This window comes from Peromyscus maniculatus, chromosome 2 (assembly GCF_049852395.1).
Source record: "Peromyscus maniculatus bairdii isolate BWxNUB_F1_BW_parent chromosome 2, HU_Pman_BW_mat_3.1, whole genome shotgun sequence".
Lineage (NCBI taxonomy): Eukaryota > Metazoa > Chordata > Mammalia > Rodentia > Cricetidae > Peromyscus > Peromyscus maniculatus.
The window spans coordinates 156375870-156619662 of NC_134853.1; the positions used below are offsets into that span (position 1 = coordinate 156375870).

General features: G+C 51.6%; 2 protein-coding genes and 2 long non-coding RNA genes across 12 annotated transcripts; 1 reads left to right on the plus strand and 3 right to left on the minus strand.

Annotated features, from left to right (window-relative positions):
- Positions 1-7093: 7093 nt before the first annotated feature.
- Positions 7094-63472, minus strand: Alpl (alkaline phosphatase, biomineralization associated). Of its 6 annotated transcripts, none has more exons than XM_015999295.3 (12): positions 63329-63472; positions 27366-27519; positions 22478-22597; positions 20052-20167; positions 18966-19140; positions 18225-18400; positions 15084-15227; positions 13303-13372; positions 11992-12126; positions 8969-9160; positions 8525-8644; positions 7094-8015 (listed from the first exon to the last, which is right to left on the minus strand). In XM_015999295.3, exons 2-12 carry the CDS (start codon positions 27424-27426, stop codon positions 7750-7752), a joined length of 1575 nt encoding a protein of 524 aa, XP_015854781.1. In that variant the 5' UTR covers positions 27427-27519; positions 63329-63472; the 3' UTR covers positions 7094-7749. The 6 variants fall into 6 exon arrangements, with proteins under 6 accessions (XP_015854781.1, XP_042128059.1, XP_042128060.1 ...); XM_042272125.2 differs by lacking the exon at positions 63329-63472 and adding an exon at positions 62878-63163; XM_042272126.2 differs by lacking the exon at positions 63329-63472 and adding an exon at positions 53553-53576.
- Positions 63473-128738: 65266 nt separating this feature from the next.
- Positions 128739-134286, minus strand: LOC121827425 (uncharacterized). 2 transcript variants are annotated; one of them, XR_006069713.2, is made up of 2 exons: positions 134151-134286; positions 128739-128910 (listed from the first exon to the last, which is right to left on the minus strand). It is a non-coding gene; the product is annotated as an uncharacterized LOC121827425 (long non-coding RNA). The 2 variants fall into 2 exon arrangements; XR_013049404.1 differs by having other exon boundaries at positions 134124-134256.
- A 60-nt stretch (positions 134287-134346) lies between these two features.
- Ece1 (endothelin converting enzyme 1) lies at positions 134347-236450 on the plus strand. Of its 3 annotated transcripts, none has more exons than XM_006980869.4 (19): positions 134347-134628; positions 184066-184152; positions 191379-191520; positions 197608-197820; positions 208006-208127; positions 210109-210255; positions 210942-211007; positions 212481-212672; positions 219415-219557; positions 220498-220612; positions 223527-223637; positions 224319-224417; positions 225037-225114; positions 227218-227321; positions 230232-230342; positions 230977-231044; positions 231746-231936; positions 233672-233767; positions 234075-236450. In XM_006980869.4, exons 1-19 carry the CDS (start codon positions 134626-134628, stop codon positions 234249-234251), a joined length of 2265 nt encoding a protein of 754 aa, XP_006980931.1. In that variant the 5' UTR covers positions 134347-134625; the 3' UTR covers positions 234252-236450. The 3 variants fall into 3 exon arrangements, with proteins under 3 accessions (XP_006980931.1, XP_076421567.1, XP_006980930.2); XM_076565452.1 differs by lacking the exon at positions 134347-134628 and adding an exon at positions 159586-159769; XM_006980868.4 differs by lacking the exon at positions 134347-134628 and adding an exon at positions 183799-183928.
- Positions 228752-231750, minus strand: LOC121827426 (uncharacterized). Its single transcript, XR_013049405.1, has 3 exons — positions 231590-231750; positions 230958-231290; positions 228752-230479 (listed from the first exon to the last, which is right to left on the minus strand). It is a non-coding gene; the product is annotated as an uncharacterized LOC121827426 (long non-coding RNA).
- Positions 236451-243793: the final 7343 nt, after the last annotated feature.

Consider the following 243793-nt stretch of genomic DNA (forward strand, 5'->3'; position numbering starts at 1 on the left):
TATACATTCACCCATCTACTTATCCATCACCCACCCATCCATCCATCCATCCATCCATCCACCTGTCTGTTCACCGATACACCTATCTATCTGCATATCTAGCCCTCTACCCACCTACCCACCATTCATCCACCTAACCACTCACCCACTCATCTACACCTATCCATCTTAACCATTTATCTACCCACCCACCCATCTATCTACCCACACACCCATCCATTCACCTATCTACCTACCTGCCTATCTATTCATTTATATATCTATCCATCTACACACCTATCCATCCACCCATCCACCTACCCACTCATCCACTCATCCACCCATCCATCTACCCACACATTCACCCATCCATTTACTCATCTTCCCATCCCTCCGTCCCTCCACCCAGTCATTGACCCATGCACCCATCTCCTGCTTATCAGCTCATCTTTTCAACAGCTCATCTATCCACCCTATCCGTCCCTTCCACCACACTTCTGCCCTTGCTGGCTTGCTCACCATTTCTATTCACTCAGATGACTCACCCCCTGAGTGCCCTGTCCAGGACTTCTGCTGAAGGGTCTCGGAGCAATTTGTCCAACTCCGTGAGGGACACCCGTGCTGTGCCATGCCTCATTCTGCTCCTGGCTCCAAGCCTGACTGTGGACAAGTCACTGGAGGCTCAGAACCTCAGTGTTCCCTTCCCTAGAATGGGGCCCGCACTAGCAGCTCTCTCCTAAGGTCTGTGAGGATGATGAGGCTTGCAGGTGTCCAGTGGGCATCTGGTGGGCATTTAAGAAGGGAATTGCTACCACTGTTCGTTTTGATGATCAGGTCTAGGTCCCTGAGAGGTGGGCATGGGGAAGCCAACTGGTTTTATGGCCGTCACTGACTCTGAGATACGCGCTTCCTTGGGGGCTGCAGTTGCCCCTCCCCATCATCCAAATGCTGCGGTAAATCCTTCAGAGAAAGTGGGAGTCGGAGGGGGTATAGGGTATCACCCTTTTCCCCTGCAGGGGGTGGGGGGTGGCTGGAGCCTGTCTCCTCCTACACCGAAGGCCTCTGTTTCCCCAGAGTATAGGAAGGGGGCTGGGCTGGCACCCCTGTGGCCTGGCCGGGACCTCTGTGTCATCCTGTTAGTAACACTTTAGCTCTGAGCCTATAATCATATCTGTCCAGGGAAGAACCAGCCCAGCATTTCTTTAAATTGGGCTCTAATTGCGGCTTCTAGTGGAGTCAGATGGAACCCATCCCCCAGCTGGTGTGAATCAGTGAGGTTGTCCTGGCCTGCTCCCCCGCACCGGGCCCAGGACCCCCCAGGAGCCATGGTGGGGCTGTGGCCGATGTCCCTGGAGGGTCCACTCTGTGCCATGCTCTGTCCAGGGGACGATGTCATCTGTCCTTTACTCTGTGACACAGGGGCTACGGGAACTTTCGCTTGGATGTGGCCGAGTCTGGATTTGAAACCAGCCTTGTCTGATCCCAAAGCTTTGTTCTTGGCTTGAGGCTTAAAAGTGCTCCACCCGAGCCCGTCCAAGCCTCCTTCCTGGGGTCCCCCAGGGCATCCCGGGTCACCTGCATTCCCATCCAGCCTTCCTCATTCACAGTTGTCTCAGCCATCTGCCCCTTCCCCTGGTCACAAAGACCCATCTGCCTTCTGCTTGCTAGTAGGCCTCCCTGCCCCCCTCCCCCCAGTTCAGGGTTGTGTTCACCACTCTGTTCTCCAGCCCATCCCCCACAGACGTGGGAGCCAGGCCTGGAGAGTGGGGTGGGGCTCGGAGCCAGAAGCAGTTCCCTCTTCGGTGGGCAGGAGAGGGGCCTGCGGTTCTGTGTTTGTTCTGGAGACCCAGCCGCTTCCCCAAGGAGACAGCCAGTGGTTCCCAGGCCACAGCCCCTCAGGCGGAGCCAGACCACGGCTGGCCAGGCCCTGACGGGCTCCGCCAGGGCCTGGCGCTGGGTGGTCTGGGCAGCAGCCAGGGAGGCCTCAGTCCTGGCCTCAGGGAAGGAGCCATGACCAGAGCCAAGCTGAAGGGGACCTGGAGGGGTCCTGAGGTCTGGGGGTGGGCTGGACATGGGGCAGAGGCAGGCATCAGGCAAGTGGTGCTTGGGGATGCTCCGAGAAGACTTCAAGCCCCAGACCCTGAGTCCAGGAAGACACCAGGAACATCATCACAATGGGATGGTTTCCACCCAGCTCCTGAGTTGGCCCAGGCAGAAGCCCACCATAGAACTGATGGCCTGTGACCACCTGACTCCAGTCCCACCTCTTCAAGACCTGGGCTTTTCCATCCGTACCACAGTTAGGGAACAGCTCAGAAAAGGCTCTTCCAGTTGGGCAGTGGCCCAGGCTGGAGGGATCTGTCGGAGTTCATTCTCAGGGGCTTCTCCTTGCCCTACTTGAGTCTGGTAACAAGTGCACCCCATTTCTTCATCTACGTCTCTCCTCACCCTCCCAGAGATGGGTGGCCCCGGGGTAGAAGGAACACCCTGGCCATCGGCTCTCTGTAACCTTGGGCAAATCACTTCCTCTGTGTGCCTAGAATTCCGCATATCCCTGTGACCCTGTCTGTGGGCAACTGGGGCTCTCCCTGTGCCCCAGGCTCCCCTGACTGCTCACTCTGCCTCTCCACCCCAAAGTCCAGTGTGTGCCACCATCCACCTGGGATCCAAACCCAACTCTACTTATTCTCCCCAATTCTGGTCCTCTGTAAATGACACCTTCATCCATCCACTCAGGCCCTGGGCCAAAAACTTAGAAGGGGGAGCCCCCGATTCTGCTGTTTCCTCTCCTCTCTGCCAGACAGTGCTCTGGCTTCAGCTCCCCAACATGTCTGTGATCCAGCCACCAGCCACCACTCCAAGCCACCACCACCTTCAGCCCTGAGGACAAAGGCCCACGGGCTACGTAGCAGCCTCCACTGCTATCCAGGCTCCTCTGACAGCAGCTGAGGCGGCCTTTACAACGCTAAGGTGCAGGCCATGGCCCTCCACTCTTTGGGCCCCACGGTGGCTGCCCCTCTGCTACCAGAACACCCAGGCTGCCACGTAACCATAGTCTCGGGCTTGCTCTCACCCAGCTCCCCCCACTGCCCTTCCTCTGGCGTCCTCTCTTTACCCCTCGGACACATCAGTTCCTTCCTGCCTGGCTTTGTCTCTGCTTCCAGCGACCTGTCCTTCAGCTGTCTACAGATGCCACCATCTCCCGAACTGGCTCCCTGTTCGTGTCACTTTCTCAGACAGGTCTTCCCTGATTACCAGCTACATGGCAGCACTCAGAATTTGTTTCTGATCTGTAAAGTGGCGCCAGCCCTGGGGTTCCGCCTGCCCTCTGACCCTGAGACCGCTACCTGGAACCCTTGGTGGAAGAGACGCAACTCCTGAAAGTCTTTTGACCTCCACACATGCACTGTGACACACACACCTATACTCATGTTCACAGACATGTATCACGAACATGTGTAATAATAATAAATCAGATAAAAAAATTGTTTTAAGAAGCCTGTGTTCTGAGCTGGTAGGTTTGGATCCCTGGCTCCACTCCTCGCTGATGCTAAGCTTTCCTGGAGCTTACCACCTCTCTTGCTGATCCTGTTGATTCACCTGTAAAATGGGATAATAGCCCTAGCCCTCCAAAGGTGGGTGGTAAAAAATAAATGAGCCCATGCATGTCAAGGAGCACTTAGGGACGGTGCCTGAGAGCCAGGGAACGTCATGGAAATTGCTGGAGTCGGGACTGCTTGTGAGAGCATTTTTGTGCCTACTGTGTGGATAGCCTACTGTGTGAGGAGCCTGTGTCTGTGTTCCCACAGGCAGAACCGAGGTGGTCCAGCCAGCATCCCTAGTCTGTTCTGTCCCTTCTCTGTTGTCCGCTTTCATGGCCACTCCACCTGGGGTCACTAGTGCCATGAAGGAGGCAGACGAAGCCACGTCGGGACTGGGAACCCGAATCCTCCCCAAGTGTGTAATCACTGACCCCCCCCCCCCGCCCCCCGCATCCCGGGAACACCCCAGTGGGAGGTCTTTAGTTCAGCCCAGGGGGTAATCACAAACTTAGCTGTCTGAGCCTCTCCTCCAATTCCCCCCAGGGAACCCACAGTCCTGTGGCTTGTGGGGCTGGAGCCCTTGTCCTTGGATAGATTAACACCTTAGAAGTACAGGAGGGGGTGGAGACTTCCATCTACCGCTGATTGGGCCTGGAGCGGGCTATCATGCCCTTTGAACCCCAGCTTTCCCATCTGTAAGCGAGGGAGATACTGTCAGCCAGACAGGATGATGGTGGGACAGATGTGCCAAGCTTGTCTTTCCTCTAGGTGGCAACTCACCACTTCCATGTCTGGGGCACTAAGTACGCTGTGTGTCACACAGTAGGTCTCTTGCTGCCTCCAGCTCTTGATTTCAGGGCATTTGGAGGGATGACACCACTCAGGGACAGGCCTAAACTCCTCCGCAATAACCAGGAGCCAGATTGCTGAGGGCAGTGTCTGGGCCCTTTCCCACCTTTTCCCCACAGCCCCAGACTTCCCTGCCTGATCTGGTGTAGCGGTCTTAGTGTGGCTGCCCAGCCTCCAGCATCATAGAAATTTCCTCAAAACGGGCTGCTTGAGAGGATGTTACAGCAATGGTGCTCGTTTTCCAGGTCCTACACCTTCTGTGTCTCCTCAGGGTCTTTATCGGCAGCCTGCAGGCTTCTCAGATGGGCACCTGAAGCCCTGCTGCCCATGACGCCTCTCCTGCGCAGGTTAGGGGCAGCTGCCCAACCCAAACTACATTTCCCAGCATCCTTTGCACTTGAGTGGACACGTGACCAGTTCCTACCAATGTACTCCAAGTGGAAGCTAAGAATGCTCAGGTCCCAAAGCAGGGTGCTGGCTCTTCTACCGAGGTACTGGCCAGACAGAAAGGGCACTGGTGCTGCAGGTAGAGGTAGTGGCTTCTGGTGGGAAGGGCCTGGGTCTACACCTCTTAGCCAGGGTACTCATCCGTTGATATGGAAATAGGCTCACACTGTGTTATGAAGAGAACCTGCCTGCCCATCTTTGCCCTTCTTGCCTGAGAAACCTGAGGACAAAGGGACTTGTGAGCCACTGGATGCCAATTGTGATGGCTGTGGTTGCTGGGGACAGAGCTGGGCCCATGCCTAGACCCCTGGCTCAGATTGGGACGCATAATCCACAGGATCAACAGCCAGGGTGACGACAGTCAGCGGTCCTCTAATGTGTGTGAAGGACCCAGTCCTCTGGGGCGTGAGCACCCGGACAACTTAGACAACTTCTCACAGAGGAAGAACTGCATGTTCCCAGTGGGGTCTTCGGTGCCCACAGCATGCTAGGCAGGGGTATTGGGGGCTGCAGGGCCGTGCCCCGGTCCACAGCCCCCATGGTTCTGATTCAGCCATGCTTACCCCATTTCACACATCCCAAGGCTCAGCAGATGCGTCTGTGCCCTCCAAGATCCTGACTCCTATAACTGGTCTGGGGTTTCAGCCCTTCAAGAGGCAAGCTGGGAACTCAATGTGATCTTTCTCTGGTCCAGCCCTTAGCCAGTGAGGGGAGCTAGAGAATAAACATCCCATCTCCTCCACACCCTGGGCGCGACTCTGAAGTGTGCCTCTTGCACCTTGCTGCCAAGTCACACTTCTTCAGTTTCATAACTCATGCCCAATTCAGCCTGAGACACAAAGCCACAGTTCACATGCCCTGTCTCCAGTCCCTGTGGTGATGGCGTCTTAGGTGTTAACATGGGTGGACTGCAGGTAGTACTGGGAAATGTTTAAAAACGGACTGCTCCCATGCGAATATAAGGAAGCGCTTAAATGATAGTCCAGGGACTCAGCAAAGACTTCGAAGGCACTGGGCTAATACCTCAATTCACTGTGATACACAGTTTAAGATGAGGCAGGGGTCTCTGGCCTGGAGAGACTGCATACAATTTAATCTCTCATCCCAGCATCAGCTTGGCTGTGCTTTCCCTTTTGGCTTTGACTGCTAGGGAGCTCGGAGAAAAATTTGCTTAGTGTCCTTTCAGACCTGAAGGATGTCCACTCCAGATATTCAGTCTTGGTTCCTGTTTAACTGGTGTGGATTGTGAGTCATTGGCATTGGCTGGGACTGGGTGGGCAGGAATTTGGAAATGTATTATAAACAAATAAAAGATGTCATTAAGTGCAGGAACGCTGGCATCGAGCAATTCTGGATTCAAATCCCTGTCCACAACGTGGGGGACCTTGACAATCATATGGCCTCCCACTCTGTGGGTGTCCTCATTCATAAACGTGGGTGATGGGAAGAGTTTCCTCTAAGAGGAAGCTGGATGACTATACACAACACCAGCCGGAGTTACTGGCTTCAGGCAGGGGCCAGTGTTCACTCTCATGAGCAAAGCGGCTTGAGGCAAGAGGAGCAAACTTGGGGGACTCCGTGTACCCCAATGTCTGGAGCATTCCCATGCGAAGTGGGCATGGGAAGATCGGTTGCTAGGGCGCTCGAGGCTGTGCAAGGGGAAACACATGTCCACCCCACTCACCACGATCCTCTAGGACTGCGTGTGTGAGCATGGGCCGCACAGCACGTGTGGGACGTCGGAGGACAACTTTGCGGAGCCAGCTTTCTGCTCCTACCTCCCATGGGTTCTGGGGATCACACTTGAGCTGTTAGGCTTGTGAGGCAAGTGGCTTAACGGACTAAGCCGTCTCACTGGCCACCGCCATGCAATTACTGTACCGCGCCTGACACGCGCTCAGGATTTGCTGAAGGCGGCGTGCCACACGGCGCCAGGCTTATGCCATGTATTTTGTGAGTATCATGCTGTGAAGGTGCCCCAGGTCACTGAAGCCTTCCCTGCTGTGGGTTTAGAGACCAAAGACTCTTCTTTTTCAATTCACAGTGACCCACAAGGGGGTTGTCCCCCATTGCCATACAGCAGGGCACTGAGACACAAAGTCAGAGATTCACGCCGCCGTCCTCGAAGCTGGTGAGTCAGCCGTGAAGCCCCTGGCCTGGCAGGAGCCGACTTCCCTGCTCCCCATGCGCTTACCCTGGGACCCAAGTCCAGTTCTTTCCTGAGTGATGGGCCTATTTTGGTCTCTTTCCCACTGACCACAAAGACTCAGCTCTGGTCTCAGAAATATTTGGGTCGTTTTTATTTAAATGTCTTGTGTTCCCTTTAAACCAACACCAAAAAGAGAAATTAATTTTTTTTTTCTTTTTTTGCTGTTCCAAACAGGAGAACCGCTTCAGTGAAGGGCTGGCGTGTGTCTCTGGAGCTGGGTGGGGAGTGTGCGTCCTGTCCGGCGGCCACCCTGGGGAGACAGCCAACCCCGGAGGTGGCTTCCTGGGAGTCTCATCCTGAGCAGACCTGGTCTCCCCTCCAGGAAGGGCTGGGCTTGGGGACAGGCCATGACTATGGGGCCCAGTGTACCCAAAGGAAGGGATGAGGGGAGGGAAGGTCAGATCTGGAATGTTCCGTGGAGGTTGCAGGGTCTGGAGAATATATTTGGTAGAAAAATAAGGTGCTTTGGGAATTTGTGCAGTCTGTGCCCTGCCTGCCCAAGAGAGACCTGCCCTGCTGGCCAAAGGCTAGTGAGGCGGGAGTACAGACAGAGCCTGGAATCTTCCAGCCCATGAAGGATTCCGGACGGAAGACAGGCAGCGACCTTCTGTTCCTGCTGGAGGCTGCCTGGGCCTCTCCCTTGCGTGTGGGCTGCCAGGCGGTGGGCCACATAGGTAGGGGAGCTGGCTATCCATTGTGGGCTTGCGGGACCTGGGCCCTCACTCAGAACAGAGTGCTTAGGGGAAGCAGTACCAGTGGGAGCAGCCGGGGCCCTAGGGCGGGGCTGCTCGTGGAGCGGGCCGAGGCACAGTGGTCGACGTTGGCCCCAATGCAGGAAGCATACGCCATCACGTGGGGGATGTAGTTCTGCTCATGGACGCCGTGAAGCAGGTGTGCCATGGGGCCCTTGGCAAAGACTGCCACGTCTTCCCCACCGTGGGTCTCGTGGCGCAGGGGGACAGCAGACTGGGCCTGGTAGTTGTTGTGAGCTGTAGGCCAGAAATATCTTTTGAGTGCCTGCCTGGGCCTCAATGCTGTAAGAGAAGCACCCCCTTTTCCTTCACCCCCAGACTGGCTTGCAGGACCTTTTCACAGAAGAGGAAGCCAGGGCCCAGGGTGGTGGCGGCAGGAGAGGGTGAGTAATTCATCAGAGGCAAGTAGGTTCAAACTCAAGCCTGCCTGACCCAGAAGACCACACTCTCTGGCCCCTACAGAGTATCCATCCACTAAAACACATACGGTACCTACACAGCCCAGGCACTAGGCTAGGCTCATCAGACCCATTTCATCTTCCGGGGTAAAGTCCCCAGAAGGCAAAAAAAGCCTTTCACGGGAGAAATTAAAGCCGAGAAAGGTGAAATCATGTGTCCAAGTTGCTAAAGTCCTGGAGAGAACCCAGACTGAGGCTCTGACTCAAATTTGGGCTTCTCCAGGACCACATCAACCCATGCTGGAGGGATACCCTTTCCCCTCCCAGCCCTGGCCTTGGTGGTCTCACCATAATCCACCATGGAGACATTCTCTCGTTCACCGTCCACCACCTTGTAGCCAGGCCCGTTGCCGTAGAGGATGGCTGTGAAGGGCTTCTTGTCTGTGTCACTCAACATGGGAGCCAGACCTGCGGAGGGAAGGGGGCCCAAGGTCACACCTGGAAGTGTGGTCGGAAGCTCCCTACCCAAGCCCTTCGGGCTCTGTGACTTGGTATCCCTTGTGATCCTTCAGAAGCCCAAACTACCTTCCAAATGCCAATGCCGTTCACCCCCCATCATGTCTCCCCTCCCCATGCATCTACCCTCTCTCTGCTCGCCCACCCATCACCCAGTTGCTCAGCTCGCTTGTATTCTCCCGCCTGTCACCAGTATCTCATTTTTCTTCCTCAGTTCTCACGGGATCCCAGCCACCTTGCTGGCTTTCCCACACCCCCAGGAAGTGGCCTACTCACCAAAGATAGAGTTGCCCCGGGGGGTGTATCCACCGAAAGTGAAAACGTGGGAATGATCTGCAGTAACCACGGTCAAGGTGTCTTTCTGGGAAGTCATAGCACCTGCCCTTCCAATGGCCTGGTCCATCTCCACTGCCTCGTGCAACGCCTGCTTGGCCTTGCCCTCGTGGTGTCCATGGTCAATCCTGCCTCCTAGGGACATCACGACAAAGGCCTCCCATGAGGTGACAGGGGAGGGAGCCATGCCTCCACAGGCCCCAGGACACTGTCATCATTTTAACATCTCCTTGATAGGGAATGACAATGACCTTCATCGGGGACTCCCCAGGTCCACCTCGGGCATCGCACATAGTCGAGCGGCTTTCAGAGGGCGGGCGAGGAGAATGTGGTGCACAGGCCCATGTGGAGAAGGCAGAGTGACCGAGTCAAGGGAGAACTGCAGGGTCAGCGCTGGGATCTTTCCCCCATCCCTCGGCTCCCAGCTCAGCAAAGGCCAGGGAAGGGAAGGGGAGCATGCACAAGTCCCTACTGTGTGCTTAAGTCCCTACTGTGTGCTGGGCACGACAAAGATTTCACAGCAACCCTGGGCATGGTGATTCAGCCCTGTGTGTAGACAGAGCAACCGAGGAAGCCTGGGGAGGGGGCTCATTCCCAGAGGGGTACTGGATAGGAGGAGCTCAGGTCTGACTCATTCCAAAGCCCCTAGTTCTGTTTCCTTCATGAACACATAAGCAGAAAGCATGGGGACTTCTGGATGGACTTCACGGTGGCACAAGCCCCCAAATGTCTAGGAAGTGTCATGGTGGCCTTCCAGAAAGGCCAATGGAAGGTTGAATCTCATAATATTAGCCCCGTGGAGTATATATGCAGGCCCTTGGCAACTGCTTTTCTTTATCTGCCCGTGGGACGCCACCTAGTGGTCACTTCCAGTTCAGAGGGTCCTGGGCTGGGGCTCCAGGCCGAGCTGGGGCTCCAGGCAGAGCTGGGGCTCCAGGCGGAGCTCCCCCCCCACTGACTTCACCCTCGCTGCTGGCCTGGCTGGCTGGCAGGGCAGGCAGGCTGGCCTTCTCTTTGTTGTGGTTCTGGGAGCAGGCTGGCCTGGCCTTGCTCTCAAAGAGGACCACTCCCGGGGGACCCGTGTTCACCACCACTGGTTCCTGGCGCTTCCTCAGATCGGAGGCCTGTTTAGGGGCCAGACCGCTGCACTGGTGGGAACCCCAGGGCTTGGCAAGAAGGTAGCCTAGCTGGGGTGGTGGCCACTGGTCTCTGGAAGATGGAGGGGCCTGAGCAAGCATGTGTATATTGGGGATGTGTGTGTGTGCATGTGTGTGTGCGTGTGTTCGTGTGTGTGTGTGTGTGTGTGTGTGTGTGTGTGTGTGTGTATGTGTGCAGACACACCCACATGTCTGCGTGGGGTGAGTACATGAATATCTCAGCAGGGCCATGCAAGGGACCACAGAGGGCAAGGGCTGTTGAAATTCTGGAAGATTCTGGAAACTTTGTTACTTCCCATTGTCGCTTTGGCTCCTATGTAATTACAATGGTAGCAATGGAAACACTGAAGCCTCACTCTCATTATCTACCCCCCAGGGCTCATGTGCTTGTTAGTTCTGGGTGTGTGTGTGTGTGTGTGTGTGTGTGTGTGTGTGTGTGTAGACACTGGAGATGGATGCTACGTGTCCTTTCTCAATCACTTTCTCCTTTATTTATTTTTAAAGTACTTTATTTATTTACTGGTTTTTTTTTTTGAGACAGGGTCTCACTGTGTAGCTCTGGTTGTTCTGGAACTTGTTACACAAACCAGGCTGGCCTTGAACTTACGATGTAGACCAGGCTGGCCTGAAACTCAGGGATCTGCCTGCCTTTGCCTTCTGAGTGCTGGAATTAAAGGTGTGTGCCACCACACCAAGCTTTTATTTTTAACTTTAATTGTACACACACACACACACACACACACACACACACACACACACACACACACACAATTATGCACATGTATGCAGTGTCCATGGAGACCAGAACACGGCATCAGCTCCTCAAGAATTGGAGTTATAGGCAGTTAGCTGTGAGCTGCCTGATGTGGGTGTGGGAACCAAGCTTCCTGGGAGAGTAGCAAGCACTCTTAACTGCTGAACCATCTCTCCAGCCTCAAGATTTTTCCCCCAACTCTCCACCTCTTTCTCTCTTTGTGTGTGTGTGTGTGTGTGTGTGTGCATGTGTGTGTGTGTTTGTGTGTGTAGGGGGTGCCTACGAAGGCCAGGAGAGGGTGTCAGATCCCCCAAAGCTGGAGACACAAGTGGTTGTGAGGTGCCTGATGTGGGTGCTGGGAACTGAACTCGGGTCCTCTGCAAGAGCAATATTTGCTCTTAACTGCTGAGCCATCTCTCCAGCCCCTCCACCTCCATTTTTTATTTTTTTCAAGACAAGGTCCCTCAGTGAGCCTGAAGGTGATGAATTCAGCTAGGCTGGCTGGCCATTGAGCCTCGGGGACCCACCCATCTCCACCCGTCCAGTGCCGCCCAGGCGCTCATCACCACGCCTGACTTCTCGGGATGTTTTGTGATCTGAACTCGGGTCCCCATGCTCGAGTGACAGGCACTTCACTGACTCATCTGCCCCAACACTCAGTCCTTGCTTTACACTTCTGAGCACAACGGAGCTGAGTCACCGCTCTAGGACAGGGGACAATTTTTGGCCTTATTTTACACACATGCTTAGTGAAGGTCCCATGGCTGTGGTGGATAAGGACGAGAACCCCACCATCATCTCTCCACCCTGAGCGCAGGTGGAACTGTTTTTGCATGGGTGATGCTTAGAGGCTGGATGGCCCTCCACAGCCAGGTCCAGAGAAAGACGGCTCAAAGGGAGACGGCTGCCTCCTCTGCCAGGAAGCCCTCTCAGATTGGGTTGGTGGAAAGGCAGTTCTCTCTTCACCCCTAAACTGGCAGTTCTCTTTGAAAACTGTACCATCCCACCGCCTAACCCGTCACGTTTCTGAAAGGTTAGTCTCCATCGGGCCCTACCTTCCACCAGCAGGAAGAAGCCTTTCGGATTCTTTGTCAGGATCCTGAGGGCCACCTCCACCATCTCGGAGAGCGAAGGGTCGGTCAGGTTGTTTCTATTCAACTCATACTGCATGTCCCCGGGTTCAAAGAGACCTGTGGGCAAAGGCAAGAATGTGGGTGCCAGGAGTCCTGAACCTGCAGGGAGGACCCCAAGGAACCTGGGGTGTCACAGAGGATACAAAGTGATACAAACCCCTACGCTCAACTTGCGGCAAATGTAGCAGGGAGGGAATCTTGCCTGGGAGACTGTGTGGATCCAGAACGGGACTCAAGAGGTGGTGTTTTTGTTTTGTTTTGTTTTTTGTTTGTTTTTTCAAGACAGGGTTTCTCTGGGTAACTTTGTGCCTTTCCTGGAACTCACTCTGTAGCCCAGGCTGGCCTCCAACTCAAAGATCCGCCTGCCTCAGCCTCCCGAGTGCTGGGATTAAAGGTGTGCGCCACCACCGCCCGGCAAGACTTTTCATTATCCGCACAGCCCACCTCACGAGGGCCATGGGGTCTACAGCTCACCTGACCAGGGGCACAGGGTGGGGGGGGGCGGTGTCTACGGCCCACCTCTCAGAGGAGGAGGAGGAGGAGACAAAGGCTCTGAGTGGCCCAACAACTTGTTGTTTTCAGCAGGTGAAAGGGCAGATCTGCGACTCAAACCCGAGAGGACACAGCACCATATCTCTGAGGCACTGGACTCTGGACGGGGCTCAGAGGGGCAACATAAGCGTGTGCACATTTGTAGGTGAGGTCCGAGGGCACAGCGGCCTGTGCGGTGAAGCGGCAGAAACTTAGGGGTCATTGTCTGCTCTGCTCACTGGCCCTGGGCTACTCCCATGTGAGAGCCACCTCTCACCCGGTCACTGTGCGACGACGTCACCATGCGACGGCTGAACAACAGCTACGGGAAGCCCAGTGCCACGCCTCCCCGAGCATCTTGGGAGCAGGAGCCACTAGCCGCCCACAGCTCAGGCCCTGTGGCCCTCCTGCGGGCAAGCTGGCCTCTGTGCCAATAGGCCTCTGGAGTGCCCACTCTCCTTGCTGGTCACCACTCTCTGGGGAGCAGGGGTCACCCTGACGACTGGCAGGGGCTGCCTGGCTGGTTCTGTCCTGACTCTGCCATGTGCCGCTCCCTCTCTGATCTTGGCTTTTTTTGCCAACTGGGGCTCATCTCCCTGAATAGCTCAACACCTCTTTTCCTCCCTCTGGAAAGGCCCTGCATGGGGGTGGGGGGCTGCCTCTTACAGCCCCAGCCATGGGATCCCCACCTTCTCTACTTACCTAAGAGGTAGTCCACCGTGGAGGGGTCGAGGGCCAGCAGCTCAGTGCGGTTCCAGACATAGTGGGAGTGCTGGGGGGTGGGAAGGGCTGCGTCAGTGCAGGTTGGGAAATACGGGGGACAACCCTGGCTGGCCTCAAAGTCAGGGTGGTTCCGTTTCCCTGCATCATTTAACATCCTGCCCTGAGCACCTACCTTCTCTGTACTCAAGAAACGACAGATATACAGGGATTATCATGTATAACCCGGGTAGATGAGGATCCTGGGGGTTGGATCAAGGAGGGCTTCCTGGTGGAGGTGATACCTTTTGGGGGGGGGTCTTGAAGGCAAAGTAGAAACTGATCCACCTGAGATCAGGGAACTGCTTTTCCCACAAGGGTGTCACAGGGTAAAAATGAGACCACAGAGACCTTGAATGCCTACAGGAAGGAAGGAGTGGTGTTTGGGGGTCCCTGGAGAGCCAGGCAGGAGTGAAGTCCACCTGCTGTGCCTTGGGAGTCCCACCCCTTCCCCAGAGCACAGGAACACAGGGTGAGACTCGGTGTGGATTATCCAGGGCCCAGGTGTGTGGTCCCACACTGTGAAGAATTTGCTGTGTCCTCAAGAGAGCTCCTTGCCTTCTTTGGGCAGTGGCCTTAGGAGCAGGTTTTTGTTTCTGTTTTGTTTTTCCAATACTCCAATACTCCTCTGGGAGCAGGGAGAAGGGACGGGAGAAGGGACACAAGAATCAGGCTCAGGTCCCCAGTGCCCTGCTGTGTCAGGCAATCCCCACAGCAGTCTCTCAAGCTGTCCCCATTTTACAGATGAGGATGCTGAGGCACACATACATCAGGGTATTGAGAACCACTTCCGGGCCATACTATTGATGCCCAGAACAGGGACCCTATCAGGCAGGGCTCAGAACCATAGTACGGGTCCCTCCCCATGCCAGGAGTCTATACAGAGTCCTGGGGCAAGAGGATGGCTTGCTGGCCCTGATCGTGGAAACTGAGGCAAGAAGGGGGGTGGTGTTTCTTTGGTTTGCCTGTCCAAGCCTGCCCTAGAGGGGAAAGTCGCTCACTCGCACACCCTGTACCCATGCATGGGGCTGTCCCCAGCTCAGCACCAACCACACTCTTAGCTCAGCCTCATCCCATCAAGCCTCCCCAGGGACCGCCCTGGAACCCTGAGAAACCCAACCCCAGAGTGAGATCAGAGCGGCTGCCCGGCTGCTCCCCACTGTCTTCAGCCCTGACCACAGTCATTTCCAGATCCAGCTGCCCCGCTGGCCCACAGCGGCAGATTTAAAGGGCCAGAGGCCGCTGGGAGGAACCAGGGCCTGGCCTGACCTTGCTCCAGCCTCCCAGCCCACCCACGCCCCGGCCCAGGGGATGTGCTCTGAGGACTTTACACCTCGCTCGCTCGTACAGCTTCTGTTCAGCTGTGTTGGCCTGTGATCTGTCTGCCCTGCCCTGCCTCCCCCTATGTCTCTCGCTTGCTCACGGCTTCTGTGGTATCCTCTCTGCGTGCCTGTAGATCCCAACTTCCTGCCATCCAGGCCCACAGCACTCCCTGTGTTTGTGTGCCCCTGTAGGTGCCAGCCTGCCTGGGGCCCATCCAGGTGACTCCCTGACCCTGTCACCATCCCCCTTGGTGCCCTCCCTGCAGGGAGCAGGAGTGTCAGTCACGGGTCGGTAAGGGATAGAATGAACAGGACCCTCACTGGAAGAGGACATCTGAGACATGGGTGGGGGTCCCGTGGCCCAAGGTCCCACAGCTGACCCCATCTGCAGCCGTTGGCTACCTTGTGTCTGGGTTTGAAGCTCTTCCAAATGCTGATGAGGTCCAGGCCATCCAGCCTTGTGCCCCTGGCCTTCTCATCCAGTTCATATTCCACATCAGTTCTGTTCTTCGGGTACATGTACTTCCGGCCGCCCCCCATGATCACCTGAGGGACACACAGCCATCACAACCAGGGTTCTAAATTGTCCAGAAGCCCTAGGGGTCCCAACCTGGAAAGCAACTACCAGAGTCTGGGTGGAGATGTGGATGCTTGCCCAGCAGGTAGGTCCTGGGCCAGTGTTCTCTCAGCCTCTGCTTGTTCAGATTGGAGAGATGGAATCACTGATCTAGCAGAACTGTGGTTTGGGGCTTCTAGGTGGAACATCAGTGTTCCTGAATGCTTACCCCACCTGGCTAACACCCCCTGTGGAGGAAAGACCATTTACTGTGTGCCAGATCCGGAGCCACTAAGACAGAGTAACTCACTCAGCCTCCTACCCAAGCTGCAAGGGAAGCGGCCAGCATTTTCTCGATTAGACACGAGCACAGAGATGAGATTTCTTGCTCTTCAGCCACACAGTGGCGCACAACACGGATAAGATTCAAACCCAGAACCCAGTGTTTCTCTCCCAGAAGCCCCTGATGGCTCTGCTGTACGCCTAAGCCAAGGAAGGGGCCCCCAGGAGTCTCTTCTCCCACAGTGAGTGGCTTCGGCCAGGGAGGTCTCGGGGCAGCCCAGCTGGGAACCAGCCCACTGCCTGGGCAAACATGGGCCAGCCTCACGTCTGTGTAATCACCGCCAGGCTAATTTTATCCACTGTGGCTGGCATGCGCGGGCAGACGGACGCGGGGTTGTTTGTTTGCCTAGGGAATCCATGTTTGAAGTCCTAACTATTTTTAAAGCAGCGGCCAAGAACATAACAGCCACAGCCCATGGTGACCACCATACCGTGTCCTCCTGTCACCGTGGGCAACAGCCCAAGCTGCTGCCCCTGGCTGCCACCTGAGATCCACTGTCCCCAGATGGGGCAAAGTTCTCTCTCTACCTTCGACTCTATTTCCCAGGGTTCTACGGGGTAAGGAGAGAGATGGGTGTCTGAACTGGCAGTGGGCTTGGGGAAAGTACCCCAGGGACAGCCAGGAAGGTCAAGGACACTGAAGTAAAGAGCTGACTCTACTGCCTGTTAACCAAAGGCCTGTTTTGTTTGTTTGTTTGTTTGTTTGTTTGACTTTGCAGGGCCTCAGTTTCCTAGTCTATAAAATGGGAATGGCTGTCCAGAGAAGAAAGGCAGTCATCCAGGGTCACTGGGGGACCCCACAATGGAAGATGTCCCTACAGAAGAGGACAGTGAAGATGCACAGATTCATTCCTAAGGAGGCCAGGTCTTGTCCCCACCATGTGGCAAGGAACTGGGATAGTGCAGACTGGGATGGGGAGGAAAGGACTCCAGGTCGCTGGCGCCTTCTGTTCCCACAGAACCTGACCCCTTGACATTCTCAGAGTGGAACTGAAGCCCCCAATCTTCCTGCCGGGAGCGCTTGGTTCCCAGCCCAACGGAGACTTCACACGGGCTCATTAAAGTCCCAAATAACAGGCTCGCTGTTCGCCTTTGGGGTTTAGGTTTGTGTCTTCCCCTCTCTCTCTTTAAAGCTCAAGATATTTGTTTTCAGAGTGGACACCACGATTTTCGTTTCATGAACGGTCTGGGAGGCTTTTGGAGCAGTGGTGACAGAGGGCAGAGGGGGCCTTAAGGGTTTCCTTTCCCACTCCTTAGCTCATGCTCTCACGGCTCTAGGAGACCCCAGCTCCCTCGCTGCCTCCGTCCGAAGCATCTTGTCCCAAAGTGCCTCTCGCTGGCCAAGCTGGCTAAAGAGTTCCTGTAATTAGCTGGGACCAGTGTTCTCACACATGACCTCATCCTGGCCTCCTGCAGCACACCCTGGGAGCCCTGGGAGCCGGCAGGTGGGAAGTGGGAGGGGAAGGGAGGGGAAGGGCTGCCTGGAAGGTGGAGATAAAGCCAGACCGGTGGCTGTGTCCCAGGTGACTCTTTCCTAGGAGGAGTCAACAGGACCAGTGGTCCCGAAGGCAGCGCTTCACCCGCTACTTGGAAAAGAGCGCGCGTGCCTGCGTGTGCGTGTGTGCGTGTGTGTGTGTGTGCGTGTGTGTGTGTGTGTGTGTGTGTGTGTGTGAGAGAGAGAGAGAGAGAGAGAGAGGGAGGGAGATTGAGGAGGGCAGGGAGACACGGCACCTGGATCTGAGGGCTTTCTCTGAGCCTCAATGGATCCATATTTCAGGCTCAACGGGCCTAAGTCATGGTCAACCCTTGTAGTAGAAAGAGAACAATTCAGAAGTTCTCCCCAAGAGCTGAGGCCTGCATGTAAGAACGTGTTTGGGGGTGTTGAGGTGTGTGCGTCAAGGACAGGTGGCCTACATGTAAGGGCTGCCGCTCACACTCACAGGGCAGGCTCTGCGCCAGACTCAGCTGGGATTTACTCACTTCGTTCTTGCAGTGAGCTGCTGGAGCAGGTCCAGTTGGCAGAAGGGTTGTACAAGGGGAAGCTCAGAGAGGTTGGGTAACGGCACAGGGTCACAGAAGCAGGCGGCCAAGAGCAGAGAAAGGGTGGGAGAGGCATGGCATGCTCTGGACCTTTCCTGGGCATGTCAGCTCTGTGTGCAGGCACGTGCCACTCTGTGCAAGCGTGAATACGGAGGGCAGGCCATCCCTAAGACCACACCGTGTGTCCATGTTTCCGTGTCCGTGTCTGTGTCCGTGTCCGTGTGTGTGTGTGTGTGTGTGTGTGTGTGTGTGTGTGTGTGTATCAGTGTATACTGAGTGTATGCAGCAGACGTCAGTGGATACCAGGGAGGTAGGTGGCAGTGAGAACCGGGCATGGGGAGCAGCATCAGGCCCTAACTCACGGAATAATCCCTGGGCACTCCGTTCGCAGGGTGTGGCAGCCACATGATGGTGTGCCTCACAGAGAAACCTTCCAGTGGGTGCCTGACCCAACCACAAATCCCCTAATGGTCTGGGAGCTCTCCCAGGTGCGTGGAGAACCCCGGCCTTTCCCAGGCCATCCGGGGCCTAAGCCCCACCCCCCGCCCCAGCACCTCACTGTCCCCCACCCTGCCACCCCGTCCATGCCTGGTGCTCCCACTTACATCAATGTCCCTGATGTTGTGCATTAGCTGATACGCGATGTCCTTGCAGCCCTGGCTCAGAGCCTCCGGCGGCATCTCATTATCTGAGTACCAGTCCCGATCAGCCGAGTGTGCGTAGGCTGCACTGGGGGTGGCGTGATTTACCCGCGTGGTGGTCACGATGCCCACAGACTTCCCTGAGGTGTGGGACAGGAGAGGTTAGCACACCTCGTAGATAAGGAAGTCCCTTCGGACTTCTACCTCCCCCTCCCTGCCACAGACTGCCTCCCAAAAAATCAGTTCCTCTGGTTGCCTGGGCCTCAGTTTCCCTAGTTTGCCTGAAGGCAGATGCAGCTGAACACCCTTCCCTGTACCTGAGGTGGGCTGAGGTCCTCTCCTGCATCCATGACTTGTGAAGCCCATGACTAAAGGAAGCCCTAGGCAGCCCCAAAGGGGCCTCAGATGGAGAGCGAAGGGCTCTGTCACCCTGCCTTCCAAGTCCCTGGGGCAGAAGGAAGGAGCAGTCACTCTGAACTGCTGCAGGCTGGCCCTGACTCGGTGCTTTGACCTCCACTCAGAACTTCACTACAGTCGTGCCCACTCTGTAGTGAAGCGCACAGACCCCTCAGCTCAGAAGGGGCTCCCCTGGGCCCCCTACCCAGGGGAGCCAGAGGCTCTGGAGAGCCTGCTTCCACCCTCCCACGCACGGACGGGGAGACTAAGACCCAGACAGTCACAGGAGCTCTGCCTGTGATGGCTCACCAGCATCCTTGGCCCAGCGCAGGATGGAGGTGACCTCGTTCCCCTGAGTGGTGTTGCACCGCGTGCGCTCAGTGGCCGCACTCACTCCCACAGTGCCCTCATTGGCCTTCACGCCACACAAGTAGGCCGTGGCGGTGCCCGCGCTGTCGGGGACCTGAGCGTTGGTGTTGTATGTCTGCGGGTGGGAGGGAGAGTCAGGGGACGGGCACCCACCGTGGACACCCCACCTCCATTCCCATCAAGGGAACATGTGAGGGGTGCTGCTGCTCATTGAGGTCCCCCCCGGAAGCAGAAGGTCACCTGACCGAGCTGCCTGCTTCCCATGCCTTGGCAGAACTCAAGGTTTCCCTCTGAGTCAGGGTCTGTGGATCCAGCCAAGGGTGGGGAGCAGGTGGGTCGGGCAAAGGGAGAGGAAAAATGTCCCTGAGGGGAGGGGATGCCGGGAGGGGACGGTGGGTCTGAGAGACCAATGTGGCTTCTCTGCTGCCCCTGCAAATGGTCACCACTATGTCCAGACTTCCCAGGGAGATCCTATAGGCCTACCTTCTTGGCCTCCATGAGCCTGAGAGCTCCCCAGAGGTGCAGAAACTACAGCCCCCCCATTCATCCACTAGAAGAAGCCTTGCCAGGAGGAGCTTGCTATATTATATACCGTCCCCCAATAACCACAGCTGCCCCCCGGCATGCAGGGTACTGAATGACTCACACTGGTAATCTAACCTGGGAGGTGGGAGCTAGGCTGACTCTGTTTACAAAAACACAAGAGCAGTCACAACCAAAGGTGTAGGGGTCAGGACAGTGACTACTGTCAGTGGAGGAAGTGACAAGGACAAGACACGGCTCAGGGGAGAGCAGGTCTATGTTCCGTTGCAAGAGCCAGGTGGGTGTTGGTTACATGGACACCTGCAGCTTGGGAAAGAGGCAAGCTAGACTGCACGTATTGTTTCCTGGGCATGTTACACACCAACAGGATCTAGATCAATGTGCGAAAAGCCTCAAAAAACCTTGGGAATGGCTGCTCCTGTCCTGGTTCCACTGTGGGACCACTCGACCCAGGAGGTGTGAGGGACCTGGGCCAGAGCTCACCTTGGAGAGGGCCACAAAGGGGAACTTGTCCATCTCCAGCCGCGTTTCCTCCCCCGTGTTATGGTGAAGCTGGCCCTTAAGGATGCGGGCGGCCGTCACTGTGGAGACGCCCATCCCTGTGTGCAGACAGACAGCTCAGACTCTCAGGCCTGCCAATCAGTTTTCCCAGGCATCCAGAGCTCTCTGGTTCAGTGCCAAGACAGTCAGGGCAGGGGGCAGCTGAGAGAGGGCAGGGCTCTGTAAATGCCATGGGACGGAATCTCTGTCCTTTCCTGCAGGACTCTCAGGGACCACAGCTTGGTCCTTTCTCCTAAATCTATCTCTCAGAGCCCTCCTCCACATGGCCCTTTCACTTGCTACCAGGAATCATCCTTTCTAGCTACCCATTGTCTCAGGCTCCAATGCCCCAGCCCCACCATTCCCAGGGTAACTGTCCCCAGCTGCACCCTTCGCAGCCTCACTGTCCCCAGCCCCACCATTCCCAGCCTCAGTCTCCCCAGCCCCACCATTCCCAGCCCCACCATTCCCAGCCTCAGTTTCCCCAGCGCCACCATTCCAAGCGCCACCATTCCCAGCCTCAGTTTCCCCAGCGCCACCATTCCCAGCGCCACCATTCCCAGCCTCAGTTTCCCCAGCGCCACCATTCCCAGCGCCACCATTCCTAGTCCCACCATTCCCAGCCTCAGTTTCCCCAGCCCCACCATTCCCAGCCTCAGTTTGCCCAGCGCCACAATTCCCAGCCTCAGTTTCTCCAACCCCACCAATCCCAGCCCCACCATTCCCAGCCTCAGTTTCCCCAGCCCCACAATTCCCAGCCCCACCATTCCCAGTCTCAGTTTCCCCAGTCCCACCATTCCCAGCCTCAGTTTCCCCAGCCCCACCAATCCCAGTCCCACCATTCCCAGCCTCAGTTTCCCCAGCCCCACAATTCCCAGCCCCACCATTCCCAGCCTCAGTTTCCCCAGCCCCACAATTCCCAGCCCCACCATTCCCAGTCTCAGTTTCCCCAGTCCCACCATTCCCAGCCTCAGTTTCCCCAGCCCCACCAATCCCAGTCCCACCATTCCCAGCCTCAGTTTCCCCAGCCCCACAATTCCCAGCCCCACCATTCCCAGTCTCAGTTTCCCGAGTCCCACCATTCCCAGCCTCAGTTTCCCCAGCCCCACCATTCCCAGTCCCACTATTCCCAGCCTCAGTTTCCCCAACCCCATCAATCCCAGTCCCACCATTCCCAGCATCAGTTTCCCCAGCCCCACCATTCCCAGCCCCACCATTCCCAGCCTCAGTTTCCCCAGCCCCACCATTTCCAGCCTCAGTTTCCCCAGCCCCACCATTCCCAGCCTCAGTTTCCCCAGCCCCACCATTCCCAGCCTCAGTTTCCCCAGCCCCACCATTCCCAGCGCCACCATTCCCAGCCTCAGTTTCCCCAGCCCCACCATCCCCAGCCCCACCATTCCCAGCGCCACCATTCCCAGCCTCAGTTTCCCCAGCCCCACCATTCCCAGCCTCAGTTTCCCCAGCCCCACCATTCCCAGCCTCAGTTTCCCTAGCCCCACCATTCCCAGTCCCACCATTCCCAGCCTCAGTTTGCCCAGCGCCACAATTCCCAGCCTCAGTTTCCCCAGTTCCACCATTCCCAGCCTCAGTTTCCCCAGTTCCACCATTCCCAGCCCCACCATTCCCAGCCTCACTGTCTCCAGCCCCACCATTCCCAGCCTCAGTTTCCCCAGCCCTACCATTCCCAGCCTCAGTTTCCCCAGTCCCACTATTCCCAGTCCCACCATTCCCAGCCTCAGTTTCCCCAGCCCCACCATTCCCAGCCTCAGTTTCCCCAGCCCCACCATTCCCAGCCTCAGTTTCCCCAGCTCCACCATTCCTAGTCCCACCATTCCCAGCCTCAGTTTCCCCAGCCCCACCATTCCCAGCCTCAGTTTCCCTAGCCCCACCATTCCCAGTCCCACCATTCCCAGCCTCAGTTTGCCCAGCGCCACAATTCCCAGCCTCAGTTTCCCCAGTCCCACCATTCCCAGTCCCACCATTCCCAGCCTCAGTTTCCCCAGCGCCACCATTTCCAGCGCCACCATTCCCAGCCTCAGTTTCCCCAGCTCCACCATTCCTAGTCCCACCATTCCCAGCCTCAGTTTCCCCAGCCCCACCATTCCCAGCCTCAGTTTCCCCAGCCCCACCATTCCCAGCCTCAGTTTCCCCAGCTCCACCATTCCTAGTCCCACCATTCCCAGCCTCAGTTTCCCCAGCCCCACCATTCCTAGTCCCACCATTCCCAGTCCCACCATTCCCAGCCTCAGTTTCCCCAGCCCCACCATTCCCAGCCTCAGTTTCCCCAGCCCCACCATTCCCAGCCCCACCATTCCCAGCCCCACCATTCCCAGCCTCAGTTTCCCCAGCCCCACCATCCCCGGCCTCACCATCTCCAAGGAACATGATGACATTCTTGGCCACATTGGTATTGAGCTTTTGGAGTTTCAGCGCGTTTTTCAAGGTCTCCTGAGCTTGCTGTCGCCAGTAATTGGGGTCTTTCTCTTTCTCTGCAGAGGGGTGGTCATTTGGTTATGTGGGGATTGGCTATCCCTTCCCAATACAGAACCCCCAGGAGCTCATTGCTGGGGGACGAGAGGATCTTAAGGTGGAGGAGGCAGTGGAGGTTTGTGAACAGGTTCCAGGCAAACCCTGTAAAGAAGCCTGGGGACACCTGCATCTTCACACATCTCAAAATGAAGAAACCAGAGATCAGAGACACCAAGTGACTCACCCAAAGACACACAGCATGAACGAATTTGGCAGAGTTAGATTTCCCTGTGAAACCCACACTTGCCCTTCACCCAGCAGGGAGCAGGTGCAGCCACAGCCAGCAGCCAGCAGGGTAATCTTTAACCTCTTTACAGGAACAAAGCACTGCCCAAATCCCTAGAGGTAATCAGCCATCAATGATAAACTCTAGCTGGCTTGTTCATTACAGCGGGTTCAGCAGGACTGGGGCATCTTGTGAGAACCCTGAGAGCGGAGCTGGAAAGCAAGCCTCGCCCTGGGTGGAATGCGTCACATGTACAGACAAGGCACTCCTGTTGGGGTAGCTGGGAAGGGACTGGCTGAGGCTCTGCCCCACGCCTCACTCTCCAACTCTCACTGCCTCCCCGGGCCAGCACCTTAGTTAGAGTTAATAAGAGCTGGAGTCTCTCCTCTTCCTCCTCCCCTTTCCGTTTCTATCTCCTGTAGTAACCAACCCATAGCTGTGGTAGTCTGGGCAAATCACTTCCCTGAGCCTCAGTTTCTTCACCTGTCAAATGGGTTACCTGTACCTTTGCTCAGGCTTTTTGTTGTTGTTGAAACAGGGTTTCTCTCTGTAGTCCTGGCTGTCCTCTAACTCACAGAGATCCGCCTGCCTCTGCCTCCCTCATGCTCGGATTAACGTGTGTGCCACCATCGCCTGGCTATCAGGGTCTGTTTGAGGATTGCACTAAATGTGGGAGTGACTTACCTGCTTCACAGAGGGTCTGCAGATGCCCTTTCACCTTTTTCAAACCCTGTATTCCTAGGAGACCCCTCGGGTCCCATCTCTGGAAGTGGTGAAGGGTCTCCACTGTCTACAAGGCTTCCTTTCTGGGTTTCCCTGGCCCCACTGGCCCCAGCCACAGAACTAGAAGCCCAAGGCTGAAGGCCCTGTATGGATGCCCCCTCCAGAGACCTCCCACTTTGGCCAGGGTTAGACAGAGGCCAGCAGAGGTGAAGGGTCCAGTCCAGGGTCACAGTGTCTGTCTGTGGGCTGGAGCTATGGTCACACGGTCCAGCCTGATCAGGCCCACACTTGCCTCTCAGGACCACGTGAAGCTACTCTGTCCTGGCACCTGTGTGGATCCCAGCCTGTGTGCCAAGAGCTCGGAACACACACATCTCCTGTCCCTTCTCAGCGACTTCATAGGAGGGGCATCACTTCCTCCCAGCAGGAAGGGAAGAGAGCAAAAATGAGCTGCTGGGGAGACCTGAGGACATTCAGGTCACCAAGCAATGGCCACTACGGACAACCCAGGGATGGCGGACTACACTCTACCTCAACCCTTGGGCCTCCCAGCCTCCAGCCTCCTCCACGATCTCCTCTCATATGTCCTGCACCCCAAATACTGCCTGATGTCTTCGTCCCTAAGCCCTTCTGTTTTAGAAGTGTCTGCTGGGACCCCCAGTTTCACACCTCACAGTGGAGACCCCCAGTGGAACCTGGAGGCCTGGGCCTTGCTGTCCAGCTCTGGCCATTGGGTAAGTTCTTTCCTCTAGTTTTGACCAGGGTGAATGGAATGGGGAGCTAGTGATGGGGGTCATAAGATTATATATAACAGATACCCCCCCCCCCGTTTTTTTGAGATAGGGTCTCTCCCTGGGCCCTGGAGCTGATTTGGCTGTGCTGGACAGCAAGCCCCAGGCACCCTGCAGTCCCCACCTCCCCGGTCCCGGGTTACAAGCATATGCCCCCACATCTCGCCTTTCACATGGCAGCTGAGGACCAAACTTAGGTCCTTATCAGCTGAGCCCTCATTTCCCCAGCCCCTAGGTCAATGGTTCAGATCACTGCTTCTGCAGACCTGGGTGATTCCAGTCTCTTCCTCACACACCCCAGAACGTCCCTGGTCACAGAGCCTCCAAAGAACTTCAGCCCATTCTGACCACATGCCCATTACCCCCAGCAGTCAGGCAGACACTGGGCCTGACTGACGCCAGTCTGCCCCATGCCCATGACTTTCTCAACCCTGGCCCTGCCACCATTCTAACTGGTCTCCGCTAGGTTGGGAATCCGAAGAGGACTCCAGGGCCTGCTTCTAGGAAGGGCTGAGTCAACACCAAACCAACCTCCTTGCCAAAGATCTGGCAGTGTTAAGCAATAACAGTGTGGATGACTGAATACCAGGAGGCCTTTGTTTCAGGGGACAAACGGCGGGGACCGATGCCCAGGATGTGACATGATGTCCTAAGGTACTAATTAGTACCCACTGCATGAATCCACTTGTATGGGGTCCAGAACATACAGAATGATGCTTGGCACCAGGAAGGAGTTGTTGGGAGGGGCACTGAGAAGCTAGTCTCTGTCCTATGCCTGGGAATGTCCCCCTAATCTGGACAGTGCCTCCACAAACATATATATATATGAAAGCCCATCATTCTGGACAGCTAAGATTTACGCTCTTTACTGTTAGTTATAATTAATTATAAAAAGCAGACAGTGTAACAACATGACATTCTCCTTAGAGAATGGCTATAACAGGGCTGGTGAGAAGGCTCAGTGGGCAAAGACATTTGCTGCCAGGCCAGCTGATCTGAGTTTTATGTCTGGGACCCATAAAGTAGAAGCAGAGAATTGACTCATACAGGTTGTCCTCTGATCTTCCCATATGAATGCGTGTGCATGCATGCACACACGCGCACATGCGTGCAATCACACACACACAAATAAATAAACTATAATTAAAATTTATTTTAAATGGCTAGAAAGAGAAATGAAAATTAAATTGTTGAATAATAGTAGATCTTTTCCATCTGTTGCTTTTAAAAATGTATATGGGTACTTTTTCTGCATGTATGTATGTCTGGGTACCACATATGTGCCTGGTGTCCACAGAGTCCAGAAGGGGCTATTGGGTCCCCTGGGACTGCATTTATAGATGGTTATGAGCTGCCATGTAGATGCTAGGAGTCAAACCTGGGTCCTCTGGAAGAGCAGCTGGTGCTCTTAACCACTGAGCCATCTCCCCAGACCCAGTTGGGTTTTTCTGTTTGGTTGGCTTTGTTTATCTCTTCCTTTTCTATCTGTGGCTCATCTCTCACATCCAGGTGGCCTGTGTGTGCTGAGAAGCAGGGACCCTGACCAGGGGAACCTGGATTCCCAAGGGTGCTCATGGATGGGCCTCACTGGCCTCCAGAGAGCATGCTGGTCTGGGAGCCCCACCACTGTGGAGCAAACACTCTGCAGCCCCATCTTCCTCTGCTGAAACCAGGGAGTTCCTAAGAGCAGAAAGCAGCATTCTCTGCCAACTCACTTCTCATCCGATGCCGAGTCAGTCCCTGCAACCCCTTAATGGCTCCAAAGAGGAGCGGCATTATCTCCACCAGACAGATGGGGAAACTGAGGCTCACAGAGAGCAAGGCAGGACTTTCAGCCACATGATGGATGGAGCCAAGGAGGGCTCTCCTTGCTGACTCCAGCTGCAGAAATGCCAGGAAAAAGGAGCTCAGGGCTAAAGTTCTTGTTCTGAAAGCAGGAGGACCCGAGTTCAGATCCCCAACACGCATCTGTAATCCCAGTGTTGGGGAACCAAGGCAGGTGGATTCCAGGGCTTGCTGGCCAGCCAGTTTAGTTAAAAAGGTGAGCTCCAGGTTCAGAGACCTCATCTCAGAAATAAGGTGAAGAGCTGGAGAGGTGGCTCAGTGGTTAGCGGCACTGGCTGCTCTTTTAGAGGACCTCAGTTTGATTTCCAGCACCCACATGGTGGCTCACAATTGTCTGTAACTCCAGTCCCGGGGGACCCAAGGCCCTCTCCTGGCCTCCATGGTCACTGCATGTACACGGAACACAGATATACATGGAGAAGAAGAAAGAAATGCCGAGAAAGAGAAACAACTTAACCCCGGTCCCTAAACGCAAGAACGGAAAGGAGAGTGGTGGAAATCCCCAGAAGGACTTCAAAGGAAGATCAAAGATCAGAGGAGTAAACAGGGGTAACTGAAGAACTCTGGGGGTGCCAGGGCAGACACAGGGTCAGCTGTGACTCAGGTGGAGCAAGAGATGGAATGGGAGAGACAGCCTGCGTCTGAGCCGGAGATTTGAATTGAGAGCATAAAACATTGGTACAAAAACTCATCCAGAATTAGTGGATCACCTGCAGCATGGAAAGGGTTAAATACAATACCACATCACGGAAATGCTTCCATGGGTAAAACAAAGAAATTCCCATAGAAACATGGACCAGCAGTTAGGAAGTTTACACTGCATGTTCAGAGGACCAGAGCTGGGTTCCCAGCATCCATGTGGGGTGGTTTACAACTGCCTTTAACTTCAGCTCCAGGGGATGTGGTACACTTTTCAGGTCTCTGCAGGCACACACACACACACACACACACACACACACACACACACACACACACACACATCTTCCCACTGAAGGGAGTTCAAAAGCAAGCTGAGGGGTCTTGCTTTGAGTGCCTGGCTGCCATCTCCTCAACACTTGGGATGAGTCTATGACCTCGAACCCCGACCACACTCTCATCCAGCCCCGCCTACCCGCTCCTTCCACCTGAGTCCCGCTGTCCTACCTGGCACAAAAGAGTTGGTAAGGCAGGTGCCGATGGCCAGTACTAAGAATGGTGAGATCATGATGTACCCCGAGACCCGTTCCTCTCTGGAGCCCAGACGGGTAGGTGGGGAGAGGTGGCCTGGTGGTGTCAGCCGTTAATTGACGTTCCGATTCTAGAAGTCAGAAAAGAAGAAAAAAGGTAAGTGGGTGCAACCGTGGAGCCGTTTCTTCATCCCGGCCTTTGTTCCTTGATTCATTCAGGAAGAACTCGTTGAACACCAAAAGCCCGGCACTGGGCTACCACTCTGGGAACAGAATCACAAGGATAGTTGGGCAAGCATAAATGCATCTGTATTGCAAATAAAATACCATCCCACTTCCTGGCTGCTAGCCTGTCCCAAGGGCAGGCTTTTCACGCCATACTTTTGATAGAGGCCAGTGTTGGGGTTGCCAGTCACGGCAGCCTTAGGCCCAGCCCAGAGTTTGTTATTCTGGAAGTTCTCAGGCTCATGGACCACACCTCAAGAAGTAAAGCCTACACCTGAGTCCATGGCCTTTGTGTGTCTCACGCAGCAGGGGTAGAACAGTTTCTTCCCAAGGGTATTTGTCCCCAGGACACCAATATTTGCCCCATTCTCTTCAAGGAAGTATCAGAGGTATAAAAGCAGAAGTGTCTATGTAGCTCAGACTGACTGAGGATGACCTTGAACTCCTTCCTGATCCTCCTGCCTATGCCCATCAAGTGCTGGGCTTACATGGGTTTGCCTCAGCAGCTGACTTTGATTTTTATTTTATTTTATGATCTTCTCTGCATCTCCCCCAATTATTTCCTTTTTCCTTTTTTGGGTCAATGCTGGGGATCAAACCCAGGGCCTCGTGCAAGCTGGACAATTGTTTGCCGCTGAGTTAGAATTCAGGCTCTTTGGTCTGAGCTTGCCTTTCCCTAGTGACTAATATCCTAAGCAGCTTCCCACAGGCTTCTTGGCCCCGGGCACAACTTCTGCACTGGGTATCTGTTGAGATAGTCTGCCTTGGAGCTGGGGAGCTGGCTCAGCAGTAAAAGACAAACAAGGCCGGGGGCATGAGTTTGATGTCCGGAAGCTACAGTGGAAGAGGAGAACCAACTTTGAAAGGTCCCCTGGGACTTCGGAGGTGGCTCGGAAGGTAAAGACACTGGCCTCAAGCCTGACTCCGTGGTGCAGTCCCTGAATGGAACCTACAGGGTGGGAGGAGGGAACAGACTCTGATTCCCACATTGTCCTCTGACCTCCCACATGCACCATGGCACTCCTGAATTCACACACACAACAAGAATACATTTGAAGAATACATCTGCTCCCCACCTCCACCCCACCCCCCACCCCTGTGCTGGGGATCAAACTCTGGGTTTCAGGCTTCCCACAGTTGAGCAATACCCTCAGCTCACCTAAAACTTTTTAAAAAATTTTTTTCTTTCCCTTTTCCTTCTTTCCTTCTTTCCTTCTTTCCTTCTTTCCTTCCTTCCTTCCTTCCTTCCTTCCTTCCTTCCTTCCTTCCTTCCTTCCTTCCTTGTTGTTGTTTTGTTTTTGTTTTTCAGCAGGGTTTCTTTGTGTAACGGTCTTGGCTATCCTGGAACTTGCTTGGTAGACTAGGCTGGCCTTGAACTCACAGAGATCAGCCTGCCTCTGCCTGGGATTAAAGGTGGGAGCGCTATCACTTTTTAAAGGACTAGAAGAAAGACAGCAAACATTAACTGATAGTTTGCTCTGGTGGCAAGACTAGGAATTATTTCCTCTTAATTTTTTTTCCCAAGCTGCCTAAAATGAGTATGTATAAATGGCTTAAGCATGTTTTTAACCGAGGTCATGTTGTTGCAATCACAGGCAGCTAGCTACAGAATGTCTAACCGTCTGGCTAAGGATGCTACAGTGTGATTTTTAACTATCAAGTGCTTTGTTGGGAAATAATGTTACCATATCAGCCCAAGCTCGGATGTGATTATCTCTTCTGTGGTGGGAAACAGAAATGACCAAAATTCTATGGTGAGAAAGGTGTTGGGACAGATAAGCCACCAATCTACCAGAAGGTGAGGCTCTGGTGTAGGAAGGCGGGTAGAGGAAGGTAGAAATCTGGAGGAAACACCCTCTCTATCTAGTGCCCAACTGCACTTATCTCTGAGGTCAACTCAGGTGATTGCTAAATTTAAAAATAATTGTTTTAACTCATTTTAAATGCCAAATAAGGGGCTGGAGAGATGGCTCAGAGGCTAAGAGCTCTTCCAGAGGTCCTAAGTTCAATTCCCAGCAACCGCATGGTGGCTCACAACCATCTATAATAGGATCTGGTGCCCTCTTCTGATATGCAGACAGAACACTATATACATAATAAATAAATAAACATAAAAAAAATAGTGCCAAATAATTTCATAGCAAGTCCTAAAATTAGAAAATCCATTAAGTGGTCATAAAAATATTACTGTGTTATAATATTATTCACAGCTGTTTAAATCTGAAGTCATCCCTTTCAGGACGAAGTCCAACACATTCCCCCCAACTTTACAAAGCCTCAACTGTTAGCATGCATTTCTCTGTTTTCAAAATAATTCTTTCCTGGTCCATTCCAGCCACTACACTGGCAGCCTCCAGTGGTTCTCAACCCTCCTAATACTGCGGCCCTTTAAAACAGCTCTTTATGTTGTGGTGACCCCCAACCCCATAACATTATTTCATTGCTACTTCATAACTGTAATCCTGCTACTGTTATGAATCATAATGTAAATATCTGATATACTATCTATTGTAAGCCACAAAAATATATGAAGTAAGATTTCAGCTAATTATGACAAGCTAATATCTAGAAGAAGCCAAGGGCCTTCCAGGTCAAGCTGAGACTCAAGGAGTCTTGGTGATATTGGCTTTTGATTATTAGCCATTTCCTACTATGAATTTCTAATGTGCTATTGTAGCTTTTCCATCATTCATTGGGTACCATTTCCCCTCTAAGGGATATTCAGATAACCTTCTGTGCAGTAACGCAGCCAGGATCCCTAATTTCAGGCCTTTCTGTCATTATCGTCGTTAGCAGCATCCGGCCAGGACCATCCCCGGACAAAGTATCTCTAAGAACAGACTTAAGCACCCAGACTACCTGTTTGAGAAGGTCTGGCAGATGTGCTAATTAAGCTTAACTTTCTCCTTTCCAAAGTCTTATCTCTAGTTTTAGATCTCCCTTTAACTATTAACTCACAACTAAAGGGTCTTTACTTACAGGTCCATCAAGCTGACTCAGGCTGCCCAGCCACCGAGTACACTCCCCGGCCCTGCCAGAAAGCAGTAGCCAAGATAGCTTGGACAGATACGGGGCCAAGGAAAACAAGGCAGTTTTATTTTCACTCGTCACTGATAGACTCCTAACACTTTACCTAACCACTTCTAAGAGTCTAGTTGAGCACATAAAATCCCCTTACTCAGCTATTAACGGAATTTAGCCCTCAGTTGATTCTATTCCCCATTAGTCACTTCCCTTTTGGGTTGCAGATGATGGCTGGCAATTACTGCTCTTTTATGTGGATCTTATTGCCCCTCCTTTTGACCCTGGGGGAGTTCAAGCCTGGTGACCTTGCTTTAATCAGGGCATTGCTATTGCATGGGTATATAACTGTAAGCCTCAGAGACTTGGGAGGACCGGACAGAGAAGAGAAAAGGGAATGGAAGAACCAGATGGGTAAGAACTGGAGGGGAATGAACTGAGATGGGAAGAACTAGATTGAAGGGCTAGAAGAGAGAACTAGAGGGACAAGGTGGGAGATGAGGAAGAGCCAGATAGGGAAGAACAAGATGAGGAAGAAGGAGATGGGACAGGAGCTGATAGGGGAAAGAACTAGATGGATGAGAACCTAGAAGGGGCAGAACTAAGATGAGAGAATTAAGATAGAACCTAGAGGGGACAGCAGATAAATGTAGAGAGAAGTCAGGCAAGAAAGGAGCAAGGCATGAGAGCAGAATTGAAGCTGTGTAGACAGAATTTTATCCCAGAGGAATAAAGTAGATGGACAAAGAGCTCGGTGTACTTAGATTCATTTCCCAAAAATAATTCACGCCATTTGTAGCTTCTCTTCTGGGCCCCTGGGAAGGAGATTATTAAGGCTGGTCCTTAAAAATTTTCAAGAATGATCCCAAAGGGGTTGCAATCCACAGGTTGAGAACTGCTGCCCTAAGGCTTTACCTCGATTATCTGTGCTCCTAGGAAGGACTGAGGTGGCCATTCACTGCCGGAAGAGTGTCAATGGATGCAATTTTGGGCACCTGGCATCACCCAACACAGCTGAGCACCATACAGCTGCCACGGGACCCTTTTATTTTATGCCAGCCTTGTTACGTGTGTCCAGCCCACCACACAGAGGAGTTGGAAACTCATGGTTGACAGTGCTGTCCACATGCCCCTATCCATGTGAGGCTGAGCCAGGAAAGCCAGAACCTAAGCACACACCAGCATCAACAGAAGAAGCACACAGACCGCAGCACCCCTTTGTTTCGGGTACTTATTCCTCTAGATAGGGTGGCATAAGACAGTACAAAGGTGTAGGTGTGGAGCCGGAAGGGGACCCATGGGAATTGCTGAGGTTCAGGTGCTGTCTGCTTACTGATGAGGTGCAGGTCTGCCCTTGGGCTTGGTTTGAAAAGCAAGCCATCTCTTACTCTATGGCATGGGGACTTCTCTGCAAGTGTGTTACGGTCTCTAAGGCTGAAGCGGCCCTTTGGGAACACAGTCAATGTGAGGTGACGGCCCGGTATGGGATTTCCAATGACTAACTTCTTTTTTTTTTTTTCCCTGAGACAGGGTTTCTCTGTGTAGCTTTGCGCCTTTCCTGGAACTCACTTGGTAGCCCAGGCTGGCCTCAAACTCACAGAGATCCGCCTGCCTCTGCCTCCCGAGTGCTGGGATTAAAGGCGTGCGCCACCACCGGCCTGGCAGCCCATGACTAACTTCTGCAGTGAGCAAAGAGGAAACTTTACTTGTCTCCCGTGACAGATGACTAGACCAAGACTTTGAGAGGAGACATGGTTAGCCTGTGCTTACAAACAAGCCGATGGAGAGCTGAACATTGACCATAGGGCTTCTGAATCCAGAAATAGCAGCAAGATTCCTACGGCAACCCCAACCCCTCCATTTCCTCAAGTGTAAAGCAAAGGCTGAGGTCTGACCCAAGAATAGACTCCTTCCACGCTGCCGTGACTAGGGTGGAGACCCGCCTTGTCACCCAAGCCTGTGCTGTCTCCTGTCATCAAGCAATCCCCATGGCTAAACCCAGCAATCCAGATTTGTCCTCTGTCACCACTTTCCAGCACTGTACGAGACAAATAGATTCAGCCAGTGAGGCGGCTCAGCAGATAAAGGCGCTTGCTGCCAAGCCTGATGACCTGAGTTCAAGTCCCGGAACCCACATGGTGGAAGGTGTAAGCTGACTCCTGCAAGTTGTCCTCGGTTTCACGCATGCACCGTGGCACATAAGCACACACGCTGTCTCACCCACACAACCCATATAAATAAGTTTACATTAATACAGGAGCTGGAGATACGGCTCTCTGGTTGAGAGCCCTGGCAACTCTTGGAAAGAGTTTTATTGATTCCTGGCACCCACAGGAAGGCTTACAACCACCTGTAACTCCAGTTCCGGGGACTCCGATGCCCTCTTCTGAACTCCGAGGGTACCAGACACACACGTGATACACAGGCATACATGCAGACGAAGCACTCATACACACAAAAATAAATTTTTAATATATATAAATAAAGCTATTGATCAGTGTGGGGAGAGTGCAGCATAGATTTTTTTTGTCATGAACACAGTACCTCTCTCCATCCCTCTGGTACTTTGATCAGCATATAGAATTTAAACAGGCTTTGTTACATTTATATCTACGCATTTCTCTCATGGGGGGAGTTACTGTATTGCATACGCCTTTGTCTCTTTGATGCTACTATAAAGAAATACCTTGTTATTTTACATTTTGACCTTATATGCTGAACTCACTTACATTCTAAGCTTTTGTGTGTACATGTGGGATTCCTTGGCATTTTCTATGTAGCAAGCATGTAATTTACCAAGAGCTTAAGGGCCAGCAAGATGGTTCTATTAGAAAGCCTGACAACCTAAGTTCGATCCCGGGGACCCACAGGATGGAAGGATAGAACTGATTCCTGAAAGCATCCTCTGACCTACACACACACACACACACACACACACACACACACACACACACACACACAAAGTAATGTAATAATTTTATAAGTAAAAAAAGTTTTGCTTTCTCCTTTCTAGTCACGTGACTTTTTCCACTCTGTCCCCTTGCTTTTTGTATTGGTCTAGTGTGAGGAAGAACAGAAAGGGTGAAAATAAACATTTCGTCCTTGTTTCCAATCTTCGGGTGAAAGAACTCATCTTTCAGCATTGATGTGGCATTTGGAAGTGTGGGGCGGAGTGGATTTTGTGGGGACAATTCAGGGACTTGAATTTGACAAGATGGGTTTGAGGTGTCATTGGGAAGAACAGACAGTTGGCGATAAGCCTGGCAGCTCTTGGCTAGAGGCACACATTTGGGGATCAAGGGCATCTAGTGCTGTCACAATCTTGATGAGACTCCATGTCTGAGAGAGGGACAGGGCATCGAAATAATGTGACAGGCCTCAGAAAGCCAGGCTGAAAAGAACTATGGTATCTTCTTCCTCCTCTCTCCTTCTTTTTCCTCTCTTCCTCCCTCCCTTGCTTCTAGATAGAACCCCAGGTCTCCCACATGCGAGGCAACTGCTCTGGCCCCTGAAATCCACTCTAAGTGGTCCCCCAAAAATGTTTTTAGCTTGGTAAAATGATGAAAGCCTTATGCCAAAACTTTAAAGAAACCATTATGGAGAACCATGGCAAATTCCCTGTTAACACTGGCATTGACCCAGTGAGCTCTTGTCCATAACAAGGAAAACGTGTCGGGAACATGACGCCACATCTACGGCTGTGATGTATCAGTAGTAGCAAAACTAGCTGTCAGACCTGCAGCCTGGACAGAGCTTGAGGAGGGACCACAAAGGACCAAACACTGTGGGTGGCACAGGAACACGGAGGAAGGGGTTAAGGAGCCACGGCGAAGCCGCAGCACTTGTGGCCTGAGAAACAGAACGCATTCCACTCCCTCCGCACCCAGTGTCTAAAGAACGGAGGGGGCCCGCTAAAAGGGCTCCAGCAGCCCGCGTGGTTAGTCTGAGGGTCCAGAGTCTCTTCCCTCCAGGGGGAAGCTCTGGAAACTGCAGACCCAAACAGTGAAAGTCTTTGCACACTGAGCCTGAGGCCCACAGTCAGCCTGGGACACAGAACTCTGGCCCCAGGGCCCTGCATTAAGATGACCGTGTGGCACTGAGCACCTGGAGACCTAGGAAATCCTTCAGCCCCCTGCCTCGGCTCACACTCCGCCCCTCCCTCACCCCAGGCATCTCAGGCTGAGGGACATTGCTGGGCCCGGTCTGGGGGAGTCCCGGCTGCCCGCCACCCACTGTTGGAGTGGACGCTGGTCCATAGTTCCCTCCTACTGCCTAGCCTGGTCTCTCTGCCAGGCTTCCAGCTACGTGATCGGATTCCTTAGGACAAGAGCGCAATGGCTCTGGCCGGGCTCTGGCTTTGGGTTGAGGAAGCAGCTACTTGGCAGGCCAGAAGGGAGGCTGAGCTGGCTGCGCCTGGGCCCTGACAATGGCATTCTGAGGCAGTGGCTCCAGAGTCTGGCAGAACGCCAGGCTCCAGCTGGTCTCAATAGAGCCAGGACAATCTGAAAGACAGGAGACGTCCATTACCAGGCGCTGTCATGTCCACCTGTGAGCTCGCACGGCCTCCTAGCCGCAGGTATTTCTGCCCTCACGTCACAGTTCACAAAACTGAGCCAAGGCCCATCCAACCAGCTGATAGCCACATGCACACCCAGGCTGACTCTGCCATCGCCTTCTCTGGGGCTTCTGGCCTCAGTTTCCCCACCAGGGAGAGGAGGGACTAGTGTCTATCTTTTTTTCATACGGACAGTCACTGGGGATAGAGCACTCGGCAGGGGCAGGAGTTAGGGTCCCCTACCTGAGTGGCCTGGCCAGGCGACAGGTGAAGAAGCACAGAAGGCCCAGGGCTAGCATGAACAGGAGGAGGCTGCCAACCGCCGTGACCACCGTGTCCAAGGTGGGTGACAGGAGGGCCATCTTGGAGTCAAGAGAGCCTTTAGATGTGGTGGTCACACAAACCCGCTGGCTCTGAAGCCTGGGGTCAGCGGCCGGTGACCTAGCCTTACCCCTGAGTTAATCTCCTGGGATTAGGCAGGAAGGATGAGATGGAACCCACAAAGTTCCCCTCCCCCACTCCACTCCTGGGAGAGGTTGTGGGGAGGGCTACCTGATGGCTGTTCATTCAACTCTGTCCATTCACCCCTCACTCCAGAACATTTGCTGAGCGCCTGCTGTATACCCAACTCTATTCTAGTTCTGGAAAGATGACTGAGCAGCCAGTGTAAACAAAGTACCTACTACGTGCCAGGCCCTTTATGAGATAAAAGCTAAGAAGGGGCAGGGGTCTGGCCCACAGGGTCGAGTGCTTGCCTAGCACGGAGAAAGTCCTGGGCTCCATCCACATCCCAGCATAAACGAGGCGTGATGCACTTGTCTGTCATTCCAGTAATTGGGAGGTGGTACAGAAGGGCCAGGAGTTCAAGGTTATTCTCAGCTACTGTGATGGCCAGTGTTAATGTCAAGACTTTAGAATCCTCTAGAAGACTGGCCTTTGAGTCTGCCCATGGCGGGTTATTATGACTAAACTGAATTTCAAAGATCTGGTGACACCATTCCCAGGCTCGAGTCCTGGCCTGGGTAAGATGGAAAAGAACCCAGCAGCAGCGTGTGGTCACCTATTTCCTGTCTGTGGGTTCGATGCCACCGGCTGCTTCGGGGTCCTCCCGCCGTGACTTCCACCCCACCACGAAGGACTGTGCCTTGAGCTGTGAGCTGAAACTAAACCCTTCCTCTCTGAAGTTGCTTTTGTTGTGACAGCAACAGCCGAAGAAGCTCAGACATCCTCAGAGTGAAGCGGCCTGGGCTACACAAGACCCTGTCTCCCTCCCGGGGCTGGAGAGGCGGCTCAGAGGTTAAGAGCACTGGCTGCTCTTCCAGAGGAATTCCCAGCGCCCACATGGCAGCTCACAACTGTCCATAACTCCAGTTCTAGGGCACCCGAAACCCATGGCAAAACACTAATGCGCACACACACACACACACACACACACACACACACACACACACACACACACACACCCTGTCTCCAAAATTTGGAATAAAGCTCAGAAAGGAAGGAAACCCTGATGGAGACCTCACAGCCGCTGTTGCCCACATTTACCCCATTCACAGGCCAGAATAAAGTACTTACTGTGTGTCTAACTCCATCTGAGCCATTTCCAGAGGAGGAAACAGGTACAGTGGTAGGGATCGGATCTGAACCAAATCTGCCAGCCTCAGAACCGGAACAGCACCAGGCCTTCCAGGCCCCTAGCTGGCAGTTACCTGGGAATCCACATGGGCTGGAGGCGGAGCTAAAGTCCACTGAGGGATTGCCTGTCCCCCAGCTAGCCTCTCATGGCATCCTGTACTATCAGCATGGCAGCGATGGTCCCACCTCACAGACTGAGAAATGGAGGCTCCGAGTCTCTCAGTGCCCCCCCCCACGTGTGCGTGCACACACAAAATACACAAATAAAAACACGATGAAAATGTAAAAGTCACAAGAGCCCTCATCCTGCATCTGCCTGTCCTGTTGGCGGTTGTGAGCATTCAGTGAACAGGATTAAAGGGACATTGGGGAAGAAGGTTTTCTGGAGGGGATGCACCTGTAGTCCCAGCATTCAGGAGGCTAGTGACTCCATGTTCCCCAGCTAGCCACCTTCTGGGCCCCAGGAAGAACAGAATTGTAGCTGATCGATCCCTGTCAGCTGGGATTCAGAGTGCGCCCTGCTGCCGAGGCTGGGGAAGGGGACAGGGGCTTACAGAAGCCACTGGGCGAAGAGACCCTGCAGAAGGCTGGCTTTAGCTGCAGGGCCTCAGAGGGGACCTGGGACCAGTCTCTACCAAACCAGGTGTCTCTGATAATCCCTGCTGGCTGGGGCGTTATTCATTCACAGATGGAAGTTATTTAGGGCTGCTGTGACGGGCTCAGGAAGGGACATGCGCTGGAGAGAGCGGACAGCGGTCAGATCCAGGAGGAATTTCCCTAGATGGGGGTAAGCCAGATGCTGGGGGACAGAGCAAGCTCCAGGTCTCCAGCTGCTGACACACAGCAGGAAACAGACACATAGGAGGACAAGACCAAGGGAGGGCACTGAGTTCCTCAGAGGGAACACCCCAGCCTCAGCACAGCTGTATACTGCCCTTCCTGATCTGGAGAGTTCTCTGAAGTCCACCCAAGGACGCCTCTTGTCCCCTTTCCGTTTCCCCCTCAGCTCTGCCTGCCAGCTGCCCTCACCCCAGCCCCAGCCGGGCATCACCTCCTAACACAGCATGAGCTGCTCTGCCCTTGGGCAGTCTGTGGCTGGAGAGGTCGGTGCGCAGCCAGGAGGCAGGGAAGGCCTGCCAGGCCAGCCGGCAGGGGTGTTGGAAGAGGCGGCCTGGCGGCAGAGGCAACACTGGCCAGGCTGCAGGGGTGAACCTCGTCTCTGCCCCTTAAGCTGGACACGCGCTGAGGTGAGAAGTCTCATCCCTGCACTGGGCAACTCCCTTGTGGAGTAAGGTCTGAGAGTGACTCCTCCGGGCTGCCCTGAAGATTCTGACCATTTTACCATGGCCAAGGCTCCCCCTGGACTTGGGACAGGCAGGTGTGAGGGGTTGGGAGGCAGTAGCAGCTATGGAATGCAGGGCAGTAGGCAGAGAGCATGGGGGAGACAGAGGAGAGCTGGATGGACACATGTGCGTGCGAGTGCACACACACATACGCATGCGCGCGCGCGCGCGCGCACACACACACACACACACACACACACACACACACACGCACACACACACACACACACACACACGCACACAGCCTGCCCACATGCCTGCTCACCTGAGGCCGGAATGGTCTTCCTTGCTCTATAGCGCTCAAAGCAAAGCTCAGCATCTGGATCGAGGAGGCCACAGGTCCCTGTCCCCTGGCCTGTCACATACACACTGGGAAGAAACAACCTCCAGGCAGCGTGAGGCTCTCTGTCCCCTTAGAGGGGACAGGCTATTAAGGGTAGTCTTGGAGAGAAGGTTGCCAGGAAGCCTGGCAGCGTGGCTAGGTGAGAGGAACAGCCAGGAGGATCGGCGGCTAAGAGGCAGGATGTGCAGAATTTCAGTCGGGGACAGTGGCCAAGCAGACAGCAGGTGTCTGACGACAGAGCAGCCTGGAGTGGCCCCAATGGAGTCAAAGCAGGACCTGGCTTGTGACTTCACTCACCCCTGTCACCAGCCCTATTTCATAAGTGAGGGCGTGGCTGCTGGAGCTGGAATCAGAAGGCCCAGGGCAGGGTTTCTGGAGCGATCCAAGGCTCCCTTCCCTGGGATACCAGACAGCCCTGTGGGCTGTAGCAAAGAGCTGCTGTGGGAGGAGAGACAGGCGGGCCAGGGGGCGGGGGTGGGGGTGGGGCGGAAGGTCCAGGGTACCACTTTATAGGTACACAGGCTTCCTCCCTCCCACGCAGAGGACACATTCTGCCCTGAGCCTGGAAGTTGAGCAGGGAGGAGGTTGAAGGGACTCAGGAGCCATGTGTCCCCCAGGTGCGTTTCAGGCCCCTGCTCCTTCCCGTGCGGCACCCAGCCCTCGCGGAGGGAACCCCTCCACTACCAGGAGATGTGGCGGTCCCATCCATCCACTACCATCAAAAACTGAAAGGCCCAGAGAGGGTCCATGACCTTCCAGAGTCACACAGCACATTGATGAGTCTTCTTCCCATTGGAGGAGATTACTAGAGGTCAAAAGGCTGTCTGCAAGACACAGTGCAGACTCTGGGGTTCTAAAACTTAGGTTAAGCACATCGCCAGAGGAAAACATGTCAAATGCAGCATTAGAGAACATTCCTTCCTCATCCTGCCCCGAACTTACAGGGTCTGGCTGTGAAGCCCAGGCTAGCCCAGAGAGACAGACAGAGAGAGACAGAGAGACAGAGAGAGAGGTAGTCAGAGTGTGATGGTGCATGTCTTTCATCCCAGAACTTGGAGACAGAGGCAGGTAGATATCTCTGAGTTCAAAGCTATCCTGGTCTATATAATGAGTTTCAGGCTAGCCGGGGCTACTTTATCTCTAGGTACTCATTTAATCCACAATAACCAGCAAGATAAACCCTACAGCTTTTCTCATTATACAGATGGGAAAACAAGAGCACAGAGAGGTTAAGTAGCTTTCCTACAGTCAAACAGCAAGTGACCACATCAGAATTCAGCCGTCCATGTGGGTGTTTTTCTGCTTTGGGGAGGCCTCTTGGGGCCCAAGTGTAAATTCCTACAACAGCACCCTGCCCAGCTGGAAATGGGCCACTGTTTGTTCTATCCAATACACACGCAATAGGGACTGGATGACACCGAGTGATCAGAACTCTGAATACAATACGTTCTTCCCAAATCTCAGTCTGCCACGCTTGTCTTGGACTCCTGGGGGAGGGGTTCCCCTTACCCCAGAGAGAGACGCGGTTACCTGCCTGAGGTCACGTGTTGAGACAGGCCTAGAGTCACTCCTAGGACATTCTGGGCCCAGCTCCCTGCCCCAGCATCCGCGGCCAGCTGGACTGTGGCAATCCTGCGGGACTTGGGCAGGATGTGTTCCTGGGTACACTCCTACCTCTGCCACAAACCCCAGCTTCAGTTCATCCTCCTAGAATGACGATGGGAACCAAGTGCTCCCACTCTCAGGCACCCTCCCCACCCCCAGCTCTGTCCTGGCTGCCTTTCCTCTGGGAGGACCTGGTTGGTGCCCCCAGACAATCCTGGGAGGAGGCTGAGGAGGCTCCGGACTGTGTGGAAACTGGCCTTGAACTTGTAACGTGCTGGGTGGGCCTGACACTGGTGGCACACGTGGGGGACGCGAAGATGCTGGTTCCCCAGACAGCTGTGTGTCGTCGTCGTCCCCCCCACCCCCCAGCATCCTCTCCACATTCCGATCGAGCCCATGACCAGCAGTCAGGCTCCCAGCAACTGGGGTGTTAGAGGCTCTCAGCAGTGGGGGCGGGGGGGGGGGGGGGGGACAGGAACATAGGCATGTGGTGAGCTAATCAAGGCAGGTGTGGTGCCTCAGGCCTGTCACCCCAGCACTTGGACAGTGGGAGCAGGAAGAGCAAGTTCAGAGCCAGCCAGGGCTCCCTGAGCTCCTGACTCAAAAATTAAACCACCGGCAGGGGTGGGGGTGGGCAGAGATCACACGGACTGCTCACTCTCACCACGGTGCCTGTAAGAACGGGAATTCAACAGGACAAGGAACAGTGAGAAAAACACTGTCACCTGTCGTGATAGTGACCGCAAGGAAACCAGCGCAGCTCTGATTGGTGGAGGCTGTCTTTGCTCCCAGGGCAGAGACGTGAAGTAAGTTGGTCCAAGTCACCCAGCAATTCACAGGAAGAGGTAAAAGTCTTCACAGGGCACCTACTGTGTGCTGGAAGCTTTCTAGGCAGTCTCCCTAGGATTCAGTGTGGGCAGAACTCTCAGGCCCAAACTCATGGCAAGGTGTGAGAGATCGGGGAGCCAGCCAGGCCTGGAAGACCCCTCACGCAATGCTTTGGCACCCCAGCATCTAACAGGACCGCTCCACGTGGACTGGGTCCGTGACATGGGATCGTACGTCAGCAGAGTCTCCTGGCTCAGCCTGGGCTGTGGGGCTGGCAGGAAGCCACGCTCATCTCAGGCCACTCAGGCTCTCATCCAGCTCCTCGCCTTGAATGTGACCCGTCTCCCTCCCTGGTCACCATTCCGCAGAGACAGTGAGCCCATGGGGGCTATCCTAGGCTAGCCTCCCCTCCCTACCCCAGGGATGACCGCTCCACGAAGCTTCCAATGTCAGCTTATGAGACAGGACTTCTTCGATGTTCTCTGCTGCCACCGTGGTGACGTGGTGACACCTGCTTGTCCTATCTGGTTATTCTGAATCCATTCCCCTTCCTAACGAGGGAAGCCCACTCCCTTCAGCTGTGGTGGGCGGGGTGACTGGCCGATGTGGGGACCTTCTCCACCTGAACGGCAAGGCACTGTCAAGGAGAACACCTGGAGGGTGGATCAGAAACGTACAGAGATGCCGAATGGTGGTGGCACATGCCTTTCATCCCAGCACTTGGGAGGCAAAGCCAGGTGGATCTCTGTAAGTTCGAGGCCAGCCTGGTCTACAGAGCGAGATCCAGGACAGGCACCAAAACTACACAGAGAAACCCTGTCTCAAAACAAAAACAAAAACAAAAACAAAAACAAAAAAACAAAAAAACAAAAACAAAACAAAACCACAACAACAAAAAAGAAACCTACAGAGAAACCCAGGAGTTGGACGATGGTGTCCAGGCCCTGGATGCAGGCATGCCTGAAGCTCACCTCTGAATGGGAGCCAGTTCATTCTCCTATTGTTTGCTTTGGCTTCTCTGTTGCTTGGAGCCCAGATTCTGCCCTCAGAACTCCAGCAGAGGGTTTTCCTCAGCTCCCCACACTATAAACAATCACATCTGGTCATTCACGCTCAGCTGGTTATTCCCACCAAAGGGAAGAGACGGGACATACACGCTAAAGGTGGTTGGGCACACTGCTAGTGAACGGTAGAGGAGTGGGAACCACACACGTGTGCAACCCACGGCCGTGTGTGGTGATGCATGTCTGTAATCCCAGTACTCTGGAGGCAAAGGCAGGAGGATTGCTCAAGTTCAAGGCTAGCCTGAGCTACAAAGCAAGTTCTAGGCTAGTCAGGGCTATATAGTGAGACCCTGTCACAAAAGAAAGGAAGGGAGGGAGGGATGTGTGTGGTGTGTGTGTGTGTGTGTGTGTAGAATTAGAGGGGATTCCTGGGCAGGACTCCCCAGCACAGCTACAGACACACCTTCCCACAGACTGTTACGGGTTCCATTTAACATTGGGTACCTGGCCCTGTACTAGGGCTGAAAGTGTCCACTCTGCAACCCTGGGCCCTTCAGTCTAGGGTCAGTCAGTCCCCAGGAAGTCGCTGGTACAGAGCTGTGTAACACCCATCTCAGGGGAGGTTAGAGGCACACAGGGGTGATAGGACTTGCCCAAGGTCCCTGAGCTGAAGACAGGCAGAACCAGCTACGGACCAGATGTGCCTGGCCCCAAGCCTAGGGCCTTTGCCCCTGGCCACTGAGTAGCAGGGGCAGGACTGGGCCACAGCTCCTCTGAGGCTGTTTGTTCTGCCTAACTGCCCTCAAAGCAGTTTAAAAAGTTAAAAGCAACAGAAACACACAGTGTCCCGGGACTTGCTTGCCCCAGTGCTCAGGGACATCAGCAATGATTTCCTGGGAGCCTCTGTCATCCCAGATGACAGCCTCTCCCATGAGTCTGCCCTCTACCCCTGGGGCCCAGCTAAGGTGGACTTCAGAACTCCTGTGTCCCAGGACCTCCCATGGTGCTCAAACAATGCCCCTGGGCTGCTGTTTATTGAGCAGCTACTGCCTACCAGGAGCCAACAGAATAGGTCAAAACCCTGTCAGTGGTAAGCCAACAGAGGAGGAAATGAACCCTGCTGAGGGGAAGGCAGGTTAGCAAGGCAGAAGAGACAGGAAGGGAGGGAGGGAGGGAGGGAGGGCTCGCTAGAACCCATCTCCCAGGCTCTACAGCAGTGCCACACAGCTGAGAATGTGCATCCATCTGGGGGAGGAAAAGAAGGCTCCAGGCCGCATAGCAAGTCTATCACAGCCTACCACAACCCAGCCAGCACACACCACCACACTCACTGGGGCTGGCTGCAACTCACACCTGCAGATACGGAAACTGAAGCCCAGAGGCAAAACCACAAGCCCAGGCGATGCAGGCCTTGACTGTGGTGTAGCTGGCCCCTGGAACCCCCTCCGGGCCCAGCCCATCCTTCCAGCCCAAGCTGGGCCCTCCTTTCCCGGGGCTTCCTTCTGCCTCACTCTGTGGCCTCAAAGCCCCTTAGGTTCTATCCCAGCCCATGTGAGCCCTAAACCACCAGGCCCCTCTTGTCCCATCTCCTCTATTAACTTCTGGCCCATCACTGAAAGCACATTTTTTTTTAAAGATTTATTTATTTATTATGTATATAGTGTTCTGCTTGCATGTATCCCTTCAGGCCAGAAGAGGGAGCCAGATCTCATTATAGATGGTTGTGAGCCACCATGTGGTTGCTGGGAATTGAACTCAGGACCTCTGGAAGAACAGCCAGTGCTCTTAACCTCTGAGCCATGTCTCCAGCCCTGAAAGCACATTTGTGTGAAGTCTATCAAAGCCATATGCACACACCCTGGGCATACAACTGGAGCACACATCTGGGGTGGGGCTTCCAATGAGCTTCCCCATCTGGGCTCATCTGGTAGAGCTCATTTGGTCTTCCCAGCACTGGGTGTGGGTGAAAGAGGATCTTGGTCTTGGAGGCAGTAGACCTGGGGTCAAGGCCCATGCTGTACCCACCCATCCCACTGATGGTCAAGCCCATGCTGTACCCACCCATCCCGCTGATGGTCCTGTTGATGGTCAAGGCCCATGCTGTAACCCACCCATCCCACTGATGGTCAAGGCCCATGCTGTACCCACCCATCCTGCACTTGGTCAAGTCCCAGGGTCCCTGTCACCAGAGTAAGAAAAGACTGAGTGAACAGGAGGCAGCAGGTGCAAAGGACCAGAGGCCATGAAATACTGGAGGAATTGTGAGTGATCCTCTGTGTGTGTGTGGGGGGGGGGTTTGGGTTTGGGAACTGTGTGTTTGTTTCTTGTTTTTTTGAGGTGGGCTAGCCTTAAACTCTTTTGTTTCTGTTATCTATCTATCTATCTATCTATCTATCTATCTATCTATCTATCTATCTATTTACTGAGATGGGGTCTCTATATAGGGCTGGCCCACAGAGATCACCTGTATGGTTTTGAACTCTTTGAGTTTTTTGTTTTTTTTTTTTATTTTTGTTTTTTTGAGACAGGGTTTCTTTGTGTGGCTCTGGCTATCCTGGAACTCACTTTGTAGACCAGGCTGACCTCGAACTCAGAGATCGACCTGCCTCTACCTCCTGAGCGCTGGGATTAAAGGCATGTGCCACCACCACCCAGCTGGTCTTGAACTCTTAATTCTCCTTGACCTTCCAAGTGCTGAGAGTACAGATGTGAACCACTGTACTCAGTTCTCATTCTGGTTTCATTTGCTCACGTTTTGTTTGTTTGTTTTTTTTTTTTCTGTTGTTTTGTTTATAATGTTTCTAATATTTAAAAGCTACGAACCAGAAGCACAGCTCAGTGGTGGAGAACTGGCCCTGGGTTCCACCCGGCACTGCAAAAATTAGTTAATTAAATATAAAGGCTCAGGCTAGAGTCCAGGGCTGGTGGCTCCAGTGTGCCTGTGACCAGCTTGTGACTCTGCTTTGGAGCTCAGGTCACTGTGCTCTAGGTGTGGTGGGGCAGGCCGGGGCCCGCACACCTCGATCGAAAATGAACAGAAGGGGACGGGGGCTGTAGCTCAGTTGGTAGAGTGCTTGCCTGGCACCGAACAGACTCGGAGCTGGATCCTCAGCACCACATGAACAGGGCAGCGTGGGGCGTGCCTCTAATCTCAGCACTCGGGAGAATCACAAGTTCTAGGTCATCCTTGGCTATGGAGTAATACCAGATTGGGCCACATCAGACCCTGTGGGTTTTTTTTTTTTTTAAATGCAATTAACAAACAAAAAACAAGTAGCAGACGTTGCCCCTGCATCACTCTGAAGTCGACCCCAGATAACTGTGGAGCAAATGTGACTGAGCCCAGGCGACTGGGGAAACGGAAGCTCCCAGGAGACGGAGCTGGGCTTGCGTGTGCCCAGAGCGGGAAAAAGGCCGTTTGAAAGCCGGATTAAGTTCTCTGCTCTCCTTGTGCACCAAAGTACCATCCCTGGACCACCACAGCCAGCACCCTCAGTTAGGAACAGGCAGCCTAGACAGCATTAAAGACATGCGGGGTCACAGGAAGGAGAAGGGGACCCACAGACACAATCACCCCACACATGCCCTACTGGGCCAGGGCATACTTTGACCTGAGTGGATGGCCCTCTCCCTCCAGACTCCTCCCTGGGGAGAAAAGGTGAGGCTCAGGCCTGCCTGTAGAGGGAACTGACCAGGCCACCCCCTAACACCAAGCCAGCCTGTGGTCCAGGTCTCTAGCGTGGTCTGTCCCCTTCTTGGGGTGAAGACAGGAGTTAAGCCTACTCCCTCACTCCAAAACACAGTACCCACAAACCAGGTGAACCACAAACAATGCACCCCCAGCTAGAGAGCCCGAACTCACAGAGCACAGTGAATTTGAAAGACAGATATAGCCATCAGAGACAGCACCAGAATCAGCTGCTTGGGAACAGAGGCCTCCAAATAAGCACTGGGAATTGGGAAGGGACGTGGGGGGGGATGGGGATGGGGTCTTAGCAACACAAAACAAGAACCCGAAAATGCTAAAAAACTGAACAAACCAACTAACCAACCAACCAAGCAAACCCTGGAAGGAGTAGTCTGCACAGCAACTCACTGAAATGACCTAAGAGAGGACAAATTTAAAGAGGTCCAGGCAGGAGCCAGGGCACCCCCAAAGGACACCACTGACTTCTGGCCGGGGGTGGAGCAAAATGAGGGCCAGTGAGCAGGTGCAGCAGGTGAAAGCAGCTGGATTCCTGGGAAGCGGCTCATCCACTGTAAAAGAATCATTAAGCCTCCAGAGGAAATCATAAAAGGCTATTTTTGGGACTTCCTAAGGGAAAAACAAATTGTCAATGGACTTGATTAAAGTTTTTAAATGCCCTTCCTTTACAAGACATTTTAGAGGGCAGGTGAGATGGCTCAGCAGGTAGCAGACACTCCTCACCAAACCTGATGACTGGATTCGATCCTGGGACCCCACGTGAGGGAAGCACAGGACCACCTAACTCCCCGAAGTCGTCCTCTGATCTCCACGCAGGGGCTGCGGCTCACGTGTGTGCACACACGCATACTAAATGGAAGTCTCTCTTTAGACTAGGTGGGCCTTAAACTTGTAGAAGATATTCCTGCCTGTGTCTCCTGACTTAGGATTACACATGTGTACCACTATGGCTAGCACCGTATGTGTGTGAGCCCACGTGTGTGCACACACCATGAGCTCTCATGCATGCTCACGTGTATGAAGTGCACATATACACAGAACACGTGTGGAGGGCAGTGACAGCCTCAGCTGTTGGTCTTCACCTTCCACCTTGTTTGGGACAGTGTCCCATTGCCAATGCGTACGCCAGGCTAGCTGCCAAGGATCTGCCCTCACATCTCCCTGGAGGAATGCTAGAGTTACAGATGAGCGCTACTGCATCCAACTTGACATGGGTTCTGCGAAGGTTTTACACATCCTTATGAAGCTGACATATGTGTATCATATGACCAACAATTCCACCCTAAGTATTAGCTCAAAGAAATGAAAGTCTATCTGCATGAAGATGCCCACAAGAGCATTCAAAGGAGGCTCATTTGTAACAGCCCAGACCGGAAGATCAAAACACCCGATAGCAATGAGTCAACAACGATGGGTTATTGCCATCTGGACCAACCTCACAATAGAGTAAGGGGCATCTGACCCAACAGGTGGGAATGCATCTCAGAAACACAAGAGTGGCAGAGTTCACACTTAGCATGTGAAAGGAAGAGAGAAAGAGAGAGAGACACCTATTACAGTCAAGAGAACGACTAGAAAATGCTAGACCTTTCTATAAATTAACATTAAAGTGTAAATTAAATTCATATATCCCTTAAACTAGAGCTTACCAAAGCTGAGGTAAGCAGATGTAAAGAACCTAAATAAAGAAACTGAGACCACAGTGAAAAATCTTTCCCAAAGAAAATGCCAGGCAAAGATGACCTCACTGTTAAATGCTACCGAATTTCAAGAAACAAATGTTCTTGATTTTACTTGAACTTTTGCAGAAGGAGAGTTAAAAACCACCATCTAGTACGATGACCACGGTCACCACAACCCTCAAACCCAGAGGAGTGGAAGATCCTAGACAATATGTCACCGGCACAAGCCAAATCCACACTCAGCAACCAGCCAGGTCCGCAGCCAGGTCAGTCCTGGGAGCTCAAGTTGAGAGGCTTCATGGGAAAGTCTTTTATATGACGGATGACATTAACAGATTAAACAGGAAAAGCTGTAATCATCTCGAGCATCTCCAAACCATTGCAAAAGCATTTAATGCACTCCAAACACAAATTAAGATTCTTTTAAAAGCTCCCAGTAGAGTTGGGGGTGTAACTCAGTTGCTAGAGTGCTTACCTAGCACGTACAGAGCTCTGGGATCCATCCCAGCACACCAATTAGGGGGGGTAGTGTCCCCTGTGGTCCCAGGGGAGGGACTTGGGAGCAGAGGGCAGGAAGATCAGAACCTTTTCTCTGTGTAATAGCCCTGGCTGTCCTGGAACTCATTTTGTAGCCCAGGCTGGCCTTGAACTCACAAGAGATCTGCCTGCCTCTGCCTCTCAAGTGCTGGGATTAAAGGCATGTGCCACCACCGACTGGCTGGAAGATCTAAATCTTAAGGTCTTGCATATGGAGTTCAAGACACCTAGTACAACCACTATTTATACACCTATGATTGTATGTACACATGTTCGTGTGTGTGTGTGTGTGTGTGTGTGTGTGTGTGTAGAGGCACATGCATCCCATGGCGGTATGTGGAGGTCAAGAGGACAATTCTCAGGAGTTGGTTCTCTCCTTCTACCACGTGAGTCCCAGGGATTGAACGCAGGTCTTCAGGCTTGGTGGCAAATGCCTCTCTTTACCTAGCGAGCCTTCTCACGCCTCTCAACCTTTCTCTTTTGAGACAGGGTCTCTCACTAGAACCTAGGATGACTGACTAGGGAGGGCAGCAAGCCCCAGGATCAGCCTGTTTCCAGCTTCTCAACCCTGGGACCCCAAGTCCGTGTCACCAAGCACCACTCCCTGCACAGGCTTCAGGGACTGAACTCAGGTCCTCATACTGGGGCGACAAAGCCCTTCACCACCTGAGCCATCTCCCCGGCCTGTGTTCATCAGGATTTCTAAGTGCTCTTTCCACATCAGCAAAAGGCTGAGAACCAAAGCCAGCAAACATGAATAGAGGCTGGGAGTGTAGCTCAGGGGTGGAGTGTTTGCAAGCTGGAGACTGTGGATTCCATCCTTAGCATGAGATAAAAGAAAGAGATATTGTGGAATTCATGGGAGGTACTATACAGCAGTGAAGAAGTGAGTCACAGATATATGCAAAAATAGAGCGGAGCCTCAGCAATAGAAGACTGATAGAAAACGGTTAGAATTTACATACAGTGTGATGCTCTTTTTTTTTTTGTTTTTTGTTTTTTTTTGTTTTTTCGAGACAGGGTTTCTCTGTGTAGCTTTGCGCCTTTCCTGGGACTCACTTGGTAGCCCAGACTGGCCTTGAACTCACAGAGATCTGCCTGGCTCTGCCTCCCGAGTGCTGGGATTAAAGGCATGCGCCACCACTGCCCGGCTCAACGTGATGCTCTTTCACAGAGTTAAATGCATACTTTGCATATGCATATGACATATACATGTGACTGTAAATAATAATCCCAAAGGATTATGGGAGAAATCTCAATCCATAAGGTGCCTGCTGCACAGGATGAGGACATGAGCTCAGGTCCCCAGAATCTTCTGGAAAACCAACCATCCAACAACCACAGGAAGCGGTAGTGCATGCCTGCAATCCCAGCAGGGAGGATACAGAGACAGGAAAATTCCTGCAGCTCACTGGCCAGCCAGTCTATGAGCTAGAGGTTCAGGGAGAGACCTTCTGCAAAGAGGTGGAGAGCAATAGAGGAAGACACACGAGACCAACCTGACCACAACATGCATGTATACCCACCCAGGTGCACATACCCGCAGGCATGCACACACTCACACTAGCGAGTATACACATACCACACATACATATAAAAATAAATGAGGGATGACAAGCCACATATATGGTGTTTATCTATATATGTATAATATTAATACTCATAAATAACAACAAAGATCAATAGGCTGGGCATGGTGGTACATGCTTTTAATCCCAGCATGTGAAGGCAGTCTGTAAACTGTTTTCAACTGTGATGTCTTTATTAATGTGTAATTTGGGGGATGAACAAGTAAGAAAAGGCTGTGGCTTTGTGTGTCAAGTTGACAAGGAGTCAGCTGTCCTGGATGGTTTTATGTCAACTTGATACAACCTAGAGTCAGAGAGAAGGGAGCCTCCACTGAAAAAATGCCTCCATAAGATTAGGCTGTAGACAAACCTGCAGGGGCATTTTCTTAATTAGTGATTGTGGGTGGTGCTACCCCTGGCCTGGTGGTCCTGGGTTCTATTTAAAAAAAGCAGTCTGAACAAGCCATGCTGAGCAAGTCAGTAAGTAGCACCCATCCATGACCCAGATCTGCATCAGTCTCTGCCTCCAGGTTCCTGCTTTGAGCTCCTTTCCTGACTTCCATTGATGATGAACAGTGATATGGAAGTGTAAGCCAAATAAAGCCTTTCCTCCTGGGGTTGCTTTGGTCATGGTGTTTCATCACATCAGTAGAAACCCTGACTAAGACATGGGGGTTCTGAATTTGTTGACATAAGTAACTAAACAAGGCTCCAGTTACAGAACAGTGGCGAGACCACTTAGAGACAGTCAGGTTGGCCATTAACCCAGGGACGGATCTCCGGTCCATAAAAAAACAGTGAGCAGGACTCCCAGCAAGATCCGCACCATGCCAGGCAGACAGAAGAAACACCTGCTCCTCATCCTGGCTCAGAGAGGCCCAAGCAATCTTAGGAATTAACAACCACTTTGTTCTCACGGTTTCTGAGGCTCAGTAGATCCATCACCCAGAACCCAGGTCAGGTCACTAAATCCCCTATGTTTAAAAGAGCCCCGCCCTCCACCTGTCAACAAGGTGAGGACAGGACTGCCTGTAAATGCTTAGTGAGCAGTCGTTTCTAGAGAAGGAACGTGGAAAAAAACAGGTAGGGGTGAGGAAGCCTAGTTTAGTACCATCCCTCTACCTTGGGAAGACCATTTCTGTCCCTGGGCGTTGCGGTCCCATCTGTACCTGAAGGGGGCAGCGGCAGTGAACCACCAAAGCTGTTCTGTTGTGAAGGGGCCAGCGACAAACAGGCCACTCACCTCTGCATTCTCCAGCCAGGTCCTCTTCATTCACCATACATCTGGGTCAAAGGCCACATGCCCCACGTCCTACCCATCTTCCTGACATCACCCCTAGCTCCAACCGTCTGACCTCTGTGCCAATTTCTCTCATCCTAAGTTTTATTTTTTATTTTTTATTTTTTTTTTCTCCCTTTCTTTTGGTTTGTTTTATTTCTGAGATGTTTTTGAGACAGGGTCTCATGTAACCCACATTGGCCTGGAACTCACTATGTAGCTGAGGATGACCTTGAACTTCCCAAAGCTGGAATTATAGGCATGTGCCGCTATGCCTGGTTCATTCTCTTCCAATGGTTTAGGGTTTGCCCTTGAGCTCCTAGAACACTCTTTGTACAGGTCTTTGACCCCTCGCTCACCCTCCAGCTTAAAGGCCACCACCTCCAGAGTCCCCACCTTCAATGCCATAAACCTGCTCCTCGTCATACCTGTTCCTATTGCAAATAAATTTTGTTAACTTTTTTGTTTGTTTGTTTGTTTGTTTGTTTTTTCAAGACAGGGTTTCTCTGTGTAGCTTTGGTGCCTGTCCTGGATCTCACTCTGTAGACCAGGCTGGCCTCGAACTCACAGAGATCCGCCTGACTCTGCCTCCCGAGTGCTGGGATTAAAGGCGTGTGCCACCACCGCCCGGCAAATTTTGTTAACTTTTGCTCTGTCTTTTCCCAGGTGATGGAGCTCGGGCAGGGACCAGGCACTGCTGTGGCTCCTAAACCAGACAAGACACCCATACACACAGAATAATATAATCAAATTTAAAAGTAAATTAGTAGGGGCTGGAGAGATGGCTCAGTAGTTAAGAGCACTGACTGCTCTTCCAGAGGATCTGGGTTCAATTTCCAGCACCCACATGGCAGCTCACACCCGTCTGGAACTCTAGTTCCAGGGGACCCAACACCCTTACACAGACATACATGGAGGCAAAACACCAATGTGCCTAAAATAAAAATAAACAGATAAATAAAAATAAGTAAAGTAATATATAGGAAAAAAGTTGTATTGAATGGCTAAATGGGGGTCCTCTTACACCCTTCTCTCTTCTCCTCTTCCTGGCTCTTTTCTCCCTTCTCTTCGTTCACAGGTACCAAGAGTCTGGCACCCGCTAAGGGACCCTTGAAATGCCACTCCAGCAGGAATTTCTTGTGACAAGGGTGCCTTCCTTCCCCCACCCGGAGCCACTCCAGGCAGAGAGGGACAAAGCTCTACCTAGCAGGGCTGCCTCTCTCCCTGGTGGCCTCTGGGCCTAGGCTGCCACAGCCACTGGAATGGGCATTTTCTCTGGAGTCTGCCCTGGGCAGCTGGAATGTGCCACAGGACACGGAGGCTGGCAGAGGTCTGCACTGTGAGCCCTGCCTGGCCAAGAGCCATGGGGAAGCACTTGGTTATTCAGCCAGGGTAGCTGCCCAAGGGGAAAGGGTGCACTTCCCCCACCACAGGGAAGCAGGGCAGCCAGCCCGGCACAGCCTGGGAGCCCATGGCGGAGGAGGAAACTGGAGAGCAAAACTCTTGCATAAGTCACTGCGGGGAGATTCCTCCGGCCCAGGAAGACTCTGGAAGCAGGAGACAGAAACTCTGTGAAATCAGGCCCAAGGCCAGAGTCCTGGCTGGAGGCTAGGCCAGTCCCACCACCCAGACTCCTGAGCTAGCAGTGGCCTCCCCTTGACCTGGAGACACAGGGAACAGATAAACTCTTCATGGTCGCTCTGGGGCAGGGGGCAGGTCAGTGATTCCCTGGGGTGTTCCTACACTAATCCTGCTGCTTGCTCAACTCCTGTCCGTCCCCCCCTACTCTAGTTCCAGAAGAAGCCACAGGTTCAAACATTTAGGCATCCAGCCCACAGAGATTTCTCCAGTGACTGAGTGGACCAGCCCAGAATCTGGAGCCAGGCTGCTGGCATTCAACTTTGGATTAACCTTTTTGAGAGCTGCGTGACCTGGGACATATCCCTTCCCTTCCTCTGTGCATCTTTACCTTTGAGGAAAGGATTCTGGATCCTACTTCTTGGAGACATTTGAAGCTAATGAGGAAGGAAGGGGGTAAGAAGCCTCTTAGCGGCCCACACTGTGCGGAGCTTTAGTAAACGGCAGCTCTCGGGAGTCACAACATTAATAAGCAGATTAAGGAGAAGCAGGATGGAAACTCTGCACCAAATATTCCCACGGGAGACATAGCTTCACTCCCCAAAGTCAAGCCCAGACTGGTACAAACCAAACCAGAAACCAGGGCACAAAGAGTCCAGGCTCTGAGTTCAAATCTCAGCACCACCATTAGCCAGCTCTGTAGGCCTGGGCACTTCAGGGTTCCTGTTTCTGTGTGACACACATCACATGGTTCCCCACCCACCCTGAAACTGTGAGACCTTCCTTCCTCAGCTTAGAGACACACAGGGCAGTCTGCACACTGCCAGCTCTGGGCAGTGCCAGGGAATCCAAGAGCTGACATGTTGGGTCTGCCCCAGATGGGGTGAGGCGACAGGTCAGTTACCTTCCCTAACAATCTCTCTGGACCCAACCTCCAGGAAAATAAGAGCAAGGCCTCCAGGAAGTGAGGATACCATTTCTTCCCCATGTATTACACAGAGCCCTGACTCTGCTCTTACACGGACCTGACTGCCTGGGGCCAGCCCAGTGAGGTGCCAGGAAGCCAGCAGGAAACATCCAGAATCCTCCAGGCAAAAGCCACAGCCTCACAGCTGGAGTGCACACCCAGACCTACTAGTCACTCACCATTTGTTGGCCAAGTCCCCATGTGTGACCAGAAACAGTAACAGCAGCAGAAGTCCCTCCCTCCCCTCACCCAAGAGGCAATGGGTGGGAGCTAAGTTACTGCACCTACCACACATCAGAGTGCGGGCTGGCTGCCCTCTGTCCCTTCTCTGCTGAAGGCACTCTGGTTTGCAGGTGGGTCTCCGTCTCCCAGCTTCTAACCCAGGGCTCGGCCGCTGCCTGCACATCTCGTGATGGTCACAAGACCCACCATGTGCTCCACGCTGGGCTGGGTGGGTGTTTTCTCGGAGGTTTCACGGTCTGGGCAGCAGACATGCTCTCCTCACACCTTTATGTTCTTATATAGTTGAACTCTTGAATCTGGGGCAGGGCTCTGGGTTGGGGAACTGAAAGCTGGTGGTGGGTGGCGGGGAGGCGGAGGGGGGGCGCTCCTATCTTATGCTCCTTAGAGCACATGCAGCTTTGGGGACAGTCCAACCTTTGTACTGGAGAGCAACCGTCAGACCTGGAGAATATGTGCTCAATCTCCCTGAGCCTTGGATGCAAGAAGTAAATGAATAAAGATCTGCGATGGGCTTAGAACAAAGCTGGGCTCGGGACAGACCATATTTTAGATCAACATACACTGATTCATCCATCAGTATACAGACCTCTGGTGGAGTTGGTTATTCAATACATGGATACTGAGACCCAGAAGTCACACAAGGTCACTTTTTTTTTTAAATTAATCTCTGTGGGATTTTATTCTTCAAATATTTATTCATCTAACAAGCTTGTATGATGTGCCTACCATGCACCAGGGAGCAGGTATAGGTGGATTCGGGAAATGACCCCTGGGACTGTTAGTTATTTATTTTTGGTTTGTCAAACCAGGATCTCGCTTTGTCTCTCAGGCATGCCTGAACTCTCCATCTTCCTGTCTCTACGCTCCAATGGACAGAGCTAGGAAGACCACAATGGGGTGAGGGAAGGTGGCCAGGGTGAGGCCAGGAGAGGCTCAGGTGGTAAACATAAGCCTTCACATGTCCTTAGATCAGAGAGCTGGCGGGCTATGGGAAGTCCGACAGGTGCACTCCTGGGAAGGGCAGGAGCCCTGAACCCTATGGGTGTTTCTTGTGGAGCTCTGCCTTCCTGGAGCTCACACTCCAGGCCAGACACCTGTGTGAGATCAGATCTCACCCACCAGGCTCTGACCAAGGTCTAGAAGACAGCCCATCAGGTGGTCCTATTAGAGGGACCACAGGCCAGGAGAGCGCCCTGCAGGGAGGCTGGGCAGGGAAGGGCAGAGCCCAAAGAGCTGGAGATACACTTAGGGGAGGCTTTTGGCTGGGCTCATGACTTAAATTTGAGGGTGGCTTCTGCCATCAATCTGACCTTGAGCAAGGTGCCTTGCCTCTCTGAGCCTCAGTTTCCCCTCTTGCTAAATGAAGACATTACTTTCAGGTATGAACAACCTTTTGACATTGTGACAAGATGTTGTCATCTATAAAATTTACACTCAAGAGCCACACAACAGTTACTCCCCCCACCCGCTAAAGCCACAGAGTTACAAAGTATCTGCACCACCAGCTGTTAGGATGGGGTTTCTCTGTGTTACAGCTCTGGCTATCCTTGAACTCACAGAGATACGCCTGGCTCTGCCTCCCGAGTGCTGGATCAAAGGCGTACTTCAGTTACTTTTTTTAACACACACACACACACACACACACACACACACACACACACACACACATCCCTAATTTTGAGCCCCACTTTTAGTCATTATCAGGGCTGCAGACTAGACATGCTTGTAAGAATCCTCAGAGCTCATGAATAAAAAATGGCTTTAATGTCAGCACTCAGGAGGCAGAGGTAGGTGGATCTCTGTGAGTTCAAGGCCAGCCTGTCTACAGAGAGTTCCAGGTAAGCCAGAGATACATAGTGAGACTTTGTTTCCAAAACAAAAAAAGGAAGAAATGGCTTTAAAAGTTGAAGCGAGAGCCCAGATACAGAGGCTGCGGAAGTTAATGTGACAAATCCATGCTATGTAGTGGATTGAAATAAACCTGGGATGCACCCGATGCACACATACAAGCAGCAGGGCAGGCCCAACCCCACTCAAGCTAAAGTCACACTCCCCACCCCACTCCAGGCTCAAAGAACAAGCAGGACACCCCTGTGTGAGGCCCGGCCCACTCTTCTGCCCCTCTGAGCTTCAGTTTCCTGTTTGCAAAGGTCCCCTTCTGAGTCTAGGCCAGTTTTGAGCTGTGGCTTCGTGATGGAACTCATGATTGGCACATGATTAGGCCTTGGGTTCCATTCTCCACACTGTCGATGGTAGAACACTCTCCACTCCTGCTTGCAAAGGAATGTCACCTCCTAAGTGACACGGGTGACTCAGGAAGTGCTAACTTGGAGGCTGGCTGCCCTGCGATTGACTAGAAAGCAAGCGGAAGACTCAAACAACATAATTCCCTTGAGCCAAGTTTCGGCTGGGCTGTTCTAGTAATTAACGGCACAGATGCATATAAATAAGGCTAACAGAGGGGTGAGTGGATAAGACATTTAGTAGGTGTTCCTTTCTGTTACTATTATTGTTACCACTGTTGTGGTTATTGGGGGGGGACCTTCAGCTCTTTCCAGGAAAGCCTCAAACAGCCCCTTCCTTGCCCCTCTTACTTAAGCCAGGGCAGCAGCCAGACCCACAAACCAGAATTCTTCTTGAGGCTAAATGTGGGGACCTGCTGTGGCCCCGTGAAAGGTCTTACACCACACCAGAAGCCAGTTCTGGCACAGGCCGTCTCAGAGTCCTTCCTGCACTCACTGAACCGAGTGCCTCCTGGACCAGCCTGTTTCCCACTACTCCTGGTCCACCACATTGCTACATTTAATCCAGTTCTGGGTTGTCCTTCTTCCTGAGTGCCAGTTCTCATTAGTGACTTGTGGCTGTCGTGGAGTAGCATACTGTAGTGGAAGGAATTTCAGCAGGAAAGAGAGCAGCGGTTGATTAATGATGTCTGACACAGGTGCAGGACAGGGGAGCGGAGGCATGCATGTCAGCTTTGTGTCACCAAGGAACTAGGAGAGTCCTAAGGCCCTGTTTGCATGAAAGATGGGTTTCAGGAAAGATACTAGATTGTGGAGACGAGAACAAAAACAAGGCTACTCAGCTGGGATTCAAATCTGTTCCCTCCGGGTGCTAGAGATGATTCCTGCTAGGACCACACTGGCCTTCTGGACCAGGAAGGGGTGTGGCCAGGCTGAGATTCATTTGTCTGGGAGAGCAGATGCTGCTGAATTAGAAGTCCAGATGGTGCTAGGTCCCCTCCCTTTGGGGACCACAACCCTGTTTTGCAAATCCTAGACAGACGGTTCAACTGAAAATAGTGTGTACAACGAAGTCTCCTGGGGACTTGCATCCAAACATCAAACCTCTTCTGACCAGGCGTGAGACCTAACCTCGGGCCTAACGGCTGGTAGTGAAGATACTTTGTAACTCTGTGGCTTTCAGAAAGTTACTTTCTCTAAGATTTGTACTTTGTAAGATGGACAAAATAGCAAGTTAAAGACATTCAATGTAATTAGTTCAGCTTCTGGCCCAGAAAAAGCCTTTACTATTAGGTGTTAAGGATGGGTCAAATTGTATTATCTACAAAAGATCAGCGCTGAAGGATAAGGGCTTGAACAAGCTGCAAAGAGGAACGCTTAATAGCCATGATCACCATGATTGCCGTGAATTACTAAACTTTATTATTTCAACATAAATAAGGAACTGATCCTTCCAGGAAGCTGGCTTATGCCACTCACGGCTCAGGGAAGAGAGACACTGGAATGGGTAGATTGCAACAAGGAGAGCCGTCTATTTCCTACTTCCCAGTGAGGGAAATTTGTGCCCCAATATCCAGGGCTGTCATAGGACCACATGAACGTCACCAGGAATGTCAGAGACAGTGGACTAAGGGGAGGCAGGAGTGCATGTGTTCCTGGGGACTGAACCCGGGGACTCACATATGCTAAGCAAGGCCCTCTATCCTCTGTCTCTGTGCTGAGTTTCAACACTTTGAGACACACACTCAGCTATTGCCCAGGCAGGCCTTGAACTTATTATCCTCCTGCCTCAGCTCCTAAGTAACTGGGATTGAAGGCCTGCAGCAGGCTTTCTTTTCTTTTCCTTTTCACAGGTTCGTATAATCCAGGTTGGCCTCCAACTTAGTATATAGCTAAGGATGACCCTGAACTTCTGTGTGCTGGGCTTGCCATGCTGCCATGGCCAGTTTACTTAGCACTGGTGATGGCCTTTGTGAATCATGAACAAGCATTCTACCCACTCGACACCCCCCCCAGGCCAGCGGCGGAGGTTTAAAGATCGGAGGAGACAGTCACAGCAGTTTAGCAATGGGTATGCCTAGAAGGAAGGAGTTGGGGACCCGGACAGTGCTGACTTAGCAGCAGATACGTGAGTCAATCCCATGCAGAGGTCGGTTAGTCACTCTGAGGTAGGGTGGACAGAGAAGGGCGTGGCCTCTGCAGCCAGCTGGACCCACTGCCTGCTGACTGCCAGATGAAGGACAGAACTTGACCCTTCAACCCAGAGATCCCAGGGGACGAGGACTAAGCCCAAACACAAACCCAGGGGAGGGTAATGTAATTACAGTATTTAACAGGCTGAGGCAGGAGGACTGACTGCCTGCCAAAAGTCTGAGCCAGCCTGAGCTACATAGTGAAACTGTTTCAAAAAACCAAACCAGAAGACAGGGGTCACGGGTGCAGGAGGGGCCGGGGGCTCCCAACAGGGTCTCTCTGGTCCTACTAAACAGAAAACACCTTCCAGACCCTTCCACAGGTCTACAACATCTATGTCTCTTTAGCAGGAGAGCAGAATGAGGCATGTGTACGTGAGTGCCGAGAGGTCGGGGTGGATCGAAGCAGAATTTTACGCAGGGTATGTCAACCTCTGCAAGTACATGGGGCAAGGGACCTGACATCACTGCCAGGAACTGAGGACCCCTCAGTTCATTTTGTGTCCCCTGAACAGCTTATTCATGTGGACCTAGACTCATGCCCGGCTACGCTCCATATTTATCCACTGGGCACCACAGCCTCTCATGATGCCTTGTGTTCTCACAGTGATTCTGAGACTCCAACCAAGGCCATTTTGTTACCCACCTGTCATCAAAGACTTTTGGCACCAGCAAAGGGATGAAGAGAGCCGTGGTTAAGATTGTAGGCCCTGTGTGTGACACGGGCATGAGATGAGGTGAGGTGACAGATACCACGTGAGTCCCTTCTCCCAATGCTGCTCATGCCCGAGAGAGTAGCTACGTCTTGGGCAGTCCCAGCTAGCTTAATGTTGACAGGAAGGCAATGACACCCCATCCCCCAAACTTCGGGAGTCCCTAGATTCCAGTGAAGCAGGAAAAGGCTCCCCACCTAGCCAGTATCTTTCAGGGAAACATCCAGGCCACAGCAGCAGACCAAGCGCGTTCCTATCCTAGGTCCTGCCCCAGCCCCCTGCAGGCTGGCCCCAGCCACCCACAGCCATTCAAATATGATGGGAGCCTGTTTAAGGCCTCCCTAACTCCCCCTAAACTACAAACTCTGGGGCAGCTGGCCATGTTGGCGAGGTGAGCGGGCTGTGTGAGGGACTGGGGCACCTCAGGAACTGCAGTTAAATGGACGGAGCAGCTGTGGCCCAGCCATTGTGGCCAGGCAGGGGCGTGGCCCCGTACAGCCACATCTTCTGATCTTTCAAGAGAAGCCAGAAACCAGTGTTTTTATGTAAAATGAAACCAGCCGGGTTTAACAACACCAACAACTAAATTGAAGCTTTGAACTCACTGCAGGAGCCAAGCCCACAGCCCCCCAGACCTCCAGGCTCGGGGCCCTCCACACACAGTAGGCCAGATGTGAGGGACCTCAGTTAGGCCCATCTCAAGGTTAAGGAAATCCCATCCTCCTTTTTCTTCAGACATCTTGGTTTATAGATGGGGAAACTGAGGCTAGAAAAGGGAGGTGACTTACCCAAGGTCACACAGGTCAACACCTCTCCTGAGCTCAAGATCTCTCCCATCACCCGCACCATCTTCTTCCTCCCTTGGGCGATTACAGCTTTTCAAACAAAGGTAAGTTGGGGCCGAGGACGTGTCTAGCATGCATGAAGCCCTTGGTTTTCACCCCAGGACATAAACCAGGCCTAGAGGTAGTCACCTGTGATCCCAGAACACGGGAGGCGGAGGCAGGAGGATCAGAAAAGTTCAAGGCTATCTTCTGCTACATAGCAAGTTTCAAGGCCAGCCTGGGCTATATGAGACCCCGCTTCAAATAAATAAACAAAAGCAAATTAAGGACATATAATGGAAGTGACACACCAACACACCAATTCAAGAGGGACATGGGGGGTGTCACTTTTGGAAAATCCAAAGAGCCAGGAGGCTGAGTCTAAGCAACTGTCTGCCTCTGGGCAAACCTCTTTCCCTTTCTGGGCCTCACAGATACCAATGTACACAGCCAGCAGCGTCTGGAGGCCTGGCCGGTCTACAATTCTAGGCATCTCTGAGGTCTCCTCTCCAGCCAGCACTTTGCGGCCTCTGATGACTATAAAGCAATAATAATAATAATAATACTGGGAGGGCAAGTCCACGCTAGCCAGGAAAGAACACCACAGTTTTAGAGAAACCCGACCCTTGGTTACTGGAATTTGAAAGGGACCATGGTAATAACATGGGGGGCAGTTTAACCACCATCCTAGAGTTAAACAAAAACACATCTGCTTCAATTTCTTCATCTCCTCCCCCAGCCCCCACCCTCATCTCAAATTTTACCCCTTCATTTGAGAAGTTAAATTAAATGCAAACAATTGATTTCATGCCACAGCAAGGCTGGGGTTTGAAGCTTGGAAAAAGCATGGAAAACTTAAAGCATGGGCTTTTTCTGGGAGCAATTACAGAATGTATGAGGCGGGGTATGAGAAGGCAGATAAATATAGAGAGCACTTTGGAGTGTTCTTTGGACATGGAGCGTCAAATAATGATGCTGGGGGCCCACTATGAGCGGGCACTCAGAGAGGGAAAGAAATCTGCTTCATGTCACAGGTGTCGAGAACTGGAACCAAGGTAGTACTTTCCCGGTTTTCTAGGCTCTGTCCCCTTGGGCTATGAAACTGCCTCCCAGGGAACACAAACTTCTCCAGAAGAACCCATAGAGTGAAGCCTCAAGTTGGTAGACTGCTTATGACCTGGCAGACCCTCGGCAAACGATAACCCTGCACGTGACAGATGAGAAAACAAAGGGTCCAAGAGAAGAGAGGCTTGTCCAGGGTCACACAGCAGCACAAATAATGGATTTTCAATCTACTGCCGCCCACTGTACTCTGCCGGGTAGAACAGCTCCAGAAAAAAGAGGGGGAAAAAAAGCCAAAATAACAAACATACCACACAGCCCAGGCCTGCTGTGCCAATGGTGATGGGGCTGATGTGCGAGGGAGCTCAGTCAGCATTCCTGTGGCCAGGAATTCTGAGCACCAGTTCTCAGGGCCGCTGGCTCACACTCCCCACAATGCTCTCCTCCAGCTCCTCGGGTTTGTGTTAATAAGCCCAGTCAGATAGACTTCATGCTGAGAGCTTCAAGCTCCACCCCTGAATCCTGCCTCCCCCCACCCCCACCTCACCCCCCATCTTCCCTTCCCCAGAAACCAGAAGCCCACAGACTGTAGAGCAGGGAGATGATGGGACATGAAATGGTAGGTCTTTGGGCCTTGCCCTGGATGCCCAAGTGGCTTCTATATGTCCCAGGGCAAGTCACTGTCCCTTCCAGAGGTTTCTTCACAGGCAGAAAAGGATAACATCTCCTGTCTTTGCAGAATAGACAGGACAGGGATTGGCACTGAGCTGCACAAAGAGGCAGGGGTGGACGGCAGGAGATTCCGAGGTTGTGCCCAGCCTGGAGCTCCAGGCTCCCTTCCCAGGAGGGAGGAAGTGGGTCTGAGTAACGATAAGGGCAGAGTGCTCCCTCATGGCACAGCCCAGCAGGGAGTGGGCGGAGCCTGGGCAAAGGTGGTAGACAGGACCGCAGGGTACAGAGGCAATGACATAACTCTCTGTACACGGACTCTGATGCAATTTCTGCTGAGATCAGAGCTGAGAACAGTCGCTGTTTTCTAACGCATGAACCTGCTAAACACCTTGCAAGCTGTGCGTAGAGTCCTCCCCACCAGTAGGTTCTCAGGACCTATCAACTATAGCCCCTCAGCTACAATGAGACCAGAGCTGTGCCCCGATCACACAGCTAGACGGCCTATCTTCATTAGTACCACGTGCTGGCGCCCCCAGTGACACACATTGTTAGTTACATTTTCACCCCTTTCTTTGAGAATTACCTCATTTTGATTCTACCATAGCAGTTTTGACACTCAAATCCTCAAAGCCTGAAAAGATTTTTGTCATGCCAATGTCCACTCCCAGAGGCGGGTTCTGTCCTTACAGCGCCATCGTCAGCACCTAGAACAGCACTTAGCACAAAGCTGGTGCCTAGTAAGTTTGGGTGGATTGAAGATACCCAGTGTTCTGGCCTGCCTGGTCTTTTGGCTCATTGTGGTCCTAAGGTATAGATGGGACCATCGCGGACAGGGATGGGGACCAGCCCAGGCCTGTCTCACTCCACCTTTGAGAAGTTGTGTTCTCCCCAGGGAATTCAGGGACGACAGTTCAGAAACTGGACAGGGAGCAGAGAGAGATGGGCAGGGCTTGGAGAGGCAGGAGTTGGCGGAGAGGACCAAAGGATGGAGGATGCGGGAGGCAGGTCCAGTCCAGGAAGATCAGAGGGGGCTGTCCATCTCTTGGGCTGCAGGAGAGCATAGGGACAGTTCAGCCACAGGATGAAGTCACTAGCCTACCTTGCCTACAGCTCACTTGTCCCATTTGTGAGATGTCTGCCAGGTGTGTCAGCGCAGGTTTTAGCACACAGTAGGCATTCAATAAACACCTCATTTTCACTAATTCTCACCCAGCCTGAGAATCTGGGCTTGCCTGAGGGGGGCCCTTTGAGTTCTTCCTGGGGCCCAAACATTCTTTCAGGCCTGAGACCCACCCCTCTTTTTACATTTATGTATGTATGTATGTATGTATGTATGTATGTATGTATGTATGTATATGTATGTATGTATATGTATGATTTGGGACACAATCTCCCTAGGTAGCCCAGGCTGGCCAGCTCTCCTCAGCCTCCAGATTGCCAGCATCACCACTCCAACTCTCTTTTAATCAAGGATTCACAGGCACACCCCAGAGTCCTTTGCAAGTCCCCCTCCCCCAGGGCCATTACTGTTGAAAAGGATCACCACCGGCAGGACAATGCCGGGTGACGGTGAAGTTTTTTCCTCCGCCTTGGGTCTTGCCGCTGTGACTGTGCCTTTAACCCTTTCTTACCCAGACCAGGCAAGGCAGCAGCCCCACTCTCACCTGCTCGCAACCCAGAGCCGGTCTCAGGCTCCTTCCGTTTCCTGGGCTCCCCCACTCCTAGACAGCCACTAGCACGCGGTCTCCGATCTCTCCCGCCAAGGATCCCAGCACGTGCTTTCCAGATGCTCCCCGACTATTTTAGACACCAAGGGGGACAGAGTGGCTTGGAACCACGAAGAGCGCAGCTGTGGGCTACGGCGCCGCGTGGACACAGGAGCAGGTGCTTAGCATGAGGATGGGGTCCTGGTTAGCGGCTCCGCGGGCGCCACGTCCATCATTCAGCCAGGCCCCAGAAAGAGCACGCGGGGATCGGAGAAGAACGAGTGGTCGTGGGTCCCCAGGGCACCTGACCTTCCACGTGTCCCCACCGTGACTGGGACAGTCACTGCGGGGCTGGCGGAGCGCGCATGTAGGGGTCGAGCCAGCCGCGGGCGCACCATGCTTTCCTTACCTGCAGGCACTCGTGGGGAGGGTCCGTCCCGGCGCGCGAGCGGCGGCCCTAGGGAGCGCAGTGGCGGGAGCGTACGCTGGCGGCCACCTCCCCCGCCGGCTTATGAAGGCAGCCCGGCCCGTGCGCCCGCGGGTCTCCCCGCCCCCGCCCGCCCTGCCCCCGCCCCGCGCCCCGAGCCCCAGGCCGGTGCCTCGGTGTTGCCAGGGCGCCCCCTGCCGGGAACGCGACTCTCGGCCGGCCCGAGGGTTGCAGCAGACCGGGTGGCCAGCCTTGCCTCCCTCTCCCTGCGGCTGATCCTGGCCTCTGGGGTGCCGCTGGCTACCGTCTTTATCTTGATTTCTTTGTGGGAGTCTTTGTCCCTCGATGGCTGTGCCGGTCCATGCGCGTCTGTCTAGGAGTCTGTAGACTCACTTGGCTTCCCTTAAGTCTCTGCCTACACATTTTTGTCTGTAACCATGTGTGCGCCTCCATGTGAGCCCCGCACCCCTAGCCCTTTCCCATACACTTTCTTTCTTGCCCTTAGCTAAGGCAGGAGGAAGCAGAAGGAGACCCCTCGGGCAGGGCCCTCCCTCTCTATTGTCTTCAGGATGTTCTTTCTGTCCCAGCCAGAGGCCCCAGGACCTGCTCCCGGCAGGCCACCTCCCAGGCAGTGGAGCCAGACTGTCCAGGCCCACAAGCCTGCTCTGGTGGCCTCAGGGGACTGGCCAGTGTTCTTTCACAGGCAGGCACTGGCTTCCCTTGCCTCCCGTTGATGGAGAAGTCATAAGGAACCGTGTTTGGAAAATGCACAGGAAACAAATTCTAGATCAATGGTAGAGGAAAGGCAGCCGGTGGGTGCTTGTAGGCCTCACCCCATTCCCCGGAGACCACCGCCTCCCTTCCCATTTCTCTTCCGCAAGAGCCAGACTGAAGTCTTTGATCGGTTCCTGCTGAAACTCCTGGAGGTCTGTTTGAATGCCTCCTGTAACTGGGAGCTCATTTCCTCTTAAGGGGAGGATCTTAGAGCTACCGAGGCTGCCAGTAACAATTTGTGCCTCTAATCCCTGATGACCAGAGATTGGAAGGCAGGGATCCCAAAGTTTCTCCGCACTCCATCTTCCTTAGCACCTAAGCGCCAGCACTGACCAAGTCTAGCCTCAAGTTCCATCTTAGGCCCCAGGCACCTTCTGTATGAGATTGCCCCTTGAGCCCATTGTACAGAAAGGAAACCAAGGCCTAGAGCGAGCATGTGACTTACCGGGAAATTCCGGGCCAGAACTGGAGCCTGATGCCAAAAACCAAGAATGTCTGGATTTATTTTTATTTCTTCTTGTATCTTAATAATTAGTGCTGCTTATTTACAGTAGTGCTATGAAATTTCCCTTTAGAAATAAGTTTATGTTTTTAAAAAACGAGTCCAAGTATTGGGTAAACACTCCTTATTTATGTATTTTGCAGTGAGGTCGTGATGGCAAAAGTCATGGGGACAATGAATAAACGACACTTTGGACATGTCACCTCCTGGTCTGGAAGAAGCATGGAGTTAAGGACAGCGCTGGGCACGGCTCTTGGCAACTGCTCACTAGTGCCAAGGAAGAGCTCAAGATTACAAAAGGCTTGAGATAGGATCAGCGGCTGTGTGCCCTGGGACATCGCAGGCACAGGTCTTCCTTCCCAACATGGGCAGAGCTGAGAAGCTCAAGTGGGAGTCGGAGGTGTTCCGTCTCATTACCATGGGCCCCCAGCACCACCCCCTGGCTTCTCATCTCTCAAGGTTGGGGGAATGGGCACTTCTGGCTTGGCTCATGACCAGCCGAGACCCTTGTGTCTTCATGGAGTGGCTGCTTGTCTGTCCCTGCCTCCTTCCTCCCTCCCTCACACACTTTCCCTGTTACTGGTCTCCATCCCTCAAGAATTCAGTTGAAGGATGTAGCGACACAAGCTCTTGCTTATGTGCACGAGGCCCTGGGTCCCAACTTCAGCACAGAACAAAGCCATCCACTTTGTGTCTCCCAGCATCCCTTGCTTCCTTGCCTCTGGGTACCACTTTTAATGCTGCCTGAAAATGAGGAGGAAGGCAGGCCTTCACATCAGGGCCCAAGCCCAGCTCTGCCCTGGCTGGTGAGCTGAGAAAGTATCTCTGTTGGGACCCAGATTCCCTCTAGCTGTTTGGTCTAGAAAATTTGTAAATATAGGCCAGATTCCAAGGTGCCAGTCCTGCTCAGCTGGTAGAAGCAGCTCCTTATATAGACCTCTCGCCATCGTTTCACACCTGGTCTCCAGGGTGCGGTTCCTACCTGAAAGAATAGGCAAACTGTACCACTTGACCTCCAAGCACCCTTGCCTGAGAGCTATTCATTCGGTTTGTCCATGTTAACTCCGTGCCATGAGCTCTCTGCCTAAAACAAAGCCCAGGTTTCACAGTCACCACTGGGGTTGGCCCCCACACCTGTGATCCAAGTACTCAGAAGGCCAAGGCCAAACAGCTGCAAAGAGAGACCATGTCTCAGGAAAAAACGAAAACTCAAGTGAGGGCCAGGAGTCCAGGAACATGGAGTAGGAACCTCAGTAGGCAGGGGCAAGGGAGAGAGGCTGGAAGAGACAGTGTGGCCTCCACTCCAGGGGTGGGAAAGATTGTGTGAAATCTGGTAGATGTTTATAGGTGTGATTGTTTTGGTTCAGGCCTAGGTCTAACCAAAGCTCCAGCTTTTTGACTCCCTGGGTCCCCTGCGGCCCTGCTTTCATCTCAGTATGAAAATGAACTTGGAGATTTAGAATGAGAGAAGCTGCTTTGTGGGTTGCTGACTCCACGAAGTGACCCACTGGCTTCTCAGAGCAGCTCAACAGTGTGGGGAATTCACAGATGGGAAAGCAAAGTCTGTTGTGAGCTATCATTTGAGGGACACTTCCTTTGTGCCTGTCAACCAGACATAAAGCTCTCTTCACAGCTAAGATTCATTTTGTAACCACAGAGACAGCCTCTTTATCATCATTCTCTCCCTATTTTAAGAGGGAGGTCTTGCCAGACATTGGTGGCACACCCCTTTAATCCCAGCATTTGGGAAGCAGAGGCAGGAGGATCTCTGAGTTCCAGGCCAGCCTGGTCTACAGAGTGAGATCCAGCACAGCCAGGGCTACACAGAGAAACCCTGCCTCAAAAAAAGAAGAAGAAGGAGGAGGAGGAGGAGGAGGAGGAGGAGGAGGAGGAGGAGGAGGAGAAGAAGAAGAAGAAGAAGAAGAAGAAGAAGAAGAAGAAGAAGAAGAAGAAGAAGAAGGGGCTTAACCTTCTCATGTTGCCCCCAGGATGGCCCCAAACTAGATATTCAGAGCCTCCACTTCCTGCATGCCGTGATTGCAGATGTGTGCCACCACATCTGGTGTATGTAGTGCTGGGGATTAAACCCGGGGCTTCATGTATGCTAGGCGAGTACTCTACCAACTGAGCTACATCCCCAACCCCACTGAGCATGATCTTAAACTCCTGAATCTCCTGCCTCTACCCCCTGAGTGCTGGGATTACAGACATGGACCAGCATGCTCAGTTTATGAAGTGCTGGGGATGGAACCCAGGGCATTGTGTGTGTTTGGTAATCACTCTTCTGAGCTACATCCCTAGCTCTGTTCTCTTTTCAAAGGAGGAAGCACGCAGCTCAGCTAGGACATGTTGTTCGAATCTTAGATGGATATGTGTTACTCCCATTGGCTAATAAATGGCAGGGCAGGATGGAGCTGGGGGGGGGGAGGGGGGATCCAAGAGAGATAGTGGAAAGAGAAAGGATAGTTAGGGCGAGCCGCCAAACGGCCGTCCAAGGAGCAACATGTAATGAGACACAGGTAAAGCCACGGAACACGTGGAGATACATAGATTAATAGTCATAGGTTGAGTTAAGTTGTAAGAGCTAGCTAGCAATAAGCTTGAGCCAATAGGCCATGGAATTTGCAATTAATTTAAACCTCTGAGTGATTGTTTTATAAGCGGTTTTGGGACCTCAAGGCCAGGGCAGAACACAGGAAAACTCTCAGCTACACTGGCAAGCAACTTTGCGCATTCCACAAAGGTGTGTTAGACGCCTCGTGTGTGGTCCATGCTGCTCCAGGATGTGTGGACACAAATGAACAATGCAAAGGTGACAGACAGTCTTAGGAAGGCAATGCATATCATACATGGGTGAAAAGTGGGAATGAGGATGATAAGGGTATAGACAAAGCCAGAGCGGATTCCGGTGTGCTGAAGAAGGGCTGGCTGTTAAACATTACTGCAAGGGAGGAAAGAGAAGATTGTCCCTGACCACCCAGATAGGAAGAAGGAAAATCTGAATCCAGGGATCCTGTGTCTACTCTTCAGCCTCTTGTGCAGTGTGCAGCATGCCCTCCCAGGACCAACCCCAAGCCTCACCCCATCCCAAGCTTAACCTTCTGTTTCTGCCTCCCCTGCCCCCAACCCACCCCCAGCCATTTCCTAATCTCAGCTCCTGCTGCTGCTGCTGCTCACCTCCGGGTTCTCTGGTCTTTTATCATGGGTCCCTTTACACATGCCACTCTATTCCCCAGGCCCAGTACCTCCCAGCATGTCAGTCCCGCTCTCAGCCCCTGGCCTACAGAGTGTCCTCCAACCCCAACTGCCCTTCAAGGAAGTCCTGCTGACAAAAGCCTGGAGGAGCCGCCCTGTAAGAAAAACCTCATTGTCCACCAAACAGTGCGCCCATTTTGTCCTCATTCTCAAGGGACTTGTGAGCGGGCTCCAATCTGGGAGAGGGAGCTTGCTACTTCCTACTCTCAGCCCCGGAAAAGGCTGCAGGCCAAGAGCAAAGGGCAAGGCAGCCTTCTAGGAGCCGGATTCCAGAGGCCAAGGCAGACTCTGGCAGGCACAGCAGCCAGCCTTCACCTCAGTGGAGTCAGGAAGGCAATCTCCTCTCAGTAGGGGAGAGCTTGGCTGTGTGTGGGACTGCAGGAAGAAAGATCTCTGTCCCTCAGGGATTCTCTTTACCTCCTCTGTCTCCCTGTGTATCATCCATCCTCCTGTCTGTCCATCTCCCTGCTTCCATGGATCCATATGAGAGGACCATGCAGAGGCTCTGTTGAGTGCAACGTGGTTAGCATCCCACTTCCTGCTAGGTGTGGCAATTTTATATTGGCAAGATTGGAGGTAGCTTTACATACAAACGGCTGGTGCTGGGGATCGACAGGGACTCACATGCTAAATGTGTGCACGGAACCAGGCCCCAGCTGCAGCAATACATGTTTTTAAAATGGTGTGTGTGTGTGTCTGTGTAGTGTGCACACACACCATGCCACACCTGTGGAGGCCAGAGGACAACTTTCGGGAGTCTGTTCTCTCCTTCCACCTTACTGAGGCAGAATCACTCTTACTGTCCAAAGCACACTGTACTCCAGGCTGGCCAGCCCACCAGCTTCCGGGTAAATCTCTCATTTCTACTTCCCATATCGCCACAAGAGTGCTGGGATTACAGGTATACACCACCTCTGCATCTGGTTCTCTGTGCTTCCACCTGCCAAGCTACCTCCCTGGCGCTAGCAGTGAGAGTTTTAAATGTTCCCTTGGCATCCAGTCTCTGATCTATTTTGCTTCCACTTGACTGTATAAACTAGTGACCCCAACTCAGTGATCCTGCAAGATCTCTATGCCCAAAACAAAATCTGGGACTAGATCTGAGAAAAGATGTTGAGGGCTTGGAGAGACCGCTCTTACAGACAACCTGAGTACCCACATCAGGTGGCTCACAGCTGCCTGTAACTCCAGCTCCAGGGGATCTGATGCCCTCTTCTGGCCTCTGCAGGCACCTGCACTCAAGTGCTCACTCACACATGCAGAGAGAGAGAGAGAGAGAGAGAGAGAGAGAGAGAGAGAGAGAGAGAGAGAGAGAAAAGGAAGGAGGGAAGGAGGGAGGGAAGGAGGGAGAGGGTAATGAAGGGAGAGGGAGAGGGAAGGAAGAATAAATCTTTTAAAAGGTTATTTTAAAAGAAAATGACTGCCGGGCGGTGGTGGCGCACACCTTTAATCCCAGCACTCTGGGGGCAGAGCCAGGAGGATCTCTGTGAGTTCAAGGCCAGCCTGGTCTACAGAGTGAGTTCCAGGAAAGACACAAAGCTACACAGAGAAACCCTGTCTCGAAAAACCAAAAGAAAAAAGAAAGAAAGGAAGAAAGAAAGAAAGGAAGGAAGGAAGGAAGGAAGGAAGGAAGGAAGGAAGGAAGGAAGGAAGGAAGATGACCTTCGGCTCTGTGAACCCCCTAACCCTTGTTATCTGTTATCACAGATGGCCTCTAGCATGGCAGGTCAAAGCCATGGCAGGGCACCACTAACTGGCCTCTGGCCCATAGTCCCCATCCCAGTGGGAGCAAGAGAAGGAGCGGGTCTCCTTGTCAAACAAAGGCTTAACTGGGTATGGTTCGGAGGAACCTAGATTTAGTTTGATCTGTTAATGAGGTAGGGAGTTCAGCTTTGGGGCTGGGCGGCTGTGATGGGATTCCTCTTAGTAAGGGCCCCTTTCCTTCCTCATCTACACAGGCCCAGTTCGAAGACAGCATGTCTCTTTTGTGCAGGTAGTTGCCAATGAGTGAAAAAGTGGCCGATCACTCTCAAATCCTGAAGTTCCCCACCACCCCTCAGGAGCAGCTTACTAGGTGCAGATTGGAATCCCACAATCACTGGGCTGTAGGGCAGCCAATGTATTCACTGCCAGCTGTGTGGGAATGCTGACTTCCCAACTGGTTATTCACCTTCTTGCACCCACCTCCTCGGCTCTGCAAGGTCCACATGGCGGGACCAGTGGGGTGTGACACCCTGTTTCTGCTCCCAGTTTCTTTAGCAGGGAGTCGTCATGAGTGGATTTCTGTGGTATGTGACAGAAAACCCAACTTCTCAAATAGGTTTAAAAACTACAGAATCAATCGAAGACCCTGACATTAATCCATGCACATATGAACACCTAGTTTTTGACAAAGGAGCCAAAACTATACAATGGAACAAAGAAAGTATCTTCAACAAATGGTGCTGGCATAACTGGATGTCAATATGTAAAAGATTACAAATAGATCCATATCTGTCACCATGCACAAAACTCAAGTCCAAGTGGATCAAAGACCTAAGCATAAATCCAGTTACACTAAACTTAATAGAAAAGAAGATAGGAAGCACTCTTGAATGCATTGGCACTGGAGACCATTTCCTAAATAAAACACCGACAGCACAGACCCTGAGCACAACCATTAATAAATGGGACCTCTCAAAACTGAGAAGCTTTTGCAGGGCAAAAGACACAGTCAATAAGACAAAAAGACAGCCAACAGATTGGGAAAAGATCTTCACCAACCCCACATCTGACAGAGGATTGATCTCCACAATATATAAAGAACTCAAGAAACTAGACATCAAAGCACTGAACAGTCCAATTAAAAAATGGGCTAAAGAGCTAAACAGAGAATTCACAAAACAAGAACTACAAATGGCTGAAAGACATTTAAAGAAATGCTCAACATCCTTAATCATCAGAGAAATGCAAATCAAAACGACTCTGAGATACCACCTTACACCTGTTAGAATGGCTAAGATCAAAAACACCAATGACAACCAATGTTGGAGAGGATGTGGAGCAAAGGGAACACTCCTCCACTGTTGGTGGGAATGTAAACTTGTACAACCACTATGGAAATCAGTATGGCGGTTTCTCAGAAAATTAGGAATCGAACTACCTCAAGACCCAGCCATCCCACTCTTGGGCATATACCCAAAGAATGCTGATACATACCATAAAGATACATGCTCAGCTATGTTCATAGCAGCACTATTTGTAATAGCCAGAACCTGGAAACAACCTAGATGCCCATCAACGGAAGAATGGATGAAAAAAATGTGGTACATATACACAATGGAGTACTACTCAGCAGAGAAAAACAATGAAAGCATGAAATTTGCAGGCAAATGGATGGAACTAGAAAAAAATCATCCTGAGTGAGGTAACCCAAACCCAGAAAGACAGTTATGGTATGTACTCACTCATTGGTGGATTCTAGATATAAAATGAACAATCAGACCACAACCCATAGAACCATAGAGGCTATATATATAGCATGGAGGTCCCTAGGACGACTGTGGCATATAATAAATTTCAGTTTTACTCAATTATTGAAAAAAAATAGCCCAATGAATGGAAACACATGAACTATGAACCAAAGACTGAGGGGCTCCCAGCTGGATCAGGCCCTCTGAATAGGTGAGACAGTTGATCGGCTTGATCAGTTTGGGAGGCATCTAGGCAGTGGGACCAAGTCCTGTGCTCATTCCATGAGTTGACTGTTTGAAACCAGGAACTTATGCAGGGACACTTGGCTTAGTCTGGGAGGAAGGGACTGGACCTCCCTGGACTGATTCTACCAAGTCGATCACAGTCCTCGGGGGAGGACTTGTCCTGGAGGAGGTGGGAATGGAGGGTGGGCTGGGGGTAAGGGGAGGGCGTGGGAGGGGGGAGAATAGGGGAACCCATATGGCTGATATGTAGAACTGAATGGTATTGTAAAATAAAAAATATATATCACAAAAAAAAAAAAAAAACAAAAAAAAACAAAAAAAAACTACAGAATCTACCTTCTCACTTGATGATGTTAGCAGGATCCAGCTTCTCTCTTTTTCTATTTCTTCCTCTGATTCCAACCAGGTGAGGTCCCCAGGATACATGGAAGTCACCCTCAGGGAATCAGAATGAGGAGTGAGGCTCGGGGGAGGCTCAGGGGAGGCCTGACCTCAGCCTCAGGAAATAGTTGAGATGATGGAGGAAGAGACCCAAGACCACCCTCTGGCCTCCCTGTGCATGTACCATTACACATGTCCACACACCTATCCATGCACCTATCCATGTGTGCCCAGCCACAAAAGCTGCATATATGTTGTATACTTGAACACCACACATACATATGAGAGAGAGAGAGACAGACAGACAGACAGAGACAGAGAGAGAGGGAGAAAGAAAGCTCAGCAAGCCTTTAATCCCAGCACTGGAGGCAAAGGCAGGTGGATCTCTGTGAAATTGAGGCCAGCCTGGTCTACAGAGCGAATTCAGAGCTACACAGAGAAATCCTGTCTCAGAAAAAAGAAGACAAAAAGAAAAGAAAGAGAAGGGAAGGGAGAATGGCAGGCAGGCACACTCCTGATGACAATTCCACATAAAGTAAAAGGACAGAACCAACTCCATCCTCTGACCACCTCAAGAGCGCCACGGCAAACTCATGCCCACATAGGAGCACATATCATACACACAATAAAACACAGGTACATATGTACATTTCAGACAGACAGAAAACCCATTGCCTTAAAAAACAGTACAAGCTTTGGACTCTAGGAGTCTTGTGGCCTGACCTCCATCATGGCTTCCTACACTCATCACCACAGTGACTGATGTTAAACCAATGCAGGCCCACCCACGGAGACCGGTGGACCCTACCCACATGTCTTCCCCAAGAGGGGAAGAGAAGGCGGGTGCTGGGGAGACAATTCCCCAATGCCAGCACACAGCAACTTCAGTGTGCACACAGTTCTCCACTGCCAAAGCAAATTGCTTTAAGGTAAATAATAACAATATTTAAGCAGTGTGTAGTGGCTCAGGCCTGTAATCCCAGCATTCAGAAGGCTGATGCAGGAGGATTGCCACAAGTTCCAAAGCCAGACTGTTCTACATGACTTCCAGGCCAGCCTTAGCCACAGTACGAGATCCTGTATCAAAAACAAATAAAATAAATCCCAACAGGAAGCTGGGATGTAGCTCCACTGCTGTGGGATGGTCTGTATGTCAAATTACTCTGATTGGTCAATAAATAAAACACTGATTGGCCAGTTGCTAGGCAGGAAGTATAGGCAGGACTAACAGAGAGGAGAAAAGAAAGAACAGGAAAGCGGAGGGAGTCACTGCCAGCTGCCCCCATGACAAGCAGCATGTGAAGATGCCAGTAAGCCACGAGCCACGTGGCAAGGTATAGATTTATGGAAATGGATTAATTTAAGCTATAAGAACAGTTAGCAAGAAGCCTGCCACAGCCATACAGTTTGTATGCAATATAAGTCTCTGTGTTTACTTGGTTGGGTCTTAGCGGCTGTGGGACTGGCGGGTGACAAAGGTTTGTCCTGACTGTGGGTAAGGCAGGAAAACTCTAGCTACACTCCACAGGCTTGCCCAACATGCACAAGGCCCTGGGTTCAATCCCCAGCACTGCATAAACTAGCTGTGGTGTGCATAAACTGTAATCCCAGTACTTGTAGTGGAGGAAGGAGGGTCAGGAGTTTAAGGTCATCCTCTGCTATGCAATGAGTTCAAGGCTACCCTGAGATACATTGTTAATCCCAATGTCGAGAATAAGACCACTAGTACAATTTGAGCCAAATCTAAAGCAAGTTTAATTTTTTTTTATTGGGGTGTACCCAAGAGCTGGCCAGCGACTGCCTCCTAAATCGGGTTAGAGAGAACAGCCCTGAATCCATCTCTTGGGCCCCCTTTAAGGAGTAAAACCACGAGTAGTTTTACAGAAGGGAGACAATGAGACAATAAGGAAACACAAAAAGCCTTAAAAAAAAAATCATGTGGTCACCCACCATGTCTTAGGGAGGCTCAGGAGGGGCCAGGGAGGGCCAGGGAGGGTAAGGGTATTCTCAAAAACAAATCATTGCCAGTGGTGGTGGCGTACACCTTTAATCCCAGCACTCGGGAGGCAGAGGCAGATGGATCTCTGTGAGTTCAAGGCCAGCCTGGTCTACTGAGCAAGATCCAGAACAGGCACCAAAGCTACACAGAGAAACCCTGTCTCGAAAACAAACAAACAAACCAAAAAACCAAAAAACCAATCAACAGCATGGGTTGGGGAAGGCCAGTTTCCAGGAAACAGAGAGCAACTCAACTCTCACAGTACATAGAAACTTATTTTTAAAATACACATAATGGGGGCTGGAGAGATAGCTCAGAGGTTAAGAGCACTGGCTGCTCTTCCAGCAGACCTGGGTTCAATTCCCGGCACCCACATGGTGGCTCAAGCCTGTCTATAACTCCAGTTCCAGGGGATCCCATATCCTCATACATGCAGACAAAACACCAATGCACATTTAAAAAAATACATAAATAAATAAATTAAAAAAAATAAAATACACATAATGGCTCTTCCCTTCAAAATGGAGTCAGTTTCCTCAACATGAGACCCTGCCTCAAAATATCCAAAATAGTAATAGCTATATTTTATATGTGTAAAACCCAACATTTTGTTTTGTTTTGTTTTGCTTTTTGAGACAGGGTTTCTCTGTGCAGCTCTGGCTGTCCTGGAACTCACTCTGCAGACCAGGCTGGACTCAAACTCAGAGATCCTCCTGCCTCTGCCTCCTGAGCACTGGGATTAAAGGTGTGTGCTACCATCTCACAGCTTCAACATGTTTTTAAACTTATGTGCTGACTGGTTTTCAACTTGACACAAGCTAGAGACATGTCTGGAAAGTTGGAATTTTAATTGAGAAAATGCCTCTGTAAGACTGGCCTGCAGGCCGGTGTGTGACACATTTTTCTTGATTGATGCTTGATGTGGGAGGACCCTGTTCATTGTGGGTGGTACCACCCTGGGCAGGCGGTCCTGGGTGCTATGAGAAAGCAGGGTGAGCAAGCCATGACGAGCAAGCTAGCGAAGCAGCATTGTTGCCCGGCCTCTGACTCAGTTCTTGCTTCTAGGTTCCTGCATGGAGTTCCTGCCCTTACTTCCCTTCATGGCGTACTGTGATTGGGACATGGTATAGAATAAACCCTTCCCTCCCCAAGTTGCTTTTGATCATGGTGTCTTATCAATCACAACAATAGAAAACCCAACTAAGTGCAGGGTGCCAGTGGTGCACGCCTTTAATCCTAGAACTTGGGAGGCAGATTTTACTCTATGTCTATAAACCGATCCTTTTGGAAGACTTGTCTGAGACTATAAGCTGATTTTTGGCTTAAGAGCCATCTTGACTGCTGTAAACTTATTTGTATGAATCTTAGCCGCTACCAGACCCATCTGTGTCTCTCAAGGCAGTTTGAGAATGAGTGGGTGGAGTTAAGGTGAGTTAGGGTGAGTAGTAGAAACTGCCCAAGCCCTCCCATTTGAGCCTGCCCACTCACTGCTGGTGGAAGTCAGACAGAAAAGGTTGCACGTGGCAGACGCAGAAGTGGGGAAGGAGAAGGGTTTAGAGCTTTAGCAGAAAGCTTGGAGATAAAGTAACTCTTATTTGCCCGTTCACTGGCAGAAGTTCCCGAGCAACGCTGTTATACGGCCAGGTTTACGCTGTGCCCCTATCTGCCAATGTAGGTGGTAAATATATCGTATCCACCCCTGTGTCTCATGGCTGTAGCCGAGAGAAAAATAAAAAATTAAAATAACAAACCCGGATCAGACTCCAATCTTGGCGTCCCCAAAGAGTGGAGAGATCCATGAGTCAGCTCACGTCACCGTTCCTCTTCGTCAAAGGGAGGTGAGGACTTGGCTGCACTGCAGTTGGTCCACCATTGAACCCTAGACACCATTGACCCGTGGTGGCCATGTCGATGGAGGAGAGTCACTAACCATGGTTACCTTTTTAGAGTTTTATTGGGGAGGGAGAGAGAGAGAGAGGGGGAAGGAGAGGGGGAGGGAGAGGGAGGGAGGGAGGACAGACAGAAGGAAGGAGTGGAAAGGAAAGAGAGGGACGCACAGAGGGCCCACCTGCTTTTTAGGCTGGGACGCCGTCGAAGGCTGATGATGTAATTAAAGACCAAATCCTTACAGAATTTTCTTTAAAAAAAAAAACAAAAAACTAAGTATGAAACTATCATGATCCAGCACCTCTCATTCTGAGAATACACTCAAATGAATGATTCTGTATCCCACCACAGAGACACTTGCACATCCATGGTCAATGCTGCTGTACAATAACCAGGAAATGAATCAGCCTGATGTTCATCAGTTGAAGAACAGATAATAAAATTGTGGTCACCTGCACAATGGAATCTTTTTCAGTTGTACAGAAAAAATGAAGCTATGACATTTTCAGGAAAATGGATGGGATTTGAAATTCAGTGAGGAGGCCCAGGGTTAGAAAGACAAATGCTACCTACATGTTCTCATCTGTGGGTCCCACCTGCTAATTTTGTTGTTAATTTTTCTTTCCATTTGTTTGAGACAAGGGCTCTCTAGATAGTCCTGGCTGTCCTGGAACTCACTATGTAGACCAGGCTGGCTTCAAACTAACAGATCTGCCTCCTGGTTTCTGAGATTAAAGGCATGTGCCACCACACCTGGCTGCTAGCTGCTAGTGTGTGTGTGTGTGTGTGTGTGTGTGTGTGTGTGTGTGTGTGCGCGCGCGCGCGCATGCATTTATGTGTGAGTGAGTATATGTAGTTAAAAAAGAGTCTGTAAGGCTGGAAAATCGGCTCTCAGAGAGAGGGTTGGGGAAGGTAATGGAGTATATGTGATACTGTAGTGTAAGGAGGTTACTTTGGGTAGATAGGTAGAGAGAGAGATGGGAGGAGCAGCCAAAAACTAAGCACATGTGAAAACGCCATAAGGAAACCAGTTACTCTGTACGATAATTTCACAACTCACTATCTCATTCCTTCCTCAAACGAGCCACAAACAATACAGTTTCTCTCTCTCTGGGGGTTGGGGGAGCTACAAACAATACAATTTCTCTCTCTCTGGGGGTTGGGGGAGAAGCCACATTCCACTTGCCCCTGTATTCCTCCTGAGGGAGACCCCGTAGACACAGACACAGGTGCTGGAGCATGTTCAGAGCCATTTAAGGACACTCTGGTTGTTGGTCCACACCGTAATACTATCCCTGTCCTGGCATTGCCTGACCTCTGCCAGGAGAGAGCAGGCAGGTGTTAACCTGCCCTAAAAGGTCAGTAGAAACAATAGCATGGCCACCAACTTCAGAGCCTGGGCACTGTATCCCGAGGGCAGAAGCAAGGGAGGACTCTCCAGGCCTCAGAGCCTGGCTAGTTAAAACATGTCAAGGTAGAGCCTGAATGGGGCTTTCTGGAAAACATTAGCCCCAAACACCAACCTTGATTGGATACAGAAAGCTGCTTGCAGACCAGACTCTGAGACAGTGGGTCACCTCATCTCACTGACACCAGACTAGAAGTTGTCTAAGTGACTAGGGAAGTAAAAGCTGAGGCTAAGTGTGACAGTGCATGCCTGCAACCTCAGCATTTGGGAGAAGAGGAGGAGGAGGAGGCAGGACTCTCAGGAGTTCAAGACCAGCCTAGTCACTCTCAGCTACATAGTGAGTTGCGGGACATCTTGGATTAGATGACAACCTGACTTAATAAAGGAAAAGGAGAGGAGGAGGAGGAGGAGGAGGAGGAGGAGGAGGAGGAGGAGGAGGAGGAGGAGGAGGAAGAAAGAACTGAAGGTTTTAGCTGGAAAAAAAAAATGGCAAACCCATGGGGAAATGCAGGCTGCCGTGAACAGGAAAGTCAATGCGGTCAGGGCAGTTCTTGGAGGAGTCTGGGGTTGGTTAACCAGGAGGATAGTATATTTTCTTTTGTTTAGAGATTTTGTTCTCATGGCTTGAGAGGATTTCCCATATGATACAGATGGGGCTGCAGTGTGTCCCTGGAGGCAGACCAGCATTCTCCTGTACCCGCTGTCTCTTTCCTTGTGAAATGGGGAGAGGATGAGCGACAGACTCAGTCCATCCAGTGTTCACAAGGAAAGGGACCAACTGGGTGATTGACAGGCCTTAAAGACTAAGATGCGAGAACCCAGCCTCTCGTCTCTGTTACCATTTTTTCTGTGTGCCTCGTGCCCAAGCGGGTGCCCTAAGACCTGGCTGCAGCTTTGCCTCTCCTCTTACAGTCAACAAAGAGTCCTTCTGAATCCATGACAATTTTCCTGGTCACCTGCTGTGTCAAGTTCACAATTAAATCACACACTCACTCCATCCTTTATAGGAGCCGCAGGTAACAGGAAACTTGTATTTCCTGGTTTCTCAAAGGACAAAGTTGAACAGGTATGCAGCCTTGCCCTGCCTGCTGCTGGTCTAGAATGTGTCCTGCTGCCACACATTCATGTTAAGACAGTGAGTGGCAGACCATCTTGGTCCCTTGACCCTTTTAATCAGGTCTCGAATATCCCAGTCTGGTCTCAAACTCACTATGTAGCCAAGGATGACCTTGAACTTCTGATTCTCCTGCTTCTGCCTCTTGAGTGTTGGGATTACAGACATGCACCACCATCTGATCTTCTGCAGTGCTGGGGCTGGAACCCAAGGCTTCCTACCGACTGAGCTATATATACACCCCTTAGCTCCCGTTTCCCAGTCAGTTTTTAAAGACGTTATTTGTTTTCATTTTATGTATATGAATGTTTTGCCTGCAATGTGAATGCAATGCCTGCTGAGGTCAGGAGGGGGTGACAGATCCCTTTGAACTGGAGTTACAGTTCACAGACAATTGTGAGCTGCCATGTGGGTGCTGGGAATGGAACCCAGGTTCTCTGCAAGGGCAGCAAGTGCTCTTAACCACTGAGCCGTCCCTCTAGTCCCCTCACCCCATTCTCTTTTTTTATTTTTATGCTTATTGGTGTTTGCCTGCATGTACATCTATATGAGAGTGTTGGATCCCCTGGAACTGGAATTACAGACAGTTGTGAGCTGAGAACTGAACCCAAGTCTTCTAGAAGAGCAGCCAGTGTTCTGAACCGCTGAGCCATCTCTCCAGTCTTTTTATTCTTTAGTCTTTTCGTTGCTGTTGTTGTTTGTTTTGTTTTTCAAGACAGGGTTTCTCTGTGCAGCCCTGGCTGTGTGGAACTCTCTCAGTAGACCAGGTTGGCCTAGAACTCCCAGAGATCCATCTGTCTCTGCCTCCCTAGTGGTGGTGTGTGCCACCACCACTTAGCCTATTCTTTATTCTTAATTATATTCTCCACTTGTAAAAAAACATTTTCTGTATGCAGATTTTCCCATACCTCTGTGTAGCACTGCAGGGGACTTGTGTGGCATAAACTAGAATAATTGCTAGCCTGACAATCAGCTGGAGATGGAGAGCAGGAGAGTTCCCTGACTCAATGGCCTGAAGGAAGTCTGATTGCAAAGACCCTGACAGGTGACAGACATTTCTGCCAGGTCCAGCCTTGGCTAGGGTTCAGGTTCTGAGGCAGGGAGGGGGTGTCAGCGCAAGGAAAACTTCTGACCACCAAGTAGATTGCACTCAAGTGGCCTTGAATAGCTCAGGCCATCTTTACTTATACTTAAAGTTTTTCTTACCAGGGTTATATGAATAGCTTTATTGTTGGCTTCTATTTTTTACTTTAAGAAATGCATCATACCAGGTGGTGATGGTACATGCCTTTAATTCTAGCACTTGGGAGGCAGAGCCAGGCGGATCTCTGTGAGTTCGAGGCCAGCCTGGTCTACACAGCGAGAAACAGGACAGGCACCAAAACTACATAGAGAAACCCTGTCTCGGGGAAAAAAAAAAAAAAAGAAATGCCTCACAGTTTAAGGAATGCATCGTAGTCATCATGAGAGCCCCCATTGTTCCCCTTTGTGCCCCCCAGCACACCTTCCCCCCCTGCAGAACCTGATTCTAGACACAGAGTTCAGCAGTTTTGCAGGCTGAACTCAATATCCTGCTCTCACAACACTGATGTCAGCCGGCAGCAGCTCGCGGTTACAAAGTTAAAAAGTAATAGACATGGACACAGTGCTTTAAGGACAATATTCAAAGCCAGACAATTCTTTCGTGTCTGTAAGATATATTTTTATACAGTTCCCTTTTCTATAAGAGGGTCCCACATCTCAATCTCTCTGTAAAAGGCAGGCTTTGACAAAGCGCTCTTTTCCCATCTCACTGTACCATTCGTCTTCCACCAATATCAGCTCCTGTGTATGGTCAAGATGGACCTATCCATCCCACATTTTGCATTGTATTTTCCCCTCTTGGAGCATACCAGATCCTACCAATGATTCTATGCTTGGTGTCCAGGGAACTTCCTCTCAACAGCTTGGCACCATGTGTGTTCCTGAGACTTTCCCCCTATTCTGCATGGTCATGCCCTACTCTCCTCTGTGAGATATGGTTAATGTTGCAAGTGTTGTTTTCTCCTGTGTACCTGTTGCTGTTGGTATTTTACTCTTTTGGGGGGCCTGCCACCTAGCTCCTGAATAAATCATACAGAGGCTTGTTTTTAATTATGAATGCCCGGCCTTAGCTTGGCTTCGTTCCAGCTAACTTTTTTTTTTTTTTTAAACTTAAATTATCCCATCTATCTTTTGCCTCTGGGCTTTTCCTTTTTTTTTTTTTTCTATACTTTTGTTGTTGTTGTTTTACTCCGTGGCTTGCTGTGTGACTGGGCCTGATGTCCTCCTCCTTCTCTGCATCCTCTTATTCACTCCCCCATCTCTTTTCTTTTCCCTCCTCCCAGATTTCTCTCCTATTTATTCTCTCTGCCTGTCAGCCCTACCTATCTCTCTCCCCTGCCTTGCTGTTATTGGCTGTTCAACTCTTTATTAGATCATTAGGTGTTCTAGACAGGCAAAGTATCACAGGTTCACAGAGTTAAATGAAAATGCACCATAAATAAAAGTAACATACCTTAAAATAATATTCTACAACACCTAACTCTCTCTATTGAGTCAGAAAAGTTCCCAGGGTTGGGGGTTGTAGTTAGTAATTCCGGATAAGAGATTTGAGAAGTATTAGCCCCCTGTTGAATTTTAGGGGGAAATATTTGAAAAGGAACAGAATTTCCAGGGAAAATTACAGCTGTTGTATGTGTGACTGACAAACTAAAACTAAAATCTGCCCAAAGAATCACCAATACAATGAGAAAGAAAAAAGCTTATAAGCTACATGAGTTTTTTTTATTTTGTTTTTGTTTTTGTTTTTTCAGATTCTTACGCTGTCCAGTGGACTACTGGTTCTGGCCAAGTGAGAGTCCATTTCCATGGGTGCCTTGTCTTGAGGAAACCCACTGGACAGGTAGTCCTATGCTGATCCGAGACAAGGCTGCACAGCTCCCGACACATTTCCACATTTTATTCCTGGGCAGACACAGCAGCAACCCTTGGGCTGGCTCAGTCCTACCCTTATCCTGCCCTCACCTTACTCTCCCTTAGCTATGAATGGTCACTCTAAAAAACGTGTCCAGGGCCAGCAAGATGGCTCAAGGGCACTTGCTGCCAAGCTTGAGGACTTATATTCAACACCCAGGATCCACATGATGGAAGGAGAAAACAGACACCTGTTGTGTCCTCTGACTTCCTCACTCCCACTGAAGCACACACACACACACACACACACACACACACACACACACACACACACATACATATAAACACACACACATAGACACATATACATACATACATACAAACACACATATACATAAACACACACATACAAACACACATACCCACATACAAACACACTCACATACATACAAACACACACACACATATATACATACATACACACATACATACAAGCACACACGCATACACACATAACATTTAAAAATTTTTAAAAATCTCTAGGGTACCAGGAAGATTGCTAGAGTCTGAAAAGACCGAACAAAAGCGGCGTGAACACAAAGCTGACTCACAGTCTTCTCTAGTGTTTTGCAATCCGTAAGCTTACCTAGGCATAAGAATTTTGGCACACTTGGTATGCATTTGTGACTTAACAATATTTGTGTTAGGAATTACCTAGGACGAGGGTGGTAAGAGGCGTGGCCTAGAACAGGCCACCTGAGTTCCAGAGTGGGCCCTGGAACCCGGAGTCTGGTCCCCGACATTGGAACAACTGGTCCTGGCTGGTGTTGTGTCTTGTCACCCCTCCTCCCCATCCTCCCCATCCTCCCTCTCCTCTCTCTAGACCCCCTCTACTTTATCACTGTCCCTTGCGACATCATGAAACCTGAGCTGTGAATGTTCGACCCGCTCCCCATGTTGACTGAGTCCTGGTGATTTGTTTGGATGTCTTTTTTCCCAGGGCTTGAGGGGGCGGGCAGGAAACAGTCCCCTGAAAACAATACCACGTTGTTAATTGCTCCCTCGTCCCACCAGGTCCCCGCCAGTTGATCCTGGGCCAAAAGGAAAGTTCTCTGATCTTCGGGGCGTTTTGGAAAGAAGCTGGACAGGGACTCCAGCCGGGTGAATTCCAGCCCTTGACACTGGGTGGGAGGCAATGCACTTCCTCTTCCAGAAATTTCTCTCCAATTCCAGACAGCTGTTTTTCCTGTCTCTGAGGCTGACATGCTTTCCTTTGCCCCACCGCCTGAACTGACGCTTGGTTGCTATGTTGCTTCTGGTGGCTTTTTTTTTTTTTTTCTTAACACCAATAGATTTATTTTAGAATTAAATAAGAACTGGAAAGCCAATCTCACTTGCTATAAATAGAAGGCAATCGTGAGCTTAGGTTTCCATGAATACAAAATGCATCGGTAAATTCTAGCTCCAATCTGTTGCCTACCAAGGACCTTAGCAAATAGCAGGGAGAGTTGATGGTGTATTGACTCGGGTAGAAGGGAGAAAATTGAAAACTGAAAAGCCTCCTTGGCTTGTGAATTGGGGTCATTAAGAATACATTTGGGTCTTGTGCTGGGCAGCAAGATTGTGAGCATCCTGCAAAGTGTCTCCCAGAATCTTGTAAATTCAGAGTGCTAGGTGAATGCTCCCTGCATGGCCAGGTGGGGGTGGGGTGGGGGTGGGGTGGGGGTGGGGTTGGGGCATGAACACGAGGGCAGCCTATGAAGGCTGTGACAGGCCAACCCTGAGACCTCTAATGGATTGGGCTGTAGCCTGTGGTCTTGTGTGCTGGGTGCCAGTGCCTGCTGCTGGCTTTTCGGGTCTCCTACTCAGAGATGTGGGGGTGAAGGGTCTCCTTACCTCACCCTCCCCTGACTCTGAGCCCTGTGGGGAGGATGGGTGATCCATCCCTGCCCTGGGAGTACTAAGTCCCATCGAGACTCCCAGCATCAATACTGACAGTTCTAAAGAACACGCCTCTGTGGCCACTTCTCCCAGGCTTTCTTCAGACTTCTGTGATGCCTCAGGGCCGATTACCCAGCAGGCTGCCAAGTCTAGGCAGGAGGGTGCTGCTGTTTCCCTAGCTGGGGAGTTTTACCCCCAAGTGTGTGTGTGTGTGTGTGGAAGGGGAGGGGGTATTGAATGCTTAGGACCAAGTTGAAATCTAGCTTTGCCAAGACCCTCTCTGGAATCTCTTACCCCACCCCACCCCCAGGAGTTTCAGGACAACTTGAACCTCCTTCTCTGGGTTCCCACGTCCTGTGTGTCGCCCAAGGGAGTGGAGCTGGAACCTCACGTTGGAGTCAGCTCTGTGACCTCGGGCAACTCCCATGCCTGCAGCTCGGTCTCCTTTTTATAAGACCGAGGATATACTTGCCTTTCAGATCACTCTGGAAATGAATTCCTCATTGTAGGTATAGGACTCTCACCTTCTGACACTTTTGTTTTTCTGAGAAACAGGTTACTGCTGCAGGCCGCAGGAATATATCTTAAGAACTCAGCTGATATAGCAAAGTCACTACCTGAAGGGATCAGGAAATTCCTCCAGAGGAAGCCAAATCCCAAGGAGCTTTTGGTGTTACTTGGCTTGTTATATATCAGCTGTATTGTTATGAAAATCATGTGTGCCTTCATAGTTTTCCCAATTGACTTTTCCCTAAGAAAAGCTAACAGTGTGGACTGATCACTCTCTGGACATACACATTCCAGGTGTTTGGAGAACAGCCTCAGGAAAGGCTTTCTCTGGAATCAGATTCTCCCTTAGCCACTTTCAAGGACTAGCAGTAATAACAGTCCACATGCAAGTCTCCTGATTTAAGATAAATTCCGCAAGGAGACACCACCTAGGTTAGGTGGATGTTAAGTAGTAGCTTTACACAATTCAGCTTGGACCCTCCTTTCTTACAGCCTTATTAACTTTATAGACCTTTAACTCCTTACCTAACCACTTCTAGGAATATTTAGATAACCCTCTGCACTGATAGCTATGCTCAGCCAGAACCCCAGTTCAAGCCTCCCTGTAATTATCATCATTGGCAGCATCCAGCCAGATGCATCCCCAGATGGAGGAAAGTACCTTATCAGAGATACCTCTGTACTCTCTAAGAACAGACTTAAGCATCCAGGCTACCTGTTTGAGAAGGCCTGGCGGATGTGCCAATTAAGCTTAACTACCTCCTTTCCCAAACCTTACCTCTAGTCCCAGATCTCCCTTTAACTATCACCAGAGGCATCTAGCTGTACACAGGTTGCCTAGCGACTGAACACACTTTCCCCCACCCTGCAGAAAAACGGCAGATAGCTTGGACAGATAGGAGACACAGGAATAAAGGAGACAGTTTTATTTTCTCCCATTGACCTAGCAATGTATAGATTCTTAACATTATCTACTAATCACATTTAAGACTATAGTTGAGCACATAAGATTCCCTCTTCTTAGATATTTAGCCTTTAGTTAATTCATTTCCCCATTGGTCACTTCCCTTTGGGGTTGCAAATGATAATTAATGGTTATTGCCTCTCAATGTGATTCTTATCACCCCTTTGTTTAACCCTGGAAGCCTGGCTTTATATACCAGGACTTCTAGGGCACAAGGAACGGAGAAGAGAAAAGAGAATGGAAGAACTAGATGGGTAAGAACTTGAGAGGAACAAACTGAGATGGAGAAGAACTAGATTGAAGGGCTGGAAGAGAGGACTAGAGGAACGAGATAGAAGATGAGGAAGAGTCAGATGGGGAAGTAGTACCTGGGTAAGAACAAGCTGAAAAGGACCTAGATAACGCAGAATTTAGATGAGAGAATTAAGATAGAACTTAGATAAGTATAGAGAGAAATCAAGCAAAAAAGGAGCTAGGCACGAGAACAGAACTGAAGCTGTGTATAAAGGATGTTATGCCAGAGGAATTAAAGCAAGTGGACGATAGAGCTTGGTGTGCTGAGATTCTATTTCCCAACAATAGTCCTCACCGTTAGTAGTTCTCTCTCCTGAGCCCCTGGGATGTATAATATTAAGCGTGGTCCCTTTAATATTATACAAGAGGTTACCCCTCTGCCTATGTGTGGCATGCATACATATGTGTGCACATGTATGTAGATACAAGAGGACATCCTAAGGTGTCTTCAGGTGCCATCTATTTTTTTTCTTTAAGACAGTGTCTGCTATGGCCTGGAGCTCTCCCCAGGCTAGGTTCATTGGCCAATGAGCTCCAGGATCCTGTCTGTCTCTGTCACTCGAAGCTTGGAATTGCTACCCCAGGGCACTGCCTTTCTGAGGTCACTGGAGCTGTGTCTCTACTTGAGTCTTGTTGGCTCCTTCTTCCATGTGAGATGGGCAGGGTTTTCGGCAAGGGAGGGTTTCCTCCTCTGCGCCTCCCTCACCGGAAGTGCAGGTGTTCTGAGCAGTGTAAGCCACCATGTGCCTTCTCCATGAAGAAACGCAGCTTCTTAGTTCAAAATAAGGCTCCAATGCAGTACTTCTCAACCTGTGAGTCTCAACCCCTCGGGAGTTGGGTGGAAAGCTGCATCTGTAGCTGCAGTATCACCATCTCCTTCCTCAGTTTACCCCTCTGTGAAATGGCAAAGAGTGTATCAAAGACTACAGAGGCCCAGCCCCTTACACTCTTTTCCCAGAGTTCCAGAAGAGATGCTACCAGTGGCAAATTAATTAATCTGAGGGATGTCGAATGAATCTAAGTACACTGAGTACATTCACTTTATTCTTCTAAGTCAAAATCTCTCTACACAGCTTCATTTCTGTAAGGATTCAGTCTTTAATTACGTCATCAGCCTGCGACGGCATCCCAGCCTAAAAAGTGGGTGGGCCCTTTGTACATCCCTCTCTTTCCTTTCCACTCCTTCCTCCTGTCTGTCCTCTCCTCCCCTTCCCTTTCCACTCCCTCATCTCTCCCCCCACAATAAAGCTCTCCATGGCCTGTGATTCCTCCTCCAGCACTCTCCTCCATTGGCATGGCCGCTGCAGGAGGCAGCCAGCCATGAGCAGCACGCCATTTAACCAACATTGGTGCCGTGACTCGGATGCACCACTGAACACTGAGGACCTGCTGTGACCGCTGCCACCTGCCGCCTCCTCCTCCATCCAGTGAGACCATGAAACCGCGCGTGCATCCCTTGCCACCTCCACCGGACCCCCACACAGCTGCCGTCACCACAGTGAGTCTGCCGTTCTCACGGCTGTAGTCTGAGCTATATTCTCGCGGGGGTTGTCCTCGGGCTGTGCTGACAAGGGCAGGCACATTTTTGCTCCTGACGAGGAGGTCAATGGTGTCTAGGATTCAATGGTGGACCAACTGCAGTACAGCCGAGCCCTCACCTTCCCTTGACGAAGAGGAACGGTGACTTGAGCTGATTCATGGGTCTCTCTCCACTCTCGGAGAGAGTGATCCCAGTTTGTTATTTTAATTTTTTATTTTTCTCTCGGCTACAGCCATGGGACAAAGGGGCAGATACACGATACATTTACCACCTACATTGGCGCATAGGGGCAGGCACGGGTAAACCTGGCCACATAACAGTGTCGCGGGAACTTATGCCAGCGAACGGGCAAATAAAAAGTTACTTTATCTCCAAGCTTTCTGCTAAAGCTCTGAACCCTTCTCCTTCCCCACTTCTGCGTCTACCACGTGCAACCTTTTCTGTCTGACTTCCGCAGGCAGTGGGCAGGCTCATGAGGGCTTGGGCAGTTTCTACCACTCTAGCCCTAACTCACCTTAACTCCACCCACTTATTCTCAAACTGCCTTGAGAGACACAGACAGGTCGGGTAGCGGCTAAGATCCATACACATAAGTTTACAGTAGGCAGGATGGCTCTTAAGCAAAAAATCAGCTTATAGCCTCAGACAAGTCTTCAGTTAAGAGATCTGAAAAGAGAATTTATGTGCTCAGACTATATTCTTAGAAGCAGTTAGGTAAAACATTAGGAGTTTTATATCAATATAAGTCATGTGTAAACTAAAACTGTCTCTTTTTCCTTTGGAGCCATACCTGTCTCAGTTTATCTCAGCTGTGCCATTTTCTGGCAGGGTGGGGGAAATGAACTCCTAGTTAGATAGCCTGTGTCACAGCTTGATGTACCTAGTATGTAAGAGCCCCTTTGTTCTGAGTTAATTGTTAAAGGCGGACTTGGGCTATGGGAGAAAGGAGGGTTTAGGCTTAATATGCCCAAGAACAAAGCTTTGTACCCAGCACCCGTCTGGCCTTGGCAGTTGTCTCAGTGTGGATATTTACCTTATTTCAGGAGGCTAGCAGGAGGTCTGAATGCTTGCTTATCTATCTGCAGTCTGTCCTTGGATGTTTGAGAAGTATCTCAGATAGAATGCTTTTGTCCAGAGATGGCCCTGGCCAGATACTTGCTAATGGAGATGATTACAGAAAGGCACACAGTTGGGGGATGTTATCCAAATACCTCAAATGTATAGGGGAAATTGTGCCCAATGAATGATCAACCACCCTGTTAGAAGTTCTTGGGAAAAAAGAATCAAACGGGAAAGCTACAATAGCACACGAGATTTGCTGCATGAAACAGCTAATACATTCAGAAGCCGGTATCACCAATACTCCTTGAGTCTTGGCTTCCTCTGGAAAAGTCCTTGACTCTTCCAGGTAATAGCTTTGCCACGGTCAGCTGAATTCCTACTTTATATTTCTGCAGCTCACAGCAAGAGTCTGTGTTTTGCAATTACAAACTTTCAGATAAATATTAGTTATTTATGGTCATTGTGGTGGTTTGAATGTAATTAGCTCCCATAAGCTCACAGGGAGTGGCACTATTAGGAGGTGTGGCCTTGTTGGAGGAAACGTGTCACTGTGGGGGTGGGCTTTGAGGGCTCATATATGCCCAAGCCACACCCAGTGCTACAGCCCACTTCCTGTTGCCTTCTGATCAAGATGTAGCTAGCACCATGTCTGCCTGCATGCTTCATGATGATAATGGACTGAACCTCTGAAACTGTAAGGGAGGCACCCCAACTAAATGTTTTTATTGTAAGAGTTGCCGTAGTCATGGTGTCTCTTCACAGCAACAGAAAGCCTAAGACAGTCATCGTCAGACAGGGACAGATGCTGGGATGATGGAATGTCCCTGAGAAGGGACACTGTTGGGGCCAATGGGGATGTTCTGGATCTCATGGGGTTGTGGGATGCAGATGTACTGATGGTCACTCATTAAAGTAAGATGGCTCAGTGGCTAAAGAGTGGCTCATGCGAGCCTGAGGACCGGAGTTCAGATCCCCAATGCCCATGAACAAAAGCCTTGGGAGGCGGTGTGAATGAGGATGGCCCCCATACGCTTGTATATTTGAATGCTTGGTGGCCAGTTGGTGGAAGTGTTTGAGAAGGATTAGAAGATGTGGCCTTGTTGGAGGAGGTGTGTCACTGGGGGGGGGGGCTTTGAAGTTTCAAACACCCACACCATTCTCAGCACTCTGTCTATGTCTCTGTTTCTGTCTGTCTGTCTATCTGTCTCTCTTTCTCCCTTGTGCTTATGGATCAAGATGTCAGCACTCAGCTATTGATCCTGAACCACGCCTTTCTGCCTGCTGCCATGCTCCTTGCCATGATAGCCATGAACGCTAACCCTCTGGAACTGTGAGGCCCAAATTAAATGTTTTCTTTCATAAGCTGTCTTCATCAAGGTGCTTTGTCACAGCAATAGAAAAGTAACTAAGACCCTTGTCATCCTAGCACTTGGATATCTGAGACAGGGATCCCTGAGGCAATTTGGCTAGCTAGACTAACAAATTCAACAAGATGAGTTCAGCAAGAGACCTACCTCAGTATACAGTGGAAAGCGATCAGAAAAGACACCCAAGGTTGTGGCCTCCATATCCATGCACACTCATGTATGCTCTACATACATACATGTGAACATGTATATTCACATGCATACACCACACACACACAGAGAGACAGAGAGGCAAGCAATGGTAGCATTCATCTGAAATGCCTGAAAGAGAGAAAAAGAATAAAATGATGATTAAAAATGGGTCAACGACCTCACAGTCACACAGATATGGCATGTAAGTGTGTGGAAATTGATCCCCATGTGGCATCTTCTCAGAGAAAGGCAGATTCCAGCACAGAAATTACAGTACATTCCTATCAGAGGGCTCACATCTAAACACCACCAAATGTTGACAAGAGGGGACCAAGAAGATGGTTCAGTCAGTCCAAGGCTCGCTACCTAAGCATGAAGATTGAATCTGGACCCCCAGCACCTACCCACAAAAACCAAGCTTGGTGCTGAGCCCTGGAATACCAGGGCTACAGAAGCAGTCAAGAGGATCCCAGGGCTTGATGGCTGACCATTCCAGCCAATCAGAGAGCTCCAAGTCAGCAATGAGACCCTGTGTCAAAAAATAAAATAGAGGGGCTGGAGAGACGGCTCAGTGGTTAAGAGCACCTACTGCTCTTCTGGAGGACTTGGGTTCAATTCCCAGCACCCACATGGCAGCTAACAACTGTGTGTAACTCCAAAATCTGACACCCTCACATAGATGTACATGCAGGCAAAATGCCAATGCACAAAAAATAAAAATAAATTATTTTTTAATAAAATAAAATAGAGAGTAATGAAGATACCTGAAGTTGACTTTTGGCCTCCACCTGTGTGTATACACTCAAATATGTACATACATACAAACATATGATATGTTCACACACACACACACACACACACACACACACACACACACACACACACACGTAAATGCTGACAAGGATGTTTATAAAGACCACTTGGAATTTCTTACAAAACTAAACATACTTTTGAGGTCCAACCCAACAGGCTTCCTCCTTGGCGGTGACCTAAAGGAGCTGAAAAGGAGTCCACACAAAAGCCTGCACAGGTAAGTGTCTATAGAGCTTTGTTCACGGCTGTCTGAACTGCAAGCGACAGTGTCCTTCAGCGGGCGACAAGTCACCGTGCCGTACTGCCTACAGACAATGGAATATTATTCAGTGCTGAAGGGCAATGGTCCGTTATGCCACAGCAAGAGCCTCTACTGTACCTTACCAAGGAAGATGCTGATGTGGCAATGTCGCCTTGTGCAGAGTTCCAGTTGTGACGCTCAAGGAAAAAAAAGCAAAACTCCATAGAGAGTAAGAAAGGGCAGTAGCTGGTGGGGCAGCGGGTGGAAGCAGTGACGGGACAGGAAGCAGAATGTGGAGGACTGCAGGGCAGAGAAACTGATCCGTGTATTGTCATGATGGTAGACGCCTATCCAGACCCACAGTGCACACCACAGTGAGAGCGAGCCCTCTGCGCGCTTTGGACACTGGGAGATTTGTCCTTTGGAAGAGATGTGTCACTCGGGTTAGGGAGGTCCATAACAGAGAAGGCTTCGTGTGTGGGGAGTGGGGAGTATGTGGGAAGTCTGTCCCTTCCATTTACCCTTGCTGCGAGCCTAAAGCTGCTCTAGAAAAATAAATTCTGAAGGGCCTGAGGATGTAGCAGGGATGACGGAATGCTTACCCACTGTTCACAAGGCACTGGGCTCCACCCCTGCTGCGTGATCTATAATCCTATCACTCAAGAAGGGGAGGCAGGAGAATCAGGAGGAGGGCCAGGAGGAGGACTGGGAGGAGGAGAAGCAGGAGGGAGGAGGGAGAAGAGGGCAGGAGGAGGGCCAGGAGGAGGAAGAAGACTTATGGAGGTAAAGGGTCCTTCTGACTTGAACCCAGAAGTTGCCATCTACAAATTACCTGCCCACAGGCAAATTCACGGGAGCAGAGCAGGTTTATTTGCATCTGTCCAGGGTGCCACTTAGTGACAGCTCGCTGCATAAATGCCACCGAATTTCCATGCTCTCCAGGACAAAGGTGTGGGAGAAAGGTCATTTAAGGCTTCCCTAGATGGAAGGTAAGGTTTAACATAATTTTATTTTTGGACTGGCCTGGTGTCTCAGGTCAATGCCTGCCTGGAGACTTCCCTGGAAAAGGTCTTTGCTTCAACTGGTTCCTGCAAACCTCCATTCTAGTTAGAAAAGGAAGTTCAGTTAGGATTTCCTTCTGGGGCCAGTGAGATGGCTCAGCAGGTAAAGAATGAAGTAGAAGCCTTACCGCACATCGTGTGCACTATTGTTTAGACAACACACACACACACACACACACACACACACACACACCCCACACACACACACACCTGATATGTTAAAGGCTTGATCCCCAGCTGCGAGGAATCTAGTCACTAGGAGGTGTTTGGGTCAGAATCTGGGGTTGAAGAGAGAGCTCAGCAGTCAAGACCCAGGTTCAATTCCCAGCACTTATATAGCAGCTCACAACTGTCTGTAATTCCAGTTCCAGGGGATCCAGGTCCCTCTTCTGACCTCCATGGGCACCAGGCATGCACGCAGTGCACAAGCATGCATTCAGGCAAAACTCTCATGTACATAAAATAAAAATAAGAAATCTTGGGGCTGGAGAGATGGCTCAGAGGTTAAGAGCACTGACTGTTCTTCCAGAGGTCCTGAGTTCAATTCCCAGCAACCACATGGTGGCTCACAACCATCTGTAATGAGATCTGGTGCCCCCTTCTGGCCTGCAGTCATACATGCTGTATACATAATAAATAAATAAATCTTTTAAAAAAAGAAAATATAAGAAAAAATAAATCTTTGCCAGGCATGGTGACTCAAGCCTTTAATCCCAGCACTCAGGAGACAGAGGCAGGTAGATCTCTGTGAGGTCAAGGCCAGCCTGGTCTACATAGTGAGTTCCAGGACAGCCAGGGCTGTGTAGAGAATGGAAACTTTTGGACTTTTGGAGGTGGGGCCTAGTTGGAAGGACTAGGTCACTAGGGGCTTGTTCTCTTCCCTCCCCCCTCTCTCTTTGGATTTTGATTTTTGAGACAGGGTTTTTCTGTGTAGCCCTAGTCTAGAAGTTATGTCTTGTTCCAGGTGACCCGTCTCTGCTTTCTGGCGGCCACCAATCTCTTTATGCCTACAGCCTCTGCCCTGGAGTCCTGCCTGGCCACGGTTTCCTGAAAGCTTTCCCGCCTGCTTTCCTAAAAGCAAGAATCCAGCCGGCCATGGAGGGAAAGCTCAGAAACTAATGTAAATCCTTCCCTTATGTCGTTTCCCTCAGGAATTTGCCACAGTGACAAAAAGTGTAACTAACACAATATGCAAAAATTAACTGGAATTAGATCAGACCAAAATGTACAATGTCAAACTGTAAAGTTTTCAGAAGAAAACCAAAGGCCCGCTGGTCATGAACTCTGATTTAGAAACAAGTTCTTAAGTCTGACTCCAGATGCACAGACTACAAAAGAGAAAACAGACAAAGGGAATTTCTTTGACATTAAAAATTCTCATGCATCAAAGGACCCAAGAAATTAAGAAGGCCCACAGAGTCAAGGTTTGCAGAACACATGTCTGACACAGTGGAAACAGCTCAGATGTCCATGGCCCAGCAGCATGGAGGGGAAAAGTGAAAAAGGACATCCACAGGGTCTAGCATCCAAACTGTGTGAAGAAATCTCAAGATGAGTGAGGTGATACTTCCTACAATGCCAGCGCTTGGGAAGTAGAGGCAGGAAGACCAGAGGGTCAAGGTCATCCTTAGCTAAATGGGAAGTCTGATGGCAACCCGGGCTACATGACTCCTGGTCCCAACACAACAACAACACATAATGATAATAATAGAGAAAAGACTAAATCAACATTTTTCCAAAGACTCACAAATGGCCCAAAAATACCATTTGTCACAGTGACCAAAAAATGACAAAACAAAGCTAATAAAAAGCCCCTGGGAGATACAGATGAAGACCAAGGTGGGATGAAGGACATTCCCACTGTGTCACAGTCCCACTGTGGGAAGGCTATACCTGATGTCACAGATTATGGGAACCCACCTGCTGCTTGTGGACGAGTAACCCAAAGCCTGGGACAGCTGGGCTACAGTTCCTCAGAATAAGAAAGATCTGGTTCCCATGTGACCCAGTGACGTCACTCCTGGATGGACAATCAAGAGTTCACATGAGTGTTTAAACAGCAATGTCGTACCGCCAGGCATGGTGGTGGTGCGCACTTGTGATCCCAGCATTCAGAAGCTTGAGGCAGGAGGATCACAAGTTCAAGGCCAGCCTGGGCTACGTAGTGAGGCTGTTTTGAAAATACAAACACAAAAAGCTACGCAGAGAAACCCTGTCTCGAAAAACCAAAAAAAAAAAAAAAAAGATAAAACAAAAGGTTAAAAGGTTTTCCTCTGGCATTCAGAACAGCACTGCTCATATTGGCCAAGGGGTAGAAACAGCTCAGATGTCCATCAACTCATGAAACAGTAAAGCTGGTATGCATGCATGCATACACACACACACACACACACACACACACACACACACACACACAACTGTGCTATTCAGAATAAAGCACAGCATGCACTACAACACATTTTTGTTTATTTGTTCTGAGACAGGATCTCAGGTAGCCCAAGCTGGCCTCAGACTTGCTCTGTAACTGAGGCCAACCTTGAACTTCTGGTCCTCCTGCCTCTGCTTCCCAGATGTTGGGATTACAAATGTGCATCAGAAGTTCTGACTAGAAAGTTCTTGAAAACTGTGCTGAAGGAAGAAAGCCAAACATAAAACAAAACAAAACAAAAAACCATACTACGTTTATTTGTATGCATTGCTAGAAAGGACCTTGGGCCCAAAGAGAGAAAGTAGGTTCATGGTTGCAGAGAGCATAGAGTGGTGGATAGGGAGTGTGATATTTAATGGGAACAGGGAGCCTTTGAGGGAGATGAAAATGTTCAGGGACAAATGCATCAGCATCCTTATAACAGGCCTCAAGGAGACATTGACTCCATTTTGCCATTGTAGACACAGAGAAGATACCACCAGCAAGAAACAGGCCCTCACCAAACACCAAAATGATTTTTGTGCCTGATCCAAGACTTCTATGGTTTATAAGTTACCTGGTCCAAGGTATTTTGTTATAGCAGCAGGGATTGCCCTAAGACAGTTACCCACCAATGTAAGTGTCCTGGAGGCACTGGACTGTACACTCTAAAGTAATTTAAAAGGCAAATTTTATATTAGGTGCATTTTACCCCCCAAAATGGATTCTGTTGTTTTATTTCAGACAGGGTCTCATGCAGCCCAGGGTTCTGAAGAGCCTGGAGGATGATCTATGACACCCATATTTTCAGCTTTGGATGAGTGGGTTATTAAGTATACAGCAAGCCAAAGTAAAAGAATAAGCAGCAAAAGAGAGAGGAGGTAGAGAGGGAGAGAACAAAATACAATCAAATTCGGAACTCAAGGCATCCAGCAGAAACTAACTGGGGAAACTGAGGCAAGTAACTGGAGCCCCTGAGTGAACTTTCTATCCATGGTGGAGATTCCAAATTCTCTTTCCCTTTGCTAGAATTCTTTTTTTTTAAAGATTTATTTATTGTGTATACAGTGTTCTACCTGTACACATACGTGTGAATGCCAGAAGAAAACACTAGATCTCATTATGGATGGTTGTGAGCCACCATGTGGTGCCTGGGAATTGAACTCAGGACCTCTGGAAGAACAGCCAGTACTCTTAACTGCTGAGCCGTCTCTCCAGCCCCTGCTAGCCAGCCCCTGCTAGAACTCTTATACTGCGGATAATCAATACTCACCTCTGCAGGAAATGCTTTCACCTCCAGCTGTTCTCAGTGCAGTGTTCTCACTCTCAGACTGTTCTGCCCTCCCTGTCACAGAGCTGGGGAGCACAGCCCCAAATAAGGAGCCTTGGGGGACCCAGAGACAAACATGCTTAGGTCTGAAACGGGGCAGGAGCAGCCCAGCTTCTCATGTAGCACAATTTACCAATGTATGTAAGTTACACCCCAGCTGGCTTCCAGTTCTATGTGAGGACTTTGGAATTCTTTTTCCTCACTGTGCAACCCTGGCTGGTCTGGAAGTGGCTATGTAGATCTGCCTGCCTCTGCCTCAAGTGCTGGCATGAAAGGAGTGTGGCACCTAGCCTGGCTGACCTAAAACTGTGAATCTCCATCTCCTCTGCCACCATTCCAGGTTTGTGCCCTGCTGGGGATGAAAGCCAGGGCTTTGTGCACACTAGACAAGTACTCTACCAACTGGGCCACATTCTCAGGCCTTTACCTCAAGTTTAAATAAAAAGAAATGTACTGATGCACACTATAAAAAGCATGGACCTTAAAACCTTGCAAAACAGAAGGAGTGACTCTGAGGACCACATGAAGAGTCCATTGAAATGAAACTGTTTAGAGTATGCAGATCCATGATGTTTGCTGGGTAGGGATGAGCTGGAAACATGAGGAGAGGGTTGGGGGAAATGATGAGACACCATCAGTGTCATGGGCTTCTTTTTAGAGGGATAAAAATGTCTACAAGTTGAGTGGGTTGTTTTCAGAACTCTGTAAAAATAACAAAAGCATTTAGAACTCTATTCTTTTTGTTGGTTTGGTCATTTTCTTGAGACAGGGTCTCATGTAGTCCAGGCTGGCCTTGAATTCACTACACAGCCAAGAACAACCCTGAGCTCCTGATGCTCCTGCATCCACCTCACAAATGCTGAGGTTACAAGTGTGTGCCACCACACCTGACCTAGAATTTTATCCCTCCCCCACCTCTTTTCAAAGACTTTTTTTAAAAATTTATTTATTTACTATGTATACAATGTTCAGCCTGCGTGTATGCCTACAGCCCAGAAGAGGGCACCAGATCGCATTATTGATGGTTGTGAGCCACCATGTGGTTGCTGGGAATTGAACTCAGCACCTCTGGAAGAACAGCTGGTGATCTTAACCTCTGAGCCATCTCTCCAGCCCCAAAGACTTATTTTTATCCTTAATTATGTATATGTGTGTGTATCTGTGTGTGGGTATTTGCACTTGAATGCAGTACCTGCAGAGACCAAAAGAGGGCACCATATCCTTTGGAGCCAGAGTTCCAGGCAGTTGTGAGCCACCCAACATGGGTGTTGGGAACCAAACTGAGGCCCTCTGCAAGAGCAACAAACATTTTTAACCATTAAGCTATCTCACCAGCCCCAAGAATTATATTCTTTAAATGGGTGAGTTCCATGGGTTGTAAATTCTCTTGATAGACATGTTATAAGGAAGTCTTTCTTTGTCACACTTCTCCCAACACTGGAGGTGTAAATTATGCAAAGATCGGTGGCTGGAGAGATGGCTCAGTGGTTAAGAGCACTGGCTGCTCTTTCAGAGGTCCTGGGTTCGATTTCTAGCACCCACAAAGTGGTTCACAGTCCCCTGTAACTCCTGTTCCAGGGGATCGGATGCCCTCTCTGACCTCCACAGGAACCTGGCACACACATGTGGCATACAGACATATATGAAGGCAAAACATTCATACAATAAAAATAAAGATATAAATTGTTTTAAAAGTTATGCAAAGATCTTTAGGGATAAAATTTTTGAGTGTGGTAACAGTAGCACATACAGCCAAGTGCCTCTCTTCTAACTACAGAAACCCAAGCATTTGGGGGTGATGTGCCAAATGCACCTTCTCTTCATGCGGTTTAAAAACCCCCGAGTCACACAGCTTTACTGTCCAACGCCAAGCTACTAGCCGCAGGTAGTGATTTATGCATAAATTTAAATTAATTAAAGATGAATGCCACTAAAGATCCTGATCCCCCAGTAGTAGCCACATTTTAAGTGCCCATAGCCACCTGGGGCCAGTGGGCACAGCCTGGGCCGTGCAGGTGTGAAGCACCTCTCTCACAGAGAACGCAGGAGAGGCCAGCGCTGACACAGGCAGAGAGCGCCAATGTGGAGATGTCGGAAAATGAGGCATCTGCAGGAAGTCCCTCACCACCAGGACAGTCCAAGTGCTTTGGAAACTTCCAGATTGCTGTCCACCAGTCTCTTCCACTTGTTCAGCCCTCTTGTTTCCAGGACCTTCTCTCTCAGGTGAGTTACATGTAGAATATAGGGTGCTCTTTGTACCCCTGGAGAGACATGACTGCGTAGGGATTGTGGAGTTCAAGTTTTGTGTTTTGATGTTTGCTCTGTCCTTTTTAAGAAGTGTGAATTTGTGTTTTGTTACTTAGCGCTCCTGAACTATGCACCTGTTTAAAAAACAAAAAGCTGAGGAGGGAAGACTGCCTCTGGGGTTCAAGAAGGCTCTTAGCACAAAGCAAATGACTTTTATTTTTTTCCATGTATTTGTTTGTTTTTGAGGGGCCACCGTGCACGTGTGGAAGTCAGAGGACAAGCGTGGGAGTCGTTTCTCTTTCTCCACCATGTGGGTTCCAGGGATGGAACCCAGGTTGTCAGGGTGCGCGGGGAGCCCTGGTACAAGCTGAGCCACCTCATTGGCCCGGCAAAGCTCATAACAGGAGCCAAGGACGGGCCCCAGGGTGTGGACAGACAGACTGGAGTGAACTATTCTAGCTTCTTACCTTGAGAAGTCCCCTGTCTAAACTAAGGTTCTCCATCTGCTGGGGACCCCGGGGACCACACTGCTAGTCCAGGGCTTGCTTTGTCAGCAGCCACAACAACAACAAAAACAGCCAGGACTATTTTTTTTCTTTTTTTTTTTTTTTTTTGCGTGTGTGTGTGTGTGTGTGTGTGTGTGTGTGTGTGTGTGTTCTGTATATGCATGTTCCTGTGTCTGCAGATGCATGTATACATATGTGCAGTTTCACGGGGAGGCCAGAGGTTGACTCTAGGTGTGTTCTTTTTTCTCCCCACTTTATATACTGATGCAGAGTCTCTCACCGGAGCCCAGAGCCCTGTGATTCAGCTCACACCAGGGATCCCGAAGGCTGGGATTGCAGGTGACCACCTCATCCACTCTGTACTGGCTGTTTTGTGTCAACTTGACACAAGCTAGAGTCATCAGAGAGGAAGGAGCCTCAGCTGAGGAAATGCCTCCTTGAGATCCAGCTGTAAGGCATTTTCTCAACTAGTGATCCACGGGGAGGGCCCAGCCCATGTGGGTGGGGCCATCCTTGGTGTGGTGGTCTTGATTCTATAAGGAAGTAGGCTGAGCAGCCCTGGGGAGCAAGCCGGTAAGCACCTCTCCATGGCCTCTGGAATCAGCTCCTGCCTCCAGGTTCCTGCTGTTCGAGTTCCCGTCCCTGTCCTGACTTCCTTCAATAATAAACAGTAATACGGAAGTGTAAGACGAAGAAACCCTTTTCTCCCCAACTTGCTTGTTGGTCATGGTGTTTTGTCTCAGCAGCAGAAGCCTTAACTAAGACACAGTATTCACGTGGGTCCTGGTGAGCCAAACATGTCCACACGCTTGCGTGGCAAAGGGCTTCAGCTACAGGGTCATCCCTCAGCCTCCGTGTTGTGATTATTTAATAAGATGGCTGAAAGACATTTAGAGAAATGTTCAACATCCTTAATCATCAGAGAAATGCAAATCAAAATGACTCCAAAGACACCAGAGAGGCCAGAGCAGGCCGAGTGCCACAGCCAGGACCCAGTCCGTTGAGACCTCAGGGCATTCGAAGGTGTTTGTAAGGTCGGCACAGGTGTGACATTTGCCTGTGGATGGCTCCGGAGAGGAAGTCTGCCTTACCTGCTCATTTGTAGAACAATGAGATAGCATTTCCCTTCCTCCACTGGTCTGCTCGCCAACACAGACTTAGGACAGAAAAGGACAGATATGTGTGGACTCCCTTAGAGTTAGGGGACACTGGGCTGGGCTGGTCCTTTTCTTTTTTACTTTTTTAGTTTCATTTTTGTTCATCTTGTGTGTGTGTGTGTGTGTGTGTGTGTGTGTGTGTGTGTGTGTGTGTGCGATTGTGTGAATGAGTGTGTGTGTGAGTGTGTGATTGTGTGTGTGTAAGTGTGTGCGCGATTGTGTGAGTGTGTGTGTGTGTGTGTGTGTGTGTGTGTGTGTACACATGCCATGGTACACTTGGTGATAAAATGGCAACTGTCAGGAGTCAGTTGTCTTGTCCTTCTACTATGCGGGTCCTGGGAATCAAACTCAGGTCTTCAGATTTGGCAGCAGTCACCTTTATCCACAGAGCCATCTCACCAGCACCTGATTCATCTCTTTCAAAGAGAGACTCCAAGATGGCTCAGAATCTTACCTAGCCACTTACGTGCTGTGCAACCCAAGTCAAGTCATTTTACCTCTCTGAGTCTTGCTTTTTCTCATCTGTTAAAATGGCCATCTCTTCGGATTGTCTATAGTTCACAGGCTCAAGGTCAAGGTTCAGTTTCCTCCGCTAGAAAACGGGCATAAAAATCCTCATTTTCTCATGGTATGGAAACAAGGTTTAACATCAAAAATTCCTGGCACACAGTAAGCGCTTAGTAAACACTAGCCAATATCTGTCCATTAGTTTTTTATTACAGTATTACAATCGCTTACCTACAATGTAAAACTCAGAAGTGTAAGGAAAAGCATGGGCTCAGGACCCCCAAGACCCAGTTCTCAGCACAAAGGAGATTTATTTACCCCAGAGGGACAGAGGACAGGGATAAGAAACAAAGACAGGGGACAGAGGACCAGGGAGAAGGAGAAGGGAACAAGGGAGAAGGGGCAGGAGCATTTGTCCCAAGGGACAAAGGACCGCCTCTGGATAGAGAGGAGACAGAAGTGGCCCATAGGAAAATGGCGGTTTAGAAAGGTAAAAGGGGAATCTTGTGTTAGGATGAAGAGTTTAATTTTGATTGGGCTTCTTAGTCAGGCAAGCCAAAGGGGGCTTTTGATTGCTGGACTTCAATTCTTTGATAGCTGGACCTTGGTGGTCAGCCTCAGGAGGAGGAAGTGGCCAAATAAGGGAAGAGACCTTGGTGGCTGGCTTTAGGAATGTCATCTAATGATTTTTAACAAGGCAGAGGGAAAGGGGGAGAAGGGCCAGGCTGCCAGAGCCATGCTTGCCACACTTGAGCTGGCCAGAGTCCCTTCAGGAAGACTCTAAAAATGAAAGTGAGTTATTGCTTCTGTTGCATGACAGACTTTTCCTGAAGGGACATAACACACACACACACACACACACACACACACACACACACACACACACACACGCTCAACTCAGGGAGCTCACAACAGACCAAAGTGTGGATACCACCAAAGTCCAACTTGGTGAGCCAATGAGTTTTATTGGGGTGACTTACAGGAATATGGGTGAGGGGTCACTTACAGGAGCAGAAATGACTCAGCTGCATCACCAAGGCCCACCCCAGCGTGGCTGACAGCTCACAACGCTGGAACCTGGAGCACAGGGCACAGCCTGCCGGCAGCTCACCGGTTAGAGAGTCCTTCCCAGGTGCCTCAGTTGGTCTCTGCTGCTTTGACAAGGCAGCTCAGCTGGTTCCTGCTTCTTCCTGCTCAGCCTGTAGGAGTCTTCTTGGCAGCTCGGCTCCTCGGAGATTGGCTCTCACAGTCCTCACTACATATGTACTCTGGAGGAGTACTCACCCCCTAGTGAGTCTGGTCAGCCTCAGGGACTTCCCGAAGCTATTCTGAGTTGTCTATTTGGTGTTTAAAAGAGGGCTCCCTTGCAGGGTAGATCTCTTCACCTTTCCTTCAAACAGCCTGCTGTATCCCATTGTTTCACGTTCTGGCGACATCCTATGTCTGAAGACATTTCCCTCCAGGATGGAAGGCTTTAACTGTGGAGGACACTGCTATTCAGCATCCTCCAAGTTTATTTCATGGAAAACCTTGACATGAGCTGATGCCCAGCTATTCAGTGTGTATCAGATTTCTGTTACTATACTGAATACCTGAGGGAATCCACTTAGGACAAGAAAAGGTCTGTTCTGGCTCATAATTTTAGAGGTTTCGGTCTGTGACTGGTTGGCCCCCTTGCTTTGGTGAAGCAGGCACCTCCTGGCAGGAGCACATAGGAAGGCAAAGCCACTCACCTCATAGTCAGGGTGTGAAAGAGTGAGAGCCTTGAAAGTCCTACACCCCCCATCAAGGACACACACCCAATGACCTAAGGATCTCCTCCTAGGCCCTACCTCAGAATTACTACCACCACTCAAGAGTCAATTAGACCACGTGTGCTGGCTGGTTTTACGTCAACTTGACACAAGCTGGAGTCATCAGGGAGGAGGGAGCCTCAGTTGAGAAAATGCCTCTGTGAGATCAGGCTGCAGGCAAGCCTGCAGGGCGTTTTCTTAATTAGTGATTGATGAGGGAAGGCCCAGTCCATTGCAGGTGGTGCCACCCCTGGGCTGGTGGTCCTGGGTTCTGTAACAAAGCAGGCTGAGCAAGTCAGAAGGCACACTCTTCCATGGCCTCTGCCTCAGTTCCTGCCTCCAGGTTCCTGCCCTGTTTGGGTTCCTGTCCCGACTTCCTTCAGTGATGAACTACAGTGTGGACGTATAAGCCAAATAAACCCTCTCCTACCCAGGTAGCTTTGGTCATGGTGCTTCATCATAACAATAGCGACCCTAAGTGTAGCAACACTAGACCTTTGCCCACGGCCCCTCTGTCCCGCATCTGACTGCAAAAGCTGCCTGGGAGACGTCTGATTGGCTAGGACAAGGTGACATGGCCGTGCCGCAGCTGCAAGGATTTTGCTTCTAGAGCCAGAGGCACTTGTACCCGGGGCAGTGGGACTCCTGAGGGAGAAGTGTCTGTGGGGGAATACAGGTGGGGTGCAGAGGCCAGCAGCAGGCGCTCATGAGAACAAGCTGGGTGGCAGTGGCCTCCCACAGGTTGGGTTCTCCTGTGGCCTGGCCGTGCTCAAGGTTGGCAGGAGGGCATGTGGGGAGAGGAGGGCATGGGCTGGCTGGTGCCTGCTTGCTGGGGGGCAGTCAGAGTTCAGCTCTTCACTCGCGCTAATTCTCTCCAGGCAGGGGCTGTTATTAACAGTGATCAGGCAAGAAATCTGAGGATCAGGGAAGTGAGGCTACTGAGAACTGAAAGACCAGAGCTGGGACCTGCTGTCCACAGTCAGACTCCTGGCCTAGGACCCATACTGGACAGAGCAGGGGTTCCATACTGAGTGGTCTTCTGCCAGTGGATGGAGGGCGCATGAGGGGCTGCATTGAGGAGGATTCTAAGTTTCTCAGTGTGTGTAATGTCAGAGTTTGTTTCTGTGATCAGTTAGTGACGTCCTTAACAAATGTGACCTGAGAACTCAAACAACATCATTTCGTTCCCTTAAAAAAAGATTTATTTTAGCTGGGCAGTGGTGGCGCACACCTTTAATCCCAGCATTTGGGAGGCAGAGGCAGGTGGATCTCTGTGAGTTCCAGGCCAGCCTGGTCTACAGAGTGAGATCCAGGACAGGTGCAAAGATACACAGAGAAACCCTGTCTCGAAAAACCAAAAAAAAAAAAAAAAAAAAAAGACTTATTTAAATTATGTAGATAAGTGTGTATGTGAGTGCGGGTGCTGGAAGAGGCAGAGGAGTCATACGCTCCTGGAGCTGGAGTTATGGAGGTTATGAGCTCTCTGACTTGGATGCTGGGAATCAAGCCCAGGTCCTCTGCAAGAGCAGTGAGGGATCCTAACCACTGAGCCATCTCTCCTTCCCCGCTTGACATCTTTGCAAGCAAACATGAAGCTTTTACCAAAACAGCCATATATTAGATCATGAAACACACACACACACACACCACACACACATATACACACACACCACACACACACATACACACACACCACACACACACATACACACACACACCACACCACACACATACCACACACACACACACACATACACACCACACACACTACACACACACACACACACACACACACACACATTCCATTTTTACAAACTGAATTATTCAGACTATATTTCCAATCAAAAGATAACCGGAAACACAGGTTGGAGAGATGGTGGGTGGTTAAGAGCACTGGCTGCTCTTGGCAGAGGACCTAGGTTAGATTCTAAGAACCCATGTGACAGCTCACAACCATCTGTAACTCCAGCTTCAGGGGATCCCCCTCCAAGGGCACTGCACACATGTGGCACACAGACACACATGCAGGCAAAACACCCCATACACATTAAACATTAAAAAAAGAAAAAGATAACTAGAAACTCTCTGGCTTCCTGAAAACGAGTATTTTTTTCTGAACATTTTATTGCTTTACTTCGTGTGCACGTGTGTGAGTGTGGGGGTCAGAGGGCAACATGCAGGAGTCCGTTCTCCCCTTCTACCTCGTGAGTCCTGGGGGTTGAACTCAGGTCATCAAGCTTGGCGGCAAATGCCTTAACCTGCTGAACCAAGTCAACACCCTGTGAGGAATCCAGCCGGGCATGGTGGTGCATGCCTCTAAGCCCAGCACTCGGGAGCTACTCTGTTCCCATCGCTGCTATCAGAGAGAACATCCTGTGTGTCCCATCGCTCACTCGGTCTTCTTTGATCACTTGACGGAGACGCCATCTGACAAGCTCTACCAAGTTACTCCTCTCCCTTGGTCTAAAAATTATTCTGTGCAATGTTCTTGAAAATTCTGATAGCCTGTGCTCATCCTAGCCTCAACAGGGACCCCTGGTTTTCTATTTTTTTCTATTGTTTTTTAATTGTCTCATCCTACTATTTTGAAAAGTCTTCTTTTTTGAATGTGTGTGTGTGTGTGTTACATATACATGTCTATGCAGGTGTGTACGTGTGTGTGTGTATGTGTGTTGTGTGTGTGTGTGTGTGTGTGTGTGTGTGTGTCATGTGTGGAACCCCGAGATCAATGTTGCCTCAGTGGATTTCCACTTTGGTCTGAGGTAGGGTCTTCCCCTGACCTGGGGCTCTCTGCTTTGGCAAGGCTGGCGGTGAGCCCTGGGCACTTCCTGCCTCTGCCTCCCTGGCTGTGGCTTTGCAGGTCTGTGCTGCCATAGCCAGCTCTTCACATGACTGCTATAGACAAAGCCATGTCCTTGTGCACTGGGCACTTTGCCGACGGAGCTGTCTCCCTGGCCCTGTAGTGTGTGTGCTCCTCTAGAACTAGGCGCCTATTCCATTGACTGTTCTAGTGTCATCCAGATGTAACCAGGCTCCTGGCTTTCTATTCTATCCAGCCAAACTCTTCATTATCAGTTCTGTCCCCAAATTCTCCCTTTGCTGACCAATGAGAGTCCTTTCAAGTTGGACATTTCCTTATAACACGGCCCCCACCATTCTTTTCCATTATTATACAGTATTTTAATTTATTCTTTCAGAATTCCACACGCACATACAATGTATTTCAGTCATATGTACCCCTCGTTCAACTTCTGGATCCCCACTCATATCCCTCTCCCAATTTCCTTTTTCCTTTTAAAGGTTTTATTCGTGTGTGTGTGTGTGTGTGTGTGCGCGCGCGCGCGCGCGCACGCCATGTGAATACAAGTGCTTACAGAGACCAGAAGACATTAGATACCCTAAATCTGGAGTTACAGATGGCTGTGAGCAGCTCTGTGTGGGTGCTGGGAACTGAACTCTGGTCCTTTGCAAGAGCAGCGAACGCTCCTAACTGCTAAGCCACCCCTCTGCCCCCTTCCTTCTTTCCTTTGTTTTTTACTGACTCTCCGAGTGCAGTTAGTACTGTCCGTACACGCAGAGGTGTGGGGCCATCTGCTGAAGCAGGGCCAGCCTACCATGGACTACAGGTTTATAGAAAACCGACTCTCTCGTCCGTACCTGCCAGTCGCTGTCAACCCCATCATTCTGTGACCACTTTCTTGCTCTCTTAGGAAAGATGAGCCAAGGTCACCTTCTACATTCTCTGTCCCAATCTTGGGACCCACCGTTTGTTCCAAGAGACCAGGGGCCTTTGGTGGGGAACAGCGTTTCGAAGCCAGGATCTGAGCATGTCACTGTGCAGCCCTTCTCAATGGCGGGAATAGGAAGCACACATCCCATTCCCACCCTGCCTGGGCACCAGCCTCTCAGACCAGGCTTCCAGGCTCCCTACTGGAGTGCTAACCACCACCACCCCACCACCCCACCTCCGCAAGTCCCTCTACACAAATGTCCAGCTGACATCTTTAGAACTAGATTTTTCTGGAAAGGGAGAGAAAGGAGAAGGAAGAAGCTAGCTAAATGCTGGGTACTTCGGTATTTTATTTTCCTGTGTTTTCTAGTAGCTGTGCTGACATAGAAAAGTGCTATTAGTTTTTATAGGTGAGTCTTTGGTCTGGTAATTATTGTATTGGTTTTTCTGTGTGGGTAACTATATAATCTGTAGGTAATGACCATTTTGCCTCTTATCTTCCCACCCTTCCACTTCTTCAGAATGTCAGCAAGAACCTGAGAACGAAGTGAACTAGTAACTACATCAGGCATCCTTCCGCTGTTCCTGGTCTCCCTTAAAAATATGTTTTGGGAGCTGGGCACGAGATGTATGCCCACAATCTCAGCCTTGAGGAGCCAGAAAAAGGAGGATCGCTACAAGTTCAAGGCTGGCATGTTCTACACAGGGTCAGGGCGGCCAGGGCTTCGTAGTGAGACCCTATCGACAACAATAATGATAACAGAGCTGTGTGTCTGTAATACCAGTATTTGAAAGACCAAGATGGGAGTTCAAGGCCAGCCTGGGCTGCATAATGAGACCCTCCAAAGAGAAAAACAAACAAACAAGAGAAGACAATTCAGCTGGGTGTAAAGCTCAGTGGTAGAGAACATGCCTAGCATGTACAAGGCCCTGGATTTGACACCAAATACTTCAAAAATGTGTATTTTTCATGGGCTGGAGAGATGGCTCAGTGGTCAAGAGCACTAGCTGTTCTTGCAGAGGACCTGGGTTCAAGTCCCAGTACCCACATGGTGGTTTACAGCCACCTGTAATTCCAGTTCCAGGGGATCCAATGGCCTCTCTGATTTCCTCCAGCATTGCGCACACATAGTTCATACACATACACGCAGATGAAATACTCATATACATAAAAGAATTTTAAAATGTGTATGTTTCCTTAAACTTTGGCTTTATATCACAGGTTTTCTTTCTTTCTTTTGTTGTTTGTTTTTAAGACAGGATCTCACTTTAGCTCTGTTTGGCCTAGAACTTGTTATGTACACCAGACTGGCCTTGAACTCACAGAGATATGCCTGCCTCTGCTTCCCCAGAGCTTGAGATTAAAGGCGTGTGCCACAATGCCCAGTCCTTATTCACACTTTTAAACAACTTTTAAAAATGTGTGTGTGTGTGTGTGTGTGTGTGTGTGTGTGTATACACCACAACGTCCAAGTGGAGGTCAGAGGAGAACTTGGGGGAGTCAGTTTTCTTCCACCGTGTTGGTCCCAGGAACGGATAACAGATCACCAGGCTTGTGGTAAGCACCTTTATCTGCTTAACCATCTCACTGGCCTTAATATTTTAAATTTGTTTTAGATTTATTTACTTTATTATTTTATGTATATAAGTATTTTGACTGTGTGTATGTCTGGAAGAGGTCACTGGATCCCCTGGGACTGTAGTTACAGGTGGCTATGAACCACCATGTGGGAGCTGGGAACTGAACCTGGGAGCCCTGCAAGAGCAACCAGTGCTCTAACCACTGAGCCCCATGTCCAGCCCCGATATAACTTTAGTTAAGTTTTTTTTTTTCCTATTCCTTGGTTTTCTAAAGATTTTTGAAAATGCAAATGCTTGTGACTTTCTGAAAAGCTTTCTTAGGTACATGTGTCTGCCGTGAGACGATCTTGTGACTTTTCTCCTCTAGTCCATTGATTAATGTGGAGAACTTAATGACTGCATTTTCCGAAGGTTAAATTCTGCTCTCTTATCTGGGATAGGCCCCATTTGGTGAGAAAAGTAAACATAGGATTGAGCTAACCGATACTTTGCCTAAGTTTCTCATCTTTGTGTCGGGGTGAGAAGAGCCTATAATTGCCCTCTCTCGGTTTGTTCTCAATTTGAAAGTAAGATTATCCTGTCGTCACATTAAAGAAGTTAACTGTACCTTCTTTATTCTGAACCCCTTGCTTTAGAATTGAGACATGGAATTTTATGAGCTCCCAAGGAGGTGTGGCAGCATTTTCTGTGTCCAGGCTGAGGGGGCTCCAATCTCGGCCTGGCTCACTGTACCTGCCACTGAACAGCTGCGTCTCCAGGAAGCCAGCCTCCCAGCCCCCTCTCCCCCCTTCCTTCCCCCCCTCCCCCCTCCCCCCACCCCCCACCCCCGGCCACAAGGGAGCTGTGTCTTGGTTTTCTCCTCCATAAAACATAAAATGAGGAATTGGTCACGACAATGTGGGGAGCTCCTCCAACGCTGGCAGTTGTGGGCCTCAGCCGCTCCGGGGCCACCTTGCACGTGGCCACTGCTGTGGGTCCCACAAGCTGTACTCGTGGTCTGCTGTGGATTTGCATCTCTGAGGGAGAAGGCTCTGGGCCTCAGTCTTCTGAGACCACAGGGACCAGAAGGGAGAAGGAAAGGGAAAAGATTCCCTTGCTACTTACTGCTAAGAGAGTCAAGTGTGATGGGCCACTGTCCCCACCCCAGGGTCTCCCCAGCCCGACCTTGCTGGATCCAGATTGCTCCTGGCTCGCCCTCTTTTCCACACCCCTTCTCCTCTTCTGGCCCTCCCCCGTACCCTATTCCCTGATGCCAACTCTAACTCCTAGCCCAGGTAACCCTGCTGGCCTGTTTCATTCCCCGGTCCCTCCCTCTCTCTTAGCCTGGACTCTGCCCCCTCAGTCACGGGACAGGTCTGCTCCCTCCCCCACACTGCCCTCCCTCTTACCCAAGCAGTTATTCTCTTGTTTTGTTTTGTTTCTGTTTTTCAAGACAGGGTTTCTCTGTGCTGCACTAGCTGTTCTGGAACTCGCTCTGTAGACCAGGCTGGCCTTGAACTCACAGAGTTCTACCTCCCGAGTGCTGAGATTAGAGGCGTGCGCCGCCGCCGCCGCCGCCGCCGCCGCCGCCGCCGCCGCCACCACCACCACCACCACCACTAGGCTCCAAGCAGTCATTCTTAACCCAAGCTATTTCTTTATCCTCCCTGCTACAGGCGGCCCTGAACCCCCACCAGGTCTGGTACTTATCTCCTCCTTCCTAGCTCAGGTGCAGTGACTGGGCTGGACCTGGATGCTCTCCACCCAATCTGTGTTGGGAGTAGCGGGTCCCAGTCCTACTCTGTCCCACTCTCTGATTCCTGACCAGCCTGGAGGGGGCCTTCAGAATTGTCCCCAGGATTGCCCTCTTGGGTACCACAACTCAATGCCGCCCTGGTCCTCCCTGGGTGTGTATCTGCTGCCCCCTGCTGGTCAGTTTGTTACAAACGTTGACAGCTTTTCTGTTCACGGTGGCGGATCACTAATGTCCCCTTTTCAACATCGCCCTGGGAGACCCCTTGACAGTAAAACCAAACCAGATTCGGGAATCCACACAGTAACTGGAGGAAATGGGTCTGTTATTGCCCCAGTTTTTATTCATTGGAAACTAAGATACTAAAATAAAGTCACCTCACTAAGGGGTAAAACAAAACCCAGAGCATTTAGGGGCCAGAGTCTGTTCCTGTAGACCTAGCTACTCAGGAATCTGAGGCAGGGGATCACTTGAGCTAGGAGTTAGAGACCAGCCAGGGAGGGAGGGAGGGAGAGGGAGAGAGAGGCGGGGTGGAGAGAGAGAGAGAGAGAGAGAGACAGAGAGAGAGAGAGAGAGACAGAGACAGAGAGAGACAGAGACAGAGAGAGAGACAGAGAGAGAGAGACAGAGAGAGAGAGAGAGAGAGACAGAGAGAGAGAGAGAGAGAGAGAGAGAGAGAGAGAGAGAGAGAGAGAGAGAGAGAGAGAGAGAGTGTTAGTTTTAACCCAGCTCTGCCTGAGCTTCGGAACTGCTCCTTAGAAACTGAAACTTTCCACTCTCCCAGAACTCCATTCCCAAACACAGCATGCCTGGTCTTTTCTACTCTCATTGGGTCACTCCCAGACTGTCCACATAGTATTCAAGGCTCCCTGCACTGGCATCCTGCCTCAACTTCCCTTCCTGAGACATGTGTGGTGGCGACCCACCTATAATCCCAGCACTTGGGAGGTGGAGGCAGGAGGATCAGAAGTTCAAGGTCATCTTTAACTACACAGCAAATTGAAAGTCAGCCTCCACAGCCCATCCCTCCAACTAGCCATCCCCCATACCCTCCCCTACACACGGTCTCACCCACACCCAACCCAAGCCGCCCTCGTGGGACTCTCATCTTAGGGGGAAAAAAAAGCAAAGAAAGAGCCTCCCTCACTCTGGCCCAAACTTGAACTGCCTGCCTGTTTCCTTAGGAAGAAAATCCTTGCGAGAAGTGGAGCAGAGAATAGGGTTCACGCTGTGGCTCTGTTGCGTGGCTCCTTGCCTAGTGTGCTCACAGCCCAGAACTGCATAACCCCACCATGGTGCTGCACACTGTGATCCCAAGATTCTGGAAACAGAGGCAGGGGGATCAGAAGTTCAAGATCATCCTTGGCTACACAGGGAAGTCAGCACCAGCCTGGACTACATGAGACCCTGTTGTATAAAGAGGGGAGCGGGACGAAGGTAGCCTGGGAACAGAGCTCAGTGGTAGAGTACTGACCCTGAGTTTGGTACCTGATAACCACAACCAAAAACCCCTGCTTCCGTGATCCCAAGCACTGGGAGGCTGTGGAAGGAGGATCAAGAGTTCAAGGCCAGCCTGGGCTACATTTCTCCTCCTTTCTCAGAAAATGAGGGAAAAAAAAAAAAAAGCTTTGGAAAGACTGCCAATTTCTTTCCTTCTCCGTCAGCACGGGCTGTTCTGGATTTTGTCCCATGCGTCTCAAGTCAGGCTGACCGAACGTTCTCTAACCCAGCAGCCAGCGTCCAGCCTCAGCACATGTGACCTCTTTCTTGGCAGCACTCGGCGCCCCTGGATGCATCCTCAGGACTCCACTTGGTTTTTCTCCCTCCCATCTCTACTTCTCAGTCAGGCCCCTTTGAAGATGGCTGGCACTCCTCAATACGTGGTCTCAGACCCTCCCCTTCATCCTGTTCTCACCTTGGGTGACCATATAGGTACTGACTGCTCCCGCATGCATGCCACCACTGTGGGGTACCTCCTTTGTGGGGGGAGGGTGCTGTTGGCTTCTAACAAAGAGGAGTCCTGCAACCCTCAAGGTTGTGTAGCCTACTGGTCAGTCCTGCCTTACTCTAACCTTTCCTCTGGTCTCAGGTGGACACTCAGCTGCCTGCACCTGTCTCCATGTGGGCACCTTAAGCACGTCTTCCCCTCAGCTTGTCAACTCCCCAGTCGGACCCTCTAAATCAGCATTCCATCCATAAACCCAGCACTCATCAGGAAGAATTCCCTCTCCCTTGCCCTTACCCATCCATCCCACGGCCCACCCGCCTGTCTCGGCATCTCTCCTGTAGCTAGAGTTTTCCTGCCTGGCCCACAGTCAGGACAAATCACCCGCCAGTCCCACAGCCACTCAGACCCAACCAAGTAAACACAGAGACTTACATTGCTTACAAACTGTATAGCCATGGCAGGCTTCTTGCTAACTGTTCTTATAGCTTAAATTAACCCATTTCCACAAATCTATACCCTGCCACGCGGCTTGTCGCTTACCAGCATCTTCACATGCTGCTTGTCCTGGCGGCGGCTGGCAGTGACTCTGACTCAGCCTTCCACTTCCCAGAATTCTTCTCCTCCTTGTCCCGCCTATACTTCCTCCTGCCTGACTACTGGTCAATCAGTGTTTTATTTTCTAACCAATCACAGCAACACATTTGCCATACAGAACATCCCACAGCACTCTCCCAAGTCTATTGTACCTTGGCCATGGCTGCTGAGGTGGTTTGAGTAGGTACGGCCCCCATAGACTCACGTGTTCGAATGCTTGGCCCATAGGGAGTGGCACTATTAGGAGGTGTGGCCTTTTGGGGAATAGGTGTGGCCTTGTTGGAGGAAGTGTGTCACTGTGGGAGCGGGCTTTGAGGTCTCATATGCTAAGCTATACCCAGTGTGGCCCCGCTTCTCGCTGCTACCTGCAGATCAAGGTGTAGAACTCTCGGCTCCTCCTCTAACATCGTGTCTGCCTGCGCACCACCGTGCTTCCCGCCATGATAATGCACTGTTTTCCTTTCTAAGAGTTGCTGTGGACATGGTGTCTCTTCACAGCAATAGAACCCTAACTAAGACAGCAGCCTAGACTTTCCCAAAAGCCTAGTCTCCTGGCATTGTCTCCAGCCACCTCCCATTCAGTATGTTCACCACATGGCAGCAGATCGATACATTTGATTGTGATATTATTCTATCTGAAACACAGGCGGCAGCCATTTTTCTTTGGGTCAAGGTCTAAATCCCAAGAGCAGCCTTCCAGGCCACATTCTCTGGCCCCTTGGGCTCCTTCACCCGACTCTTGGGCACTCCAGCACCATGGCCTCCCTACTGCCTGGCCCAACCTCCTCCCCTCCCTTCACCCAGTTAGCTTCTAACCATCTGTCAGAGCTCACCTCAAGGACTACCTTCTCAGAGAGGTCCTGCATGATGACCCTGAGGACATGTCAAGAACTGTGACAACCCTCCTCAAGGGTCCATGTCCTTTCTTACAACACAATTCATCTTGCAATCCCCTCACTCATCCAGATGATGATCAACACATTCCCAGACTGGCCCCCTGGTGGGCACTCATCTGTGCTTGCTCAGAAGCTCTCAGGACCTGGGGGGGGGGGCTAGCTACTACCATGGCAGAAGGATGGAGTGAGTGAGCCCAGCCTTTGCATCTGACCACGTAGTGAGTCACCTCAAGAAGGGGTAGTAGGGCTGGAGAGATGGCCGGGTAGTTATGAGTACTGGCTGCTCTTCCAGAGGACCCAGGTTCTATTCCCAGCACCCGCATGGGTTCCCACAACTGTCTGTGTCTCCAGTTCCAGATAATCCAATGCTCTAGTCTCTAGCACATCTATGCACAAAAAAATATGCATACACATAAAATAAAAATAAACCTTAAAAAAAAAAAGGCAGTAACAGGCTGGTGAGATGGCTCAGCAGGTAGAGATGTCTACCACCAAGCCTAAAGACCTGAGCTGGATCCCAGGGACCCCCACAGTTCAAGGACAGAACCAACTCCCACAAGTTATCCTCTGACCTCCACATGTAGAGGCTGTGGCACTCACAAACAGTAAATAAACTCACATGCACAAATAAATAAATGTTAGCCGGGCAGTGGTGGCGCACACCTTTAATCCCAACACTTGAGAGGCAGAGGCAGGCGGTTTTCTGTGGCTTCAAACCCAGCCTGATTTACAGGGCGAGTTCCAGGACAGGCTCCAAAGCTACATAGAGAGGTCCTGTCCTGAAAAACAAAAAAACAAAAACAAAACAAATAAAGTATTTAGGGGCTGAGGAGACAAACTCATGAGGACCTGAGTTTGATCCTCCTGAACCCACATGTACAAATCTGGATGTGATGGCACACGCTTGTACTTCCAGTGGTGTGGAGACAGATCCCGGCAGATTCCTGGGGCTCACTGGCCAAACAGCCTAGCCTATTTGGTGACTTCCAGACCAGTGAGAGACCCTGTCTCAAAAGGAAGATGGACCTTGACTGGGAAATGATTTGCTGCCTGAGCATCAGGACCTGAGTTCAAATCCCCTAGTACCCATGTAAGAACTGGGTGCAGTCACACATGTGCCTATAACCCCAATGCTATGGGGGTGGAGAAAGGAGGATGGCTGGGACTTGCTGGCCACCAGCCTAGCACCAGGTCCAGTGAGAGACATTGTCTTAAGGGAATAAGGCATAGAATGACTGAGCAGAGCAGGAACCTGAAATCTTTCTCTAGCCTCGGGCATCTATGTGTAAGCGCGCGCGCGCTCACATACATACATACACACACACACACACACACACACACACACACATACATGTAGTATCTAAGTCATCCAGGGCATTTTGTCTTCCTTCCTTTCTTCCTTCCTTCCTTCCTTCCTTTTTTATGAGACAGGGTCTCACTGAGTAGTCCTGACTGTCCTGGACTCCCCTCTGCAGATTGGCCTGCCTCTGCCTCCCGAGTACTGGGATTAAAGGTGTGCACCGCCATGCCCAGCTTTTTTTCTTTTTTCAGTACTGAGGACTGAACCTAGAGCCTCACTTACAGCAGGCAAGAGTTTCATCCCTGAGCTCTATCTGCAACCTGCCTCCTCTTCTGCCCGTCCCCCTTCTTCAATGTTCATTTCAAGACAGTCTCACTGGGTTCCCCAGGATTGCCTTGAACACACTCTCTTACACTCCAGCCCTGGCTGATCTCAGCCTCCAAGTACCGAACATTACAGGCCCGAGTCACAAAGTCCAGCTACCGTTCTTCCTTTATTATGAAAGCACTGAATGATTGCTGCAGAAAGCAAAGAGGAAACACAAGCCCAGGAAGGAACATACGGTCTTGCACACCCTGTTTTGCAAATTGCTTCTCACCCTGAGCAAAGGTACAGGACCCACAGCATCTATGTTTCTGTTGTTCCGGCATGATAACCTGTTGTCTGTAAACAGCAGTTTTGTACGTGCGTATATATGTGGTAATCACAGTAGATTGGTGCACAAGTGTGTGTGGGTACACACATGTGGGGTGTGTGTGTGCATGTGTGCATGCATATGGAGGCCAGAGGACACCCTCTCAGGAGCAATCCACCTTTTTTTCTTCTCTCTCTCTCTCTCTCTCTCTCTCTCTCTCTCTCTCTCTCTCTCTCTCTCCAGGGTCTCTCACTTAGCCTGGACCTCATCAAGCAGGCTGGGCTGGGTGTCAGGGAGCACCAGGGACCTGCCTGTCTCTGGGATTACAAGGGTGGACCTCCATGCTCTGCCTTTTCTTCCTTCCTTCTCTTAATTTTTTTTTTTTTTTTTTTTTGGTTTTTCGAGACAGGGTTTCTCTGTGTAGCTTTGCGCCTTTCCTGGAGCTCACTTGGTAGCCCAGGCTGGCCTCGAACTCACAGAGATCCACCTGGCTCTGCCTCCCGAGTGCTGGGATTAAAGGCGTGCGCCACCACCGCCCGGCTCCTTCTCTTAATTTTTGAGACAGGATATCTCTATTTAGCCCTGGATTTTTTTTTTTAATGTGGACTTTTGGGATCAAACTCAGTTCCTCATGCTTACAAGGCAATTAATTACTTTACTGACTCAACTATCTCCCCAGCCCCAAAGATTTTTTCTCTTTCACCACTATGTGTGTGTGCACATGCATGTGTGCATGCGTGCGAGCATGTCTGTCTGTCTGTCTGTCTGTCTGTCTGTCGTATGTGCGTTTGGGTGGAGAGGCGCCAGAGGAGTGTGTTCTGATGTCCAGTTTCGGTTCTGTCACTTTCCACCGGATATTTAGAAGTTTTTCCATCTCCCCTGAGTCTCCTCAGCTCTCTAATGCCATTGCCACGCTCCTCCCCTCAAGCCATTCCCAGGATCGCACTTCAGATCGCCACCAGAGGGCAGCCACGGTCCACACCAGCCGCCTCCTGCAGCCAGTGTGGGTTTGTGCTGGACTCAGACCTCAGAGGGGAGAACAGTGGAGGCTGGGAAGAAGAGACCAAAAGGTGACCATGGCTCCTCAACTCGGGCATCTCGTTTGCTTGTTAGTTTGTTTTTTGAGACAGGACCTCGTTATGTAGACTGGCCTGGAGCATGCCGTATAGGCCAGGCTTGAACTCACAGAGATCTTCCTGCCTCTGCCTCCTGAGTGCTGGGATTAAAGGCCTGAGCCCCTCTGGGACCTGGATATCTTAAGGAGCCAATTCTGCTCAGACCTGAGGGAAAAAAAATCCTGACTTTGTCCCTCTTCTCATTCATTCAATCAACTTCAGAGTTTTATTTGTTTAAACAGGAGGGCTTGAGACAAGGTTTCATTTAGCCCAGACTGGCCGCAAACCATGTAGTAAAAGATAACGCCAGAGGCTTCTGCCTCCGCCTCAAAGTGACGAGATTAGAGACATGCATCACCACGTCTGGATCCACCTGTAATTTAAAGCAAGCAACACAATGGTCTAGTGTGCTTGTGGTGCCACTGCCGTAACTGAGTTCCAGAACCTTCTTCCTGGAGGCTCTTCGGGCCCCTTAGCCGCTCCCAGGCCTCTACCCGCTCTCCGTTCTCCCTCTTCAGCCCCAGGCCACCCCATCTCTATAGAGACAATTAGACTTTTTTATTACATTTTTATTTACCAGGGGCCCCTCACGTGCCACACAACACGCGTGTGCCAGTCAGAGAAGAGCTTGAGAGAGTCACTTCCCCTTCCACCGTGTGGGTCCCAGGAACCAAACTCAGGTTGGCAAGCTTCGCAGCTTGCTGAGCCATTTTGCTGACCACATCTTATATAAATTCACTCTAGAGCAGTGGTTCTCAGCCTCCCTAATGCTGCGACCCCTTAACACAGGTCTTCATGCTGTCGTGACCCCCGACCATAACATTATTTTCGTTACCACTTCATAACTGTAGTTCTGCTACTGTTATGCACGTAATGTAAATATTTTGGAGACAGAGGTTTGCTAAAGGGGTCACAATCCCCAGGTTGAGAACCACTGCTCTAGAAGCAGGTGCTCATTTGGGGTATTTCACTTCATAGACCGTTTCAAGGGCTGTCCATGTTGCGACTTGGGTCACTACCTCATGTCTTTTCATTGCTGAGGAATATTCCATTTGATGGACAGACCATCTATTAACCAGGATGGACAGCTGGTTCTTTCCATCTGGGGGTGGTTGTAAATAAGACTGTTATGGATGTGTGTGTGTATGCCTTTCAAAGATTACAGACATCATCTACATACCACAAATTGGACATTTTCACCCTCAGTGAACCAATCCCCTGGTTCTTAGCACCATCACAAGGTCACAGAAGGATTACCACTAATTCCAGAGCATCTCTTCATCCTTCCTCTTCCCCAGCCCCTCTGCAGGGCTCCTGGGTTTCTCATCAGTGGTCCTCCGTCATCCATCTCCCCCCTCCCCTCCCCCCTGGCAACTACTAATCTATCATCTGCCTTTTCCAACTTCCCGACCCTGGACATTTCACACAGGTGAGGTCATAAAGTGAGTGTGTGTGATGCTCCTCACAGCCATGTTTTCTTCATGTCTGTCAGCCGAGGGACATTTGCATACAGCACAGTAGCGCTGCTGTGAACATGGAGACATTTTTGCATGGACGTGGGTTTCCCTTTCTTCTGGGTGTGTCCCTGAGGCACAGACAGCTGCTCACACAGAGGCTCCTTGTTTACCTTCCTAGGGAAGGGACATTTTACTGCCAATGTATCAAAACTCTCCGCTCTCCACAGCCTTACTTTGGGTTCTAGCCATTCCAGTGGGTGGGAAATGGAATCCATGGTCCATGCAATAAACTTTTACTGACTTCCTTCTGGGTGCCAAACTCTATTTGAAGGGCTGGAGATTTAGTTGCAGATGGAACTTGGATGCTACCTACCTTTGAGGACAGATCTGCATAGATTTAGACACTAAAGGAGCAAAGGATAACTCACAAGATGGATCCAGGAAGTAGTAAGCAATGTCCTAAACTATGAAGGCTTTGACGGTGTAATAGAAAAGGGCGGGTGTTGTGGAATATTATTTTAACTAGGCAAAGATGTGTTACATTTGTTTATGCTGCAGAATATTACTTTAACCGTGTAAAGGTATGTTACATTTATTTATACTGCATTTGTTTAATGATGTAAGGATGTGTGTTTAATTATCTAAAGGTGAGTTACATTTGTTTTACCTTGCCTGTCTAAGGCACCTGATTGGTCTAATAAAGAGCTGAATGTCCAGGCGGTGGTGGCACACCTTTAATCCCAGCACTCAGGAGGCAGAACCAGGCAGATCTCTGTGAGTTCGAGGCCAGCCTGGTCTACAGAGCGAGATCCAGGACAGGCACCAAAACTACACAGAGAAACCCTGTCTCAAAAAACCAAAAAAAGAGAGCTGGCCAATAACTAGGCAGAGAAAGGATAGACAGGGCTGATCAGGCTGACAGGCAGAGAGGATACATAGAAGGAAAAATCTAGGAGAGAAGAGAAGAGAAGGGAGGAGGAGAGAATGAGGAAAAGAGGGGGACGCAGCTGGGGTCAGCCAGACATGAGAAGCAGTGAAAGTGGGACATACAGAAGGAAGAAAGGTAAGAAGCCCCGAGGCCAAGGTAAATAAAGAGAAACAGGTTAACTTAAGTTAAAAGACCTAGCCAGAAAGGTGCCTAAGCTAGGCCGAGAATTCATAACTAGTAAGTCTCCATGACTTGATTTGGGAGCTGGTCGGTGGACAAAAAGAAAGAGCCTGGTACAGCGGGGCTGCTGTGTGGTATGTGTGTGTAGGAGGCAAAGCCCCTTGGGAAGGTGGCATTCCTGGGACTCAGCAGCTAAGGAAGAACACCTTGCTTCATGCTGGAGGAAGATGTCAGGCAGGCCTGGGCACAGCATGTGCAAAGGCCCTGAGGCCCATGAGTTTGGCAATTCCTAGGAATGGGGAGATAGCTGGTACTCAGGAGCAGAGAGAAGAGATGAGAAGGTGGCAGAGGTGACAGAGGTGAGGATCCCACCAGCCTTTGAAGGCTGCCACAAGGAATTTGACTTCCATTCTGAGCTTGGCATGAAGCCACTCAATTCTGACAGCAGGATGCTTGCATTTTGAAAATCTCCCTCCTCCCACACCTTTGAGAACAACCCATGGGATGCTGATGTCATCGGATGCTGACAAGCACCAGGAACGCTTGCTGGAGGAGGCCGGTGGGAACAGGAATAGGGCAGCCCTTTCAGAAGACAGTGTCAGTTTCTCAAAGCACTCGGGGCACTCATCACACATAGTCCAGCAGCTGAACTCTTCAGTGTTCACCCAGAGGGGCTGGAAAGCTGCATCCGCACAAACACCATGTCTGAGTTATTGGACAGCACAGTCCTCCGGGCCCAACAGCCACCATTTTGAGTTCAGCCATGCCTGCTCACAGCAGATCATCACAGCTAAGCTCGTTGGTGTGGGTGGTCCCTGAATATCCAGTCGCTCCTTCCAACCAATTGCATGACAGTCTGTCCTGATTGCACATGACCTTCAGGTCTCAGGAAGGAGCTAGAATATATAGTTGGGGAAGGCTGGGGGATAAGGGGCTCTGTCTGCACAGCCATGGTGGCACATCATCGTGCTGGGTGCAGACTTTCCAGTGTGGCTGTTTAGGGTCACCCACACTTCTGCCAGTAACCCCTCATCATGCTCTATAAGCAAGCCAAATGGACTCATTGGTCCCCCAGTGGGAGCTCTGGTGGATTCAAGCTTTGGTTTATCATTGAGACCTTCTGAGAAGGGGTAGACACAAGTCCCCGGCAGGGAAAGGATTTTTTTTTTTTTTTTTTTTTGGTTTTTTGAGACAGGATTTCTCTGCGATTCTCTATGAAACAGTCCTGGCTATCCTGGAACTCACGCTGTAGACCAAGCTGGCCTCAAACTCAGAGATCTGCCTGCCTCTGCCACCTGAGTGCTGGGATTTTTTAAAGGCGTGTGCCACCATCGCCTGACTGCGTTATTGTTTCTTGAAACAGGGTTTTATGTAGCCCAGGATGGCTTTGAAGTCCCTATCTAGCCAAGGACCACTTTGGACTTCTGACCTTGCTGCTCTGCCTCTGAGACACTGTGATGTTTCTGCTCTCCCTTTGGGGATGGCTCAGTTTACCTTGCCTTGTTGAGTGAGCACATGGGCTTGCCCTGTGACCTCCCGGCTGCACATGTCTGTCTGTCCTCTCTGAACTGTACACACCACATATCCATCCTCTCCTATTTAGTCTGCTCTGTTTTTGCTGTCCGTAGGAAGGAGCCCAAGGCCTCCCCCATGTTTCACTGGGCTCTTGTTCTACCACTGAGCCACACTCCCAGCCTTTGGGGTGCCAGCCTCTGGGGGCCATTCTCTTATCCAATGTATTCAAACAGACGCACTCCCCAAAGTGATTTTTTTTAATAAAGTAATCTAGTTTTATAATTTGCAATTGAAATTATCTCCGTTCACAGGTTGGGAGTGTGTAGTTTTGGTGGCTGTGGTTACTTTAGCATCATTAAAATTCTTAGGTCAAGTTGGAAGCATCCTCCGGGCCCTTGGACTTCTCCCAGGCCCCAGAGCTGAGCTCAGGACACTGAAGAAGACAGCCATGCTGAGTCCAGCTTCTTGATTTCGTTATCCACCCCAAACAGCTCTAACAGTGGACAAGGTCCCCGGGCATTGACTTGGGATAGGCAGCGCTGGGCCAGGCCATTCTGAAGAAGCAGAATCTGCCTGGGATTCTTGCTAGCTCTAACTAAAGGGAAAGGTCTGCATTCTGAAATCCCAGTGGAAGCCTCTTCCTAGGAACATGCACAGGGTTCCCCAGAGACCCGAACCAGTGTGAGGCTCTGTGGCTTTCAGGGTCAAGTGCAGCTCTCTGGCCTGGTACTCACAGTCCAATGTTGCCCAGGCTCCCTTTCTGGTGGGCTGTCTTCCCCTTGCTTCTCTGTCTTGTACCAACATTCTGGAGGCTCCTGCACTGCCAGGCCTTTGCCCCACTGCTGGGTCCACCCAGGGTATGTTCACTATTGCTACTCTCTCTCTCTCTCTCTCTCTCTCTCTCTCTCTCTCTCTCTCTCTCTCTCTCCAATTTTCAGATCAGGATGTGAGCTCTCAGCTACTGCTCCAGTGCCATGCTTGCCTGCCTGCTGGCATTCTCCCTGCCATGACTGCCATGGACTCACCTTCTGAAACTGGAAGCAAGCGACCAGTTAAATGTTTTCTTTTACAAGCTGCTTTGGTCACAGTCTCTCTCCACAACAATAGAACAGTGACCAAGACAGAAGGGAACCAGCAGGAGCAGGTGAGGGAGCAGTGAGAGTCATGGGAAGGAGGAGACTAGGATCGAATGCATCATATATGGGTATGCGAATGTCATGATAGAACCTGTTACGGATAACTAGTATATATTAATTTTTGGTTGTGAGCCTAGCCTTTGATGGCTGAGCCATCTCTCCAGCCTGATATGTATTAATTTTAAAAGATAACAAGTGATCTTGTCATTCAGAAACAGTCATGATCAACTGATTAGTTATTGAGTGTGGCTGCCTCCATGCATATATATATATATATATACACACTCACACACATACAAGTGTATGTATATATATGTGTACACACACACACACACACACACACACACACACACACACACACACACGAAATGTAATGAACCATTGTAAGCAAACAAGACCATAGAGACTATTAGTATACACATGTACAGATGAGGGTCCACACAGCCTCACATTTTAGCAGATTTCCTTCAACTCCTTTTTTTTCCCTAGAGTCTAGCTTTTTTAGTCTCATTTATCCAAAGCTGACTTTGAACTTCTGATTCTTCTGCCCCTACTGAGTGCTGAGGGTACAAATATATGCTACCACACCCAGTATCTCTTTCCTTTTAAAATTAAAACTGTCAAATGGTTGAAGCCCCTGCGTAGCCCCTTGCAATCCCCACACCCACTCCTCCCCAGAGTTCTCCGGTTCAGTTAGGGACTTCTCTGTAGACCAGGCTGGCCTCGAACTCACAGAGATCCACCTGCCTCTGCCTCCCAAGCACTGGGATTAAAGGCATGCGCCACGGCTGCCCGGCTAGGGACTTCTCACTTACATCATTTCTATGCTAAGCTCCATTCAAGTTTTTGTTTGTTTGCTTTTATGGTTTCTTGATACAGGATTTTTCTGTGTAGCCCTGGCTGTCTTGGAACTCCCTATGTAGAGCAGGCTAGCCTGGATCTCAGAGATCCACCTGCCTCTGCCTCTGAGCGCTGTTCAGGTTTAAATGATGCTGTCCTACTATGTGCACCCTGTCACCTTGCTTTTAAGGGGTGGCATGGTGCTCTAGAGTTGACCCATGTCACCCAAGTCTGTTCATATAGCTGCCACTCACAATTCCATGTGACAAATAGACCGTTTTCACCCGTCCCTCTGATGAGGGGCGTGCAAACCACTCCCAGTGACTGTGCGTCAGGAGCTGAGCTTTCTGCTATGAGTCTCCAGCATATCTGCAGGATGTGCTTCTCTGGGGTGAACACACAGTGTGGATGGCTCAGCTGTAGGGCTCACGAGTGTTTTCCAACTTCAGTAAATACACCACATTGGAATATTTACCATGGCCCTAACGGCTCTGCCAAAACATTCTCAACACAACTGTAATAACAAAACTAGTGCCTATCTACTCTATGAGGGGATATTTGGTATCTATAAGTATGTATGCACACACACTCATACTCACACACACACATATATGCATATTATACTCACACATACACTTACACACACTCTCACACACATATACACGTACACACACCACATACACTCACACAAATATGCACACACACATACATACACGCACACGCACGCACGCACGCACGTTGTTTTGTGAGACAAATTATCTTTGTTTTTTCTCTTGCAGCTGTGATAAGACACCCTGAGAACAACAGCCTGAGGATGAGGGGAGGATTTATTTTAGCTCAAAGTTCAAGGTACAGTTCGTGGTGGGGTCGTCAAGGCAGCAGGAATGTGAAGTGGCTGGTCACATCACACCCACAATCAGGAACCTGGAAGGATGAGCACTTGCTGCTGCTCACTCACTTTCTCCATTTTCACAGTCCAGGATCCCCTGTAAGAGAAGGGTGCTGCCCACAGTTAGGATGGATCCTACCACATTGATGAACATAATCACTATGAGCCTTGCAGACAAGCTCAGAGACCCATTTCCCAGGCAAGTCTAGGTCCTGTCAAACTGACAATGTGTGCCAACCATCAACAGGGTCTCATGTAGCTCAAGCTGGCCTCAGACTCACTGTGTAGTTGAAGCTGACCTTGGATTGCTCCCACCTGTCTCTATCTTGAAAGTGCTAGGCTTGCAAGCATGTGTCTCGAGAGAGTCAGGAAGAACAGGGTTTGGGGCTAGCCTTGGCTACAAAGCAAGACCCTGTCAATGTATTTATAGATATTTTGAAGACCAGTTGCCCTGAGAATTTGAGCCAACTGCTCCTTTCCCTACCTGGTAGGAGGGCCTGGGTTCAAATCCAGTCTGTTTACCTCCTTTTAGAATTATATCTTGGAATATCATCTGCCCTTACATGTTGTGGAATAATTCTCTTGTATGCTGTAAAGATTTGTCACTCAAATTGGTTTAAAAAAATGCTAACTGACCAGTAGCCAGGCAGGAAGTGGATGCAGAGCAACCAAACTAAGAATGCTGGGGGAAAAGAGAACGCTGGGAAGAGGGAGGGCAGAGTCAGGAGTCACCAGCCAGATGCAGAGGAAGCAAGATGAGAATGCCTCACTGAGAAAATGTACCAAGCCACGTGGCTAAACATAGATAAGAACTGTGGGTTAGTTTAAGTGTAAGAGCAAGTTAGTAATAAGCCTGAGCTACTGGCTGAGCATTTGTTTTTTTTTTGCGGGGGGTGGGGGGGTTGTTTCAAGACAGGGTTTCTCTGTGTAGCTGGCCTCAAACTCACAGAGATCCGCCTGGCTCTGCCTCCCGAGTGCTGGGATTAAAGGCGTGTGCCACCACCGCCCGGCTCTGGCTGAGCATTTGTAAGTAATATTAAGCCTCGGAGTCAATCATTTGGGAAGTGGCTGCTGGGTATTGGGAACAGGCAGGTGGGAGAGAAACTTCTGCCTACACTCATGTGCTTACCTGTCTTGCCCTTCTTTGGTCTCTTGGGCCACACTCTAGCTAGCCTATTCCTCTGTCCTCAATGGTTTTGTCACAGTGTCTGCCATGTATTAACTTCTTTTCCAGCCTTGCTTGTCCATGATGCATCCCTGACCCCAGCCCGGCCCACCTCCAATTGAAATCCACTTTCATTATCCTTCTCTCACAATTTGCACACCATCAAGTAACAAAGTAACATTTACAGCATTCACAATAAACTACTATTAGGAAACAAAGATCACCGAAAAATATTTTCTAAAAATGTATTTGTATGTGTGTAGGCCTACTTGTGTGCACCACGTGACTGTAGTGCCCGTGAAGGCCAGCAGAGGGCATTGGATTCCCCATGTCTGGAGTTACAGGCCATTGTGAGCTCCCTGTGTGGGTGCTAGAAACCAAATCCAGGGCCTCTGAAAGAGCAGGAAGTGCTGTTGACCGCTGAGCCAATTCTCTAGCCCTCGGAAAAAAATATTTTATGAAGCATTCTAAGCCAAGGAAGTTATCTCATCTCCATTTCATTTCACCCACCCTAAAGTTTGGCAAGATGGCTCTCTGGGTTGGAGGTTGGCAGCCCCATCTCTGGTCTCCGGAAGTGTATAGTCAGCTGAAATCTGCTCTGAGCACCTTCTTAGGCAAGACAGCAGGGAAAATGTGACGAACTGTCTCTGAACCCACAATCAAAGGACAAAAGGCCTTTTCATTTGGGAAATGCCCTTTGTCCAGGTGCTAAAGCCCAAGAAGGGCTTGTCATACAGGCGATGCAGTGTGGACAGTCCCTAACAGGTTTTATCAATAAGGCTCATGTGGCCCATCTCACTCAGGCTTAGCTTCCTTGTCTTTCCAGAGGGCGCTTTATTGAAACATCTTTTAGTAAGGGCGAGCCTGATATGATCTGGATATGAAATGCTCTCCCAAACACATATGTGGAAGGCTTGGACTCCAGTGCAAGGTTCAGAGGTGAAGCTGTGGGGGAAATGATTGGATCCCAATGGCTCTGGCCCAATCAGCAGATCCGTCTGTCATCTGATGGCACCATCAGAAGGGTGGTAGAAACAAGGAGGTAGGGCCTTGGTGAAGAAAGTGCGCGGCTGAGGATGTGCCCTTAAGTGTCCATCCGTCCCCAGCCCCTCCCTCCCTCTCTGCTTCCTGGCCGCCATGAGTTAAGCAGCTTCCTTCACCACACTGTCCTGCTTTGCCATAGGCCTGAAGGAAAGGGAACCGGAGGACCATGAGTTGAAACGAATCATCCCGTCCCTAAGCCGTTAACCAAAAGTACCTACCACAGAAGCCTTAGAGATGGAATGTCCACCATCAGAGCTTTGGAATAAAGTAAGCATTCTGCCTCTCAGGCCCTAAAATGCAGGCATGAGCCACCACACTTGGCTGTGCACCCTTTCCCACACCATCTGTAGAGCTCACAGAAAGCTGGAGCTTGGCCCTAGACCACACACAAGTGAGGGGCAGGTGTTGGACATGAGGTCTGTCAGTGACCGGCATCTGTCTCCCACGGAGTTGTTTTTACCCCACCCCAACCCATGATGCCATACTCACTGACTACATGTCTTTTCTGGCCTGCCACAACAGGAGCCTGGACCTCAGTGGGTAGTGGAGGTGCCCGGGCACGTGTTGGGCTAGGAGGTGGCCGGGGCACAATGACTTCATGGTGTCTCCACAGACAGCAGCAGCCCAAACAGTGTGAGTCATGCGGTTAGAGCGCCATGGGATCGCAGCACACCTCACAGGTCACAGGGACAGCCGCCAACCCGGAAGTTAGGAGACGTGCAGGCTGGGAGGGGACCAGCCTGCCCACTCTCCTCCTGTACCTGACCAGGACCTTCTCTCAAGGGCCTGTAGCTCCTAGCAACAGAACTGGATGAAAGCCCATGAGGCCATTTCTCAGCTGTGTGACCTACCACCACGCTGAGTGAGGCTGTCCACGCCAGGCTTGGCAAAGGAAGGGGTAGGTGGGGACCAGAATTCACCTCGACACAGCAACGCGTCCTGCTCTTTGCATCCTGCAGGGAAGAGTGGCTTCCCACCTATTGCTAGCTGCGTGTTCTCTAGCCATGAACACAAAGCCCCTGAGGTTGTATACACTTTGGGACCTCTCCACTAGGGATTTGGAGTCAATTGACCAGGGAGGATCAGTCATCAGGCACTTCTCACAGCTCCCTAGATGGTGAAAAGGGACTAGCAGGATCACAAACTGAAAATGTCCAACCTTTCCTCTCCTATCCAAGGAGACGGAGCCCTACCGATTTTATGTAGCTCTCTCCATACTCAAGGCCCACACCTTATGCAGGTGCAGTGGGCACCCACATTCTCCCTCCACCCCCATGGGAACAGGCTGTAGGATGACACATACATCACAGTGGAGGGGAAGAGTCGTAAATGAGAAGCAGGTTCAAATCCCACACTGCCAGACTGGTTGTGTGACATGGGGCAGGTCACTTCACCCCTCTGACCCCCAGGATTTTCTTTTGTTAAATGGGGGTCCTATGAAGTCTAAAACAATAGTCATTGAAGAGAGGAGTTTGATTGACATTTCTGGAGCACTGTGCTGGGCCTGTAAATGGGCTGCAGAATTAGGGTCAGGCTGAGGAAACCACCCGAGGAAGCCTACTGGGCAGGGTAGGGTAGGAGTATATATGAACGGCCGCAGGGAGGCGTGAGTGAGCTGAGATGGGGAAGGCCCCACCTGCCCCCTGACAGATCAAAGTGGCCAGGAAAGCCTCACGGAGGCGGTGATGGCTTGGACTCAAGCAGCTGACAGCTGAGAGAAGGACATTCAAGGGGGGAGGGGACAGCTTTAGCAGGGCGGCTCTGACCTTTCCGGTGCCCTGGACTCAGCAGGCAGAGCAACCTGGTTCTGTTTCAAGGGCGCCTCACCTCAGCCCAAAGGCTGCAACCGTCCGTCCGTCCGTCTGTCCGTCCCTACAGCAGCCCGTGGCCTCCCAGTGCAGTCCCCGCCCAGCCCCGGGAACTGCCAGGTTTTGCTTTGCCTCTGAGGCTGGTTTTCCAGGAAAGCTCTAACCACAGCAGTCCCCAGAGAGTCCAGGGTGAACCTCTCCAGGCCTCCCTGCAGCTCAGCTGCTGCCCCATCTTCAGGGGCCTCGGACTTCCTCCCATGCCAGGGGCTTCGCCCAGGTGCCAGCCGGAGGACTCCTGAGGTTCTCCGGACACAGCCAACCCCATCTTTCTCACTCTTTTTCAACTCCTTCACTCCTCCCGTCCCAGCACCCCAGCAAACACCTTTAGCACCAATTGCCCCTTCTCCAAGTGGCTAAGCCGACTTTACTGTCCTGGCCCTTCCAGCCACCCTGCTTGGCCCCCGTTCCACACTTATTCCTATGTCCCAAAAAATCTGCCTCTATTTCTCAACCACCTCTCATTCACACTGTGAATTAAAAAAAAAAAAAAAAAAGTGCTCATGTAGCCCAGGATGGCCTTGAACTTGCTATGTATCGATGTTGCTATGTGCTTGCTTAGTATACACAAGGCCCTGGGTTGAAACCAAACACTGAATTCTAGTGCTCAGGTGATGGAAGCAGGAGTACCAGAAGTGCAAGGTTGTGGATGTTTGACTGTAATTGGTCCCCACAAGCTCACAGGGAGCGGCACTATTAGGAGGTATGGATTTGTTGGAGTAGGTGTGACCTTGTTGGAAGAAAAATGTCACTGTGGGGGTGGGCTTTAAGGTCTCATAAATGCCCAAGCCCCACCCAGTGCCTCAGTCCACTTCCTGTTGCATCTGATCAAGATGTAGCCAGCACCATCATCCTCCCTGCCATGATGATAATGAACTAAACCTCTGAAATTATAAGCCACCAGCTCAATTAAATGTCTTCCTTTATAGGAGTTGCTGTGGTCATGGGGTCTCTTCACAGCAATAGAAACCCTAGTCAAGACAAAGGTTAACCTGGAATCATGACCCTATCTTGAACACACACACACATGCATGCACACTAAATAAATAAAAATGAAGTTCAAGTTAGGCCTGGTGGCACACACCTTTAGTCCCAGCACTCTGCAGGTAAAGGCAATATCTCTGTGAGTTCCAGACCAGCCTGATCTACAGAGTGAGTTCCAGGCCAGCCAAGGCTACACAGCGAGACCCTGTCCCCAACCCACCAATGAAACTGAGCACCAGTGTAGCAGTGTGTCTCTGGACCTCAGCATTTGGGAGACATGACCAGGAGGATTGCAGTGAGTTCAAGGCTGGCCTGATCTACATCATGAGTCTGTGCCAGCCTGGGTTACATAGTAAGCCTCTGTCTCAAACCACCCCCTCTAAAATAATAAAATAACAATTAAAAATTAAAAGGAAGATCGAATATGGAGTGATGGCACCCTTGTAATCATGATTATATCATGATGTAATCCTAGCACTCAGAGGTCGAAGCAGGAGGGTCTCAAATTCTAGGACAGCTGAAATTAGAGATATCTGTCCAAAACAAAACAGACAAAAAAGAGAAATCAAAAGAAACCTTTCCAGAGGGCTGGAGGTATAGCTCAGTGATAGGGTGCTTGCCTAGCATGTTCAAAGTCCTTGGTTCAATCCCCAGTCCTGAAATAAATACATAAACATTTAAGGACATGGTTGTGGTGGCATACATCTATGATGCTAGCCCTAGGAAAGTAGAGGCATGAGGTTCAGGATTTCAAGGCCAGCCTGGACTACATGAAACAAACAAACAAATATAGACTGAATTAGTTACTGAGACCAAAAGAGGTAACTCCTCTAAGAGCTCCCTAACAGCCAAGGCAAAAAGGGAGATATACACAGGGTTCTAGTAGGCTGTTTCTAGGGCAACTTGGAATAACATCCTTAGTCCCTCAATCAGGTGGAGTTGTACCTGGGAGCTGCTGTTGGCAGGAATCTAGAGCAGGAGAGAAGGTGGCTTTCCACACTGGTGCCCTCCATGATTACCTGGCGCTCATCTCCGCTAATTCTCATCGGTCTCGCCCACTGACTTGATGCACCCTGCCCTGCCTACCTTTCTCAGCTACTTCCTGGTTCTGAGCTGTTTGCAAGGGTAGCAAGGGTCCCATCCATGGGTGCTCCAGAAAACTGAACTCAAGTCCCCCAATGAAATGATGACCCTGCAGCACTCAGCTCCAGCTCAATACAGAGGATGGAGACAATACAGAAGGGGGTTGAGGTGGGCACATGATGGCACATGCCTGCCTCCTATATATCCCCATCCAATCACAAATAAGATATAAAGCAGCTCATATTTTTAAAAAAATAGGAGAATACATTTATCAGATTAAAATAATAGACAAGTTGTTTTATACTAGGTCCCCGCCACACACACACACACACACACATGTGACCTTGGACATGTGGTTTTACCTTTCCTGTCTTGGTTTTTTCATCTGTGAAATGGGGATACCCATGCCTATTGAGCTACTGTAGATGTAAATGGATTCCTATAGAACAGCACCTGACCCAGGGCCTGGTGCATAGTCAGGGAACACACATTTCAGCCGTCAGGGTGATGGGTCTCTTTGCCTATTTTAAAAGACTTTTTGTGTGTGCATGCCAGACAAGGTCTCTCTATAATATATATAGCTTTGGTTCTCTTGGAACTATGTAGACCAGTCTGACCTTGAACCCACAGAGATCCACCTGCTTCTGCCTCCCAAGTGCTGGGATTAAAGGAGCATGCTACCACATCTCACTCCAACATTTTTTTTTTTTTTTTTTGTGTGGTTTTTTTTTTTTTTTTTGGTTTTTCGAGACAGGGTTTCTCTGTGTAGCTTTGCGCCTTTCCTGGAACTCACTTGGTAGCCCAGGCTGGCCTCGAACTCACAGAGATCCGCCTGGCTCTGCCTCCCGAGTGCTGGGATTAAAGGCGTGCGCCACCACATCTCACTCCAACATTTTTAAATCACGGTTTTATTCTGTGTGTGCACACGCACATGCCATGTGAGTGTGAGGTAGTCAGAGAACAATGGTGGAAGTCAATTCTCTCCTTCCAAACCATGGACTCTGGGGTTCCAGCTCAATCAGTCAGCATTTTACAGCAAGCGCCTTTACCTTTAACTCAGCCACCTGAAAAACAATATAAATATTTATTCAACTTTTTGGGTCTATGAAATCAAATCTCACACATCACCCCAATTAAGTTTCCAGAATTCCCTGCCTGCTTACCCCACCCGCCTTGCTCTCTTTTGTCCGTTTCTGTGGTCTAGGCTGGCCTCAAAAACCTCCCTAGTCCTGGGATTCCAGGCCCAGCCTCCACCTCCTGCTACTTTCTCGGTCTCCTCCTTCCTCCCTCCAGTCCTGCACTCTCTCAACACCTCACAGCCCCGGAATCCACATCCTGTTTCCCCTCCGGTCAGGGCGTAGCCCTCCCCCTCGGTCCCCTCCTCTCGGTCTCTCCCTGCAGCCTCCACCCTCTCCCTGCAGCTCATCTCTCTCCCTCCCCTCTACCCTCCCCACCGGGAAAAGCCCAGGGCAGCTGCCCAGTTAGTTGTCAGGGAAGAAGGGACGGCTATTGTGGTCTTCTTCTCACAGGCCTGGTGAACTCTGATACCCCACTGCAGCTGGAGGCTGGGGCCCAGGAGAGGTCCCCAGAGGTTCTGTCTGCAGAGGGTCCTTACGAGGACCACACTGTGGATATCTCTAGACGGTCCAAACTGTCCTTGAATTTGGAGCAGGAGATGGCCTTGAACTTCTTTTTTTTTTTCTAAATTTAAGTTGTTGTTGTTGTTGTTTTTTTAATTACTGTATGTTTATAGGTGTTTTGCCTTTATGTGTGTCTGTATACAACATGCAGGCCAGAAAGAGGCAACAGAACCTCCTGAGTTACAGATGTTGGGAGCCATCACCAGAGTGCTGGGAATAGAACCTGGGTCCTCTGGAAGAGCAGCCAGTGTTCTTCGCGGCTGAGCCATCTCTCCAGGCCCGACCTTGAACTTCTGATCCTCTTGCCCCCATTTCCCCAGTGCTGGACTCCAGGCATGAGCTGGTGTGGGGGCATACTGGCTGTCCTCTTTTACATTCTCTCACCAGCAACATGGAAACAGGCTGAACCATGGCCTCTTCACTTCAGAACTGTCGATTGTCAGGCCAATATCACAAAGCATCAGCCACCTGGTATGTGTCTAGCACATGGCAAATGCCAGGCATTCCTGGATTCTCAGAAAGCCTTCTGGAGATGACCTCTAGATCCCTGGGTAAGGGCTAGAGGTGCCAGAGGCTCTTCTCATTGACATCCCCCACCCCCACCCCCGACACACCCAATTTCCATCAGGCCTGAAGTGGCCTTCCCCAGAGCAGCAGGGTGGTACAGACAGGCCTTGGTCATGGCATGAGAAGGTCTCTACTCTGCTCTTGGCTTTGGTGCCGGCCCAACCAGCAGCTTTGTCAGGCTGCAGGTCCTGTCCACCCATGAGCCCCTTTAGACAGAGAAGGTGTGGTCTATCCTTTGCCTTTTTATGTATTTATGTGTATACTGCGGCAGGGTTAGGGGTATGGGTACGTGTGCACATGGAGGTCAGAGGATGAGGTAGTAGAATATTATTCTAAGGTGTGTTACTTTTGTTTATTTTGCATTTGTTTAACTCTGTGAAGCTGTGTTACTGTGCCTGTCTGAAACACATGATGGTCTAATAAAGAGCTGAATGTCCAATAGCGAAGCAGGAGAGAGAAATAGGCAGGGCTGGCAGACAGAGAGAATGTATAGAAGGAGAAATCTGGGAGAAGACAGGAGAATGAGGCAGCCAGAGAAGGAGGAGGACTCCAGGCGCCAGCCACCCAGCTACACAGCCAGCCACGGAGTAAGAGTAAGATTTACAGAAGTAAGAGAATGTGAAAAAGCCCAGAGGTGAAAGGTAGACTGGATAAGTTAAGTTAAGGAAAGCTGGCAAGAAACAAGCCAAATTAAGACCGGGCATTTATAATTAAGTATAAGCCTCTGTGTGTGACTTATTTGGAAGCTGGGTGGTGGTGGGGGGGGGCTAGAAGATACACAATCAAACAACAGGATGGTTTGTGAATATTTTCTCCTTCCACACGACTTCCTGGGGATAAACTCATTAGGCTTGGTGACAAGCACCTTTACCCACTGGGCTGTCTCGCCAGCCCCTCCCCCACACCATCCTCACAGAGCTGGGACCACATCTTGCTATTGCTGACCCAGTGATAGAGCATTCCAGGATGTCTATGGTATGTGTGAACCAAACGTGGTCACGAGACTTGAGCTTTTTTTTTTTTGGTTTTGGTTTTAAAATAAGGTCTCCTGAGCAGGTCGATCTCTGTGGGTTCAAGGCCAGCCTGGTTAACAGAGTGAGTTCCAGGACAGCCAGAGCTACACAGAGAAACCCTGTCTCGAAAAACAAAACAAAATAAAACAACAGAAAGAAAGAAAGAAAGAAAGAAAGAAAGAAAGAAAGAAAGAAAGAAAGAAAGAAAGAAAAAGAAAAGAAGAGAAAAGATAAAGGTCTCCTGTAGCTCGGGCCGGCCTGGACTCACACAGCTCAAGCTGCCTTGCATACCTGCTCTTCCTGCCTCGACCTCCTCTGTGCTGGGACTGCAGGCCTGTGCGGCCACACCCTCTGTAGTTCATTGCTGGACTGTACTGGAGAACAAAGGGCACATAGATGCTATGGAAATTGTTAAAGGACTCTTTATTAACTGAACACATTCACCCTGTGTCCCCAAGCCCTGGCACCACAAAGCAGACTGGAGGCTTCAGTGCCACCTGTCAATCATTCCCTCTTTAAGGCAGATGTGATCCTGACTGACAACACATTCATTTTCCTCCTCCTCCTCCTCCTCCTCCTCCTCCTCCTCCTCCTCCTCCTTCTCCTCCTTCTCCTTCTTCTTCTTTTCCCCAGGGTATTATTACTTTGTTGTTCTGGCTGGCCTGGATCTCACTCTGTAGACCAGGCTGGCCTCACACTCACAGATCCGCCTGGCCTGCCTCTGCCCTGCCCCTGCCTCCCCTGCCGCTGAGAAGAAAGGCTGTACTGTACTACAATCAGCCTCTGAACTTTTTTGTAAGCAAGGCAAGTGGGCTTCAGGTTTTACATGTAGTGGTCCACAAAGTATCCACATTGTACGCAAATTCCCAGAGCTTTCTCATCGGTAGAACAAGACACGTGGGAATGGCAAACCCCATTTTACAGAGGAGAAAACTGAGGCTCAGAGAGGAGAGAGAACCACCCACAGCCATGTACTGACAAGCGCAGAGCTGGGGTAACTGGGTAGGCTTTCACGTCTTTCTGGATTTATGATATCTCTCCAGGTGATACACTGAGACTCCCGGGAGGTCGCCTGAGGAGGAGCCAAAAAGCTTAACCCAGGCTGAAGCCATAGCAACAGCTGGTCGAGTGCTTGTCTAGCATGCATGCACCACCACATAGGCAGAGCAGGGCATGGTGGTGAGCACCTGTAATCGCTTGCACTCGGGAGGATCAGGAGTCCCAGGATACTTCCACTTCATGCTATACAAGGAGTTTGAGGCCAGCCTGGGCTGCAAGAAACCTGTCTTGTAGAAAACCAAAAAGGGGAGGAAATAGGTCGAGGCTGATGGTATGTATATGTTCTCTTAGGCCTGTCATCATGGAAGCCCACACACATGCAGCCCAGCCTGCACTCTTCCCTATTCATCCTACCTGCTGCTGTCAGTGGACATACCCTGTGACCCCCTCTCCGCACCTGGACCTCCAGAGCGAACATCCAGAGTGCTGCCATGTGGAAGGGGCTATGGAGCACTGTGTCTACCCCTCCAAGCTCCCGCAGACACACAGTCCAGGAGCAGACAATCCTCCTCCTTGCCTCCTTGTGGATGATAGGTGAGACTTCCCAGATCTTCCTCCCCTACTTCACCAGCTCTTAACTATCCTTCAGAAACCCACCTCAATTCTTCCAGGATGTCTTTGTCTCTCAATATATATATCACGTTCCTTATACATTGTTTCTTTTCTTGACACCATACAAATAGAGGTAACGACAAAAGTCACATAAGTGATGCACAGTGGGCACACCTGTAACCTCAAGCACTCTAGAGGCAGAGGCAGGATTGGGATTTTGGGGCCAGCCTGGGCTAGGTACTGTGAGTCTCATCTCTGCTTGGTTGTTTGCTTGTTTGTTGGTTGTTTTTGTTTTGTTTTTGAGACAGGGTTTCTCTATGTAGCCCTGCCTGTCCTGGAACTTGCTCTGTAGAGCAGGCTGGCCTTAACTCAGAGATCCATCTGCCTCTGCCTTCCAAGTGCTGGAATTAAAGGCGAGTATCACATGGCACAGCAGTTTGTTTGTCTTTTTTTTTTTTTTTTTTTTTTTTTGGTTTTTCGAGACAGGGTTTCTCTGTGTAGCTTTGCACCTTTTCCTGGAACTCACTTGGTAGTCCAGGCTGGCCTCGAACTCACAGAGATCCACCTGGTTCTGCCTCCCGAGTGCTGGGATTAAAGGCGTGCGCCACCACCGCCCGGCGGTCTTTTTTAATTACTTGTATGTGTTTGTTGTCTGTGTGTGGTTATGTGAACGTGTGAATGCAGGTGTCTGAAGATGCCAGAATAGATCCCTTACAGCTGGAGTTACAGGCAGTTGTGAGCCATGTGATAGTGGTGCTGGGAACCCAACCCCTGCTCTATCCTCTTCCCCACGCCCATCTATGCAAGAGCAGTACATGCTCTTAACCACTGAGCCATCTTTACAGTCCTGAGACTTGTCTTTAAAAAAAAAGTCACAAAACAAAGTCACACAAACAAAACACACATTCACCACACAGGATACACTGACCTCTCTGTCTCACAAACCGAATCATCTGCAAAGTTGTGGCAAATCCCTGCCATGTTCCTCAACTGTGTATGTACGCATACACGTGCACCAAACGGGATTCACTGCCTACTCTTTCACAACAGAGGCACAAAGCCTCTTTCTACCACACCCACATGCATGCGCAACAGGTCACAAATGCCCAGCTCACACAGCACACAGTTTCCTGTTCTTTCCTCCTCCGCACCTGCGCAGCAGGCATGAGGAGAAAGTTTCTCTACTGCAAGTGCCCACGCCTACCGGACCTTCGTTCGACTTCTCTTTCCTTCGCCCCTCTCTCGATTGCGCGCGCACGTGTACACACACACACACACACACACACACACACACACACACACACACACACGAGTAACAATCCCCAAATATAGTCCTCTGTCTTTCCACATAAACACACAGGCATGCAAGAATCCATCCCTTCCCCCTTTTCCCGTCTCCTCCTCTCCTCCCTCCCTCCCTCCCTCCCTTCTTGCACACACACACACTTGCAGCTGCAGCGAACAGGGTCATACTTCAGTGCAGGCGCCAGGCAGGAGACAAAGGTCGCCAAGACTCCCAGAGCCCCAACTGGGCATAGGTGGACCTGTCGCCGGCTCCATCTGTCCCTAGAAGCGGGTCCTGGGGAGGTCTAGTCTCGGCATCCGAAGCTACAGGATTGGGCGCGCGCTCCTGGACCCGCCGGCAACCCAGACAGCCAGGGTCTCCTGTTCTCCAGCATGCCACGGGTTAAGAAGCCTAAGGGGGCGGGGGAGTCCGGCCTACGCGCCTGATTGGCTGTTGCTCCCCGGGCCCGCAGCCCCCGCGCCTCGGTATTGGTTCGCGGAGGGCCCCGCCCCCTGGCCTAGGCGCCCGAGCAGCGCGCGCCGCCCCGGCAGCTAGCCGCGCCGTGCGAGCTGAGAGCGCATCGCATCGCCCAGCAGCCGAAGCCGAAGCCGGAGCCCCAGCGGGAGGCGCAGCCAGAGCCGGGTCGTTCGGAGCCCGCGAGCAATGGTGAGTACGCCCGCAGCCCGCCGGGACTCCGTGCAGCCCCGACGGTCCCAGCAGTAGCGCGGCGGTGGCATCCTGGCCGGCTCGCGGGGGGCTGGGCGTCCCCTGCAGCTGCGGCCCGCGACCCGCTGTACTCAGGCGTGGAGCCGGGGGTCGTTCGGGCCGCGAGTACCTTGGTTCTGGGCTGCTAGTTCTGGCCTTGCGTGGAAGACTTAGGGTGGCGCGTTGGGTTTGGGGGGGGGGTGACAGTTGGTGAGATAGGTTTGGGATATGTGTAGGTCTCTGAGCTTGGTTTGGCGTGGAGACCTTGGGCAGCCAGGCCGGGTCGATTCAGAGATGTCAGGGTTCAGCTGGCCTTGAGCTCAAGTGCATAGTTCAAGTGGGTTTGGGGTTCGAGAACGCTCTGTACATCTTGGGAGACTGAATACTTTTCTCCTGCTGCTTGCTGATCCTACTGTGGCTCATGGGGTGGGGTGGCACAGAGAGGAGGGGACGGTCTGAGGTTCTGCGAGTTATCTGGTGTTCCCAGCATCTCCTCAGAGGAGGGGCCAAGTGCTGACTCCTTTGGGCAAAAGCACCAGAGTAAAGGGGATCCTTGAGGGAGGGGATTTCGTTGGGGGCTTAAGCCTCAGGAGTGACATCCATCTAATCCAGTTGCTTTTGAGAGCTTCTGGGAGGTGAGTTGTCTCTGGCCCAGAGCCAAGGCTTCAGGTTGCCTTTCCAGGGCCTGTTATTGCCTCCATCACATGCCAGGTGTGCTTCTCTCCCTGTGGACCTCTGATTGCCTCCTCTAGAGCTGGCTCTTTGGCCTGTGCACAGGATCCAAGGCACCCTGTCTGGCCTGAGATCTGTCTGGGCTCTCTGTGGTTGGTCTCAGAGACTTGCCTACCTCTATGATGTCACTTCCAAGCTTGAGGGGTTCAGTGAGAAATGGAGGGGTACATAGAGCTGAAAAGGCTGCCGTGACAGCTCTAGGACCAGCAACCCAGCCCCTGTACCCCAGCTCCTGCCCCCTGCCCTTTCTCCCTCCACTGATAGGAACATACGTTCCCCTTAGATACCCCTTTCCTCTGTCCTCTGACTCTCCTCTCTTAAGCACTGGCATCTTTCCCACGAGACATCACTTGTCCCTGTAGAGACTGATGACTTAATTTTGCCCCCAAGGTGGCCAGAGATCATCTTGGACCCGACTTACCTCCCCCATTAAGAATCTCCCAGGAATGTGCTGCTTGGATAGTTTCATGGCTGGGGAATGCATCACCTGTGGACCAGCTCTTGATTTAAAGTCTGAGGATGTGAGAGAGCTATAAAAGAGGGAAAGACTTTGAGGTTACACATCCTCTCTCTGTACCTCCCCCGGCCTGAGCTGCTCACAAAGAGAACGCCTTTTCCTCCATACAAAGCACCAGAAAGTCTGGTGTGGTGGTGCATGCCGCTGGTCCCAGTGTTTGGGAGACTGAGACAGGAAGATTGTAAGTTCAAGGGCAGCCTGGGCTCAAACCAACTAACCATCCACTCCGCCTTGGTAACATTTTTTTTTTCAATTTAGTTTTATTTGTATGAATGCTTGACTTGCGTGTATATAAGAATAACACATGCGTGCCCGGTACATACTGAGGCCAGAAGAGAGTGTCGGAGCTCCTGGAACTGGAGTAACAGTTATGAGCCACCGTGTAGGTGCATGGAATGACCCCCAGGGTCCTCTGCAGGAGTAACAACTGCTCTCAGCTGGCTGGGCCATCTCCAACTAACACCGGAAAAGCCTCCCAGCCCATCGGAAAGACTGTAGACTTTGTCCCCAAACAGATTGGGGTTTTAATCCCAGCTCCTTCACGTCCCTGCAGGGACTTTGGTCGGGCTGTATTAGAAGCCCATGGTGCACTCTCATCAATGAGATGGGTGATGGTTCCTGTCTCCTGGGATGGTGTGGGGATCAGGCTGAGATAAACCCAAGTGAGTGTTTGGAATACCGTTTACTTTCTTTTACAACCTTGAGCTCAAATTAGGAAGTTCTGCTAACCATCCAACCTATTTTCTCGTCTGGAAGAGCCATTCATATTTATCATGTTTAGGAGAAGATGACAGTGATAAAGAGAATGTCCTGTTTCTTGTTTAACAGAGACTTACGGGATGCTTGCTCTGTGCTAGACCTTGTACAAGGGAAGAAAAAGTGACATAAACCATGTGTTGACGGGGCTTCTACCCATCCCTAAACATCCTCAGGCCAGGTGTCATGTCCTTCAGGGAGGTGGCTATGTCATGCCCAGCAAGTGTTACATTCTGGCTGAGAGATGGAGAGTCATTAAGCCGATCTAATCGGAATAGGAAAGCATGTTCCAGTTAGGGGGAACCTGTGTGATACTGGACCAGAGGTGTGAGGACACAGGATACTCAGGACAGAGCCAGAATAGGGCTGTTTGCCACTCAGGTATGTGGGAGCAGGTGAGAGGGGACGAGGCAGGCTTTGGAAATAGCAGAGACAGAGAGCAGAGGCCTTGATTGCTGGGGGGGGGGGGCTGTAGTCCGCTGACGCACAGTGTTGATGTACCATGAGTGGGTGGGGTGAGGACCGACGCCAGGCCTTCTTGGGTTCCCCTAAAGCTTCCTTTGCCATCATTCCCAGGAGGGGCTGAGATTCAGGGCTACTTCACTCTGAGTCTTAAATCCAGCATCCCACCCCTCCAGCAGGGCCCAGTTTTCCTCTGCCTCCCGGGTTCCGAATGGGGTTCCTTTGCCCTATACAGGCCGTTTCCTGTTGTTGGCGCTGGATCTCCCTGGTACTCCCAGCTCTCCACTCAGGTCCCTAACCTCTTGGCAGAGAATCAGCACGGTTCTTAATGGCCTCCTGTCGGAAGCGCGCCCCCCACCCTCAGCCCAAGCTGTGGGATGAGGACTCCCAAGAGGCTTTTTATATCTTCCTACCTCCAGATGTCCTCACACCACCCTGCGGCAGGCGCAGATATAGGAAGGAGGTGGTCCAGGGGCACAGCTAAGCAGTATGGAGACGGCACGAGCCTGCTGGGTACTATGAGGACTAACGAGGCAGAGGGGTTGAAGGCAAGGACTCCCACACTGCTCTGGTGGTGTCCTGTGAACCAATCCTTCACATTCCACACTGGGGGAGGGCGACGGCGTTGGGACCACTGTTGAATGGAGGGAGATCTTCACTGGACAGAGGTTGAGTGGCAGACAAGATCCAGAGCCCAAATTTGAACCCCGATGTCCCATCAGTTTGCTGTGTGACCTCAGGTCAGGCATCCTCCCTCTCTCTGCTTCCTTCCCTCCCATGAGGGGCAGATGTACTCTGCTTTTGAGGATGTCATTGTGAGGGTACCGACATGGGAACATGCGGAAATTATTAAAAACACAAGGGACAGTGTTCTTATCTGAAGATAGGAGGTGAGGAGTTCGGATTGTATGGTGCTGGCCACCTTGCCCCGGGCAGCGGGCCTGTCCTAGAAACTGGGTTACACTGGATTATTCATGTCCCTACACTTGTTCTTGGCCAAGTAGCCGAGCAGTGATGGTTACTCATGTTTCGTTGAATTGCCCCAGTTTTTGGTAAAGAAAGCTGCTGTTGCCTTCTGGGAAGGAATGACTGCAGTTTCTAAGATAGAATTACAGAGACTTCCATCCTATCGGAGTGGGGGGCTTGGAGAGCAGGCGGTGGCTACAAGGAGGGGGACCATCAGCTAATTGTTTTTGCATATCTGCTCTGTCACGTCCACTTGCAGTGACTGTGTGCACCTGGCCATCATCAGTTCACGCACCCACCAAGTCGGCCTGGGACAGCACAAGGCCCTGGGCTGTGGTCAGTGTGGCTGAGATTGACATGTCTCTGCCACAGTCTGATAGGCAAGCCTATGGGCAGGAAATGACAAGCGCAGTTCCTGTTGCTATGGAGACGTGGGGGGATGGGGATGGGGAACCTGGCCTGGGGATCTGAAGAGGCTCCTTGAGACCATGACATTCTTCAGTCTTCAAGCTACGGCCTGAAGAATGAGTGAGTGGAGCCCCGGCTTCCTGATGCAAGCCTGTAACCCTGACCTTGAAGAAACGGAGGCAAGAAGGTTGCCCAAAGTTTGAGACCAGCTGAGGGATGCATAGCGAAACTCAAAACTCAGTCTCCACCAGCACAGAAGTGAGAGTGGGACCAGGAGGGGCTTCAGACCATGGGGAGCTGTGCATGCAAGGTGAGGCAGCTGGCCTCTGGGAAGGCACTTGCTCATGAGGGGTGCCAAGGATGATGTCTGGCAGCTGCCAGAGCAGGTGCACCTGGGGAGGGTCATGTGAGGGGTTTGGGTCTTGATTCTAAGGACAGTCGGGAGCCACTCGGGAGTTTAGAGTGACGGCTCCTGCCCACCCCACTGCCCCCAGGCCCTTACATGTTTTAATCTTCTCTTCAAACCCAGGGACAAGGCTTCTTAGGTCTGGGCTTGTGAAAGCCGATGTCCGGAGTTCACTTTGGGAGCTGAGGGCTTGAACTAGGTAGCAAGAGCCTTTGACCCCTGGCTGCCACTTCATTTAGCCTTCCTGAGAAAGCCCCTGGGGGTGGGAGCAGGACCACTGGGCAACAGGCAGAGGTACTGGGGGCTGCTGGGACTGGACGCTGGCCAGGCTGAAAGGCTGGTGGCCTGGTTCCCTTGACAGGATTGATTGCCTTTGCTCACTATTCTCGGGCCCCACTGCTGTAGAGTGGCTGAGCTAGGTCTGGAACCCAATCCAGACCTCCCATCACCCTGGCTTCTGTGGCAGTCACTCTCTGCCTGGCACTACCCAGGCCCCCTGACTCGAGGTGTCCTGGGATTTCGGACCACGTGCTCCTGTGTGTAGGTGGCCCAGCCTCTGGCCCAGAAGAGGCTTCTCCAAGCCCACCTCCTAGCCTGCTCCTTTGCCTTCTTGGCTGGGATGCAAAGGCGGGTGTAGGCGGCAGCCAGGAGGACTCGGGTTACAGTGTAAACACATCATGTCAATATTTACTTCTGCCTGGAGCCAGAGCCTCCCCCTCCCATCTGCTGCCCCTGCAGGTGCTCCAGGAGAACCAAGGCCAAGTGCAGAGACCCCAATAAGATACTCGTCCTTCCTAGGCCTCAGTTTCCCCATCTGCAAAATGACATGGCTGGAACAGTCCACGACAATTTTTAGGCACCTCCTGTAGAGCAGTAAGCATAGCGAGCCTAGCTTTGTGTGGGCCTGGTTTGTACCTAGCCTTACCATTTCCCTGTTGGGATGGGGGCATGTTCATATGACCCTTGAGCTCTGGCCTTGTGCCCTGAGGAGGGGGTCCCACAGCCCCTGTTTTGGATAGTCATCGAGGAGAGCATGCTCAGCAGAGCTGGCACAGGAAGAGACAGGAGAAATGGCCGTGGAAGCCCTTGTTATTCCAAAGAAATGTTTTATGATTCTCTGAATCCAGACGCTGGCTTGCGTCACTTGGGAACTGCCGCCAAGGGTGGGGACTGTAACCTCAAGGCCTCCCGGTACTCTGAGGTCAGGAGCTGGGCTGGGGGAGCCCTGGGCTTGACTAGGACCCCCCCCCCCCCCAGTCAGACGGTGGAGCTCCTGATGAATGGGCTGAGGTCCAGGACTGGAACGACCACAATGATGTGTGGTGGGAAGAGGGGTGCAGAAGGTTGAGGCAGCTCATGGAGAGGGAGGAAGGACGCATTTCCTAAGCAGTTATTTTGCAGAAGTGAGTCTATTGAGCATGTGAGTAGTCCAGTCCCCTCTGCCCCGAGAAGAGGGACCGTAGGTGGCGCTGGCAGGCTTGCGAGTGAACAGCCTATGAAGGCAGGGCAGGGCAAAACAGGGTCCTGGGGATTGACTGAGTCTCAGGAGTCGGTCTTGGAGCCCAGGAAACCCAGGATCTAATCTGGTTCTATCACTTTTTAAAAGTTACTTAGTTAATTAATTGAGGTCCGGTCTTATGTAGCCCAGGCTGGCCTGGATCATTCTGTGTAGCCTAGATCACTCTATGTAGCTGAAGTGGGGGCCTTGAACCTCTGTTTCTCCTACTTCTGTCTCCTGAATGCTGGGGTTACAGGGACCATCACACCAGGTTTACACAGTGATGGGGATTGAACCCAGGACCTCATGCATGCTAGGCAAGCACTCTCCCCAGTGAGCTATGCCTCCATCCCCTTTTGTTGGGTCACTTTTTGCTCTATGCCTTCTCTCTGAGCTTGGTTTCCTCTCTAGTGTGGAACTGTTGGAACTTTTTTGTACAGTAGTTGCAAGAGTTAGAGTTAAAACAGATCCTGTTTCAGGAGCCCCGCTCAGTGTTGGGGAGTCCAGGGGTTCCACAAAGCCCAGCTCAGTGTTGGGGAGACCAGGGGTTCCACAAAGCCCAGCTCAGTGTTGGGAAGCCAGGCGTTCCACGGAGCTCAGCTTCTGTCACTGTCACTGCCCAACGGTGATAAGATGACACCGGTGACCGAGATGATGGACTCCTATAAGCTATAGGCAACGTCCCCAGGACACACACATCCTACCCAGCCTGGTTTTGCCAGGGTGTTCCTCTGCATAACATTTGGACCAAGATGGATGCCATTCTCCAGCTCCCTTGTCCCAGATGTGCTGGCTGTCCTTTCTGTCGCCTGGTTTGAACTTTATCAGTGTCAACTCCTACAAGCTCCTCGGGGCCTGGTTCCCATCAGCTTTGGTCACTACTGAGTGCCTCCGAGGGACTTTGCTCCTGGTGCCTGTTCCAGAATCTGCTCTTTGTTAAGCCGAGTTGTGTCATGTTGAGTAGATAAACTTTTAAATATCTGTGACTGACATTTGGGTTGCTCTAAGTTTGGACCCGATGCGACATTCTTGTTCATGTCCATACGTGTCTGACTTATGTGGCTGCCACACCATCCTCTGACGTAGATGTTCCATTTCAGAGCGTACCGTCCCCCTCCCTGTCACCAGCTCGGTGCTTGGCCTAGAACGTGCTTCCAGGGCCTGTTTGTTTCAGCCCGGCTCCTCCTCGATAGGCCTGCCCCTGCCCTTGGGGCCTGGCAAACCCTGGATTTGCTGCATTCTGCCAGCCCTGGATTCCACTGCACCTGGTGTTCCCCAGGTTAGAAAAGGGGTTCTGGCCCTGGAGGGGACCCCTCACCCTCGAGTCTGTCTTGCCACTGATTGGCTACATGACTTAGGCTTCTAGCTTCCCCTCCCCCAGCCTGAGTCTCCCACCCCCCTCTGCGAAGCATCATGTGGATAGAAGGTCCCCATCACTGGCTTCTGGTGGTCTCCCTATTTGGGGACCACTTGCTCCCGCCAGTAGGGCCTTCCTATCTCCAGGGTTGAGCCAAGATAATCTCTTAGCCCTGACTACCCTGTACCTCTACAGGAGGCCCCGGAAGAGAAGATGGCTCTCCTCTCTCGATCCCCTTCCTGATATCCTCCTTCTAAGTCTGCCCCACCCCAGCAGGTTTAGAAGAGATGGTCCTGGCATCAGGCCAGGCTGGGTGTGTGCTCTTAGCACTCCCAGGCTCTGGCCTCGGGCACTTCACCCCATCTTCACCTACAGGGTCGTAAAAGCCAAATGAGGTCCCAACTCATCCAAAGGACAAAAGCTCTGTGGTCGTCAAATCCCAGCCTGCAAGGAGCTCAGGTCCAGTGGAGCAAAGTCCCGACACCTGGGGCAGACCCACCTGCCAGCGACATCATTTCAGAGAGAAGGAAGACAGCAAAGCAGTCTTCCTTTGGTGGCACGGGGAAATGGCTGTGATGTGGTGGCTCTAGTTGGCAGCCAGAGCAGAAGGTTGGGAAGAGGGCAACAGGGTAAAGATGTGGAGGGGGACTTTGGGGCAGAAAGAACAGGAGGTACAGAGAGCCAAAGAACTTGGCATGTTAAGGTGGAAGGTGGCCGGCGTGGAGGAGCAGAGGCCTCAGGGGAAGGTATAGAAGGAGGTCGACAGGAAAGGGGCTAGTTGTGAGAGCCTTATCTGGAGGGGAAGTGAAGAATGGGCATTTCATTCCAAGAGCGATGTCAAGTCCCTGGAGGTCTTCAGTGCAGCGACTCCTTTGGGTTTGTTTTCGAAAGGCCCTGGCTGTTATGTGCGAGGTAGACTGAAGGGGGCAGTAGCGAGGCAGAGAGGCTGTGTCCAGCAAGAGATGTGCTCAGGCCTAAGGGCGTGGCTGTGCTTGTGTCTCCAGAGGCTAGGTTTTAGGTACTTTAGGAATGGAGGGGGTAGAGGATGGTCATGCAAAGTGCTTCTAGACCACCGTTCCTGGTCGGAAGGCTCAGTGGGCTGAACTTGTCACCACCAGCTAGGCGGACCCATCTTAAACCTACATGTGAACTCAGCCTTGCCATTCTCCCAAGAGACCCAGCACTCACCACGTGGCTCCCAGAAACCCCGAGGGCCTGAGCCTGCTTCCCCTGTCTTTACATTTCCTGCCTACTGAGAAATGAGGACAGGAGCAGCCGTGGCTAAGGGACACCCAGCCCTGTGCCCTCGGCTGTTGCTCTATTCTGGGCATTCCTGTGGCTTTGTGGTTCCTGGGTGGCACTTCTTTTTCCTCGAGTGTCTAGGTGGTCAGTGGACTTCTTCCTGAACTTCCAGGAACAGTGGGCAGGGTGGGGGAGACATACGAGGCCAAGAGAGTTCACAGAATTCTCTGGAAATGGGACGTAGGCGTCCTCTAGACGTACTTCCTCTTGGGGAGACAAAGACTAGAAAGAGGGCTGGGGAAACAGCTCAGTAGATCAGAATGCTTGCTGCTCAAAGCATGAGGACCTGAGTTCAGCCTCCAATACCACGTAGAAAGAGGGGCGTGGTCCAGCACTCATCTGTAACCCCAGTGCTGTGAGGGACAAGAGGCTCACAGGGCTTACCGGCCGCCAGCCTAGCTCCCGGTGCTGTGAAAGATCCTGCCTCACGGGAACAAGGTGGACCACGATAGAGCAGGACACCTGATGTCTTCCTTTGATCTCCACACATACATGGGAGCATATACCTACATACACATGTGTGTACACATACCACATACATGTACACCGTCAATATCATACTTACATGCATCAAAAAATAAAAACAAAACAGAACAGGCCCAGAAAGGACAAGAATCTTCCCCAGGCCACACAGCAAGTTCAGTATTGTGTCTTAGAACCCGATCCAGGGTCCTGATCCTGTGTTCTTTCTGTTCAGAATGTGGCTCCCGGAGCCAACAGGCATGGTTCTGGTCTCACCTGTCACTGAGTCCCAGCTGGGTCCTTTGGTGAACGAGCATCTCTGAGCCTTGGTTTTCTCTAACATAGGATGGTTAACACCTTCTGCTGTGGAGCATGGCTGAGGGCAGATGTCAAGTTCTCAGGCCTGTAGGCAGTGCACAGGGCAAGTCTTTACTGATGGGGACTATTTCTGTTGTGATGGTTCTGACCTAAGAGTGTGTGTGTGTGTGTGTGTGTGTGTGTGTGTGTGTGTGTGTGTGTGTTTGCGTGCGTGCGCACAGGCACGCGCACTTGTGGACACATGGAGACCAGAGGACAGCCTTGGGTGCTGTGCCTCAATCACTCTCTACCCTCCATTCCTTTTTGGTTCGTTTTTTTGAGAAAGAATCTCTCACTGGCCTGGAATTTGATGAGTCAGCTAGGTTGTCTGGCCAGCCAGTCCTAGAGATCTGCCTGTCTCTGCCTACCTAGCTTTGGGATTACATGTGTGCACCACCATGTCCAGTTTTTCTTTCTTTAATTAAAGTTCTATGTGTCTGTCTGTCTGTCTGTCTGCCTGCCTGCCTGCCTGCCTGACGGCCTGCCTGCATGAGTTTATGTACACCATGTGCATCTCGACGCCCACAGAGGTCGGAGGACGTTGAATCCCCTGGAAGTAGAGTTACAGGTGGTCGTGAGCTGCCTCATAGGGGTGCCAGGAACCGAACCCCAGTCCTCTGCAAGAGCAGCAAGTCATGGCTCCAGCAACCCCACCCACAGCGTTTCTTATGCGGGCTAGAATTCAGGGCTGCTTGCTTGTAAGGTGAACTCTTGATCCAGCGAAGCACCTCCCGAGCCCCTGCCCTCTGCCTTTGAAGAACTGGCTGTCCTTGTCCCCATGCTGCTGTCCAAGCCCAAGGGTGCAGGTAGATGGGAGGTGAGGAGATCCTTGTTGGCGGCCTGTCTGATTTTGCTTCTCCGTTATAATTGAGAGACCCCGATGCAGGCCCATAGTTTTCACCATCCCCTCAACATACACAGACAGGAAGACAGAGAAAGAAAGACCGACTCTCTCTCTCTCTCTCTCTCTCTCTCTCTCTCTCTCTCTCTCTCTCTCTCTCTCTCACACACACACACACACACACACACACACACACACAGCACACGCACACACATAGACAAACAAGGCTGAGGTGGCTGGAGCTGTGTCTCAGTGGCAAGCAGGCAGGCACTGAGGGTCACGCCAGAGTGAAAACAGAGTGGCTTGCCGCATCCTGCATTGCACCCCTTAGTGGCAGTGTGGTCTAGTGGTCGAGAGCAGGGGGCCATGCATTGATGGGAGCTTTAATCCCATATATGCTACTGATGTGTGAAGGACTTGCTTCAGGTGAGTTTTCCTCTCTGAGACTCATCCCTCCAGTCCCTGAGGTAGCAGCTGCACCTCCATCCCTCAGTGAGATCCGCCTGCCTCTGCCTCCTGAGTGCTGGGATTAAAGGCGTGCGCCACCACCACTGCCCTGCTTAAATTTTTCTTTGGATTTATTTATTTTATTCTTTGTGTATGAGTGCTTTGCCTGTATGGATGCATGTACATCACATGGGTGCCTGGTGCCTGTGGAAGTCAGAAGAGGGCATCAGATTCCCCTGGAGCTGGAGTTATGGATGGTTGTGAACCACCGAGTAGGTTCTGGGAACTGCACCCACATTCTCTGCAAGAGTAGCAAGTGCTAAGCTATCTCTCTAGTCTCAGGACCTGGATTTGAACTTGGGTGTTTTGGTTACAAAGTCCAAGTGCTTATTGTGTGTCAGGTCTGTGTGTGGAGGGCAGAAGACAGTGTGTGACAATCTGTTTTCCTCTACCATGTGGACCCTGGGGATTGAACTCAGGTTGTTAGGCTTGGTAGCAAGTCTTTTTACTGGCCGAGCCATCTTGTGGTCTCCTGAGCCCAAGTTCTTAAGCACCGTGTTGTCCATTGCTCTTCTGCAGTTTACCCCCACCCCCACCCCCACCCCCCATGCTCCCCCACCCCCAGTAATTCTGTCCGGACAGCTGTGTGGACTCTGCTTCACCTGCCATGGGAAGAAAGTCCTAGCGGGTCTCCTGAAATTTCCTTTCAGCACAGCTCTGGGATGAGCAGATTCAGACCCCCGGGGAAAGGAATCAGAAAGTTCAAACCCTAGCAAACCCAGGCGCTGCCCCGGAGGCAGGAATGGGGTTCAGGATAGATGCATTTAGAAGCTGGGGGTGGGGGGTGGGGGACACGGACTTAGAAGACGGAAAATGGTGCCACTCTAGCAGAACTAACATCTGCTGAGTGCCAGGCGTGGGGTTCTCCAGGAAGTGAGAGCCCTGTGGGAGCGCCAGACAAGCCAGCGGGAAGTTGTTGGATGGTATTGTGTGGGTGTGTGGGCAACTTTGAAGGACCAGAGGAACGGGTAACTTACTGGCCCAGGGATCTGGTGTTTGAGCTGGCTCCTGAAGTCTACCAGTTAGGCCGAGCCAGGAGTGGCAAAGCCAGACCCTGGACAGCCTGGCTCCAGAGTCTGTTCTCACCCACGCGGCATGCTCAGCTAGATGGGACTTGTGTCCTGGTCTCCACAGAGCCTTGGGCAACTCACCAGTTGCTTTCTCTTTTACCTTCTGCCTCTGTCCTTTGAAAACTCCTGCCCCTCTGCCAGGGAGAGTCTCTGCCTTTGTAGATACCTAGGACTTGGGGTGTCCCCAGGACACACTGACTCCACCCCTAGAGTGCCTGTGGCTACAGAAGGGTGTTTCCTGTTCTGGTTTGCAGGCACCCTCTGCCCCATGCCCAGCACCTCCTCTCCTCATAGCAACAAAGTCATTAGCTGCCCATAGACACAGGGGAGCTGGTTCTGAACTGATGAGCCCAGTGTCCAACGTCACAGGCCTAAGCAAGTGGAAGAACTGGACCCTGGCCCTGGACAGGTCCAACTCTGAGGCTTGTGCCATGCTTTTAAGCTAGTAGGAAAAACCTGGGATGTGACGGGCCCTACACCTTTCTGGTGGACAGTGTTGACAGCCTGCACCAGCCCTGCCCCCATCCCCCCCACCCCCCACCCCCCTGGGATTTCAGGACCATGGGAGCAGACTGTATGGGTTTCTCAGGTTCTCCGGAGTGTGAGAGGACAAGTAAGAGGGATACTGGCTACCAGGGCATCTTTACTTTCTTTCCAGAGATCCTGACTCATTAGGGTTTGAGTGGGGTTCAGAAGCCTGCCTTTCCAGCAGACCCCCTGACTCTCACCTTGAGGGGGGGTGATAGGTCTCCCTTGGGGAACTCCAATTGGTTACACAGCTGCGCGTGTCCCAGCACTGTCCCCCGGTGTTCCATTTCATCATTTCCACCATCAGAATATCACCCAGTTGGGGGAAATGATGCCAAGAATTTAGGGAATCTTGAGAGAGGTTTCTAACAGTCATGAAGACCTTGGGCATCTTCAGTCAGCTGGGGAAACAGTGGCTCGGAGAGTTTAGGCAATTTCCCCAAAGCCAGCTTTAATACTTAATCCTGACTGTCGGCTTAATGAGATGCAGAATCATCTAGCAGGCAAAACTCATCATGTCCGTTAGAGAGTTTCTACATTGGGTTAATTGAGGTGAGAAGAGCTAACCTGAATGTGGACAGCGCCATCCCATGGCCTGGAGGTCCCAGACCGAATTAAAAAGAGAAAGCAAGCGGAGCAAGTCTTCCTGACCCTGGATACAATGTGACTAGCTGCCACTTGCCCTGACTCTTGCCTTCCTGCTGGGTGTGTGTGTGCACACACACACACACCACACACACACACACACACACACACACACACACACACACACACACACACACACGAGTGCGTGTGCCCATACGTGCAGACCCCACAGAAGCCAGAGATGTTGACTCACCCTGGAGCTGGAGTTCCAGGTGGTTGTCTGCTGCCTGACGTGAGTGCTGGGAACTGAACTCGGGTCCTTGTAAGAGCAGTGCCTATTCTTAACCACTGAGCATCTGAGCCCCTGTATCCTGCCTTACACTGTAAGCCCCCCTTCAGTTGCTTTTGGCCCAGCATTTGATTGCATCATCAAGAAATGTACCTAATTCAGTGGCTGAGCAGAGAGTAAACCTGTGTCCCTGAGCTGCCAAGGCCACCCAGCTCCCTGTTGCCTCCTGCACAGAGTCTGGAAGACACAGACTCCACTCCGCCAACCACGGCTAGAGCAGAGTGTAGGGTGACAGTGAAGGACCGCCTAGATTGCTCAGCGGGTAAAGGCGCTTGCCACCAAACCTGACAGACAGTGTGAGTTCTGTCCTGGGGATGTCCAACCTACACACGCACGCACACGCACGCGTACACACACACACACACATGCACACACCGCACGCACCTCCACAGAAATAGGTAATAACAGTCATGGTGCCGGCCAGTATGTGCTAACCACGGGCGGGCTGTCTAGTAAAGAGCGGTGTGTACTGTCAGCATCGTGCCTGAGGAGCCATCCTACCCCGGGGCAGAAAGGTTGCTCCCTGATGGGAGGCGCCTGTTTGGAGACGTTAGAAAGGTGGGTTAAACTTTAATGAGAGATGATAGCTCACATAGGCTCTTGGCCAAAAGAATATTTGCATGTGTAAAAGCCCTGAGGTAAGTGACCTATATAGTATTGTTCCCTAGAGCCGGAATCAATAGTAAGAGTGACCTAGGGTGAGGCCAAGAGGTGGCCAGGGGTTGGGCCCTGTAAAGCCAGGTGAGAGCTTTGAACTTAACCCCCAGAGCAATGAACGCAGAGCCTTGTATACATTCAAGTCAGACTTGATTTCTTCAATACCAAAGGTCGTATTTAAGCCCTGAGAGCGAAAATTGGCAGAGCGGAGGCTTCCCTTGAATTGGAAGGATCGCCAGCTGGGCAGTGACAAGATCTCCCTTGCATTCTGTCCTGCTCATTCTGGCCCATGGGCAGAGATGGCTTGGGGGAGGGGTCATGCCTGGGATTGGCAAGGTGGGGGAGGGGGAGGACAGATATGGGGGGATGGAGTTGACAGGGCATAGCGTTGTGATTGATGGAGGCAGGGTGAGATCCAGCCCATTGCTTTGACAGGTGGCCGTCCGGAGCCAAGAAGGGTTGTGTGAGTGAGTGGCTGGTGTCACAGCCGAAGCAGCGGAGCCCAGATGCTGGGTGGAAGACGGCCCCCCTGCCCAGGCCTTCCAGCTAACCCCTGACTGGGATCCACATTGCTGGCAGCTGCTTTTCTGGAGTCCTCTTCCAGGCCTCTGGTGGCTCCCCGCCACTCCCCCATCCCTGCAGCGCCTGGGACTCCAAGGCAAGGAATGCAGCTGCGGTGAAGACAGAGGTTTTGTCTTTGAAGCAGCCAGTGGGGGAGGGCAGCACTCTGACCTCCAGATTCTTTCCCTGTGACCTCTCTGACCCTGGAGAGACCCTTGGGACCTGGGAGGTCCACAAGAAGTGGAGATGGCCACTAGCTCCTCAGTGCGCAAATAGCCCTTCCCTGGGGGGTGGGAAGGATGCCCCAGGCAGGGGTCTACCATGATGCCTCTGCCACAGAAAGGAGCTGCAGGGCCGAAGTCTGAGCTTATGGCGTCTCCTCAGAGGCTAAGACGGCCCCTCCTCTGACTCTCCAGAGTGGGAAGACCCTGGCAGCCACTTCTCTGTTCCCGCCCTCTTCCCTGGTTGGGCCTCTTTGGCCACTGTTATCTGAGGGCTTAGTTACCAGAATGTTCGACTGGGAAGCTGCTCCTTCCCTTGGGGCATTCACTCCTTCCTGGGAGCCACAGTTGGGAATCCCCCCCCCCCCCCCCCCCGCATCAGCTCTCTCTGGGGTTCCCCCTTCCTCCTCACCAGGTCCTGAGGCTGCTGTCCCTCTGCCACTGGGCTTGTCCCAGTCCCTGGATCCAGGTTCCATGCTCTGGGAACCAGCTTCCCTTCTTGCTTGGAGACCAGGAACCCCTCGCCTCCCCTTCCCTCAACCTCCCAGGGTCCTGTATTCTCACAGCTGCCTAATGTTCAGTAGGCGCTCAGAACATGTAACTCCCGGTCTCCCTTCTGCTCCCCTCCCCCACGGCTCCCAGCCTCTCCCACGTGAGGATTTCTGCTCAGGGAGCTATGCATGGCAACTCGATCGATGGAGAAGTAGCTATTGTTGGCTGAGGACGTGGCGTGGAAGGAAATGAGGCAGGCTGAGGAACTGGAGGAACTCGAAGGCTACAGCTTAGTGCCCCCCAGCTTCAGGTCCCCATCCCCTGTGGGCCGGTGGGGAGGCTCTGTTCCGGGCATCATTGCATCAGGACAAAGGATATCAACTTTGCAAAGAGGGTGGATAGTGACAGACCCCTGATGGCTCCTGAAGCCAGGTTGTCCTTAAATCTCACCTGGCACCTGAGGACAGCAGCCAGGACCCTTAATGCCACTTATTCTTACTGCCCCCCCCCCCCCCCCCCCCCGCCGCCACCTTGTTCCCAGTCTGCTCCAGGGAGCAGAGATGGAACCATGATTTATTGAGAATTAACACTGAGCCAAGCCCCAAGCTAAGTGGCAAATACATTGGCTTGTTTCATACACAGTCAGCCCAAAAGAGATAGGTCCTACCCCCCCCCCCAAATAAAAAAATAAAAAAGGTCTTGCTGTAATGCTTGGGATGGTCCTGAACTCCTGGGCTCCAGCAATCCTGCCCCAGACTCCTGAGTAACTGGGACTCTTTGGCGTGTGTTCCGTTTTTACAAGGGGAAACTGAGGCCCAGAGAAGTGAGGGAACATGCCCAAGTCCCAAGGCCGAGAGGTGTCAGGGTTCTCAATGAGTGCTTTGACAGCCACGAGGAGCATCCATCTTCCAGGCCACTGGTGTTTTGCTTGGGGCAGGAAGGCCACTGCTGGGAGGTCAGAGGGAGGAGGCGAAGGCTGCCGGGAGCTGTGGAGACTGCAGGTGGGTGTAAGCCAGTTCAGAGCTGAAGGCAGAGGTAACCCAGACCCGTGCTAGGGCATCCTGGTGACAGGAACTTCCCAGAGGATACAGTGTGTGCCCTGGCTCCAATAGTTGCATTCAGGAAGGGGCGAAGGGAGGGAAGGAGCCCCTGGCAGGGCTGTGCTATGTGCAGGTGGACAGTCCCGGGGCTAACTCATACTCTCATGGTCCCCAGGGAGAGATGGCTAAGGTTCAGTGTTAGCCAATGACAAGCACAGAATTGCCTCTGGCAGTCCATCGCTTTTTACCCCCCAAAGATTTATTTATTTTATTATTTTGTTTGTTTTGCCTACATACATATTTATGTATACCATGTGTGCCTGGTGCCCTCGGAGGTCAGAAAAGGACATCAGATCCCCTGCGACTAGAGTTACAGATGGTTGTGAGCAGCCATGTAGGTGCTAGGAATTGAACCCAGGTCCACGCAAGAGCAACCAGTGCTCTTAACCACTGAACCAATTCTACAGCTGCGTGTCTACTGCTTTTTAAAAGACTTTAAACATTATTTTATTTGGGGCTAGAGAGATGGCTCAGTGGTTAAAAGCACTGACTGCTCTTCCAGAGGATCCGGGTTCAATTCCCAGCACCCACTTGGCAGCTCACAACAGTCTGTAACTCCAGTTCCAGGGGATCTGGCACCCTCACACAAAAATGGAGGCAAAACACCAACGAGCATATGATAATAGTAATAATAATAAAGTTAAAAATTATTTTATTTATGGTGTGTGTGTGTGTGTGTGTGTGTGTGTGTGTGTGTGTGTGTGTGTGTGTGTGATGGGAAGGGCACATGTGGGGGTCAGGTGACCGCTTTGTGGAATCCGTTCTCTTCTTCCGCCTCCGTTCTCTTCTTCCGCCTTTGCATGGGTTCCGGGGATTGAACTCAGGTCGTCAGGCTTGCATAGCCAGCGCCTTTACCCGCTGAGCCATTAGCTGCCCATAATGTGCAGTTTTAGGAAGAAAGCAGAATCCCAGACACGACACACTTGCACATCTCTCCTGAGATCTTGGGCCCTCCCCCGAGGCGGGCTCTTCTCTCTTTGGTGCCCCGCGTCTGTCATGCTGTCTCCGGCTGTCTGTGAGTCAGCCACAGACCTCACTCAGGAAAGTCCTGAGGAATTTTTCTTCTCAGTCAGTTCTAATTGAGCAGTGTGGGCAACACCCAGTGACACATGCGGAATTGGGTAAGGAGAGGCGAGGCAGCACCCTCTCTCTGCTTGTCTGTCCCTTCCCTCCGACTTCCCAGGGTTCAGAGCCACCTCAGCCCCAGCTGGGTGGAAGGTGGATAGTGACCCGGAGGCTCCCCAGCCTGACTTGCTCTGCCTCAGCCCTCCAAGGAAAATGAGTCATTTTTCTAACGAGGAGGAGATGTTTCCCTTTATGTGGGAGGAGGGAGGGGAAAGGGTAGGGTAGGGACAGTCCCCTTTGGCCCCCTTCAACTCAGTTCTCAGCTCCTGAGGAGCGGACACTTCAGCCACATACCAGAGGACACTAGGGCCACAGTGCGTGGAGCGGCCAGAACTGTTTACAGCAGTGGCTACCAGCTCTGAGAGCACCGAGTCACCTCTCCAGAACTGGGTTGGGTTGAGTAGATAGGGGTTCCTCTTGGTCCCCCGTGGATGGTGTCCGCCTTGTGGCCTGGCTGTGACGGTATAGATCCTTCCCCTTCTGCCCACCTAAGGATTTAGGATGCGGCATATAGATCCATCCCACTCAAATCCTCGTCAACACGAATGAGCTCAGAAGGTCCACAGTGGGCACCGAGTGTCCCTGAACATGCCCTCCTGATCATCCCCGCCTCCTCAGTCCCCCTGGGCCTTCCATACTCCCCTGTTACCCGCTGATTGGCCATAGTCGTTGTGGGGCTTTAGAAAGCTGGGTTTAGTGAGGGAGAGAGGCAAGATGGGTGGCAGGCTGGCAGGGATGGTCGTTCCGGCTTCCCCAGCGGCGGCGGCAAACTCCAAGCCTGGGTACAGTCAGGCCGGTGCCCGTCCACTGTCCCGGACGCTTCCTAGATAACCTGAACTACGCCATTTTATTCGAGACTCCCTTTTCTTGTCTGTAAGGCAGGAGAACTGAGCAACAGTCGCAGCTGTGAAAACATCTGCATAGCATCTATTTCCTTTGAGTCTACACTCAGAGATCATCTCAGAGAGGCTCTCTCTGGGCATGGATTCAAACTGGGCCCTCACCTCCCAGTCTCTGTCCCCTTCGTGGTGGGAGGGGGGGGGCGTGTGGGGGGTGCGGTTGTGTGACTGAGAACTAAACCCAGGCCCTCATCATGCCTTATAAGTACTCTACCACTGAGCTCCAGCCCCAGCCCTATTTTTTTTTCCTTTTTCTTTTTGTTCCGGAGCTGAGGACTGAACCTAGAGCCTTGTGCTTGCTAGGCAAGCGCTCTACCACTGAGCTAAATCCCCAACCCCGCCCCACCCCACCCCCAGCCCTCTTTTACTTTGGATTCCGAGCCAGGGTCTCACGAAGTTGCCTGGGCTAGCCTTGAACTCGCTCTGTAGTTCAGTTCAAGCAGTCCTCACACTCGGCAGCGTACTCCTGCCTTCGTCTCTGAGGAGCTGGGGTTCGAGTTCCTGGCACTGGGTTCCTGCCTGGCGTGTCGTGTGTGCCCCCCCCCCTGCTGTTTAGCTGTTCTTGGCATTCTCCGCACAGGTTGTATTTTTGTCTTACTCCTCCTGCCCCCTCCTCCTAGCCAGATGCTCCATGAAGGCATGGACTGTATTTGCCTCGTCCCCCGCTGAACCCCCCCCCCCCAGCACAGTGCTAACACGTAGTTGGCATGCAGGCATTTGCAAAAGCAGTAAGGAAGGGACCAGCAAGAGGGCTCAGCAGGCAAAGGCGCGTGCCACCAAGCCTGACGACCTGAGTTCTATCCCCGGGACCCGCTGTGGAAGGAGAGACCCTGACTCTTACAAACTCTCCTGTAGCCTCCAAATCCACACCCTGGTACATGTACAGGCACACACAGTAATTAAATAAATAAGTGTAAAAGAATGAAATGAGTCATCGGAGGCAGGGGCTGGAGTGGCTAAGAACACCTGTTGCGCTCGCAGAGGACTGGAGTTCACTTCCCAGCACCCACATGGTAGCTCACAACTACCTGTGATCCCATCCCAGGGGATCTGATGCCCTCTGGTCTCTGAGGGCAGCCTCACACACATCTGTGTAAAGAAAAAGAAAAAGTCATCTCTAAGGGATTGGAGAGATGCCTCGGGGGTTTAGAGCACTGGTTGCTCTTGCAGAGGACCTGGGTTGGGTTCCCAGCACCCACATGGTGGCTCACAACCATCCGTAACTCCAGTTCCAGGGGATCCAGTGACCTCTTCTGACCTCTGTGGGCACCAGGCACACATATACATGGTACACACACACATCCATGAAGGCAAAACATTCATAAAGTAAATACGATTTTTTAATTTTTTTAAAAAAACAACCTTTGGGCTAGATGTGGTGGTTGCCGCCTTCAGTCCCAGTACTTGTTTGGCAGAGGCAGGCGGATCTCTGGGAATTTGAGGTTAGCTTGGTCTACATAGAGAGTTCCAGAACAACCAAACCTACATAGAGAAACCTTGTCTGAAAAAAAAAAAAAAAATAATAATAATAATAATAATAATAAAATAAATAATAAAATCTTTAAAGAAAAGGAACAGTTGAGAGAAATGAATATGTAAGGGAGTGAATGAATGGATGGACAGATGTAAGCAGCCAGCAGTGTCCAGCCTGGCTAAGGGCCAAGTACATTTCGGTCCCTCACCCGCCTGCCCAGCATCAGCTGGCCCCTTGAGGTTTCATGCTAGGTTTTTCTATTTGTGCTTTCACAGTAGGGCATGAGATTGCCCTCGGGCACAGAGCAAGCACTTTTATGGTAAAGTCAGAAAGCCCTGTTGGGAGTGGAATGTGGAGTCGGCATACTTTCAGACAGAAAGGAGACCCAGCCAAGGCTCTGGCTGTGTCCCCCAGCCCACCAGGCACAGGTCATACTTCTGTCCCCGGGGCACCTTGGGAAAGCACAGGAAGCCTTGTCTTTGGAAATGAGCCCAACTCCAGAGTCCCAGAGTCTGCTGTTCCTCCAGACCCCAGCTAGGGATTATCGGTGTGGGATCCGAGGTGCTGATGGACATTCCTCTTCCATCAATTCTGTCTTACTTCCTCTGCACCGTTTTGCATCTGTCTCCCTCCATAGCTTTGGCCAGGCCACATGCTCACCTGGATGAAGGTGGAGCTTCCACCTGTGCCCTCCTGCTTTTCCTCCTCCTCATAGTCCTGCTGTGTCTCTGACACTTACATCTAGACAGGTCACAGTTCTGCCTCAGACCCTCCATGGCTGCCTGTTACTCCATGGAGAGGCTCAGCCTTCCCCACAGAACGCTGGTGTGCTTTGCCAGCCAGCCTTTGCCTCTGTGCCTTTCCCACTCAGCCAAACAGGAAGTCCTAGAACACAGCTTCCGCTTCCTCCCTCCTCCACACCTTTGTCTAGACCATGTCTTTTTCACTTCCTGCCCTGGAACCCTGAATTCCACGAATGTGGGGATCGGACATAGCATGCTTTCTCCTGACCCTGCAGGACCTTGGATAGGGCCTGGATCATAGTAGGCACTCCACAAATAACTCCTGTTTAACACAATGAAACACAAAGGTAAGGGTGAACTTGAGCAGACAGCCAGAGGAAGCATCAAGTTGCAGCAGTGACAAATGCCTCTTGTCACAGGAGACATGCCCCAGCCTGGGAGCTTAGAGCAGGCTCCCTGCAGAGGAGGCGCTGTGTGATCTGAGGAGAGGGCGTGTTGACATGGTGGGAAGGGAAGCCTTATGGGGTCAGAAAATAGTGTGTGCAAAGGCCCTGTGGTTTAAGGGAATGTGAAAAGCATGCATTAATAAATAGATAAATAAATGAATGGGAGAAAAGAAAAACAAGGGAAAAAAACCAGTCACTAGGACACAGGGTCATGAGGGTGGGGGCCTCTTGTGCAATGAGGCTGAGCAGGGTGACAGAGCCAGAGCCTGAGATCCTTGCAGGCTGTAGACCTTAGGTGGGAGTTTTGCCTTTATTCTAAGAGCCGTAGGAGGCCACCGAATAGGGTGTGAAGCAGGCGGTAGCTCAGTTGGTAGAGTGCTTTCTGAGCAAAGGCCTCGATTCCATCCCCGGCATGATCAAGAGCCAGATGTGATGGTGCACATCTGTGATGCTTGCACTTGGGAGGTGGAGCAGGAGGATCAAGAGTCCAAGGCCAGCCTGGGGTACATACAACCCTGCCCAAAAAAAGTTAAAAAAGAAAATAGAGTGGTGCGGATTGGAGAAGGGAAGGGAAGGGGAGAGAGGAAGAGTAGTGAGATCCTTTCTCGTTGTGTGGCATTGGACGCCCAGGACTGAAGTCTTGGCTTCTGTGTACCCATCTGAAAATGCAGCCAGATCCCAGGGGCACTCTGTAGGGAACATGAAGCAAGCGATGTAATTCCCTGGGACTGCACACGTGGATGCCTGATAAATTTCTCTCTTCCTCTCCTCCTCTCTGACCTCACCTATGGCCCCCAGGTGCTAAGGCTCATTAACAAACCCCTAGTCCAGGCTAGCCCATCCTTATCCTCTCATCTCAGGAACCTAGGTTTTTGTTCCTGCCGGCCACCGCTGACCTTTGCCCTAGGAGGTAAGGTATTGCTCTCTGACGACCCTGCCCCATCTAATCTGCCCCCACCCACTCTCTCCTCTGATCGGTGATGCGCTAATATCCCTATGGCCTGCCCTTCCCAGTCCCACCTGGACCAATGGGTTACAGGAGAGCAGCCCCTTGGCCGGGCTGCATCCTTGGGCAGGATGAGAGCTGTTCGTTCTCGCAATATAATAGCAAGTCGACACCAGCTCGCTTGACTTCCTCTGGAAGCAGCATGTGGCTTGCTCTGGGTAAACTATGTTGCCCTGTCCCCAAGCACCTGTGTCCATGTCCCATGGCTGTGACATTGTTTAAGCCGCTAGCTGTCATGTAAGGCACAAATCAGTCTTCCCTCTTTGCAGATGAGGAGTGAGCCTGGAGAGACTCCCTTCTTCTGGACTTGGAGAGGGTCCTCTGAGGTTACCAACTGTTTCTTTGCCTGTTTTTTTTTTTTTTTTTTTTTTTTTTAATTTATTTATTATGTATACAGCATGTATGACTACAGGCCAGAAGAGGGCACCAGATCTCGTTACAGATGGTTGTGAGCCACCATGTGGTTGCTGGGAATTGAACTCAGGACCTCTGGAGGAGCAGTCAGTGCTCTTAACCTCTGAGCCATCTCTCCAGCCTGCCTGTTTGTTTTTGAAGCAGGGTCTCATGTTGTAGCTCAGGCTGGCCTCAAACTTGTTATAGAGCCCAGGATAACTATTCCAGATCTTTCCTACCTCCACTTTTCAAGTTATGGGATTATTGGCGTGCACCACGATACCTGGCTTCATGTCTGTGCTTTTCTGTCCTGCTCACCTGGGTAGATCTTTAGTTCAACTCCTGACAACGGGGCCCCCAAATGACACCACTTTCTGCTATTTCATTGGTCCTGGACCAACTGGAGCCTGACATCTTTGTCATAAATCCTGGGGATTTAGGATGGGCTCATGGAAGGGCCCTGGCACAGCCCTGGTTTGTTGACCTCGCCTGCTGTGTATACTGGCTAGGTGAGAGAGGTTGACTGGTCACTTACCTCAGGGACATCTTTTGGTATTTCTATGGCAGTTGTGCAGCCAGGATGGACACTTTTTCTTCAGCTTGCAAAGGACCATCAAATCCTCCTTGCTGGGGGTCCATGTCATAGAGAGAGAAGTCTCTGTCAGGAGATAGATATTTGGGGGGGGTCACAGGGCCATGCACACTGTTAGTCTGGAGCATGACCTGAGTTGTGTGTGTGTGTAGGGGGAGGATATCCATGTACAACTCTCCTGTACACATCATGGAAAGCTACCCTGAGACTTCTCTCCAGGTTTCTGTTTCCTCCTGTGTAAGAAGGGGGCAATGTGAGAGGATCTAGAATTGCGTAGGAGGTAGGTATGTCTGTGAGTGAGTTCTGGACTGGGTCAATTGAGATGGGAAGACCCACCCTGAATGTGGGCGGCACCATCCCCTGGACTGGTGTCCCAAACTGAATAAAAAGGAGAAAGAGAGGTGGGCACCAGTATTCGTCTCTCTCCGCTCTCTACCTGTGGATGTGATATCTGGTCACCCACATCCCTGTGACCATGCTTTCCCCACCATGATAGATGGTGCCCTCACACTGGAGAGACTGCACCCTCCAACTGTGACCCAGGATGAACCTTCCTCCTCTCGTTGCTTTTTTCCAGTGTTTGGTCACGGTCATGTGAAAAGTAACTCACACAGGGCGCTAACCCTGACCTCAGATATTGACCCAGCTGCTTGGTAGTCACAAGAGCCACCGTCAGGGGTCTGCAGAGAGAGGAGGAAGGTGGCCAGGGACACGAGTGTCATCATTAGGACCCTCCAAGCAGCAGGGTCGTAGAGAACACTGCTGGCCCATCCATGTTTCGATGTCTCTTCTCTCAAATGGAATTCTGCAACGGGACTGTTAGAAAATGGAGTCAGCTAATGGCTGGCACAGCAGACCCATGCCTGACCCGGCATGCAGGCTCCACTCCTCAGGAAGGTGCTGTCTACCTGTGGTTGCCCAGGGGAAGTATCTCCTGGGTCAGGCCTGGCTCCCAGCAGATTCTGGTCTGTGTGAGGGGCCCTTCTCCCAGGGGGGAGGCCCCTTGTATGTGCTTTACAGATTCTTCTTGAGCCCATAGTGTGTGTCCCGCCCCCGACCTGGCCTTCCCTCAAGGCCTTATCATTTGTGTCAGGTGTCTATGTCCTTCCTTGTCCTTTCTCTCCTCAGAGACACCTAAGCCTGTCGGGTAGGCTGTGTGAGTCGCTGTCCTGTCCACTCAGTGGCTGTGACACTAAGCAAGTGACTGTCTCCTGGACCCTCATTTCCTCCTCTGTGAAAGGGGTTAATAACACCTGCGGCCTTGGGTGCCCGTAAGGGTCATGGGTTTGGATCAGTGAGGTACTTGGATGAGGAAGTCCCTCTTCCTCTTTCCACACCAAGAGGCCTCTCAGTGGCAGACCTCAGGCAGTGGGCAAGGGTGGCCTGACAGCTGAGCCCTGGGCCTCAGGAAGTTCCCGTTGCCCCGATGTCTTTGCAGGGGTCCTCAACCTTCCTAATGCTGTGACCCTTTAAGACAGTTCCTCATGCTGTGGTGACCCCAACCATAAAATTATTTTCGTTGCTACTTCGTAACTGTAATTTTGCTACTGTTGTGAATCGTAATGTAAATATCTATGTTGTCTGACCTTCTGGGGCGACCTCTGTGAAAGGGTCGTTTAACCCACAGAGAGGTCGTGACCCACATGTTGAGAACCACTGGCTTAGAAGCAGCAGGGCCCCTATCTAGCTTCCCAGAATGAAGAGAGGCATGGAGAGAGAAGCCCAGAAACAAGTCTCTATGGGACCATGGTGTAGTGGGGCTGTGTGACCTCAGTTAAGTGACTTGGTCCCTCTGAGACATGCTTCCTTTCTCCAGATGTGGGGCAGTGGTGTAGCTCCTGAGGTTGCTGTGAGAGGCTGGTGAGTTATTGGGAGGAAAGCGCTTGGCACAGGCTAGCTGGGAGGGTTTTTATTTGTACTGGGATGTGTTCTCAGTGTCTCGTTGACTTCTTGGCCATGCTCTACCCAGGAAACAATAATACATTTTGTCCACTCTTATCTTTCTGGCTCCTTCCTTGAGCTGGGAACTGTTTGGAGTGCTTTGGCCACATCACGTCATTTCTCGGTCATCATATTCGGGGGCTGGCGCTAATGTTACCCCGCTGTACACATGTGGAAGTAGAACCTTCCAGCACTTGCTGTAGCAGAGCTCAGCTCTCTCCCTCTCTCCTTATCTGAGGTGATCATAGACCTGGTCAGGACGTTTTGCAGGTACCAGTGGGACACAGCAAACATCCGTAGGCAGTGTCTGCCTGGGCGAGGGGTAACACGAAATGAGGCCAACCCAGAGGTGAGCAGTGTGTGTGTGGGAAGCCCTCGGCAGGCACCGTGGGACTGCATGTGTTTATATAGCCTGTCCTGGACAGGCAGGGGGCCCTGACCATCTAGTGTAAACATCCGGACACTTGTCAGCTCAGTGGCGGACAGAGACAAACCAGGGATCAGCTGCTAGCGCCCTCCTGCACCTCGCTTGTGCCGGGGTGTCCTGGTGGATGGATGAGGAGGTGCCACGGAGCTGACATTTGTTGTACACTCTGTTTGTGCCAGGCCGTTTGCAGACTGTGTCTCAGTACACTGTGTGGTCTGGTTTATTATTGTTACTTAGCTAACGTAGAAACTGAATCATAAGAGTTGTACAAGCCTAATTCCGTTGAAAACCACAAAGTTTGGTTTTCCAGAAGGGTGTCTTGGTCTATTTTTTGTTGCTATAACAAAATAACTAAAACTTGGTCATTTTTAAAGAGTCGAGGTTTATTTGTCCTGGAGGCTGGAAAGCTCAAGAACACTGTGCTTGTATCTGTGAGGACCTTCCTGCCATTTCCTATATGATCCAAGGCACTGTATCCAACAGGGTGAGAACATGGCATTTTGGGTCTCTCTGTGTAGGCCAGGCTGGCCTTAAAATTTGCTATGTAAACCAGGCTGGCCTCGAACTCACAGAGATCCACCTGCCTCTGCCTCCCTGGGATTCAAGGTGTGCGCCACCACGCCCACCCCCTCTTCCTCTTCTTATAAAGCCACCATGAACTCCCCACCTCCCGGCCACATCCAGTCTCAGTGACCTCCCAAAGACCACACATATCCTCTTACACTAAAGTGTGTCTGGAGTGTAAGTCTCTAACACACAAACTTTGGGGGACACATTTAAACCACAGCAGAGGATGGGTGTGTGGAAGTGGGGCTTGGACAATATACCTGAACCCGCTTCAGTGGTGGTGTTTCCCAGGCAAACTTAGTTCCAACCCTTGTTCACCATCAGCCTCCACCTCAGAGATACCTCCACTTACCTACTCTCATTCTTGCTATAGACTCTTTCCTGGGTCTACTGTTTGCCCTTCCCACCCCCAAAAAAGTGAAATGTGTTTTGATCATTTGTTTAAGTACTGGTCGGAAGCCCAGGGCCTTGTATGTACCAGACGAGTAAGTGTTCTACCACAGAACTTCACCCCAAGCCTTCTCCATCCCATGGTGAGGGACAGGCCCAGCCAGGATGCCTGTCAGATGCAGTGGCCTCCCTGTATGGCCTCTTTGTCCCCACCGGGAAAAAGATCTCGCCAACTCTGGCAGCCTAGGCCCACTAATTTGATGTCCTCAAAAATAGGGTTTCAGCCATAATCCTAACCATTGGATCTGAGGGGAGATGGGAATGAGTTTGAGGTTGTGTTGGGCTATAGTGTGCGACCCTGTCTCAAAAGAAGAAGAAAAAAAAGCAGTGGGTGGCCTTCAGATACCATCCTATCCCTCGAATGGAGGGAGGAACTGAAGCTTGGAGGGGAAAAGTCTGCCCCCAGAGACTCACAAAGAATAGTTCAGGTGAAGTTCAGGTCCCCAAGAAGGAACCTAAGGCCAGGTTCCCCTGTGTTGATGGCGTGGTCAGGAAGGGACAGAGTTGAAGCCCATAGATCTCCCGATGTCATGACCCAAAACCCTGTGTCACAAACCATGCTACTCCGCTGCCATGGAGAGCCGAGCCCTAGTAATACTCTAGAGCGCTTAGGAGCTTGGATAAAGCCTGTCACGTGTGCCACAGCATAGCTCCTTTGGTGGTTCAGGCACTGAGCATCTCCACAAGGGCCTTCTGCTCCCCACTTCCCAGACCCGAGGTTTAAACTACTCCCTGCATTTCCCCTAGCTACGGTCACCTTTCAGTCCAACAGAGAGACCACCAGGGCTATGGCAGAGCTGGGGGTCACATTTGAACCAACGGTATGCGTAGACGGCACCTGGACCTGTCCTCTGGTGCCTTCAAGGAAACCCCTCAAGCTGAGGAGGTGACACTGACTCCAGTTTGGTTGGAGAATGTTCGGGTCCCATCCAAGTCTGTCTCTGAGCCAGGAGATGGACACTTGCACTGTACACTTGAATAGCCCTGCTATAGCCAGGGACTTGTAAATGTCACCAGGAGGGTTGATTTGGGTCCAGGCTAGCTACACGGGCTCAGGAGGGCCAGAGTAGGGAGCACGTCTGTTGAGGGGAAGGGTCTGTGTGACATGGACCCTTCTTCCCAGGAAAGAAACAGAAGTTTGATCTGCCATAGGGAGGCTGGAGAAGTCCAGCCAGTGCAGACCCATGATGGAGAGGCCAAGACTGCCCAATACCCTGAGGCCTGGCATGCCACCAACTGAGCATCATTATAGTCTAGAACTGGCCTGGTGACAAGTGGGCCCTTTGTCTGAGGCCTGTGGGACCAGCCCTTACCCTCTGTGCATTTCAGGAGGCTTCCATGTCCATCTCCCTCCAAAGCCCAGGCCTTTTTTGATGTGAAGCAAGGTGCTTCAGATCCATCAAAAGCACAGACCTCAAGTGCTGGAGAGATGGCTCAGTAGTTAAGACCACTAGTTAAGAGACTCAGTTCAATTCCCAGCACCCACATGGTGACTCACTTATGTCTGCAACTCCAATTCCAGAGGATCCGACACCCTCCTACAGACACACAAGCCAGCAAAACACCATTAAAAAAAATTAAAAAAGGAAAACCCAGACCTCAGTGAAAACATGGGACGGCAGACAAAGCCAATCCAGCCTCTGAAATTGAACAATTTGAGTACTGGGGACCCATGGCTTGACACCCCCTCTCCTGGGGAATCTCCTGTCCTGAGTGACTGTAACACGAAGGGTCTTTTAATAAAAAAACCCTGAGCCTGATATTGGGGTAAATGCTGAAAGATCAGAGAGACACAGGAACAAGCCACCTCTTACCTCTAGGACTCCTCAGCCTAAAAAGCCCTCTAGTTCCTGTCCCTCAGGCCTTATATACCTTCCTCTGCCCAGCCATCACTTCCTGGGATTAATGATGTGTGTGCTTCCCAAGCAAAGGCGTGAGATCTCAAGTGCTGGGATTAAAGGTGTGTGCCACCACTGTCTGGCTCTGTTTCTCTCCTAGACCGAGTCAATCTCTTGTAGTCCAGGGTGGCTTTGAACTCACAGAGACCCAGATGGATCTCTGCCTCCTTAGTGCTAGGATTAAAGGTGTGTGCCACCACTGCCTGGCCTCTGTGTTTCATCTAGTGACTTGTTCTGTTCTCTGGTCTTCAGGCAAAGTTTATTAGGTACACAATATATCACCACAGTGTCTGTGCTCCAACAACACACAGCATGGTTGATGCATTAAACATGAATCACATGAGTCACAGAGCATGGGCTGTTTACTTCTGCGGCTGGCCTGTCCCTCACCACTGGGTCTGCTTTGTGTTCACTTGGTGTCCTGGGGTCCATCCAGGCTCTGGGTGCCTCCCCGTTTCCTGCTCTCTCCAGTGTTCTGATGCTTCCCTATCATTCCTGGTGACCACAGTAGCTTCCAAGGGGATGTATGTCACTGGGTATATGTTAGGGAGGGGGACCGGGGAAGCCTCCGGATCTGCCGGTGATGAGCCGTGTCCTGAATGGTGTCTGGTTCATGCAGGCATCTGGTCATTGAGTTGTACCAGATGCTGGGGAGCATTTTTAGGGACTTGCCTAATCTTTTGAGAGGAGGGTCTTTCCTACCTCAGAGAACAGTTAATCATGTTCCCTAGTTCTACTGTAGCACTCAGGTCAGCTGTTTCTCTCCTGAAGCCGTTGTGTGGAGATGTGGGAACAAGGGGGGGAGGGGATAGGGCAGGCTTTAGATGCCTGGTGGCCTAAATGTCAGTATGCAGGGCTTTCTGAAGTATCCTGGCAGCTGTTAGATTGAGTGGAGCCAGCTGGCTGGCTGGTCACCTTTGGCCTAGGAGACCACCGGGGATTGGGGATTGGGGGTTGAGGAGACTCTTGTGTCTAGGAGTGACCCGTGGGGGAGGTTGGAACGGGGCCAGCACTAGCTGACACCCGATGAGGAGAGTCATTGCAGTGTGAGCTCGTTATGTGTTTCCATTTCCTACTGTGAAGTGAGACTATGGACTGAGTGCCTGGTAGATGTAGAACTAGCAAGTATAATCTTAACTCTTGGTACAGTGCCTAGGAAGTCATAATTACAGAGCATGTGAGACCGGCCAGGTGTCACCAACCAGATAGAGGCCTGATGATATCGGAGCCACAGCGTCACAGGAAAGCCATGGGCCAGGATGTCTTCCTAGAGGGGAGATAGGAGGCCGATGAGAATGGGGTTGGGGGCGGGGGTAGATGGGGGCCAGTGGGACGCTTGAGCTCAGATTTTTCCAGTTAGGCTGGGTCAGGACTAAGGCTGTCCATCTTGGCAGGGATCAGAGGACAGGCTTCCTGGGTCCTCTCTGCTCTGTCTTTGCCATCAGGCTGATTGCTCCCTTGGAAGAGAAGAAAGCTTGCTTCTAATTGTCCATTATGCAATTGCAAATTGGCTCTGGAGCTGGGCTGAGCAGAGCCAAGCCCTAGAGGGGAGGGGAACCCCAGGCCGGGTGGCTACAGAGCCAGCATTTCGGGGACCCAAGAGGGGGTTTGGGAATGTCGTCTGTGTGAGTATCCCAGGCAGAGACACTCTTCCCAGAACACTCTATTTGGCACTGTCCCATAGTACTTGAGAGCAGCAGAGACCTGTGACCTCCTCTTCTCCCCAGCTCTGTGACCTTGGGCTGTGTTTACCCTCTCTGTGCCTCTATTTCACATCTCTTACATGGCGTTGCTGGCGTGGCTACCTTAGAACCTGCATGGCTCAGAGCTGAGTCATCCCCGGGAAGTGGCTTTTGTCCTGTTGATGCCATTGCTATTTACCACAGGCAGCAACAGTGGCCACAGAGTCCTCAGGTTGAACCCGGAGTACATTCCAGCTTTCTGTTCCGTGTCTCTGTGGCCAGGACATTCCTGTGTGGTCACAGTAGCACCCAGCGTCACAGCAGGTGTCCCGGGAGCACCTCTCTTGGGAGGTAGCACTTGATTCCTGTGTGCCCTTTCCTGCGTCCTCACCTTCACTCCTGCCAGGGCCAGCGTGGTCGGCTTGCATGTGCTCACTTTGCATGCATTCAGAGCAGTGAGACTACTTGTCCAGAGCCACACAGCAGCCAATGACAGGGACCCACAGCACAGTTCATAGTCTCCCGTCTTGGCTCTCCCGCTTCCAAGACTTGGGGAGCAGTTGGTTCTCAAGGAATCGGAGCCTGGTGCTCACTCCCAGCCTCTTTCCCCTGAACCTAGATCTCCCTCAAGCCCCTCAAGTCTCCCCTGTACCTGGGGCTCTGAGCCCAGACTGTAGCCTCTGAACCAGTACAGCCCTCCCTCTCCCGCTGTCAGTAGGAGCCAGCCCTTCCAAGGCCTCTCCTTCTGGGCTCTTCCCACCCCAAGATGATCATGTGTGGTGGTGGTGGTGGTGGGTGGTGGGTGGTGGTGGTGGTGGTGGTGGTGGTGGTGGTGGTGGGTGGTGGTGGTGGTGGTGGTGGTGGTGGTGGTGGTGGTGGTGGTGGTGGTGGTGGGTGGAGGGCTGGAGACCTGGTGGGAAGCTGAGCCTGGGTGGGCTTCCTGAAGCAGAGACATTCCTGGTCACCAAGGTAACTGCAGCTCAGGAGCATGTTTGACTGAGGATCCACTCTGATTGGCTGGAGCTGACAGTGTGGAGCCTTGGTGTCCCAAGAGACCTGGGCATTGTGTGAGGTGAGGACCAGCCCTTCATGCTGACCGAGCAGCTCTGCATCATGGATGGGATGGTGAAGATAAAGAGGCAGGGTGAGACAGGCACTTGGAGCCACGCAGACTCTCTTTCTGGCTCTGCAGCCAGAGCAGATCTCTCCTCTTACAGGTGTCACATCTGCAAAGTTGGGGGACACTGACAGCATGTATTCTGGGGTGTAAGGGGATCAAATGGACAGCATCAGCGTCCCACACACATAGCCTATTTATACCATTCGATTCTCGTTGGAAACTGCGGCCCTGGGATTCTTATCCCTGGCTAATAAAGAAGCTTACAAGCTGAGGATGTAGCTCATTTGGTAGAACGCTTGCCTTGCATGGGCAAAGCCCTGAGCTCCCTCTCCAGCACCACATACAGTGGTCCTGGTGATACACACACCAGTAATCATAGCACTTGGGAGGCACGTGGGAGATAGAGGAAGGAGGATCAGAAGTTTAAAACTATCCTGGGCTACCTAGTCTCAAAAAAAGAAAAAGAGACCAAGCTGGTGGCTTATACTTGTAATACCAGCACTTGGGAGACTAAGGTAAGGGGATCGACATGGGTTTGAGGCCAGCCTGGGTGACAGTGAGACCCCCATCTCCAAGCAAACAAACAAAAACAGCAAAAGTCCCACAAGATGGCTTATTGAGTAAAAGCATGTTGCCAGAGCCAGTGACCTCCACAGGAGGAGGAGAAAAGTGACTCCCAACCAAGGCCTGCAAGTTCTCCTCTGATCTCTCGCTCTCTCTCCCCTCTCCCGGCCCTCCCCAAAGTGACTCCCAATTCCTGCAAGTTGTCCTCTGATCTCTCTCTCCCCCTCTCCCTCCTCCCCACTAAGTGTAAAATTTAAAATAGTATATGCATAAATAAACATCTAAAAAAATAAAGGAACACTGGCCTGGGAAGGTCACATATGGGTGGCAGGTGACAGAGTCAGGATTTGAATGGAGGCTGTCAGCAGCCCACAGTCTGCTACACTGTCCTGTTTTTTGTGTCCTACATGCCATGTGCTTATCTCATACTTGTATGATACATGTCTGTAGAAGGCATGAAGTCAGGTGGGCTGTCTCCTTTCCCCCGAAGTCCAGAGCATGGCTGGTGTGCGGCACAGGACAGCTGTGTTTATCAGTGGGAGCTGTGGACGTCCTGCATGTGGGATGGGAGGAAGCTGCTGGTGTGATAACCCAGCAGTGGCCCAGAGAGTGCTGGAGCCTGAATCTCCAAATGGCCTCCCTTAGTCCTGGCTGCCCAGGTTGCATTGTCTTATTGGAAGATGCCTGTTTGGAGCATAGATCTTGTCCTCTCCACGGGGCACAGTGTCCCATTTCCTGTTTCCTGAGGGATGTGGGATTGATTCTGCAGGGCTTGGAAGAGCCCACACTAAGATTTTCTGCTGAGCTGGGTATGGGGCGGGGGCTGAGGTGACCAGAGCCTGGGCATTGAAGACTCCATGCTCTGGTAGCGGGTGGGTCCCAGAGCCGTCCCTAGCAGCACCCTGGGGTCTGATGGATGTCTGTATAGACAAGAAGGAGAGCCTGTAGGGCCTGATGGTAGCCTAGCTGGCATAGGCCGAGGCTGAGTCTGTCAAACTGTGCCATCCCCAGCCCCCATCATCTCCGCCAACAGCAGCTTTGGGAACTATCCCCTCACCCTGTTAGGCTGCTGATCACAGTATTGGACCCCACCCTACTGTGTCATAGGGGAGGGCACATGAACAAGGCCTGGAGTCCTCCCCTGAGGCTTCATCATCCAGCCTAGGCAGGGAGAAGGTTTTTAGGTTTGCACCCATGAGCATGACCGGTTCCCCTACTGAGAAGGATGTCTGGTGTCTGGAGGTGGGAGTGAGTGTGGGTAGCATGCAGAGGGGGGGCGCTGTGTCAGCATGGGGGGAGACATTCCCAAAAGCATGGCTGAAGGCCTGGATCAAGTCCTACCTAATGCCTGATCCTCCATCCCATTCAGGAAATGCCAGCCAGAAGTATACTTACTGCCTGGCAAAAATCCAGCTGGAGTTGAGATTATGTCATTGACAGACCTGAGGATCTCAATTAAGGAAGCCTCTCAGAGATCCTGTGTGGGAAGGGCTCTTGGGATGTGTATCATGGCAGAGACAGCTGGAGGAAGAGTTATGATAGCGGTCCGAAGAAGAAGAAGATGTCTGGGCAGCAGAGCTTGAGCACGTGACACACTCATTCACTCACCCAGCCATTCAGGCAGCACCAGGCTGCCTTCCAAACACTTTATAAAGAACTGATTAGCCTTCCAACAAGCAGGGAGGTGGATACTGTTATTTTTGTCATTTTATAGGTATGAGACCAGGCACAAAGGGCTTAAGTTGTTCACTTAGGGTCACACAGCTAAACTTGAACTCCATACAGTCTGGCTCCTGAGTCTTTGTTCTTAACCAAGAGTGGGGTGTGAGTAGACCCAACCCAGCCCAGAGCTCTGTCCATGTCTCTTGGCCCAGTGGGGACAAGGCTTGCAGTGTCCCTGGCTGGAATATGGCCCTGGAACTCTGGAACCCCCGGCGTGGCCTGGGCGATGGGGAAGGAAGACAGAGGGTCCTATGGATTCTCTGGGGGGACAGGATGATGGGGTGCTGTTCTAGCCATTTCCCAGCCCAGGAGGACAGGGAGCTGGTGCCAGGCTCCCGCCAGGCACCCTGCCATTCTGCAAGCTGTGATGTGATAATCTCCAGTGGTGAGTGATGGGCTTTGGCTAGGCCCTGCTGAGCCCTCGGCGGGAGGCTGGTGACTTTAAGAAGCCCTGGCTGGTAGCCCAGTGCTGGGCAGTTTTCAGTGGCTCCAGCCAGAGAAGCCCTGAGCAGGCAGGAGGGGGAGTGTGCGCTGAATGCTGCAGTGTGTGCAAACGGGAAAACAGAGGAGCCCCGGGGACCTTCTGCACCAGCCAGGCTTCTGCTTGCCCTCCACGCCCCGGCTCCTCCCTCCTGCTCTCCTCTTCTCATTCAAAGGCTAAAGCCCTGTTTACAAGGGGAAGGTGGCGCCTCAGCCAGACCAAGAAACTTTCCTGAGGTCACACAGCCTGTTTGCTGTGCCCTGTACAACCTTGTGGACCTTGCCCCATTGGCCTGTCCAACTGAAATGTTTCTGGAAGACATGCCAGGACCCCCTCAGGTTTCCCAGCCCTGTCCCAAGCACCCTTCCTCTTGTTAGCCCCAATTCCAGAGAAGGAATTTTCCCTGGTGACAGTGACGGGGCTTTTGCATTTGTGGGGAGGACCCCGCAGCCCAGGAGTCCCTACAATAAGTGGTTGTGAGGTTGGGGCTGGGGACCGAGGTTTCCACTGTCCGCCACTGGCTGGAGCTGGGACAGCAGGCCAGCCAGTCTTGGGAACTTCAACTGTTGCTTTGGAACAGAAGAGACTCAGTATAGGTCCAGCCCTGGAAGTTAGGGCTTGGCTAACAGCAGAGCCACAGGGAGGGGACGGGAGAGCTTAAGTCAAGATCTGGATCCAGGGAAGGAGACAGTGTCCCTAACGGGACGGTGTACCATTCCCACGTGAGTAGAGGACTTGTTCATGGCCCCTTGCCAAGAGCAGGCCAGCCAGGTTTCTACAGAATGACTTGTTCTAGACTTTCTGGAGACACAAGTGGAACCTACTGTGGTCTTAAGAAAAAAAAACAGGGAAAGATGGCTCAGAGGTTAAGAGCACTGCTTGTTCTTCCAAAGGTCCTGAGTTCAGTTCCCAGCAACCACATGGTGGCTCACAACCATCTGTAATGAGATCTGGTGCCCTCTTCTGGCCTGCAGGGATATATGCAGACAGAACACTGTATACACAATAAATAAATAAATCTTAAAAAACAAAACAAAACAGTGAATGGGGCTGGAGAGATAGCTGAGAGAGAGATGGCTCAGCAGTTAAGAGCACTGGCTGCTCTTCCAGAGGACCCGGGTTCAATTCTCAGTACCCACATGGCAGCTCACAACTGTCTGTAACTCTAGTTCCAAGGATCCTTTGCACCAGGCATGTATGTGGTTGCACATATCTGTACATGCTAGCAACATACCCATACACATAACATAAATAAATCTTAGAAGAAAGAAAGGAAGAAAGGAAAGAGAAGAGTGAGCATGTAAAGGGATGCTGGAGGCAGGATCCTGCCGTGAGCAGACTGGGCCTCTCCTCTGCTAGGCACCTCCATGCTAGAGGCTTGCCTCTCTCCTCCCATTTCCTGTGTAGAGCCCGGTACTCAGAGCAGCTGTCTGCGTGGGCACAGTGGGTCGCTCTCTTGGCTTCTCGAGTCTGAGTTCCCCACTTCCTGCCGTTGGTTATTTCGCTGAGGTACGGAGACTCTCGGGTGCATAGTAAGGTCTCCCCAGTGTGCTTGTGCCAGCTGGAGTCCTTGCAAGGGCGCTTAAACCTTGCTTTTCTGAGCCCCTCAAACCCAGCCACTGTGCTTGGCACCTTACCCAAGGGGTCCTTTCTCCCTCAGAATCTCTGTGAGGAAGAAGCTGCTGCACTCCGGCATAGAGGGAGAAACTGAGATTCTGAGAAGTGGCAAGACCCGATCAGTGTGACCTGGCTCCTGAGTGGCTGAGCCGGATGTGGTCTGGCTTTAACATCAACCTTCTTACCATATCACAGTTTTCATGTGGCCCGATAGCCGATCCTCAGAGAGTGCTGATCCCCTGTGGGAATGTTGAAGCCGGTGGCCAGCCCTGCCTGGGACAACATTGAGGGAGCCCACACTGCACTCAGCATGAAGGGTAGAGAGTCTGGGTGGGAGGGACAAAGACCACTCTGTTGGCCTGTCTTCCTGCACCTAAAGTTGGCTCAGCTTTGAGCCCTTAACCACGGGCAGCTGACACGTGGGGCTTTGGAAGAAGCATGGGATGGATGGCAGAGGTCTGTTCCTGGCTGCATCTCTGGCTCAGCAGCCCCAGGGTTGGGCTTTCTCTCACAGCCTAGGTTACCTAGTCTGTAGAATGCTCCAGGGCTGGAAGGCAGGACCCACACACATACACACACCACACTGTCCCACGCCTCCTTAAACTCCATTCTCCCTCTTGCCTCAGGAGCTTTTGCAGAGAGAGAGGGCTTGAAATAGGCTTCTCCTGACTCACCCTGGTCTTTCTGGTCTCAGGTGATGGGTCACCAGCTTGCAGAAACCTTCTCTCAACACCTGCATGACCCCTCCCTGCTGTCCTTTCTTGCATGAGGTCGCCGGTACATGGTCAGTTTAGGAACTGAAACAAGAGTCATGTTGCTGGGTTTAGACACCCTCCCCACATCCAGGGCTGGATGACCGTGGTTGACTACAGGATGTAACCTCTCTCTGCTTGTTTCCTCACCTACCAAAGAGAACCAGTAACAATTACATATTGCTACTTTTGAGAGGCTACATTTAATATATACAGAGATACATTTAAAGCGCTTAGCATGTAGTATTTGACTGGCAGAGAGGAAGCACTCGATGTGTTTGATGTGATTACTTCAGCCACATTATTTCTCTCCCACACCACAATTCACATTGCTCAGAGTGAGGATTCTGTCTTGTTTAATGACATACTCCTTCTAGGAGGTTCATTTCCTGGAATGCAGGTACTGGATGGATGGATGGATGGATGGATGGATGAGCAGATGAATACCAGCATCTTGGGCTTCGAAGAGCTTTTGAAGAGGTTTGGATGGAGGTTGGGAAAACAGATCTGATTGTAAGCTCTGAGCCCTGCCAACTCTATTCCCAGCAGTCCCTATGGCGAGCCCACTTCCACCTGTCCCGATGGGATCCGTACCCCTCCAGGCTGAGGAACCTCTCTAGAGGTGGGTGTGGCTCCCTTTTGTAGCAATGTGACCACAGCAAACACTTCTGCACAGTTTCTGCACAGTGTGCAGTGCTGTTCCCAGATCCTAGTCCAACCACGGGCCGTGAGGGCCAGCGAGAGTTTTCCCTGTGCTCAGCAGCTTCCTCCCAGGCCCGCAGCAGTGAACCCAGCCTGTTTTATCTTCACTGCCCACACATTTTCCAAACCCTCACAAATAGAAATGTCTCCACTGGCCCTTACTCTGCTCCTGTGCCCCGCTGCTCTAGAATTTCAGGGGGGGTCGCTGACACAGCACTTCTCCCACAAGCCCTTCCTGGCCCCTGGTGCCCTGTGTGCCCTAGAAACATGAGTGGATGGGCCCAGGCTTAAGAAGGAGGGGGAGGTACAATGTTACCCCTAAATGGAGGTCACTGAGGCTTGGGGGACAAGACTGCTGGATGCCCTATGGCAGTGAGGGCCAGAAGTGGCTTGACCGCAAGGTCTAATAGAGCAGCTCACAACTGCTTGTAACTCCAGTTCCAGGGGATCTGATGCCCTCTTCTGACCTCCATAGGCGTGCGTGGCGCTTACACACACACACACACACACACACACACACACACACACACACACACACACACACACCGGTTTATGTGGTGCTGGGGTTGGAATTCAGGGCACCTGAATGCTAGACAGAGCAGTTTGCCGACTGGGTCACATCCCTAGCCTCAATTTAGTACATAGGCTGCCACATGCTGCTGATAGCTTCTGTTTTGGACACCATGGGTCTGCACAGTTCTTCAAAGATCAGCTCCTCATAGCTTTAAACTTTAGATTTCCACCTCTGATGTGGCCGGCATTGTTCAAGGAGAGCAGACTGGTTCCCAGGAGACATCGCCACATGTGTTTGTCACATTTGGCAGGCCCAGCCTTCACACCCAAAGACCTTGAGTCCCTCCCCACCACACGTCCGCTTCCATTTCTTTTCTCTGGAGGTGTCACTGGCAGAGAATAAAACACAGGTGACAGCTAGATTTCTTTTGATAAACACACACATATGTAAGCAACCACAGTGAAATCAAGATGGGACACTTCCAAAATGTCCCTGTTTCCCAGCCTCGCTCCATTCTAGGAAGTCTGCCTCCTGAGGTCACCGCTCTCCGGACATCGGCCACCATCGCTTAGTCGGTCTGGCTAAAGCGTCACAGGAATCATTTTCCCACATTTGACTGAGGAGCTTCCTAGTGGGAGGCCTCTTTTCTCTTTGGTGTGTGTCGTGGCGCCAGCATGGTGAAAAGGAACCGCCAGGCCTGGGCCTCAGAGAGGAGGAGGCCAGGAGGAGCGAGTCTGGGCTGTGAGGCCTTGGGGACCTGTGGTCTGTCCACTGGGGGCATCTGTTCACCCTCTAGCTGTGTGAGAATGCGGACCTAACAGCATTTGTGTGTTTTTGTGTTGTTTGTTTTTACAAAGGAAAATTAAAAATATTGATTTTCATGTCAAATCCATACCACGCTGGTTTTCTGAAAGCGTTGACACATCTGCGGAGCAGATTTGACCAGCTGGCGGTGGGAGCAGGAGCCCTGCAGGCAGCGGTGACGGGAACAGCTGATGCTGGGTCCAACTCTCCCTTTGTCTCAGGTCCTGGTCCTGTGAAGTCGTTTAACCCCATAATGATTTTTAATACATCCATCTCATTGGGTACGCTGAGCCGCAGGCAGGCAGGGGTTGAGTACATTGGCCTCAGGCTATAGACCAAGCCCCAAGATGAGCAGCGACTTGAACATAGCTGTTGCTGGGGACTGGGTGCCTAACCATTACCCATAGTCCTCCAGGGTTCAGGGAAGACAAGGCTGCTCGGCCTGACGATGCCACCTGAGGTGTAGCTTTGCCAGCCTGTGAGCCGCTGCTTCCCTGAACAGGCCCGAGAAGACCGAGCCTTGCCCGCTGAGACTGCCCTGGCGTAGACCAATTTCATGTCTGGGTGCCGTCTTAGCAGCTGGGTGATGGGACCAACGTTAGTGGTGCTGGCATGGCAGCGAGGTGTGACGAGGGGGCTGGGAGCCTGGCAGGTGCCTGATGAGGGGTTGTGGGAGGTATGAAGTGGGGCCCAGCCCAGGAAGGCGAGGGTGGAATCAGACCAGGCCAAGACATGCTGCTGCCTCGGGGGTACGAGGGCCTGGGCACCCCCACTTCCTGGGGTTGTGTCCAGACAAGCCTGCTTTCTGGAGAAGTGGGGATAAGGATCACTGGCAGGGCAGCCCTCTGCCTCCCAGGGGTGAGGCCGGGGAGTGATCAGCTGGCCTCCCATCCCGACTCTCACTCCAGGGTCCTTGTTGCGTTCTCAGGACCCACTCTGGGGAGCAAAGCATCTGTAGCCTCTAGTTTTTGAAGAAGATGGTGTAGAAGGGCCTGCGGGCATGTCCAGACTCTTCTCAACTGTGGCTGTAGCCTGCCTGTAAGTCCCTGAGTGGGTATAGGGTAGGCGCTAAATAAGTGATTGCTGTTTTCTTTTTTTTTTAAACCCACTTTTGAGATGTCTGATGTTATCACTACCCAGACTTGATGATGATGATGATGATGATGATGATGATGATGATGATGATGATTGGTTTTTCAAGGTGGTTTCTCTTTGTAGCCCTGGCTGTCCTGGAACTCGCATTGTAGACCAGGCTGGACCCAAACTCAGAAATTTGCCTGCCTCTACCTCCTGAGTGTTGGGATTAAATGTGTACGGCACCATACCTGGCTTCTCTCCCCAGAGTTTTAAGAGGTACACAGTCACACAGCTAGAGGTGGTGGCAGAGAGAGAAGAGGAGATGTAGAGGGTACTCCGTGCCAGCAGGGGGTGGAGGCTGGAGGCTGGGCACAGGAGCTCTGCCTCTCAGGCGGCTTCTTCCCCTAGAACCAATGCTGTGTCCTAGGGAAGACCTCATGCTTCTCCTCATTCTGAAGTTTCTGAAGCCTTAGTTTCTCAGTCTGTGAACTGGAAAGAGTGCTGCCTGTCCTGGAAAGAGGTGAGGAAGGCCCCACTTAGAGTACATGCTCACAGGACCCCTGTGAGGTGGTTGTAAAGCTCCATTGGCTGTCTAAGGACAGGGGACTGACAGGTCCCCAGTCTAGCCCTGTGAGGCGTAATCTACACACAGAATTCCCCGTAAAAGAAACCTTCGGCCTCATTGGCCATCTTTGTTTCAGGCAGGGTGTTGTGTAGCTAGCCCAGGCTGACCTCAGGCAGGGGGTTGTGTAGCTAGCCCAGGCTGACTTCCCGTTCTGTGCAGCTGAGGGTGACACTGAAGTCCTCACCTTCCTGTACCACCGTTCCAGCTCCATTTATGTTATGTTGTGTTTTGGGTGCTGGGCTGAATTTTGTTTCAAATTACTTCGTTTTAAGCATATGAGTGTTTTGTCTATGTACCTGTGTGCCACATGTATACCTAGTGCCTGTAGATGACAGAGAGCTTCGATCCCCTAGAGCTGGAGGTACAGATGGCTATGAGCTAACATGTGGATGCTGGGAATCAAATCTGGTCCTCTACAAGAGCAGCCAGTGCTCTTAGTCACTGAACCATCTCTCCAGCCCCAAATTTTTGTTGTTGTTGTTGTTTCCTTTCTTTTTCTTTTCTTTTTTTTTTTTTTTTTTTTTCCCGACAGAGTCTCATGTATCCTCTGGCCTCCAGCATACTGTGGAGCTGAGGATGGCCTTGAACTTCTGATCCTCCTGCCTCCTCCTCCTCCTCCTCCTCTTCGTCCCGGATGCTGGAATCACAGGTGTGCACTGCCACACCCCGTGGATGTGGGTCTGGGTTCGTTTGTGTCAGGGCCCCATATCATCTGAGTTACACCCTCAGCCACTCTAGCATTTCTCTGTGTTTGTTCAGGGCAAGTTGATGTCACATCTGTCAGGTCACCCTCCTGTCCCCCATAAGAAACCTATGTGAACCCTAGCTGTCACTCACTGGCTGTGTGACCATAGACTAGGGAATGGACCTTGCTGAGCTGTTTTCTCAACCTTGAGAAGGACTCATCATGCCCACCTCGGACCTCAGTGAGAGCTGGACAGCATCATCCACATAAGTTGGTTGTCCCGGGGTTCACAGATCTGGGGTGTGCCTGAGCTTCCTGTCCCTTCTGTTTCTTCCTCTCTCCAGCCACAGCCTGCCCACCACAGTAACACAAATACTAATTACCAGCACTTCCACAAGCCGTTTCCTGGTTGAACCTAATTACCAAGCAGGTCAGGCATGTTATAAATATCATTAAACTAGACAGATTAGCTTTGTCCTAAGTTTTATGTGATTAGATCAGCAAATTGTTCCGGCACCCCTGGCCTCTTCAGCCTGGGACTTAACCAGCCTGGTTGTCTCTCACAAGGGTGCTGGAGCACCAAGGTGCAGGTGTCTGTTGGTGGCTCTGGACTCCGGGGCCAGCTGTCTGGTCTGCCTTGCACACAGTGCTCTGAGAAGATCGGGAGGCCATGCCTGAGACAGACAGGACCAAACAGGTGTGAGGAGGGAAGGTGGGAGGTGGTGGCTGCCCTTGTCGGGGCAGAAATGTCTGCTGTGGGACGGAACCCGCAGGGATGGGACCCGGACTCTGTGGTTTTCCAGGTGTGTGGCTGTTGGGCATGTGTGAACACCTTCTGCAGTCCCTTTATTTTTATATGAGGGTCCTCTTCCCTCCTGAAGAGCTGCCTCTTTCTCAGCCTGCCCCATGCAAGGGGACAGTGACTGGGTGCCACTTCCCTGCCTGCTAGGCACCCAGCTATGGAGCCTGTGTGCCTTGCTTAGGCCAGCACATATGAAGATCCCACGTGCTAGGAACTCCTGCCATCCCTATGAGGTGTGAGGAAAACCAAAGCACAGGAGGGAACTGAGATGTCAAAGCTGTGCTGTGCTTAGGGCGAGATACTGAAGGCCTGTTTGAGAGGAGAGGGGAAGGGTCCTGGTGAAGTCCTGGAAGACTGCCTGGAGGAAGATAGCTGAGCTGAGAAGTTCACTGGTAAAGAAATCCGAGGGCCGTCGGCATGCAAAGGCTTGGAAGCAGGAGACCCGAGAGTTAGGGGACCCGACCCTGTGTTCTGCTGTGGTTCCAGTGTGCATGGGGAGAGGATGTGAGGGATGAATCAAGAGAGATACGAAGAGTCCCATCCTGGGGTGGAAGAAGGTGGAGGTGACAGCTGGCAGTTTTCATTCTGCAGCCCCAGGAAACCTGTTAGCAGGAGACAGGCTGGATCTTGTCAGTTAATTTATATCTTTCTACCCAGAGTTCAGTGGGAGATGAGCCACAGGGAGGTCCAGGGACTAGGAAGCTAATAAGGGAAGGCTTCCTGGGGGAGCTGAGCCTCTGAGGCTGTGAGTGGGGGCCAGAGGTGACTCTTGGGGTACCTGGTAGGGGGGAGAGGAGTACATCATCCATACAGTAGGGAAGGAGGGGAGGTAGCCAGCCTGGCATGGGTCACTTCTACCATAGGCACCAAAGCAGCTGACGGCAGCGCTCCTCGGCGTCTAGATACACAAGTCAACACGGTCTACACATGTGGACATATGTAGTCTCCCTTATACTGCACACAGGCCATAGTGCCCCACTCCCTGCCATGTGTCTCAGAGGAAGCAGCCAGCAACCTGACCTCGCCTGTATAGTCTAACCTCCGGTGGTTCCCTAAAGCTCGGCTCTAGGCCTCCTGCGCCTCCTACCTCTTGCCCAATATCCCGTTTTCCTGCTAGGCCAGTGCCATCAGAACGTTTGGTGGCCCAAGGCCAAGTCTCTTTCCCCCACCTCCCAAGTTCTAGCCCTCTATTCCCACAGCTCAGATGGAGTGGCCTGTGGCCTCCAAAGAGGCCTGCCTAAGCGCTAGGCCCTGTGGGTAGTGGGGGAGCAACAAGAAAAGGGGGGGACTGAGGGAAGATGAAGAAACTCTGGAATCAAGTCTTAGTTGTGTTCACTGACAGGCCTCAGTTTCCAAACCTGTGAAATGGGTGTCTCAGGACTGGTTCCACAAGATGATCATAGACATGAATAAGATAAGGCCATGAAAGAGCCTTGTCAAGAGTCAGCAACTTGGGGCGGGGTAGCCAGTTATTATTATTGTTGTTGTTGTTATTGTTATTACTTAGTACTTGGGCTGAAACTCAAGGCCTTAGGCATGTGAGCAGGTTAGCTACCACTGAGCTATAGTGCTAGCCTTGGCCAGTTACATTTATTTATTGTTCTGTTTAAGACAGAGTCTTACGTAGTCAAACTGGCCTTCTACCCCATTCTGATGTTGACATCTCTCCCTTCCTTCCTCCCTTCCTCCCTTCCTCCCTTCCTCCCTTCCTCCCTTCCTTCCCTCCTTCCTTCCTTCCTTTCCTCCCTTCTTTCCTTCTTTCCCTCCCTCTCTCTTCCTCTCTCCCTCCCTCCTTTCCTCTTTCTCTCTCCCTCCCTCCTTCACCCCCTCCCTCCCTTCCTCCCTCCTTCTCTTTCTCATCTCTCCCTCCCTCCCCCGCCTCTTTCTGTATGTGTATGTGGGGCAGGGTCTCTTTGTCTTCCAGGGTGGCCTTGGATTTACTATGTAGTCAAGAATAGCCTCGAACTCCTGATCTTCCTGCCCTACCTCCTAAGTCCTGGGATTGCAGGTGTGTGCCACCATACCCAGTCTGTGGTTGGACCCGGGCCTTCGTGCTGAGCCAGCACTCCACCCACTCCATCCCCAGCCGTGTGTTTCATTGCAGGGATCAGCCGGCAGTTTACGAGCCTTGTTTCAGAAGGAGCGACAGTAGCTAGGGGGAGGGGTCAGGCAGTAAGATGCTTGCTGTCCAAGGACCTACGTTCAATCCTCAGAGCCCATGTTAAAAGCCAAGTATGGGGGCTGGAGAGGTGGCTCAGAGGTTAAGAACATTGACTGCTCTTCCAGAGGTCCTGAGTTCAATTCCCAGCAACCACATGGTGGCTCACAACCATCTGTAATGAGATCTGGAGCCCTCTTCTGGCCTGCAGGGGTACATGCAGGCAGAATACTGTATACATAATAAATAAGTAAATCTTAAAAAAAAAAAAAAAAAAAAAGAGCACTGGCTGCTTTTGCGAAGGACCCAGGTTCAATTCCCAGCACCCACAACTATCTATAACTCCAACCTCACACAGATACTCCAATGAACGTAAAATAGAAATAAATTATATATTTTTTTAAAAAAAGCCAAATGTGGAGACAGGGGTTTGTAATCCCAGAGCTGGGGAGGTAGAAGCAGAAGAATCCAGGGGGCTCTCTAGCCAGCCAGTCTAGCCTACTCAGTGAATTACAGCCAAGTGAGAGACCCTGTCTCAAAAAAAAAAAGGCGGCCAGCCAGTGCCTGTGGGACAGGACTCGAGGCCGTCTTCTGGCCTGCAGGCACATGCACACACTGTGTGATCCTGCAGGCACATGCACACACTGTGTGATAACAATCCCAACCACACCGGCAGCTGCTGTGCCCGGGGAAGTGGCAGACTGAGGTATGAAGTGAGAGCTTCCGCCGGCCCCGTCTTCACACCTGCCGAGTGAGTGTGTACGGGATGACACGTAGCCTCTCACAGATCCCAGCCTGTTGCTGGCTGACAGCTGATGGGCGCTTGGCCACTGGGGTGACCCCCTAAGCAATGGAGAAACAGGACGTGAAAACAGCTCAGGGTGTGGCCTGCCAGCCCAGGCACAAAACACCACTCTCTTTGTCTCTTCCGACACGCTCCAAGATTCCCTGAAGATCCCTGCCTTGGGCAAACTGACCACAAGAGCCATCTGAGTGACTAAAGCTATTGGGGCCCGTGGGGTTCCTGGGCACCAGCAGGCCACGGGCCTTTGTCATTAGAAACACGTGAGTGTCTCACTTGTGCTCATCCCAGACCTGCTGCAGGGCAGGTTTCCAGTTCGGGTAGCATTCTCCTCACTTTCCCTGTGCAGCGGGCGTCGGGGACCCGGGACCCACATTCCACAGGGAGCTGCCCTTCCCTTCCCACTTCACCATTCTTGATCCCAGCCAACAATTCTTGTGCGCTCCAGACCCAGATGCAGCCCAGATTTCGGGGGGGGGGCGGGGATCCCCATAAAGCAGCATTTCTGCTTTCCTGAGGTTTGAGGGTGTGGTACCCATATAACCACAAATGAGGCCATTAAAACAAGCCTTGGCCATTTCACCAGCCCAGGGCCTAGTCTTCCCAGGGCATCCAGACTCCATAAGGTCCCCACCAGAAGTAGTCCTGCCTTCCACAAAGAACATGGGCCCTGGTGTCCAGAGCTCAGGCTTGTGACCTGACTCTGGTACTGACTGACTTGCTGTGTGACCTGGCCTCCTTAGAGACAACTTTTTTGTTTTGTTTTGGTTTTTTGAGACAGGATTTCTCTGTGTAGTTTTGGAGCCTTTCCTAGAACTCACTCTGTAGCCTACGCTGGCCTTGAACTCACAGAGATCCACCTGCCTCTGCCTCCCGAGTGCTGGGATTAAAGGCATGCGCCACAACAGCCCAGCTCCTTGGGGACCACTTAATGAAGCCAGTAGGGGTGGGTTTGCAGGAAGGTAAAAAAGCTTGCACCCCAGCACTTCATGGTGCAGCCAGGGCACTGGAGGGGTGAGCGCTCCCTGGCCCTCACTCATCTATTTGCTAAGTAGAGATAGGATGTTGCCTGAGGAGGGTGAATGGCTGAGACAGAAGGGACACTCAAGAGATCTTAAGTGTCACCCAGTCACCACCTCCCCGTCCTCTCTCTATAAATGGAAGACACAGATGCTGGGCTAGCCCAGGTGGCTGTGGGAACCCATCATCTGTGGAGTACCTGGCAGGTCCAGAGAGAGGACAGCCATGGCTGGATGTCACCCACTCAGCTGTAACATGGTCCCCATGCGGGGAGGGGAGTGAGCCGCTCAGCACATCTGGGGTAGGTACAGTTTCACTTCAGGCCCCAGCTGACATTACAGAAATGGGGCGGGGCTTCTGTGGGCTGAGAAATCAGCAGCTTTTTTGGCAATGTTATTTCTCTTGAGAGGGATGGGAGCCGCCCATGTCATCCAGCCGCTAACAGCTGCGCTGGAATGGATGGGACATGGCCGTCCACCCACCCATAAGCACCTTTGCTCAAACAAGGTTTGAGGCTGTAGCCCCAGACTGGGCCCTTGAGGGAACAGCCCACTCCTATCCTGAGATGCCTGCTCTAAGGAGACAGCACCCCGGGAGGTGCTGGGAGGACACCTCACGGGGGATGGATGCTGTCAGTGGTCAGGAGGTTTCCCAGAAGGGGAGCTCTCTGAAATGAACTGGAAGTGGGAGGAGCCATTGTTTAACCTGCCCACAAGCTACTTCCCTTAGCTTGGGTTTCATTCTGCATAAGAGGGGCCAAGGGAACCCACCGAAGGGAAGGGATACCAGGCCGGCAGGACAGGAAGCGGGATCTGCTCTGGCTCTCCTTGGTCCCAGCGGAAGTGCTGGAGAGGAATCAAAACTTTTTCCAGAGCCCTTTCCTCCAGTGATTACCGCCTGTCACTTAATGCAGCCAAATCTCTTGTGTTTGAAAACCCTTACATGTCTTTCTCTCCTGGAGTAAGGTAATAGGAACTCCTCCACCCAGTGAGAGAGAGGCAGAAGTTTCAAGAATTCGGTTTATCCTCACCCTCCGGCCCCCTGAGGTGGGGCTGCCGAGATGGCTCAGTGCTTAAGAGCACTGGGTGCTCTTCCCAGCACTGGATGCTCTTCCTAGCACCTGCACAGCAGCTCACACCTGTCTGTAATTCCAGTTCCAGAGACCCAATGCCCTCTTCTGGCCTCCATGGGCACCAGTTATACATATGGTATATATATATATATATGCAAGCAAGCAAAACACTCATATACATAAAATATGCATAAGCAATTTTTTTTTTTAATGTTTTTTCGAGACAGGGTCTCACTGTGCAGCCCTGGCTGTCCTGGAGCTCAGTTTTTAGACCAGACTGGCCTTGAACTCAAAGAGCTACCTGCCTCTGCCTCTGCCTTCTGAGTGATGAGATTAAAGGTGTGCACCACTACGCCCAGCAACAAATCTTTTCTAAAGTTTCATTTCATGTTACAGAGGTGTTTTTGTTTTTGTTTTTTAATATTTCACTTACATACAAGTACATAATGTAAGTGCATCACATGCATGCGGTGCCTATTGAGGCCAGAAGAGGGCATCTGATCCTCTGGAACTGGAGTTAACAGATGGCTGTGACTGCCATGTGGGTACTGGGAACCGAACCTGGATCTCCTGGAAGAGCAGCCAGTGCTCTTAACCACTGAGCCATCTCTGCAGCCCCCAAATAAATAAACCTTTAGAAAGAGATAGTTCGCCTCCACACACCTTGCTTTCCACAGGACCTGTGTCCTGGGGATGTGTCAGGCAGTACATTAGACACTGAGGCTTTTGTGAGGACCTAAGGCACTTTAACCCCTCAACGCCCCTTGCTCCACCATTCATCTTAAGAACTGTCATTGAGCACCTACTCCATGCCTGGTGATGGGGAGTCTCCCACAAGAGCCCAGCTGCTGTAGGCCAAGTTCTGGGGGGGGGGGAGGGAAGAGCACCAGGTTACAGGCCCATAAAAACAGCAACAGAATATTAACTGAGTGCTGGTGGTACACACCTGTAATCCCAGCATTTGGGAGGTGGAGGCAGAAGGTTCAGGAGTCCAAGGCTAGCTCAGGCTACATAATAAGACCCTGTCTCCCGAAACAAAACAGATGTAACAGGCTGAAATAATACAAGGAACGTAAGAGGCTGCTGTAAGAGAGTGTGGGGAACTACCTAAAGTGCTTTGGACATTTGAGCAGGTGGCATTTAATTTGAGACTGGAGCTGCCTGTGGGAGGAGCAAAAACCAGAAAAGAATGTTCCGGAGAGGGGGCCACAGCTAGGAAGGACTTGGCTGAGAAGGAGCAACCTAGGTATCCGCAGATTTGAACAAAAGCCAGAGGAGCGATCTGGAGCCTTGGTGGGTGCTAGCTGAAGGGGAGGGTCAGGGACAGTAGCCCCGAGCCTGGCGAAGTTGGGGAGCACAGGGACTTTGAATCAAGTGTGGGGTGATGAGAATTTCATTTATAATGACTGGCTGACTCTGGCAGTTCAGTGGGCTGTCGGATTTGAAGGCAAGCACCTTTACGTGGCTGAGCCATCTTGCTGGCCCATAAAGCCTGGAAACCCCCAGGGGCCACCTTGCTCACTGACCCCTCCCCCTGCCTTGGACAGCCACCTCACACCTCGACACTGGTTCATTTGCATATATGCCCAACAGTGAGAATCAAGTTGGGAGGGAACAGAGATGGTGCTTTGGAGGGATGGCTCAGAGGTTAAGAGCATTGGCCGCTCTTCTGGATGACCTAGGTTCAGTTTCCAGCACCCACATTGTGGCTTACAACTATCCATAACTCCAGTTACAGGGGATCCAATCCACCGTTCTGACCTACCTGGCATGAATGTGTTGCACATACATTCACACAGACAAAACCTTCATACTACCTTCATACTCTTTTTTTTTTTTTTTTTAGTTTTTTGAGACAGGGTTTCTCTATGAAACCCTGGCTGTCCTGGAACTCACTTTGTAGATGGGGCTGGCCTTAAACTCAGAGATCCTCTTGCCTCTGCCTCCTAAGTGCTGGGATTAAAGGTATGTGCCACCACTGCCAAGCTTTCATTTTTATATTATGTATTGGTGTTTTGCCTGCATATATGTCTGTGTGAGGGTGTCAGATCCCCTGGAACTGGAGTTCCAGACAGTTATGAGCTGCCATGTGGGTGCTGGGAATTGAACCGGGTCCTCTGGAAGACCAGTTAGTGCTTTTAACTGCTGAGCCATCTCTCCAGCCCTTGTACACAATTTTTTTTAAAGTCTGAAAAAAGAAAGAAAGAAAGAAAGAAAGAAAGAAAGAAAGAAAGAAAGAAAGAAGGGAGGGAGGGAGGGAGGGAGGGAGGGAGGGAGGGAGGGAGGGAGGGAGGGAGGAAAGAAAGAAAGAAAGAAAGAAAGAAAGAAAGAAAGAAAGAAAGAAAGAAAGAAAGAAAGAAAGAAAGAAAGAAAGAAAGAAAGAAAGAAAGAAAAGAAAAGGCACTTTGGAAAGCTGAAACCTCCAAATTCACTCAGCAGTTTTCATAGTGTCAGGGGACTTTCTTAGAATTGTGTGAACTTCGTTCAGAACTCTGGCTTTAAAACTCCCAATTAGAGGAGAAAGGAACTGAGACGTGGAGGGGGGATTCCTGACTCCACCTCCACCCCACCACCCCATCCCACAAGCCTTTCTAGTTAGGCAGAAGACTGGTTGTCTCACCTAAGGGCTGATGGCGAAGGAATCTGACTTGACCCAGTTAGGCTTTGCTGACCTTGCCTCTTGGTCTCTGCCATTGGGGACCCCATTATGAATGAAGTCTTCATGAGGCCCTGTCCTGCCAGCTAGGGTCTGGGGCTGGGCATGGGAAGAAAGAGGTCCCCAGCCCAATTCTCGCCGAAGGCCAGGGAGGGACATGTGCCCAACAGGCCACGCCCACCTTCCAGAGGGCCCCGCCCCCGGCAGCCAGCGTGTGGAGACTCCAGGGGATCCGACCGGGACTGGGCATCGTGGGGCACAGCATGCGGAGCGTGTGGCCACCACTGGCCGCCGCGCTGTCCGCTCTGGGGGTGAGGCGGGTGTGGCGCGCGGGGAGGGTCATCTATCCGTGGGCTGATCTCGGGTGGCTGGGGCGGGGCGCCGGGGCCCGCTTCCCCATTTGGCTATGGAGACGCTGAGGGAGTCTGTACTGCACTTGGCATTGCAGATGTCATCCTACAAGCGGGCCACGCTGGACGAAGAGGACCTGGTGGACTCACTCTCCGAGGGCGACGTGTACCCCAATGGCTTGCAGGTAGGAACTCTGACCTTGGCTAGCTCAGCGGTGCCCCGCCCCCACTTAGCCCGGAGGGGAAGGAGGTGGGTCGTACACCCAGCAGCTCTGGGCCGAGAAGCACACTCTGAGGCTGGCTTCCATCCCATCTACATAGTTCCATCCTTCCTAAGATCCTCCAGCCCACAACTCAGATGCAGAAGCACTCTCCTGCCCTGAACTTTCCACGGAACAGCTGGGGGGGGGGGGGAGGGAATTTGCCCGGAGGAGTTACACGGACCCAGCACCCAGCACGGAGAGTCTAAAGCTATCTCAGCTTCTTCATGGCGGTCTGGCCTCCCTGAAAGCATTACCTCTTTATTCCTCTCCCTCCTCTCTGACTACCTGTATTAACTGGGAGAAGGAATGGCCTGTCCCCCACCCCCACCCCTGCCCTTTGCCAGCCTTCTCCGGAAGCCTGGTTCCTTCCTTCTAGGGTCTGCCCCTGTGGGAATTTCACAGACTTACATCTGATTTGACAGTACCTTGCAGGAGGGCTCTCGCCCGGGCTTTCTCCTCTGCTCTGCCCCGGGCAGACTTTACTGGCCAAGCCCTCTACATGGGTAGGGTTTAGACATGGGTGGGTAAGCTGAGTTTTGAATAGGAACACCCCGGGCAGTTCTGTGATCCGGCTCTTGAGAAATCATCCCAGAGAGGGCCAGGGCCAAGAGGATGTCTGCTGTGTGGAGCCAGGGAGGGACAGAGAAGAGTCGTGGGTACCTTGTGAAGGACACCTAATCAAAACTTATCTCACAGAAGGAGTGGAGCCTCCTTGTGCCAGGCCTCCGTTGGCCTCCTCTGGTTAGTGACGCAAGCCCAGGGAGACTCCCAGCTCCTCCCCAGTGCCTCCTCTCACTGGGATTTGACCCCCTCCCTACGGCATCCACTCAGCCTTCAGGACTTCTCGAAACTGGAGGGGTTACTTCCTCTACCTGTACGAGAGGAAACTGAGGCTCTGAGAGGGTTGACAGCTCACTTCAGGACAGTCACACCCAGTCTGCCTGGGGCCTCTTCCCTGTGGACTCCTCACAGTGGGCTAAGCCACATGTTCCCTTCACAAATACAGTCTCATCCACAGTCCCTGTCAGTCTTACTTTTCACAGAAGGCTCCAAACGTATCAACGTGAAAGCATCTCCAAATTCACAAGAAAATAATACAGTCATAGCAGCGGTCCACCTGGGTAGATGTAGCCTTTTCATATCAGCAGCACATTCATCTGAGTGAGATTCCCCCAGAGCACAGAGAACTCTCTGTCTGTCTGTCTGTCTCTCAAGCCAGGGGCCTGGTTGTGAATTCTGACTCCACTGGAGACTCTGAGCAAGCCCCAGAGTCTCTTTCAGCCCTCATCTATAAGATGGGGCGAGAGAAAATGGAGTGGCCTTTGTCACTGCTAGGGTGACTGTTTTGTGACCCATGAGGTAAGGGCTGGTAGCCACACAGGCGCCATATCACAGGTGCCGATGCAGGTATGAGGCATCCTTGTTGTGTGGGTTGAACCTCAGTCTTGGTGTCCCCAAAGCAAGCTAGCTGCCTGCGTAGGTATATTTCCTGATTCCCCTGCAGAAACATGCAGGAAGGTTGCTGAGAATTTGGGGGCATTTCTGTGGGTGCCCTGCAAGTCTTGCTTGGAGCCTCCATGGCTTCCTCAGAGCAGACACAAGCTAGCCAGTGCTCTCTAGCTAAAGGCCAAGAGCCATCCACCTCATGTTTTCTCCCTCCCCTCCCCTCTCCTTTCTTCCCCTCCCCTCCCCTCTCCCCTCTCTCTTCCCCTATCATGTGTAAGGCCCTGGATTTAGTTCCCTAACAGCACACACATGCACACAGGGAGGCTTTAAAAACAAACTACTTCCACTTAGAAATCATGAGTTCTAGTATTCTACATTTGAGTGTGTGTATATACATATATAGCTATGTGTATATATGTATTTTGGGGAGTGTCTAACTTAGGCCCTCTCTTGAGCCTCCCTAGCTTGAGCTCTGCCAGCCCCTCCCTTTTACATATATGTACGCGCGCGTGCGCGCACACACACTTTTTTTTTTCTGTGTAGGGTTTCTCTGTGTAGCTTTGTGCCTTTCCTGGAACTCACTCTGTAGCCCTTGCCTTGAACTCACAGAGATCCACCTGCCTCTGCTGGGATTAAAGGCATGTGCTACCACCACTTGGCCACACTTTTTTTTTTTTTTTTTTTTTGAGATAGAATCTCAGTTGGGCCTTCAACTTGAAATCCCCCACTTTTCTCCTAATCACACCACCACACCTGGCCTGTATGTACATATTTTATTTCTTTTTGTTTTTGTTGTTGATATTTTCAAACAGGGTCTCATGTAGCTTAGGATAGCCATGAGCTTACTGTGCAGCCAAGGATGACCTTGAACATCTGATGCTCCTGCTTTGGCCTCCCAATCGCTAAGATTACAGGCATGTGCAGTTGGATGCAGTGCTGGGAACCAAACCGGGAGCCTAGTGTTTGCTCGGCTGCATGCCCCAGCCCTCCAAGCACAAGTTTAAGGCCATGCAGCCCTGCCTCTCTGTCAGGAGCTTTAAAGACCGGAAAGCACGCCACACATACAGCTTTCTTAACAAGGTGGGTTATTGTCAGCATCCCACCTCTTAGAGCTAAGATTCAAATGAGGCAATGTTGATTTAAAGAGAAATGTTATGCCTGGTGCTCTGAAAGTGAATTTAGCTGTCACCGAAACTTCCCGTGCCTGATACCTTTGTGACGCCCTGTGTATAATAGGGTTTTCCTTCCAAAGCTGCTTTCTAAATGCCGGCTACCTGGTTCTCTCTCTCTCTCTCTCTCTCTCTCTCTCTCTCTCTCTCTCTCTCTCTCTCTCTCTCTCTCTCTCTCACACACACACACACACACACACACACACACACACACACACACACACACACACACACACTGATTGCAGTAGCTTGAAGGAAAATAATTAAGATTACACCTGCAGCCAGCTTAGGAGACTGTCTGCAGCTGTCTACCAAAACATTTGAAAAACATCCAATTACTTCTGGAGGAGAAAATAAGCCAAAGGAAAGATCTCAGAACCCTAATATACCACCCTCTGCATAGGGCTGTCATAGGAGAGCGATTTGAAGGACAGACCCACTTAGGACTCTCAAACAACTTGCCCTTTGTCAGGAGGGACCTTCAGCTTTGTCTCCCAGTTACAGAGTAAGACTCTTGGCCAGCAGGGTCCAGAATCTAAAATGGTCATACCTGGGGACTTCACCCCAGCTTCCTAGTATTGGAGTTGGGAGACAGGCTCAGAGGCTGCCTTGGCACACCCCTGGGGTCCTGGATGATCTCTTTTCCCTCATGCTGGAGAGCTGCCTATTCCTTCTGGGAAGACACACATTCCCTGAGACTGATTCCTCTTAAAGGTTGATTCTTCTGGAGTCCACTCCCACAGGAGGGCCTACTAAGCTGTCACCAGTGTCTTCAAGGTCAGGCGTGGAGGAGCATGTGGCAGGTGGGACTCGGGCAGAGTTGGGAAGACATCATAGTTCTGCTCAGAGCTGACCTCAGCGGCCTCAGCCAGAAGTCTACCTCATGGAAACTTTACTGGAAGGAACTTCCCCGAAATGATCCCCCCCACACGGAGGCACACACACACACACACACACACCCCACCCCCGTGAGGCTGAGCTGTCATGGTCCGCCTGCTCTGAAAGGCCGAGTCCCAGACAGAGAGCCTGGTCGTCCTGCCAGCCGCCACACCGCTGGGCCTCTGGCTGGAAGCGGTGGGCTCCCTGCCAGAGCGTTGGCACACAGCCCCTGTTGCTGCTCTCTGAAGCCAGGTTACTGGGGGCCTGTAGACTCCGAGAGCAGGCCCAGCCCGGTTCCCACCCCTGCAGCCGGCTCTTCCCCCGGGCCCTGGGGCAGGCACCCATCCTCACCCTGTAGAACTCGATCTTGCGACAAGCCTAGGTGAGACAGGCACTCACTTCTGTAACCGAATATTTATCCCCGCTTATAATAGGCTTTGTTGCTGTGCTCTGCAAACCCTGGGAACCCCAGGGCTGGACACCTCCGCTCTCTCCCTCCCACTCGGTCCCTCCCTTTCTGCTGCCGTCTGGAGTCCCTTTCCTCTCCCTGGTCCTCCTCTCCCTCCCCTTCTCTCTTGGGAGGGCATCCCTGTTTCTCCTGCTCTCTTTCTGTCTCTACCTCACAATGTTTAAATAGGATGCTCAGTCCGCCAGAGGCCTGAGAGGCCACAGTGACTTTAACGCTCTGTCTTGGAGGGATCATCTCTGTTACCTGGCCAGCAGCCACTCCCCAGTCACCTCTCCCAAAATGGATTGGGCTGCCTGCCACTAATCCTCCTGCCTTCCAAGTGGCCACAGCGTGGTCTCCTATGATTGGCATGTCCTAGTTTCTAAAAGAAAGTGTGAAAACACTTACATATTTCCTTCTTGTCTTCCTCATCTCATGGGATCCACTTCAGGGCACGTGTACTGGGGGCTTAGAGAAAAGGGACCGCGGTACCCTAATACCACCCAGACCTGTCCACCGTACCACGATTTGCCCAGCCTCTCCTGCTCCCAGCCCAGAGCTTCGGGGTGACTCGCCCCCAGGAGCCGCTCCGAATTCCCCCTGCCCTCAGAGGCAAGGCTTGTCCAGAAACCTAGAAGTGCTTGGCCCAGCCTTGAAAGTCAAGCAATAAACGTGACCAAAGTTAATGATCCTATTTTCAAACCCTGTTTGCCGTTCTTGCTTGGAACTGTGGCTTTTTAATTCAATTCTGACTTAATTCTAATTTAATCCACAGTGGATGCCATCTGTTTAAACACTTAGCTTGACATGGAACAATGATGCTCCAGCCTGCCTGTCTTCTCTTTCGGGGGGTGTGGGGGGCACCTCATGGACAGGACCTCGTGGACAGGACCGCATGATCTAGAGAGATGGCTCCTCTGGTGTTGCCCTCCCGCTTCGGCCCCATGAGCCCCCACAAGCTGCCTCTCCTCTGGAGCCCACAGTAGTGCCCGTGCTTGGGAGCTCCCCACCAATCCACAAGACAGAACAACTGAGTGCCAGGCGCAAAAATGTCAGCTCCCAAACATTTCTAAGTGGCTCTCCATTTGTTTTTAATCTGCCGCCCCCTCCTTCCTTCTCCCTCACCGCCTTGGTGTCTTTGCACCTGGCTGTCTCCCGTTCCCCTCACCACAACACTTTGGTGTCCCGATGAGGTGGCATTTCCCTGCTGTCCCCCCAAACTCAACAGTCTGTCCCCCCAGCTTCCCAGAGTTGGCAGAGGAGGCCTCTTAGACTGGGCTCTCCCTGCCTCTGTGCTCCGTTAACCGAGCCTTGGCCACGGGGCAGGAGAGGCCACGAGGTGGAAGAGGAAAGTTGAGATAAGCCAGGAGAAGGGACATTGATGTCAGTGTCCCTGGGGCAAGGCTGCACCTGGCTGAAGACCTTGGGGCTTCTCTGTGTACTAGAACCCGGGGTAAACCTGAATGAGATGGCTGATGACCGAAAGTGTCCACGGGAGCACATGTCCCGGGCTATCTCCGAACAGGTGAGAGCGCCCTGGTCAGAATCCTCTACCTCTTCCTCTTTAAGAAAGCTGAGAGGGTCTCCTCAGGCAGCCCTCACCACCCCTTGGCCCCCCCACTACCACCTGGCCACCACTGTGGGGTGCACACCTCTTGTCCCGCACACACAGTCACGGAGTGTCCCAGTTCTCAGCATCCCTTTTTCAGTTTTAGACCCCCGTTTTTCTTCCTTAAGAAGTCCCCATGTTCCTCTTTCTCTTTTAGCACCCCGGGGGTACCCCAGGATGGCTCAGATGCCCTTCCTAAGGTGACCCATCTCAGATCTCATGTGCCGGTCGTGGGATGTTTCCTGGGCTCTGACCTGCTCTGGGGGCTGTCCCTACACAGCTGTGGGAGGACTCAGTGAGACAGAGTTGGGCATCCCTAGGTCCCCTGGGATGCTGGGGACTTCTTAGGAACTCCTATTGCTCCTCTCTAGTTCCCTGCAAGTTACTTCCTCTGCCTTGTCCACCCCAAAGGGCCGGTGTAGTGACATCTCTTACCGGCCCTTCGGAGGAAGTTCCTGTTCTTTCTCAAAGCTGTGCCTTGTGCCCTAGTCCTCTCTTTCATTTCTCTATCCCTAACTCAGACATCACTGCTCCAGGAAGCCGTCCATGTCCACCCATCTGTTCATTATCTGCCTCCCCTCTTGGCTGTTAGCAGTTGAAAGCAAAGGAATCCATTTCCCCCCCTTGAGTTGGTGCCCAGCTGTTTGTACAGGGTGACGTCACTGAACAGCCCCACCTTCTGGGGACTCTTCCTGTCTGTGCCCCTCCTGACTTTTGCAGGAAGTACCTCTTGGAACAGAAGAGACCTCCCCATCTCCCACCCCCACCCCCACCCCTGTGCTGGCTTTGGGTGTGAAGAAGAGCGTGAGCTGAGGGTCCTGAGTGCTGTTGGCAGGCATGTCCTCCTCAAGTCCTCTGCCACACCCTCCATTTCCCCTCATTGTGCCTCCTTTCCTGTTTAGCCAGACTGGGGGGGCCTGGCACATTTCTCCTCCCTTAGAAGATCTGCTCAAATGGAGCTGTTTCTCCTCTGTCTTCCCCCACCATCTCCTAAGACCCATGTCTCTGGCCCGTTGGTGGACTCTAGAATCTCCGAACACTACTTCAAATCTCAAACCTACCCACTCAGCTGCGTGACAAGTGACCGGGAACCTCGGTTTCTTCATGTGAAAAAGGAGAGGCCACTAGGCATCCCTGATAGGATTAGAGAGGCTTAACCAGCCGAATGTGTCCCCACTTGCAAAAAGCAAGAGCCCTGTGAGGTCATGTCATGCTCGCCTCTGGCTCTGTAGATGCAGGAGCTCTGAGGAGGGCCCAGCTGGCCGCCCTCTGAATGCCTTCAAGTCCAAACATCCTGTTCTTTTTTGAGCTCCTTACTGGAGAAATGGGAAAGCTGTAGATTTTTTTCATCTACCGGTATCGGGTGTCACAGACAACACAAGTCCTTCTGGGCTGAGCTGCGAGTTCTGATGTCTGGGAGCAAATCTACGCTACGGGCCAGGGTGGTGGTTCTGTTCCTGGATTAGGGCAGACTCCGTGGGAACTGGACCACCCCTGAGAGAGCCTGATGCCTCCCCGGGGCCTGGGCCTGCAGCCGAGCCCCTTCCTCTTGGGGAAGCGGGGCCCTGAGCTCACAGACGTGCCTCCTTCCCCACAGGTGAACTTCCGAAGTCCCCGGAGTGGCCAGAGGTGCTGGGCGGCTCGGACCTCAGTGGAGAAGCAGCTGGTAGTGCTGGTGGCACTTCTGGCAGCAGGGTTGGTGGCCTGCCTGGCAGCCCTGGGCATCCAGTACCGGGCAAGTAGGTGCATCTGTTATTTGTGGTAGGCTTAACCATCCCGCCTTCTGCTCTGTCACTCTGTGCAAGGGGGGGGGGGGGGCCTTGTTCAAGCTGGGATTGGCCTCCAAAGCCAAGGAGAGAGATGCCTAGGGGTCGAATGCAGGCAGAGAGGTGGATGGAGTGGGTACCATGAAGATTTTGAAGTCAGAAGGGCAAATTTGGGTGCAGTGGCTCACGCCTGTAATCTCCATACACTGGTGGGCTGAGGCAGGTGGATCAGGATTTCAAGGCTAGCCTGGATCACTTAGTGAGTTGGAAGCCTTTCTAGGCTGTGTTAGACCCTGCCTCAAAACCACACAACGAAAAGGACATGAGTTCACACCCTGGCCCAGAAACTTAATGGCTGAACAAGCCACTTCATTCCCAAAACTTACATTTGTTTCTTCTCTAACTGGGTGCCCAGTTTGAGGGGTGACTCTGATGACATATGTGTTTGGTGTCCCTGAGGACTTTTCCAGCTAGCTTTGGCTCTGTCGCTGTGAAGACATGACTGACTGCCATCCCTAGTGTCAGCAGAACGAGAGTCGTGGCTTCCGTTTGCTTGGCACTTTCCGTGGACCTTTCCTCGAATGTATAACTTACTTCTTCCTCCCTGGAGCCCTGTGAGGCGTGGTGAAGGCGCTGAGACCAGCTCCCCCAAGGCTGCAGGGGGATTAAGTGGGGAGGCTGGCTTTGCTCACAGGTTTCCAGGTTTCAGAGGAATCCAGAGCAGAGGCCCTACCTCTCTTTGTAATCACAGTGTACTCCAGGGCATGTCAGCACCCTGGAAAGACTGTCCTTTATGCCCAGGGCCTTTGTGTGTCTCTGCACACATGACTCTCCTCCACACTGGATTGTCATATGACAGCCCCTCCTGACCTGTCATGATGGGTCCCTCTGACCCCGCTGCCATGGTGGGTCCCTCTGACTCCTCTGTTACGGTGGGTCCCTCTGACCCCTCTGTTACGGTGGGTCCCTCTGACCCCTCTGTCACGGTGGGTCCCTCTGACCCCGCTGTCATGGTGGGTCCCTCTGACCCCGCTGTCATGTGGGTCCCTCTGACCCTCCTGCCATGTGGGTCCCTCTGACCCCGCTGCCATGTGGGTCCCTCTGACCCTCCTGCCATGTGGGTCCCTCTGACCCCGCTGTCACGGTGGGTCCCTCTGACCCCACTGCCATGATGGGTCCCTCTGACCCCGCTGTCACGGTGGGTCCCCCTGACCCCCTGCCATGTGGGTCCCTCTGACCCCGTGGTCACGGTGGGTCCCTCTGACCCCGCTGCCATGTGGGTCCCTCTGACCCCGCTGTCACGGTGGGTCCCTCTGACCCCACTGCCATGTGGGTCCCTCTGACCCCGCTGTCACGGTGGGTCCCTCTGACCCCGCTGTCACGGTGGGTCCCTCTGACCCCGCTGTCACGGTGGGTCCCTCTGACCCCGCTGTCATGTGGGTCCCTCTGACCCTGCTGTCACGGTGGGTCCCTCTGACCCCGCTGCCATGTGGGTCCCTCTGACCCCGCTGTCACGGTGGGTCCCTCTGACCCCGCTGTCACGGTGGGTCCCTCTGACCCCTCTGTTACGGTGGGTCCCTCTGACCCCACTGCCATGATGGGTCCCACTGACCCCTCTGTCACGGTGGGTCCCTCTGACCTCACTGCCATGTGGGTCCCTCTGACCCCTCTGTCACGGTGGGTCCCTCTGACCTCACTGCCATGATGGGTCCCTCTGACCCCGCTGTCACGGTGGGTCCCTCTGACCTCACTGCCATGATGGGTCCCTCTGACCCCGCTGTCACGGTGGGTCCCTCTGACCCCGCTGCCATGTGGGTCCCACTGACCCCTCTGTCACGGTGGGTCCCTCTGACCCTGCTGTTACGGTGGGTCCCTCTGACCCCACTGCCATGTGGGTCCCTCTGACCCCGCTGCCATGTGGGTCCCTCTGACCCCTCTGTCACGGTGGTGTCATTACAGTGACCTGATGTGCTGTCAGGGTTGGAGTCTGGTTCTCTCTGTCAGTCAAGTGGATATGGCCGCTGGCTCCTTGCTGAGTTAGCACTGATGGATCCAGGAAGAATGGATCCACATTAAAATCAAGTCTAGGGTCTCCCAGTCTCCTGCCCCAACTGTCTACTTGTTTCGTCAGTCAGAGAAACCAAAGGAGGGCTTTGCTTGGGGTCCCTCCCACCAACTGTCACTCACCCCATCATAGTGGCTATATTGAGCCTTCCTCCACTGTGAAGTTGCTTGAGGGTGGCCATCCTGGAATAGGGAGGGTGTTCTTAAATCGAGGGCTGGGACGTCATTCATATGCCCTCCTGTGTGGGACATATAGTCATTCATTCATCCATTCCACAAACATTTCATGAGTGCTTACTCTGTGACTAGCCTAAGTATCTACAGGGTGCTTAAGAAATAATTGTTTGATTATTTAAGTGACTAACTAATGACTTATAGAGTTCTTTTTCTAAATGTGCCTGGCTCAGAGGTGCTGAATTCATACTTTCCTGATTAAGTCCTTATTTCTGGTCCTTTAACCCTGTGTTCAGCATAGCATCTGTGTGCCATGAGTGTGTAGAAGCTGAATAAATGAATGGTCAAATGAAGAAAGATGTGTAAAGGAGAACGGAACTGGGAGCAGCCTTTCTCTACCAAACATGTGTGTGTGTGTGTGTGTGTCTGTCTGTCTGTCTGTCTGTGACTATGGAGGTGTATGTATGAGTGTGTGCAAAATAGAGCATTCTCCTTCTGCAGCTACCCCATCCTGAGTCAGCTTCAATTCAGAACATCCTGCCAGGCACTGTCTGCCCACTCTTGGCCCAGAAATGGAGAGCAGGCTGGACCCCAGCAAGCATGCTGCTCTGGGACTCCCCTTAGGAGCCCCAACATGTTTCTTCAGGACTTAAAGAGTGCTCCCTCCCAAAGGCTGCCAAGCCCGCCAGCCTGAGTTTGATCCCCAGACCTCAAACAGCTGTTGGTGCTGCCGGGTGGAACTCTGGGGAGGATTCCAGCGGCTGCTTCTGCCCCGTTCCTCTCTCTGCCTCCAAGCCTGGACCTGGGAGACGAATGGCCCTCTTGCCTTAGGGTGGAGCTGGGCTGAGGATCAGGAAATCCATGCACCACCTGAGAAAGCAGCTGCCGCCTCGGGGCTTGGCCAAACCTCATTGTGCATCACAGGCCCTGACTTTGGCCCATCTGAGCAAACACCGGGCCAGGCAGAGCAGCTCCCCAGACAGTTCTGGAAGCCCCACCTCTGAGCAGTGTCTGGGCCCCTGAGAACATTCTGACCCACCTCCCTGCTTTGGAAACCTCCTTTAGAGACTTGTATCCGCTTTCCAAACAGCAGCAAAACCAACACAAGGTTCTTCCAGGAATTTTTTTTAAATACTTTTTAAGATTTATTTATTTTATTTATCTGTCCGAGCATTTTGCCTGTGTGTTTGTGCACCTCATGCATGCTTGGTACCTCCAGAGGTCAGAAGAGAATACTGGAACTCTTAGGGTCTAGAGTTACAGACAGCTGTGAGCTGCCATGCAGGTGCTGGGAATTGAACCCAGGTCCTTTGGAAGAACAGCCAGTGCTCTTAACCACTGAGCCATCTCTCTATCAGGAGGTTTTTGTTTTTTGTTTTTTTTTTTTTTTTTTTTTTGTGTGTGTGTGTGTGTGTGTGTGTGTGTGTGAATATGCCAGACGACAGCATTCCTGGATATCATCCTTAGGAATGCCATTCACCTCCATCATGACAGTGACTCTCACTGACCTGGAGCTCACCTATTATGCTCGCCCAGCTGTCTCTACCTCGCTGGCACTGGATGCCATCCCTCCTGGCATTTGTCCGTGGGTTCTGGGGTTACTGACTAACCTATTATTTCCCTAGCCCTGTTCTGCGAAGTGTATTAAAGCATCTTGGGGGCCAGATAGATGGCTAAGTGGCAAAAGGCACTTCCTGTCCAGCCTGATGATCTGAGTTCGATCCCCAGAACTTCCATGGTGGAAGGAGATCACTAACTTCCATAAACTGTCCTCTGACCTCCATACTCATGCTGTGGCACACAACCTCATAATTCACTTACACACACTCACCCGTATACTTACGCACATATTCACACAATAATTACGTGGTTTTTTAAATTGATTTATCTTTATTTTATGTGCATTGGTGTATGCCTGTATGTCTGTGTGAGGATGTCAGATCTTAGAATTACAGACAGTTGTTAGCTGCCATGTAGGTGCTGGGAATTGAACCCGGGTCCTCTGGTAGAGCAGTTGGTGCTCTTAACCACTGAGCCATCACTCCAGCACTAATTACGTGTTTTTAAAGAATTAAAGCATCTTGGATGACAGAGGCCAGGTACTGTCGGATGAGTAAATTTCATCTGAGCTGGTTTCTGCCTTATCAGCTGATTGTGTGTGTCCCAAAAGAAAGGAATATTTGCCACCTCTCCAGCAGGGGACCAGGTCTTAAAACACTTTCATTCAGTAGGTCGTTTATTCATTCTACAAACATTCATTGAAAAGCAATGGATGCCAAGCACAGGGCTAGGAAAGGATGTGTGAAAACTAGTTCATACCCTTGTAGGGAGGTAGACAGGGATATGGCTGTGACTTAGCACAGTCCATGATAGGACCACAGATGCCTGAGGCAGGAAGGAGCACGACACAAGAGGGCCTGGGAAGGTTTCCAAGGAACAGGGAGCTTAGACCAGAGGGCCCCGAATATCAGTTGATCAGATAGGGACCCCCAACCATTCATTAGTCAGTCACATAGACATTAAGTTCCTGATGGGCCAGAGATTTTTTTGTTGTTCAGTTTTTCAAGACAGTTTCTCTATAGCCTTGGCTCTTCTAGGTAGCCCTGGATGTCCTAGAACTTTCTCTGTAGACCAGGCTGGCCCAAACTCAGAGACCCTCCTGCCTCTGCCTCCCCAGGGCTGGGATTAAAGGCGTGCGCCACCACCGCTTGACTTCTCATGTTGTTTTCAAACCCAAGTCCCCCCACTGTCTGTCTTCTGGGCATTTCCGGCCAAGATTTTGTCAGGCTAGACTTCCTGCAGTTTGCTAAGTAAGAACAATAGGTATTATTTTCCCAATGTGAAGTTATGCCATAATAGTGAATAGCCCTTTTCAAACACACACACACCTTCCCTTTCCCCTCATGAAGTTCTGGCCTTCCCCGTGGCCGGGAACTGGGATGTGCCACTCTGATTCCGATGATCTGAGTGTTACTGTTAGTGACACTGTCACCCCTGCCACAGAGAAGCTCCCCGTGGGCTGTGACTCAGGGGTAGAGCACTTGCCTAGCATGTGCTAGGAAGGCCCTGGCTCCATTCCCAGCACTTAGAGATTCTTCTCAACTCAGATCCAATAGCACAATAATTGTGTTTTGTTTTTTGTTTTTGTTTTGAGACAGGGTCTCATTCGCCTCAGGCTGGCTTCCTGTAGCTCTTTGTAGCTGGGGATGACTTTGAACTTCTGATCCTCCTGCCTCTACCTCCCAAATGTTAGGATTACAGGCCTGGGCCACCACGCTCTGTTTTCTTTGGCACTTGGGACTGAACCCAGGGTTTTACTAACTGAGCTACATTCTTTGCCCTAATTGTGTGTGTATGTTTGTGTGTGTGCATTTGTGTATACATACATGTGTGCATATGTATGGTGTATGAACACACATGTGTATGGCTATGCACATTGTAGGCTATGCACATTGTATAATATTCTCTTAGAGAGAGAGAGAGAACTTAGAAGACATTCATTGTTAATTGTATTAAAAAGACAAAAGTGTGGATGAGAAAACGAATTTGTTGGCAACAGGATCAGAAGTCTTCATGGAGGAAGGATCACTAAGAGAAAATCGGCTTAGCTCCGAGCTCTTTGAAACCACGGAAGGGAGTTTGCGCAGCTAACAGAGGTTTTATTCTAAGTGCCAGGAGACTCTGAATCTGCTGAGTTCCTCTCCCATCCGAGATCTAGTAACCACCCAGCTAGGTCAGGTGGGGCTTGTGGCCCCTGGGCCCCTGGGCTCCAGGCCACCTGCACTGCTCACCTTTCATTGGTCTCTTGTCCTTGACCCTCAGGAACGCCTCCAGTATGTCTGAGTGAGGCCTGCGTCTCAGTGACCAGCTCCATCCTAAACTCCATGGACCCCACAGTAGACCCCTGCCAGGACTTCTTCAGCTATGCCTGTGGGGGCTGGATCAAGGCCAACCCCGTGCCCGATGGACATTCACGCTGGGGGACCTTCAGCAACCTCTGGGAACACAATCAAGCCATCATCAAGCACCTGTTGGGTAAGAACCAGGGGGACCGACAAAGGATTGAGGAGGGCGATTCCCTCACTCTGTGAGCCCCAGTGAGCTAGTTAATTCTGAGCTTCCATCTCTTCATGGGTGACCCGAGATCAGTAGCACCCACAGTTTGCCACACTAGAGAGCTTGTGTGAGGCTGTTGGCACTGAGCGGGTCCACAGAGCTTCTAGCCGGAGCTCTCAAGGCCCAGCTCAGCTCCTGGCTGGCACTAGCTCTGAGCTCTTTGAAACTGAGTGTGAATGAAAGGAATGGAGGTGAGATGCCCCGGATCAGAGTGTGTGTTTTGATCAATGGTGGTGTCACAGAGGGTGGGGCGTAGAGCTCAGTTGGTCAGGTGCTTGCCTGGCATCCACAAGGTCATGGGTTCAGTCCCCAGCTCACATGAAACCTGGTGCGGTATCCGTACATGTCTGCGATCCCAGTACTCGGGAGGAAGATATCAAAAGTTCAATTAAAGTCAACCTGGGCTTCACGAGACACTGTCCAAAAACAAAACAAAACAAAACAAAAAAACAGGAAAGAAAGTCTGATAACAGCTTATCAGAGATTTGTCACTCCATAGGTAGAGTCACTTGGGCTGCTGGTGATTGAAGGACACTTGACTATTCAAAGTCCCTTTGACGGTGGAGTCTGTGGCCCTTTCCAGCCCCCTCTCTTGTTCCCCTCTGCCCCCTGGGGGGGGGAGGTGCGGTGCTCCCAAAGCTGGGAAAGGGCCAGATAGTGAAACATCTGTTAATTCCTCCGTCAGGAACACAGCTTAGATTCATGAACACTTAACTGTGTCTTGGCAGTTGGTTGGACTTTAAAAGCGAGGTCTCCCTGTGTAGTCCAGACGGGCCTTGGGTTAGAAGCGGGTCTTCCTGTTTTCACCTCCCCAGTGCTGGGGTTACAGATGCGAGCCACCACACCAAGCCTGCCAGGTTTTTAAAGCTCTTCCACATTCTGAGGAGTAGGAGACACAGAAGTAGCTGCTTAAAAGAGGACACGTCCTCTCTAAGCGACGAAAGTCATCTCAGGAGATAGAAAATGACTCCGATTTAACAGCCGGTGTTTTTTAGGCAGCCATGTCCTTCTGACAAGTGGGTTAAGGACACCTTACCTTGCTTTCCTACCCCCAGCCTCAGACCAGGGCTGTTGCTAGGCTACCTACCCAGCCTCTCCCCCACAGTCCCCAGCAGCTCCTCAGTTCATCCCTTTACCCACTGAACTGTCAGGGTTCTCTGGGAGTGGCCTCCAGTCCTGGGCTATGCCTTTCTAGTCACTCTGCCCCTCAGGGTCAAGTTGATGGTCAGGTGTAGCTAGAGTTTTTCTCTCCGGGTCCCGCCAAGTCGTAGCCCACTTATAAAATAAACATACAGATGCTTACATTATTTAAACTGCTCGGCCATTAGCTCAGGCCTACCATTGTCTGGCTCTTACTCTTATACTCAGCCCATTTCTGTTCATTTATATGTCGCCACGTGTTCCGTGGCTTTACCTGCTGCCTCTACATGATGCTCCCTGGACGGCAGGCTGGCGTCTCCTCTCTGCCTTCCTGTTCTCTCAATTCTCCTCTCTGCTAGTCCTGCCTATACTTTCTGCCTGGCTACTGGCCAATCAGTGTTTTATTTATCAATCAATCATCCACAGCACTCTGGATCAGCCCTGTGCAGTAACAACCAATTAAGACCTGGGAAATGGACTGGGGAGATGGCTCAGTGGTTAAGAGCACTGGCTGCTCTTTCAGAGGACCTGAGTTCAATTCCCAGCACCCGAATGGCAGCTCACAATCGTCTGTAACTCCAGTTCCAGGGGACCTGACATCCTCACACAGACATGCATATAGGCAAAACACCAATGCATATAAAATAAAAATAAATAAATCATAAAAAGACCTGGGGAACAGAGGGCCCGATGGTATCACGGCCACACTGCAGAGTTTGGAAGCCCCCTACAGACCAGCTTGGCTGCTTACCCCCTATTCTACGCCTCAGTTCCAAACTCCATAAAACATGGTTCTCAGTGTCACCCAACAGGGAAGGTCACTGTGAGTGTTGACTTGCATGCAGTGGTTCAGAGGGATGAACATGGGGCCTGGGCCCTAAAGTGCTCAGCAAAACACAGTTGCCCTTCTGGTTGCTTTGTGTGAATTCCAAGTAGACTCCTTCCAAGCAAACTGCATGATTGTAGAGGGCACCTCCTAGGCCCTTGGCTCCTCCATAGCATGGACTCTCACATAGATCACCAGTAAGGATGTGGCAAGGGATCAAAGGAAGACAAAGTCCTAGACTACCTTATGGTTCACCCTGATGTGGACCAGTTGTCAGGGAAGGTGGTACTGGGTGTATCTGTAAGGTACCAAGTTTTTACTTTGTTTTTTCCTGATGCATCATCAGAGGTCCAGGCCTGTGTCCCCGCTGCAGATGACACTCAGAAGCAAAAATGGATTTCCCAGGAAATGGTAGAGCTAGGGGTTCAGACCTAGAGCCGTGGGGTCTCAAAGCCTGTGCTGTCTCATTCCTGGCTCTCTGTAAACCACATCCACGTTGGAGAGGCCTGGTTTGGCTTGGGAGTTAGGCCTGTGGCTTGCTTCTCCAGTGGCTACTTGGTTAAGCTCTATAGGCCAGGCAAGCCCTGGGCCCCACATAGCTGAGGTCACCTCCATGTCATACCTGTCAGGAGCCCCGCCACACACACACACACCCAAGGCATGTCCTAGGGTCACCTTCCCCAGCCTCCCTCCTGGAAACTAATCTAGAAATGGCTCTTTAGCTGTGAGATACCTGGGAAAGCCCCAAAGGAGCAGATAGCAGATGCATGAGTGATGTTCCAGGGCCCAGCCAGCTTCAGCTTCCCTAAGACAAAGGATCAGCCGGCAGACCTCAGAAGGAGCCAGGGCTAATAGCTGACAGGCACTGGAACACAAGGGTGCTCCACACCTCCAAGCCTGAGGCGGGCTCTCAGGAAGTAGGAGATAAAATGGGGCTTTTGGAATGTCAGTGAGGACTATGCCGCTGCCCCAACAGCACTTAGGTTTTTTTTTACTCTTTGCTCTTTGGGGCCTGCCACTCAGCTCCCAAATAAATACACGGAGATTTATTCTTTCTTATGAATGCCTGGCCTTAGCTTGACTTATTTCTAGCCAGCTTTTCTTAAAGTATCACATCTACCTTTTGCCTCTGGGCTTTTATCTTTCTCTAGTCTATATACCTTTCTTTACTTCTTACTCCATAGCTGGCTGGGTGGCTGGGTGGCTGGGTGGCTGGCCCCTGGCACTCTCCTTTCCTCCTTTTCTCGATCCTCCCTCTTCTCTCGTTCTTCTTTTTATTCTCTCTGCCTGCCAGCCCCACCTATCCTTTCTCCTGCCTAGCTATTGGTCATTCAGTTCTTTATTAGACCAATCAGGTGTTTTAGACAGGCACAGTAACACAGCTTCACAGAGTTAAACAAATGCAACATAAAAGAATGATGCAACACATCTTTGCATCATTAAACAAATATTCCACAGCATGAAAGAATGTAACACATCTTAAACTAATATTCCACAACATGGCGCAGATGTTAACATGAATGCACAGTGCAGCCTTGAACAAGCCGTGTCTTCTGAACAAGCTGTGCCCTCCCTCCCTTCTTTCCTCCCTCCTTCCCTTCCTTTTCCCTTCCCTCTCTCTGTCCCTCCCTCCCTCCTTCTGTTCCGTCCTTCCTCAGGGTCTCTGGCCCATGCTGGCCTTGAACTCCCTATGAAGTCAAAGATGATTTTCAGCTTCTCCCCCTTCCTGTCTTCACTTCCTAAATTCTGGGATTACTGTCATGGCTTATAGCAGCCTTTAGACTGGGCCTTGACTTTGGCTTTCCAGCTGTGCTTAGCTCATATTATTTCACCATCTAGACAGCCTGCCATGAACCCTTCCAGAACCCTCTCTGTCGTGTGTGTGTGTGTGTGTGTGTGTGTGTGTGTGTGTGTGTGTGTGTGTGTGTGCAGGCCAGAGGTCAACACTAAATATCTTTCTCAGTTGCCCCTCCACATGTTTTTGAAGCAGGGTCTCTCCCTGAAACTAGATCTCACTGTTAGTGCTAGACAGGCTAACCAGTGAGGCCTAGAATTGACATGTCTCCATCCCCCAGTTTTGGGGTTACAGGCCTATGCTGCCACACCCAGCTTCCACATGGGTGCTGGCATTCCAAACTTAGATCCTCATGTTTCCAGGACACTGTGCCATTTCCTAAGCCCATTTAAACTTTCTTAAGCCTATTTCCCTGTTATGTCTTCTACCAAAGGGCCTCCTGGGGCCTGAGCCACACTGATGTGGATGTACCTTTCAGATTTACAGCATCTTATAGGATGAGAACATAAAGCTGGGCATGGTGGTGCATTGCTGTGATCCTGGCATTCTGGAAGCAGAGATGGGAAGGTCAGGAGTTCAAGGTCAGCCTGGGTTATATGAGATGCAGACTCAAAAGCAAAACAAGGATGAATACTTAAACTAGTTAACTCAAGCCTGCTGTAACAATTGAAGCAGCCCGGAGTCCGTAAAGAACAATCCAGGCTAGGGAGGCAGCTGGGGGAGAGTGCTTGTCTGGCTTGCATGAGCTCCAGGGTCCATCCCCGGTACCAGAGCTGGGGGGTTGGGGGCGGGGCATGAGGGGGGCGGAGGGGGAAAGTTATTATTGCCTTTCCTCTCTTACATCCCTGATGCCAGCCGCTCTGAGAACACAGAACATTCCAGTCTCATGAAATGAGGGCATGTTGGTGACTTGGCACGAAGTATATCATCCCATATCATCTCATTTTCATTTTGATTATGCTTTCCCAATATTTACTGTCTCACCCGGCTTCCTCTTCCTGTCCTCCGTTTGCCTTGCCAAGGCTTCCCCTGGTGTGGTGTCTGCAGCAGTCGGCACACTTTCGTTGTGGAACGGCTGTGGTGGATTTGATGATTCAGGCAGGGAGGTGGTTGCAGGGCTTCTCCTGGGTGGGGGTGGAGGGACCGTCTTCTGGCCTGGCTTTTCAGCATACTGACTGGCAAGCAGGAACAAGAAGACAGGGGGACCGGAGGGCCAGTCCTGGCCTCAGTCACTTGCTTATGTGACCAATCACTTGCCTGTAAATTGGGTATGATCCAAATAAGAGCGGCTTGTGGGGAGTGTTATGACAAGTTGAACACCTGGCCACACCCATGTGCAGCAGTCCGCTTTCTCAGGGAGGCTTAAGAACCTGGGTTCAAATGCCAGCAGGTTCATTAATCAGTCGGTTGGCCTTTGTCATGAGGCTCCTTCACCTTCCTGGCCCCGTTTTCCTTCTCGTTGGCTGATAACACCACATCCAACCCTCTGTGTCCTGTGATGATGAGACACAGGCCTGCCCCCGGCCTGCACTCGGCACCAGGAAGTATCAATGGTATTGTCACAAAGAGCTGGCCTCCTCTTTATCAGCCTCTTCTCCCCTCTTGGATGCAGCTTTTGAGGCCTGGAGCTGTCTGACTGAGTCTGTGGTTTTATCTTAAATAAACACTGGCCTTGCCCTGATGGAGACTCCAGGCCCCACATGCTTCTGCCCAGACAATGCGGTGGCAGCCCGGGAGACCGTGGGATTCTCAGGCACCCTGTTCCTGCAGCCCATCTCCATCCCTGCCTGCCTGCCTGGCTGGGCGTTCGCTTCCTCACCCCAGCAGTGATGTGAGAAAGGGATCCAAGAAAAACTCCCAGAGGAAAACGAGGGCCGATTAAACAGTGTGCTGTCTTTCCTCTCGGGGACTTTGGGGAAGTGACTGTCGAAGTTTCTGGAACATGGGGTCCCTGGAAGGAAGTAACTAGGCAATGGGCAACTCTGTTGTCTGGTCCCATGCTGCCAAACGATGTCCACGCCCCGGAGTCCTGGAGGTCTCCTTTTCTCCCCCATTCTTTCCTGGCTTTTACATTCCACTCAGTTGTAGCGGCTGCTGAAGAAGCCAAGCCCAGAGCTCAGCTCTCTTTCTTTCACATCCCAAGTGCTTCCCACCTCTTCTCTGCCACCCCCGGGCCCAAGACCCATCCTTGTTCACCCGGTCTATTGAAGTGACGTCATGCAGCCATCGCTGGTGTTCTCCCACAGGTGTGTGCATGGATGTGAGTGTGCACTCGGAGGCCAAGGACGAGTGTTTCCCTCCGTGGCTCTCTACCTTTTATTTACTTATTTTGACAGGATCTCTCACTGAGCCTGGAGCTCTCAGGTTCAGCTAGGTTGTGTGGCCAGTGAGCTTCAGGGATCTACCTGTCTCCATGCCCCCACCCCTGCCCTCTGACCTAGGGGTTGCAAGCGTGTGCAGCCGTAACCGGCTCTTATGTGGGTGCTGGGAATCTGAATTCGGGTCTTAGGCGCTTTCCCGACTGAGCCAATTCCCCGGCTCTGTATGGCTAGCTCGGTTCAGTTCCGGTCCCTCCGGAGCTTGCTCGGTAGTGGGTGCTCCCGAATGAGGAGCGAGGAAGAGACCAGTGTGTCTCAGGTTGTCCCTGAGCTTCTGCCCCAACCAGGTCAGCATGGGTGCCCAGGTGAGATACACCTGGCAGAGATATGAATGCCCATCCCCCACTCTACCCACACATCCTGCCTACCTTCCTCTGTTTATAGCTCTGTCACAGGCCTTATTGTAGGGGATGGGAGGCCCCTTGGAGTCAGTACAGGGCACACCCAGACACCAAGTTCTCAGCACACAGGAGATTTACTACCCAGGAGGGGCAAGCTGGGGTGTGGTAGGGACTGCCTCTGTATCAAAGGCAGGCAGCATGGAGCAGCAGCAGATATTTTTTTGTTTGTTTTGTTTCTTTGCAGGGGTGGATTTTAAGGAGGAAAGGGGGAGTCTGTGCTAGGGTGAGTTGGTAAGTCCTGATTGGACAGGTCAGCCAGTGTAGCCAAATAATGAAGTTTGATTGTTGGATCTTGGTGTTTAGTCTCGGGAAGGAGTCAGTGGCCAAATAAGGGACTGGACCTTGGGGGCTCGCTTTAGGCGTGTAATCTAACGGTTTAGTAAGGGGGAGGGAAGGGGGATGGGCCTTGTTGCTATGCTCGGGCGGGTTAGAGAGTCCTTCACTGACCTCCTTCCTCCCCCAGAGATGATGCTCCGCCTTATTCTCCATGAACACCGAGCTCTGCTCCTGTACCACGCGTGGCCGAGGGCCTGGTCCTAGGGACGTGAAGTTGACTGAGATACAGGACGTGAGGCAGAGGCAGGCCAGACGCAGCCCTTGCTCACGATTCCTTCAGCCTGAAGCTGGAGCAGGGCTCCCTCTTCCATCCTCCTGGGCTCCCTGCAGCTTCCCTTCCCATGCTCTCTCTCCCAGGATGCAGTCAGGGGCTCTCATCACTGCTTGGCGGCTGCCCCCTCGCCCATGCACCCCTTACATCTGGCCCAGCCACTGCCCACCGTGGGAACTGAACGATGAGCCGTGGGAGAGCCACGAGCACGGCCACAGAAACTGAACTCGGTCAGGGAAGCCCCACAGGGAAGGTGAAAGGGTGCCCATTCATGAAGCAAGTGTCCTCTCGCCCTCCAGATGCCAGGGAAAGGGGAGCCGGTGGCCTCCAGCTGGAACTCAGAACACACTGTGATGAGCACAGCCAGGCTGTCCCTGGGGAGCCTGTCTTTAGGTCCCTTATCTCCGTGGCCTTGGGGCCCTGGGGAAAGCAGATGCCAGGCTCATTTTTGAGCACAGAGTTCTGCCTCTGATGCTGGCCCTGGCCTCTTAGGGTCATGGCCAGAGCCAGGTGTGGATGGTGACAGAAAGCTTCTGGGGCCTGGCCAGCACCTGGTGCTTCTGCTTTCCCTTCTGAGAGCTGAGCTGGTGGGAATGTTGCCATGGAGATGAGGCCCTGGGGTGTGGGGCACTCCCCCTTCCCATCCCTGCTCTCCTGTTCCCAGCCTCCCTCTACTAGAGGCCTCATCCCATCACCCCCTTGGGGCCTGCTGGTCAGTGACAGCTTTGGTGCCATTTCTGATGAGGATGGGGAATGAGACTCTGGAGATGATAGATGCAGCTGCTGATTAAGACATCCCAGGAGGGACTGGAGAGATGACTCAGCGGTTAAGAGCACTGGCTGCTCTTCCAGAGGACCCAGGTTCAATTCCCAGCGCCCCCATATGGCAGCTCACAACTGTCTATAACTCCAGTTCCAGGGGATCTGACACCCTCACACAGACAGACATGCATACAGACAAACTACCAATGCACATAAATTTAAAAAAAAAAAAAAGGCTTCCCAGGAATGGCATCACCTTCCTGTGACGTGGGCTGTCTCTCTTCCACAGACTTACTCCTTTGTCCTCCTCTCCTCGGTCCTCTGCTGTCTTGCCCTTCCCCCACCCTGTGAACCCCTTTGAATCTTCAAGACTCAGCTCACACAGAACATCGTCTGGCGCTGGGGCTGCACCTTCCTGGGTAGACTGCCTAGCATTGCCCAGCATTGCCGGGCCCCGGGTGTGACATCAGCACTGGGTAAACTGAGCGTGGTGGCACCTGACGTAATCTCGGCTTGAAGCCAGAGCTGTCGTGTTCTTCAAAGTACTCTGTCCCCTGCAGGCTTTTCTCTCATCCCGTCCATATCATGAGCTCTCTGGAGTCAGAGAGCAGGTCCCATGTCTGTCTGCAAAACTTCATGCTCAACCTGGTGTCCAGTATCCAGGCCATGCCCAGTGTGCGGAAGGCCTAGAGTGAGGCTTCAGATCAGCGAGCCTCTGAGAAGACCTGGGAGTGGAGCCTGGCTTCCACAGGGTTTTGTGCAGAAGCCCCATGGAGCAGAGGTTACATGGTGTGTGGCCCAGAGTGAACCTCTGGTGTCTACCTGGTGAATGGAGGCACAGGGTCCCACCAGAGCCTGCTTCATAGAAGAGATCTTGAAAGGAAGCAAAGGAAAAGGCTTCAGGATCAGAAACTAGAGGAAAAATTGCCCCAGCATGGCAGAGTTGCCCACTCTGAAGCTGGACTCATGTATGTGTTTGTATGCCTGTGTGCATGCATGTGTGTGCGCATGCTCAATTGCTCAGATACAGGGACTCTAGTGCACAGTAGGCTCCTTGAGGGCCTGAGAAGCATGAAGTGGTGTGACTACCCTGGGAGCCACAGGAACCTTCCAGGCCACACATGTGCAGGCATGTGGCCTTTAGCAGGTGGCAGGTAGTATAGGAGCTGAGGAGGGGGAGGAGGGGGAGGGAGTCTCCTGGGTGCTCGGGAAACACTAAGCCCACCCTGTCCCCCAGTAGGATGAGTTACAACTTGAGCCTGGGCCACCAGATTGGAATGTGGGAAACAAGGCTTTGAGGCCTCTGTAAGCCTGGCAAACATATCTAGCCCTCACAGGAGGAAGCAGGAAGTCAGTCCCTAATGAATGAAGCCTTTCAAGCCTTATCCAATTCCTGCCTTTCTCCCAGACAAGGTCATCTGGGATCTGAAAACCATGGCAGGGTGCCCACCTTGCAGGCAGGGATTCAGGGCCCTGTGCTGGCTGGTAGGGAAACCTACCATCCTGTTGGGTGGACACATGTCTTAGTTAGGGTTACTATTGCTGTGATGAAACACTATGATCAAAAGCGAGTTGGGAGGAGAGTTTATTTGACTTACATATCCACATCATAGCCCATCATTGAAGGAGTCAGGACAGGAACTCAAACAGGGCCAGAACCTGCAGGCAGGAGCTGATGCAGAGGCCATGGAGGGGTGCCGCTTACAGGTTTGCTCATCATGGCCTGCTCACCCTGCTTTTTTATAGAACCCAGGACCACCTGCCTAGGGATGGCACCACCTACAATGTGCTAGGCCCCTCCCCCATCGGTCACTAATTAAGAAAATACAGATTTGACTACAGCCTGATATTATAGAGGCATTTTCTTAATTAGTGTCCCCTCCTCTCAGATGACTTAAGCTTATGTCAAGTTGACACAGAATTATCCAACACAGCACATATTGCCATACCCGAGACACATCTGTAAGGCCACTGCAGAGAGGAGGAACATGGGACACACTTGTGATAACAGCTAAGATTCCAGAGTACCCCTAGTCTTGTCCACTCTGCCCAGAGGCCCTTATATACACCCCAGGACAAGGCTTCTCCTCCACAGACAGTAATTACCATGGTGCTTTTGTACAGCCTGGAGTGCTGAGGATTTGGGAAGGACTCACCCAGTTGGGACACAACTCTGTTATTTCTTGACATTCTAGAAAATTCCACGGCCAGCGTGAGTGAGGCAGAGAGGAAGGCCCAAGTGTACTACCGTGCGTGTATGAACGAAACTAGGATTGAGGAGCTTCGGGCCAAGCCCCTGATGGAGCTGATTGAGAAGGTGGGTGCTCAGGTGGATGTCCACTGCTTCCCTCTGCTCAGCCTCCCGCAAGGCCCTCTGGCTTCCGCCCCAGCTCTCAGCCACCTCACACCTCCAGCTACCACACCCAGCCGGAGCTCGGTGCCCATCAGTCTGTTGTGGGTGTTGGGGCTGCCTGAGCATGTATGTGCATGGCTCCGTGTGGGTGGATCTGTCTGTGTGGAGGGTATGGGGTGCTTCAGCTTCGGGGGGAGATGAATGTGTGTGTCTAGGTAGAGGCGAGGACTGTATTGGTGTTAAAATCTTCCTCTCTGTTGCTGTTCTGGTTCTGTGTATGTGATGTAAAGGGGTGTGTTGTTCCAGCAGCACCCTAGACTTTTGGGTCAGAAATAGCTCTCTGCAGGAGGAGGACCCTGCGATTACTACTGACTTGTTCATCCGTTTCTTCTTTGCTTTGTTGGCTTTTTTGGGTTTTTGTTGTTGTTGTTTTTATTTTTTAGAGACAGAGTCAAATAGCCTCAGGCTTGCTATGTAGCCAAGGATGCCCTTGAACTTCTGATCTTGCTGCCTTGACCTCCTGAGGGCTGAGATTACAGGCGTGTGCCACCATGCCTGGTTTTGTGCAATGCTAGAGACTGAACCGAGGGCCTTGTGCATGTGAGATGTGCACCCTGCCAGCTGAGCTCCATCCCTGGCCTCCTGCCCCAACCAGTCCGTCCTGACCATATTTGCAGTCTTGGGTGGCCTCTGAGTGGGGCTGCCCGAGGCTAGCCTTGCTTCCCAGTCCAGGCAGAGGTGGCTGGGAATGTTTTCTAGTCACCCCTCCTCCCTCATGGGCTTTGCCTCTCAGCTCACCTTGGGGAAGGTCTTGCATTGGGGTTGGTGACCCTGGGACAGTATCTGTCCATCCTCTCTTGCACAGGTCCCATGGGCCAGCATGTGCCAAGCTAGGGGGGGCCAAGGGCAGAGTGTGTGTGTGTGTGTGTGTGTGTGTGTGTGTGTGTGTGTGCATGTATATTTATTTGGGCACATGGAGGCCAGAGGAGGGCATCAGGTGTCCTGCTTTGTCCTTCTCTTCCTTGTCCCCTGAGATAGGGTCTCCTCACTGAACATGGGGATAGCCAGCAAGTCCCTGCAGTCCACCCTTTTTGTTGTTGTTGTTTTGTTTTCCGAGACAGGGTTTCTCTGTGTAGTTTTTGGTACCTGTCCTGGATCTCGCTCTGTAGACCAGGCTGGCCTCAAACTCATAGAGATCCTCCTGCCTCTGCCTCCCAAGCACTAGGATTAAAGGTGTGCGCCACCACCGCCCAGCTGATCCTCCCATTCTTACGGCACTGGGGTCATTAGGCCTGCAAGATGCTGCACCCAGCTTTTATTGTGAGTGCTTGGAATTTCAGCGTGGTTTCCATGCTTGTGGAGCAAGCACTCATTACCAGTTTGCAGGACAAGACGACTGTGACTTCTCAGTCTTTTCCCCATAAACACCTCTGGAGTTATGTTTGAATGTCACTGTGTCCGTGTGACTCAGGAAACCCACCTCCATCACAGCCATGTGGGAGCAACAGACATGTGTGCTCTTAGCACACTTAAGGACAAGTTGGCCAGGTGTGTTGGCACACACTTTTAATCCCAGCTCTCTGGAAGCAGAGGCAGGGGGTCTCTGTGAGTTCGAGGCCAGCCTGGTCTACAGAGTGAGTTCCAGGATAGCCAGGGCTACATGGTGAGACCCTGTCTGTCTAGAGAATCTAAAAACAACAAAATAAAAACCCAAGATGAATGATGCCCTAAGTACACAAAAATGCACAGAAACCCTCAGTGACCATCACCCTGTTCGTCTGCTTAGGAGGGCAGAGAACGGACTGCCCCAGAGTCACAGAACATGAGGCTCTGTGATGTGCATAGTGTTCTCACACCAGCTCACCACAGGCACACACCCGTGCACACATGCACAGGCACACACCCGTGCACACACGCACCACCCCGTCTGCTCTCTCCCCCACAGCTTGGAGGCTGGAATATCACAGGACCCTGGGCCAAGGACAACTTCCAGGACACGCTGCAGGTGGTCACAGCCCACTACCGCACCTCCCCCTTCTTCTCCGTCTATGTCAGCGCCGACTCCAAGAACTCCAACAGCAATGTGATCCAGGTGGGCTGAGCCTAGGAGATGACATTAGCTCCTGGACGCGACCGGTGACACCCTCTGCTCCCCGTCCTCAGCCCCTGGCCTTTGTGTCCATCTCTCTGTGCTTTCACCTGGCCCATCCATACCACTCACTTGCTGTGTGATCTTAGGCAAGTGGCTCAGCTTCTCTGAACTATACTTTCCCTGTCAACCAAATGCACTATAATAACTCCTACCTGAGATGAGGTTTGCCGAGATGGGACCAGAAGCCATGGCAGCTCTCTAGAATGCTCCTCTCCTCCCTGTCCAACTCTCAGATGGTCCTTTACCACCATTGTCCCCACAAGGTACCATTCCAGTTCTGCAGGGTAGCAGCCATGTCCCCTATTTTCTATAAGGAGGATCCAAAGGATCAGAAAGGTTTAGTAACTTCGCCATGCTCACACAGCTTGGGGTGGCTTGAACCACATGGACAATGTTGGTGAAATAGAGTGTTTTGCCTAGGCCCAGGGTTGTTTAAATAGGTTTGTCTAGCCCTTCAGAAGAACCCAAGTCCCTGCAGATTGGTGGGCATGGACCTGTCCCACCCCTGGTCGCTGGGTGGATGTATCAGTGATGGCTATCAGCTTCCTTCTGTTCCTGCTGGGACCTGCTCCAGGGAAGGTGGTAGCCAAGCAGGGGCCTCCCTCTCACCCTGCATCTCTCTGCAGGTGGACCAGTCCGGCCTCGGCTTGCCCTCTAGGGACTATTACCTGAACAAGACGGAAAATGAGAAGGTGAGCTTGCCCAGCCTGCCCCCCTCTGCCGCCCAGCCTGCCCCCCTCTGCCGCCCAGCCTGCCCCCCTCTGCACACCCCACACAACTGGACTTCTACAGAGGACTCAGTTTCCTGAAGGTTGACAAGCAGCCCTCGGGGTGGTCCCCAAACTTCCAGTCAGGCGTTGCAGGCACTGGGACATCATTTATCCCTTCTCTAAAGAAGGCGGTGGTGACAGCCGCCACCATCTGTCGGCATGAGGCCTTTTGTGGCATCACCGCCGTTAAGTTGATGGGACTTTTACCTTGCCTCTAACTCAGGGACACCCAGGGACTGCTCACGGTCACAGTAAGGGTGAGGTCGGTTTGCACACCCAGAGCCAGCTCCTCCAGAACCTTCTGTGCCTGTGATGCCCTCAGGGAGACCTGGCCTGAGGCTCACACCCACAGGTTCTTCCATTTTCTCACTGTGCCTACTCAGTGCCCGATGCTGGGGGGATGGTCCCCAGGGACCTCGAGGTCTAGGAGAGGTGAACCTCGCTTGACTGATCACCCAGCGAGAGACACAGCCTCACACTGTTAGCGGAGAGGCAGCTGAAGAAATGTAAGGCGGGGCACTTGACTCAGATCAAGGGACACACAGTGGCAGGTGGCTCAGAGCAGGCGCGTTAAAGGGATAAAAATTGGGCCCGTGAGATGGTTTAGCAGGCAGAGAGGCTTGCCACACAAACCTGGCAAATGAGTTTGATCTCCAGAACTCACACAAAGGTGGGAAGGGAGAACTGAGTCCAAGAGGCTGTCCTCGGACCTCCACACACACAACACAGTGCATACAATCTCCAACTCTCTCTCTCTCTCTCTTTCTCTCTCTCTCTCTCTCTCTCTCTCTCTCTCTCTCTCTCTCTCTCTCTCTCTCTCTTTCACACACACACACACACACACACACACACACACACACACACACACACACAATGTAAAAAAAAACAAACAAAACTAAAAATGTAAAAGATAGAAGATTGACTCTGGAATGGACCTAGAGAGAGGTCCAGGGCAGCAGTGCACTGCCCCCCGCCCCATCCCCCCTGCCCCCCGCCCCGGAACCTGTAGAAGCACTTCAGCTCTATCCTGAGGCCTGTGGGGAGCCAGTGAACAGACACAGCATCAAAGTCATTCTTGAAGCTGTTTCAGAAGCTGGGCTTGGTGGCACATGCCTGTAATCCCAGCATTTGGGAGACTGAGGCAGGAGGATTGCCATGAGTTCCAGGCCAGTCTGGGCTACAGAGTAAAACCTTGTCTCAAAAATAGAAAACCAAGCCAGGCGTACACCTTTAGGGAAGGAGAGGCAGGTGGGTCTGTGTGAGTTCAAGGCCAGCCTGGTCTACATAGTGAGTTCCTGGGCTTTATGTGCTGGGCTATAGTCTGTCCTGCTGTCCTCTAGCTCAGAAGACAGCAGGTGGCTGCCGCCAACAGTTTTGGGGTGCTGGGTCCCACAGGTGCTGACTGGATACCTGAACTACATGGTCCAGCTGGGGAAGCTGCTGGGTGGTGGGGATGAGGACTCCATCAGGCCCCAGATGCAGCAGATCCTGGACTTTGAGACAGCGCTAGCCAATATCACCATCCCCCAGGAGAAGCGCCGTGATGAGGAGCTCATCTACCACAAAGTGACGGCTGCCGAGCTGCAGGTAAGTTGGAGGGTACCCATGCATCAGGGCCGGGGCTTCAGTGGAGGCCCTGGGGACCTGTGCTTCAGACCCACCTTACCTGTCCTTGAAGCGACCTGATCTGCTCAGGGAAGGAACCTGACCCAGTACAGACCACGAGGACAGGAAGGGATGCCAAAGCGAGGCTGCTTTCTGAGATGTTTCCCTGGAGACCGTGGTAGTGTTTCCATCCTTTCATGTACTGTGTGTCCCGTGCTTGGTGATGGAGTACCTCAGAGTTGTGGGATATAGTGTTTCCCTTTTCTTTTTTTAATGAAAAACTCCTACAAAGCTTATTTCACTTCATTGTTTTGAGATAGGGTATTATGTATCACAGGCTGGCTTTGAACTCACTAGGTAGCCAAGGATAACCTTGAACTTCAGATCCTCCTGCCTCTGCCTCTAAGGGCTAGAATTAAAGGTGTGTACCACTATGTCACTAGTTTGTTTTGTTTTTTTGAGACAGAGTTTCTCTGTGTAGCCCTGGCTGTCCCGGAACTTGTTCTGTAGACCAGGGTGGCCTCAAACTCAGAGATCTATCTATCTACCTGCTGCCTCCAGCCCTTTCTGAGCTGGGCAGCCAAGAGACATGGTTAGGGCCCAGAGGCTCCTGTGGAAGAGTTGGATGGACCCAGGCTTGGCTGTGACACATCCTTGAGTTTTAACTGCCAGTTGGACCTCTCCTTTCTCTGGTGTGACCAGAACTGGAGGCCTGCTGTGGCAGCTTTTGTCGGTCCAGTCTTAGGCTGCCCCCTGGTGGCTGCTTGGGCCTCAGGGTTCCTCAGCGGTGGCCCGCTGGTTCCTCCTTTGTGGTCTGTCCTGCTATCCAGCCTTGTAGGCCCTAAGGGGAGAGGGACTTCTATCAGGTGACATTGTTGACTGAGCCTTGCTCTTGCCCCAAGAAGGACACGTGTCTGTTTCATGAAACCCGAGTTTCACCACCATGTTCCAGGGTCCTGCCATCTGACCAGCCAGCTTTTGTCTGTCTGTCTCTTCCCTCAGAAGGTACACTACATCTTACCCTCGTTTCTTCCTTCAGGTGCATATGAGCTTGCTCCCCTCTGCCCCCTCAGCTAGCCCTGCCCACCAGGAAACAGTCTGTGTATTTCTGCTAAGGGCTTTGGGGGAAGAGAAGCTGGCCCTGATCTGGGCAGGGAAGGGTAGGGACTCAAGTTTAATGATTGGCACACTTAAACCAGGCCGTAAGAGTCCCAGGAGGAGCCAGAGCCCACTCAGGCCTCCTGCAGCTGCCAGCTGCCTTCAGATTCCCAGGGGAAGTGGCGCTGAGCGGGTTGTTATGGAGACAGGTAGTCTGTGTCGGGCACCATCTGGCACTGTTTTCCGCTCTGAGGCTAAAAGGTTGAGGGAGATGTTGTTTGCTTGGCATAATTTGGTGTACTCTAGCCCTGCAGGTCTTACCCTGGGGGCCTCACAGTAGTCTGATGCTGAAATTGATGCCCGGGATGGTATAGGGCACAGCAGCCCAGAGAAATACTGTGTTCAGTCAGTGGTCACTGGAGTCTGGACCCCACCTCCCCTCTCCCTTACCTTTGAGCTATTCTTCCACAGAATAAAGGAAAAGAAAGATAATTGGTTCTGCCTAGCCTGCTCCTCAATGCCCAGGTGGGATGGTTCCTTCAGAGGCAGCAGCCTACAAGCGCTAGCCTGGGCTTGGGGTCAGAACATGGCACTGCCCTTCTCCATCTCAAGCTGTGTTATCCAAGGCAAGTCACATGACTCAACAACCCCTTGAGCCTCAGTCTCCTTCCTGGTAAAGTAGCACATGGCCCATTCTCTGAGCCCTGCCCTGGGTCGGAACACAAAGGTAAATGGCGCACAGCCCCTGCCTGCCCAAGGGACAGCACTTTTCCACTCTAGCTCCCGGGGTCTTTGGAGGACCAGGGAATGTTAGCCGGGGGGCTGGGATTGGACAGATGTGCAGGTACAGGAAGATACCTCTAATCTTGGGGAAGCCCTGCACCCCGTGAGACTGGAATAAGGCAGAGAGGAGGACGCACAGGAGAGCTGAAGACTAGTTTTCTTTCCGAACTCTGGGTAAATAAAGGCACCACCAGCTCCATGATGTGGTTCTCGGCTAGCCCTGCTGCTGTACCAGATGGCTTCAGGCTAGCCTGGAGTAGAGGCTGAATTCAGAGCCGTGAATCCCAAGCATCCTGTTGTCTCTCCAGACACTTCCGTTCTTTTGTAGGAGCTTCTGTACCAAAGGCTGTTGGAGGCTAGGCTTCCTCCTCTGTCCTCCCCGCTGGGGGAGGAGTCCGAAACCATCAGTTCTCTTTGTTTCTGTTTCATTTCCAGTGTTGGGAACCGAACCTGCGCATCTAGGCAACTGTTCTACCCCTGAGCCACATCCCAGTCTTAGCTTGTTTTTTTTTTTTTTTTTTTTTTGGTTTTTCGAGACAGGGTTTCTCTGTGTAGCTTTGCGCCTTTCCTGGAGCTCACTTGGTAGCCCAGGCTGGCCTCGAACTCACAGAGATCCGCCTGCCTCTGCCTCCCGAGTGCTGGGATTAAAGGCGTGCGCCACCAACGCCCGGCTGTTTTTTTGTTTTTTTAAGAGATTTATTTTTATTATTTTTAATGTGTCTGTATATGTGTAAGTCCCCATGTAGGGACACAGGAGTGCACATGCCCACAGAGTCCAGAAGAGGGTGTTGGACCCTCTAGAGATGGAGTTATGGACAGTTGTTAGCCACCTAACCTGGGTGCTATGAGCTGAACTTGGGTCTTCTACAAAAGCAGTGTGTGCTGTTACCCACTGAGACATCAGTCCAGACATACATATGTGTGTGTGTGTGTGTGTGTGTGTGTGTGTGTGTGTTATGTATATATATGTTATGTAATTTGAGGCCAGCCTATGTGCTGTTGCACTACAAACCTACAAACCTGGAACTTGCTATGTAGACCAGGCTGACCTTAAACTCACAGATATCACCTCTTTCTGCCTCCCACATGCCACCATACCCAGCTATACCATGTATTTTAACCAAATTCACCCTCTCTTCTACCTAATTCCTCCCAGATCCCACCCACACCCACTCCCAACTTCATGTCCTCTTTGGTTTTTTTAAATAATCTACCAAGTCCAATGTGTGCTGCCCCTGTACTCGTGGGTGTGGAGGGCCATCCACTGTAGCCTGGTCAACCCACCAAGGATCATGTCCTTAAAGAAAGCTGACTCCCTTTTCCAGGAGACACCAACTGTCAGTAGCTCCTCAGCTGGGGGTGGGAGCTTGGGAGACCCTCTCACTCCATGCCGGAATGCTGACTGGCTTGATCTTGTGCAGACAGCCACAGCTTCTGTGAGTTCCTGAGTGTCCTATCATGTCCCAGAAGACAACACTGCTTTGCCCCTGCACAAGATCAAGCCATAAATGACATGTCCATATCACACCCCAGCGTTGGCAACTTTGAGACAGGGTCTTCTATAGTACAGGCGGGCCTCAAACTCGTGATCCTCCTGTCTCTGCCTCCCCGGCACAAGAACTGTAGATGTGTGCCACTCTGCTGGTCTCTCGGCTTCCCAAGCCTCTTTGGTTGGTACTCAGCAGAGCTCCTTGGCTTCAAGTGTGGAAAATAGAGCTCATCGGCGTCCTCAGGGGGACTGAGTCACAGCAGAACATCCCAGTTGACTAAAACAGCCATCTCCAGGGAAACATGTTAAGTTGAGAATCACTGAAACTGTCGAGGCTAGAAAATTGAAAATCCTAGTGTTCATACACGGCTCCTTACTTCAGAGCCAGGGTACTTCCCGGTGGGAACATCTGCTCGCCCTACAGGGACAGGTTGTGTAGAGTCCATGGTGATTTTCACCGATCTAGATCTCTGTCAGAGAGTTCCACTGACACGTGGTTCTCACAAATTACGTGAGCAGTGACATTTGTAAATGTATCCATTTCCCCCCCCCCTCCCCGGGGTCTTTGCCAGAGGATCCTGCTGTCAGGTGGGTGAGTCTGAGCCCTATTTGAAGAACTCACGAGGGCACCTCTCAACCTCCTCAGAGCCAGAGGATCTGCCAGGAGGAGGGTAAAGAGGACAGGCCAGGGGACACGGATGCTTGGTACAGGGCAAGCCATTTCCAGAGGACGAGGGGGTTGTCTCCGTGTGAGCGAAAGGCTGCGATGTGGCTCAGCATCCCTGAGCTGCTTCCTGCTGGGGACTTCATCAGCCCTGCTCACTCCCAGCTCGCATCTCTTTTGCAGCAGGGATGCATTGTGGCACACTGGCTCCCTGCCCACCATGCTGTTCAGTCTCCAGCCAGGTACAGTCAGCCTTGGTGGGAACGCTCGCCATCCCTGGCTCCAATCAACCCCTTGCTGGGAGCTGGCTAGGAGCTTTAGCCCGCTCACCAATGCCTCTGGGAGCTAGGCACAGCCTCAGCTTCACGTCTGTCCTTCCAGCTCTCTGTACTGCAGTGGCTGAAATGCCCTTTGGAGCCCAGAAGCAGTGTCCGAGGGGTGTAGCCCACGTGCTTAGTGCGTGGGAGACCAAGTTCAATGCCCAACACCGCCAACAAGCAAATAAACCCAGCGGTGACTGAACCTGCTTTGCAGACCTATACCGGCTCTCGCTGACACGAGACCTTAGGAAAGTCACGGTTCCCCATGCACAATCACCTGCTAAGTGGAGGGACTTAGGGCTGACCTCCACTCTCCCTGAGGGCAGGCTGTGCGCTACTCTGATCGTACAGATGAACTTCGTGGCATTACCTGATTTTTTTCCCACGTGAGGGGCTTTTACAGCGTAGGTATCATTCGCTGCTTTATTTGCCAGACATTTTCTACTTCCTCAAGGGAAAGCAGAACAGAATTTGAAATTCCTCGGGGCCAGGGCTGCTCGGGACAGAACTTGAACAATGATCAGAACGGCTGCCATTGATGGCTGGCTTGCTGAGAGCCAGGTGCCCATGATGCATTGCTGCAGATGGTCATGTATGCTGAAGCACACTCCCCGTAGCCCTGAGAGACCTCACGTTCTGAAAAGTGGCACACTAAAAATAACCGGACATGTGGGTGGCGCGGAACTGGGGCTGACTGCTCCAAAGTTGTGCAACCTGCTGGGGACGCTGTGCTAAATGAATGAAATCAGCCAGCTCCCCAAGGGCAGACTTCGGGGGCTGGGGGCTGGGGGGCCGCTCAGTGGAAGAGCATTGCGTGTGCAAAGCCCTGGGTTCTAGCATCAGAAGAAACAAATACAAGGACAGAGACTGTCTTTGTGACCTTACTTATCTGAGGTTCTTGGTGTAGACTGCATAGGGACAGGAAATAGAGAGGATGGGTTCCACCTTCTGGGCATGCGGGAAGCTGGGAGTAGAATTCTTCACCCTGGCTAGCTGCTGGGAACTTGAGCCTGGGTGGGGGAGGGGTGGTGGTGGCCAAACAGTGAGTGGCCAATGCCACTCAGCTGGACTCAGTCGTGCTTAAGATGAGCCTGGCATGATGGTGCAGTCCCACAGAAGGAGGCAGAGGCAGGAGTAAGTTCAAGGCCAACCTGGTCTACATATTGATACTTTGTTGGGGAAGGGGGAGGGTTTGAGATGATGATACAGGGCTGGTGAGATGGCTCAGCAGGTGAGGGATGCATGTGCCAAGCTGACGACCTGAGCTGGATCCGTGGATCCGTGGGTCCCACGCAGTGGAAGGAGAGAACTGGCGCCCTCGAGTGGTCCTCTCAACTCCACATGCATACTGTGGTGGACACACACACACAAATTCATAAATGAGTTTGAAAATGGGGATAGCCAGACATGGCAATGCATGCCTTCAACCCCAGCAAGCCATATGAGGTTCTTGTTACTTTTTTAGGTGGAGCTACAACAAAATTAGGGAAGTCAGAGAGGTAGCTGCCTTCATCCACCAAGCCCCACGTATATGGCACGTACGTTGGAGAAGATTCATACATATTACTCCAGATGGCCCTGGCAGGTCCTCATGAGGACCCAAAGGGAAGGCAAAATTATTGCCACCCTTTGTGTGTGTGTGTGTGGAAGGGGGGTTGATACAGGGTTTCTCTGTGTAGCCCTGGCTGTTCTGGAACTCATTGTGTAGACCAAGCTGGCCTTGAACTCACAGAGATCTGTCTGCTGGGATTAAAGACGTGTGCCACCACTGCCCAGCTATCTTCATTTTTAAAAATAATTATTTTGAGACAGAGTCTCACCATGTAGCCCTGATTGGCCTGGAACTTGCTTTGTAGACCAGGCTGGCCCCAAATTCACAGAGATCTCTCTGCATCCGCCTCCTCAGTGCTGGCTTCAGCTGCCCCAGCCTTCAAAGGAGGTCTCTTTTTTTATTTTAATTTTATTTTTATTCATATGTATGTGTGTTTTGTTAGGTATGTGCATGTGTGTGTGGATACCTGCAGATGCCAAAGGAAAGTGTTGGATCTCCTGGGACCCGAGTTACAGGTGGTTGTGAGCCTCCTACATGGGTGCTGGGAACCAAACAGGCTTGGTTCTGGCAGACCAGAGCAATAGCACTATTAAACACCAGGTCGCTTTGCCAGCCCCTCAGATGGGGTCTTGTCGCCTGGCTCCTTAGACTGCCTTAGACAGAAACTGGCCAGCCAGCCCTGGCTCTGCCCTGGCACACAGCATCCTACTCTGCCCTTAGTCAGGACACAATGATGCCTTCTTCTGAGGAATGGCCTAGAGACCTGGGCTGAGGGGGATGTGGCCCGGCCACACTCATACTGCCCTCTTCCTTTGCAGACCTTGGCACCTGCCATCAACTGGTTGCCCTTTCTCAACACCATCTTTTACCCGGTGGAGATCAATGAGTCTGAGCCCATCGTGGTCTATGACAAGGAGTACCTGGGACAAGTCTCCACCCTCATCAACAACACCGATAAATGGTAAGGGTGACGCACTGGGACTAAGGGGACAAGATTGTCTGGGACGGCTCCTCGGCTGGCCGCCCTGCCCTCCGGCGTGATGAGGACTCAGAAAAGGGGCCCCAAGTGGGCTTCTGTGGGAAGTTCCTGGTTATGACTTCGGGTTCGAATCCCAGCTCCTCCTCTCACAGCTTTGTAGCTTCGGGTCAAGTTTCATCTTTCCCCCATCCCTCTCCTACCTGTATAGTCGGGCTGTGGAGAGGTAGGAGAACTAGGGGAAGGTAGTGCTGACAAGTACTTCAACCCAGTAAATGCTAGGTACTAGTTTCAGTTACTACTCAGTGACACTTTTTAGATTGTAACGACAGACATGTGGGAAGATAGAGGGGAGAAGAGGAGTTCCCAGGACGTATGTCTGAGTGTTCGTGTGTGCACATGGAGAAAGAGAGGTTTCCTGATAGATGGTATTCCTCCATCCTCGGGACCGGATGCTTCTCCCATGGCCTTTATCATCCTCCCTCACAACACCCCAACTCTGCAAATGTTTTCCTGGCTACAAAGGATTCCATCATAAACATACGTTTGTCAGGTGTTTAGGTTCAACAGACATCTTTGTGCTGAGGTGACTTCTTTACAAGCATGGCAAGTTTCCCATACCCTGGAGATGGGTCAGAAGGAGCTGCCAATCATGGAACCTTGAGTCTAGCTGGCCATGGGTCTCCTCCTTCTAACTGGGATGAAGTAATCAAGTAATGGCGTTTATTGAGTACCAGCAGTATACAAGTGATGGCATTAGACACCAGGGGTTCTCTGTGGTTGGAAGAGCTAGGCTTTACCTTGAAGAGCTTATGTCTCCTGTGCTTAGAGGGTGGTAAGCAGCCATGCGGACAGGCTGAAGAAGAGCCCAGGTCAGAAACGCTGCCCAGGGTTCTCTGAGCTCTCTCTGGTCCTGTCACCACAGCCTGCTCAACAACTACATGATGTGGAACCTGGTTCGGAAAACAAGCTCCTTCCTGGATCAGCGCTTTCAGGATGCCGATGAGAAGTTCATGGAGGTCATGTACGGGACCAAGAAGGTGAGCACGCTACTGTGCGCACCCATGTGTGGGGCAGAGTCCCAGGGAGACCATGGTTCTGCTGCAGCTGTGGCTGTGGGTCTCGTAAGGGGAGAGAATGAAGAGAGCCACCCAAGCGGGGGCAGCTGCTGTCCCTGGGAGCACAGGAGGGGACCTGAGCCAGCAGGAAGTGGGCAGGAGCGTCTGGAAGGAGGTAAGGATGCTGAGACAAAGAGCGAAGAGGTATCTTAGCAACTAAACTGATTGACAGCAGAGGTAGATACTCTCTCTGGGCTCTTCATTCAGCGCCTTCACTCTAGTGATGGATGGCTGCTTCCCTTGTGTGGTATGTGATCCTCACAAGCCTGGGAGTGGAGGCCACTATTGTCTTTTCTAAGTTTTCTTGTATTTAATTATCATTGTGTGATGTGTGTGTGTGTGTGTGTGTGTGTGTGTGTGTGTGTGTGTGTGTGTGTGTGTGTGTGCACAGTGGTGTGTGTGTGGAGGTCAGAGGACAATTGGCAGGAGTCAGTTCTCTCTTTCTACCAGGGGTTCCGAGAGTTGAACTCAGGTCATCAGACTTGAGCAGCAAGCCCTTTTTCCCACTGGGCCATCTCACCTGCCCTCTGTCTTTTCTGGAGACAGTCTTGTGTAGCCCAGGCTGGCGTCAAACTCACTACATAGCTGAGGATGACCTTGAACCTCTCCTCTTCCTGCCTCCTCTCCCATGTGCTGGGGTTACATGCACCAGAGTGTACCCACTTTCCTTCTTTCTTGCTCTAAAAAATGTGTACGGTAAAATCTACCTACAGTGAGATATACAGGGCTGGAGAGATGTCTCAGTGGGTAAAATGTTGGCAATACAAGCGTGAGGACCTGAGTGCAGATTCCCCAGAACCTACATAAAAGCCAAATGCAGTTGTATGCGTCTATAATCCCTGTGCTCCTACAGAGAGATAGTAGCCAGAGACAGGTGGGCCCACTGAGCTGGTGGAATAACAGAGACCCTGCCTTAAAAGCCTTAAAAGGGAAAGAGAAGCCCAGTGCTCGACCCCTGACCTCCACACCCTCACTGTGGCATTAGCATGCCCATACCATACTTACATGTGAATTCACACACAAAATTTTCTTTTGAAAACTTCAAATGACATAGTATGACTTTCGACAGATGAGATCCCTGAGGTGCTACTCCCCACCCCAGTCCAGAGAGGAAATATTCCCAGGACTTTTGACCTAACAGCCTGAGCGGGCAGTGCCTGGTGGGGCATCCACATGTACACTGTGCCAACTTCTTGTTCTTAGTAAACGTGGAGGTCTCGTCCACACAGCTGGGTCCCTGACAGTCTGTTCCTTGCTGGGCCAACTGGCATATTGAGTATGAAAACCCTGTATTTTGGACACATGGTGGTGTCGCACACCTTTAATCCTTGCACTTGTGAGGCAGAGGCAGGAGGATCTCTGTGAGTTCATGGACAGCCTGATCTACAGAGTGAGTTCCAGGACAGCCAGAGCTACACAGAGAAACCCTGTCTCGAAAAACCCAAAAACAAACAAACAAACCCCTCTGTACTTTGATTATCCACACGTTGCTGTGTGAACCCCCACACGTTGACTGTCCATCTGTCTGTGACAGACGTTGCTTTGTGAGCAGCCTGGGGCTGATATGAATCCGGCTTTGTGGCGCGTGAAGACTTGTCACTGCCCACTCTCCAGGGTGGAGAGGGCCCTGCAGCAGCTGTCGGTGTGAGCAGCGCTCCCATGTGTGTGGTCACACCATCCACAAGGACTGCCAGCATGAGTGGAATGAGCCTTCCCAGGGCTTCAGGGAGACTCCAGCGGCAGCCTGCCACCTTGTTTCCAATTTTAAACCGGTCAGGCATCCTGTGATCATGAGGCCTTGAGAAGAGAGCCTTCTGCTGTGCCTGGAGCTGTGTTCTTTCTAGGAGGCTGGAGCAGGGTGGGATCCTGGCCCCCTGAGGAGGCTTTGTACTGTCAAGTAGAAGTTTCTGGTACGCCCTGGGAGGCAAGAGGAGGCCAAGGTGGAGGCCGGCGAGAGACTGACTCCTACACCAACCACATCCCTCACCTGCTCTAAGACCCTGGAGGAGAATTCATCTTGGTTTTCTTTTTCTTTTTCTTTTCTTTTCTTTTTTTTTTCTTTCTTTTTGAGACAGGGTCTCATGTAGCCCAGGCTAGCCTTGAACTCACAGCATACCCCAAAATAGTGACCTTGAACCCCTGGTCCTTCTGCCTCTACTTCTCTAGTCCTAGGATTACAGGTGTGCACCACCATGTCAAACTCTGTGTGTGTGTGTGTGTGTGTGTGTGTGTGTGTGAGAGAGAGAGAGAGACAGGGTCTCACTCTGCAACTCTGGATGGCTTGGAACACACTGTGTGGACCAGGCTGACCTCTAACACACAGAGATTTGTCTGCCTGTCTCCTAAGTGCTAGGATTAAAGGTGTGTGTGTATCCATACCGGGCCCCATATCTAGTTTTATGTAATGCTGGGACCTGAACCCAGGACACCATGCATGCTACACTCTCCAACTGAGCTACATCCCCAGGCCTTTTGGGAGAACCAGGCTGAAGAGAGAGAGAGGTGGTCTTACTCTGTAGCCCAGGCTAGTCTCAGACCTCGAGTCACCAACTCCAGGCTGTCACGCCTATCTTTTTTTTCCTTCAGTCCTGGTGACAGAATCTATAGCCCCGTGCATGCCGGGCGAGAACTCCATCTGCAAGTCCTGTGTCTTCTTGGTTCAGTGCCTAGAGTAGCTCCCACTGGGTCAGAAAAGGTGTCTCTCTGAAGCTCCGGAAGAAAGCACAGGCAACCCCCCACCCCACCCCCACCCCACCCCGGTAGCACCAATCCCCAGATGAGAGGGGCCGGGAGAAAGGGGGCTGAGCCCACTGACAGCCACGTGCGTGTTTTCCAGACCTGCCTCCCCCGCTGGAAGTTTTGCGTGAGTGACACAGAGAACAACCTGGGCTTTGCCCTAGGCCCCATGTTTGTGAAAGCAACCTTTGCTGAAGACAGCAAGAACATAGTAAGTGCCTCCTGTGGGTAGGGGTGCTGGGGTTTGAACCAGTGAGTGCGTGCTAGACAAGCGTTCTCCCGACAGAGCCACACCCCGGCCTCTGTTGCAGGCTTTGTTGCTGATAGTGCCGAGTGCACAGAAAATATGTCAGTCGGCCGTTAACAGAGAGACTCCAGTCGGAGTCACCGGCCCTCCGCCTCAATCCCACCACTCCTGCTGCTGGACAGTGCCACCGCCCTCTAGAATCTTCCACCTGTCTTTGGCCTCCAGGTCTGGCCATGACATAGTTACCTTCCAGGGCTGCATCTCTGGAGTGATTGCAACCTTTTTGAAAGTATCCCTCAGAAGCAAATTCTTTAGATTTCAAAGCTCATTCCATGGGAAATGATTTCTTTGCTCCGGTCAGTGTGGGAGAGGCTACGTAGTCTAGCCTCCTCACTGGTGAAAAGTCCTGCAACAGAAGCTTGTCCCCAAAGCCTACCTCATCTTGGGCCACCTGAGTCCTGTCAGTGGGAGGCAGTCTTGTCTTGCTGGATACTGTCAGGAGAGGACGCGTGGGAAACTTGGCTCCTCTCTGACCCAGCACCAGAGGTTAGCCTTTGGCTGGCAGCATCCTTCTGCACAGGGCTCCTGATACGCTTAGGTGACGTCATAGCCCAGCCCTTACTGGTGTGGCATCTGTCCCGTCAGGCCAGCGAGATAATCTTGGAGATCAAGAAGGCATTTGAGGAGAGCCTGAGTACCCTGAAATGGATGGATGAAGACACCCGGAGATCAGCCAAAGAAAAGGTGAGGCTGCCTGGGAGTTCAGAGGGTACTAGGCTGCCAGTACAGAAGCAGAGCCTTGGGTGGAGGAGGGAGTGGGTGGGACAGGTTCTGTCCAGTGAAGATGTGCATGGACGCCATTGTGCCCTGTGAATCTACCGGAACTCTGGCATCCTGAAGCCCACAATGGCGTGCTATCAGGAGACATCCCATGGCCGGAGGGGGAAGGGCAAGGAGCATGCACACCACAGAGGGGCTAGACCAACCCTTTCATAAGAGCCAGCTCCTGTGATGATGACCCCTCCCTCCTCGATCATTCCTGCAACCGTGGCGGTGGTCATTCATGAGGGCCAAGGAAGGCTTTGTGACCCGATCCCCTCCCTCCCAGCACTGTTCCAAATAGGATTCAGTTACAGTGCGCAGACTCTGGGGGCACACGTCCAAACCGTAATGGCTCTCTTGGGGGAAGTGACATTTCATCAGAATTGACCAGACTCATTCCAGGGAAAGATGTAGAAGCCCTAGGGAGGCGGGAGGCTAGCCCTGGCTCTCCTGGCACAACCCCTGATCCTGGACCCCACAGAGCTGGGGCAGGCTTGGCCAGCATCACTTGGCACTGTCTTACTCGGCCCCTTCTGTCCAGGCGGATGCCATCTACAACATGATAGGCTACCCCAACTTCATCATGGACCCCAAGGAGCTGGACAAAGTGTTCAATGATGTAAGTGGCTTACACCCGCCCCGCAGACTCCCTGATGCCCACGTGAGAAAAGGCCAGGGTTGGTCTGATCTAGGTGGTGGAGATAACATGCTTATCAGCCTGCATCAAAGCGACCTGGGGTGGGGTTTGGGGATATGGGCGTGAGGACGGTTTGCCCTGTTCCTTTGTGTCCTGGGTCAGTGGGGGTTCCTGTGTCCCTGGAGCCACCATCAGCCATTGCCCAGTGATTATTGCCAGAACACAAGCTGTGTGCCCCACTGGAAATGGCCAGCTCCAGGGAGTGAGTGGGAAATCATAGGAGAATGGCTAGGGCAGGGTGGCTCCGTGGTAGAGCATGTACTTAGAGTGTGTGAGACCATGGGTTCCATCCTCATCACCACAAAACAGAAAAAAAGAATGGGGGAATAACCAGACACGGCAAGACATGTCTCTAATCCTAGCTCTCCAAAAGCTGCGGCGGGACGAGCAGGGGTTCAAGGCCATCTTTGGCTACCTAGCAAGTTCAAGGCCAGCCTGGACTATGGGGTAGACTCTAACTTAAACAAAGAAATCAAAAGAGTAAGGGAGGTGCTGGAGAGCTGGCTCAGTGGTTAAGAGCACACACTGCTCTTGCAGAGGGCCTGGGTTGGCTTCTCAGCATCCATATTGGGCAGCTTGTAACTGCCTGCTCCAGGGGATCTGACTCCTTCTTGCCTCCATGGTCATCCACACACACACAAGTGTATACACACACACATACACACATACACACACATAAATTTTAGAATTATCACTCTGAAGAAATGAAGGAAGAAAGCAGATCTTCAAAGGCACAGTGAGAATCAGTGAACAAAGTGAGTCCTCACTCCTGCTGCTGCTCCAAACATCCTCCTGCCCCTGGGTCCTCTCTTCCTTCCTCCCACAATGATTAGACGTTTGGCTTTGACCTTGAAATGCTAACAGAAAGAGAAAGCGTACACCCCAAAGGTGGTTTGAAACTTAGTGTAGGCAGCGAGGGGTAATGGCCATCCCTGCCGCTTATAGCTTCCAGCCAATCAGCTGCCTTGAGCGGACCGTGGTTCCGACCCACGTGATTAGGCCTTTCGTGCCGTCATGATTGAGAGTTGTCGGTTGGGGCCCTGTTGAAATCACAGTAGCCCCACTTCGGGGCTGTATTTAAAACCCGAATCTATTAAAGTTATCTCTGAGGCTGTGAGACTGTCTGCAGCCTGACTCCTTGAGACTCATTTAAAGTGCTCCTGGGTATCAGGATGTCAGAGCCAAGGACTCCTGGAGACCACCAGGTACTGCCCCGGCACTCCTCAACTGTTTCGGGTAGCTAGAAAGATCTAGAATGTACCTAAGCAAGAACTCTGCATTTGTCTGGGTCAGATAACCCAGGCTGCATCTTGAGGGATGTGTGAGGGTCCAGCTGGGTGTTGAGGGGTTTATGAGGGTGTGTGCCCTCCCACTTCTGAGGCATTAGGTCTGTATTGTCCACAGGGACCTATTTCATTAAATTTTTATTTTACTTACTGACAGGGTCTTATGTAATCCAGGCTAGCCTTGAACTCTGTGTGGCCAAGGTTAACCTTGAACTTCTGATCCTCCCGCCTCCACCTCCCCTCCCAAGTGCTGGGATCATAAGCATTCACCACCATGTCCAGCTTATGAGTGCTGGGGATTGGACGCCCCCCCCCCCCAGGGCTTCATGTGTGCTAGACAAGAGCTCTGCCGTCTGAGCTACACCCCCGGCCCAGTTAAAGTAAAATATCAACGCCACACAAGCACATTTAACATGCCTCATAGCTGGTGTTTGCCATATTGGCTACGGCAGGCATAGGATATGGTATGTCTGTCGGTGCTGGGCATGGACTTCTTGCTGAAGTCCCAAATGCTGCAATAGGACATTTCACAGCACCATGACGCTCTGGGACACCCCTGGGTGGTGCTTTTAGTGTCTTTGAAGAGGAAGGTCAAGGCCAAGGGAGACGCTGAGCCTATAGCCCTGAGCCTTCCTCCGTTCCAGCCTCTGGCCGGTAGACTAGTCGCTTGGCTTTGTGGGGTTCCCTTGGTTCCCAGCCTGAGCGTGCTCTGATCGTTGATTCTGCTTTGCCTCCCCAGTACACAGCAGTTCCTGATCTCTACTTTGAGAATGCCATGCGCTTTTTCAACTTCTCATGGAGGGTCACAGCCGACCAGCTCAGGAAAGCCCCCAACAGAGATCAGTGAGTTCCTCAAGGTGTGGGCTCCTTGCACACAGGGAGACCCAGAGTGACCTGGGGTGGGGGCAGCATGGCTTCCACACTTGCTTGCCAGATACAGCCGTTGTGAGCACGGTATGAGGAATGGAGACAGAAGGCCACAATGGGTCCTGGCTGGGGGCCGGAGCGTCAGCATCATACCCAGCACCTGGCCTGCTGGCCCAGTGGGCGATGCTCTGTAGCTGAGGAGAACTGGCTTCCTGTCCCAGCTCTGCTGACTCAGCGGCTTTCAGAGCTTGCTTCTCGTTCTTGGCCGTGGGAAGGAAAAAAAAAATCTCACTCTTGGGTCCCGCTGACGATGAAATGTTAGAACTCCCGGGGAGGGGCAGGCCCCACAGGTGGTCCTCAGGTCCTCGGGAACAAAAGTGGTGGCTTCAACCCACAGGGGCCTGAAGAAGGTTCTGGATGGGCCCCAAAGGCTGTCACTGTTGAACTGTGCTCCCCTTTGCCTCTGGCGCCCTCTTGTGGACAAGAGGTTCAGAAATCTGTTTCCTCTACGTCTTCAACGGTAAAAGCACAGCACGGGCATGGCCGCCAATCCACCTGATCTTAAATTTAACTTCATCTTTCACATCAGTTTTGTTATCCGCCCATGAACATATCGGTGGTTATTTGGATATAGATGTGATGTAGTAAATTTCTTGATATCTTCACATGGTTTAATGACACCCAGCGAAATACCTCCGTGGTGCTCACTGGGAAAAAACAGAGTGACTGGGCTCATGTGGCAAATGTCCTTCCTCTTTTTCCATTCCTCATTGGCTCTCCCCTCTGCACCAGGAAAACACTGAAATGCCAGCTATTTGGTTCACTTTATATGGTTAGTGATATACAGTTTTTGGTCTTCGGACCCTTCCATATGCTTAAAACATTACTGCCCCATCCTGAGATCGGCAGGTGTAGCTCTGGTGATGGAATGCTTGCCTAGCATTCTTGACCCTTAGCACCTCATTAAAAAAAAAAAAAAAAAAAAAAAAAACAGGGGTGATGTGCACACCTGCAGTTTCAGAACTGAGGTGCTGGAGGCAGGAGGACCAAGAGCTTAAGGCCGCCCCCTGCTACATAATAAATTCTAATCCAGCCTTGAATACATGAAACACAGTCTTAAAAAAACGGGTACTCAAGAAGCTCTTAAAACATGCATTCTTTTGGTTTTATGAAAAGTTTGTAAAATGACTATTTTCTGAAATATTTTATGTGCAGGGCATGGTAAGCATACGCCTTTAATCCAAATCTTCAGGAAACAGAGTCAGGCAAATCTCTATATGAATTTGAGACTAGCCTGGTAGAGTTTCAGGCCAGCTAGGGCTACATAGTGAGACCCTGTCTCTCTCTAATGAGAACAGGAGAGATTAGATAGCTCAGCAATTAAGAACACATCCTATAGCCAGATGTGGTGGCATATGCCTTTAATCCAAGCACTTAGGAGGGAGAGGCCAGCCTGGTCTGCAAAGAGAGTTCCAGGACAGCCAGGGCTACAAAGAGAAACCTTGTCTCAAAAAACAAAAACAAGGGCTGGAGAGATGGCTTAGTGGTTAAGAGCACTGCCTGCTCTTCCAGGGTCCTGAGTTCAACTCCCAGCAACCACATGGTGGCTCACAACCATCTGTAATGAGATCTGGTGCCCTCTTCTGGCCTGCAGTCATACATGCTGTATACATAACAAATAAATAAATAAATCTTTAAAAAAAAAAAAACAGACAAAAACATATCCTGCTTTTCTAGGCAACCCAAATATAGTTCTTAGCACCTCTGGCCTCCATGAACACCTGCACATATCCACAGACAGGCAGATATATACACACATAAATAAAATACATCTTTTACATTTATTTAATTACATATATAAATGTTTTGCCTGCTTGTCTGTTTATGTACCATGTGCAAGCCTGGTGCCCAGAGGTCAGAAAAGGAGGTCAGATCCTCTGGAACTGGGGTCTCAGATAGCCATGAGTCACCATATGGTGATGAGAACCAAACCCGGTCCTCTTTGATAACAAGTGCTCTTAACTGACGAGCCCTCTCTTTAGCCCCTAAAGTACAAATCTTTTATAAGGTGTGTGTGTGTGTGTGTGTGTGTGTGTGTGTGTGTGTGTTAAAAACAGAAGTGTTGCACATTTCTTTTCAGGACACATTGTAGGGGTAGAATCGGGGCTTTCTCCTACCACTGAGCTGTACCCCAGGCTCTCCAGATTTCTTTCATTCTGGCTTAACAGAAGGCAGCTGGAGTCCCATGTCTGCCTCTGCATTCAACTGTTACAACACGTTGTTTTGAAGTAGAGATAGAAAAGCCTCACACAGACATATGGTTAGGAAAGGAGGAAGATTTCCTTTTATTATTGGTTTTGTTTTGTTTTTTGGATTTTTGAGACAGGGTCTCATAGCCGTGGCTGTCCTGGAACTCACTATGTAGATAGATCAGGCTGGCTTCACACTCACAGAGATCCACCTGCCTCTCCCTCCCAAATGCTGGTATTAAAAGCATGCACGGGCTGCAGAGATGGCTCAGCGGTTAGGAGCACTGGCTGCTCTTCCAGAGGTCCTGAGTTCAATTCCCAGCAACCACATGGTGGCTCACAACCATCTGTAATGAGATCTGGCACCCTCTTCTGGCCTACAGTCATACATACTGTATAATAAATAAATAAATAAATAAATAAATAAATAAATAAATAAATAAATAAATAAATAAATAAATAAATATTTAAAAAAAAAAAAGCATGCACTACCATGCCCAGCAGGCAGGGGTAAGATTTGAATAGTCTTTTCCAGGGAACTGGAGAGATGGCTCGGCATTAAGAGCACCGGCTGCTCTTCCAGAGGTTCTCTTCCAGGAGCTTTGCCAAAGATCTCACGTGTGCTTGTGGCTTGCAGGTGGAGTATGACCCCACCCATGGTGAATGCTTACTACTCACCCACCAAGAACGAGATTGTCTTTCCCGCTGGAATCCTGCAGGCGCCATTCTATACCCGCTCTTCGCCCAAGTAGGTCATGTCCGGTGCTCTTTCCCCAACCATTCCCCAACCTCAGCAGCCGCCAGTCCAGTCTTGCCCAGCCCTCGTAGCTGGCTACTTAGCCAGCCAGCCTCCTTGAGCCATTGGTGCCCGGAGGGCCCAGATGCCTGGAATTGGGAGATAGAGACAGTGGACGAAACAGCTTCTGTGACCCAGGCCCTTCCCTCCTGGCCTCTCTTGGTTCTGGATTGTCCCTGCATAGTGGAGCTTGGATGAGCATGTCACAGAGTCAGGACCTCTCTGGACGGCGTCTTAAAACACAGCTGGAGGTCAGACATCATGCCTGTGTCTCATGCAGGCAGGCTTTGAAAGCCACAGTCCTGGATTTGGATCCCAGGCTGGATCTTAACTGTGTGACGCTTAGGCAGACAGGCTGACCTGGCCCCGGCCTCAGTCCATTCATGAGTATTAAGACCCAGCACTCCTGAAGTGATTTGCGCATGCACAGCCCCAGAGGGCATAGTCAGCTATGGCTAGCTCTGCCCAGCCTCCTGCTACCTCCAGGGGCCACGTTCCCAGAAAGCCCTGCGGGTCTCTACCATGCCTTGGGATCTGAGGTCACGTAGCCAGGCTTCACTCTCTCACCTGTGCGTTCCTCCTCCAGCGCCTTGAACTTCGGTGGCATTGGTGTCGTGGTGGGCCATGAGCTGACTCATGCTTTCGACGATCAAGGTACACGTTGCCTGGGGCTCCCACTCAGGCAGAACTGGCCAGCTTCCTACCCACCCTGTCTGTTTCCTGGTCCCTTCCCTTCTAAGGATCTTAGTACAGAAGGATCAGTGTTCAAAGCTTGGCTCTGCTGCCTTCGGTATGAGCTTCTTCAGCCAGTCCCATCACATGTCCACGCCTCTCTTCTCTCTGCTGTGAACATGAAGATTCCATGTAGTGGTAGGAAGGTCTGTGGTTACTGTGAAGTCCCTGCTCATGGAGAGTGCTCATACTTAGAGGTCGGCAATAGTATTCGGCAGGGAGTGCACAGTTCTCTACCATTCTAGAAACTTCTCTGGTCTGACCATAGTCAGAGAAATGGCAGTCCAGCCCTCATCATTAGCTAATAGCCAGACTCCCACTTATTACCTCCTGCCTTGGGGACCCCATAGCCCAGAAGGAAAAGCTGGGGCCTGCCTGTGATCCTGGCACTGCCAGCCCTGTCTAGGAATCTATTCCTTGGGGTTAGGGGCCCTTAGCCAGTATTGAAAGCTAGCCCTTGAACTTACCATCAGTGGCCTGGACCGTTTTCCTGCTTGGTCTCTGGTATGACTGGCCAAACCTCCACCACATAGGTTGATCACTCCCATCCGCGTGGGCCTAGAGGGTGGCAGAGGAGAGGCAGCGGGTCCCACTGTGTGACCGACCACACTCCTCCTGCACAGGTCGGGAGTACGACAAGGATGGGAACCTCCGGCCCTGGTGGAAGAACTCGTCTGTGGAGGCATTCAAGCAGCAGACCGAGTGCATGGTTCAGCAGTACAGCAACTACAGTGTGAACGGGGAGCCCGTGAACGGGCGGCACACCCTCGGGGAGAACATCGCCGACAACGGGGGACTCAAGGCGGCCTACCGGGTATGTCTGCTCCGTCCGCCCGGGCACTGTCCTGGGGCTGCGGCCGTCTGAGTGTCTCATCCACAGAGGCTCATGTCAGCGGGCCCACGGGCCTTGGTGTGCTGCCTGGATAAATGGGGTGGAGTGGCTGAGTGCTGACCGAGAAAGCCGCGAGCCTCAGAGCTCAGGCCTTCGAAGGCTTCCTGCTGGAAACCCGCCTTCCTGAGACACAGGGCAGGCCCAGGCCCACTGCACAGCCTGGCCATTCTTTCCACTGCTACCTCAGACCGGAGGGGCCTGCGTGGGAGAGGGACTGGACTGGTTACGTCTCTCCTTGTGATAAAGCATCTGACCACTCAGGGAACAAAGGATTTGTTCTGGTTTGCCACGGGGGACAGTCTGCCATGGTGGGAAGGTGTGGCGGGAGTAAGCATCAGCCACATTGCCTCTGCAGTCAGGATTTAGACAGTAAACAGGAAGTGAGCTGAGCTCTAAAGCCTGGAAGCCCACCCCCTAGTGACCCACTTCCTCCAGTGAGATGCCACCTCCTAAAGGTCCTCAGCGGTCCCAACAGCACCTCCATCTGGTAGCCAGGTGTTCAAACACGTGAGCCTATGGGGGACATTTTCCATTCAGATCACACCGGGGACACTGAGAGGGTTCTGGGTTCAAGTCCCAGGGCTGGCCTAATTGACCCGAGTCGCGTCTCTGAGAACTCCTAGCACCTGCACCAGGTGGCTGGCTGTTAGGAAAGTGCAGCCAGGGGGCTTGGACCCACTCCTGAAGAGAAGAGAGAACTGACCCAAACCAACTGGCATCTGGCAGAGGGCAGTACAGGGGTTCTCCCCAGCTGTGACGTAGAGTAAACATGGAGAAAAGCACTGTTTCCTGGGGCTGTTCTGTGAGCAGGCTTGGGGTCCCCAGCAAGTTCAAGACTTGGTGTTAGCATCCCAGCTCGGGTTTGCAGACTCGGGAACTGAGTGCGGAAGTATTTCACAGTTGGCCTGGCATCCGTCTGCCAGCAGGCGCGTATTGAGAGCTTTCTGTCCGCCACCTGTGCTGTGCTTGAAGCGCCGCAGGGTGCCGCTGGCAGGTGGGAGCTGCTCCTGCCCAGCCTGCGACGTGATGGGCACAGAAGGGAGAGGCTGTGTGCCATTGACTGTACAAAGAGCATTAACTGGGGCCGGTCAGGGATGGTGGGGTCCACGGCCGGCCTTCTAGAAGGCGTGACATTGGATTTATGGCCGCCCGGCTTCTGTGGCTCCATGTTAACTCTGAGCCGTTGAGTGGGTACAGCAGGGACTCTGCCCACAAAAGCTGTGACAGGAGGACTCTCCCAGCTGTCCCAGAACTCAGCCACGACCACCTGGGAAGGGTCACTGACACCTCGGCTTGGGGAAGAGGTTTGTTCTGGATCAGCTTGAGTTAGAGTACTTGGTATACACCCGTATGTATGGGGAGGCGGGGGTGGAACGAGCTAACATCCCATTTGTGCCGTGTTGAGTTTGAGATGCATCTTGGGTATCCGGCCGGTACGTCAGAAAGAGGCTGCAGTGGAAGGCATACATTTGGCAGCTGGTGTGAGTGTGTGTTTAGGCCATAGGGTTGAACTCATTCCCTTTTGAATGAGAACACAGAAGGAAGCCGACGCCCAGGCACCCACCTCTGCCCCAGTTGGTGGGGCTCCCCCTGAGCTTCCACAAGTGGCCCATCCTCACCTGTGTCCTGTCTCAGCTCAGCTTTTCTCTCCTCCCAGGCTTACCAGAACTGGGTGAAGAAGAACGGAGCTGAGCAGACACTGCCCACCCTGGGTCTCACCAACAACCAGCTCTTCTTCCTAGGATTTGCACAGGTAAGCTCGCCAGGAGGAAAGGTTGGTGTGTCCCACCGTGGGAATGTACAAGAGCTCCAGAGCCAAAGACTCCAGGGCCAGAGGCAGGTTCCCCTCAAATGGCGCCTTCCTAAATCAGCAGACTGTCTTCGCGACATTGCCGTATACGGAGGCGGAGGCGAGGGGCAAGGAAGGACAGAAGTCCACCTGGAGGTCCTCCTGGCCCGCTGGGAGCTCAGGCTCATTCTGTTGATGTCATAGTGGGACCAATCGAGCCGCTTCAGGGCCCCAGGGTGACCCCAGATTCCCTTTATTACCCCCTTCCAAGGTCTGGTGCTCCGTCCGCACTCCTGAGAGCTCCCATGAAGGCCTCATCACCGACCCGCACAGCCCCTCCCGCTTCCGGGTCATCGGCTCCGTCTCTAACTCCAAGGAGTTCTCAGAACACTTTCGCTGCCCTCCTGGCTCCCCGATGAACCCTCATCACAAATGCGAAGTCTGGTAAAGGGCTGCAGGACACACGTGGAAGAGGGGGCGGGGCCTGCTGCCAGCTCCTGGGCGGGGCTGCGCTGTGACCCTCCTTCCAGCCTCCAGGCCGCCGCCCAGCCCCTCAGCTGCCTAGGGCCCCTTCCCCACCCTGGAGGGTATGCAGCCAGCTTGTCTAAGCCTATGATGGACCCAAGATCTGACCCCCATGAAGCCCTGGCATCCCAGACACCCACGTGTGATGCTAGAGGGCGTTTGTGTGTCGAGCTGGTGGGCCTCACTGACAATGGCCATGGGACACAGCCCCTCGCCCACATATAATGCCAGTTATACCACAGTACCACTGTGTCAAATGCTTTAAAGATATATTTTTGGGGAGACTATTTTTTAAGCATTATGGAATACACTGGAAATCTTCAGGGAAAAAAAAACCGCATTTAAAACACTTTTTTTTAAAGGAAAGATTAGTATATTTATTATGTTCTCTTTTTCTAAATAACCTGTGGACAAAGGAAGCCCCACTGATTTACCCCAGGGGACCCCAGGCTTCTGAGCAAGCCCCCACACTGAGCACTGCTTTAGCCCATCGTTGGCGTGATGGTTCCTGCAGTCAGGAGATGGAGAGGTCAGCCGAGGGGCCAGGCCTCTGGACGTGACCCTTCTCAGCTCACCTGCCCTGTCTCTGGAATCCAACCATGGGAACCCCAGCAAGGATGGGCTGATACCCAAATGCTAGCTGCAGCAGTGCAAGGCCAGACTAGGGCCCTCCCGTGGGGGCACCTGAGCAGTCTGGGCTAGACCATAGGAGCCCCTCAGGGCGGAGGCCCCACCCCATAAGATGCTCACTGTTCTCCAAAGATGTCTTTCTTTTGGTCCCGCCTCTTCTGGCCTTGGAGACCTGTTGCCTCTCTGTAGCAATTCCGACATCCCGAGGTGGTCTGCCTCGCTGACCCTTGGCACCATGGTAAAGGAAAAGTAGTCCAGTTCTCTCTCCAAGCTCCGTAGCCAGAGTTGCCCTGGCCTGGTTCCCAGGACCTCTTCTCTAGTGCCTTCCCCAAGGCTGTGGCCCCTCAGCTCCACCGAGGAGGCAGCCCCCGCCTGAAGCCCTTGGCTTTCCCCATGGAGTCCTCAAATGTCCTGACTAGAAGCCAACACCGTAACCGCTCTCCCAGGACCCCCAGGGTTACTGTCCCAGCCTGCCTACAGATGTCCAGTGTGGGGAGCTGTTGACCTCTCTCAGGCTTCCAACTTCCTGTGTGTGGCACAGGAATCAAACCAGTTCTTAGAGGTGGAGGGTCCCCTGTCATGGGGGTGGAGGGCTGTGAGCCAGAGGAGGCTGAGAACGGTAGGTCCCCAGCCCCATCTGGGCTACAGGAAGTCATCCACCTAGCAGCATCACCCAATAGGAGATGTATGTATGGGTTCCCACTAGGTGGTGCTTATTGTTAGATCTCATGGTTGCTGTAGGGAGGCAAGCCCCTGTGACCTGTGAGCAGGGAGCCCCTTAGTGCCACCACCCAGCAGGCCACGCCCCCACATTGCACAGTAACCCCCCTCCCCCATACCATAATCCTCCTTGGCCAAGAAGCCCAGAAATGTAGTCTCGGCCCTGCCCAGTTCAGGGTTGGCCTTAGCACTGGGGCAGGGAGCTGCAAGCTGGCCCCTGATGGAGTTCCTGGTCCCTGTAAGCGCGTCCACAGTCTCATAGCTCCTCGGGGAAAGGCCACACAGGAAGCAGGAAGGTGTTGGAGCCATGCCCTGCTACAACATAGAGATGGACCTTCTGGGCCTGCATCCTCGGCTCCCTTTAGTCCTCCCCTCCCTGCAGTCCTGCCTCCCCATGGAGAGGCAGTCCTGGAAAGATTCCAACACCGTGTCTAAAAGCCAGGGTCCCGAGCTGGGGTTCAGCAATACAGCCATTGCTCAGGGTGAGCGGGGCGGCCATAGCAGGAAGGCCCGGGCTGAGCAGGGACGGATGGATGCAAAAACAGCCACCTGCCCCCACCCCGCCCCCATCCCTCCAGACATATGGGAGAGGCAGGAGGAGAAGGGCAGCTGCTCTCGGAGAGACCCCCTCCTCTCAAGCCTGGGCGCTTCCCTGCGGGTACAAGGACATGGGGTTTGGAGCTGGGGAACCTATTTTTTGTATTATTATGTTTCGTGCTACTGTAGTTTTGGTGTGGCACTATTGTAATTAAAATAAAGTACTTGTACCAAGCGCCATGGGTCTGAGCGTTCATCCTTCTTGGGGTGATGTGTGCCCTGTGGGACCATGAGAGGGACCCTGGTCAGCACAAAGCTGCCCACCCTTGCAGAAATCTCAGGTTACTGCTTCCTGTCCTACATGGCCACTCCTTCAAGGAGGGGCTCGTGTGAGTACCCCTTGCTAGTGAGAATTATGCCCTCCCCCTCCCCTCATAACACACACACATACACACACACACACACACACACACACACACACACACACGTATACATACACGCATGCACATACACTGTAAAAGTCATGTTTCTGTTGTCTTAGAGCAAAGGACTTTGCAGTCTCAGATATTTGGGTAGCATAGGGATTTTCAAAGAGGTTCAAGAAAGAGCCAGCAGTTTTATTTTATGTTTTGTTTTATTTTTAAGGTTTATTTATTTATTATGTATACACTGTTCTGCCTGAATGTGTGCCTGCTGGCCAGAAGAGGGCGCCAGATCTCACTACAGATGGTTGTGAGCCACCATGTGGTTGCTGGGAATTGAACTCAGGACTCTGAAAGAGCAGCCAGTGCTCTCGACTGCTGAGTCATCTCTCCAGCCCCTAGCCAGCAGTTTTATATACATCTCTGTCTACGATGGTCTTCCTCAGCTTCTCTGCCTCATAAACTCCTTCCCAGCCTCCAAGGCTCCACACAATAGCGACTCCTCCAGGAAGCCCTTCCTCACCTAGTCCACACAGGCTTCTCTTTCCACAAACTCACTGCTTAACATGACAGAACTTCATTCTCTCATAGTTCCGGAGGCTCAAAGGCCAAGATCAAGGTGTTGACAGGGTTGGTTCCTCTGCTGTGTGTCAGGAAGAATGTTTCGGGCCTCTCCTGGCTCCTGATGACGTCACACACACACGGGACAGAGGTGGCACTGGCTGCTGCCCACCCCTGCCCCAAGAAGGGGACACATGACATCTCCTGTCAGATTCCCACTGTCCCCCCAGGCCCAGCCTGCAGTTATCAGTGCTTTTGTTGTTGTTGTTGTTGTTGTTGTTGTTGTTGTTGTTGTTGTTGTTGTTTTGAGACAGGGTTTCTCTATAGCTTTAGCTGTCCTGGAACTCACTCTGTAGCCCAGGCTGGCCTCAAACTCACAGAGATTCCCCTGCTTCTGCCTCCTGAGTGCTGGGATTAAAGGCGAGCGCCACCACTGCCCAACACATCAGTACTCTTAACAGATCCCTTTCCCAACAACCAAGAGAACAGATGGCCTCTGGGTCCCCACATCTCTTCTCTTCCTCCCTCTTTGTAAAGAATCCATCCCTGCCACCATCAGCATGCCCCCCTCACATAGGGCTTAAGCTTCCTGCCTCTTCGGGGGTTTCCCCTTCCAGCTGAGGACTGTGAGACAACAGAGGTGTGTCCTCAGAATAACTGGGAAATGTCAGCGATCTGAAGTCATTAACTGTGAGCCAGAGAGCCAGCAGGGGGTGCTGTGCGCGGAGGGAGTAGAGAAGCCTTCCAGTGCTCACAGGCTCCAGCACAGCAATGGGTGTAAGGACAAATGACTTCATGGAGAACTGTACTGTTTCACTGGAGGGGAGAATAAGCGCAGAGGCAAACCTGGCCATGCACGGAAAGGTCCAGACCGTAAGTGACTCAGATGCCCCCTCAAGCTGATCTGCAGTTCCAGCACACTCACAACCAAAATCCCGACTGAATTATCTGTGAGAGAACGTGTATGTGGGTGGGCATGGTGCTGGGTGAGAGCTTCGGGGCTGGTGGGCATTACAGCCAAGAGGATACATTGTCATAGCCAGCCGGTGGTGGTGCATGCCTTTAATCCAGGCACTCTGAGGCAGAGCCAGGTGGATCTCTGTGAGTTCGAGGCCAGCCTGGTCTACAGAGCGAGATCCAGGACAGGCACCAACTACACAGAGAAACCCTGTCTCACAACAACAAAAAATGGTCATTGTAACAGGCTTTCTCTTGGGCTACCAACCGGCTCCCAAATCATGACATGGCGGCTTTTTTTTTTTTTTTTTTATTGCAGGGTTGTTTATTTATTTTATGTTCATTGGTGTTCCAGACAGTTCTGAGCTGCCATGTGGGTGCTGGGAATTGAACCTGGGTCCTCTGGAAGAGCAGTCAGTGCTTAACCACTGAGCCATCTCTCTAGCCCCTGACATGGAGACTTATTATGAATACTTGGCCTTAGTGTATGCTCATTTCTTGCTAGCTCTTATAACTTAAACTAACCTGTTTCTCTTCATCTATGTTTTGCCTCGAGGCTTTTTACCTTTCTTTCATTCTGTATGTCCTGCTTTCCTGCTTCACTGGCTGGCCCCGAGTGTCTCCCTCTCTCTTCGTTCTCTCTTCTCAAGCCTAGATCCCTCCTACTTATTCTCTCTGCCAGCCAGCCCCGCCTATCCCTCTACTGCCTGACTATTGGCCATTCAGTTTTTTATCAAACCAATCAGGTGCCTTAGGCAGGCAAGGTAAAACAGCAGCACATCTTTACATAGTTAAACAAATGCAGCATAAACAAATGTATACACCTTTACACAATTAAAGTAATATTCTGCAACATGTCATCTTTTTTTTTCTTTCTTGATTTTGTGGGGAGGGCTTGAGATAGGGTCTCTCTGTGAGCCCTAACTGTCCTGGAACTCACTCTGTAGACCAGGCTGGCCTCAAACTCAGACATCCACCTGCCTCTGCCTCCCCAGTGCTGGGATTAAAGGTGTGCACCACCGCTGCCCGGCTGATACATTGTCATCTTAAACAGAATTTGTTAAGCTGATTGATGTTGATGAGAAATGCACAGCGGTACCCAAGACTGATTATTTAAGACAGAATTTCATGTAGCCCAGGCTGGCCGTGAACTTGCTATGTAGCTGAGGATGACCTATCTTAAACTTCTGATCCTTCGGCCTTCACCTCCTAAGTGTGGAGATTACAGGTGTGCACCACCACACCTCATCTATGGGGATGGAACCCTGGGGCCTCATGGTGAACATGTCCACTGACCCTCCCAGGTGAGCATGCCATGTAATGACCTAAGGTAGAGGTAAGTACATCACGTCTGCAGCAGTAGTATCAAGTAAGGGAGGATGTGGAATTTGATCAAGCAGTGAATCCCTATCTGGGAGAGCAGGTACACATGGTGCACAGATACACGCAGGCACTCACACATACCCACAACTTAAAAGTCTTAAACAAAAATAAGACCAAATGTAGTGGTATAGGCATCCTAAGCAGGTTATAGGGGTTTTGTTTTCAGGCAGGATTTCATATACCCGTGGCTGGCCTGGAACTAGGTATATAGACCAGGCTGGCCTCAAGCCACAGAGATCCATCTGCCTCTGCCTCCTAGGCACAGAGACTAAAGGTGTGTGCCACCACATCTGACCCAGCTTTGGAAGGTTTTTCACAGCTGTTCCTGGAGCTGTATGAAGACTGGAGTGGACGTGTAGAGGGCACGCAGTCAGGGATCATAGAAAGGGGTGTGTGTGACACACCCAGGGTAGCAAGGAGCCTGTGTCTGGACTCTACCCACCATTTCCATTTCTTTCCGAAACACCAGGGCAAAACCCTGCTTCTCCAGAGGGCATGCGCTGGTTCTGCTTTCTTGCTGTAGTGATAATATATGACCACCAGGTGGCGACAAAACACAAAGGACTCAGGCCTGGGTCCACATCCTGGTGATTGATCTTCTGGCTGCAGGACCCACCCCGACTTGTTAGGCTTTAGAAGGCAGGGCAGACCCTTAAGGTAACCCTGGTCAGGGATCCTGAACACGTGAGTGCTAGTCCCTCCCCCACAGCTTCCTGACTTGGGCACGTTACTTTGCATCTCTGAATCCTAATAGTAACAAGAACAGAAATTATAACCCAGGCCCAGGCTCATTTTAGAGACGGGCTGGCCAATACGGAGACTCAGAACTCAGTGTTTCAGACTTGAGTTAAATCTCCACCCCAAACCCTAATGAACTATAACCTGGTTGACATTAGAGTCACCTGAGAAGAAGGAACTTCAGTTGAGGAATTGCCTCCATCAAATTGGCCTGTGGGCAATTGCGCGGGGAGGGGGGAAATTTTCTTAATTGCTAACTGATGCTGCCCACTGTGGGTGGTGCCACCCCTAGGCAGGGGGCTGGGCTATATAAGTAGTGGAGCAAGCCAGGTGTCTTAGTCACTGTTCTGTTGCTGTGAAGAGACGCCGTGACCAAGGCAACTCTTTGTTTGTTGTTGTTTGAGACAGGGTTTCTCTGTGTAGCCTTGTCTGTCCTGGAACTCACTCTGTAGACCAGGCTGGCCTCAAACTCACAGAGATCCACCTGCCTCTGCCTCACAAGTACTGGGATCAAAGGCACGCACCACCACCGCCCGGTTCAAGGCAACCCTTATACAAGAAAGCATTTAAGTGGGGGGTTGCCGACAGTTTCAGAGGGTGAGCCTATGATCGTCATGGCGGGGAACATGAAGGCACCCATGGTGCCAGGGCAGTAGCTGAGAGCTTTACATCCTCATCTGCAGGCAGGCAGGTCAAGAGCCACTGGAGCTGGCATGGGCTTTGAGGTTTCAAAGTGACACACCTCCTCCAAGGACACACCCACTCCTACGAGGCCACGCCTACTTCTACAAGGCCACGCCTCCTAGTCCTTCCCGTTAACTAGGGAGTAAGCATGCAAACTCATGAGCCTTTTGGGGGGCGTTCTCATTCAGACCTCCACACCAGGGGAACATGCCCGTAAACAGCACTCCGAGGAGGTCTCTGCTTCAGTTCCTGCCCCCCAGACGCCTGTGCCGGCTCCTGGAAATGAAGGTACCTGGAAGTATAAGATGAAATAAACTCTTTCCTCCCCAGGTTGATTTTGGTCAGTGTTTTATCACAGCTACAGAAAGCAATCGAGGACACGAGGGACTGTCACCTTTCTGAGTTGCAATTTCTGTCCCTGATAAACTCCATCGTGCCTGTCACATGGCTGCCATTTGAAATGAGATCGTTCCTGAGTAATCGGCGCAGACAAAATCAGTGTGGTGGCTCACACCCATGATCCCTGGACTGTTTGGAATTTGAGGCTAGCCTGGGCTACATTCTAGTTCTAGAACAACCAGGCCTATAGTGTGATACCAGCCTTAAACCAGCCACCAAATTGCTCAGTGTTTTAATTATTATAGAAATCCAACTCCCATTGTGTATTTAGGGAAGTTCTGGGACTTGGGAATCTGCTGGCAGTTCTTTTGAAAACCTCAGGAAGGTCTCGCTACCCCCTACAAGGTCCCATGTGGGTCAGGATGGCCTCACACTCACTGACATCCTCAAGCCAAGGAAGGCCCAGAACATTTCATCCTCCTGCCTCAACCTCTCAAGTGATAGAATTATGTGGTGTTTAACACCTGGCACCCAGATTTTCTTTTCTTGTATTTATTTATTTATTCTGTGTGTGTCTGTTACGTTATGTGGAAGTCAGAGGACTACATTTGGGGGTTAGTTCTCTCCTTCACCATATGGATTCGGGACGTTGAACTCAGTCTGTCAGGCTTGGTGGCCTAGCTATCTCAAAGGCTCCTGGCCTGGCCTCAAACTCAGAAATTTGCCTACCTCTGCCTCCTGAGTGCCAGGATTAAAGGCATGCACCACCATGCCCAGCAGCATATATATATTTTTTATATATTTATATATGTGATATATATGTATAACAATATAGTATATTAAATATTTTATATATTGTATAAATATATTGATATATTTATATATATAATATACTACCTTATTTTTATATAGTTGCTTGTTTGTTTGTGTCTTAGTTTGGGTTACTACTGCTGTGATGTAACACCTTGACAAAAGCAACTTGGAGAGGAATTATTTGACTTATGCTTCCACATCACTATTTATTTATCATTGAAGGAAGTCAGGGCAGGAACTCAAAGAGAGCAGGAACCTGGAGGCAGGAGCTGATGCAGAGACCATGGAGGGACGCTGCTTACTGACTTGTTCAACATGGCTTTCTCAGCCTGCTCTTTTATAGAACCAAGGACCACCAGCCCAGGGATGGCACCTCCCACCATAGGCTGGGCTCTGCCACATCAATCACTATTAAGAAAATGTCTTACAGCCAGATCTTATGGAGGCATTTTCTCAGTTGAGGTTCCCTCTTTTCAGATGACTCCAGCTTGTGCCAAGTTGACACAAAACTAGCCAGCACATTGCGGGGCAGTGTTGGCACACGCCTTTAATCCCAGCACTTGGGAGGCAGAGACAGGCAGATCTCTGTGAGTTCGAGGCCAGCCTGGTCCATGAAGTTAGTGCCGGGACCGTTACATAGAAAAACCTGTCTTGAAAAACAACAACAAAAAAACCCAACAAGCTGGCACAGTCTGGACTTCTGTTTAGTAGTAGACAAGCCATGGAGCCCTGACTGACCTGGAGCTCCCTTTGTAGACCAGGCTGGCCTTATCTCAGAGATCTACCTACCTCTGCCTCCCAAATACTGGCATTAAAGGCATATGCCACTCACCACATCTAGCCCCTATTTAAAAACTAGAATCTCTTTTATTTGTCTTTGACAATTTCACATGTGTAAACAATGGTTTTTGTTTTTTTTTTTTGTTTGTTTTTGAGACAGGGTTTCTTTTTTTTCTTTTTTTTTTTTTTTTTTTTTGGAAGCTGGGTATGATAGTGCACACCTTTAATCCTTTAATTCCCACACTTGGGAAGCAAAGAAAGGCAGATCTCTGAGTTCAAGGCCAGCCTGGTCTACAAAGCAAGTTCCAAGACATCCAGGGCTACACAGAGAAACCCTGTTTCAAAAAGAAAAAGCGGTGGTGCACACCTTTAGTCCCAGTACTCAAGAGGCAGAGGTAGGCAGATCTCTGTGAGTTCGAGGCCAGCCTGGGCTACAGAGTGAGTTCCAGGAAAGGTGCAAAGCTACACAGAGAAACCCTGTCTTGAAAAAAAAATTCCAGCATGGTAAGTCAAGGTGAGCTGTTGGGCTAACTGGGGTAGAAAGGCTCACCCACTGTGAGTGGGAACATCGCCTAGACTGCCTAAGATGGAAAAAAGCAGCTGAGCTCTGCCATGCAGTCATCCCTCTTCCTAATTGTTGATGTGATGTAACCTGCTGAATTCTGTGATGCATTCATCCCACTCTGCTTCCTGATTGCTGATGTGATGTACTTCTTCAAGCACCCGCCATCTTGACTTCCTTGACATGGTGGATGGTACCCATGAACTATAAACCAGAATAAACACTTTCTCCCTTAAGTTGCTTTCATCAGAGTATTTTTATCACTGGAAGAAGAAAGTAATTAAGACAGTCCACACTCTGACTCACTCCAGGGGTCCATGTGTAATGCCCAAGAGGCCT

Bases quoted from the DNA above. Each gene is read 5' to 3' on its own strand.
- Alpl (XM_015999295.3), bottom strand. From the start codon at position 27,426: ATGATCTCACCATTCTTAGTACTGGCCATCGGCACCTGCCTTACCAAC. The intron at 19,141-20,051 runs GTGAGCTCTGGC...TCCCACCCGCAG, and splicing joins CCTTTGTGGCCCTCTCCAAG to ACATACAACACCAACGCTCA. The intron at 18,401-18,965 runs GTGAGCCATCAC...CCCACACCTCAG, and splicing joins GCGCTGGGCCAAGGATGCTG to GGAAGTCTGTGGGCATCGTG.
- Ece1 (XM_006980868.4), top strand. From the start codon at position 183,881: ATGCGGAGCGTGTGGCCACCACTGGCCGCCGCGCTGTCCGCTCTGGGG. The intron at 197,821-208,005 runs GTAAGAACCAGG...TTGACATTCTAG, and splicing joins CATCATCAAGCACCTGTTGG to AAAATTCCACGGCCAGCGTG. The intron at 220,613-223,526 runs GTGAGCACGCTA...CGTGTTTTCCAG, and splicing joins TCATGTACGGGACCAAGAAG to ACCTGCCTCCCCCGCTGGAA.